The following is a 288,358-nucleotide window of genomic DNA, read 5'->3' on the forward strand; positions in this document are numbered from 1 at the left end:
GATTCAGGCACAACAAGTCCACTGGCTATCTTTTCTGTTTATTTAAATGAGGTCCAAACAACAACTTGTATCTATATAGCATCTTTATTGTAATAAAATGAACCAAAGCATTTCACGGAGGCTTTATAAAACAAACTATGCATCCAATCAGTCTAGCCCTGTTAGAATTTTGTATGTTTCAATCATTGTTCCCCATCCTCAGGCTTGCTGCTTTCTCTGGCAATATATAGGTCTCCTCTTTGGATCTAATACTATCCCTAATTTCTTTTGTAAGCCATGGTTGAGCCACTGTTCCTGTTTTATTTTTGAGCCAGACAGGAATGAATAATGTTGTAATTCATGCATATATTCCTTAAATATTAGCCACTGCCTATCCACCATCAGCCCTTTTAGTAAGGTTCCCCAATCCATCATTGCCAACTCGCGCCTCTTACCCTCGTAGTTCCCTTTGTTTAGATTCAGGACCCTAGTTTCGGATTCTAATTCTTCACTCTCCATCCTAATGAACAACTCTATCATTTTATGGTCGCTCTTCCCTAAGGGACCCACACATCATGATTGTTAATTAATCATTTCTCATTGCACAATACCCAGTCTAGAATAGCCTGCTGTCCAGTTGGTTCCTCAATATATTGGTCTAAAAAACCATCACGTACACACCCCAGGAAATTCTCCTCCAAAGTATTATTGCTACCTTGGTTTGTCCAATCTATATGTTGATTAAAGTCACCCATGATTACAGTTTGTACCCTTATTGCATGTACATCTAATTTCCTGTTTAATGCCTTCCCTTACATATCCATTACTGTTTGGGAGCCTATAGACAACCCCCATCAACATTTTCTGCCTCTTGGTGTTTCTTACCTCCACCCAAACAGATTCCATATCATGATTTTCCGAGCCAATATCCTTCCTCACTATTGCATTGATTTCATCCTTTACTAACAATGCTATACCACCTCCTTTCTCTCTTTGTCTGTCCTTCCTAAATATTGAATACCCCTGGATGTTCAGTTCCCATCCTTGGTCACCCTGCAGCCATGTCTGTGTTATTGCAACTATATCATAACTGGTAATATCTGTTTGTGCTGTTAATTGATCACCTTTATTGCGAATGCTCCATGCATTAAGATGCAATTCCTTTAGACTTGTCTTTTTAACCTTGTTAGTCATCTTAGCTTTATTTTGCACTATGACCCCATTTGTTTTTTGCCCTTGTTTTTTCTGCTTTCCACTTTTTCTTCTAACTTTTTTGTCTTTTGTTTCTACCCTTCTTTCCCCCTCCTCTATCTCCCTGCTCAGGTTCCCATCCCCCTGCCATTCTAGTTCAAACCCTCCCTGGCTGCACTAGCAAACACACCCCAAGGACATTAGTTCCCGTCCTGCCCAGATGCAACCCGTCCCGTTTGTACTGGCCCCACCTTCCCCAGAATCTGTCTGAATGTCCCAAGAATCTGAATCCTCCCCCCTACACCATTTCTTCAGGCATGTATTCATCTGATATACCCTGTTATTTCTACTCTCGCTAGCATGTGGCACTGGTAGTAATCCTGAGATTACTACCTTAGAGGTCCTACTTCTTAATTTATGTTCTAATTTGCTATATTCAACTTGAAGGACCTCATCCATTTTTTTGCCTATGTCGTTGGCACCAATATGGACCATAACCACTGGCTGTTCACCCTCCCCCTTCAGAATGCCCTGCAGCCTCTCTGAGACATCCTTGACCCTGGCATCAGGAAGGCAACATACCACCCTGGAATCACTTTTGTGGCCGCAGAAATGCCTACCTGTTCCCCTTACTGTTGAATCCCCTATCACTATAGCCCTGCCACTCTTCTTCCTCCCCTCTTGTGCAGCAGAGTCACCCATGGTGCCATGGACTTGGTTCCTGCTGCTTTCCACTGAGAAGTCATCTCCCCCAACAGTATCCAAAACGGTATATCTATTAGAGAGGGAGATGGCCACAGGGGACTCCTGCACTACCTGCCTTCCTCTACTCTGCATGGTGGCCACCCATCCCCTTTTTGCCTGTTCCAGTCTTTACCTGCGGTGTGACCACCTCACTGAATGTGCTGTCCACGATAATCTCAGCATCACGGATGCTCCACAGTGAATCCAACTGCAGCTCCAGCTCCAAAGTGTAGTTATCCAGCAGCTGCAGCTGGGCTCATTTCCTGCACACATGGTCACCAGGGACACTGGAAGTGTCCATGACTTCCCACATAGCGCAGGAGGAGGCATATCACGGGAGCGAGGTCTGCTGCCATGACTTCCCTTTAGATGAAGCTCGTTAGTTACTCTCTTTAAAGAATATTAATGATGTTAGGGGCCTTATTCCACTCCAAAACTCCCACTACCATCCAAAGTCCTCGCCTTATTTTGTTTAAGCTAATGGGCTGCAGCAGTTTAATTAGTAAAAAAGCAGAAGTAGAAGCACTCATCTGACTCTCCTTACCAATCAGCTGCCTCCCCTGCATCGCGACACTTTTTGAATCGTGAATTCACTTCGAATTCCACCACCTGAAGGTCCTGAGGGTACCCCTCTCCCCTCTGGTCTTGGCCTCTGTTTTTCGCACCCTTTTATATGCTCTTGCTGGCCTCTCGTCTGTTTTTTGTGCCTTTTTATACTGTTCTCGCTGGCCTCTCCTCTCTGGTCTCCTCCCCGGGAAGCTAGAGATGTACATTACAGTGAAAGGAATAGAGGATATGCTGAAATATCGAGATGAAGTAAGGTGGGAAGAGGCTCATGTGGAGCATAAGCACCAGCATAGACATGTTTGGCTGACTGGCCTGTTTCTGTGCTGTCAAATCCTATGTACTTCTGTGAAGAAACTGGGGCCACATAGAGAAGATGACAGGAATCTGGCAAAGCAATGGTACCTATAGTATCTCGTGGACAACACAAAGGCTGCTTACCATAAAGTGTTTCCTGTTCCACATGTGCTCCCCAGCCATACCAAATCCTCACAAAACCCCACAGCGTGTTCGTTGTATCTCATGCACAGCCACACAGGATGGTAGACCCTCAAATGATAATGTACATTCTGGGCTGAATTTTCACAAAAATTCCTGGCTCCGCAAACCTAACTCGGGAGGAAGTGCCCCGACTGGAAAATCCCCCTGTATTTTTGTTCTAGGGGCAGATGCTAATGGGAGTGGGGTCTGCCCTGAAAACAATGCAGGAGCAGCCACAGGGGCTGCCAGTTGCGTATACAGCTGCCTCTGTGAACCATAGGTGTATAAATTACAACCCACCACCTTTTCCCCGGCCCCAGCTAAAATGGTGGGTGCCAGGTTCAGAGGGGTGGGACTTCCAGAATTGGGGCTCCAGCACTGATTTTGGCTAAGACAAAGAGCCTTTCCAACTCAGTGAAAATTCAGACAAGTAGAACCCGCGCCTGTGCGGGTTCCTCAGTAGTTAGTTTTGGATACTCTTAATCACAGTAATTTGTTTTCCCTCTTGCCAAACACATAGCTGACCAGAAAGATAAAATAACCCACATGTTGGGCTGAATTCTCCTTTTTGGGTCAGGACCCCAATGTCGGGAGCAGTTCCGGAAGCTGCCCCAGTACCTCATCGGCACCTGATGCAATTTTCGAGAAGATGGCCGGATATTGCGTTCACCACCCAATTAAGGATGGCAAATGGAGTCCTGAGTCTGGAGGGAAGGGCCATTAGAAGTCTGCCCATCATCAGAGGTAGGAGTTGCTGAAGTATGTGGGAAGGAGCCTGAGCACCTCCAATCCTGTCGCTGGCCACAACTTAGGTAAGTGAGAGGGCCAGAGAGGCCAAAGCCTTCGGACATCAGTAATGGGTACTGCACGGCCGTGGCTGATATTCAGAGGCCAGGATCTTTAGGTCGGCAAGCGGGGAGGGTGGGGCCCGCTTGCCAACGCGTAAAATAACGCGGGATGGCGTCGGGCAGAACTCCCGACGTCACCCCGCCCTATTTCAATTTTCAGGTCAGCGGGAGCGCAGCCGAATCAGCTGTGCGCCCGCCAACCTGTCAACGGTCTATTGAGGCCATTTAAAAAGTAATTGAGATCATTCATGGATCTTCCCGTCCAACCTTAAGGTTGGTGGGCAGGCCAGGAGCCCTGGCGGGCTTCAGAAAAAGCCTGAAACCTCATCCACGGGCAGAATGAGGTTTCATGAGGGTTTCTAAAATTTTAATAAATGTATGCTTTAAAGTGATGGACATGTCAGGGAAATTTTATTTTTGCACCTTCACCATTTTTAAATTTGGCGCCAATGAGGCAGCACTTAACCTCAGGGAGATGAGTGCACGCTTTCGCATGCATGCACAAAAGAGTGCACACTCGGCTGAGGGAATCCCCCCCACCAGCCTGCACAGGGAGAGCATCACGCTTCCTGGCGGACATCATGCTGGGTGGGCCTTAATTGGCCCGCCCAAGTAAAATGGCGGCATGCCAGCTCATGCACTTCCTCCCCCCGACGGGGGGGGGTGGGGGGGGGGTTGCAGAATTCTTCCCAGAGTGTCGCCTTCCAATTAGATTGGAGACCTTGGATCCGATAGTTACCTGCCCGGCTGTTGGGAGGCCACCATGATTTCAGGAATGTCCTCCTGATGCAACACGTAATCCCTGTGCCGGATTGAAAATTGAACTGGGTTTGGGAGAGTGCCCTTAATTAAGCCTTCAAGGGGCTTGATTGGTTACCTGGCGTGTTCGGTATATAGGACCCTGCTGCCTCTTCCAAAATCACTGGGGGAGAAACAGTGTTGGGAAGGTGACATGCTGTTCAGAACGTGAAGCTGCAGTCTCGCCTGCCGCCAGTCCAGCCTCCTCAGTCAAATGAAAAATTCAGCCTGTTGTGTTGGCAGCTGTCACTTCTATTGCTACGAATTGCAGTTAAACAGATGGTGCTTTGCTGAGGAGCTCCTGCTAGAGCTGTGAAAATTAATATTAAACATCCATGCCTCCAAGAAGACCATTTAACAAACCTTGATTTAGCTGGGGGTAAGTGAAGAGGTGGAAAGCGATGCATCATTGTCCGTTTGCCTTTGTGATGAAAATGATATGTTGATATGAATTATGTAATTGCGCCTTGTGTGTGGCAGCAAATGAAGAAAGGTTAGATAAGCACTCTTTTCATGTGGATGGTGGCCTTTAACAGTGAAAGTGAAGAGCAAGAAAGTCCTGTAATTGAAAATTTATTTTACAATGGACTGAGGGAGATGAAAGGAAAGGAGGGTAGGCAGCTAGGCTGAATTACATGATTGCTGAACTGTAGGTGAATAGATGTGAATAGGGATGAAAGAGTACGAGAACGGACGAAAGAATATTTTAATATCCTCGGCAATTCTCAATACTTTCAATTAGGAAGATGCTTGAAGCAGCCTATAATTACAATGGTGACCAGGTTGAACTGACTGGCTCAAAGCTAAACTGCTTTTAGCACTCCATCAATCTTCAAAGCTTTTCTACAGGTAGCTCTTTTGCATGGAAACATCTTATTGATTTAATTATCCTTTAGGATCTTTTCAATGAAAAGGTGGATGTCAAGTCCCTGATTACTGCTGGCAAGTGAAGTGGATTTTTGTGAACCTCTGCCATTTGGCATTCTCTATCATATTCCTAGAGTTACTTACCCGGTTTCTGGGCAATGATCAGCAGAGAATTCTGTGTCCAGTTAATCATCTCTTCTTATTTTCTTTATATATTCCTTCATCACACCACTTTCCCCTGTGTGTTCATTCTTACTGGGAAAGAGGGATGGTCTGAATTTCAGACTTCTCAACTAATGTCAATAAAGTTATTTGACTGGATGGCAAGCGTTGTAATTCAAGCAATACATGCTGAAAGAGGTGACTATTGAGAGCATTCAGTCATTTTGCTGTTCAGATTGATATGCAAGATTCAAGAAATATATTTTGGGATAAGCATCAGAACAGTCATTCCCACCACAAACCCTCCCCACCCCAGAATTGGAGGTCCCTCCCATGGGATTGTGCATTGGACCCAAAGATGAGGGATTGGACTCCCACTCCCACTCACCCCCACTCTCACCCACCCCCACCCACCACCCACCACCCCCCAGCATGTGGATTCAGAGAATGGACCCTGCTTCTGGGATGAGACCCACCCCAGGGTCAGGGATTAGATCTATCCGGCTCTGCAGCCTCCTCCAGAGTGCTCTCCACTCAGCTGTGGAAGCCAAGCCTGTCAATCAGGTTGACTACCAGGCGAGGAACCTGGCAAGGATGAAAGACACACGCTGTGGAGTTAAATCTCCACAGCAGCATGCAGAGAAATCCTGGACCGGTTCCCCCCACCGTACATCTGCATGCCAGGGCAGAATTTTGCCCTCGGATGGCGTGAGGGCCCCACCGGTTCGGCGGTGGGCAGGCAGCCAACCTCCGCCACCAAAACGGGGCCCACCGCCATTTTGAGTGGGTGGGCCAATTAAAGCTCGCCCAGCAGCCTTCCCAACAGGAAGCGCTATGGAGGGATACCCCATCTATCAAACTGCGCTCTTTCGCGCATGCGCATGATAGAGCGCACTGCTCGTGAGGCAAAGCGCTGCCTCAGGGAGTTTACTGACAGGTAAGAAGAGTCAAAAAATAGAGAAATATTAAAATTATTAACATGTCCCCCTCATGTGACAATGTCACACGAGATGGGACATGTTAATAAGAAACACATAAAGTTTATTAATTTTTTAAAAAAACGGACATGAAACTTCATCCCATCAATGGATGAAGTTTCATGAATAACCTGGAGCGCGCTGGGGCTCCTGGCCTGCCCGCCCGCCTTAAGCTTGGACAGGCAGGTCTTTAATTATTTTAATTATCTTAAACTGGCCATTGTCAGGTCGGCGGGCAGACAGCTGATTTCGTTGTCCGCCCACCTTCCTACAAATTAAAAGAAACTGGGATGATGTCAGGGGTTCCTCCCGACATCATCCCGCGTCATTTTCCCCTTAGTGAGCGGGCCCCGCCCCCAAATCGCTGAGGGGAAAATCCTGGCCCCAAACTGATATCACTTGAAGAGAGAAACATATGTTTCAACAATGAGATAAAAACAAAAAACTGCGGATGCTGGAAATCCAAAACAAAAACAGAATTACCTGGAAAAGCTCAGCAGGTCTGGCAGTATCGGAGGAGAAGAAAAGAGTTGACGTTTCGAGTCCTCATGACCCTTCAACAGAACTGAGTGAATCTAAAGAGAGGGGTGAAATATAAGCTGGTTTAAGGTGGGGGGGGGAGGGGGGGGTTGGGTGGGGGGAAAGAAGTTGGAGGGGGGGTGGTGTGGTTGGACAAGCAAGCAGTGATAGGAGCAGATAATCAAAAGATGTCACAGACAAAAGAACAAAAGAACACAGAGGTGTTGAAGGTGGTGATATTATCTAAACAAATGTGCTAATTAAGAATGGACGGTAGGGCACTCAAGGTACAGCTCTAGTGGGGGTGGGGTGGAAAGGCTAGCAGGGCATAAAAGATTTAAAAATAATGGAAATAGGTGGGAAAAGAAAAATCTATATAAATTATTGGAAAAAACAAAAGGAAGGGAGAAGAAACAGAAAGCGGGTGGGGATGGGGGAGGGAGCTCAAGACCTAAAGTTGTTGAAGTCAATATTCAGTCCGGAAGGCTGTAAAGTGCCTAGTCGGAAGATGAGGTGCTGTTCCTCCAGTTTGCGTTGGGCTTCACTGGAACAATGCAGCAAGCCAAGGACAGACATGTGCGCAAGAGAGCAGGGTGGAGTGTTAAAATGGCAAGCAACAGGGAGGTTTGAGTCATTCTTGCGGCAAACCGCAGGTGTTCTGCTAAGCGGTCGCCCAGTTTACGTTTGGTCTCTCCAATGTAGAGGAGACCACATTGGGAGCAACGAATGCAGTAGACTAAGTTGGGGGAAATGCAAGTGAAATGCTGCTTCACTTGAAAGGAGTGTTTAGGCCCTTGGACGGTGAGGAGAGAGGAAGTGAAGGGGCAGGTGTTACATCTTTTGCGTGGTTATGGGGAGGTGCCATAGGTGGGGGTTGAGGAGTAGGGGGTGATGGAGGAGTGGACCAGGGTGTCCCGGAGGGAACGATCCCTATGGAATGCCACCAGGGGGGGTGAAGGCAAGATGTGTTTGGTGGTGGCATCATGCTGGAGTTGGTGGAAATGGCGAAGGATGATCCTTTGAATGCAGAGGCTGGTGGTGTGATAAGTGAGGACAAGGAGGACCCTATCACATTTCTGGGAGGGAGGAGAAGGCGTGAGGGCGGATGTGCGGGAGATGGGCCGGACACGGTTGAGGGCCCTGTCAACGACTGTGGGTGGAAAACCTCGGTTAAGGAAGAAGGAGGACATGGCAGAGGAACTGTTTTTGAAGGTAGCATCATCAGAACAGATGCAATGGAGGCGAAGGAACTGAGAGAATGGGATGGAGTCCTTACAGGAAGCGGGGTGTGAGGAGCTGTAGTCGAGGTAGCTGTGGGAGTCGGTAGGCTTATAATGGATATTGGTGGACAGTCTATCACCAGAGATTGAGACAGAGAGGTCAAGGAAGGGAAGGGAAGTGTCAGAGATGGACCATGTGAAAATGATGGAGGGGTGGAGATTGGAAGCAAAATTAATAAATTTTTCCAAGTCCCGACAAGAGTATGAAGCAGCACCAAAGTAATCATCAATGTACTGGAGAAAGAGTTGTGGGAGGGGGCCGGAGTAGGACTGGAACAAGGAATGTTCCACATACCCCATAAAGAGACAGGCATAGCTGGGGCCCATGAGGGTACCCATAGCCACACCTTTTATTTGGAGGAAGTGAGAGGAGTTGGAGGAGAAATTATTCAGTGTGAGAACAAGTTCAACCAGACGGAGGAGAGTAGTGGTGGATGGGGATTGTTCGGGCCTCTGTTCGAGGAAGAAGCCTTCAGACCATCCTGGTGGGGAATGGAGGTGTAGAGGGATTGGACGTCCATGGTGAAGAGGAAGCGGTTGGGGCCAGGGAACTGGAAATTGTTGATGTGACGTAAGGTGTCAGAGGAATCACGGATGTAGGTGGGAAGGGTCTGGACAAGGGGAGAGAGAAGGGAGTCAAGATAACGAGAAATGAGTTCCGTGGGGCAGGAGCAAGCTGACACGATCGGTCTACCGGGACAGTTCTGTTTGTGGATTTTGGGTTGGAGGTAGAAGCAGGCCGTCTGAGGTTGGGCGACTATCAGGTTGGAAGCTGTGGAAGGAAGATCTCCAGAGGAGATGAGGTCAGTGACAGTCCTGGAAACAATGGCTTGATGTTCAGTGGTGGGGTCATGGTTCAGGGAGAGATAGGAGGAAGTGTCTGAGAGTTGACGATCAGCCTCTGCGAGGTAGAGATCAGTGCGCCAGAAAACAACAGCACTACCCTTGTCAGCGGGTTTAATGACAATGTTGGGGTTGGACCTGAGAGAACGGAGTGCAGTAAGTTCAGAGGGAGACAGATTAGAATGGGTGAGAGGAGCAGAGAAATTGAGACGACTAATGTCAGTTCTCAATGAAAAGATCAAGAGAAGGTAAGAATCCAGAGGGAGGGGTCCAGGTGGAGGGAGAATATTGGAGGTGAGTAAAAGGACCCATTAAACAGGGAGAGGACTCCTAGCCAAAGAACTGAGCACGGAGACGAAGACTGCGGAAGAAGAGTTCAGCATCATGCCGAGCCCGAAATTCATTGAGATGAGGACGTAAGGGTATGAAACTAAGTCCTTTGTTCAGCACTGAACGTTCAGCGTCGGAGAGGGGAAGGTCAGGGGGTATAGTGAATACACGGTCAGGGCTGGGATTGGAAGATGGGGTGGGGACGGAGGGACAGGCAGGGGTGGAGGGCCCTGGATGGGTGTTGGTGTCGATGAGTTGTTGGAGCTTGCGTTCCTTAGCACTTGAGAAAAAGAGAAAAAGTTTCTTGTTGAGGTGTCGGATGAGACGAAGAATAAAATGAAACTGGGGGCACGCGCTGCTTTGAAAAAGGGTGCGGCGGTGCTGCTGGAGGGAGAGGTCGAGTGTGTTCATATGGCTTTAGTTCAACAACTTTAGATCTTGAACTCCCTCCTCCATCCCCACCCCCTTTCTGTTTCTTCCCCCTTCCTTTTGTTTTTTCCAATAATTTATATAGATTTTTCTTTTCCCACCTATTTCCATTATTTTTAAATCTTTTATGCCCTGCTAGCCTTTCCACCCCACCCCCACTAGAGCTTTACCTTGAGTGCCCTACCATCCATTCTTAATTAGCACATTCGTTTAGATAATATCACCACCTTCAACGCCTCTGTGTTCTTTTGTTTGTGACATGTTTTGATTATCTGCTCCTAACACTGCTTGCTTGTCCCTACAACCACACCACACCCCCCCACTTCTCTCCCCCCACCCAACCCCCCTCCCCCCCACCTTAAACCAGCTTATATTTCACCCCTCTCTTTAGATTCACTCAGTTCTGTTGAAGGGTCATGAGGACACGAAACGTCAACTCTTTTCTTCTCCTCTGATGCTGCCAGACCTGCTGAGTTTTTCCAGGTAATTCTGTTTTTATTATGTTTCAACAATGCCTAATTACCACCCCCACCCCACAATTAAGTTTTCTCGCAAGCACAGATGCCAACTAAAGAGGCCCACCAATTGTAGTTTTTAAAGAAATACCAGTATTAGATATTGTATGGATGCTCCCAAGTTTCCTCACAGACAGTTTTAAGATTGCCCAGTTTCCAGGTACATCTGACTTTGAGCGATAGTGTACAAGTGATATTGAATCAGCTGACTACGTCTCCCCCAAATCAGGCAGAGATACACAAGTGACTGACCCAAGGTCACCTGTTTACACTCTCACCCAAAATCAAAATAACCCCATTTATATCCTCACCCTGCTGATCTCTAAATATTGTCACAGTCACTAACAGGAACCCAAAGGTGAGATGCAGAGATCAAGGGTGTGAGAATTCAAACTTTACGCTCTCTGAAAGTAAAATTGAAATGAAAATGCAAATATCTGATATTGGAAGTAATGGAAACAGTTGTCTCAGCAAATTTTTTTCCACCTTTTTCCTCTTTTCTCTCCCGAAGGCACTATCACCCTTACTGATTTGATGAACACTTGCAGTCCATTAGTACTTCCCCCAAGGAGGCATATTCTTCACATATAAACCTGAACAGTGAGAAATGGCAAGCTATTCAACTGTGGAAAGAATCGTAGCTGAGCCCATTATTTTTCACTTACTTTCTAGCAAGGGGGTTGCTAGGTTTTGTTCAGGAGGAACCCTCCGTAGTTCTTTGCCCCAACATCCTACCCGCCCAATTGCACCTGCCCACCACACCACCAACCTCACCCCCCCCCCCCACCCCACCCCCGCCAACCCCCGGCCAATTCAGAGATGCTGAACTAAATTTTGCCACTTTCCTAATTGAGACCAGTTAACTAGGGCACAGACTGGAGGTGAAATTTTGGAGCTTCTGGAAGAAATTCCTTAGCATTTGGGAGAATTAAGCATTGCAAACTTGAACAATGTGGAAGCAGAGTCACCTCTGGATCACTTTCCATGCCTCTAAGTGGTCAGATGACACTTTCATTGGCAAAAGTCAAGGGGCAAGGGATGGCTACTTGTTCTCACAATTACTATACAGGTAACTTGGAAAGATGAATAAAATTACAGGGCTCTTATTTACATAAAATGATGCAAAGCCTATAAAGTTCTGTACAAAATGGTTCACTGTCTTTGAATTACAGAGAACACTGGATCTATGAGAACAATTTCATGGCACTAATTAATTGAGCAGTTCGGATGATATCCTAAGCCACAGCAGTTCATGACAGATATGATACCTGATATTCAATTCTTGTATTGAAAACACCGCAGGGATGTCTGTCACGTTTTGTAGGTAAATTAAGTAATGTTCCAAACCGAATGGCATATTGGCAAAAACTTATCCGCATTGGAAAAAATGGCTTGGCTCGGTAATTCCTGCCAAATTTTCTGATGCTTCCATGCCATTGAAATTCACCCTCAGAAATTTAAGATAACCAGTCATACAATGGCTCAAATGATCACAGTGGAGGCACCCCAGCAAGCAAAGCAATACATCCTGGATCCCAAGAAGACATGCTCATGAGATACTTCCAACAACAATGATCAGGAAATTTAGCAGAGAATATGAAAATGTACTTACAAAACCAAAGTTCCTCTTGAAAAATAACTCAATTTACCGAGGAAATGTGGCATATATCCTGGAGTGTTTTCAAGACAAGAATAGAATGTCGGTATCACATCTATTATGAACTGGTGTGCCTTATGCTGCCATCTGAATACTTCAATTAATCAATGCCTTGAAATCACTCTCCGATCCATTGTTCACTAGAGTACATAAACTTTAAATTATTTAGTATAAATCTTCATAGGCTTAGCATTATTTTATGTAAAGAAGAAACCTGTAATTTAATTCACCTTCCCGGGTTACTTACAGTGCAGTTGTGAAAACAAGAGCCATCCCATACAGAATTCAGTCAATTAAAATGTCATCTGGCTACTAAGAAGCTGAAGAGGTATTGGCTGGGGTCTTTGGGGTAATTTTCCTTTGGGTGACAGTGTAAAACAGGTAATATTGTTTCAGCTGCTTGTATATATTTCTCCTAGAGACACCAAGTATCTCTAAATACAAGACAAGAAGGGAGGCAAGGGACAGTTAAGTCAGTGACTGCACATAATCCAAAACAAATTTGGTAGATTATTTGAATACATCTCAATTAAAATAAAGAGTTACTTAGCTGTTCCAGTCCAGATACAATACTAGCCTGACAAAGTGCATCCTGTCCATAAAAAGTAAGACAAATCCAATCTGACCAAAAACTCTCCCCATCAGCCAACTCTCAATCATCAGCAAAGTGGTGGAAGGCATCATTGGCAGTGCTATCAAACGGCACTTGCTCACCAATAACCTGCTCACAGATACACAGTTGGGTTCTGCAGGGGTCATTTGGCTCCAGACCTCTTACAGCCTTGGTCCAAGCACTGACAAAAGAACTGAATTCCTGTGGTGAGGCGAGAGTGACTGCCCTTGACATCAAGGCAGCATTTGATAAAGTGTTACACAAAGTGAAAGTGAAGTCAATGGGAATCAGGAAAAAAACTCACCATGGGCTAGAGTTATACCTAACACAAAGGAAGATGGCTGTGATTGGAGGCCAATTGTCAAAGCTCCAGGCCATTGAATTAGGAGTTCCTCAAGATAGTGTCCCAGACACAATCACCTTAAGCTGCTGCAATAATGACTTTCCCTCCATCAGAAGGTCAGAAGTGAGGATGTTTGCTGATGCTCCTACAGTGTTCAGTTCCATTCATAACCAACACCCGGGATAACATCCAGGCTTAGGCTGCTATTTAGCAAGTAACATTCATGCCACACAAGTGCCAGGTAATGCCCTTATCCAAGAAGAGGTCAAACCACCTTCTCTTGGTTGATCAGGGTACTGACGAAAAGATATCGACCTAAAATGTTGGGTGAATTTAATGCCCTCCCCATGGTGAGTTAGGGTGGGGTTGGGCATTTAATCAGGTGAGAGGGAGGGAGGTGGGGGCTGTGATATCTCCCTGCCTCTGCCCTAGTTAACTCCATGGTGAAAACATCCTTGAACCGCCTTCCTGCTTTGCTATCAATTGAGGCCCTTAAGTGGGAAATTAACTTTGTTATGATCCTCAGCTGAGGTTACCACTGGACAAGCCTGATCCCAGGGTGGAACCCAGCTTGAAAGATCCTAACTTTTATTTGTTTGTTTAGATATGTGGAGAGGGGCTACTGAACAGAGTCACCAGAGTCAGCTAATGAACTTCTGGCATAGCATAAAACATTTACTAAACAAGAAAAGATGAACTATATTACAATACTCATTCACCCACAACTATACCTTTATAGCTATGTATAGATTTGTAAGGATAACACAAGTTACAAAAGCTATCTTATTCTCTAATGTCCACAGTAAGTACACAGCCCATGTAAACCTATGGTGACCCTGTGGTCAGACACACCACATTCTCAAAACAAGTGACATATGCCACCTCAACCAGATGCTATGGATCTCTCCTCAACTCCCCCCTGACGCTTGTCACACTATGAGCCAACAGGTCTCACTGAACTCCACCTTTCACACGAGGGTTTCCAATCTTAATTCTCCAAGACCTCACCTTGGAATCTTCTCCCAAACCAATGCTTTCTCTCAGATGCCTTCTGCAAGGGTTCACCTCCAGGGTTTCAAACTCTTCTTCTGATGTTCCTCTTCCCTGGGTCACCACATGCATTCAAACTGTTTTCCACACACTCTCTCTCACTGACTCAGCCATCAACAGTACACCACTGCCTCACATGCCCATAACAAAGAGCTACAGGCCTTCTGTCGTCTCTTTGGATCTTCTTATCTCTTGCAAGCTGTCTTCATTTTAAATATGCTTTCTGCAGCTTTTGTCTCTTTAAATCTAAAACGTGGAGCCTTTCTTTCTGCCCCTCACTCTTAACTACACTTAACAGGACCTTTTCCAGGTTCCTGTCCTGCCCTCTGACTAGAAGGTCTTCTTGGGACTCCTGTTCCACTCACCTGGATTTTCCGATCTTTTCTTTGGCATGGGATTGGCTATCTGTCCCCTTTGCTCCAGTCTCTCCTGGCAGCTGTCTGCAAAACCAACTGAACTCAAACAGCTTCCAAATCAAACTGTTGTTTCTAGTTTCTAGTGTGGGTCTGTGGAATACACCTGCCTCTCTGGACCTCTGTTGCTAAGCAACAGCCCAGTTTCTCGACTCTTGTTTGTTTAGCTTGGTTCAGAGTCGTAAAACTCTCATTAGTAATGCAGGCTTTTAACTTTTAAAGTGAAACTAAAACTCAGTTTGACATTTCTTAACACACAGATACAGAAATACAAATCAAACTTAAACATTAGAGCTAACACCCACAAATACAGAAATAACTTACTTAAACTATCTCTATTTCCTAACAATGTCCATTTAAGTGCCTCATCCCATTGCTACTGGTATTCCCCCAACAGTGGGCAGGGGATTTGCCATGCGGGAAATTTGAAATGTAAACCCTGTCCAAGTTGTTTGTGGGCTTCCATGGGGGCCTCTCATTCAAAGGCAGTCAGTAGCTGATCGAAGGACCTGGCATCAGGAAAGGGTGGTCTGCTGAAAGCCAACACCCTGCCCTTGTTGCTGACCCTGCAATCCCCACTCTGCGAACCCCACTTCTGCCATCAATCACCTCTGCCTGGTCCATTGTAGATCCTGGGCCTCAAGTGGATACAGTACCAGCAGCAGCCACCGCTTCCACTGTGGCACTGCCAAGCAATGAAGAGCTGCTGGCCTCTGGCTGGCAGCCCTTGGTGGGCAAGACTTCCATCCTTGGGGCGCTTGAACCTGGGGAAGGCCTGCCACTGCCCAGTTAAGGGCTTCATTGGCACTTAATTCATTGGAACCCCAAAGGAAGCAACTCACTGGTTTGCCAGCCAGCAAGCAGGACCTCCCCCGCCTCTATTAAATATTGCCCATTGACTCTGTTTCTCACTCCACAGGTACTGCCTGTCCAGTTAAGGAAGTTCTACGATTGATTTCTCCCAAGAACTTGTAGGGTGAGGGAGGTAAGTAGGTTAGAAGTAGCTTACAAACTCTTATACTTTATTTTCTCCCGAAAGACATTGTGGATATCAAAAGCAGCTTCATTTATCATTGAGCATATGAAGATCTGAAAGTTAGAAGGATATTTTTCCAGTTTCATTAGTTTCTTTAAATTGGACTAGACTTTTTGGCTTAGCCATAAAGTAAGTGCGTTATCTTCACCGCAAGTATCAGCTACACCAGAAACACAGGTTCCAAATACCCGCATGGTTTCAACTGAACCAACGACACAGCCAATGGTTTATTTTCCCATATATAAGTATGCAACTGACACAGAGGAAATAGCACTACCAATTTAGGAAGGACTTTCACGAATTATTGGTTGTTCAATCCAAAATTTTAAATTTTAAGCAATTAAATTGCTTGTCTTAGTGGTCAATAATATAATAATAATTCATATAGTCTCTGGCTCCTGCCACTTGGCAAGCATTCCTTTCTGGCCATGAACTGCATTAGGTTTTTTTAAAAACACAGCGACAGTGACAGAGGCACAGACAGTCAATTCCAGCAAAGGCTGCAAGGTCTTTCGCATTTTTTAAAAGGGAAAATTGCAAGGGTTTTTGCCATGGTTAGGAGAATGGGAATGTTGAAGGACAGTTCGAAGTCACCTTACTTAATAAGATGACTCGCAGATGTGGGGAAGCAGAGTTTGTTATTTATTTTCTATTATTACAAGAAGATATGATTGATTGAATTAGGAGAGACCAATCATGACAGTTTTATCAAATTTGTTTTACTATGAAAAGAAGCAAGCAATCAGTTTGTATCAAGCCTCATCTTTCTCACTTTGGGAAAGTGTGCGTCATCAAGGAGCCCTAGTAAAATTGAAGCCAATGGGAATCAGGGGGCAGTCTGGTTGTAGTCTTACCTAGCAAAATGGAAGATGGTTGTGGTTGTTGGAGGTGAATCATCTCAGCCCCAAGACATTGCTGCAGAAGTTATTCAGGGAAGTGTCCTCAGCCCAACCATCTTTTGCTGCTTCATCAATGACCTTATCTCTATCATAAGAACAGAAATAGGGATGTTCGCTAATGATTGTACAGTGTTCAGTATCATTCACAACTCCTTGGATACTGAAGCAATTCATGCCCACAAGCAGCAAGACCTGGAAAACATCCAGGCTTGGGCTGATAAGTGGTAAGTAACATTCACACCACAGAAGTACCAGCAATTACCACCTTCAACAAGAGAAAATCTATACATCTGCCTTCTATCCATCTGCCTTTGACATTCCATGGTATTACCATCACTGCATCCCACACCATCAACATCCTGGGGGTTACCGTTGACTATAGAAATGTGAAGTGATTCATTTTGGTAGGAAGAAAACAGAGAAAGAACATTAAATAAAGGGTACAATTCTAAAAGTGGTGCAGGAGCAGGGATACTTGAGTGTATATGTGCATAAATCATTGAAGATGGCAGGACAGGTCAAAAGAGCAGTTAATAAAGCATATAGCATCCTAGGCTTTATCAATAGGGGCATATAGTACAAAACCAAGAAGTTACATTAAACCTGGTTTGGCCTCAACTGGAATATTGCATCTAATTCTAGACACTTTATGAAGGATGTGAAGGCATTAGAGATGTTTCTTGGAACTTGATTAGCACTGTTGAGCACAGTAATATATCGGATAGTATTTTCAGTAAATGAACAATCATCATGCCTAAATTCTTTTTATCATTGCCAAAGACCACATCAAGCATGTACATTGCATCTTCCTATGTGCACCAACTCATACTTACATCCACATTGAAATTATTCAGCTTTGATAAACCTAACTACTTTAACCCATCTATTTAATTTGACCAGATACTTTGAATACAGTACTATAAATGCTTTATTGTGAGCATCTGGCCACAAAGCTATTGTAATCTGCAGATTTGATGTTATAAAAAGGGGAAACAGGGCATTTAATTTAAATGGTATCTTTAAGATGCCCCAAAGTGCTTCATAGCCAATCAATTACATGTTTTACACTGGGCAGGAAGGGGTCTTGTAGTGCAGTGGTGACTTCCTTATTTCTGGGCTAGAAACTCCAGGTTCAAGTCCCACTTCAGGACTTAATGGGTATGGAAGATGTGTTCATAACATGACCAACTAGGTTGATTATTAGCTTGTAAGTCCTTCCAATATGCCTGATGGTGAGCAGGAGAGTTTCTACATACATTGCCAAGCAAAATCAGGGACCAATCCAATGGAAGTCTATGGTTGCTATTCCCTTTTAGGGAATGGTACCTGAAGGAGATGTCCTGGGCAGGCACAGCTGTCAATTTTTTCTCGTGATGGATGATGGATAAATACTGGAAGGTCATTAGGAGAGCTCCCCTGCTCTTCTTTAAATAGTGGTATCAGGATCTTTTATTTCCAGCTAAAAGGGGAGTCGTTTAACATCTCATCCAAAAGCCAGCATGTCTGACAGTATAGCACCATAGCAGTACTGCACTAAAGTGTCAGTCTGGATTGCATGCTCAAGTCTCTGCTTCATGTCCCATATGCTTAGTACAGTTCAATCACTGCACAGATGGAGATTCCTCTAGCAGTCAATTTGTAATTCAATAATTGCACTGAGAATCATGAAAGTTGTGGTAAAACAAAAATGAGGAGGTTTAATAAATAAACACACAATGGCATAGGTTAGTTCCTAAACTCTGTAAATCCCTCTCTCCTCCTCCTCTAAGACACTTCTTAAAACCTACCTTGTTGACCAAGGTTTTGGTCACCTGTCCTAATATCATCTTTTCTAGTATCATCTTAAGTGCCTGCGTATCAAGTTTTAAAATGATCACTCCTATGAAATGCCTTGGGATGTTTCACTATGTTAAATGCACTATACAAATGCAAGATATTGTCTGTTTAAATATTCACCTTTGAAACCAGGAAAGAATTGATTAGATAATGCAGATCCACCCCAGGCTTCACCTCTGCCTCAGGCCATCTGCCATTGAAACCCTCATTCATACCTCTAGTCTTGTCTATTCCAGCATTTCCCACATTCTAACCTCTGTAAACTTGTGGACATCTAAAACTCTGCTGCTCATATCCTAACTTGAACCAAGTCTCGTTTACTCATCAACCCTGTGCTCTTATTTAAATTCATCCATGGGGTGTGTGCGTTGCTGGCTAGGCCAGTGTTTATTGCCCATCCATAATTACCTTTGAGAAGGTGGTGGTGAGCAGACTTACCTTGGGTCTTGGTTAAGCCATGCCTGGATTTTAAAATTCTAACTGTCGTTTTTCAAAACCCTACCAAGGACTTGACTCTTCCTAACTTTTCAATCTCCTTCAGCCAGCCCCAGAACCTTCTGGGATATCTGCATTCCACCTTTTCTGGCATCTTGCACATCAATTTTAACTGATCTGCCATTGGCCTGAAGTGCCTTCAGCTGCCAAGGCCCTGAGCTCTGGAATTCTGTCCCTAAACCTCTCCGCCGCTCTAACCTCACCCCCTGCCTTTAAGGTGCACCTTAAAACCTATCTCTTTAACCAAGCTTTTGGTCATCTGCCCTAATATCTCCTTTAATGTTGGTGCAGACTCAATGGGCCAAAGGGCCTCTTCTACACTGTGATTCTGTGATGTGGCTTGATGTCAAATTTTGCTGTACAACTCTTCTGCGAAGCTCTTTGGGACATTTTGGGTGCCATAGTGCATGTCACTACTTTTATTTTACACTTGCACACAGTGCGGGTCAGTTGATAGTCTATGTTGAAGTTAAAGTTCCTGAGAAAGGGGCTAATCAAGACAGGGAAGTATCATCACTCAACCAGTAATCCAGAGACCCAGGGGTAATACTCTGGGAACCGGGGTTCAAATCCCACCATGGTAGGTGGTGGAATTTGAACCCAATAAATACAATCTGGAATTAAAAGTCCAATGATGACTGTGAAACCATTGTTTATGTAAAAACCCATCTGGCGCACTCAGGGAAGGAAATCTGCCGTCCTTACCTGGCCTGGCCTCCATGTGACTCCAGAACCTCTACAGCAATGTGGTTAACTCTTAAGATGCCCTCTGAACAAAGGCAGTCAGGGATGGGCAATAAATGCTGACCTAACCAGGGACGCCCACATCCCACGAACGAATAATAAAAAAAGAGGCTCCCCTAAAGTAAAAGCTGCTCTTCCCCCCACCCCCCCATCCTCACCCCCACCTGGTCCCCTAGTTTGATGCAGTCTGGATGCAGCAGGAAAGATGATCCGCTGTCCCTTTAAAGGTGGGATCTCCTGCTGCTTGCCAGACTTGGTGCCGCGGCTGCGTCACCACAGACGAGGCTCGAACATGAAAACATTCTCCAAACTCGATCAATGACTTTACTGCATCCGATGTAGCGCTGCTTGGGGTTGGCTTCTCTTTATTTCCGCCATTTTTCTATCTGAGGAGGGTGGACGTTTTCTCGGAGACGGCAAATCTTTCCCTCGCCTGCCCCCACCCCCTACCCCCCCTCTCCCCCCCTCCCAAAAAAAATACTATTTTTTGATTAAAAAAATATCAGGTAAGCCGGTTCTTTTATTGCAGTTTTATTTCCTCCCCCCCCCCTCTCTCTCTCTCTCTCTCTCCCCCGGTCAGTATAATTCCAGGGGAACAGCAGAGAGTTGGCAAAGCTGCTTCTCGCCAAGCGAACGAGGTGAATCAGCGACCGAGCGTGCTCCCCTGATATTAGGGAACACACACAAAACCTACACCCCCCCCCACCCCCGCCGCTCAAAAAAAAAAGGCATTGTTCCGCGAGGATTTCGGGCTCTTTATTCTGTCCGAAGCCCCCAGCGGTGATTCCACCGTTTCGATTTGGATTTTTTTTGTGTTGCAAACGTTGTTCTTGTTGATTTGAACGATGTTGAATGACGGCGTCAGGCAATTCGTGTGTTTGAAACTGTCACGGGCAAGGTTGTCCAGGTCCTGTTTACCTACCCCCCCCCCCCCCCCCCCCACAGAAAAATAATTTAAATCTACGTGCCTCAGATTTGAACAGTATCTTGTTCGTGCGCAGTTTTACAGTGGGTCAAAATATATATATTTTTCTCTCTCTCTCTCTCTCTCTGTAATGCAGGAATTGCTGGGGGTCTGTGCCGAACAAAGTGCTTGGTTCCCTGGTTACGGGTTTGAAAATAAATAATATGGTTTAATAATATGATCTAACCTCGCCTTTATCACATCTCCTTCGAACGATCCCAGTGGTGCAGCTTAGTGTGTGTGGGTGGGGGGGGGGGGGGTTGAAATCAAAATGAAAGAGGCACAAGAAATATCTATCCGCACATTTCATGAGGATCTCCTGAGTATTGTGACGGTGCTGAATTCTGACAGGAGGTTGCTGATTTCCAGACTCGTTTCTCTAAAGCTCCATCTGCTTCATTGTTTTTGCACTCCTTCCCACCCCCGCCCCCAAGCTTCTGAATAAAGAAAGCCGCTCTGCCTGATCGTCTGTCCTCTGCAGCCATGGTGAAGTTGGGAAACAACCTGACTGACAAGAACACCGGGAAGGCTGCGGCCACCGAAGATGGTTTTGACACCATCCCTCTTATCACGCCACTGGACGTCAACCAGCTCCAGTTCCCGGCTCCAGACAAGGTAAGCATCAAGAAAAACAAAGGCAGGGAACGCTGAAAATACGGTGCTCCTTAGGTTGCCAGTTGCACCTGTGAAATGACTAAAAGACGGCTAAATAATTTGGATGTGCTAGACGCCTTCACCAGAAAGGCAAGGGGTGGGGGTAGGGAAGGGAACCAGGGTTCTGGAAGCAAAAGCATAAGACTGCAGATGTTGGAAATCTGAAATAAAAACAGAAAATGCTGGAAATACTCAGCAGGTCTGGCAGCATCTGTGAGAGACGCAGTTAACCTTTCAGGTTGGTTCTGGGCAGGTCAATGTCCACCTCTAAAGATAGAGGATCACGCTTTATCTTTTACAGAAACCATTGGCCACTAACCTAAAATTTCAGAACATTTTCGTCTTGCAGTAATGTTTGCAAGATGTCAAACAGCACTGAACCATAAAAGGTGAAACAACCTATATGTTATCTCATTAAATTAACATCAATACAATCAAATACATCAGTGCTTATGAATTTTACCTAACAATCTGGCATTACTCTTTTGGGCTGAAAATAGTTGTAGGTGTATGAGATTTCATAAGCTGGGTGGACTGTGTTCTGAGTATAAATGCTGCAAATGTGGGCTAGAGTCTTGAAAGTTATGGCTGGTGGTTGCATGACAGTTTACATTGTAGATCACTATAAGCTTTGAGAAGTTCCTTCACAGTCCATGGTGAATTACAAAAACAACATCAAAACAGAGCTTTATGTTCGTAAAGTGAAAAACAAGCCGACTATCTCTTTCTGGCCTTTCTGACCTTGAGGCACACTGGTCTGTTCCCAAGAAGACAAGCCAAGTGTCTGGCAATTTGCTGAACCTTCAGAAATCAATTAGCTGCTAATTGGCCTAGTTAGACTAATTCATTGCACGGAGTACTTCAGCAGTGGTCTTAAAGAGACAACCAGTTTAGCAGGTGTAATCACAACAACTTCAGACTACTTGTGAACAAAGTTGTGGGAGATTAGCCAGCTGTAATACATTTTCTAACTTGTGCATAGAATCAGTTGAAGTGGTTTACATAGTAAACATATTGCATAAGGATTATCCTGTATAGCTGCAGAGAAAATTGAGAATTCTCACCATATAGGTGAATGTAACAGAGAAGTGTAGCTTTAAGGAAATTGTACAATTGATGGAAAAGATACAAGTACGTGTGTTTTTATTGTTTACCTATTTCACCACTGGTTTTCAAGCTCTTGTGTTGTTCAAATTATGTAATGTTTCGCATTCCCTGCAGCTTCTGTACCGATCTCTGCAGCCGTAGATTAGGGATCCCAGGTTTGAGTTGGTGAGCTCCCAATCTTAACCATGGGCACTTGCTCTCCCCCACAGAGAAGGGGAGGAAAAATATACTGACGAGGCAACTTCAGATTCAAAGGCTATCTTTTTTTTGACTGGTGCAGAGTTGCATTGGCTCTTAGCTTTGGTTGCTATGCTATTAAGGCAGACAAATGGCAGTGCCGAGGGGGAAATAAATCACTTGGATCCTCTTTTAAATCATGCAACAAGTGTATAATATAAAATGGGACAGCGATCACACTTCAAGTGTATCACTGAAGTATTTATATCACACTTCCCAGTCACAGGAACTCTCCAGGAATACAAATTACAGAAGTCTGAATGTCCATAGCCTCAAATTTGATTCTTATATGACTTGTTATATTACTTAACAGCAGTTGGACTTTCTGGCCTTAAAGTAACGCAGATTCACCTTTAGTAACCCCCAAGAATCCTGAAACATGAACATATTACATTCTGCATTATGTTGTATAACATTGCCCTCCTTATAGAAGTTATCATCTGACTAGCCACAAGATATGCCATGGGACACTCAATAATACATATCTTTATTTGTCGCATTTTGTATTCCAGGTGCACCTCAGGCAAAGCTCTCCGGACATTGCATATAAACATTGACAAGTCACAACTAAACAATTTTTAAAAAAAAATACAAAAAGAGGAAGTCATTTTCTGCTGTCTTTTTATCTGACCTTGTGATAACCTGGCCTTTCCTGAAAGAAATGAACTAAGTAACTGCCAATCTAAGACTTTCAACTCTAACTAGCTGCTAAGTAAGCTTAGAATTTACCAGTTTGAGCCACTTACCTAAGGGATGTACCTAAGCAGTGACCTTGAAAGGAACAGGCCAAATTGAACACGCTTCCATCTTGGCAGCTAATAGTTACAACCATGCTCCAGATCCCACAACACCTGTGACCATTAACAAAATCAGCTAGTAAGAAAAGCTAATACCAAAAAAAATGTTAATGTGCTTTTGAGTCAGATTTGAGAAACATCAATTTTAACTCTTTGTGTTCAGTGAGCCATCCGTCCTTGTTGGCATCTTTCCATCGATATAAGATGATGGACGTGCAGAAGATCAAATCCGTTGGGGAGGGGTAGCTTCATATGGTGCACATATGGCCGAAGAGACCAACTCATGAGAGCAAGGTTCTGCCACAAGTGTCGCACATGGAGTGGTTATCAGTTGTCACCGCTTTCAGTGTTGGTGACTGTTGATAAGACACTGTAGCTGCTGTGGCGCAAACCGGCCCACAGGTTATGTCACCATTTTCCTCTGTCATCAGCTAGTGTTTCCCACATGCAAGATACTTGTTTAGTGCCTTCATGTCAAGCTTGCAAGCATCCTTGAAGTGGAGCTTTGGGCATCCTGCTGGTTGTCTGGTTCTGGTTACCTCACCGCACAGAAAGTCCTTAAGTATAGGATTGTCTTCCATCTTGAGAATATGCCTAAGCCAGCAAGGTTAGCTCTGCTTGATGAGTCTGGTGTCTTGAATACACGTGTGACGGTTTTACTGCTGATCCAGCCTTTTTTTTTTCAGGCCACTTCACAACTTGTCCCTGTGACAAATGGGTTAATTAGGCAAATTAAGAAAGTGTAACTACATCGAAACAACTGAAGTCAGTAAGTGGGAATACTAAGGCTGCAATTATCTGGCCCTGTTGGCACTGGGCAACATGACGGATGGGGTGCTTGGCCTAAATAGCCAAGTGGTTATGGTACTGGGTTTGTAACCCCAAGATCAAGAGTTCAAATCTCACAATGGCAAAAACTGTGACGGATGGGGTGGGGGAGGGGATGACAATTTGCGAGAAGGCTAAAAATAGGTTTCGACCCATGGTGAAACCGTTTGCAATCATCCGCTCCACCCTCCAGTGGCTGGCCACGTTTCACACTGCCGCACATCAGGAACCTAACTTTATTTCTTCAGCGTCTTATTATAAGCCGTGCTCGCTGGAATCATCTCCCCACGGTGGATCATCTGGGCATGTTGGCATGTGTTTTACAACTGTAAATCAGCAACATGCACTTCGTTTCGAGTTTTGTTTGCCTACCATGCATCAGGCAGCCCTTGTGGTCATCAGCGCAAGGCTTCACAGGCAGCACCACATCACTTTTAGTGGGGGTTCATGGGCAGGTCTCTACCTACCAGATTAGCTATAAGGTGGGGTGGCTTTTCAATGGCTGAGGTCTTGGGCTTGCTTGGGGAAGGGGGAGAAGTGGCCCCAGGCAAGGGAAGAGGCTGTAGGGTGAGGACTGTATTGGGGATGGGGGGTATCCCAGGGTATGTGTGGGTGTATGTTGACCTGTGCAAGTGGTCTCAAGATGGTGAGGGCTGAGGAGGCAATCTCCAGAGGAGATGAGGCCAGATGGAGATGTAAGGATGTGTGTGTAAGGATATCCCTTGAGCTGGCAGTGAGTGAGATGCCATTGAATGTATGATGGCCTTGAGTGTGCGAGTTTAGATTGGTGAGATGGCTGCCTTACCCTGGTGGCATGGATGAGGTCATTCATCCATTTTTTGCACTGGATGGCTGACCTCTCCTGTGTAGCGTTGGCACAGACCACTTCTGCCACCGCCTCCCAAGCTGGAGTGGTGACACTGATGGGCCTCCTGCGGCCAAGCGGGAGTAGAGGACGTTGCGATGGCCTCCACAGCGTTCAGAAGGCATTGAATTGTGGCGGGCGAAGGGGGTGGGGGCCTGCATTCTTCTTGGTCCTCTTCACCGATGCTGTCCTGGGTTGTAAGCATTGAGAAGTGTCCATGTGGCTGCAGTTTAAATATGGTGCCCTGCGTGAGGAAGTGGTGAGGTAACGGCATGGCGGGCAATTTTGAGCCTGTGTTTCCTGCGGTTATGTAATTAATGAGTTAGGAAGCGGACAATACAGCGCAAAGACCCACCATTGTGGCCGGCAGATAAAATGACATTTTCCCGCCACTACCACACTTTGTGCAAATCTAGGTCGATTCCACCCTCCATGTTTGTAAGTTCCTGGTTCCCGTGCAGAACAGTACTTGATGGAATGAACTCGCCTAATTTTTGTTCTGAGATTGTTTGACACCTTTTTACAATTTGTAGGCCGGGATCTTCTAGCCCCCTTGTGGTGGGATCTTCCACGGGAGATTGGGCGGCCTAGGCAAAAATCCATTGTCTTTTGATGGGGCTGGATGATCCCACCGGTGGGCGGGGCTGGATGATCCCACCGGTGGGCGGGGCTGGATGATCCCACCGGTGGGCGGGGCTGGAAAATCCCACCCATCGTATTCGGAGTATGATGTCTGAAGTTGGATGCTAGAAGCATTGCGGATGAATTAAGTGCAAACCTTTATACGTTTATATAGGTATGTTAACCTTGTTTTCAACCCACTCCAGGGCCCCACCTTTCCCCATCTCTGTAAACTTCTCCAATCCTACAACCCTCAGATTTCTGCGTTCCACCAATTCTGCACAGATCCTATTTCCATTGCTTCACCATTGGTGAATGTGCCTTTAGCTGCCAAGGCCCTAAACTCTGGAATGGCTTTCCTGCCCTTCCTTATAAGATGCTCCATAAAAGCTACTACTTTGATGAAGTTTCCGGTCATCTCTCCGAACATCTCCTAATATGGCTTGGTGCCAAATTTTGTTTGATTATGCTCCAGCAAAGCATCTTACCATGTTAAATGTGCTATATAAATATTGTTGTGATGTTGCATAACTCTGATAACCTGAGAGCCTTGTCCAATATAAAAGCATGCTATGCCCAGCACTGTAGGCTGCTTCATTTGACACAAGCCCAGTTCCCTGAGCTTATCTGAAAGTTCAGTTGGTTAAGACCAAGGATAATTGTCAGCTTTTATTTCAATGAATCATCAATCCCAGGTTGAATGATTGCTTTTACTCTGTATGTTGAGAAGAGTGCGGAAAGCTCACTGATCTGAGAATATTTTTGCCTCCAACTGTAGGATGATGCTTGGCTGGAGTTAGTTGCTACAGCAGTAATTTCCCTTATTGTTCCTGAGTCAGGGAGCGATGAATTGGCAAGAGATCCTAATCCTAGTTGCTGTCCAGTGATCCGATATTGCATCTATTAAAAGTTCGAGGATGATGTCAGGAAGCACTTCATCACATAAAGGATAGTGGAAATCTTGAACTCTGTCCTCCAAGATAATTGTTGAGGCTTGGCCAATTGAAAATTTCAAAACTGATATTTATTTTGTTAGACATGGGTATTAAGGGTGAGGAATGAAGGCAGATAGAGTTACCATACAGATCAGCCAGGATCTAATGGGAGTTGCAGGACAGGCTCGAGGGGGATAACCTACTCCTGCTCTTGAATGAACATGTGGATCAGGCTTGACTATAATGCAGACAGTCAAGCTTAAGCATGAAGAATTGCACTTGGTTGACACTTCATTTGGTGTCAAGTGCTCATGGAACTGAATCCAGCAATGCCTTCGGTGGGTGGTGTTGGTGAGGCAGGGGTTGCAGGGGTGGTGGGCAGAAGAAGAGACCATTAATGAGTAAAGAAGCAGAAGACCTATCCTACTGTACAGATCTATCTTGTTTTCCCTGAAACTAATTTTGCTTTGAGGCAGCAGGAAAAATGACTCTTTTATTTGTGGGCTCAACATGAAGCATAAAGCAACCATTCATCTTGTGATTGGTGCTTTGTTAAAAAATTGACAGCAACTTCCTAACTGCAGTAGTGCCGCTGATCCTAAATGTGTCTCAGTCTAATTGTGACTGCAGCTTAAAAGTGCAATAAAATTAGTACAGCAACTGCTGCAAGCTTTACATTATTGCCTGTTTTTGCTATTCACAACGCAGGTGATGGAGAAGAGTTTTCCAATCCAATTCATTATCTTAATACATCTTGGTCAGATGAAGGATAATCAGTCTTTGACCATTATTTTGACTGGGAGTTTTTATTTTAACCAGACCTTCTCGGGCCAGAGAATAATCCAATTTCTTTAACTGGGAATTACCTAAATCTCATTGAAGAGGAATCAGTTTCTCTAACTTGAATCAGTTATTTGGAAGAGAAATTAGGAATTGTTGTAGGGTGTTGGTTACAGTTCAGTATGTCTGAAGAACCTACATATATGTAGGTTAACTGTAAGTCTTTATTGATTTTTAGAACTGTTTACAAATATAGAGTAAAGGGTACAAGCTAGGGGCTGTAACCATGTTCACTGGTACATATGACTCTGTCCAACACTAGACTAACCCTGGGTGAGGGTCATGTGCTTCTCTTACATCAGTGCATGAGCTGCACTGTACTCAGTTCCACATTAACCCTCAATGTGCCAGACTCTAATACTACACCTCTTCTCCATCCCCTGCCCCCCCCTCAAGTCTTTACCTAAAGGAGCTTTACCTAAAGTGATTACAGTTTACCTTATAACAAACACAGAAAATGCTGGAAAAACTCAGCAGGTCCAACAGGCATCTGTGGAGAGAAAAACAGAGTTAATGTTTCGAGTGCATATGACTCTTCTTCAGTTTACCTTATGTCTTACGTTGTTATTACTATCATATATTTACGTTGTCATTCTCCATTATCACTACCCCATCACCCTACCCTTCAAGTCCTTGAATTCAAAGGTTTAGGCGGTCTGGAGGCCTTACAGCCCTTCTGTATCTCGTTTACATCTACAGTCAGAAGAGTGGCAGTCTCTGTCGCTGCTAGTCCTTCCGGTAGGTTTGGAGGTTGTTCTGGCGTCTGGGTATGTTTTTATCCTTTTCTTCCATTCTTTTGTGTTAAACTGCACTTGGTTGGTTCAGCTGTTGTGCTGCTTAGTGGTTACTACCCTAACTCGTTTCTTTTGGAGTGAACGTTGTGCTCGTCCCCTTGTCACTTTTTTTTTGCTGCTTCCATCGTCAAGTGGTCGTTGTGACATATGTATGTTTACATTTCAAAAATGGAACCCTCAGGCAGAATTTTATATCCTGTGGTTGGGTGCAAGCCGACCTGATTGGGAGTAAAATAGTGCGCAGTGACGTCGGGTGAGCATCCCTACATCATCGCACATTCATAATGTTTTGCTCAGCGGGTGCACGTGAGAGTTGGCAGTGTGCCCACTGACAATTAAGAGGCCCATTAAGGCCCTTAAGCAAGTATTTAATTTGTACTTTTTTGCTGCCCGTTCATCCATTCGGTTGGGGGATGGGCGAATAGTCCAGGCGGCCTTTGCAATTGTTACAAAACCTCATCCATGGTTGGGATGAGGTTTCCAATGGTTTAAAAAAAACTGAAAAAAATGTTCAACTTCATTTCAAACATGTCCCTCCTTCATGTCACTGAGTCACTTGTGGAGACATGCTTATATCATTTCTAAAAGGTTTATTTCCCTTTGTACAATTTTTCAGCTCCCTGAGGTAGCGCTGTGCCCTCAGGGAGCTTTCAGTGCGCAGTCCCCGGCACATGCGCAGAGTTCAGCGCTTGCTCCCCTCCGCCCCCACCACGGCAGCGCTGAGCATTTCAGTGTGTCTTTCACACTGGCTGGCCTTCAATTGGCGAACCAGCGTGAATTCGTGGTCGGGGCCAATCGCGGGTGGTGGATCTTTTCCCTGGCCCGTTCACCCAGCGGGCTTGCCTGATGAACGGAAAATCCCGCCCCTTGTTCCCATTTGTTTCATAATTTTACCCAAGTTTTTTGAGTACTTTCTCCTTTTCCAGTTGTTTTATCAAACTTCTGAATGTTTTCATTCAGCTCAGCAACAACTCTGGTAAGTTGAGTTGTCTTAGTTTCAGAGTTATCTGTGGAACTCATAAGTTTGACAACTTCACCTGGGCATTCAGTTCTGTTCGGAATCTTTCTTCCATGGTCACTGACTGTTCCTTGGGGTCTTTCAATTCACTCATTAGATCGTCATTCTGTTTTGTAAATTTCTCATATCTGCTTTTAAAGTCTGAATTTGTTCTTGCACATTCCGTATCTCAACCTTCACATTCGGATTGGACTGAAGCTCTAGAAGTCCCTCAGTTTTGTGGTTGTTAATTCTGCTTTCAAGCAATTGCTCTGATGCATCAGCAATTCTTTATCCTGTTCCAGGTATTTTACACGTGTTTACTAGAGACTCCTGATGCTTGAAGTTCATCAAGTTTTAATTGAAGTATCTTTGTTGAATTTGCTTCTTCAAGTTCATCATTTAAGTGTTTCAAGTCCTCTTTTCTACTTCCTGTGAATATCATTCCTGTGAATATCAGTGTTCTCATGGTTCTTGTTTTGCTTTTACAAACTCATCGTTCTCACATGAAAGTTGATTCTCTATGCTGATCAGTTTATCTTTAGCAGGACATAATTCCTCTGTGCTATCCTTAAGCTCAGATTCTGTAATTGCACTTCTGCTAATTGTTTCTGAGACTCTTCACACTCTTTCATGAGAAGTTCTACTTGCTCTTGTTATTCTAGGTTCTTAATTTTCAACTTTGGAAATGTAATGTTTTCTTCCAAATGTCGAACCATTTTCTTCAGCTCTGTAATCTCTTTCTTGTACTTCTTAGCTTCCTCCTGGAATATGGAACATTCCTGAATCTTCTCTGCCAGCTAGTTCTTCAGTTCTTTCAAGGTCGCAACTTCTTTGAGTGCATTTGTGCCTGGCTGTGTTTATGGTTGAGATTTTCCAACTTCCGTTTCAATTTGCCAACAATAGAATTCAGAAGTGATATTTCCTCCTGGTACCTTAGTGCCACCTCAGAAATTTGTTCAGATCTTGAGCAGTTTGGTTCATTGAAGACTTTCGTTCATTGTGCATTTTCAAAGGTATATGCTCAGCTTGAATTTTGTGCTTCAAATCCTCCAGTTGAGTTTTGATGCAAACATTTTCCAATTTTATTTCATTTTTCATTTGCAGGGTTTGTGTATTTTGGACTTCTTCAGATAGCTTTCCTTCATTCACAGTCAGTTGCTTGCTCCACACTGCCACCTGCAGCTGCAGTTCAGATATGTTGGGCTTTCCAAAAATATATATTTTTGGCCCTCAAAGTTCTTTGTTTCTCTGGTGCCCTTGTGTGGTTTGCTCAGGTAATATCTTTTGTTCTTTTGTAGTTTTCCCAAGTGTTTCCTATCCCTCTAATTAGGCCGTGTGCACTCCACAACTTGAAGATTAAACTATTCATCAAAGGTTTTTAATATTTCATTGAAGCTGGTTGAGGGCTCATCAGTTGCTTGCATTAGGATTACAGTATCCACAAATTCATCAAATCATTTTAAAAGGTATTAATCTGGATTTTTTTCTGACTTTCTACTTAGACCTAATATACTTCGGTAGTTTAGAAATTCTCTTCTCAATGACGGCAAACTTTACATTAGATTTGGTCCTTGGATAAGTCCAAATTATTGTGGTTGAGTGGAATTCTGATCCATGGTTTTTTAAAAAAGTATAACTTCTGTGTCAAGAACTTTCTGAATTTTAAAATGGCATCACCATTCACTTGGGAATGGAGGGATTTCCTGTGCTTGCAGGTTTTGGTGGGCTCCACTACAATGGCGATCATGCTCAGCTTGAAAAAAAATTCAATAATGGCTGTCTGGATTGACTGCCTGCAGAGTTCACTTGCTCAGCATTTTACTTTAATGTTGGGAATTTTTTGAATTGGGGAAGGGTTTCTAGCGACGGGTTTTTTCAGTCTGCACTTCTGGCTCTGAATTATTTAAAGATTTCTCGGGACTTGCTGTAGCCTGGATTTTTAAAAGATTTAGCTCGCCCCGATAGGACTGCTGATGCTGCACTCTGGGAATAGAAGCTGGACTTCCAAAGGAGATTCAAGGAAGTCTTCTGCTGCAGTAAGGAATTTTAAATTTCCGCCCTCAGCTTCCAAGCCTTTCTTTGGAGCTTTTTTTCAGGTAAGGCTGCTTTGCTGAATTTTTTCTCAGTCTTTCAGCATTTTAGTTTTTCTCTGCATTTTCTGCAGGGTCTTGGGTTTTTCCACAAGCTGCCACCATGTTGTAGGGTATTTGTTATAGTTCAGGAGGTCTGAAGAAGCCTTTGTAGACATGCATAAGTTAACTGCAAGTCTTTCTTGACTCTTAGAACTATTTACAATATACAGTAAAGGGTACAAGCTAGGAGCTGTCTCCACGCTTGCATGGCTTTGTCCAACAATAGACTGACCCTGGGTTTGGGTCATGTGCTACTTTAACATCGCCATGTGGGCGGTACTGTACTCAGTCCCACATTAACCACCCATGTGGCAGACCCTTGAACTACAGAGAGTGTGCTTTAATATCCAAAAGCGCAAAGTCTAGCTGCTTATGAATGATGAAGCTAGCACTATGGCTGAACTTTTCTTCCACTGCTTGTCAATGACCTATTCTAGGTTCATTTCTAGATTGGTGGAGGTTATTTCTTCTATGCAAATTTTAGTGCATCACTTAACACATTTGCCATATTCTTGTTGGGATTTCTTTAGTAGTCACTAACTCATTTTAAATAAATTGTTACCGACTTTTAAATGAACTCAGACTGGAATTTAATGCAAATGCATTAACCAGTGCAGTAAAACAGCACACAGAGGAAATGAAGTGTTTTTGTCTGTCTAGATCTTCTCATTGAAAGTAATACATTGATTTTTTAGATAATAGGCCACCAACTTTCTTAACAATAGTGGGTTTCAGCTCCAGGACATGGTTGCAAGTCAGTCTTGCCATCTCGCAGAGGCCCCTGAGATTATGGAATTGCTCTTGGCTAGATCACCTTGTTCCCCTTAACTAAACAAGACTACTAATGTGAGTGCTTAAAAATGTTTGAGAAATAAATATTTCATTATTTTGTAATTATTTACAGAAGGACAATAACTATATCTGTGTGTGGGTGTATAATTAGTGAAAGTGTCTTTATTGGGTAGAAAATCAGAGCAGGTATCAGCTCTTCTAATGAAGTAGTAGGCACATAACATTTGTTAAATATAGTTCATTTGGAATGTGTTATAATTGTATCCCTGTAGTAATAGGATCATGTGTATGAATTCAGTGTATTTCAGATATGCAACAGATATTTTCCCTATAAAATCTATTAGCTCAGAGCCCAGACAGCTCTTATAATAATAAAATACCTACTCCCCAGAGTAAACATTGTTTGATTGATAGCTCAGACTCTCTAATCTCTGTGGTCAATTTCACAGTGTTTGTTTACACAAGTTAAGTGGTTTCAAGGGTTTGTGATATTTGAGACATGAAAGGGTCTGAATGATTAACACTTTTATTAGCCGGAACTTCAGACTCTTCTTCAAACATGGGAGAAGGTTCTCAATGAGTAACTTTTTTACTTTTTTCAAGTGTTTTCAGTTATACATCCTACTATACTTATATTTAAAGGGGGTGGGTGGATTGTGGCATAGTGGTAATGCCACTGGACTAGTAATCCAGAGGCCTAGGCTATTTATTTGTGGATGTAGGTTCAAATTCCACTATGGGAGCTGGTGGAATTTAGATTCAATTAATTTTTTACAAATCTGGAATTGAAAGCTAGTCTCAGTGATAGTTTCATGGGCACTATCATCAATTGTTGTCAAAATCCATCTGGTTCACTCATACCCTATAGGGGAGGAGATCTGCCACTCTTACCTGGTCTAGCTTACATTTAATTCCAGACCCACAGCAGTGTGGTTGACTCTTAACTGCCCTCTGAAATGGCCTAGCAAGCCACTCAGTTCAAGTCTTAGTAATTAACATTCTTTTAAAAAGAACTGGAAAAGCAGGACTGAATATTCAAAAGATAATTATGTATATGGAAATGATCAAATGCTTCAGGAAATGTTTAGCTTTGTTGAGGAGAACAGGGTGGAACTTTACAGAAACTATTCAGCATGTTAAATAGGTTGGATTGAATGATGCGAGAGAAATGTGCTTGATAGGCCAAATGGCCTTTCTTATTGCATGTTTTCCTTTATTCATATTGATACATGTACAACTTTAAATATAGCTGAAATTTCTTCAGGTCAATGGATTAGTCAGGAGCTACTGAAAATGCAAACAATCAAACTAGATTTTACCCTTTTGCCCTTTTTCTCCCCTGTCACAAATCCCACTTGGAACTGACAGCATGGAACCTGACAATCATACCCGGGAAAGAAACAAAGATCTGCATTTTTTTTACATGTCATTTCAAGGTTGCTTTGATTGCACTATCTGATTGTGTTAAGTTTGAAGTTAACTATGCCACAGCCTGTGTATCATGAAATTTACTTAGTATCAATTTTTGTTTAACCATTAGTTGAAAATATAAACCACTTAAGTGTGATTCTGCAGTTTTTCCATATATATAGTTATTGAACTTATTCAGTGTCATATGCTTTAAGGTATTAGAGGGGATGGATTTTCTGCTGGACTCAAAATCTGCTGCCCAGTGTAGCTCCAGGAGGCAGCGAGGGATGGAAAGGGGCTTGCTACCTTTGGACCGTTCTACCAGAATATAGACTAAAATCAGAGCTAGGCCATCCCAGAGGGAAGTCAGGAGATTCTTCTTCACGCAGAGGGGAGTAGAAGTGTGGATTGCTCTCCCACAAAACCGACGGATGCTAGCTCAATTAATAGATTTAAATCTAAGAGCGATAGATTTTTTTTTTGCCAGCCAAGGTATGAAGAGACATGGAGCCAAGGCAAGTGGATGGAATTGGAATACAGATCAATCACAATCTAATTGAATGGCAGAACAAGCTTGAGGGGGGGTTTGGGGGTGGGGGGTGAATGGACTAGTCCTGTTCTAATGCTCCGAAAACATCTGCCCCAATATGGGTGGAATCATCCCAGATTTGCACGAAGTGCGGTAGCAGGCAGGTAAAGCTACCTTGTACCTGTTGGCCGCGGTGGCGGGTTTTCATGCCATATCATCCCAAACCCGCCGTATTATTTATGCATTCCTGGTAAACAACACCGTCTCCATGGCGAGCTGGCTCTCATTCACCCGCCACGCCATCACCTCGCCGCTCCATCACGCTAGGCACCACATTTAAAGTACAGCCGCGCTCAGTGTTTCCAGCCCAGGACTGCAGCAGAGAAGACTGCAGCCCTCGAGCGCCTTTTGGACGCTGAGAAGGCCCGCTGTGATGTTCTCTACCCCAGCTCTGGTTGCAGGAGGGGCAGCTACATTACCACTTCAGCTTGGTAGGCGATGGTACTGATCACCACTGCCAATGTTGCACAGAAGAGGATGGCCATCCAATGCAGATAGAGAATGAATGATCTCATCTGTGCAGCCAGGGTATGGCAACCATCTCATCACTCTAAACTCACACACTCAAGCCCATCACATGTTCACTGGCACCTTGCTCACTGCCAGCTCAAGGGACATCACCACCCATTCTCTCACACAAACCTTCACATGTCCATTTGGCCTCATCTCCTCTGGAGGCTGCTCCTCAGCCCTCACCATCTTGATGCCACTTGCACAGATCAACATGTGCCCCCACACGCACCTTGGGATACTCTCCTTCCTCAGTACAGCTCTTATCCTGCAGCTTCTTCCCTTGCCTGAGGCCACTTCTCCCCCTTCCCCAAGCAAGAGCTTGCCCCGCAGCCATTGGAAAGCCACCCAGATATGGCTGGCCTGGTAGGTAGAGATCTACCTGTGAGGCCCCTTGAAAAGTGATGTGGTGCTGTCAGTGAAGGTTGACGTTGAAGCAAGTTACGAAAAGAAACCTTAAAGTCCTGAGCGAAGTGCAGCCCGCCAAGTACATACCTTATATATTCTGTTGTGAAACACATCGGCATGTATTCCAGCCAGTGTGGGCGGACGATCCAGCGGGGGCAGGGTGAATCCAGCGGGCTGGCCCTGTAATGATATGCTGATGTATTACAATGAGGTTCCCGATGTCTGAATGAGGCCTGCCATCTTCAGGTCAGAAGGACATTGGGTGATACCACTAAGATACTGATGTGTAACATTGAGCACCACTGTATATTTTGCCATTGGAAATAGATTAAACCATTCAATCCCCATATGCTGGCAGTAATCACACCTGAGCATCTAAAGGAGATGGACAAGAGGCCTATGACTTTTAGAAGCAATCACATGATAATGCTGATGGCAGAGTTCATTGGAAATGGCAACTGGAAGTGTAAATATCAAAAGTCCACCTCGTGGCATTGACAGTGGAAGAATACAAATTGAGTGTTGAGTGGAAAAATATTGTGGTATCAAAGGAAAATTTTCACTAACCAAGTAGAACATGCTAAAATGAAAAATCACAACACTGGGGCAATTGCGTGAACCAAAACAGTTCCTCATTATGTTACAGTAACTAGGGTGACACAGAAGAATTGTTCGTGCTGTGGGCTGACTAATTTGGCTTACTAATTCAAAATGTTATAAACATGAGGAGCTAAGCCAGATGGCAGAAAGTGTCACTAGCTCTTATTCATAAGCAAGTTAAAGATTTGACATAACATGACTCCTGCAGACCCACTTTCATTGAATTGCAGTGTCAGCAGCATCATGGCTGTTACATGTTTAGTGTTTGCTCAGATAGTCCCTTGGGTACGGTGGTGTTGGTCATCCCTGTAAGTGGTCCAAGGGCCTTGTGTGTAAAAATAGAAGCCCCTGATGTTCTCAAATGAATGCCATGTGATTCATCTGGCATATGCACTTCTCCAAACTTTCTGAAGGCAGATGAAACACTAGTGAAGTTAAGCCGAGTGTGATTTGTGACATTGTCTTAAAGAAAAACTTGCATTTATGACTCACTTTTCACAAGTGCCAGCTCTCCAAGTGCTTTACAGCCAATGAAGTGCTTTTGAAGTGTAGCCATTATTGTAATGGAGGAAATATGGAAGCGAATATGCACACAGGAAGTTGAATCTTGAACGAGGGATAAATATTGGTCAGAACACCAACAATTACTCCTATGTCGTCTTTGAAATAGTGCTACATCTGGTTGAGAGGCCCTCAGTTTAACAACTCATTCAAAAGGCATCACCTTTAACAGTGCTGTGCTCCCTCAGTACCGTACTGGATGATCAGATTCAGAGGCAAGAGTGTTGCCACTCAGGCCATGGCTGACACAGAGAGACAAATGAACATAGAGTAACAGTAACAACCAAATCTCACTTTGATTCAGCTAACTACAGAAAACTCAGAAGGAAAAAGCAGTTCAGACCAGTACTCTTATTTCCCAGTTTTACTGGTGTTCCATTTTAAGGTGTACAAGACCAGTTCAGACCTGTATTCTTATTTCCCAGTTTTTACTGTTTTTTTTTTCCTTCAGGGAATTCCTTGAAAACAAAAAAAGAACTAGGCCGCAGTACCCCTATTTGTGGGCTCACTATAATGTTGCATGGTTAACCTTCTGGTTCTGGTCTTGAAATGAGTAAATTTCCCTACCCCAGGCCAGACTTCATCCCCAGCTCTATTCTTTTGCCCTTTCCCCTGTGTTGCCCACAAGTAGGAGGGCTATCCTGTTAACTTCTTCCATGTTCACTGATTGGCCGGTAGACTTGTCAATCACACTCGCTGCTGCTTCTCTCTTGGGACGCGAGTTCAAAATCAGAATATCTTATTCTCAACATATAGGGCCCCTCCTGTCCTAATGGGACAATCGATCCATTGTCAACAGAGACTGGGTGGAATTGTCCCAGATTTGCACTAAGTGCAGTAGTGGGCGGGAAAAGGAATGTTTTATCCACTGGCTGCAATGGGGGCTTTTTACTCTGTATCATCCTCATCCCATCTCATTAATAAGGATTCCCGGGAACATGCTGCTTTGCTGGTTTTCCTGCCATCACCTCGCCACTTCCTCACACTGGGCACCATATGTGAAGTGTAGCCGCATGCACACCTCTCAGTGCTTCCAGTCCAGGACTGCTGCACAGAAGACAGAAGACATGACCCCGAAAGGCAAGAAGGCTGCAGCCTCTTTCCCCCCATCCCCCCCGCCCCCGATTCAGTGACGCATCCCTGAGACGCCTTCAGGACACCATTGGAGCCCGCCACGATGTCCTCTACCCTGGCGCTGGCCACAGGAGGTCTATTAGTGTCACCACTCTGGCTTGGGAGGTGGTGGCACAGGTTGTCAGTGCCAAAGCTGCACAGAGGAGTTGGCTAGCCAGTGCGGAATATGTATGAATGATCTCATCCATGCTGCCAGGTTAAGGCAACCTTCTCATCACTCTAAACTCTCTCACTCGCAAGCCCATCACACATTCACTGGCACCTCACTCAACTGCCAGCTCAAGGAACATCACCACTCAGTCTCTCGCATACACCCTCAAATCTCCACCTGGCCTCAGCTCCTCTGGAGACTGCCTCCTCAGCCCTCACCCTCTGGAGGTCACTTGCACAGATCAACATATGTCCCCACACAGCTCCTAAGATACCGCCCCCCCCTTCCGCAGGAATGCCCCAGCCTCTTCCCTTGCCTCATGCCAATACTCCCCCATTCCCCAAGCAAGCCATAGCCCTGCTGCCATTGAAAAGCCACCCCTGCCTTACGACCGGTCTCACAAGTAGAGACCTGCCCGTGAACCCCCCTAAAAGTGACGTCTTGCTCCCTGCAAGCCTGGCGCTGATGATCGCGAGTGCTGCCCAAAGCAAGATAGGCAAACAGACCTCCAAGTCCTGAGCGAAGTGCAGCTCGCCAAGTGCACATTGCTTATGTTTAGCTGTGAAACACGTGCTCAGATGATCCAGCGTGGGGAGTGATTTTGGCGAGCTGGGCTTATAATGATATGCAGATGTAATACAACGAAGTTCCCAGCCTGCAGCAGCGGGAAATGCGGCCCGCCATTGACGGGCAGAGGAGACGATTGCAAACTGGTTTCAAGGTGGCGTGAAACCGGTTTTTGGCCTTCCTGCCATATTGTCCGCTGACACTCACCATGACGCCCAATGCCAGCGGGCACGGAAAATTCCACCCTGTGAGCCTGCCATTTCACAAACTGGCTCATCTGGCTTTAATATGTATCTTCAATATCTGGCCTAGTACCAGAACAAAGGCCTTTGTCACGGTTCCTTTTTATGGAAAACCATTTTGCTGTGCAAAAACAAAATTAAACATAACTCATTCCCAAAGCTTTTTTGTGAAGCCAAAAAATCTCATAAGTCAAAATGGTGCAAGTTACCTGAAAATTAAAGCAAAATACTGCAGATGCTGGAAATCTGAAACAAAAATAAAAATAGCCAGAAAAACTTAGCGGGTCTGACAGCATCTGCGGAGAGGAACACAGTTAACGTTTCGAGTCCGTATGACTCTTCATCAGTTCCTCTCCACAGATGCTGTCAGACCTGCTGAGTTTTTCCATCTATTTTTATTTTTGTTACCTGAAAATGAGTTGACTAAAGCCAGGCTGGATTCTTCTGTGGGAGCATTTATGTATCTGGTACTACTTGAAACTAGTCCATGTAGCGGGTAAAGATCACAGCCTATTGTTATAGTCCTCTAAATAGGACTTTTAGTCAAGAATATAGGAAGGACAGCTGACATTCTGGAACACTGCTTCCTTCACAGAATCACCTAGGCCTAGAATTCCTTAAATTTATCTCACTTATCTACTTAAGCACCTTGTGCTTGATGCCAATGAGAGTTATCTATAAAGTAAATATCTATAAAGGAAGAGATAGACACTTACCTCAGCAATAATATCCTGACAGACAAAATAAATGAATAATTTCTCTCTTTATTATTGAAATTGCAAATGATATTTCCACATACCACATACATGAAACCAACGGTTGATACAAAAATATAACACCGTTAAAAAGATTATTTGGAAAAAGAAACATTGTCATGAATCACAGCTTGACGCTTTGAATCTTGACAAGGCTCTGAATAACACATCAGTGAAAATTACAACTTTGGATTCTCACTATTTGGGGATCGTGTTTAAGAAAGGCAATGATTTGTGACCCATGAATAAGAACATCAGAAGGATCTTTTAGAAATGACACTCTGCTAACCATGCTGCATCACTCAGAGATCTATTGTTTTTGTGACAGTAGCTGAGCACAAAGAGAAATTTTAACCCCCAAAAACCTTGATGTCACATTTGACTCCAACTGAACGTTCAACAATAAATGCTGGCCCAGCCAGCAAAGCCCACGTCCTGTGACTGAATTAAAAAAAGACACATCCGTGCCATCACTAAGAGCTCCTACTTCCATCTATGTCACACTGCCCATCTCCATCCCTGCATCAGCACATCTGCTGCTGAAACCCTCACCCAGGCCTTTGTTAGCATTTAGACTCGACTGTTCCATTGTACTCCTGGTCGGCCTCTCATCTTCCACCCTGCATAAATTTAAGCTCAACCTAAACTCTGTTGCCTAATATGTTAACTCTTACTAATTCTCATTCACCCATCGCCACTGTGTTTGCTGACCTACTTTGGTTTCTGGATAAGCAACACCTGAGGCTGAATTTTGTGTCCCTGGTGGACATGTTTCCCGTTTAGGGGAGGGGGGGGTGGGGGGGGGGGGTGCGGTGGCGGCGGTGGGGGAAGGGCATGTAAAATAGGAGGGGGTTGAGGAACATGTGAAATAGGGTGGGTGCCCATCCCACCACCTTCCCCCCCACCCCCCCCCCCAACCCACGGCCATAATACAGGGCGGGGGCAGGATGGCGCTGAAATTGGCTGCCCACCTGCCATATTTAAATTAATAATTAAGGGTCAATTAGGCTTGTCATTAAACCCGATTGACCCTGATAATATGCTGCCCATGCCATAAAACATTTGGCGTGGGCAGCTGGGTGGGACCGGGAAGCCCGATTTTGTTTTTTTCACTCAAACGCTGAAGGGTGAGAAGGAGTGGGTGGGTCACTCTTTGGGGGCTGCCCTGTGCCGATCGTGGGGTTTTCCCTCCACCTTAGGTTGAACCCCCTCCTTCCTTTCTACCCACCCCCTCCCCTCCTATCCCTAACCCACCTGAACCCTCTTGGCCCAAGAACCCAGACTTACCTGATCCAGGGATCCACGTGCCTTGGTTGTCGCCTTCTCCTGCAGTCCCAGCAGTGGCCACTGATGCCTTCCTGGTGCTGCAGGGACTGTGGAGGTGCTGGCCAATCCAACTGGCCAGCAGCTCCACAGGGTGGGACCTCTTCCCCAGTGATGGGCGGAAGTCCCACTCGGCCCTTGCTAGTCTGCCTTTTGGCTGCAGAGCAATCGGCTTGGAGCATGTCAACTCGATGTTGATGATGTTTCTGGAGGTGTAGAGGGAGTCTTCTGCCCACATCTACCCCCCCACCCACCATCCCATCTGTATTATTCTTTAATATTATCCTTGTTTTCAAACATGTTCATGGCCTCGCCTCTCCCCAATATCTGCCACCACCTCCAGTCTACGATCCCCTGACCTGTGCTCTTTCAATTCTGGCTTCTTGCGTACATGCTTGCTTTAGATTGCTGCGCAGTTGGAGGCTGTGCTTTCAGCTGCCCATGGGGAAATCCCTAAAACAGGCAAGGATCATTATTACTAGTGTGTGTAGAGGCAAAACATAGGATGACAAAGATTTGGGTAGAAGTTGTGAAAAGTCTGTTTTTGAACAAGATTCCTGTGGAAGAAAGCTTAGTGCTAACGATGTCCTCTAGCATTGATAATGGGCACAGTATGGACACGACGAGTGAATGGCATCCTTCTGTGCAGTAAGATTCTATACATAGCAATATACTAAAACTATTTCACTAATGTACACCCATTAGGGAACTGACAGCAAGAATGATGACATCTGCTACTGTGGGAAAATTAGATTTCAACCAAGGGGGAAGCATTTTAAGGAAACTGCCTTCTAGGAAATTAGAAAGCAGCTTAAGGTTGAGAAGGCTCAAGTGATTCACCATCGTCCTCAGATGCTGTGGATGAGGATTCTCAATCAAACTGTCAGGACATATTCTGAAAAGCTTTATATTTTGATGGTGAATCAGAAGATTGGTAAAATGCAAGTGACAGATTCAATCTCTAATTCAAGAAACCTCCAAACTGTCATTGAATAAAGTGATTGGATGAGAAATGGTGTCTGTTGATTCACTGTCTCCACCTTATCCAGATGGACTGATAAGGTGGATAAACCTCCAACTATGAATGTGAAGTAAGCCTAAAACCGTCTTAATGGCAGCACACACGCAAAAGAATTGTTACTTGATGCTCATTGTTGGTTTTCATTGTTCCATATAAGTGACGTGTCTGAAACCCCATAAAGGATCTATAGGATATATGCTAAAGCCTGAATTTTGTGCCTTACCTTGGAAGTCTTTTTCCACTGGGGTGGAAAATGGGAGGCGACCCTGCTGTGTGGGAGGGTTCATGAGGGGATATGTTTTATAACATTTTTAATTTTTTTTTTAACTCTTCATCTCCCTGAGGCAGCTCTGTGCCTCGGGGAGATTATCAAGCGTGCGCTCATGCACATGCGTGAAGTTTGCGCTCGCCCTCCTCCCCCCAGCCCGCACAGCAGCGTAGAGCTCTGCCGCTCACGTTTCATACTGGGTGGGCCAATTAAGGCCCCTTCCAGCTTGAAATCGCCTTCCAGCCTCGATCACGCTCCACTTCCCGATCGTCCCAGCCGAGCCCAGCCGACAAGGGCAAGATTCTGCCCCATCTGTATGGTCCCAGTTCCAGCACCAAAGTTCTTGCAAGCAGAATTCCAGTCCCTTTCCTTTATACCAAAGAATTAGACGCTGCTGCTTGTGGAGAATCTGTTATCGCCAAGAGTGACTCGGTAGCACCACTATTGACTGAGCTGGTCGAGTCCTAAAAGGACATAGCTACTAGACTGAGTCTGTGGCAGGTGGCGAGGGAACCACCAAGAGGGAAAAACATACATGACCTCGTCCCCGCCAACCTGCCTACTGCAGATGCATCTGTCCATGGCCTTGTGGCAGTGACAACCGCACAGTCCTTGTGGCAGTCCTGCCTTCAGATTGAGGATATCCTCCATCGTGTTGCGTGGCACTACCATTGTGCTGAATGCAATAGATTTTGAACAGATCTAGCAACTCACAACTGGGCAAACTTGAGGTGCTGTGGGCCATTAGCAGCAGCAGAATTGTACTGAACCACAATCTGTAATCTCATGGCCCGGCATATCCCCCACTCTATTGTTACCAACAAACCAGAGGCTCAACCATGGTTCAATGAAAAATGCAGGAGGGCATGTCAGGCATACCTAAAAATGAGGTGTCAACCTGGTGAAGCTACAACACAGGACTACTTGCATGCCAAACAGCATAAGCAGCAATTAATAGAGCTATGCAATTCCACACCCAACAAATCCGATCTAAGCTCTGCAGTCCTACCACGACCAGCGTGAACAGTGATGGTCAATTAAACATCTCACTGGAGGAGGAGGCTCCATAAATACCCCACCCTCAGTGATGTGGGAGACCAGCACATCAGTGCAAAAGATGAGGCTGAAGTATTTGCTACAACCTTCAGCTAGAAATGCCGAGGGATGATCCATCTCGGCCTCCTCCAGAGGTCCCCAGTATCACAGATGTCACTCTTAAGCCAATTCGGTTCATTCCAAGTGATATTGAGAAATGGCTGAAGGCACTGGATACTGAAAAGGCTATGGGCCTTGACAATATTCCAGCAATAGTACTGAAGACTTGTGGTTCAGAACTTGCTATGCCCCTAGCCAAGCTGTTCCAGTACAGCTACAATACTGGCGTCTACCCAGCAATGTGGAAAATTGCTCATTATGTCCTGTACACAAAAAGCAAGCCAAACCCAACCCGGCCAATTACTGCCCCATCAGTCTACTCTCTATCATCAGTAAAATGATGGAAGAGGTAATCAACAGTACTATCAAGCAGCACTTGCTTAGCAATAACCTGCCCACTAACGCCCAGTTTGGGTTCTGCCAGGGCTCTCAGTTCCTGATCTCATTACAGCCTTGATTCAAATAAGGACAAGAGTAGCTGAACTTCCGAGGTGATGTGAGAGTGACTGCTCTTGACATCAAGGCAGCACTTGACCAAATGTGGTATCAAGGAGCCCTTGCAAAACTGTAGTCAATGGAAATAAGGGGGAAAATTCTCCATAGGTTGTAGTCGTACCTAGCACAAGGAAGATGGTTGTGGTTGTTGGAGGTCAGTCATCTCAGCTCCAGGACATCACTGCAGGAGTTCCTCAAGGTAGTGTCCTAGGCCTGACCATCATCAGCTGCTCCATCAATGACCTTACTTCCGTCATAAGGCCAGAAGTGAGGATGTTTGTAGATGATTGCACCAATGTTCAGCACCATTCGCAACTCCTCAGAAACTGAAGCAGCCCATGTCCAAATGAAGCACGACCTGGACAATATCCAGGCTTGGGCTGACAAGTGGCAAGTAACATTCACGCCACACAATTGCCAGACAATGACCATCTCCAACAAGGCAGAATCTAACTATCACCCTTTGACATTCAATGACATTACCATTGCTGAATCCCCCACTATTAACATCCTGGGCATTACCATTGACCAGAAACTGAACTGGACTAGCCATGTAAATACTGTGGCTACAAGAGCAGGTCAGCGGGTAGGAATCAAGTGACAAGCAACCGACCTCCTGACTCCCCAAAGCCTGTCCACCATCTACAAGGCACAAGTCAGGAGTGTGATGGAATACTCTCCACTTGCCTGGATGAATGCATCTCCAAAAACACTCGAGAAGCTTGACACCATCCAGGACAAAGCAGCTGACTTGATTGGCACCCCATTCACAAACATTCACTCCCTCCACCACCAACGCACAGTGGCAGCAGCGTGTATCATCTACAAGATGCACTGCAGAAACACCAAGGCTCCTCAGACAGCAGCTTCCAAATCTGTGGCCACTACCACCTAGAAGGGCAAGGCCAGCACATATATGGGAACACCACCACCTGGAAGTTCTCCAAGCCACTCAGCATCCTGACTTGGAAATATATTGCTGTTCCTTCACTGTTGCTGGGTCAAAATCCTGGAACTCCCTCCCTAACAGCACTGTGGCTGTACGTACATCACATGGACTGCAACGGTTTAAGAAGGCAGCTCACCACCACCTCCTCAAGGGCAACTAGGGATGAGCAATAAATGCTGGCCTAACTAGCGAAGCCTTTGAATGAATTAAAAAAAAACTTCCACACAATAGTGCATTTCTTTCCAGAACCGTCTCAACTCTCAGTTCCTCTCTTCTCTTGGTCTCTGTGTTCTTGAGGCTGCCATGTGGCCTCTGTCTTTTAGCTTCCTGTTGGTACTGCTTCAGGTCAAGGGTCACCACGTCATAAGGATCAGCATTTCTTATCCAAAAATTACAATTGATCACTTTATAGGTGATACAAACACTTAAAAGTCCTTTTAAAGCATTTTCAAAAACAATTACAGATTTCCCAAACATTTTAAAGTCGTTACACATTTCCCTTATTGTTACCACTTCTGGATTAAAGGCTGACACGCTTCTGTGGGTTTCTGTGTGAGTTTTTCTCTCCATAACAACCGGATTACATGGGCATATCTCCGAGCTGAGGTAAAGCAAAACATAAACGTCTTGTAAAGTTCAGCATTCATGACAATATGGAGTCAGTGTCTGCCAATAAGTCAAATTGAGGGCAATTAATCCGTTTACTGATTGCAATCAAATGAGGTCTGATAATGAAACTTGATCAGACCTCATGCTGCCTGCATTGGGTAGCAAGGCTGCCCTGCCCACCTGCCACCCTGATATATGTTAAATACAAAGATTGACCCCAGTGTGTGTGATTTGCACCTACCTAGGTTTTATGATGGGCATATTCAGGGCACTGCTCTGGTGCAAGTCAATACGGCATTCATCTGGAGAGAGTTCCTGTTTCTTTCAGAGTTTAATGAGTTTCACCCTTGGCACTAGGCTAGCACTTTGTCACATTAAACATTGGAGCAAAGCATAATATGCAGGTGCACAGGACCCAGACATAGCTTTTAAAACTGTTCCAGCTGAAGTTTAATGATATTAATCATTTTCTGTTTTTTATATTTGGTTTCTCAGCATTGCACCATTGCTGGTTTTGAGTGATATTTATTTCATTCATTTTGCTTGGTTTCAACTTTACTGCTGGACATCACCATTCAGAACACTTATTCATACAGCCTGATGTAGCTTGCTCCTCCTTATCTCTGGATATTAACAATCTCCTGCCTCATATCAACATGAAACACAGCAGGAAATGTCTAATTTCAAACTTTGTTGCCAACAGGACAGGGCACCTGTCCATTTCAGCTCCTGTACAGAAAATCCTGATCTCTGTGTTCCCACTGCTTGAAAAGAGATCACGCTGGGAGTATGCTAGCTGTCTTAAATGAGGGGATAGTGGAAAACCAATGGAAAGTCCCTCTGTGTGCTGGGCTAAATAGGCTGGCACTGTTGGTTGTGGAATTTCAGCTTCCTAGTATCTTTCCCAACTCCAGCCTATTTCCTGGCAACTGTCTGAAGTTGAACTAGACTATGTGTAACCTTGTTGTTGTAGTTGACCCAGGATGAGCACTGACCACACATCTACACTATCAATAAGACAGTCTATTTCCACCTCCCTAAGACTGTAGTAGGCATGACTTCTGTCTCTCAATTGGGAGGAAGCCCTGCCTTGGAGAGCTGCTGGCCAATCAGATTGGCTGGTTCTCCAGTCCCTCCAGGAACAGCACTGCAGTGGCCGGAAGAGACACTGCAAGAAGATTCCTGAGCCTTTGTCCAAGGGAACCTATGAAAAAGGTAAGTGTCAGGGGTCTGGGCAGCGAGGGTTGGGAAGGCCTGGCGGGTGATGATCAGGGTCTCTGAGGATAGGCTGGAGGGGGAGGGAGGTCTGTAGGTCACTGGGCCTCAAGGGGAGGGTGTCTGCAGTCAGAAGGGGGCTTGCGATGGAGGTACTCCCCCTGCCCCCGCCCAACCCCTTCCCCCCTGACACCCCTTCTCGCCCCAGATGTAATTCCCTTCATTTCTGGCTTCTTCCCAAGCTGTCATCTGCATGCCAGCTTAAGTTGAGGCTGGGCTGGAAATGGCCCTTATATGGTTCAGTTAACGCCCCTGTCAAATGCTTTGGGACGTTTTGCTCAGTTAAAAGTGCTATATTAATGAAAGCTGTTGTTAATCTTTCTCTGTTGGCCATGACAATATGAATATGCATTCTATCCAAGCATGTAATTTTAATGAATGCAATAAATTTCAAAGTGCAAGAATACACAATGTAAATTATAAAATGGTAGCCTGTTCTTTCATTCAAAGATTGTAAACATTTGAACCCTGAAATTGCTGTGGGGTAATTTTTCATGGCAAAAAAAGTGGCAGTTTGGGCCTTGGGTTCACTCAGACCCTGACTGAGAATGGGGGTCATTTGCAAGGATTGGGGTGATACTCGTAAAAGTTTGGGAACCTTTTTGCAAAACCTCAATGGGACTCACACCAGCTTTTAGCTACAGTAGTGGAATCAGTGGAAGGTTCAGCCATCAGCTCCTAGTATCCACTCCATGAAGCAGTATTGTAGCAGAACTAGTTGCGACTTGTGCTGCATTTTCTGGCATTTCTGACAGTTATGGCCCTAATAGAATTTCTGGTTTAATTTTGTTCTACTGTCCAAAAACACAGAAATGTGCTAATTTGACTTCTTTTCTATTATGCTGAAGAAGAGACATTTGGTTCTGAAGAAATGTCCTTGACCTAAAACATTAGCTCTGTTTCTCTCGCCACAGACGCTGCCAGACCTGTTCAGTACTTCAAGTGTTTTCTGCTTTACTAGAAGAGACATTTGGTGTCTGGTTGGAGGTGGGGTTGTGGGGGTGGGGGGTGGGGGGGTGGTGTGTGCGGGGGTGGTGGTGGTGGAGTGTGGGCGCAGGAGGGAAGTGAGGGTGATGGGTGCACCCCTGAAGGTGTAATTTCCTGTGTTTATAAAATGATTTTTAATTAAGCTAATTAACTGAGTGTGAGACTGAGAACACTGCCTGTGTTAATTATTGGGTTAATGCCATGGCACAGCAGACACATGACAAAACAGAATCTGGAGTGAAGATTCGATTCACATGATTTAACACACAAGATGATTTAAGACTGGTGGCAAATTGAGTTTATTTTTGAGCAACACTGGAGATGTCCCTAGGATTTCAATAATTCGCAAATGTGATTGGGTGAAGATTTCTTATTAAGCTCACTTGAGCAGAATACAGGCAACAGAGTGACCAGATTTTGTCCTGTCCTTAGAGAGACCATTCTGAGCTCGATAGGTCTAGTTGGAAGTCTGTTGTTTACAGGTCTATCACTTGTGCTGCTTGCGTGGATCAATTTAAGGTTTTGAAATAAAAGCATTGTACAAGAACCATGTTGTTTTGAGAGTACTTTTTTCTGTAATATATTGGCACTAGTATATCAAATAACCCTTGTGATTACTGGTGATGTGTCTAAGATAAGCACAAACCTTTTGGATTTTTATGAATTCTTGTTCAAAAGTTGCACCTAAAATGGTTTATTTTACAAGTAGGAAGCACAGTATAGTGGAATTGACATTGTATATAATCAGGCTGTTGCTTGAACAGCTTTATCCTGTGGGAGAAGGTAAGTGCATGTGTTATTTTAGCTGATATGTACTTGTTTAGTAGGGCACATAACTGTGCCAAGCTGATTTATTTTCTCTCCCTTATAGGTTATAGTTAAAACACGGGCAGAATACCAGCCAAGTCAAAAGAAAGGCAAGTTTCAAGCACCGAAAATTGCTGAATTTACCATCAGCTTCACTGATGGGGTTTCGGAGCGGTTCAAGGTAATTGCATTTGATTGAAGGAATTGTCCTAGTTTTCACAGCAACCTGATCACTTATTCTACATTACACTTCCTGGGCATTAAAATGAGATGGTCTGTTAAATGTGGGAAAATGAGTGAACTTCAAGGAATAACCCAAAGGCTCAGACACGCTCCAAAAAGGCATGTGGTAAAATGAGGGGATTATTCCTGTTCTCTGATTCCCCCAGATGTTTCCATCATCATCCTAGCTCTTGATTTTATTATGTACATACATGCAATAATTTAATGTGTACTTTAGCTAATCTCTTGGTGGACTGGTTGAAACCTGAGGTTCACAAGTTTTATGCACAAGAGGTAGCGCCCAGAGCTAGAAATTAAATTTGTAAGCATTGTGTGTTCAGGGAGGGGTGGGTTGGGACAGAACTGGCCTAATTTCAGATAGCATGTGACTGGACTGAAATGTTTCCTAATGTCATTCCTGAACTGCCTGGCTCTAATTTTTAGGCTATGTCCCTGGTCCTAGTCCAACCAATGAAAATAGGGTAGAGAGAAAATATCAGTTCCCCTTAACATGTTGAAAACTTTGATCAAATCACCCTTTAACCTTCTAAATTGCAGAGAATACGATGCAAGTTTGTGTAATCTTGGCTCAAAATTTAACCTTTGGAGACCAGTTACCATTCTGGCAAACCTATGCTGCACTCCGTCCATGGCCAATATGTTTTTCCTCAGGTGTAGTGCCCAGAACTGCTCACTCCAGGTGCCTGGATAATAGGGGGGATGAATGGGGGGTGGGGGTTGGATGGCATATCCCCCTGAAAAAAAACACCCGACCCCACCCGCGGCAATAAAGTGCTGAGGGGTGGATAACGAGGGCTGAGTGGGACTTCTGCCCAAGTTCCACACTCTGGGACTGCTGGCCAGTCAGTCCCGGCAGCATCAGAAAGGCGTCAGTCGCCGCTGCTGGGACTGCAGTGGAAGGAGAAGGTGGGTACCCGAAGCAGGTTAAGTCTGGGGTCTTGGGCCAGGAGCGTTTGGGTAGGATAGGGAGACGGGCCGGTGGGGAGAGGAGGGGAGGGTTTTAAGAGTGGGAGCGGTTAGGAGGGAAGTGAAGGTTTGACCTTGGGGGGGTGGGGGGGCCAGGGGTGGGGGGCTGCGTGGTGGGGGGGGGGGGGTGCTCTGTGATCGGCAAAGGGCAGCCCCGAAGTGTGACCCTCCCACCACCACCCCCCCCCCCCCCCCAACCTTCCCTCAGTTTAACCGTGGCAGCGTATTATCGGAATCAACTGGCTTGATAATGAACCTAGTTGGCCCGTAAGTACTTACTTAAACATGGTGGCCGGGCAGCCGATTTTGGCACTTGCCCATCTTTTTGTATACGGGGTGTAGAAAGGTGACTGGGTGGGAGTCTGACCTATTTCACATTCCCCTTCCATGCGGAACATGCCTGCTGGGGCACATAAAATTCAGCCCCAGGTGTGGCCTAACTGGGCTTTGTATAGTTGTGGTATAACTTCAACTTCAATCCCTTTGTATTCTAGTCCTCTAAACATAAAGGCCAGCATTCCGTTTGCCTTTTTCATTATTTTCTGTACTTCGTGACATTTTAACAACCTGTGTACCTGAACCCCTAAGCCTCTTTGGGCCTTCACTGTTTTTCACTTTTCACCATTTAGAAAGTAATCAATTCTATTTTTAGGTCCAAAGTGGGTGGCCTCACATTTGCCTACATTGAAATCCATTTGGTGCAGTTATGCCCATTCACTTAATCTATTGATACCTTGAGTATTGCTGAAAAAGAGACATATTTAAGCTTTTTGCTTTGCAAATATCAGGACACTTCGCGAGAATATAAATCCAAGGGGAAAACAACAATTTACACTGTATGTGAAGAGAGTGCTGATTGGCTGGCAAGTGGTGTTGCCATGGAGAATGCACCAGTGATGGTGAATAACAGTTAACTGCCAAGCACTGTTTTCAAACAATATCTCATTGTGATTTTATGTTTCGTTTTACACTGTTTCTATTGCAACCTATCTTTGTGTCACCGGTAAACTTCTATATGCTGCTTTCTATTCTATCACCTATGTCATTGATACGTACAATGAATGGCTGTGGCCCCAACATAGATTCCCGATGGTCACATCTGCCAATAGAGTAGCTACTTATTATTCCCCCTCGCTGTCTCCTGCCACCAGACCAATTTCTGAACCAAGTCGATAATTTGCCTTCTATTCCATGAGCTTCAACCTTAGCTCACAGTCTCTTATGAGGGACTTTATCGGATGCCTTCTGGAAATCCATATAAATGGTGCCCATAGACATTCCCCTGTCCACTATTTCAAAACAATTTTATCAAGCTCATTAATAACCTACCCTTTACTATTTTAAAAATAAGGGGTCGCCCATTTAAACCGGAGAGGAGGCAAGCCTCTGAGGGCTGCTGAGTCTCTATAACTTTTTTTTTCCTGAAAAGGCGGTGGAAGCAAAGTCTTTGAATATTTTTAAGGCAGAGGTGGATAGATTCTTGGTAAGCAAGGAGATGAAAGCTTATTGGGGTAGGTAAGATGCAGATTTGAGGTTGCTATCAGATTAACCGTGATCTTTTAAATGGCGGAGCAGGCTCAAGGGGCCGAATGGCCTACACCTGCTCCATGTTTGTAAGTTCATATGTACTATTCCTTTCTGGCTCTCTGATCAGCTGAATATGCTGATGGTGTTCACTCACTCTAACCTTACTTATAGATGTTAGCAATTTCCTGACAACAGATATTTGGCTAACTGGTCTCTTTAATTCCCTGGTTTCCTTCTCTCACCTTTCTTAAATAGCAGAGAAATGTGTAATTTTTCAATCTAAAGCAACGATTTCTGCAAAGGGAGAACTTTGGAAGATTATTGTCAGATCATCTGCAATGCTTCCTTTAAAACCCTGGGGTGGAAACCAGAACGGCCTGATAATCTTTATTTAAATCAGTGGACAGTGGACAGTAGAGCAAGCATGTCATTTTCTGACTACAACTTCCTGCAAGGTGGCTCCTCACCTGTGAATCAACCCTTATGTTTACACTTGTAACAATAATGAGTTCTGGGGATAATCAGTGTGGTGCAAGAGGGCATGGTCTGGTCTGATCAGTGTTAGTCATTGTTTGGGCTATACATTGTGCATGAAATGCATTTTTGTGTTCCACATTCTATGCTTCACATTTTTATCAAACGTATCTACTTTTCCCAACTTTGCAAACAACATATGAGAAAACTTGGCAGGAAGATTTTAACCTTACCCACCTTGCAAAACTGGACAGGTGGGCATTTTACTGTCCTGGATTAGTTTACATGGCAGAAAACCGCCCAGATCCTGCTCTTTTGATCTTAACAGAATGTGTCAGGATACATGACTACTCTGTCTGCCCAAAGCTAGCAGGGCCCTAATTTCAACATCGACCCTCTGGCGCACGCACTGCATTCTGGTTGAAAATCTTTATGATGAAGATTCAAAGACTTCATTTTTCCTTCTAATATCAACCTACATATCAGTTGGGCTCTGACAGCCATTTTAAGTCTGTGCTGAGTGAGGAAGCTTTCCTGCCAGGTGTGCGTGAAGAGAATCATGAAGCTAATGTTTTTAACTTTCCCTGAGGAAAGTGTATTCCTTTCATTCACTGGACTCCCGCTTCCCCACACTTAACTGAGTGCTGACTGGTGGCCCCTTTCCTAGGGGTCAGTAGCCACCTATGGCTGGCAACACGTTACTGAATCCCAACAGTTGAAAAATCACCTCAGCCGGAAGCAGTTAAAACCCCTTGGGAAAAGCACTGTCAGATACAATTTCACCCCACCCCCCTTAGTTCCAGATACTGCCTTCTAGGTTGCTGTGAACACACTGGGGAACAAGATTTTTGTTGTCTGAATAGTGAGCCTGCTGTATATCAGAATGACTTAAATACCAAATGGGAATCTCCTGGGCTTCCATATGGATACGAAACTCAATATATCTGTTTGGTTGAAATTTAATTTGTGTGCCTCTTTGAGCTATAATATGAATTGGTATCTGTAGGGAACAGTATATGGCCCTTAAAGTGCTCTGCTGTTGTTACCCTGCAAATGATTCACATTGATGATCTTATTTTAAAGACTTTATTTGGAATGACAATTACTTTCATGAAGAAGCCAATTAAAAACTTCTTGCATCCTGTGTTTGAAAGGCCTGATTTTTAACTACTCCACTTGAGCCAATTTGTTTCCATCTGTTCTCACTTCCATTACAAAATTTATAATGGCGAGAATGTGAAAAATAAAGACTACTGCTGGTATAATCTGTGCCAACATGATACTTGTGTGAACTCAGCATGAGACGCCACCTTTCAGATGCCCAGGCTTTATGCCAATGTCTTACTGGCTCAGATGACACAAAAGTCACATCAGTACTTTCAGTCAGTTTCAGAGAATTCCTGAATGATTGTCATAGTTGAGATTTCTGTTCGATGCCCTTGCTATTTTTTTCAACAGTTCTCTTGTCTTAGTCATGCTTGGATTGAGAGAGGCGCTTCCCAATGGATAGATGATTTATAAGAAATTGTAGGCCAGGCTCAAAGAAACCTTTTGCAGATGAATTTCACCATTTCCAGAGTGTTAGGAGGTGAATTTTCCTGCAGATTCTGTGCTAGCGAGACCCATTTTGCATAAAGTTGACATTCCTAGTAAGTGAAAGCCTTGGTTCAGTGGTAATCTTCTCCCTCGAAGACAAGAATGTTATGAGGATTAAGTCCAATTCCAGAGGTTTGGTCACATAATCTAACTAACACTTCAGTGCAATACCTCAGTAATGAGGGAGTGCTGTCTTTTATTTGCTGTTTTTCAGAAGAGACATTAAAGTGAAATCCCAATCTGATTGTTCAAGTGGGCATAAAATATCCCATGAAGAGGGGGATTGTCTTGGTCAATATTCCTCCCTCAACCAACATCACTAAACTGATCAGCTATCTCCTTGCTATTTATGGGAGCTTGTTGCGCATAAATTGGCTGCTATGTTTGCTTACACGACATTGACTACAATGCGTTGGCTGTGAAGGTCTTTGGGACGCCTGCCCGATTGGAAGTGGAATCTGTTAGTTAGGCTGACTTCTGGATGGGGAAGCTGTCAAAACAAAACTATGAATGTGGAGTCAAAATTCCAAAGCATGCAGGTAAACACAAATTACCTGGTTTTCTGACAGAAACTCCATCCCTCCACCTACATAGCCTCCCTGTCAAAATTCAGCCTATGATGTCAACCTTTGTGGTTTTTGCACTTCTCAATTTGAACCTTATGAGTGTGTTGAAAAATTATTTGAACGTTTTCCAAACTACCAATTTTATGTCTATAACTTAAGCAGGAACCAAAGAAATATTTGACAATCCACAATCTGACTTTCTACTAGTCTCTTGTCTATTTTAATATTCCTTCCATTCCTTGGTTGACATTTTATTTGACTCCCAGCTTTCTGTTGATTGCTTTCCTTTACTTTTAGAAATAAATCTTTCTTGATTTAAGATTAGCCCTGACCTCCCAATCCAAGCCTTACTATTCTTCTCCTTGTTCTCATAGAATTTATTTCATACTCCCGAAGGTAGTCTTCAAATGTTTCATTTTTTGCAGTTTAAATTGCTCAATTGATCCTCTGAAAAGTTCTTTGCATTGTCTACCATTCCAAGGATTTTGTTCCTTGGGTGTATAGTAAATTGTGCATTGAGATACATTTGTTTAATTGGTTAGCATTCATCAGGCCAGGAGATGTATACAGAACCTTTCAGCCAATCTTAGAATACCTATTCATATTCTATAATCCACTCTCTTTTCAGCCCTCTTCTGGGGCTGCTGCTCCCTCACGCTAATTTTCCCTCATGAGGCTGGGATTAGGCATTGACTTCACACCACAAAGTTAATATGCATCGGGGTCTGATTGACAGCACCAGATCCTGATTTTTTCAAGCTAAAGAAGCTCCAGCCTACAGGTAGTGAGGGTGTTGCATGCTCCCAAAGCCCATGAATTAGAATATTATCTGGCATGAGGACAGAATCAAGCCAGAGGTAAGGTGCAGCTATTATATTAAACCCTCTCATGCTCCAGTCTTGTTGGGTGCAGGAGTTTAAAATCAGCTCCATATTCACCCTACTAGAATCAGTCTAGTGAATATTTCAATGACTCCAGCACCGCTCTGTTTTGTTTTATGTGCGTGTACTCTTGTTGTTAAGCCCGTGATTCCTATCCGGTTGCCTGCTGTATAATTGTGCATTGCATCACCAAGATGGGAATGAATGAATCTCTCCAGCTGTACATCCCTTTTTCTAATACCAGATCATGTCACATTCACCCATCTATGCTCGCTGATCTACATTAGCTTCTGATCTAGCAATGCCTCAGTTTAAAAATTCTCTTCCTTATTTTCAAATCCCTCCACGGATTTGAACATCCCCATCAGTAACCTCCTCCAGCTCGATAACTATGTGAGACCTCTGCATTCCTCCAATTCTAGCCTCTAGCACACCACTTCACCATTGGTGGCCTTTCCCTCAACCCCTTAGGCCTAGGCCTAGGCCTAGGCCCTAAGCTTGAAACCCTTCCCTAAATCTCTGCCTTTCTACCCCTCACTCTCCTCTAAGAGAATCCTCATAACCTACTTCTTAGACCAAGTTTGAGTCACTTGTCCTAATATCTTCTTATGTGCCTTAGTATCAATTTTTTGTCTGACTAAAGCTTCTGTGAAGCCCCTTGGAACATATTTTTTTGCATTTAAGATGCTGTATAAATGCAAGTATTTGTTCCTATAATGAATTTCATGCAATAGTCCAATTGTCGTATTAAGAATTCAGCCTCACATTTTGCTCTTAATATTCCTCTCCCTGTTCTTTTTCTGAAAGTGTATTTCATCACATTCCTTTGGGTTTTTAATTGTATCTGCCATTTATTTACTCACTCTGCGAATCTTTATATGTCTTTCTGAAACTTCTGCGTTCTGCCTAACAGTTTACTATAGCACAAATCATCAGCAGATTTTGGTACCATCTGACATGTATTTATATCCAAATAATTTATTTGAAAGGTAATTAAAAATGTTCAGGACAGATTTCTAGGCCTGGATTTTCATCACCAAGGTGGGTAGCGGCAGTTGGGAAAAATCCTGGCTCAATCCGCTTGCATGGGGAAAAAGTGGCCACAAAGTTGGGTCAGTTGACCCGAAAGAAGTTGGGGGCAACCTCAGAGGCTGCTGGATGCAGAGGCAGGCTGTTTAAAAGACCCACCTCGGTGCTATGGGACTTCATCCCAGTTAAAATAAAAACAAAAAGGCCCTCCAGCCCTCACCAACACCCCCACAAACTCCCAATGCCTCATCCATGCCATCTCATATGTCCTGAACAGGCTGTCAACCCCTCCCATTGGCCTTCGTGCTCTGTGCCAAGCGGTGCCCCCCACCGGCCCCCCCCCCCCCCCCCCCCAGGCCCTTCATGCCTTTTACACAATGCTGTAGCACTTCCATGCTCATTGGTTCCGTTGGCCAGAATTTTTCCCTCGTTGGGCATGCTCGGCAGGAGTGGGCGGAGGTGGTCAGGAGGCTGACCGCTGCCCGCGATCGGCTGCACACCGTGATTTCACGCGGGCGGGCCAATTAAGGCCCACTCTGCATGGATCACGAGCAGCAGTGCTCAGCGCTACCTGTGCAGGCAGGGGGAGGAGGGAGAGCGGGCCTAGCACGCAGTTCGTGCATGTGCCTGAAAGAGCACTTCAATCTCCGAGGTGCAAAGCTGCCTCAGGGAGATTGAAGCACTTTTAAAAAAAAATGAATAAAGACAGTAAAAATTTTTATAAACATGAGATGGGACATGTTTTTAATTCCAAAATAAAGTTTTTATTTAATGTTTATTTGCTTTAGTGGATGAGGTTTCCTGAATAATGTAAAGGCCACTTGACCTTTCCGCCTGCCCACCAACCGTAAGGTTGGACGGGCAGCGTAAATTTGAATTTAATTAGCTTGTTAATGGCCTTGGTGGGCCTTTTAATTATTGGCGGGTGCGCAGTCGATTCCAGCACGCGCCTGCTGAATTAAATATTGCGTGAGTGCGCGATGACGTTGGGACACATGCCCAACGTCATCGTGCATCATTTTATGCTCAGGCCTGTTGGATGCGTGCCTGCATGCCAAGTGTAAAATTCTGCCCATAGTGTTTAGTCGGTCAATGAACCCTATAGTGACAATCGGATGTGTTTAAGAAAAAATCTTTTTTAAAAAACTTATTCATTCATTATTTTCAACTATGTTTTAAAAAGGCCTTTCGTTACAGCCCAATAAAAGTTTCAATTATAAAGACCCCTTAAAGTATCAATAACAGAAACTGCAGGTACTTGAAACCTCTTAACCTTTTGTAAAAAAACATCATGAAATTGACAGCAGAGAGCCAGAGCTATTAATCGAGCAATGCCTTCCCTGGGGATCAGTTTTTTCATCAGAGTAATGGATGTCTGGGCTCTCAGCCAAGAGTACACAATGAAACTTTGAATAGGGGGCATGAGAAGGACCTTTTGAACTCGTCTTTTAAAACGTCCCCTCATGCAGACGATGGCACATGACACCTCTGAGGTGCTGTGAACCACAACTCTTAAAAACCCTGGCCCAATTCCATGAAAATTACAGAGGATTAGGACATGCCTATCTACTTAATGGAGCCAGCCAGGCCAGGAGTGCTGAGTGTGGCCTTGTGAACCAGCTGCACCCTTAAAAGGCACTTCTGAAAATCGCACAGACTGGGATCAGGATTCCTGGAATTGGGATCCGCCTGCCATTTTTAAAGGGCCCCTGAGTCATCATGACTTAGCAAAAATCCAGGTACTACTGCCCGCATCCCACCAAGCCAAAACACCCTTTTTATGTCTAACCATTGCTTTCTGTCCTCTAGTGATCCTATTGATGCTCTCCATGGCTACATGCAGAGGAGATTTACTGGAATGGTACCAGAGATGGTGTTGGGTTCAGGCAGGATTCGAGTCTGGTATTTATGTTGGCATGTTGACCCCATGGACTTTCCAGGCTCTGCTTTTATGGTGTTCAGTTAAACGAATGCATTGATAATCATACAAACACATGAGTTTGCACTGGGGTTTTTACTGAAGTTACAGTTGGAGAACTCACTGACAGAGGTAGAAAGGCAGGGATTTCGGGAGGGGAAACAGCAAATAGACATGGTAACCCTGGCTGATAATTTTTTGCCTTTATCTGAAATAACCGAGGCCAATAGTAGTGCTCTCACTATTGCTCCTGCAATATTGAACAACAAGAAAACCCGAGAAGTAATAAGTTGCTGATACTAAGCTGGAGTTTAAAAGCCTTGCGATATAGAAAGCAGGAACAATAGTATTTTCACAGTTTTGCTGTCATTGCAAAAGAGTGAAAAGAAGATTGCATTGTGATTTTCAAACACTGAGGTTATCAGGTGGAGGATGAGCTTGTAGACTGGTGTAGGCTGATGTATTTGGAGCATGGAAGAAACAAAAGGAGAAATTCAGAGTGCGGTTAATCATAATAGTATTTTATCTTTTAGCTTATCTTCACACTTTTTTTCCCCTCTTTGGGGAATAGTGGTTGGAAGGATTCCCAGGCTGATTATCAGCCCGTTGAACCACATCATGAATGCTCCTTCCATGGCCAACAAATCCTGGCATGGGACTTGCACCCGAAGCTTCTGGCCCAGAGGTAGAGATGCTACCTACTTCACGACAAGACCACCTAAAATATGGATAAAATAGAGATGTAAAAAGGTTAGAGGTTAGAGATGCAAGGAATTAACTATTAGCATTATTTTATATTCTTTGCAGTTCGAGAGATATGTTAGCAAAATGGGAGCAATATTTGAACTTCGGATGGACTTGGGCATAGAGAGCAATAAGAGAACAGTTGGCCCAACAATGGGGTCCTATGCAAACATTTTAACTTGAGTGCACGATGTTCAAGTTACAATTGAATAGGGATCAGATTATTATTACTTTCAACACAAAAACAGAATTACCTGGACAAACGCAGCAGGTCTGGCAGCATCGGCGGAGAAGAAAAGAGTTGACATTTCGCGTCATGACAGACCGAGTTCTGTTGAAGGGTCATGAGGACTCGAAACGTCAACTCTTTTCTTCTCCGCCGATGCTGCCAGACCTGCTGAGTTTTTCCAGGTAATTCTGTTTTTGTTTTGGATTTCCAGGATCCGCAGTTTTTTTGTTTTTATCTTATTATTACTTTGACTGGTTTACCATTTCCTCAAGAATTACAACCAGGGACAGTATATTTGGTGTCACTCATAAGCCCCAACACAATAATGACCAAAACATCTGTATGTAAAGCATTCACAGTTAAATTAGTGGGAAAACCCGGAAGATGGCGGGTTGTTTCTGAATAAGAATTTATTAAGATCCTTCCACTGTCTACGTGCAGGTTTTTGCATGTCTTGCTCGCTTTAAATGCCGCAATGTTCTCACTCTGATAAATAAACTCAACGGGCAGATGATTATAAATTTTACGATGAATCTTGGGCAAGTTGATGGAAGTCTGTTGTTTGGTGCCTCACTGTGTGATAGCAGAAATCCAACTGTGCTTTGACAGTTAGCCAAGACAAACAGTAGCAGGCCTTTGTGTACATGGTGCCTCTACCACAGTCTTTACCCCCATATGAAAAGCACCTTCTTGAGAGCTTTTCCTGTTCAACTGTGAAGTAGCAGTCACGTGAATATGGAGACCATGGGGATGAATTCCTGTGTGAATTATTACAACTATGAATAAACCCATTCCTTGAAAGAAATTCACACAAATTTTGGCATGTGCGGATAGACCTCACTTTTTTCCTGAAATTGGGAAATAAAATCCTTAATTCAAAGGTCTCTAGTTTGTATAACCTGATCATTCAAATCTTTTGAACATAGAGGGCTGTATCTTCCGGTTGGTGAGCGGGGTGGGTGGGGCCTGCTCGCCAATGTGGGGTGGGTGGGGCCTGCTCGCCAATGCGGGGTGGGTGGGGCCTGCTCACCAACGCGGGTGACATCGGGTGTGCGTCCCAACATCGCCCCGCGCCATTTAGATTTTCAGTTCGGCGGGCGCGCGGCTGAATCAGCTGAACTGTCAAAGGCCTATTAAGGCCATTAAAAAAATAATTAAAGTGACTAATGGACATGTCCGTCCAACCTTAAGATTGGCGGGCAGGCCGGGAGTCCAGGCGGGCTCCTGAGAAAACATGGGTGGGATGAGGTTTCATGAGGTTATTAAAATTTGTATGAAATCTCTTAATAAAAGAAATTGACATGTCCCACCTCATGCGACAGTGGCACATGAGGGAACATGTCAGTAATTTTTCTTCTCATCTTTATTTAATGTTTCAAATCTGAGCCGATCTCCCTGAAGCAGCACTTTGCCTCAGGGAGATCTGTGCGCTCCTTTGTGCACATGCACTTCCTGACGGACATCACGCTGGGCGGGCCTTATTTAGCCCGCCCACATAAAATGGCTGCACACCCCTGACCGGGGGGGGCCGCCAATCAGGAACCCACCTGCCTGCGCCCGCTCCCGCACGTCCCCCCTGATGGGGGGGAAATGTTGCCCATAATTCCCATTTTGCTGTATTATTTGTCAGATAATACAAATTTTGTTAACACAAAGAAACTTTAAATTATCAGGAGGCAGAAAACATTTTCTCAAACACATTGCTTAACATTCAACATTCAATCTGAGATTTGCCATGGAAACAGGATCCATTCTACCAGAGGATGTAGATTCAAGTCAGATCTCAGCTGATGAGAAAGTACTCTGACGTCATAAAATGATGCTGTTAAATGCACAGAAAAGATGTTGCTGATTACTCAAGCTGGTTTGTGGCAACATAGTAATGTGTCTAATTTTTGCAAGGGGTTATGTTTCCAAAATGAAACTCAAATGTAATTTCTACAGTCAGGGGTTTCATTAATATGTTTTAAGAATTTTCTGTGATTTCGTGAGATGAAGCGTGAATTTATTAAATAAAAGCTGTATCATATGCAATTTAAATACAGCTAAATATGTAATATGATCAATGAACACTGAAGTTGTGGATTTAGTTTTCCTTATTCAATCTGTACCAGATATGGCATTTGGAACAATGTAAGCCAGCAGAACTTAATTTTATGTGTGTCTGCATACTTCTACATGATGACACTTTGTGTAAGATGTTTAGAATGTTCCATAGTTGAAGGTAAGCAAGGTGAACTCAAACAGTCACACATACATTTTTTTTTGTAACTCCATTCTTTATTTGGCATTAAATTGAAGTGCACTTACATTTTACTCTGTAGTAGGAAAGTCATCGTGAGTCCTCATTATGGCACTTTTAGTGATGAGTGTCCTGATCAGCACACAATAATATCCAGGAATGCAGTCAGAAAGAGGAAGATTTAGATGCACAAGGCGTGCTGAAATGCTGTGATAAATCCAACAATAACGGGATCAATGAGCTCACTGGTAGGAAAATATAATTTCCCGTAATGGATTTTCAGTGAGTGACTCTTGCATGTCATCTGGAATATGCTGTAGTCAGGCAGGCTCATGACATTGCTGGATTGATTGGGATGATTTTAACATGGATAGAAATACAGCTGTGGAAGACCCTGTAGCCAAGCATCGGTGCATGCATATGGTATGAATCACATGGCATCAAGCTGGCACTTTTGCTCTATGCCTTACGGTGACTACTTGTTACATCTAGGGTCAGACTATGCACATGTTTTACAACTATCTCTTCGATTGCAGAGGACGATTTTGATGCAATCTGTCAATATTCGTTAGATGATGAGCAGTCCTTGGCATATATCTGCATCGTGCACTAGAGATCCAATAATATAGACTAATAACTAGGCCAGGGCACAATATTTTTTTCTATGCCTGTCGTCCGTCTGTACTGGCAATGTCACACATCATCAAGGTTAACTGGCATTTATATATATGTTTTATTAGGTAAAATAATTTGAGGGCTTCTGACAATTTAAAACTATTTACAGAGAATGTGGTCTGATCAACATGAAGCATCAAATTTACCCACATTCAAACCATATAGCTTCTTTTTAAAGAAGCCTAAGAGAAAGGCTAAGGCTTATACTGCAGGCTATAAGGCTGTAAAATGGGACAAAAAAATGATATGAATCAAAAAAGCAATGATTTTGATTTTAAATGCCATCAGCTTGCAGAAATAAAGGAAGTTTGGGGTAAGTAAAATATTCCTTGTACCATTCAGTTATAAAATTGAACTACAGTTATCGATTTTGTCAGTTTAACATTGTATGTCACATTATGTTAACTACTTGGTTCATCTGTCCATTAAGTAGGATGTGGTTATATTACCACCCTGCCTTCAATCATTAAATTACTATAGCACAAATCACCTGTCCAAAACTCCACCTTATTGGTGATCAACATCTTCTCTGAGGTAACATTTCTGCTGATGACCAATTTTCCTTTTTTTCCTCAAAACTGAGCTCCCTTTCTGTGGAGTCTGATTCGAATAGATGTGAAGCTTGTTAATTAAATGTGCCAGAATTAAGATATCATTCCATAAAACAACAGCTGTACTCAGTGAAAGATTAAATTTGGTGCAATTTGATGCACACCTCCCTCAGGTCTTGGCCATTCTTGCATCTTCATGTGTTTCCTCTCTGTTGAAATTGAGGTTAGCATATGGTCTCTCAGTCTACCTAATTTTTTCAGCAAATTATGCAACTATTTCTGTCTTCTGTCTGTCTGGTTCCATTGCTGTCTATCCAATCGTAACCAGAGAATCTTCTGCAATGGCTTCTGTTCCCATCCCTGTGCTGTCGCCTCTGGAGTGCCCCCAAGGACCTCTGCTTAGTCCCTTGCTATTTCTCACTCACCAACATTTGGTCCAGCAGTGCCCTGATTTTAAAATAGGTTGGCTCATTTTCGCCTGCTTCAGTAATCCCATGGGATTTCACCTAGTCAGACAGCTTGAAGTTTTTTTTAAAAAAGTTGTTTCATGGGATGTGGCATTACTGGTAAAGCCAGCATTTGTTGCCCATCCCTAATTGCCCTTGAACTGATTGGCTTGTTAGGCAGTTAAAAGTCAACCACATTGCTGTGGGTCTGCAGTTGTATGTAGGCCAGATCAAGTGAGGGTGGCAAATTTGCTTCACTAAAGGACATTAGTGTACCTTAGGTGACCAAGTTTGTGGAGACTTGCCTAGCGTCAGTATCTCGCCCCGAGAATATTGATGAGGCTCAAAGAGCAATATCCATTGATCCTTGAGCCTCTTTGATAAGATGCGCGCTGCTCATGTAGTGCTGAGTCTAGGCCCTAAGAGGGGACTAGACTAATTTCTATCCCTGCATATCCAATTTCTAGCTAAAGTCTGAACAGTCACACTGCACAGCTTTGAGCCACTTTGATTGGTTCTGTTTCTAAGTGTGTTACTACTAATTAAGATCACTGGTTAAAAAAAATTGGCATAATCTACAAATTTATAAGATGGAGTGATCATACTTGAATTATGAATTGAAAAGTTATTGCAATCAATTCTTTGTCCAGCTGCAATAGAAAACACTAGACTGATCATTTCATTCTTTTCTAACACTAGAATAGAACCATGTTTGTTTGCATTTTTGGATTGTGCATTTTGGGCCATGCAGTATTCTTTGCCACAGTTTGGTTCATTATTTTGCAGAACCTATTAATACATTTATCTTGTTTATAACAGGTTTTGTTAACCACATGATCCCTCAAGAGTTGGTACACCGATGTTGGAACATTGTTTAGTGTTGTGTGCAGATACAGGTCACACTTTCATAGACTTTCCCCATATAAGGACATTTTACAGTCAGTTACCCTACTTTGAAGCATGGAAAGCTAATGCTTTGCAGTTGCAAAAATTGACCATTTGCATCAATTTGTAGTCACTGGATGTTCTGTACATTGCCTTCTCATTTCAGTTATAATTTATACTGCATGAGCTTCCGTAAGTGAAGGAATTAACTTTTAGTCTGTTAGAGGCTTGATGTTGCTCAAAACACAGTTGTTTTCAAAGCATTGTGTTCTTCAGGTGAAAAAATGTGTGCTGCAGAGTTTAATAGGACTTGGAGCATGCTCAGTCTGCAGATAAATGCTCCATGTACCATATTGGTTAGGTTGACATGTCGTTTTCCAGGGTGCCCGAGTTCCAGGGGGCCAGTTTTACTGATATCGGTTCATGACTCACTTGCAGTGTCTGGATGGGGATGATGTGAAGAGAATGACCAGCTCTAATCTTAATAATTTTAAAAATTTAATATTCCACACTGAACTGACAGGCCAATTATTACAATTTTATCATTTTAATAACAGACCATAAGGAAGGGATAAACAATGCTGCTATGTTGTACATTACAGAAGTATAATTTCCCTGAGGTAAATTTGGGACCACATGTAATTCCCTTAAAAATAATACTCGTACCATTTTTTCTTTTGCAGGTCACAGTTCTCATTCTCTTTGCACTGGCATTTCTTACCTGCATAGTGTTCCTGGTGGTGTACAAAGCTTACAAGTATGAGCACAGCTGCCCAGATGGATTTGTCTTCAAGGTGAGAACGTCCCTTTGACAAATTTAGTAATAAGACAATGTACAAGTATTTTGTAAAAATCCATTGATAGTAGCATGATCAGTATGAATTTGAACATATGCTGCACTTGGCTTGCACCAAGTCCTGTTCGCCCCTGTGGTCACAGACTTACATTGGCGACAAGTTCAGCAATGCCTCAATTTTAAAATTCTTTTGTTATCTTCATATTCCTCTATGGCCTCACCTTATCCTATCTCTGTAACCTCACTCAGCCTTAGTACCCTCTGAGAACTCTGTGCTCCAACAAGTCTGGCCTTTAGTACATCTTCAATTTCCTTTGCTGCACCATTGTCAGCCATGCCTTTGGTTGTTTAGACCCTAAGTTCTGAAATTCCTCTCTAAACCTCTTCACGTCCCACTCCTCCTCCTTTTAGATGCTGCTTAAAGCCTCTTCCACCAAGCCTTTCGTCACCTGTCCTAATATGTGCCTCAGTGTAATGCTAACTCTCCTGTGAAGCACTTTGGGAGGATTTATGTTAAATATGCTAAATAATTGGCAGTTATTGTTAAACATTTATGACAGGTGATAGTAATGTTGGCCATTTCCTCAATAATTCTCCACCCCTCCTCATCCACCACTCATAAAATTATTAACTAATTGATGGAATATGGTTTCAAGGGTGCCAGTGATCTCCCAGTATCTCACTTAAATAGTCATTATTGAAGTGCGATCAGCAGGTTTGCAGTTTGAGAGAGGAAGGGGCAGGTAAACTGATCCTGCTGTTCCCCCAGTATCCACAAATATACAAGTCTATTAGATGATCGTGATCAGGAATGCAAACCTAGGTGACTTTACCCTTCCTTAACCCAGAAATGCCAAGGTATTTTCCACTGAGCTTACTATCATCTTAGCCAAGTTCAGCACAAGCCAGGAATTGAACTGGGGAACATAATCGTTTTGAATTATCTCACTAGATATAAAATTTTGAATTTTGCCCATCTTGCTTGTACTATATTTGTCAGTGTTGAAAGGTTTGTTGCCTTTTTCTAGGTTTGAGTTTGTGATATTGCTTTACAGAGCTCCAATAATTAAATGATTTGTACAGACTGGCTAATTTTCAACGTCACTATATTTAGGGAGAGTTCAGCACATGCTGTATTCCAGAGAAGCCAGGAAAACATTATTGTTTAGCAGCCTTTTGTGCTGATGCTACATTGCCTGTTTTCAAAATGACTGGGAAAGAACATGCATTTATAGAACACATTTCATATCCTTAGGACATCCCAAAATACTTCACGCTTGATTAATTGTATTTGAAGTGGAATCGCTGTTTTGTAGACGAACACAGCAATCAATTTGTGTAAGTCTACATGGTCCTAAAATAGCAGTAGGATAAATGTCTAGTCAATCTATTCTGGTAATGTTGGTTGAGGAAGAAACATTGATCAGGACACCAAGGGTACGCTTCTGCTTCTCTTCAAATAGTAGCATGGGATGTTTTATACTCAGCTGAGCAGACAGGGCCTTAGTTTAACGTTTCATCTGAATGACAGCGCCTCTAGGAAGTGTCTCATTTTATACTTCACTTTCTTTGCTTTGTTGACCTCCACAGGCAACCAAAATATTACTAGAAAGAACTGTGATTATTAGATTTAACATACAGATGTCAGCCCCAGTAATTCTTGCAGTGTGGATTTTTTCCTCAGTTAATTTTAACTAGGCTTTGGATGGAATCAGCATGGAGAAATAACTGAGCCCATGTATTTATCTTTTAAAATCAGCAGCTAAATGGCCATTGTTAGTCTGAGTTGATTTGAATAATATAATTGAATAATATAATAGTATGGACAGAAACCCTGAGCTTATAAAACAAGCCATGGTCACCTCCCTCCAAGGCTATTGTACCTAAGCTAAATTTTTAATGTGTTAGGTGGACCATCTTAATTTTACTGAAATTATTTGCTCAGCTGCTTACTTGCTTGCTGCTGTCAGTTTCAAGTTTAGCTCAGTTCACTGGGTTGGATAATATTGCTGCTGAGAAAGTGTACATGGATGGTCCAGTATTACTGGGCTTAAACTTCCTGGCAAGTGCCAGGTGTCAAATTATGTTTAATGCTTGTCCCGAGTCCGAACCCATCCATCTTATTGCTCTGACTACAAGGCCAACTGGTCTGTATTTGGGAATGGTGGTTTTGTTGGTATGAGCTGCAACTAGATATGTCATAGACCAGATTATCCTATATAACTCGAGACAGAGGAGGAAGCTCGTAAGTAGTATTACAGCATTGGTGTCTCCAATAGACAGACAAACATTTTTACTAATTAATGTAACCAAATGTGCTTAGGAAATGTAAGTGTGCAGGTGTAATCATCTTTTCAGGGTCTAGAGCTACAAAGAGTGAACTCATCGATTTCCAGGGTCGTTAGAAGACCAGGTTCTTACTAAGTATTTGCAGTTAAACAGGTCGACAGGCTCATGCGGTGTTTATACTCCATGTGACCTCACTCCAATCCTCTTCATCTAATTCCATCAACATATCATTCTATTCCTTACTCCCTAATGTGCTTATCTGCCTTTCCCTTAAATGTACCTATCTATGCTACTTATCTCAAATGCTCCATGTGGTGGTGAGTTTCATGTTCTAACCACTCTCTGGATAAATAAGTTTCTTCTGAATTCCTTATTGTATTTATCTTATATTTATGGCCCCTAGTTCTGGTTTTGCCCGTAAGGGGGCCAGATTTTCATTACTGAGGCAGGTAGCTCGAGCTGGGACATTTCCCAACTCTTTAGACCAGGCTAGGTTATAAAGTACCCTGAATTGTGCGTTTCTGCTTGGTGGGATGGAGCTGGGCCTACTGGGCGAGTGCTGAAGTGGGCTGGTTAAAAGGCCTGCCTTAGGTCTTTGGGACTTTGTTCCAGTTGTTTCAAAAGCTGTTAGGCTCTGTAGCCCTCACACCCCCACCCACCCTCCCTGGCCCCTCAGACCCTCCATGCCATTCAGTGTCAACTGATGCCACCCAACACGTATAGTCTCCATGCCAATTCATGCTAAGCTTCAGTAGCTGTTTGGCAATAAAGACAGAGACCAAGACTAACTCCTTCTGATAGAGTTTTATTTCTGGTGCATAAAATTCTGTAGAGAGAACTTGTCTCACTTGTTATCCCCTTTATACAACCAAACGGGTACTTGGGTTGTTAACTAATAATTAGCAATTGAGCTCCTTTGGCTGTTTCCTTCCCCTACAACTCATGCCCCCCCACCTACATCAAATGATCGCTCACACCCTCCATGCTAATTCAATGTCAACTATTGCCCTCTCAACCCATCCCCTATGGCCCATCATAACTTCCATGCCACATTCATAGCCATTCACCCAGTATCCACCATGGGCAGACCTCAGGAGCCATGTGGGGATGGGAAAAAAAACTTCTAACAATTTAATACAGCTCTTACGCATACACACTTGGTTGCAAAAATTCTCAGAATCCATTCAAAGCTTTTAAATCTCAAGTGGTTAATCTCTTATAAAAACAAATAAACTTTTATTCAGAGCCCACATCAAAGACAGCTATTCCTTTAATAGCCTCTTTAAACTGTCAATCGAACTGTGATCTGAGAACTCTGTCAGAAATGCGGGCGGGACTTTTGTACCCGGGTCTTCCTGACTCTGTGAAAATCTGGCTCATCATCTCCTGTGTTTATCCTGTAAAACCATTTCATAATCTTGAACACCTCTATCAAAGTGCCCCAGCCAGTTCAGACTTTACTAATGGTATAACCTTAGACCTTGTAAATCTTTTTTGCACCACCTTCAACCAGAACTTGTCCCAGTACTTCAAGGATGGTCTATCTTGCTATCTTAGAGTGCATCTCTATGGGATTGTTTTCCAACAGATTCATCCATGGCATAATGAGACGTGCAAGACCCCTTGAGTTAAAAAGACATTAAGTTAAGTGTATCTATGTGTGAAAAGACCAAAAGAGATTTCTTGGTATAATTGGCAATTTTGGCTTTTAGAAGGGTTGAATCATCTGGTGTTTGGGACTGTGACATGGAAAGAATAAAACTCTGTGAAAGTTTAGGAGTGTAATCCACTTCAATGCAATCTGGGGAAAGGGAGAATTTCAATACTCAACTGCTCTAATGCCTGGGATGATGTGCAGTATGGTTACACTGTACTTCCAAGAAATTTATAGCAATGAATCTTATTCACAATTATTATTCTTAGTGAAATGCATCTTTTACTGCCTCAGTACGCATAATGAAAAACATTCATATCTTCATTACATTGATGTGTCATTTAAAGTACACTAAGCAATTGAGTTACCATCACAACCCATCTCATTAGGATTGCCACATTCCATGACTCAGCATTTTCGCTTTTGTAGAACGTGTTTCGATTTTCTAAATTCAGCTGGTGCCAGAAAGACGCCTGAAATTGTTGCAGGACTCAGCCGTAATCCACTCAATTTTGTGATCCTGGTCTATGCGTTAGCAAGAGAAGGGAAGAGCAGCCAATCTGAGGGTCAAGCTGACTTTAGATTTTTTGCTGCTAAAGCAGACTCCAGCAGTTCTTCTTTGGAACAGTCCTTTGTCCCATTTAAAAAAAAAAAATAACTCATTAAAACTGTCTTTGCTGTACTACAAATCGTTATCCTTTTTTAAAAAAAAAAATAGGCTGAGACACTAATTCGTAGTTTTGAGTTATTGGGCGTATAATTTGAAAATGGGATTGCAATCCAAGTGTGAGGTATTAACATTCTAGTAAGGAGAATAAGGTGGTCACATCTTAGAAAGTAAGGCTGGGATTTTCTGGCACTGTTGTGGCAGGTCCCACTGCGGCGGGTGTGGGGAGCAGCCAAAAGCCCATTGACTTCGGCGGGGCGGCGGGGGGGGAGGAGGAGGAGACTGGAAGATCCTGCTCAGAATCAAAAAAGGTAGGAGGAGTAAATAGATTTGGAAGCACAAATATACACAAATCGCTATAAGTAATGACGCAGGTGAATAAAGCCATTTAAAAAAAACAAACAAGCCATGCAGTAGCGTTTGTGTCTGGATGGACAGCGTTGGGAGAGTAGAGCAGTGACACTACATTTGCATGGAACCTTAGTTAGACCACATTTGGAGTACTGTGTACAGTTCTGGCAGCCATATTATGAAAACAATATAGAAGTACTAGAGAGGCATGCTAAACAATTTACAAGGATGATTTGAGAACTGAAAGGTTAACCATCAAGAAAAGATGAAAGCAAAATATTGTGGGTGCCGGTGATCTGAAATAACGAAAGCGCTGTAACAACTCAAGCAGCATCCGGGGAGAGAGAAACAGTTAACGTTTTGAGCCCAATATGACCCTTCTTCAGGGAAGAGTCGTTTGGACTTACCTGAAAAATCATCTGTTTTTCTCTTTCCACAGATGCTGCCTCACCTGCTGAGTTTTTCCAGCACTTTTTGTTTTAAATAGAGAAAAGATGGACAGTTTGGGGGTCTCCTCTCTTGCTAAGAGGATCTGAGGGGTAACCTAACACAGGTCTTTAAAATTATAACAAGGCTAGATAAGCATATGAGAGAAAAAAGGGAATTGAGAGTTATGGTGGTAGATTTAGAAGAGGGAGGATGGGAGGAGGCTTGAGTGAACCATAAGAGCGGTTGGGCCAAATGGTCTGTTTCCATGCTGTATGTTTGATGTAATTCTGCAGTTTGAATAAAATCCATGTGTTTGTAACAAAGGCTGGGATCACAAATAACCAGAACTGCAGTGTTAGAAATATTCATGTAGCCACCTAGAATAACTACTAAAAACTGACAAATACCTTCTAAACAGTTCACATGGCCTCAAAAATGAGAACAGCTGTAGGGCTCTTGCCTGAGTTGAAGTTGTTGGTTCCAGTCCCACTTCAAAGACTTAAGCACACAACCTAGGCTGACAATCACTGCAGTGTTGAAGAAGTGTTGCACTGTCAGAAGCGCTGGCTTTCAGATGGGACCTTAAAACCGAGATCCTGCCTGGCTCCTCAGCTAGATGTAAAAGATTTCATGGCATTATTTGAAGAGCAAGGGAGTTCCCAACCAACCTCACTAAAACAGATTATCTGGTCATTATCACATTGCTGTTTGTGGGACTTTACTGAGCGCCAATTGGCTGTTTTCTACGTTACACATTAGTACAGCTTATTTCCATTAATACCAGTCTGTGGATTAAGTATTATGTACTTTTTGTTTGTCACTTTCTTCCCTTCAGCATAACCGCTGCATTCCAGCTGGGTTGGAGACCTACTACTCGGAGCAGGATTCTGTTTCTCGGGGAAGATTTTACACTGTCATCAACCACTACAACTTGGCTAAACAAACCATTTCACGCTCGGTATCACCCTGGTTGGCTGCACTCTCTGAAGAGAAAGTGTTGGAGAAGGAAAGTGAAGGGGCCGGCAAAACAGCCGAGTAAGTTCCCAGGTCCAACCAATGGTTCCTTGCTGAAACCACCACAGGAACCAACATTAGCTGCTTAATGTACAAGGCACTGACATTAGTAAGGTATGGAAGAGAACTTGTTAATTTGGTCCAGCTCAGTTTTTCTTCCACTTCTCTTCATTCTGTTCATGTTATTTGTAAGTGTTAATGAAATGATTTGCAAGATGGCATGCTTGTCTCATTTTATTAGGACATTCAGCTGGGAATGCCGTACTTTTATTAATCTCAGGTTGTGGATGTGAAAGTAAATAAGTAGAAAAGACCTGTTCCACATACCAATTCTCTGGCTAGATCTTCTAAAAAATGCAATTAAACACCCTTAAATTAATTATGCTGTCTTTAAAAGAAAAATGGGACAAAGTCACCTCCAGAAATTCCTGTGTAGTGGGTAATGGATACTTGATCATATGGTATGTTAGATTAGTAAGTTTCTCTTATATTTCAAATTAGCAAATACAACAAAGTATATTACTCTGGTTCTGTGTTAAACTATAATGTGAATTGTTTTTCTTAGAACATGGGAAGCAGTGAGATATTTTATAAAAGAAACTATTTAGAATAAAATACTCCATTCTGTCTGAATCAGCAATGTTGATACAAACTTTGCATTTAGCCAAAACTGAATCCAGGGAACATATAGTTGGGTTCATTTATGGAATAGCAAATTTGGCAGTTGGGTCATAAAGTTATACACTCTGGTCTTCTGTATAGAAAGTCACTTTCACCACCTTTAATTGTAAGTAATGCTGAATTAAATGATGGGGAGGTACCATTGTCACAGCAAAGCAGAGCTCCTAATCGGTGCCCCAGAATTTGTAAAGGCCACATTCTGAAGCTTGAGCCAACAACATTGCTTTGCAAAGGAACAATCATTTTGCCTCATTTCTGATGATATGGTGGGATATTCTATACCAGTCACAAATTTTGAAGAAAATAATCTGTTTTTGTATTAAAAAAAAATGGTTTTAGGTTGGCTCCTGCCATTCTAGATGTCCTAAGCAGCTATTTCTTGATTCGTGCATATGCCTTGACTGCTCAGGGTTTGAATGGCACTTGGAACTCTTTCCCCTTCCCCAGGAAGAGATCCTATCATTAGAACTTAAAACTAAGCATTTCTGCAGTCATTAACAATAATAGGAGCCTGTTCTTCAGAAGCCCAAATGTATAGAAAGATCGAACAAAATGCAGTGTTTTTAATGTATGAGATTTATTTCAAACTACGTCAACTTTTTAAAGTGAAATCTTTTACTGATGTTATTGAAACAGTGTCATCTGAGCATTTAAAAAATGTTTTGCTCAGCAGTATTTGTGCATAATATATTTTGTAATTAATGGTTTAAATGATACACATAAATTTTACTTAAATGCTGGCTATATTTCAGGATTAAGTAATAGTTCCTTGTTTTTACATCTCTCCATCCCCCCTCAAATTCAGGAGGAAATAAACACTCCTCATTTTGTTTCTGCCAATGGTCAATTTCTCTAAGTAATTATGTAAAAGCCAATTGGTCAAATTTGCTCTTAGAATGAAGAGGTGCCAATATCAAGTCAAAAAGCCAGATGTGAACACTTCAGATCGATTTTTACAGAACCACATTGGATGGTGAGGGAAAGACATGAAAGGAAAAGGGAGGGAAAAAAAGATGCAGACACACAACAAATTAAAATGAGTGCCAAAACATCATGCTTTGTAAAACGTGTGCCATACTTGTCATTTAGTGTTTATGGTGTTATTTAAGTCCTGTTTGTACAGAACTCCATGTGTTTTATACATCTGAGCAAAAATGATACTTGTATTGGATGTAAAATGAAGCAATGAGGGTATAACCGATTCACTATTTAAAACAAATAAAGTCAAATAATAATGACATCCTCAGATTGTGTTTTTTTTCTAAAAGAGCAAAATTTTGTCCTAGTGTAAAACATTTCCTCAGTTTACAATCACAGGCAGTAATGCAGTTCTACAGAATAATTGTCAGTGTAATTAAAATAAGTTTAGATCTGAATACGTCATTATGCATAAGGAAAGCCTTTCAGCCCACCTTGTTCACCCATTCTGAGAGATCCAATGTATCCCCATTACAGTACCTAATTGTTTGTGAATCATTTAAATGTAACTCTTTTTTTCTGCCTTATGGCTTGTTTTCACTTTTTCTCTACCACAGCCACTAGGAGTAGTTTTCGCCTTCAGCACCTATACAGTAAATTAGCAAAGTGCATCAATCAACCATTATTGAGCCCACCATTCAAATCAATTGGAATGAAAATAATGTGGGCTCTGTAACAGGTGTGGGCAATCCCTCTGTAGTTTACTGTCCAAGTGATGGTCTTGTTAGGATCCAGTCCAATATTCATTCTTTGTGTGAGTCGGCTAATTGACCATAAAAAATGGTGTTGATGACTCAGATGATCTGCTGCTCACAAAACTCTGACTCATGTGCACTCCCAGCAGGGGACACTGGCTAGCAATCAGGAGCAGGAACCCCAACATACCTATCCTGTCAACCCTCTTCTGCTCGGGATGAAAATATATATTTCCTACTGTTCAAACAAGGTGGTCATGAAGGAATTTTCACAATCTCAGATTAATGCTTTTATTAACAATTTCAAATGATAAATACATTTTGGCTCAATTAATAAGCCAACAGTTTTCATTTATTTCATGCTGACAGCAATGTGCACTGCACTGAAGTCACTGTATTCTTGGAGCTAGAAATAGGTGAAGGTGAAAATTGCAAAGTGAGAGCCTCCTGATGTTATTTCTGTTCACAGGTTCATTTCAAGACTAGAATTATAAATCAACGTTATTGGACATTAAACAAAAATTATATCTGATGTGACTGCCTGTGAGAAAAAAATAAACATTATACACCAGCTTTCTACTGTAAAAGAATTTACAAAAAAAAACCAGATCACTTTAAGGTTGTTACTAAACGGAGCACATACACATGTATGATTAAATAATATTGCAACACATTGTAAGTTCTGATTTTTGGATGTCTTTTTTTGTGCAAGCTAGTTGCCTGTGAACAAGTCGTATATTATTAACATCAATAAAGTCCTGTCAGGTCACATTGAATGCAACACAATGAAGACCCTTGGCTATCTCCATCTGCTAGCTGTCATACCAGTCCAAGAAAAGCAGAGAGAATGAACACATCACCAGGAAGAAGAGGATCCACACACGAAATCCAGCATTATTTTTGATTGCCTGTTGGATGAATAAAACCCACTATTACGTTGCATACAATATTGCTGTTTTTAAATCTTTCATACATGCCAATTCCACTTTCGATAAATAGTTCTAGCAGAAATGTTTGGACGTAGGTATCAACTCTCTCATTTCGTGACAATTCAAATGCCTTTCCACCAAGCATCACGACAACAGAGATGATGGTGGGGTAAGAAGAGAATGGGAGAAACAAATCAGGAAAAGGTGGCTATAATTTCCAACTGAACATGGGAACTGAGGGGAGTCAGCAGCAGATTCTCCATCACTCCGCCTTGGACCTGATTTTATCAGCTCGGGAGGGAATGGGGCGAAGGAGCGTAAAACAGTTTAATTCCTACACAGTGCAGGGAAGGGAGATGGAGAAGCCATGGTGAGGAGGATGGGGTAGATCATGATAAGAGTTGGGGCAGGAGAGCACAGGCAGCCTGGGAGGGAGGGTGGGGGATAGTGAGCTGCTCGTTCCTCCTTCAGCCACAGATTTCTTCCTAGTTTGGGTGCAGGGTAGGCGAGGGAGGAGGGGAGGACAGGTTACGTTACCATTGCTCCCCCATCCCTCTAATTTTTGTCATTGTGGGGACAAGGAAATCAATCATTTAATCTATTCTTCCATCCAGGTCTTAATAATGCTCTCTGTGAGAGAAAAGGAAGAAAAGAACAAGATAGCTGTCCTTCGATTTTCTCTTCCAGGTCCCACTTCTGATTTCAACAAGGGCAGTGTTTCTCTTTTTCTGTCCTAACCACTGAAAGAACGATTTTCCAACCAGTGAAGAAGGTATGTGGGCAGGAGGCTGAGGAGCCCGATGTTAATTCTCAATGTAGTGGGGAGGAGAACAACCTTGTGAAAGGGAAGACTCCATGGCTCCAGACTGAATGCAGACTCAAGGTCGCAAGGTCGATGGTGGTGGTGGTGGTGGTGGTGGGGGTGGGAGAGAAAGGGAAATCCCAGGCAGGAAAGCAACAGCTTGAGCCCTAGGCTTCATTCAATCAACAAGGTGTGGATGATGATCCCATCATAGCATGAAATTATTGATGGCTACAAAAGTTGAGGGGATAGGATTCCAAGAGAATTGTATGAGCCTACTATTTGCTATAGGTTTTTAAATTAATTTTAATATTTAAATTCTTAACTCCTTTACACGTACCAACATGGTTAGTAGATAAGGTTGCGGAGCTTCAATAAGGCTGCTCAATAGTGACACTTAATGGCTACAGCCTGCAACTACACACTGCCTCATCTGGTACATGCTGCTAATCAAATAGCCGTTGCTGCAGTAGCTGAAAGTGATAATTAATACTGAAAAAAAACCTTACCATAGCATTTCCTACAGGTACAACTGATATTGAAAGTTAATGTTGACATTATCATGCATTTTCCCATTGAAATTGCCTTACATTCTAATTTACAATGCATTTTGAAATGGATTGTTACAACTCACTCAGCAATTTCAATATATAACAGATACGTGTAAGCAAAGCAGACAGAGGTCTAAAGCCCAAATACGTTCTTTAGGGTTATCAGGCTGAAATGTTATGAGGGAAATCATGAAGGAAGAATTAGAATCTTGGGCTGGGGCTCCAAGACTCTAATTAGTTATGTTTTTTTAATTATTTCATGAGACATGGGCGTTGCGAGCTGGGCCAGCATTTTTGTTGCCCATTTCTAATTGCCCTTGAGTAGGTGGTGGTGAGCTGTCTTCTTGAACCGTTGCAGTCCATGTGGTGTAGGTGCATCCACAGTGCTGATAGGAAGGGAGTTCCAGGATTTTGACCCAGCGACAGTGAAGGAACAGTGATACGTGAAGAACAGCACCACCAACATTGGCTTTTGAAGACCTGAAGTTCAAGACTTTATATATAAACATACATATTTATATTTATAAAAACCAAAGTCAAGTGCTCATCAGCCACACTCTAATTTCAAAGTGCCACCCATGCAAAACAATGGTTAAATAATAAATTAATTTGGACAGTGATTGAGAATTGGAAATTTACAATTACTAGTGCCTTGTGAATGATGTCAGCTATTTCCAATCTGCTTACTTGAATTTGCCAATTTAAAGCCACGGCCTTAAAAAGCTAAAACATGTCAAACATTAACATCAAAACCATGGTCCAGAACCAATACTTGGAGTACCACTACCGGGGATTTGCTGGTAGACACTCTAACCCTTCAAAGCATATGAGAATTTAAAGTAATAAACCAAGATACTGAATATAATCATGTGCCTCTGCCATCTCTTTGAAAGAGCTACCCACTCAGTGCCTCTCCCCTGCAATTTTCCTATAGCCCTGAAAATATTTCCCTTTCAAATACTTATCCATTTCCTTTTGAAGTTTTTACAGAATCTACTTCCACTACCCTTTCAGTCAGTGCCTCCCAGATCATGACAACTTCCTGCATAAAAAGGTGTCCTTCTGTTATCTTTTTCTTTGCCAATCTTCTTAAAATTTGTGTCCTCTGGTTACTGGCCCTTCTGTCAATGGAAACTGTTTCTCCTTATTTACTCTATCAAAACTTTTCATGATTTTGAACACTTCTTTTAAAATCACCCTTAAACTTTCTCTGCTCAAAGGAGAACAACCCTAGCTTCTCTAGCTTTTTTTCCCTGTTCTGATCAAAGGTCATCAACCTGGAATATTGACTTTGCTCTCTCTCTCTCCAAAGATGATGCCTGACCTGCTGAGTATTTCCAGCATTTTCTGTTATTATTTCAAGTTTCCAGCATCCGTTGTATTCTGCTTTATGATTAGCGTATAATTTACTGCCATTTCTCTTCCAGGAATGTCTGCCTTGAAGTAGTTCTGCTTTTCTCTCCGATGGGTTTCAGCTTGTCTCTTTTACCTTGTTCACTTTCATTGCTTTCTATTCTCCTTGTGTTTGATCAGGTGTTCACCAAAACGCACTTTCACAGCCACATCTCCTTTCTCAGGAACTGGCTCTGGCTCCAGCTTATTCCAAAACAAAAACAAAAATAAAAATACCTGGAAAAACTCAGCAGGTCTGACAGCATCTGCGGAGAGGAACACAGTTAACGTTTCGAGTCCGTATGACTCTTCAACAGAACTAAGGAAAAATAGAAGAGCGGTGAAATATAAGCTGGTTTAAGGGGGGGTGGGACAGGTAGAGCTGGATAGAGGGCTAGTGATAGGTGGAGATAGCCAAAAGATGTCACCTATCACTGGCCCTCTTTCCAGCTCTACCTGTCCCACCCCCCCTTAAATCAGCTTATATTTCACCTCTTTTCTATTTTTCCTTAGTTCTGTTGAAGAGTCATACAGACTCGAAACATTGACTGTGTTCTTCTCCGCAGATGCTGTCAGACCTGCTGAGTTTTTCCAGGTATTTTTATTTTTGTTTTGGATTTCCAGCATCCGCAGTTATTTGCTTTTATCCAGCTTATTCCATGTGGATTCCAACTGAAATTCCACCCTTCATGTTTTGGATCCACCCATGACTATAGATATCTCCTAGACATTCAACGTTCCTCAGACTGCTGTTCTCACCACATCCTGAGATCCACACTCAGTGCCCATGCGCCACCATATGAACAATCTCAACCTCCCTCTCTTCAGCAGCATTGATGCACTCTATCTCAAAGCTGTCCTGCTCCACTGTTTAATTTCATCCTTCTCCTCATGAAACACATGAACAAAAATCTTTTTTTTCTTTCAGTTGTTAAGGAATACAAGCTCCAGAAACTCATGGGTGCTAATACCTCTCCAAATCTCTCTTCTCTTTTACTTTGCTGACTCCATGCCTTATTCTAATCTCACCTCTTGCTGTGTGTTCACAATAGCCTCCGACCATCCCCTCTCTGACACTGACTAAGCTGTCCTTAGCAAACGACTCAGCTTTAATGTTTACATCTCCACCTTAATGAATTTTGAACTCTTCTTGAGTTGCAATCGCCTCCATGCCCACTTCTTTAGCCAGGAATCCTCCCCCTACAAAGCAAAGCCTTTCACCCGTTTTCATCTGTGTTCTCGCTCCACCTAGAGCCCTCCCTCTGGCCTCCTACCCTCTCTTGATCTTTTCATTGAGAACTGTCAGCACGCCATCAGTTGTCTCAATTTCTCTGCTCCCTTCAATCACTCTAATCTTTCTCCCTCTGATCTTGCTGCACTCTGTTTTCTCAGGTTTAATCCTGACATGCAAAGGCTGAACGTCAATTCTCGGATATTTCGTCCTACCTCCCGCTGGACCATGACCCCACCACCAAACATCAAGGCATTGTTTCCAGAGGTCACTGCCCTCATCTCCTCCAATGATCTCTCCAGACATTTCCACCTCGTAGTTCCCCAACACCATGCCACTCACTTCTACCTCCTTCCCAAGAACCCTAAACAGGACTTCCCTGGCAGACCTATCATTTTAGCCTGTTCCTGCCCTACTGAGCTGATTTATTCCTACCTTGACTGTACTTTTTCTCCCCCTGCTCAGTCTCTCCACACTTACATCTGTGACTCTTCTGATGCCCTCCATCACTTTAAACGTTTCTAATTTCATGGCCCTAGCCATCTCCTTTTCACCATGGACATCCAATCTCTCTACACCTCCGCCCGCCACTAGGCTTTTTCCTAGAATGGAGACCCAACCAGTTTCTCTCATCAGGGTCAAGCTGCCTGGTTTAAAGTTCAAACCATGCTTGGCAGTTAACTGTCAATCACCATCAATGGTGCATTCTCCATGGTAATGCCATTTGCCAACCAATCAGTACTCTCACCGCATACAGCATAAATTGTTGTTTTCCTCTTATACTGGTATTCTTGTGTGTCCTGATGAGTGCAAGACATAAAGCTTTGACATGTCTTTTCTCCGCAATACTCAAGATTTACTGGTTATAATTGTTGAAACAAATGCTCTAGTTCCGCTTCTTAAATCAGACAGAGCACATACACAACTGCAGCAGGGCTGAAAGCAAAGCTCTGTGCTGGATACCTGTTACACTGAGGTTGATCAGGGAGAGTTAAACTAAGGAAAGTTGGAAGTCAGTACTTCTGGTCAAAAATACATTTTTGGAAAAAAATGGAATTTAATGGTCAGATAAAACCTCAAGAGCTCCTTCCAGATAATTTCAGCCCTAATTAATAACATTCATTTGTATGGGTGACTCTCTCCTTTATCATTGTGAATCTTTGGAAATCTCTACCCGAGACCAGAGGGTTGTGGATGCTCCATTGTTAAGTACATTTAAGGCTGGGATAGACAGATCTCAGGGAGGTAAGGGATATGGGGAGCAGGCGAGAAAAGGGTGTTGAAGCCCAAGATCAGCCATGATCATATTGAATGACGGAGCAGGCTCGATGGGCGGAATGGTCTACTCCTGTTCCTATTTCTTGCGTTCTTATTTTCAGAAAATAAGTCATTCATCTTGCAGGGAAAGCTGTGAAAATAACATTTGCTAAAAAGCAATGCCCCTTACTTCTCTAATGTCTTCATTCCCTTCCTTAACATTCTCAGTTGTGCCCACAACAAGTTCATGAATACTGTCAATCTCTTTTTCCTGTCAAGGAAGAAGACAGAAATCACCATTTGTGGTTATTGAATGACAAATATCATAAGATGGCTATAATTTCTATTTCTTTAACTCAGTAACAAAATGATGTATAAGAACGTGACAAACTTAACGTTAATGACGACGCATTTGGTATTCAATTTACTGTGATGTGGAAATATCTTCTGTTTTCAAAGGTGTAAATCACCCTATTATCATTAAATATTGACCATATAATCATTGTGAATACTGTACAATTCTTAAGATGTGCTTCTATACATAAAAATGCAACTTTGAAGAAGCATTCAAGAGCCAGCTGCTTTTATTCATTTGGCAAAACTTGAAACTGAGTGAAACTATTGTAAAACAAAATCCATTACACGGATTCCTAAAAATGCTTAAGGCATTTTATACTAAAGTTTGTTGAAGTAGCATTTTAAATCGATGAGAAGTATCGGAAAGTGAATTTTATCATTGTTAGCTTGATAAAGCTATAAATATGGCATGGATATTAGGATAAAATATACCCATGACAAAAGTAGAAATTTGTTCCTGACATCAGGTCTCCATCACTCATAAGCCTGACTTAGTAAGCATTGTTCCATGGCTCATTGTTCGGTAGATTGTCGGTTGTCAGTTTTTTTTATTCCTGATAACATGTCCTACTGTACTTAAGTTTTGGAATGATTGGAACAACCATCATTTCCAAGTTGAGTGAGAAAGTTAATACGAAGACCTTCCAAGTTCAGTATGTTACACTAAGTGCCTGGAAAATGAACACACCTAATATAAAAAAAGAGTTGTACAAACAAAATTTGGAAGTGTTATTTGGTTCTGAGCACATTTAAATCAGTTCTGATAGGCTTTAGTTAATGCAATGGAATGAAAAAGTATGGATTAATTTGATTAGCATATTCAAACTTAGCAAATTCAACTGTGTTGTGCAGAATAAATTAGTTGGTTGTTATATTACAAAAAACATGAAATTCAACTCACCTGTTGCAGCACTTTATCAGTAAAAATTTCTTGAAGTCTGGAGATTTCAACCACCTTTCCTTCAATTTGCCTGTTTATATAAAAAAAACCTTTCATTTATTTTCTGGATAAAAGACAGCAATGGGAAACTCATTTTTCTTTTGTCTGATATAGGTTAAGGAGTTTGGTTTATTAATCATCACAAATGAAAGCAAATGTAACAAACAGATAATGACAATTTGATGTCTTAAAAAAAAGACATAATTCCTCATCACCAAGACTGCCGATCATATTTCACCAAGTCTCTTTTTTGTTCTTGGTGCTCATCAAGGTAAAGGATGCTAATAGATTCTGATGGAGTCTCACAACTGAAACTTTAACTTATCTTCATCTTTTGAACTGTGGTCAGCCTGTTTTTATTTCAGATTTCCAGAATTTGTTGGTTTCCTTTTAAATCTTTGAACAAAGGAGGTCAGAGATTGAGCATTTTTTTTTTCATTCATGTTACTTTACATTTACTGGTATAGCATGGATATTACATGCAGAATAAATCCTCTAAAACTATACTATGACAACGTGTCACTTAGTCCCAAACTCAGGAGACTGTAGCAGTTTTTCAATTTCTTTTCCCATTAAGGGAGGTTTTGAGGCCATATATACAGTACTAGGATTTCCTTTCAATTATTTGCTTCTGGGCAGGGTGATGTTGGTAAAGCCACATGTGTTCCCCAATGTCTAGTTGCCCTCAGTTAGTGGTGGTGACTGTTCTTGACTCCTGCAGTCCTATTACAACACCTGTTGCTCCAGAAGTACTTCATTAGCTTCCTGAGGTCCAGGAAGGTACTTTTCCTTTAGATAGGAATTCCAGAACAGATTGAGATTGCTTAAACTCATTTCATCATGGCTAGAATCAAACTCATGTACCTCAGGTACTTTCCTGGTGTACCAAGGTGTACCCTGCTAATGATGCTACAAGTCTCTCCTATCACATTCCCAGAACGTTCTAGTTGCCATTTTGCATCTTTGTAAGGTCTGTTTTATGGATGTTAATAGTTTTAATTTTTACTCAGCTATTTTTTTAAAATTCATTCATGGGATGTGGGTGTCGCTAGCCAAGCCAGCATTTACTGCCCATCCCTAATTGTCCTTATTCAGAGGGCATTTAAGAGTCAACCACATAATTGTAAATCTGGAGTTACATTAGGCCAAACCAGGTAAGGGCAGCAGATTTCCTCCTCTAAAGAACATTAGTGAACCAGATCGACAATGGACATTAGACTTAATTCCAGATTTTTACTGAAATCAAATTCCACCATTCACCATAGTGGAATTCGAAGCTCGAACCCCAGAATATTACCAGTCCAGTGACAATACCACTATGCCACCGCCTCCCCATTGATCCTGCATGGACTATTCAGAGTCAGCACAGCAACATGTAGCCTGAACAAATATCTTTTAAATTCTGCAGCTCACATTTAACATACTGGCAGCAATACTGTAGAACTGAGAAAACAAACATCGCAAACAAAGCTTCAGGTCAGATTTAAAGGCACGGTCTCAAAAATAATCACTTGCATGCTTTACAAAAATGCTGCCAGTGCATTCACACTGAGACTTCCAGCTCAACACACGGCACAAAGCCTTTTATCCTAGATTATATTATTCCACCTCTGACCCCTAAAACAGTGCCTAAATTTAAAACAGCTGTTTTTCTTTTTAGGTAGAGAGAAGAATATAAAGTAAATAACTAAAATAGTTCTCTGAAAGAAGGCACAAGAGACAAAGAAAATTGGAAATGGTTTAATGCAATACTGGCTACCTTGAACACACAAAAATATGGAATGGAAAAGGTCAAAGGGCTGCAAACTGCACAAATTTTGCCTCATCTACGATATCAAGAATTCCATACCACTTATTTATTCTCCTGAGGGAGGTAACTGAGAATATGCATGAGCTGTTGGAACTTCTGTGAAATTTCTGCTGGACCCCAAGGTAATGTTGTAAAACTCTTAAGTTATTACACCAATATTAAAATAGACGATATTTGACCCTGGCCTGTTTTATCCTGCAGGCACATCTATAGATTTTGCAGTGAAGGATTCATTTTCTATAGAGCTGCATTTGATCCTCTAATTCTATACACGTCTTTCTGACTGTTAACCTTAATCTTCAGCAGATACTGATATAGGTGCTTGTTAAAAGAACTGCTTTTACTAGGAGTGTTATTCAAAGACCCACAACTTAGTGAAAAGATTCATCTAACCTCTGGTCTCACTTAAAACTTATTCATTTGTCCAATTATGTTCCCTAGTTCTTCAGTAGGGCTTAAATTCACAATTCATGGAAAACTGGGCAAAATAGTTAGTGTGGTCTGATGCGGGCCCATGCACATGGACTCAGAAACCATGCTCAAGTGGTCCCCGTGCTTACATAACCTGAAATAAGTGAGTAGGCAGCACCACTCATGGCTCTTCATTGCAGCTTATCTAACAGGATGGGGGGGATTTGGGTCATCATTTAAAATAAATCAGCACTTGCTAATTGGGGGTGGGGCAGGGTGATGCACTGTGACTGCCATCAATTTTATTTTAAACATCACTGAAATGACAGGTAGAAGGAATACAGGAAGGGCTCCCTGCTTGTCAGATGCCACTTTGCAGGCGCTGATAGAGGAGTGGTAGGTGGGAGCAGAAACCTCATCTTTTGCCTATCAGCATGAAGATATCCCAGCTAGCTGCCTGGCAAGAGTGGGCTGAAGTTGCAAAGCAGAACATCACCAGAAGCACTGGTCCAAGGACCTGGACGCAATGCAGGAAAAAGTTCAATGATCTGAAAGAGCTAGTTAAGGTGTGATTACTAATTCCTTTCTCTCACTACACTGGGCGCCAGCCTGCAACCTCAGTACTCATAATTCGTCCCTCCCTGCTTCTCACTCCTCTCCTTCCGATTACTGAAACACACCACTCTACCTCATTCTGCAGCTATTACATCACTCTGCACCTGCTACTTCCCTCATCTTCTCACACCAGTATCACCTTTCCACATACCAGTGACACTAATCTACCCTGACATGCACATCCCCATAACAGCTCAGCAGACAAATACTAACTCACTCCCTTCTTTCCTGCAGCACAAGTTGGCACAGAATGACAGGGAGCAGACAGCCACAGCAGGAGGCCAAGCATCCATATATGTCCTGTATGCACATTACAGCTGGTGGGTGCACCAGGTGCTCCGCTTCTTCCTGCAGGGATCTTAGCTATCTCACCCTCTTTTACTTCTCACTGAAATCTCATCCTTACACAGTGCGCACGACAAAGACTGCAGCTTACAGCAGTCACTTACTTCTTTCTGCTCCCTTGCCTCAATGCTACAACTTGTTCCTCCCTTCCCTTTCAGATTTTGAAATTCTAGAGGGCAGGGCAAAACTGCAACCAAAACTTGTACTTGTATAACATCGAAAAATGTCCCAAGGTGCCTCACAGAAGCATTATAAAGGAAAGTTGAACACCAAGTCACATAAGGCAATATGGAAGACGGTCAAACGCTTTGTCAAAGAAGTTTTAAGGAGCATCTTAAAAGAGAGGGGGCGATTTGGAGCAGTTAAGGGAGAGAATTCTAGAACTTAGGGCTAAGCAGCTGGAAGCACAACCATCAATGCATGAAGCAATTAAAATCGGGGATGTGAGAGGCCTGAATTTGATGGGTGCAGATCTGAAAAAAAATAAAACAGATAGGGAGGGGTGAAGCCATAAAAGGACTTGAAAACATGGATGAGAATTTTAAAATCAAGGCATTGCTTGACTGGATGCCTGTTTAGATCACAAAGGACATGCGTGATAGGAAAATGGGAATTGGTGCAAGTAAAGACATAGGCGGCAGAGTTTTGGATGACCTCAAGTTTGTGGAGAGTAGAATGTGGGATTCAGCAGATGAGCTGAGGCTGGGGCAAAGTCAGGTGATGTATGGAGTTAGAAACAGGTGGTCCTAATAATGACATGGGTATGTGGTCGAAAGCTCATCTTGAGGTCAAATATGACACCAAGATTCTGAACCGAGTAGTTTAGTCTCAAACAGTAGTCAGAAATAGGGAGCAGGAAGAGGAAGACATCTCTTCAGAAGATCCAGCATCACTATTCATCCAAGTTCAGAGAATGACAACTGCATTAGAGTCCAGGGTAGAGATGTCTGCACTGGGAAATTCAACGAGTACAAGTGAGGTGGATAGCATTATTTAGTGTGGGAAGACAGTCCATATTACCTGAAAACCTCAATGCTCTAGGCAATTTGTGGGACAAGCCCACAATGAATTAAAACAGCTTTCTGCAAGAATGAGATATAGTGCAAGGAAGCCTGAGGCAATAATATCTCCACAGACAAGGAGAGTGATAGAAAGTGTGAGCATCACTCAGCCCTGTCTGTAATGGTCTGGTGTTAACTTGGTCACTTGTGTTTACAGGGAATGGGAAGAGTTTGTGAGGGCAATATAACCATGGTAATAGGATGATTGGAAGAGATTGAGGAAGGTTATGTGCATTTTGCTGGGGCTATGTTATTCTGTTGTCACTTGTTGGTATCTTTTTTGCTGATTTATTGGTGGTATTCATGGAGTGTAGAGATCAAAGGTAAAAATGGTATCAAAATGTTAATGAATCATTTTATAGAAGTTGGAATTGTGAAGTCTGGTGTCTCCATTAAGACCTGACTCTGCATTGTTCCACCTGTGCGTGTGCATGCGCGTGTATATATTCTGCTGTTTAAAGTAACAAGACAAATTTAAACAAGAAAACAGTCCAACACCCAGTAAGTATATCACTAGAGGGGGTAACCTTGGATCCTACCCTTGATGCAGAGGGAGGAGATGAAGACTTCTAGGACCTAGCCTACGGAAGAGAACTGTTGGCTATAAACCACAAATTTACAAATACATTGGACAGCCTGCCAGTAATCTGCACAATGCCAGACAGCATCGAGGAGTCCACCTCCAATTTATGTGGGGTCTTTATGCACGTAATCCAGATTATGCAGTAACCATGTTGCGACTGGTCAGCACCATAAACACCGCATGTTCCAAAGAGTCACACTGAACTTGAAATATTTACTCTGTTTCTCTATCCACAGATGCCACCAGATGAGCTGAGTTTTTCCTACACTTTGTTTTTATGATAGCTGAGATATTCTATTCTGAGCCTTGTGCAGCCAAAAGTCCAAGATCACTCAGAATAGCCATCTCAGGAGTCCTCAGTGAAGGGTCAGCTGCCTTCCAGTGCCTTTGCCATAGACACTGGGGTGCATCTCATAGTGAGAACACAGCAAGGGCACTAGGACTTTGCACAAAGGTGATTTTTGTTACCGATGTTCAGAAGAAGCAACTGTCAAATGAAGAGTGATGAATCATCTTAGTATAGTGAGCATTATTTTCTTGAATAAAAGCAAAATACTGTGGGCGCTGGAAATCTGAAATAAAAACAAAAATTGCAGGAAAAACTCAGGTCTGGCAGCATCTGTGGAGAGAGAAACAGAGTTAACGTTTCAAGTCCGAATAAAACCCTAACTCTGTTTCTCTCTCCACGGATGCTACCAGATCTGCTGAGTTTTTCCAGTATTTTCTGCAATTATTTTTTTCTTGAGTTTCTTTTGCCATAGATATTCTTAGTTACATAAGAACAATCATATCAAATTGTATTAGGGCATTCAGTTAGCAATTGTGAAGGCTGGGTTAAGTGGATTGTGGGGCCATTGATGCATTTGTGAGGGGAAGGGACATTCATACGAATCTCTCATCAATGGTTTGCTGCCAGAGAGCTCTAACAGTCCCGCTCGCTCTACCTCTGCAGTCTCAGCTTCCTGTCCCCTTTCTTTCTGCTCCTCCTTAACTTCCTTCTGTAGATTCAACCCTTGGTCCCTTTCGAGGGCAAAGTTGTGTAGCTCATACTTCATGGTATTAATTTTCTTGAGTCATTGCTTTTAGGAAAGGAATGAAAATAATAGGGGAAGGGATGTAAATGTGGGTATGCCAACTGGATGTCCACCTGTAAAGTTACTGAATTAGTATAGATGGTGACATTACTATAGGTCGAGAAATGTAGCAAATATATTCCTGACGAAATTTTAAATATGTAAAAAACTAAGACAGGGAAGAGTGTATGTTTACCTCTGCAATTATTTAATTTGAGGGAATTGATTCATAAATCTACAAAAACATTTGTCTCTGTAGATATCAGAGGACTTAACATTTTCCTCCACTTGCACTGATTTTTATAAACATTTTCATAGACAGAAGCATTAGTTCTATTAAAGTCTGCATTAGATTTGAATTGTTTGCTTTTCACGCTTTTCTGTCAAGAGAGCCACATTATAATAAAATTACCTCACTTCATCCACCAGGCTATTCATCTCACTGACAAGGCGCTGGTTTTCTTGTTCAAACTGCCAGGAATAAAGTACAATATTAATTATCATGCAAAATATAAAACACATGAATATTCTTAATAGCAACCATTTCAGGGTAATTTATAATCCCTTTCAAATTCAAATAAAAATGAAAACAAACAAATCAATTTGTGAGCAAAGAGAGCTTTCACAGACAAAAAGATTTTGTTTTTGTGTTGCCATCGCTCATTAAGGAATGATGTTTGGGTCTACCAGCCCCTTTCCTTCACGGTAACAAGCTCTCAGCATATACAGCAAATCAGGAATCTGAGATTGGAGATGCTCAAACACTTGAAGGGCAGAATTTTCCTGTTGGCCTGCGGGGGTGGGCCCCACACGCTGACGCATAAAATGACGAGCGGTGATGTCGGGCGAGCATCCCGACGTCACCGCGTGCTATTGCGATATTCCGTTGGGCGCGTGCACGATGATATCCGACACGCGCCTGCCATTAATTAACAGGCCACTTAAGGCCCTTGAGGTGCCAATTGACGGTGATTTTTTGACACCCGTGCAATCTTCGGGTCGGCGCACGGGCTGCAACGGGCAGGCAGGTAGGAGACACTTGTATAAGCCTCAACCACGGGCGGGATAAGAAGGCTCAGTGGGGTTGTGAGTGCGCTCTGTCAAATATTTAATTTTCAAAGTAACTGATACTTGCTTGTGTGAGCTGCAATACTTCAAAACGCACACCAGCTGCATGGACTGGACATACAACCTTCAGGTCAGCACTCTGCAGTGAGGAATCTTCTTTGGGCCTGCAGGTTTCAGGAAGCCTTCCCTTAGCCTGGGAATGGGAGTTGAACTCTCCACTGGAGGCACCTCCTCTGAGGAGGAAGGGAGGGCTGGAAGGGGGAGGAGGCCAGGAGTGCACATTCAGCCTCCAGGGGAGCCACCTTTGGGAGGAGAGGCGTAGCCAAAAGAATTGCAAGACCAAGAGATAGTCCAAGGCAGAAGGGGCTGCAGAAGATGCCACTATCCTGCTGCCAGGGTTTACAGGTGGTGAAGCAGCTACCTCAATATGTCTAAGATGCAGTGTCGAAGAAGGCTCCGTCTCTCAAGGGAGACAGTCAACTATACCTGTCAGATGATTGGGCCTGAGATCTGCACGAACTGTGTGGGTGGATACCCCATGCCAGTGGCTCCAAAGGTCCCAGCTGTCCTCAACGTCTATGCCTCTGGCTCCTTCCAGGGCTCGGTGGGTGATCTTTGCGTGTCTCCCAATCAGCTGCCCACACTTGTGTCAAACAGGTTACAGACACTCATTGACGTGCATACAGGCGTGCATTGACTGTCATCTACTACTGTTGAGACCAGGCAAGCCAGACTAAATAAGCCAGAGGTTTCGCGGCAATTGCTGGCTTCCCCCGCGTCCAGGGTGCAATAAACTGTACACGTGACCATCAAGGTGCCAGAAGGTGAGCCCAGTGCCTTCATCAACAGGAAGGGATTCTACTCCATGAACGTGCAGATAGTGTGTGAACACAGGATGCTGATTCTACAAGTCTGTGCAAGGTACCCATGCAGCTCCCATGACACCTATATCCTCAGACACTCCCAGGTGCCGAGGCTCTTCAGTGCTCCAGCCTGGCTTGATGGATGGCTGCTGGGTGACAAGGACTATCTCTTCAGAAGGTGGCTCATGACCACTTCTCCGCTATCCAAGAGCAGAAGCTGATCAGTGGTACAATAGGAGCCATGCCTCCACAAGGGCTGTCGTGGAACGGTCCATCGGTCTTCTCAAAACGCGCTTCTGATGCCTGAACCATTCAGGGGGCGCACTCCAGAACCCCCCCAGATTGTGTATCACTGATAGTGGTTGCATCCTGCACTCTGCACAATTTTGCGCTGGAAAGGGGGGACACTGTGGATGAAGAAGATGTAGACACAGTGGCTGCAGCTGCACACGATGAGTCCAGCAGTGAGTCCGAGGATGAGCACGCATAGGGGGTAGACACTAACCCGGGCATACTCCAGGGAGGCAAGGACACCCGGGAGGCTATAATCCAATGAACCTTCAGTTAGTACACCACATATGGACCTCCAGGACAAGCCTGGGTTGCAGGCTCCATACTCGATACCTGAGTACAAAATCTGCCTGGATAGAAACATTAACTAAGGGCCTTGATAATAAAGCTGAATGTCCCACAAAGCACTCATAACATTATTGGTAACCGTTTACCTGCAGAAGAAAAGAGGCACCCACAGCCATGGTGACATCTGAATTTAATAGTATAACAAAAGGAACTTAAGAGAACAAAATGATAAAGATGTTAAATGGCACACCAACTCATAAAGACCTCATTGCGGGCCAACACAAAAGCACCAGTGATAAACCTGTGGTGTGTCTAAGGTGCCTTATGTTTACGTTTTCGGGTGCTACGTCTTGGTGCTGCCCCCTCACTGGGAGTGACATCTGGGACAGCCTGTTCACTCTGCTGTCCTGTTGGCCTCGATGACCTTGGCGGTCGTCCTCTGGCCTGTGGAGGCTGCGCTGGCCCCGCCTGGGAGGGAGCTGCCAGTTCCACAGCTGGCATCTCCCCAGTCATCACAGCCTCACCGGATGCAATGGTCACTGGGAGAGGGGCGGAGGAACTGCTGCCCTCATCCGGAGCGCCCTGAGAGAAGCCTGTAGAGACGACAGGCAGCTGCTGCGCCAACGTGAGGTCGCTTCGGACCTCCCTGCTCACCGTGGATGAATGTGCACCGAGCTGGGACACTTGGTGCCCAGACCATCTCCCACGTTGGCACTGACCAGCGTAGACGCCTCCACCACAGACACCAAGCCAAGTCTCTCCACCAGGTGCTCCCACACACCCTGCCGCATTTCCTGCGTTTGCTGCATTGTGGATGACTGCAGCCACCGACTTAGCATGTGGCTGGTCCCCTGCAGTCCTCTGACTGCTGGCGCCATGGCCACTCTCTGTCCCCGCCAGCTCCTCCAGTGACTGTGAAGTGCCTTCACCGCTGTGCCCCGGGACACTAGCCGATGAACTAATTCCCACCGAGGTGCCAGTATCTGCGCTGGTGCCTGCCTGGCAGAGATGGTGTGACGCTGGTGCCTCCGAGACTTCAGGGCCTTCAGTTGTGAGAGGGGGCCCATGCTGCTCCTCCTCCTCCTGGCCCTGCTCTGCTGATGCTGAAAGGAAGAACAAGGACATTGGATCAGTTAACGTGGAGACAATGTCAATGTGCATCCCTGTCCCCTGGATAATTATACGCTCATCCTTCCACAAGCAATGGTCAAGCCATGTTGCAAACTTCAATCACTGAGCATTGCCACGGCTGCTGGGAGAACAATGGTGACCCTACTGCTGGGTAAACATACCTGCCCATGGCACCCCAGTCTCACCGACACTGGTGGACCTGGGCGCATGGCGCTTCTCCAAATCTAGTGCCTCCTGCTCCAACTGACTAAGCATCGCCACCTGGGCTGGCCCTCCGCCAGTCCTCACCCGCTCAGCAGCATTATGTGCATTCTTCTCCTGAAAAGGGGAGAAGAGCATCGATTAGTGCTACTTGTACCTGGACTCTCTTTGCAGACAACCCACCCCAACCAGAGTGGGACATTGCAGGGCTCCAGTGCCTCCTCACCCCGCTGCTGCCGAACACACACAGAAAGATGCCAGGCCTGTCCCCATCCCCCTTGGCCAAATGCTGCCTACATCACATTGGCACCACAGGGTCTAACCTTCCATAACAAGGCAGTGCAAGCATGTGGAATGCAGAGGGCAGCAAGTCGATTGGTGCCTTGCCACCTTGAAGCTCCCCTCCCAGCATGTCATCACTCTGACTTGGACATGTCCTGGAGTTCCAGCACTGCACCCAGGTGCAGCTCCTCCAGGTTGCCCCCAAAACAGTCATGTTGAACTCAGTGTACCACATGCTGTGGGTGCAGAACCCATCTCTTCACCAACCCCTCAGGGGGACCTAGGCATGGGCAATATCTGCTGGCCCACCCAGCGAAGGACACATGCTGTCAATGATTCAATGCAGTCATTACAGGCAGACCTTGGGGAGGGAGAGGAGGGGGGAGGGGCAGGTGCCGGGCGGGGAAAGCCTACCTGCTGGGTTAAATGACCAATGCCAACATGGTACTCACCCTTTCCAAGCGCAACTGGTCACTGAAGCGCTTGTGGCACTGGATCCAGGTGTATTGCACCACATTGTGGGAGCTCGCGGCCTCTGCAAACTCCTCCCAGGCACGTTTGGTCATGTGGGGGGGAACTCCTCCTCCCATCCTGGGGTACCAGGACAGCAAGGCAATCGTCTGAAAAACGAGGGGCACAGTGCCCCCCTGCCCGCCCTCCTGCCTGGCCTGCTCACCAGCAGCGCTCTGGGGAGCCCTTCCAGTAGCCATGTTTGTCAGCCTTTGAAAGGCTGCAGCAGCTTTTTAATACAGGCCACCGGGTCGCCACCGGACCTGGTGGTCATTGCAGTCCCGCTTCTGCCCGCCCGCCCACCCCTGCTGTCCTCAGGAGCTGCGATTCACGCTGGCCTGGCCGGGCGTTAATTGGCTCGCCAGTGTAAAATGGCGGCACGGACCCAACCGCGGGCGGCGATCGGGTCCACACCCACCCGCCAGCCAGCCAGAAAATTCTGCCCGAAGAGTTGGTCTAAATTCAAACATCCTCACAATGACTGATCTCCCACCCCTTGCAAAAAATTCATTCATTAATATTTATCTATGAATAAAGTTGTGCATGCTTAGAGAAAAATAAATGTGGTCAAACTTGGGGCACATTCAGAATGCACAAATCACAAAGTTCAGGTGGATATATAGCTAAATGTTATTCAGCGTGAAGGAAAATGAATGGAATACTTTACTGGCACGTTTGAGCACTCTCAAACAATGAATGTGCTCTCCATATTTCAGAAGCTTACCACGTCTTCTACTAGTGTAACCAGTTCAATTCATAACTTTAATCCCATTTTTCTTATTATTGGTGGGAATAAAATCTTGCTAAAGCACCGTACATTACATAAATAATATAAACAAAAATAAGATATACAATACTGCCTGCATAACTGACACAGAGCAGGATATATTCTGTGTTTGGAGGTACAAAAATGCACTTGGTAGGGTAGCTACACTTTGCATAAGAAACCAATACATTTAATTCAATGATATTTAATGCTCACAGCTGCAGTAGAATGGAACTAAGTCTTGCTCCCTTTTAATACCTAAAGGCTCACACAGCGAATTCCCTAGGTGTTGTTGCAACAAAAAGGGCTCCAGAACTGAAATTGGAAATGTATGCAGCATTTTCTCAAAGGCCAAATGCTCAGAAGATTGCAAAATCGAGCACTGATTAATAAAACTCAATTATAATCCTGGGATGAGAGAGAAAAACAAACAAATTAACTAAATCAAATTCAAGGGTATTATTCCATCATTAAAAATCATTCCAGCTTAATTCCATGGAATACTTTGGCCTCATCCTTCTAGATACAGCACAGAATACTTGGAATAGTTTCAAAATTATATATGTGGTTTTGAAAAAGATTTGCTTGTTTCTAAACTAAGTCATACCCACAGTTGCATTTATAGTTGCCAACAATGTTTGACACATGCCCGAAGGTATCAACATGTGACCGCTCACCACCGACAACTCCACTCCCTTGCTCCTGGCATTGTTGCTACACAGGGTGATCCTCGTGTGTATGGTTTTTCCACACCAATTCCAAAATGAACAGACTCTTGGGGGAGAATTTTCTCCCCATTGGGCAGGCTGGGCAGGAGTGAGCGCAGGTGGGTGCGCAGCCGATTGCCGCCTGCGATCGACTGCGCGCCTCCATTTTGCGTGGGCAGGCCAATTAAAGCCTGCATAACTGACACAGAGCAGGATATATTCTGTGTTTGGAGGTACAAAAATGCACTTGGTAGGGTAGCTACACTTTGCATAAGAAACCAATACATTTAATTCAATGATATTTAATGCTCACAGCTGCAGTAGAATGGGACTAAGTCTTGCTCCCTTTTAATACCTAAAGACTCACACAGCTAATTCCCTAGGTGTTGTTGCAACAAAAAGGGCTCCAGAACTGAAATTGGAAATGTATGCAGCATTTTCTCAAAGGCCAAATGCTCAGAAGATTGCAAAATTGAGCACTGATTAAAATGACGCGCACCCTCAAGGGCTCGGTGCTACCTGGGCAGGCAGGGGGAGGAGGGAGAGTCAGGTTCTGCGCTCGCAGAAATCTCCCTGAGGCACGGAGCTGCCTCAGGGAGATTAAGTCATAAAAATGTGAAAAATAAAAAAAATAAGATTATTCAGACGTGTCCCCTCATGTGACATTGTCACATGAGCTGGGACATGTTTATGAATTTACGGGAAACATTTTATTAAATTAATAAACTCTTCATAAAACCTCATCCCGCCCGTGGATGAGGTTGCATGAAAAATGCGAAGGCCGCCTGGGCTCTTCGCCTGCCTGCCAACCTTAAGATTGGATGGGCAGCCCTGACAAGTACCTCAATTAGTTGATTAATGGCCTTAACAAGCCTTTGATAGTTCGGCGGGTGCGCAGCCGGCTCTGGTGCGCACCTGCTGAAATGAAGATCGGAATGACCAGCAGTGGCGTTGGGACGCACGCCCGACATCACCGTGCGTCATTTTACGCGTTGACGTGCGGGACCCATCCCCGCATGCCAAACGGAAGATTCAGGCCTTGGTTATTCGACTGGATGATTCATGACTATGAATCAAACAGCCCTTTTCTCTAACCACCTATATATATATACATTATAACTAATAAATGGAATTATTTAAAGAAAACGAATGTAACAAATGCTTTTTTTAATGCCCCTCTTTTTACTCCCCAGGTTGCTTGCACCAGTCTCCAGAAGAGTAGCCTTTAACTCCTGGAGACTTCAGGGCAATCCTGGAGGGTTGGCAACCCTGTTGCTCAGTGCAGCTAGGAAGCTGTCTGAACATCTTATATCAACCAAATAAAATTGGCGTGAAATTTCTTAACTTTGAAATAAGTGCACAAATCAGATTTCTGGCTACATAACAACTGCTACCTAAACACAGTAAAGACAAAATTGATAGCGATTATTTTAGATCATTTAAATAAAGCTACATTCCTTTGCAACTGTCATGTTTTCTCCAATATTTTATTTATTTTTATATTGTATTTTTAATTGTTTCACAGAATTTATAGAATCAAAATAGGCCATATGTTTTATGCTGCTGCTTATGCTCCGCACAAGCTTCCTTGATTCCACTCTACTTCATGGCCTGAATTTTATCTTTGGCCTGAATTTTACCTTTGGTGGGCGTGCCCGGTCCGCAGGTCCGGGAGCAGTCGGGAAACGGACCCCCAACCGTGATCGGCCCCCTGCTGCGATTTCACGCTGGCTGGCTAATTAGCGGCCAGCCAGTGTGAAACATGCGCTGAAATGTTCAGCGCTGCCGGGGGGAGGGGGCGGGGGGGGTGGTGGTGGGGGTGACGAAAGAGGGAGGGCGATGACGTTTCCATGGGTGAGCGCTGCGAGAAATCTCCCTGAAGACAGGCAGGTGCCTCAGGGAGCTGGAGGCCTGAAAAAGCTGAAATAACGGTTTTAAAAGCCGAAAAAAAAGTATCCATGCAATCATAATCAATCGCCTGAAAATATAGCTGATAAAAATGCTGTCCACAGAAATTTATTTTTATTTTATTTTGTCACGGAAACTTCATCCCACCCTTGGGTGAGGTTTGATGAAAAATGTAAAGGCCGCTCGGCCGATTTGCCTGTCCACCAGCCGTAAGGTTGGACGGGCAACGAGAAATCGGGGTCAATTGCACCGTTAGTGGGCTTAATTGCCCTCTTAATTGTTGGCGGGTGCGCTTCCAACTTTTGTATGAGCCCACCGAGCGAAGTATCGCACGAGTGCGCAATGACGTCGGGAAGCTCGCCCGATGTCTTCTCACGCGATTTTACACCTGGTCAGGTCAGGCGTGCACCGCCCGCGGGAAGTAAAATTCTGCCTCATCTCTTCCCTATCAGCATACCCTTCTATTCTTATCTCCCTCATGTGTTCACCTTGTTGCCCCTTAGATATATCTCTGCTCTCCGCCTCAACTATTCCATGTGGTAGCAAGTTTCACATTCTAATCACTCCCTGGGTAAAGAAGTTTCTTCTGAATTCCTTATTGGATTTATTAGTGACCATCTTAAATTTATGATTCTTAGTTTTGGACTCCTCCACTAGTGGAAATGTTCTCTCTATGTCTAACCTATCAAACCTCTTTGTACACACCTCGAAAAGGTCACCGCTCAAGCCTTCTCTTCTCTAGAGAAAAGAGCCCCAGCTCTTTTGGTTTGGTAATAGTCTGCACAACAATTATAGCTGCACAGGCTATTAACAAATATACTGTGTCCATGCAATCTGAACCTGCGCCGCCCCACACCCAATCCAATCGACTAAACAACCAAAATGTGTTACCCTCATGCAAGGAGGTCAACATCACAAAAGTATTATCCATCAAAATACTCTGCATGCTCACTGGAATTCACACCTATGTTATTTTCTTCTTTCTCATTACAGTTTTCAATATGCTCTTCCACTATTACAACACTTAAATATCAACTATGCCTGTTGCTTTCAATCCCGGCTCTCAATGCCGAATTTAACATTCCTTATCCTGTATCTAACCCTCAAAACAGTCTTCAGATTTTAGATCAATAGTAGGAGCCTAAACTAAAGTAAGGAGATGAGAGAAGGTTGCCATTTTAAATATCTCAGTACAGATTGAAGCAACAGCTGATAAGGAATCCAAGGGTATTGGAAATATCATTCACTAGACAGGAAGCTAGCCAAGTGAGGCCTTGACCAGCATATAAAATTGTTCCCATAGTTTGGCCCTAATTAGTGACATAAGCTTCCAGTTTTATATATGAGCATTTTGAGTCAGTGCAAATATTAGTGTCAGCTTTGGCTTGGTAGTGGCATCTTTGTCTGTGAGTCTAGATGGTGGATTTAAGTCCCACTCTAGAGACTTGAGTACATATTGCACATAGTTGAGCCAATACTTTGGGCAGCATTACTGAGGGTTGCAGTGCCAAAGGTGCAGTTCACCAGATGAGACACTAAATTGAGGTATCATTTTCCCCTCAGATAAAAGATCGCATGGCACTATTTGAAAAAGAGCAGGGGAGTTCTCCTGGCATTCTTGTGAATACTTATACCCCAATTAACACCATGAAGCACATAGTTTGATCATTTATCTCACCTTTTTTTTGGACCTTATGTTATGTTTCCCTACACAGTAAAAATCACTGCACTTCAAAAGTATTTTGGCTGAGGAATGCTTTTCAATGTCGGGAGGTTTGAAAGATGATATATAAATGCATGTTCTTTCTTTTATTATTTCATTGTTACGGCTTCCAAAGTGTACTTTGGTTCATTTTATTTCACTATTTGAAGTCCTACCCAGAAGATTTATTTCTGAAACCAACTAACCCATTCTGACCACCTGGAAAAGGAATCTTCATTATGACTTGTGCCCTTCACTGTACCTCACCTTACACAAATTCATTCTTCACTTTTGTCTCATTTGTGACATAAATTACCATGATACAAGTCTATCCTTCAGTGGTCAATAGAACTTATTATCGTTGCTTACAATCTAAGCATAACAAAAAAAAAACATACGTATCTGTAAGATGCATATCCTATTGATACATATAATGTAGATAAATGATGAATCTGAACTTTATTGTTTTCTATTGCCTAATATTGGATTCCACATTGTAGCTACAACATTCCTTGAAAGACACTGAACTTCAAAGGTTAATGTTATCATTCGATCCTAGCCTTCAGCTGTGTGTGCTTTAAGAAGACAGCAAAAGAAACGGCAACCAACAGCGACCACACTAACATAACACACAGTAAAAATAAAACAGGCTATTACAAAATCAAAATACTGTGGATGCTGGAAAGCAGAAATGTAAACAGAAAGTGCTGGATATACTCAGCAGCTCTGACAGCATCTGTGGAGAGAGAAACAGAGTGAATGTTCCAGGACTGACGAAAGGTCTTGAGCTGAATCATTTCTCTCTCCTCAGATACTGCCTGACCTGCTGAGTAAGTAGATCCAGCATTTTCTGTTTTTGCAATAATGAAGTATGATGGCTCAGAAAGCAACAAAAGAGTAGGCTGAAAGGATATGTGAAGGTTAAATTTCTTTGGAAGAATCAGGACCATAAATCAATATTAAAGCTCCTCATTACCTGAGTCATTGAAATACAGAAAAGTTACCATTATACAGTTTACTATTTGCTGCCTAAAAGGGAACAATCTGGCATATTCCTGGGATCAGAGATTGCAGCCGAAATAATTCTAAAACAAATATCTAGTGAACAAGTTAAGGACTTAGTTCTGGTATATTAGTCCTAATTACGGTTAAGAACAGAATTTACCATTTGAATTTCTTCCGGTGAAAGTTCATCTTCTTTTGGATCCTCCCAAAGATCCAAATTATCCTGTACCTCTGGAAAAGTTTTATCTGTGAAAAATAATTTTAACATTGGTATGATGCAATCTTATCACAGATGCACTTAAATGAACCATAAAGGAATTGAAGTGGAACTTGGGTGAGTACATGAGGTGAAAACAAACAGAAGGATATAGTGTTAGGGTGAGATAAAGTGAGCTGGGAGGAAGCTTATATAGACCATAAACATCATTGGCATGTTTCTGTGCTATAAATTCAATGTAATTCCATATAATCTATGTAACAGGCATTCTACTTAATAAGTATTTCTAATGGGTATTTCCTGAATATTCAAGTTCAAAGTTCACTTTAGCAAACGTTTTCTACACTTCAATTGTTCACAATTAACAAAATCAAAAATGTCAGCAACTGACAACATTACAACACCATGGACTGGATTCTATGGGCTAGCCACAGACAGGAAAGCAGGCAGATGGATCCATAAAATAAGTTGCCTTGTCATTGGCAGTGTGCCTGCTGCCTGCCTGCCCACCCCCCACTGCGATTTTATGAGTGGCAGGGGCGAATCAGGGGGACCATCTGTCCAAGATCCAACTGAAGCTTTTAAGTGGACAACTGATACTCACCTAAGGGCCTTATCCTGCTACCACTCCAAATTAATGGGCAGCAGGAAAGGCCTGCGCCCAAACATGTAACCCGGCAAGTTTGACCCCGCAGGTTGGTGGCTAGTCAAAGTAGGGGGTGAGTGGGCAGGTCACGGGGGAGGGGGGGGATTCCTCCTTTTCAGGCCCCTTGTGCCAATGGGAAGTGCCCCGCCCATTGTTTTACCTCCTCGCATCTGCCCTCTCCCCTGACCTGTCCAATGTGTCCCCTCAGCCCAGGGCCCAAGGTCTGCCAGCCTGGCCTCGGGTGGATCCTCGAATTACCTGCAGGTCTGGGTCCATCGCAGAACACCTCTTTGATGTCCTCAGTGCAGTACTGGCAGTGGCCACTGCTCCTTGTGGTGCTGCCAGTACTGTAGAACTGCTGGCCTCTGACTGGGCGACAGTTCTGTGAGGCGGTGCTTTCTCCTGGAGAAGGGTGGGAGTCTCGCCTCATAACAATTAAAGCCCTGTTGGCCGAAAAATGGAAGCAGGGTGAACTGGCCAAGCGAAGGTAGGCTCATCCCTGACATTTATGCTGGGGTGCCCCATGGCTTTAATTTACTTACACCCATGCTGGGTGAGCATCAGTACAATTCCTACAAACAAAACTTTCAAAGAACTGAAGTAAAGTCAAATCCAGAAATATTTGATTGTAAAATACAACCATAACTGGCCTCATGATCAAAGCCACCAGCTGCTCAGCATTTCCTAACTGTGGGAACAAAAGCAGCACCTTTGTCAGCATTGATTCCTAGTTGCTCATTAGAATATAAAGCAAGGAATGAAAATTGGTCACTCAGCATATAAAATCTTCCCAGGCAAATAGGCCCCGGTGTTGACAGTGGCGGGCTGAATAAGCAAGTGGGAGTGTAAGTGGTGGGGTGGAAGAGTAGGCACAAAGGTATCTCTGTTCATGTACACTTTTCAAAATTATGCCATTTATAATATACAATCTTGCAATATTGATCCACTTCACAATTTGGCGCATTGAACTCCATCTGCCATGCTCCGGTCCATTTCACCTTGTGTCATTCGAAAGCCTATAACTATCCTCATTACTATCTATTACATTGCCAATTTTGTAGCACTTGCAAATTTTATAATGCTACTCCCCAAAGTAGAATGTTGGCCATTTTGCAAAACCGAAAAGAGTAATGGACCTAATACCAACCCTTGGGGAATGCCACTGCAAACCACCTACCTCCCAGTCTGAAAAGGCCCATCAACTATAGAAAAATGGGGGTATCTGATTAAGAAACTGATAAGCAACATTGAAGTAAATGCAATTCAGACATGCTTGGAGTTAATTAGAGTGAAACGCTAACCTATGTTTCCCTTACAAGGTTGTACCACCACTTAATTTGATCTTCTCAATAAGGGTTCTGTGTGGTACCTTGTGAAATTCCATCTGAAAGTCCATATTTACATTTATTGCACTATCTTGGTCAACCTTCTCTGCTACCTCACCAAAGAATTCAATTAAGTTAGTCAGACAAGATCTGCCTTTAACAAATCCATGCTGCTCTTCTTGATTAACCACATGACATTCCAAATGAAAGTTCTTTCCATTAATTCACAGGATGTGGGCGTTGCCAGCAATGCCAGCATTTACTAAATACATTTCTCCTTGTAATGCAAAAATACTGAAGTTCCTCAGACAGCTACCACATTTCAGGCATTTATCCCTTTAAAAGTCAGTCCAGTAAAGCAGGATTGTAAAACGCATCTGTCTGGTAAATTCCCTTATCTGAGAGGTTTGCTGGACCATTTTAGAAGGCAGCTAAGAGTCAGCTTATGCTGGCCAGGCCAGGTAAGGACAGCAGATTTCCTTCCATAAAGGACATTAGTGAACCAGACAGTTTTTTTTACAACAATCTGTAGTTACATGGTCACTATCACTGATACTAGTTTTTTATTTATTAATTGAACTTAAATTCCCGGCTGCTGTGGTGGGATTTGAACTCATGTTTCCAGATCATTAGTCCAGGCCCCGAGATTACTAGTCCAGTAAGGAAGCCACAATGCTACCTTAAGTAAAATGTAGCTCATACAGTACAGGATGTCAGGCAAGCAGGCAATGGAAATATCAAGGCAAGTGATATTAAAAGGGAAACCGTGTTTAAAATCCAAACTGCAATATTCATAATTCCATTTAATGGAAAGTAAGAAACCTGTGAAATTTTGAGCATCTTTGCAAACAAAGATTGATCTATTCATTGCTCTAATTATTTTATCATTATAACCAATAATCCTTTTATCTCCATTAAAATGGTCACTAAACCGGAGGTCAGTCTCAGTGTTCTTCTAATCACTCAGGACTACATGTTTCTAAGCATGTGCTATGCTGTTTCTTCAAGCTGTCTTACTCCATCTTTAATTACTGACATTTTGGGTCTAATTATCTCCTCTGACCTCAAAAGGACCTCCAAGTCTCCTTCGTTAATGTTACCTTCAAGAAGTTCAGATTCTTTTTAGATGGTAAACATTTCTATTCATTCAACAGCTCCCCAATTTCTACAAAACTCAGGACATAATTATTGTTCCCTATCTTGGGAGACTCTTCCAACATCTTGTACTTTTGGATAGCTCTTCAATTGTTAGGTGAATCCTTCCTTACTTCCAGCTTCCAAACTCTCAATTTTATCAGGACCACTACAGCCCAGGCTCCCTAACATTTCCTTTTATGCATCAAATGCACCATCCCAAAAGCCATTCCTACTTCATATACCATCCCTGTACAAAAATAAAATTTCATTAATTGGCCACTTTGATTCCTTCAAATCTGTGAAATGTCTCATCTTCCTTTCTTCTATTAGCTTTAGCTATTCAAAATCAAAGTTTAGCATTATCTAATTGCACCTTCCCGTTTTACCTTGTTTCCTCTTTTGCTCTTCAAACGATTTAGTGGTTGGTCTTTACTTTTTAAAAAATGGATACCTCCTGATCATCTTGGCCTACTGACTAGCTATGTTTTGCTTTCTCACCTGAAGTCCTGAACTAGCCCACCCTAGGACTTGTTTAGTTGACTTAAATAGGGTTGTGATTAAGTACTACTTTAACAGAAGACAAGATACTGAGATTGAATATTGTTTTCTGATCTAATTAGGATTAGCAACTGCTGTCGCCAATGGTTATGAGACTAGTATATAACATTGATCTGTAAACTCTGTACCACTGCTTTAAACAGCAAACACACCTGAAATTAGTTTTTTCTGATGCTATTTTAAGATTGATATTAAGTCAAATAGCTTTAGATTCCAGAATGCTACATCAATTTAGTTGGATAAACGGTTGTGAATTGTTTAATTTTTCTCTGGTATGAATTATCAGTCCACTAGAAATGAAATTCCATGAAGGTGACAAAAATTTGCTTATCAGGCAACTGAACTGTAAGAGGAAAGTTATTTTGCCAGCCTTATCTATACTAGCTAACATAAACTTATGTACTTCAACATTACTTTGCCAGCTTCAAAGAGATTAAAGACACGCAAGGAAAATATGCCTCTTTCAAAAAGACTAATCAGTTCAATTCACCCACTTGGTCTCTTTTTCAGTTTTAAGTACCCCTGCCCAAAATATCTCAGACCTGAATTAAAATGATTAAGATTCTCAAATTAATTGTGCAAATGAGAGCTAAGTAGTAAATGGATGTTACCTGTACAAGTGTAAAACTAAACTACATTTTGGAAAGGTGGTGACCATCTTTCACTAATTCATGAAAAAGGGGACAGGTGGTAATTATAGCACCTCTTTTCTCTAATTAGTACTGCATAGTATGTCACAAATCTTTAAATGCCGTACACCATGCAAATAATTAAGATAAAAGTTTTATGATTCTACTAGCTTTAGCTACATTCTATTTGGTAAATTCAGTTCTCTGGTACTTCAAATTTCTATGCTTGTGTCCATTTTCTACCAGTAACTATTAATACACTTTCATTGCATGGGAAGATAACATGGCCTCTGCCTTCCTATCATCACAAACCATCGCATGCAATTCACTACATTTCTGTTACAAACCATTGCTTTCATCTTTTAAGGCTAGCTCCTCTGAATTTTCAGGCTTGATGGAAGGAATACTCTCTGAGGATGATACTAACATCTTGTTGCTATGCTGTTCAGGTTCAAGTCTTGACCTATGAAAAATAAATCTATCAGAACAGTGTACAACAACAGATTAGGTTACCCAACCCTATATTTCCTTATTCACAAGTTAAAATGGCTTCTAAGGGTCAAAGGTAAAATAATATTAATATTTCCATAAATATACACAAATTATCTAATTTAATCACGCCATCTTTAATATTCCTGTATCTCAGAGGCTATCTTCACTTCTAATGTTATAAAATAAATGATACCTGAAAAGCAATTATTAATGATCTGTATGGCTCTGCTACAAACTACTGTAGCAAGTGAGCCATCTGTGCTGTTGTGCACATTTTAATTTGATTTATTATTTCATTTAATTTGTTTCTTCTGTTCAAATTCCATTTCTGTATTACATTTCTTAGCCACTTACAAATCCATTCCTTGCTTTAATAGGTTTCTTGACTTATTTTTCAGCTGTCACTTTCATTTGTTCCCTTGGTTACACATAAAATACTCATTCCTTATAACCACACAAGCCCCTTGCTTGTCTGAATATCCTGGTTCAGTTTGCTATATCAAAGTTGCCATGTGGAACTAAATATTTAGCTAAAACTAGATCTTAACCATAGTAACCGCTTCAAAACTGAATAAACACACTGTGGAAATCATGGGAATACTTCAGAAACACTGGCCATGGCCTCAAATGAACCATTTCATATGATAACCAAATCCAGGCAAAGCAAAAATATACAACTATCTGGAACAATTAGCATGTCTTCTGTTTTTTTTAAAAACACGTGTAAAAAGAAAAAAGACACAGAAGAAAAGCAGACAATGACTTTACAAAAAAACTCAGAGCAGCAAACCACTATTAATTATTCACCCAAAAGGCATTAACATGACCAGAGAGAGGTATTTCATATTCATTTTCAATGTGGACCAATGTGAACTGAACACTCATGGGCGCAAATACAAAGTTCTATCTGCGCTGAAATTGGCCCAATCGAACTGCTATAACTCCAAGTGCAGCAACATTTCTAATGAAAACACGACAACAAATTGATCTCAGTGGTGAACTTGCAATGGCGGTATCATAAACGAATTAGTCTTGAATTTTCAGACATCTTGATTCTTCTTCTTGAGTTCTCTGCCTGAAGGCAAGTCCTTGGTGATCATTCACTGAACTACAGCAAAGTGCTGTGGTTTTTTCTTACTATGGGTAGGGTAAGGGAGAAGGCCTCGAATCTATCTCAGCCGGAATGAGGATCGAATGCCATGCTGTTGCCATTAATCTGATCCACATGCTAATCATCTAACCAACTGAAATAACCAGCCTGGGAATGGGTTGGTGGCCCATTACTGTTAAAGCTGGGCGTGGGCTGGTTTGGATGTGTGTTGGTGTTGAGTTTATGATTTTTAAAATGTTCACATCTCACCCAACACAAACTCATCCATGATTTCTGGGGGTTTTAAAATTCCTATTATCACTATGAGAAACTACGCACAACCTCAGCATGACGTTTCAGTGCTAAGTGGAAGCCCTCTACAGATGATGTCTTACTGGTCAAGAATGCAAGGAATAGTCCAGTGGTGACATGGTCTCCGAATTTTCCCTCCCTCACTCCATGTGGAGTAACATTTTGTTTGGTCTCTGTTCAATGTTCGGGCAATAAATTGATAGAAAGAACTCGTCAAATATGAATACCCTGCCAGAAGCTACTTTTTATTAAATTGAAAGTTTAGCTCAAATACTGAGCTATTGCCCAACGTTACCTTCATGGCATTACAACTGATGATAACAACATCTTTAACAGTGAATAATTAAATGAAAACCAACATAATGATAGAACAGAGACAATATGACATTACAGTATTCTCAGGAGGGTCAATTTCAGTTAATTTATAGTTTCCCAAATTGCAGGTTGTCCTTTAAGAATAAAACTGAGCATTATTATTTTACTATACTCACAATCTTTTCTTATCCACTACTCGTTTGACTCGAATTGCCCTTTGTTCAGAGTACACTTTACATACATCTGCCAAATTACAAAGATAAGATACATTAAATCTGAACAAAAAGGCAATTATTTTAAATGACAAGTTTTGGGGGTAAATCTGCAATATTCAGCAACACAAGCATTTTATTGTTAAGGAAGGATTCAAATTGTACTGCTTTACCAAGTACACAAAAGCTTAAAGAATGGACATTAAAAATGGGGAATGAGATTTCATTTTTTCTGGATTTAAAAATTGTTTCCCAATCCTATGCAAATTAGTTTTGTCAGACTGAGAGGATGGGCATGACAAACAGTCAGATCGCCACCAACATTCCTCCGCAGTCAACCACCAGGAGGTATTGTATGTGGCAGTGGCCCTGGGGGACTGCCAGAGTCCCAACTTTTACTCCTCTTGGGAGGTGCCGGTCTCCCTCTATAATTCCAACAATCAAAAACAAGATTGGCCATTTGCGAAATAAAACAATATTTTGTCAAAATTTTGTTCATTTATTCTTAAATCAAACTATCAAAATGAAAAATTCAATGTTGTAAAATGTTTACACTGCTGGACAAATGTAAAGTGACAGGGTTTAATTAAGTAAAGAAAATGAGGGCTTGTATTCATCATGAAGAGTTTGATCTTTTCCAACCAAGTATTGGTTCATTCTTCTGTCTAATCAGTTCAGCATTTAGCTGTGTGAGGGGAGAGGAAAATGTTGTGTAATCATATGGGTTTCAAGTTTGGGAAGTATTATGTCTCCATTCAAACAGAGAAGCATTCTGCTTCTCCAATCTGGGGTCACTGATATCTAAACTTAATTTCTAATCATTGGTTAGGGCTCAATGGTTATGTCAATTTCTGGTGAAAAGAAATTTAAAGTTACCACTGTACATTGAAGATTGTTGATGGGGATGTTGAACAGGAGTTTATTCTCAAAAACTATTCTCATGATTCAGGGGGTCTGAAGTCCCCATTTCATCTGGGCAAATTGCTTCTTTTTACATCAAGGGAAGGGAGTAAGTTCCATTACACTACTGAAGCATGTTCAATACGTCACTCCGAATCTGGCATTATCCTCTACATGACATATATGGCGGCCATCAGTGTCAACTCATTTAAGGGGATAAGGATTTTGGTTAATATTTTATAATAACTACTGAGGAGGGATATGGGTGTTACTACAATCTAATCTGGTTGATGAAGCCAAAAACAAGACACAAATTTTCTTCATTGAGAGTTTATTGACTTGTTCAGTCTTGTGAGGTGATGCATTTCGGGAGGACATGGCAAGGGAATACACAACGAATAGTAGGACCTTAGGAAGTACAGAGGGTCAGAGGGACTATGCTGTACATGTCCATAGATCCCTGAAGGCAGCAGAACAGGTAGATAAGGTGGTTAAGAAGGCATATGGGATACTTGCCTTTATTAGCCAAAACATAGAATATAAGAGCAGGGAGGTTATGTTGAAGCTGTATAAAATGCTAGTTAGGCCACAGCTGGAGTACTGTGTACAGTTCTGGTCATCACACTACAGGAAGGATGTGATTGCACTAGAGAGGGTGCAGAGGAGATTCACCAGGATGTTGCCTGGGTTGCAGCATTTCGGCTATGAAGAGACACTGGATAGGCTAGGATTATTTTCCTTAGAGCAGAGAAGGCTGAGGGGGCACCTGATAGATGTGTACAAAATTATGAAGGGCATAGATTGGGTAGATAGGAAGAAACTTTTCCATTTGGGGGATGTGTCAATAACAAGGGGGCATCGGTTTAAGGTAAGGGGCAGGAGGATTAGAGGGGATTTGAGGAAAAATTTTTTCACCCAGAGGGCACTTGGAATCTGGAACACACTGCCTGATGGAGTGGTAGAGGCAGGAACCCTCACAACATTTAAGGAGTATTTAGATGAGCAACTGAAATGCCACAGCATACAGGGCTATGGGCTAAGTGCTGGAAAATGGGATTAGAATAGATAGGTGCTTGATGGCCGGCATGGACATGATGGTCCGAAGGGCCTGTTTCTGTGCTGTAAAACTCTATGGGCTGAATTCTCCGGTCAGCGAGTGGGGGCGTGGCCCGCTCAGCGACACGTAAAATGACATGCAGTGACGTCAGGCAGGCATCCCGACATCACTGCACGTCATTTAGATTTTCATCCGCCGAACTGTCAAAAGCCTATTAAGACCTGTTAAAACCTAATTAACTCAATTAAATGAACTGCCTGTCCAACCTTAAGGTGGCCTTCTCATTTTTCATGAAACCTCATGAAGTACTAAAAGCTAATAAAAAATTTTACATTAATTCTTTGACATATCCCAGCTCATTTGACATTGTCACATGAGGGAACATGTTCTAAAAGTTTTTTTTCTCCTTTATTTAAATTTACACATGTCAAACTAATCTCCCTGAGGCACGGAGGTGCCTCAGGGAGGTTTTTGTGCTCTTTCGCGTTGATGTGCGAAAGAGCACAGGAAACGGCTCAGGGAATCCCCTCCCGCCGTCCGCACAGAGAGCACACAGCACTTCGGGATGTGTGTCACACTGAGCAGGCCTTAATTGGCCCAGAGATAAAAACAAAAAAACTGCAGATGCTGGAAATCCAAAACAAAAACAGAATTACCTGGAAAAACTCAGCAGGTCCGGCAGCATCGGCGGAGAAGAAAAGAGTTGACGTTTCGAGTCCTCATGACCCTTCGACAGAACTTGCGTTCGAGTCCAAGAAAGAGTTGAAATATAAGCTGGTTTAAGGTGTGTGTGTGGGGGGCGGAGAGATAGAGAGACAAAGAGGTGGAGGGGGGGGGGGGTGTGGTTGTAGGGACAAACAAGCAGTGATAGAAGCAGATCATCAAAAGATGTCAACAACAATAGTACAATAGAACACATAAGTGTTAAAATTAAAGTTGGTGATATTATCTAAACGAATGTGCTAATTAAGAATGGATGGTAGGGCACTCAAGGTGTAGCTCTAGTGGGGTTTTTTTTTATATAATGGAAATAGGTGGGAAAAGGAAAATCTTTATAATTTATTGGAAAAAAAAGGGAAGGGGGAAACAGAAAGGGGGTGGGGATGGGGGAGGGAGCTTACGACCTAAAGTTGTTGAATTCAATATTTAGTCCGGAAGGCTGTAAAGTCCCTAGTCGGAAGATGAGGTGTTGTTCCTCCAGTTTGCATTGGGCTTCACTGGAACAATGCAGCAAGCCAAGGACAGACATGTGGGCAAGAGAGCAGGGTGGAGTGTTGAAATGGCAAGCGACAGGGAGGTTTGGGTCATTCTTGCGGACAGACCGCAGGTGTTCTGCAAAGCGGTCGCCCAGTTTACGTTTGGTCTCTCCAATGTAGAGGAGACCACATTGGGAGCAACGAATGCAGTAGACTAAGTTGGGGGAAATGCAAGTGAAATGCTGCCTCACTTGAAAGGAGTGTTTGGGTCCTTGGACGGTGAGGAGAGAGGAAGTGAAGGGGCAGGTGTTGCATCTTTTGCGTGGGCATGGGGTGGTGCCATAGGAGGGGGTTGAGGAGGAGGGGGTGATGGAGGAGTGGACCAGGGTGTCCCGGAGGGAGCGATCCCTACGGAATGCCGATAAGGGGGGTGAAGGGAAGATGTGTTTGGTGGTGGCATCATGCTGGAGTTGGCGGAAATGGCGGAGGATGATCCTTTGAATGCGGAGGCTGGTGGGGTGATAAGTGAGGACAAGGGGGACCCTATCATGTTTCTGGGAGGGAGGAGAAGGCGTGAGGGCGGATGCGCGGGAGATGGGCCGGACACGGTTGAGGGCCCTGTCAACGACCGTGGGTGGAAAACCTCGGTTAAGGAAGAAGGAGGACATGTCAGAGGAACTGTTTTTGAATGTAGCATCATCGGAACAGATGCGACGGAGGCGAAGGAACTGAGAGAATGGGATGGAGTCCTTACAGGAAGCGGGGTGTGAGGAGCTGTAGTCGAGATAGCTGTGGGAGTCGGTGGGTTTGTAATGGATATTGGTGGACAGTCTATCACCAGAGATTGAGACAGAGAGGTCAAGGAAGGGAAGGGAAGTGTCAGAGATGGACCACGTGAAAATGATGGAGGGGTGGAGATTGGAAGCAAAATTAATAAATTTTTCCAAGTCCTGACGAGAGCATGAAGCGGCACCTAAGTAATCATCGATGTACCGGAGAAAGAGTTGAGGAAGGGGGCTGGAGTAGGACTGCAACATGGAATGTTCCACATACCCCATAAAGACAGAGGCCCGAACAATCCCCATCCACCACTACTCTCCTCCGTCTGGCTGAACTTGTTCTCACACTGAACAATCTCTCCTTCAACTCCTCTCACTTCCTCCAAATAAAAGGTGTGGCTATGGGTACCCGCATGGGCCCCAGCTATGCCTGTCTCTTTATGGGGTATGTGGAACATTCCTTGTTCCAGTCCTACTCCGGCCCCCTTCCACAACTCTTTCTCCGGTACATCGATGATTACTTCGGTGCCGCTTCATGCTCTCGTCAGGACTTGGAAAAATTTATTAATTTTGCTTCCAATCTCCACCCCTCCATCATTTTCACGTGGTCCATCTCTGACACTTCCCTTCCCTTCCTTGACCTCTCTGTCTCAATCTCTGGTGATAGACTGTCCACCAATATCCATTACAAACCCGACTCCCACAGCTATCTCGACTACAGCTCCTCACACCCCGCTTCCTGTAAGGACTCCATCCCATTCTCTCAGTTCCTTCGCCTCCGTCGCATCTGTTCCGATGATGCTACATTCAAAAACAGTTCCTCTGACATGTCCTCCTTCTTCCTTAACCGAGGTTTTCCACCCACGGTTGTTGACAGGGCCCTCAACCGTGTCCGGCCCATCTCCCGCGCATCCGCCCTCACGCCTTCTCCTCCCTCCCAGAAACATGATAGGGTCCCCCTTGTCCTCACTTATCACACCACCAGCCTCCGCATTCAAAGGATCATCCTCCGCCATTTCCGCCAACTCCAGCATGATGCCACCACCAAACACATCTTCCCTTCACCCCCCTTAGCGGCATTCCGTAGGGATCGCTCCCTCCGGGACACCCTGGTCCACTCCTCCATCACCCCCTACTCCTCAACCCCCTCCTATGGCACCACCCCATGCCCACGCAAAAGATGCAACACCTGCCCCTTCACTTCCTCTCTCCTCACCGTCCAAGGACCCAAACACTCCTTTCAAGTGAGGCAGCATTTCACTTGCATTTCCCCCAACTTAGTCTACTGCATTCGTTGCTCCCAATGTGGTCTCCTCTACATTGGAGAGACCAAACGTAAACTGGGCGACCGCTTTGCAGAACACCTGCGGTCTGTCCGCAAGAATGACCCAAACCTCCCTGTCGCTTGCCATTTCAACACTCCACCCTGCTCTCTTGCCCACATGTCTGTCCTTGGCTTGCTGCATTGTTCCAGTGAAGCCCAACGCAAACTGGAGGAACAACACCTCATCTTCCGACTAGGGACTTTACAGCCTTCCGGACTGAATATTGAATTCAACAACTTTAGGTCGTAAGCTCCCTCCCCCATCCCCACCCCCTTTCTGTTTCCCCCTTCCCTTTTTTTCCAATAAATTATAAAGATTTTCCTTTTCCCACCTATTTCCATTATATAAAAAAAAACCCCACTAGAGCTATACCTTGAGTGCCCTACCATCCATTCTTAATTAGCACATTCGTTTAGATAATATCACCAACTTTAATTTTAACACCTATGTGTTCTATTGTACTATTGTCGTTGACATCTTTTGATGATCTGCTTCTATCACTGCTTGTTTGTCCCTACAACCACACCACCCCCCCACCTCTTTGTCTCTCTATCTCTCCGCCCCCCACACACACACCTTAAACCAGCTTATATTTCAACTCTTTCTTGGACTCGAACGCAAGTTCTGTCGAAGGGTCATGAGGACTCGAAACGTCAACTCTTCTTCTCCGCCGATGCTGCCAGACCTGCTGAGTTTTTCCAGGTAATTCTGTTTTTGTTTTGTCCTTAATTGGCCCGCCCACGTAAAATGGTGACGCGGCCCCAATAGGGGGCACTGATAAGATTCATGTCCGCCCCAGCACAACTCCCACCCCCTGCACCCCGACAGGGGGAAACTTTTCCCCTCTGACTCTACAGCTCTCCACCCATTCAGCCCAGTTTCCCAGCTATCCCCTACTTATATGTGCGCAAAGCCAATTAATAGCCATCACCTGTTTCTCTTAACCATAACAATGTCATTGACAGGAAATTAACAATGAGCTTACAGTGCATACATGAGCAGATGCCTTTGTATACTGATTTGATTACAACTATTTTTATAAAGTGTTTGGGAGAGTGCTTGCCTCCAATAAACAATGGTGCAGTTTCAGCATCAATTTATGGATCCTGGGGCATTCCTAGACTGCAGAGCATTTACTGGGAGACAGGGTTGGTGGCAGAGTTGGGGGGGTGGGGAGGTGGAGTAGGGGGTGATGCAGCTAATGTTGGCATTCTACAGCTTTTGGGAAAGGTAGTGAATGGTTCACTGAAAAGTGCTTAATCTCCTGTTGAGTGCCTAGAAATTCTGTGGGCGTACTGCATGACATAGGAGTTTGCCAATTTTCTATGGATTTCAGTAGAGCTAAAAGTAAGTTTGCAACAGTTCTGCTCTGATCTTTCATTTTAGGATGTGCAAGAGGAGCTTTCATGCCTTGTTGTTTAATAAGAAGATTTATATTCAAAGCGAAGCATTTCAGTCCTTCCCAACAGCTAGAAACAGGCAATTTCCTCCTAGGAAATCAAAGATGATGCAATTACTAGGGTTATGTATATTGAAATCCTTTGTTCTGAGTCAACTTCAAAGGGGACCTGGGTTAGATCTAAGGGAATGTATTTCTAAGATAACAGGACTGAGGCACATCTGGAAGAACCATGCAACTAAGAATCCAAACCCCATATAAAAGTTTTTGCCAAAAGACTATCTCAGGTTCAGTTTTATTTCTGATTGTTAATTATTTTCTTTTTAGCATGTTCTGCATATAATGGTAAATTAATTATTTGTCTTTGCTCATCTATTTATTATTAATATATTTGTTTTGTAGCTCATAAACTAAGCAGTAGCTGATAATTGTCTATTCTGACATTTTTGAAAGTCAAAGAAATTACAAGAGGGCTCCTGACATATCCAGTAACCGAAAGACAATGATGTGGATTTTAGCTTGGCCTCTGGGTTCACTACATTGTTAGATATTGCATGCATAAAGTTAAACTCCCGCTAGTAAGAAGAAAGAGCTCACTTCATAGGATTGGTCTTTGATGTTAAGTCAAAAAATGAAAAATGTAACACCCTTTTAGTAATTTAACCTATTATGACTATCCTTTCTATATATTTTGACCGCAATTTTGCAATTACTTTGGCTTGCATTAGTGTGTTCAGAACTCTCCTGTGTTGGTTTCTAGCCACACTCTATTACTGATTATTTTGGGATCATGCACTCTAGGTTTCATTGTAAAAATGCAGTTAAGTAAAATATACCATTATTATCCTTTATAAGCAATTTAATGTGGTAATATTTCAGATAATCATTTTTGTAGTGTTTCTTAAAGTCATGAAGCATTTCCCACATTTCTGATCAAAATATAAATAAAAATTACTTTTCAGGTAAACTTCAAGCAAATCCAATACATGTTCTCTGTGTTCCTTCACTTGGGGAGAAATCACATTCTTGGATGCTGTAACAGAAATAACAAGTCTTTAATGCAAATATTATCCACAATTTTCTGTGATATTAAATAAACAATAACCACATGGCCTAACTATCTTCTTGAAAAATCCGGCATATAGTTTAAGCATCAGTTAACCAGAACATTCATTAGGAACTCCCGAATCCTTCATTTTGTGCAAAGAGGTTCTGACAGAAATTCGACACAACGTCACTTGATAAATTATTTTAACTATTCAGCTTTTTCCATGGATCAGGTATATATGATCAGCTAGAAAGACACAATCAGTTCAAATTACAGATGAGTGAGTGAAAACCAACATTTGTAAATGGCTGGGTGAGGTGATGAGGAGGAGTAAGAGAGTTTAAGTTGCTACAATTGCGGTCAGAAAGAACAGTGAGTTTGACCAGGACGATCTCAGTACTGATGAAGTGACAACTATTAATGTGGAGTTTCTTTTTTCATGAATATAAGATTTGGTTCAGTCAACCTCAATGAGACACACCTGACTCCAGACCGAATTCATAATAGTTGTCCTCCAAATTGAGAATGGGTCCTGACCCTCAAAAAACCCCACCGCAGCATGATGGCTAATTAGATTCAAAGAGAGCTAGTGTGACAAAAAGGAAAGGGGCACAATGATACTTTCCTGATGCTGGGAAAAAGCACAATGCTGGGCAGTGTGGTGGGTTTTACTCTGCATCTAACCATACGGCAATGATATACATATGTGGAGAGCAAAGACAAGGGACGGAATTTTTGGATTGTTGGGCGGGTGCGGTGGATGGAGCTGGGAACGGCCTGCCACCCGTGATCGGCTCCCAACTGCAATTTCACGCTGGCCGGCCAATTAATGGCCAGCCAGCGTGAAAGGCGCGCTGAAAAGGGGTGGGGGTGGGAGGAGGGTGAGCGCTGAAGTCAGTGCAGGCACGGGGGAGTATGCAATGAAAGCTCCCTGAAGGCAGAGAGCTGCTTCAAGGAGCTGAATAATTTAAAACCATCAAATGAAGATTTTAAAATGCAGAAAAAAACGTTCGCACATTGGGCTCACTCACCTAGACAAAGAGGTTATAAAAATTCTGTCCAAACATTTTTAATCTTTTAAAAATTAATATTGAAAACCTGCCCTTCGATGAGGTTTCCTCAAAAATGCAAAGGCCGCCTGGCTGATTCGCCCCTCCGCCAACCCTAAGATTGGACGGGCAGTGAAAAGTCACCGTCAATTGCTATTTTGATGGCCTTAACAAGCCTCTTAATTATCAGCAGGCACGCTGCCAACTCTCACCCGCGTCCACCGACTGAAATATCGTGCACTGACGTCGGGACGTTGCCTGATGTCATCGCGCACTATTTTATGCCTGAGAGGTCAGGCATGCTCCCGCGGGCCGTAAAATTCTGCCCCAGGAAATTCTTACAGGAAATTTATATTTATTATAGGAAATTTGAATTTATTAACGCAATTTGGGGCTTTTCTCATATTTTTGCTCTTCTTACTTTTAATTTTATTTTCCCTGAACCCCTTCTCAACTCCTTCCATACCAAACTGTCAATTAAATAGCAATGGGAATTGTCCTTACACTTCTGTTCCTGTAACTCCAGAAGCAGCAGCGAATGGAGACTTCAGAAAATAAGTCTGATGTGGAAAAAAGAGACTGCTTGCCTTTCAAGATGCTTCTTTCACAAACCACTGACACTCTGCTCTGCCGTGCATTCTTCCTCATATACTTAGCCATCTGTTGAAAAGTCCTGCAAAATTTCCGCACCTCTTCCCGCACCACTCTAAAAATATTTTAGGCCATTCAATAAAACTAATAGCCTGTAAATAGCTAACCATCGGTGCTTGTTTTAATGTCTCTGAAAAAACCCACCCCACTGCCCAGCATTGTTCTTTTTATCCAGCATCAGGAAAGTATCACTGTGCCCCTTCTCTTTATGACACACTAGCCTTCGTTGAATCTAATTAGCCATCATGCTTTTGTGGGGTTTTTTTGGGGGTCAGGACCCATTCTCAACTTGGAGGGCATGTATTATGGATTCTGTCTGGAGTCTCGAATAGGAAAGACCCAGAACTCGCTTCCCATGAGGGTGGTGGAAGCGAAAACCATCAATGATTTCAAAAGGGGATTGGATGGGCACTTGAAGGAAATTAATCTGCAGGGCACTGGGGTTTGAGCATGGGTATGGGACTGATTGGATTGCTCTGTGGGGAGCCGACATGGACTTAATGGGCTGAATGGCATCCTTCAGTGCTGTTAATGACTCTCTGATTCTAAGAAGGTAATCCGAGCTGCGCATTTACATGAGTTGAGCTACTTGGCCAATTTTTCAAAAGGCTTTGTAAAATTTCAGATTCACACTGTTTTTATCTTTACCTTCTGCTCTCAGCTGATGGATGGCATCAGAGCATGTTCGCATAAAAATCTGGGCATCTTGATCGATCTGATCTCGTTCCATATCTGTCATACTAGAATATTCTGACATTACAAAGCTGGGAAAAGGAGAAAGCAAATAATGTTAAAAGACTGATTTAAAAAGTGGAAGTGAAAATACTGGAAACACCTCAGCAAGTCAGGCAGTATCCAAGGAGAGAGGAAGGTAAGGTTAACATCCCCCTCCCCATGGACATTGTCTGCCTTGTTGACTGTATCCAGCATTTGTTATGTTTTTATTCAAATTTCCAGAATCTGTAGTGGCAGTTTTTTTGTATGTGTTAAACAGTGATAAATGTTCTGATACTGAAAAATAAGAGAAAATAAAACTGGAGAAAGGTTCCATCTGGAACATTATTTTGTGTCTCAGCTGTAGCTTAGTTGGTAACACTCTTGCCTTTGAGTCAGAGGTTGGGGTTTCAAGTCCCACTCCAAGACTTGAGCACAAAATCTAAGCTCACACAACAGTGCAGTACTGGAGGTGCTGTTTTTCAGAGGAGACATTAAATGTCTGCCCTCCCATGGCATTATTTCAAAGAAAAGCAGATGAGTTATCATTGGTGTCCTGGCCAATCAATATCACAAAAACAGATTATTTGATCATTAACACATTGTAGTTTGGGAGCTTGCTGTGCGTTAACTAAGAACACTTCAAAAAATGCTTTATCGACTGTAAAATGTTTTGGCACATCCTGTCATCATGAAAGGTGCTATATAAATGCAAATTTTGTTTTACACTCTCCTCAGGTAATGAATGATGAAACCATGTATTCCCAGCTATGTCCTTTCTGTTTCTGCCCCGAAAGTGAAACAGGACTAATGGAACAAAGCAACCCAGTGACTTAATTTACAACATCAATATCATGTTTAACTTCTCAATGATATATATATAACTAAACAAACCCTTTGCACAAGCTAATTGTTCTAAATAAAAACAGAAAATACTGGAAAAACTCTGCAGATCCAGCAGGATCTGTGGAGCTAGAAATAGAACTAATGTTTCAAGTCCGTCTGACTCTTCTTCAGAGTAATTGTTCAAACGATGGCTAGTTATAATCAATACCGACATTTAGTCATCAATCCTAGCCTTTAGTTACCCAATGAAAATTATAAACAACCAACAAGAGGCATTGCTCACTTTTTGTGTCCAGCAATAAAAATAATTTGATTTTGCCTGTGGGAAGTTGTCCCACATTTGCAACCTCATGCTGAATACGCCATTTTGCAACTTCTGATCGATTCTATATAAAATTCTAGCAAGATTGAACAAACTGGCATCCAAATCAGGTACTCTAAACACAAGATTTAATTACTTCAAATTTATTGTATGTAATCTCCAGTTTTGAAAAAGTTAAAAACGAAATGTCTTTCCAAAACAACATTACATATAATAATTCAGTGATTCCAGTTATTTCTATTCTTCACAGATGCATTTTCTTCAATTTTCTGGTCATCATCGTCTCCTCCGTGAAAGCCCTTTATTCCTCTCAACCAGCTTCCCTCCATACAACTACCTCTACTTGATGTGTGCTGACATCCTTAATGGTTCCCTTCCTCAGAATCCATCCCTACACCTTACTTCTTCAAAAATAACTCCTTCACCTCATTTGTTTCTTAAACTACCAGCCTACAATCTCCTTTTCCTCTTTAAGGCCCTTTAACACCAATGTCAAGTTCATAGCTCCTAGTTTGAGTATCTTGGCCAGTTCCTATCCTATTTACAACATATAAGACTGTCTTAGTTATCAATAATATCCATTGTGATTTCAACCTTGGTGTGCTCTCTCTTTGTATCCTCCTCCTACTACCCCAATTTGTCTGTCCTTTTGTACTTCCCACAAACCATCTCAAAATATACATAAGATCATTCCTCCTCATCTCTGCAAATCTCACCAGCTCTATGCACCAATGTTTGCCCTCCACTCTACCACTACTTGTGACCCTTCCATGCCCCTTTTGTCTGCAGAGCCATCAGCCAATTTAGGAATTTCAGAGGAGTTTTACTTGTATCGCCCAAAACCAATTGGAGGCACTTTGTGGCATTTCAAATGAGTATTTAAATGCTAAAAAAGTAGATCTATAATATGTAATACTGGAAAAATGATACAGCAGATCAAGTAGGAAATGACAGTGAAGTGTTGAGTTATCTAAAGACCCATTATTGTAGTAGTCATTGTGATTGCACACAATACTTATTAGATTATAGTTTGAATAGCCAATGTACGTTTTGCAGTTTAAATACTATTTTAAGAACATAGACTTCACAGAGATTTATCAGTTAGATTGCCAGATTTGTGATAACCATTTAGAAGTACTTAGTTGTATAACATGGCTGAGTGAGCAAGCTATTGTAGCACAATAATCATTTGGAAATGTAAAAAATGTCTGATTAGTATGTAATGATTTTAGCACAAACTTGCAGTAAAGTCACTGAAGCAATTTCAAGGTCACAATGCATTAATTACACTTTTTGAGTACGTCACAACAATTAACAATGCTCCACAGAAAGTGGAACTCGGAGCCAACGGAGTAATGCTGTTACGTAGCTACATTTTAACCTTCTGCCCAAGGGGAAGTAGAGTGTTGAAACTAATGTTTGATTTTCATTGTAAATATTTTGAGCTCTCGTTTTGTCTAAAAAACCCAGCACAATAGGAGAAGATTTCCTCTGGGAGGATCTTGATGTGTTTACCAACACAAACAAGGTGCATCCACAAAAACATTTGAAGAACACTGCTACAACCAGGGCTGTCCCTAGGGGGTTGCGGGGCCCGGGGCAAATCAAAGTGCGTGGGCCCACTGTAACATCTTTATACAGGTGAAATCTGGTTACAATGAACGGCAAGGGCAGCTGCAGCCGGCAGGTTAAATATTGATAGTGCCCAGCTGTATAATTACAATGTAGTTGTACTATATTGTACTTCTTATGTATTATAATAATGAACCCCACCGTCAGGATCAGTGTCGTGCAGCCTACACTCTGAAGTCCACCTTCCTAGACCTCCTTGCAGCAAACTCAGCTATCAGATTGTGGTAATCCAGATTAGGCGCTATTTCCTTCTCGATGGACAGAATCGCTCGTTCACCCAGCCTATCTTGAGACACAGTTTTCCTCAGGTTTATCATTTTTAATCTGGAAAAACTTCACTGCCTTAAAGCCACTGTGACTGGGATTGTCAGCAACATCCTACATGCTATTGCTGTCTTTGGGAAGGAACTTCAAGGGTTTTAAAAAACTGAAGGGTTTGAACTGCAATACTTGTTCCTTCAGGGATGAATTCTTGTAGCACCTGAAGCTCTGAGAAAAGGTCCGCACTGTCGATATCGTTAACATTTTTTGTCAGACAATGCAATGCTCAAATACATGCACCGCTTTCTCATGTAATCTCGTGTCTTTTCTCTGAGTTTCTTCACATCATACAGAAAACTGAATCTGTCGGCGTATACTTGCATTGTTTGAATCATGTGGTCAGTGACACGAGAGCCTGATCCACAATGACCAGAAAGTAATTGGTTTCAAATACTTTCTCGGGCGAATTCTCCAGCTCCTCCTCACCTCTCTTTTATTTCACATGTTCTCTGAATTTAGGTTCAACGCCCATTTCAGCTGCTGTTTCTGTTGCTGTGTTCTTGTTGAGGTAAATCCAGTGTTCCTGTATTCTCTCAGAAAGTTATTGAGTCCTTTGATGTTTGCGATAGCCACATCAAGCTGCATTTCCCTGGATTGAAGCGTCTTGCTCATAGTCTTTACGGCAAACATGATGTCATGTCTCACAACCATTGCAAACAGAAATTCAAAATTTTCAAGTTTGTGGTTGACCAAGGACTCAACCTCACTTTTAACTTTTGGAACATCGCATTCTTCAGCAACTTTAAACAAGGCCTTCCTAACATCACTTGTCTGGTAACGGATTGCTTTTACACTCTATTGGACAATCCCACCAAGTGTCTGACAACGGCTTTGGAGTTGGAGAGGGAGCATTTGTTCTCAATATTTGCCCGCTATTAGTTGAAACTGCAAATATATTGTAAACTCACTGTACAACTATACTTTGCCATATCACCATATTATCAGATTTAAGTTGTGGCAGTCACATGGAGTAAAAGAGGCTTAGCAGTTGAGTTGATGGATGCGCATCTGTACTGTGTCTGGCCCTCCATATTTGCCCCATTGTTGTATATACCTACTCTCTACAATCAGTAATATGGAAGCTAAGACCATCCAGCGCAGCTATGAGAGAACCTTGTCTCCTTGTGTCTTGTATAGGAAGAAAGTCAATAAAATTCTCCTTTACCTTCACTTCTTTAGAAGTCATTTCAACATAATGAAGCACAAGGGACATCTACTCTTGGTACTTTGTAGTCTTCACCTTTTCAATAACGTTTCCCTTCACCTGCAACGCCATCATCAAGATCAGCACATTTTGAATACGAGGTCCAAGATGATGATAATGGATTTCTTTGTTTTTGATGTGTCGGACATATTCTTGCATCGTTGGATCGAATTTAGGTATCATCTCAATTAATCCTAGAAAGTTGCCATTGTTATGTTCATAAAGCCTTGCATTTGTTCCACGAAATGCTGAGTTGTGCTCAGCTAGGTACTGTGCAACTGCTATAATACTGATTGCCAATGTTTCTTCTTCTTGTTTATTTCTCTCTGTTCATTCTCATTTTATTGTCTTCATTGCAGAGAATCTTCGCTTTATTTCAATCCATTTTGTTGCGTTTGGAATGTGCTCATTAGATAATTGGTGAGATTGCAATGTGCCATTGACTTTCCAGTCATGGCAGCCTTCTGTTACTAATTTATGTGCTGTTTTTTGAGCTGTACAATTTGCAGCAGAAGGAAAAAAGCTGCATCAGCTTTCTTTGAGTACACCAGCCAATTTCTGTCAACCCCATCTCCATTTGGCATTCTCCATGCATATATGTATTCTCAAAACTTTCGATTCTCATTATTCTTTGGAAAGACATAGTATAGTCACTACCGGTTATTTTTGCAGGCCCTTTCTCCACTAAAATCTCTATCGTCTTGTTGTCAAATCTGGCCAATTTGCTGCATCAAGCATTTCTTCTTCAGTGGAAACAGCATCAGAAGTATTGGTTGTTTCATCAACCTTTGGACATTTTGCACTAATGCCCTCTTCCTCAGCTGTGATACATTCGCTGGAGTCCGTTAATTCAGCATTTTCCTCACTAGCCAAAATACTTTTAAAAACTATGAACTTTTCTGGTGAACCTTTCAGGGTTTATCCATTTCTTCTCTCAACTTTATTTTCTTTTTTTCCACACCTACGCTATATTTTCTCCATTTGTCTCTGTCTCTGCTAGTGCCAGCCATTGTGTTCTAAATAACAAAAGGACTGCTCTTTTGCATTAATTAAACCGACACCTTCAAACTAAACTGGAAACCAAAGGTTGCACCCAGTCAAAGGTAACTCCCATGGCGTCTTCCGGTTCCATCCCAAGTTGAGTGAGATTCTGTGAGAAGCTAAAGGCATCACTTCCAAGGTGCCCATGGTTTCACTACTCTTAGTGGATTTTTTTAAAGTACACATTCGCAACAAACACGCACATTCCAATGGGTGCGTGCAAAGTATTACATCTGACACCCGTGATGTCGAAGTGTGGGGTCCCCCAAAGTGCAGGGCCCGGGGTGGTTGCCCCAATTCGCTGTTCCCTAAGGATCGGCTCTGGCTACAATTGAAAAACATTTAATAGTTTCTAAGAGGATATACCTAATGAATTACTGTCATTTTTTTCCTTCTTTATAAATTTACATGCAACAAGCACCCCTACGTAACATATCAAATTTTGGAGCATAAAACACAATAAACATGTGCAAATAAAATTTTTTACAGTACAGTCAAGGGCTGTATGGTTTTAGACATGATATACTGACTGGGAAGTCAGGAACACCCTGTAAAATCTATCAATAATATTTTACCGTTTTACACTGTCATTTATCAATTTCGAATGTCCTCTGTCTTTACAGAACTTTGCAGCATATGTGCAGATGTGGAAAACATTGCTTCAAGCATCAGCTGCAAGTTTTAAAAATTTTGTCATGGGATGTAACCAATACAGGCATGGTTGCATTTATTGTCCATCCCTAGTTGTTCTGTGGTGGTGATGAGTCTTTGCTTTCTGCTAGTACTTGTGGCAATGGTGTTCTAGATAGGAATTTCCTCCATTGATGATGAGGGAGTGGCAGTAAATGACTAAATAAGGAGGACGTGTAACTTGGAAGGGAACTTACAGGTGATAGCGTTCCCATGATATTGCCGCTCGTCCTTCTCAGTGTCAGGGGTTACAACGTATCACATCGTTAAAATGTAATGTATTATGGCCGAGAGAATCATCCACAGAGTAGGATGCAGGTAACATGTGGTGTCTCTCTGTGATCAGAGATTTCAAAAATCCTTTGTTACTAGCTAGAGGTTAAGAATCTCTATTCTAATCAGCCGCTGTTTCACACAATTCAGTTAAGCTAGTTTTCTTCATTTGCTGCTTCTGGTAAAGGTTCATATCCCACGAGACACCTAGGTTTCTTACAACATCCTACTAATAGCTTTACAGCCTAATAACTGTGACAGCTAACAGCTACTGAAGGCTGCTTGGCACTTTAGCATACTGTTGTTTACTGCAATACACTTTTAGAACTGTTCAGCATGTAAAGTGTAGAACTGAGACTCAACAAAGCTCTGAAATTAGACGTGCCTCCTTTGTGCTGCACCAAATCATCATGATCTATATTATACCACCATTTTTGTTGTACTTATTAGCATTCTTTGGTTAATTTTTCATGTATTGTAGGTTTTCCATTCAATTCAATGCAGTTCCATTATCTTTTCAAACCAGCTTCACACTGGGAGTTGAGTCCTCACACTCGGCTTCCTGTAAGGACTCCATCAAATTCTCTCAGTTCCTTCGCCTCCGTCGCATCTGTTCCGATAATACCACTTGCCAAAATGGTGCTTCTGACATGTCTTCCTTCTTCCTAAACCGAGGTTTCCCACCCACTTGACAAGGCCCTTAACCATGTCCGGCTTATCACACACGCCTCTGCCCTCACACCTTCCCCTCCCTCCCAGAACCATGATAGGGTCCCCCTTGTCCTCACTTTTCACCAGCCTCCACATTTAACGGGTCATCCTCCATCATTTCCGCCAACTCCAGTATGATGTCACCACCAAACACATCCCCTCCCGGCTCCCGTCAGCATTCCATAGGGTCCGGGACACCCTGGTCCACTGCTCCATCACCCCCAACACCTCATCCCCTTCCCATGGCACCTTCCCATGCAATCGCAGAAGGCACAACACCTGCCCCTTTACTTCATCCCTCCTCAAAGTCCAACTGCCCAAATACTCCTTTCAGGTGAAGCAGCGCTTCACTTGCACCTCCTTCAATTTGGCCTACTGCATTCACTGCTCCCAATGCAGTCTCCTCTACACTGGGGAGACCAAAGGCAGACTGGGTGACTGCTTTGCGGAACACCTTTGGTCTGTCTGCAAGCATGACCCAGACCTTCCTGTTGACTGCCATTTCAACATGCCATCCTGCTCTCATGCCCACTTGTCCATCCTTGGCCTGCTGCAATGTTCCAGTGAAGCCCAGCACAAACTCATCTTCCAATTAGGCACTTTACAACCTTCCAGACTTAACATTGGTTTCAGCAACTTCAGACCATAAACTCTCTCCTCTATCTACACCCCTTTTTTAATCCCTTTTTTCAATATTCATTTTTATTTTTTATCCACTTATTTTTATTCACTTTTATTTTCATTCATTCATTGTTTTATCCCATGTCTTTTCATCCCCCCCTTTTTATCCTATTTCTGATCTCTTCCCCCCCCACCCCACCTCACAAAGGCCGTCTCTTACTTGTTATATAGAAACATACATAGAAAACAGAAGCAGGCCCTTTGAGCCTGCTCTGCCATTCATTATGATCATGGCTGATCATCCAACTCAACAGCCTGCTCCCGCTTTCCCCCCATATCCTTTGATCCCTTTCGCCCCAAGAGCTATCTAACTCCTTCTTGAAAACATACAATGTTTTGGCCCCAACTACTTTCTGTGGTAGCAAATTACACAGGCTCACCACTCTCTGGGTGAAGAAATTTCTCCTCATTTCAATCCTAAATGGTCTACCCTGTATCCTCAGACTGTGACCCCTGGTTCTGGACTCCCCCACCATCGGGAACATCCTTCCTGCATCTACCCTGTCTAGCCCTGTTAGAATTTTATAGGTTTCTATGAGATCCCCCCTCATTCTTCTGAACTCCAGCAAATATACTCCTAACTGACTCAATCTCTCCTCTTGCCATTCCAGGAATCAGTCTGGTAAACCTTCACTGCACTCCCTCTATAGCAAGAACATCCTTCCTCAGATAAGGAGACCAAAACTGCACACAATATTCCAGGTGTGGTCTCACCAAGGCCCTTCATGTTGTTCTTTTCAGAGTACTTACCCTTGTCCTGCTATTATCACATTCTGCTTTCTCACCTTAATGCCACCATCAGCATCTTTTTTAGCCCATACCACTACCATTAACACTCCCTTTGGCCTTTTGTTCATGACATCTTTGACAATCCCTCCTTTGCCCCCACCTATCACTGGCCTTCTACCCAGCTTCACCTGCTCCGTCCCCCCTAAACAGTGTAAACTTAATCTCATTTCTACTTCTATGTAGCTCTAAAGAAGAGTCATATGGATTCGAAATGTCAACTCTGTTTCTCTCTCCACAGATGCTGTCAGGCCTGCTGAGATTTTCCAGCATTTTCTGTTTTTGTTTCAGCTTCACACTGGTCTGTTCATGATCACTGATGCCACCAATATAGACTATTTTCCTTCATCATTTTGGGGTCCTGATTTTTCTTTCCAATGTGTATTGTAACTTCATTGGTATATGTTTTGGAGACCGGCATCATTCTGGTAGTTTTGAAAGCTTTCCTAGGTGTTCTTGTGGCAATGCTGGTGTATAGGTAATTCAACTCATTTCTCTTCATAAATGTGAACCTATATGCTCGACACATATATATATATATATATATTGAACAAGGTATAATTGATAGATTTTTGTTGGCAGTAATATAATCATTTATTTAAATAAATAAAATATACTGCACAAAAAATAGTTTCACTATGTCCGTATCTTACCAACTAATACCCACAGACATCGTAAGCTATCAACATCTCAGAAGTCAATCCATATATAAAGTAAAATTCTCCAACATATGCAGAGATGGAATTACAAACCAGCAAACACCCCTTGTTTATGCATATCATTTCTCCCCTTCTTGAGCTATTATTTCCCATTACATTTGTTAATATTTGAGCAGTCTAATGGCAGTACTCTATTTAGAGCAAGCACTTCACTGTATGAAATCTCTATCTTTCATTCTCTGCTGGACTCAGCACAGACCAGGTTTATGAATTGCCCTTTTTAACTGTAATTATGCACATTGGAATTTATGTCGAATTTTCAATGCGTACCCTCTAAATCCAGAAGATGGAAGATTTCACAGAGGAAAATATTTCTGATGAAATTTGTTTAAAATTGGGTGATGGATGCAGGAAAATCTCAGATAGTAGTTATTATGTTGTATATTTTCCATACAACTAGGGTAATTCATGTTTGGAAGGGTCAATTGTCTTTTGTCAAGCTCTTAATTGGACAGTCCCCATCATTTCAAGACATTGGCAGAAGGCACTGGGAGAGTACAACAAGGCAACAAAGACAGTATCACTTTGGACTAAAGGACTTTTGTGTTTTACATGTTTCATTTTATTTATATACAGGCAATATCTTTGATAATTGCAAAACAAACATAATTTTGGATGTAATAAAAACAGAAAATGCTGGAAAAACTCAGCAGGTCTGGCAGCATCTGTGGAGAGAGAAACAGAGTTAACATTTCACGTCCATATGACTCTTCTTCGGAGCTGAAGAGAAGTAGAAATCTGATGGATTTTATACTGTTGAAGAGGGGAGGAGATGGTGGAGCAAAATAGAAGTGGTAGTGTTAAAAGCTAAAGAAGGTGCTAATAGTGGCATAAAGGTAAGATAGCAGGATGTGTTACTAGTAGAACAAGGGTTGGCGCTCAGCAAAAACAAATCATAAGAACAAGTTACAGATAAGTGACAGGTGGCGGGGGGTGGGAGAGGGGTTTGGGGAAAATAATTTTAAAAAGATCAAAACAGAGGAAAGAGTTTGTGGTCTAAAGTTGTTGAATTCAATGTTAAGTCCAGAAGGCTGTAAAATGCCTAAATCGGAAGATAAGGTGCTGTTCCTCCAGTTTGCATTGGGCTTAACTGGAACACTGCAGTAGGCCAAGGACAGAAGTGTGGGCATGAGGGCAAGATGATGAATTGAAATGGCAAGTGACAAGGTGTCTTAGTTCACAATAGGAAAATGGCTTATGATAATCATATCATATCACAGGCCATATAACATCACACAGCTAATCGTACAAACCCTATGTTCCATCGACTTTAAAATATAATATAATATTACAGAGATTAAACTGGAGACAGCTGAAAACTCATTTTTCAGTACAATGCTGCAACTCATTGTAGAGCTATCAAAGTGTTGACAGGCTGTTGACACCTTTGAGATTCTCATCAGCATTTCAGCCACACTGTGTTCTTCAGAGGTTCTTTATATTCACTTAACTTCAAAAAGCATTCACAAAGCAGCCATTTACATTGTGCAATGGAGTTTAGGGGATCTTTTGAGGGGGTTAACAAACTTTTAAAGGATTTATATTAATTCCAACAGATCAAAACTTTTCTTTGTTGCATTATATTCTCAGTCTGTCATCAGACACCATTCTCCAAGAGGTTGGACTGGGAAGCCTGTATGCTTTGCCATTAGGACCACTTTTTCTGTACCCTTTTATACCCTTGTAAAGTATTTCATACTATTTCCGCACCTAACGCATCCTATATGAATTATATTTTTGATATTACATAATTCATTACTATACATTACGGAAGGTTTGATTATAACAACAGATATTTATATACTGCCTTTAACAGAGCAAAGTTTCCCAGGGCACTCACAGGATTTGACACTGAGTGGGAGAAGGACATATGAGGGCAGATTGCCAATATAACTTGGTTGAGGTAGCATATTAAAAGGAGGAAAGGGAGCAATCAAAAATCAGGTTAGCTTAAAAGGCCAGAACTGGAGAGCTCAGATATCTCGGAGAATTGCAGGCCTGGAGAAGATTAGAAATAGTGAGGGGAGAGGCCATAGATGCATTTGAAAATAAGGGTGAGAATTCTAAAATTGAGGCATTGTTTAATCAGGAGCCAATATCAATGGGCACAGGGATGGTGGGTGAATGAGACTAAAGTGTGAGTTAGGTCATGGGCAGCAGAGTTTTAGACAACCTCAAGTTTATAGGCGGTAGATCATGGGAGACTGACCGGGATGGTGATAGAATAGTCAAGACTAGAGGTAACAAAGGCGTGAAAATGTTTCAGCAGCAGAAGAGCTGAGGCAAGGGCAGAGTCAGGGGGTGTTGCAGAAGTCGAAATGAGCAGTCTCAGTGATGGCACAAATATGGGGTTGGAAACTCATCTTGGTGTCAAATAGGACATCAAGATTGTAAACAGTCTGGTTCTGCCTCAGACAGTTGCCAGAGAGAGGGATGGAGTCGGTGGCAAGAGAACAGTGTTGGTGGCAGGGACTTAAGATAATGGCTTTAGCCTTCCCAATATTTAACTGAAGAAAATTTCTGTTTATTCAGAACCGTATGTCAGACAAGCAGTGTGACAATTTAGAGACATGGAGGGATCGAGGGAGGTAGTGGTGAGGTAGATCTAGTGTAGTACATGTTGAACTTGAGATGTGTTTTCTGATGATGTCACTGAGGGTAGCATGTGAATGAGAAATAGGAGGGGGCCAAGGGTTAATTCTTGGGGGACACCAGAGGCGACGGTATAGGAGCAGGAAGAGATTACAGGTAATTCTCTGGCTATGACTGGATGGTTATGAGAGGAACCAGATGAGAACAGTCCCGCCTGTTAGAGGAGGATGGTGTGGTTAACTGTGTCAAAGGCTCCAGACAGATTAAGAAGGATGAGGAGGGATAGTTTATCTTTGTCACAGTCAGGTAGGATGCCATTTGTGGCTTCAATAAGAGCCAATTCAGTACTCTGGGAGGGTTGGAAAAATAATTGAAGGGATTCACATCTGGAGTTCCAGGAAAGATGGAGTAGGATTTGGGAGGCGACAACACATTTAATAATTTTGGAGAGGAAAGGAAAGTTGGTGATGGGGCAGTAGTTTGCAAGGAGAGAGCGAGTCAAGGGGTTTTTTTTTGATGATGGGTGTGATGACAGCAGATTTGCAGGAGAGGGGCAGTACCTGAGGAGAGCTGTTAACAATATCAGTTAACATGAGGAATAATAGTTAATATGACTGCTATCAGGCATTGTAGCCTGCATTGTCACACTAGAAATATGATTATTTTCCTTATGTTGTAATAAAATAAATCTTCTTACTTTGAAAACAGTAGAAGGAAGTTAAGATATTTGAATGGCACTAAAGAATAAAAAAACTAATGAGAGAGAGAAAGAGTGGAAGCATGCATGAGAAAGAATGTGAACTTTCAATCATGTCTGCTGATTATTCCATCGGATTTCACTCTCTGACAAATAGATACTTTTGTTAATACCACTACTAATTATCATTCTGCAAACTGATAGCATCAGGCTTAAAACCATCAATCTAGTATGTCATCATACATCATCTCTTTTCTATGTGGTACTATATGGTTCTGATTTATGGCCTTGGGTGCTGCGAATAGCAACATATGCTTCGGTGTCAATAAATATTAAGCAGTAACTCTGTCTCTAAAACAATTTTTAAAAACACAGCAGAGCTACTGCACTTAGCATATTATGTTGACAGCACTTTCATGAAGTAAACCCCAGCCTGGATTAGTGGGTGAGGTATATTAAAGCAACAGAATGGAATTAAACAAAAATAATGTATCTTTGTGAGTTTACAGTTAACTAGGTTTCCGTAACCTGAAGCCAAAGTTGTACCATTCTCTTCTATGGTTACAGTGATCCAAAAAAACTCCTTTACAGCAAACCTGACTGACTGATTCTTTATCCTTGTTAAAAAGGAACTACTGTACTGGAAAGGTTTTCTTACAGTTATACCAAAGTAATCATTAGAAATACTCTGTATAGCCAGCTGGACAGGGAATGGGTTATTAGGGATTTTTAGCATGACTGTTGAAAAAGGTCATATGTCCCAACCTGTTATTCTTTTGAGAAAGTTACTATGTTGATGGATGAAGGTAGCCCAGTCAACAATGTATGCATGGCCACTCAAAAAGTTTTTGACAAGGCGCCAAACATTTTATATGATAGGATCTATTGGGACTGGAGTGCAGATTATAGGTTGAATAGAGATTTGATTGCATTCTTCTAGGAAGACCATTGTTATTAATGGTAATGGCTCTGCTTGTAGAGTCGCTCCTAGTGTAGTTCTGCAGGGAACAGTTGGGGACGGTCCTTCTTCACTATCTATATTAGAGTCATAGTAATAGAGGTCTACAGCTCAAAAAAAGGCCTTTCGGCCCATCGAGTCTGCACTGGTCAAACAAGTACCTAACTATTCTAATCACATTTTCCAGCACTAGGCCCATAGCCTTGTATGCCATAGCACCACAAGTGCACATCCAAATACTTCTTAAATATTATGAGGGTTTCTGCCTCTACTATCCTTTCAGGCAGTGAGTTCCAGGTTCCCACCACCCTCTGAGTGAAAAAATTCCTCCTCACATCCCCTCCAAACCTCCTGCCCCTTACCTTAAATCTATGCCCCCCGGTAACTGATCTCTCCATCAAGGGGGAATGTTCCTTCCTGTCCACCCTATCTATGGCCTTCATAATTTTATACACCTCAATCATGTCCCCCCTCAATCTCCTCCACTCCAGGGAAAACAACCCCATTCTATCCAATCTCTCCTCACAACTAGAACTTTCCAGCCCGGGCAACATTCCGATAAATCTCCTCTGCCGTCCCCAATGCAATCACATCCCTCCCTCAATGCAGATTCCAGAACTGCACGCAGCACTCCAGCTGTGGCCCAACCAGCATTCCATACAGTTCCAGCACAACCTCCCTGCTCTTAAAATTCCATGCCTCGGCTAATAAAGGCAAGTTTCCCATATGCCTTCTTAACTACCTTGTCCACCTGTCCCACTACCTTAAGGGACCGGTGGACATGCATACCAAGGTCCCTCTGATCCTCAGTGCTTCCCAGGTTTAGGAAAAGGAATTCTAGAGCTTAGGGCCTAGGCAACTGAAGGCACAATCCCCAACTGTGGAGTGATTAAAATCAGAGATGTGAAAGATGTCAGATTTGGAGGATGGGAGAGATCTCGGAGATTGTAACACCGGAGAGAGATAGAGAAGGTGAGGCAATGGAGGGAGCTGAAAAGAAGGTGCTGATGGACTGGGAGCCAACATGGGTCAGCGAGCCCAGGATGCTGGGCTTGCTGATGGGACTTAGGGCAGGATTTTTAGGCTCCATTGGCAGTGGGCGAGGAGGTTAAAATTAGTACTATTGGCCAGCATGCTGGTTCATTGGCTCCATCCCATCCCCAGGTCCAGAGGTAGGATGGAGGGGTGACAGGGTTACCCATTTGCAAGCGATGTGTAACTAATTGAACTAATTAAAGGCCTATTGGGCAAATTGTTGGCGCACCCTGGAGGTAGCGTGGAGCAGTGCAGCCTGGAGGCAGCCTCCCGGTGGTAGACCTAGTGGCCAGCACTCCAGGCAGACTTGAGGCCCTTTCTGCCTGTGTGGGATCAGCAGCAACTGCAGGCTATTAATAGAAAAAAAAAGCTTACATTTACATAGTGCCTTTCACAGCCTCACAACCAATTAAGTACTTTGTCTGTGTAGTCACTGTAATAGTATAGGGAAATCCAGTAACAAGGTCCCATAAGCTGCAGTGAGATAGGCAACCAGTCAATCATCTTTAGTGATGTTAGTTGAGAGATAAATTTTGGGTGTCCATCCAAAGGGGCAGTTTAAGTTCTCATCTGTAAGAAAGCGCTACGACTGAGCCAGGCTCATCTGGATGAGGGCATTGGGGAAACTATCTGAAAGCTTGCGGATGTTAGGAAAAAAATACTCCAATCCAATTTGCAATGTGGGGAAATGGGCCCATGCCTGACAGGTGACCTTAATTGTAGTGTTATGTTGCGTGAGAATTGAGGATCATGATGCATGGTTGAAACCTGACTGTATGGGACAGACAATGGAATGACTGGTCTTTATCTGTCCAGCAGTGTTATGAATTTTGTGTAATCGCTGTTGAGAAATTGAGAGGTTTCAAGCAGAGCAACAATGAAAAAAAGAAAATGAATTCTGGTGAATCTCCACATGTAAAAATAAGCCTTTGTTCCCTGCACCGCTTTTTAAAAAAAAACTGCTACTCTGGTAACAATTTCATATACTTTTGATTAATGCTGTTGAATTTTTATTTTGGTTTAATTTATTTTTAATTTTTTTTTTAAATAACTGTATGTTAACTCAACTTTTATAGCTTTTGGATTCCAATTTGCTCCTTTTCTTTTCTCAAAGACCTACCAGCTTGAATTCAACAAATTCTCAGAACAGGAGGGTGCAGATAGTGCATGTTTGATGTAGAACAATGGATAAAAAATGTTTAATCGAGTCTTGAAAATGGAACTGGGTGAGCCAAATTGCCTTTTTACTTTAATGCTATCATGCAGCTGTACGCTAACCTGCAGTGTCCTTAAAACTGGAACATCTCAATAGTTCAAATGTAATTTCAGTGAATTAGTTCATATGTTGTAGATCTAGAAATCACAAATGATGCCTGTTTAGGGTTCTTGTCTACATTTCTACTTAACATATTTTAGTCACATTCTTATAAATAACAGTGCCAATTTCCAATGATGATTCCTAATTAGACATTAGACACTGGTAATTTGATAAAAGCAAAATATTTCTGAAAAAAGACACACATTGTTAATGCTTTTTGTCTTGCACTGATCAGGTCAATTCGCAAGAATACCAAATGTAAAAGGAACAACAATCTATACTTCATGAGAAGAAAGTACTGATTGGTTAGCAAGTGGGCTCTGATTGGTAGAGGCACTGCCATGGAGAATGCACCAGTTAACTGATGACTGACAGTTAGCTGCAAAGCTTTGTTTAAATTCAAACCAGGCAGGTTGACAAAGGGAATGGCAATGATAGTATTAAAGACTAAAGATTTGGTCCAGAGTAGGTGTTAATGGCAGAATAAAGTTCAGCATTGTCTGAAAGTAAAATAGCAGAACGTGTTAATAGCAGAAAGCACTGTCTGAAAGCAAAAACATGAGATCAAGATACAGATTGGCACTTTGGGGAAAAAAATTCAAAACAGAGGACAGAGTCCATGGTATAAGTTGTTGAACTCAATGTTGAGCTCAAAAGGCTGCAAAGTGCCTAATCGGAAGATGAGGTGCTGTTCCTCCAGCTTGCGTTGGACTTCATTGGAACATTGTAGCAGGCCGATGAAGTGAACTCAAGATGGTGAATTGAAATGGCAAGCAACAGCAAATTCGGAGTCATGTGTGTGCACTGAATGAAGGTGTTCCGCAAAGTGGTCACCCAGTCTCCATTTGATCTCCCCAATGTAGAGAAGACTGTATTGTGAGCCGTGAATACAGTAGACTAAATTTTTAAAAAGTGTGTTTAGGGCCTTTTTTTTATTTATGGGATGTAGGCATCGCTGGCTAGACCAACATTTATTGCCTATCCCTAATTGCCCTCGTTCAGAGGGCATTTTTAAGAGTCAACCACATTGCTATGCATCTGGAGTCACATGTAAGCCAGACCTTGTAAGGACAGCAGATTTCCTTCCCTAAAGGACATCAGTGAACTAGATGGGTTTTTACAACAATCAACAATGGTTTCATGGTCATCATTAAACTTATAATTCCAGATTTTTATTGAATTCAAATTTCACCATCTGCCATGGTGGGATTCGAACCCAGGTCCCCAGAGCATTACCCTGGGTCTCTGGAATACTAATCCAGTGACAATACCACCAAGCCAATGCCTCCCCTTGGGCGATGAAAATAGAGGAGGTAGAGGGGCAGGTGGTGGGGGTGATAGAGGAGTGGACTAAGATTTCACGGAATGAATGGTCCCTTCGGAATGTTGAAAGGGGAGGTGAGGGGAAGATGCGTTTGGTGATCCTAATTGTTCAAAAGATCACCAGATTGGCATTACCCTGGGTCTCCGGAATACTAATCCAGTGACAATACCACTATGCCACTGCCTCCCCTTGGACGATGAAAATGGAGGAGGTAGAGGGGCAGGTGGTGGGGGTGATAGAGGAGTGGACCAAGGTTTCACAGAGCGAATGGTCCCTTCAGACTGCTGAAAGGGGAGGTGAGGGGAAGAATCGTTTGATGATCCTAATTGTTCAAAAGATCACCAGATAGTTATGGAAGAAGATTACCATTGCTGTACCTAATTGTTCCTTAAATTCTTCCAGGATTTTTGTGTTCACTATTCTATTTGGAAGTCTGTGCCATACATTGATCACTCTTCAAAAAATTTAGCTGTTACTAATTTGAACCTCTATTCCTTGTCTCACATTCACAATTTAATTTAAAGGTATATTCCAGAAATAACTTCACCATTAACTAACCATCTTAACAGATACTTCAGGATACATTCAAAACTATAATTTCAGTGCTACTATGAAGTGGTGCCCAATCTCTAAGTGTTTGAATTTGAATTGCTAGGAGAGGTAATTTAACCACGGATGTAATCATATACATGTAGAACAAGAGAATTGGAAAGCAAGACAGGAAGTGTGTCAGATTTCAGAATCTTTTGACTATTTTTGCAGAGAAAGGATTTGGGATAAAAAAAAGTCACTATTAATTTTAAGTTTTTAAAAAAATTTATTCTTTCACAGGGTGTGGGTGTCGCTGGCTGGATCAGCATTTATTGCCATCCCCTTGAGAAGGTGGTGGTGAGCCATCATTGTGAACCGCTGCAGTCCATCTGGCGTAGGTACACCCACAGTGCTGTTAGGGAGTTCCAGGATTTTGACCCAGCAACAGTGAAGGAACTATGGATTATGAACACATGGACTACAGTGCTTCAAGAAGGCAGCTCATCAACAACTTCTCAAGGAAAACTAGGATGGGTAATAAATGCTGGCCTGGCCAGCGATGCCCACATCTTGTGAATGAATAAAAAATAAACGTTACTTGCCACTTATCAGTCTAAATGTTGTTAAGGTCTTGCTGCATATGGGCACAGATGGCCTCAGGATCTGAGGTGTTGCAAATAGTGCTGAATATTGTGCAATCATCAGTGAACATCGCCTTCTAACCTTATAATGGGGTTCATATAATGGAGAATTCAATACCATTGCCGGAATGTTTTCAGGGCTCATAACTTTAGTATTTCAGTTACTCTCATTTGTTTTTTTTTTTAGAAAGGATCTGGAGGAAAGACAGTTAATATGCTAAAAGGCAGTTAATATGCAAAATGGAAATTGATCTCCCCAGAGCCTGCCACAGTTCAGACCTCCAAGCTGCTGCATTAGAGCATCGGAACTATCAGACAGAGATGCTTAGGGCCTTGGAGGCAGTGAGGAGAACTGGAAGTGGGAGTGATAGAGAGAGACTGACTGTAAGAATGCTTGGTGGGGCCTGAAAACACTTTGTAGGTGGGTAATAAAGCCTGGGAAGACTTAGAAGGTTGGGATTTCAGGGCAGTTGGAAGCAGTCGGGGAGATTATTCAATTATTGGGGCTTGGGTGTGGAAGATGGGTGGGGTTAGTCCAATTGAGGAAGATTGGGTTATCGATGCACTGAAGAAGCAGAGAACACCGGGACGGGAGATACAGAATGGTGTTGATGGTGACCAAGACCACTGATGGGTGGTAAAGGGAGCTAAAAGCACAGAGGGGACTCTTTCCAGGACAAATGACCATGCCCTGAGTATAAGAGCACCCAGAAGCAATTGGGCTGGGCAGCAGGGCTAGGAAATCAAGGCAAGAAGTAGCGCACTCAGCCACTAGGCTGGGCAACACTCAAGTTGTTTCATTTTCTGGTGCTGTTACTTGTTTTCCTTCAGCTGTATCACAGCTATGAAGGCAGATAACTTTGTAAATGGCATAGGAAACAAGCAAAGTGTCAATGTGTTCAATTGCTATTTAAATTCAAAAAGAGCACAAGTAAGCTTGAATATTGGAAAATATGAAAAAAAGCCAAAGCAGTTTTTCTGAGAAGAGTATGGTAAGTGACTGGGAAAAAGAGAGCATTTGGTTTCCAGAATAGTGATAAACACACATTGCTTTAATATATATACATCAGTGATTAACCATAGCTTGGTTAGGGAACTTCACAGACTGCAAAGTGCTTGTCAGTTTCAGATTGCAACATAGGGCACCTAACATATTTAGATTGATTTTCATCAGTAATGAAGTGTGACATCTGCACAAGTTGAGGTATTCCTTTTAATGCATTACTATGAAAAAAAGACTTGTATTTATATCAGACTTCATGACCTTAGGTCATCTCAAAGTACTTTATAACCAATGAAGTACTTTTGAAGTACTGTCATTAGCTGTCATGTAGGAAACGTGGCAGCCAATTTACCCATGCTCCCACAAACAGCAATATGTAAAATGATCAGATAATTTGTTATTGTCGTATGCACTGAGTCACAAATATTGGGGAAACTTCCATATTCTTCTTTGAAATAGAGCCCTAGGATCTTTTGCATCCATCTTAGATAGCAGACAGGGCCTCAGTTTAACGTCTCATCTAAAAGATGATACCTCTGACAGTGCAGCACTCTCTCAGCACTAGACTGAAGTGTAACCTAGATTTTTGAGCTCAAATCTCTGGAGTCGGCGTTGAACCCACAACTTTGTGACACAGAAGTGAGAGTGTTACCAGGGCAGCCATGGCTGACACATTTCCTGTTGCACTACGCACAGCAGGTCAGCTGACATGCTATTTTATCTAATGTAGAAGGTACTATTTTACAGCTGAGGTGGAGCCATGTCCTTTCAAGGCCACAGAGGCTAACTGCCATTATGTAAACACTGGTGAGATCGGAGTTTAATTGCTTTTCTAGCTGTAGGTCATAAACTTGGTTTGTTTCTCCCTTTTTTAAAGTATGATTGGCAAGATCACTCAGAGGTTGTAGTTTGTAGCTGCTGGGTTGAATGGCTGTCTTTGTTTTGAATTGTGACTGGTAAGACCACTTAGAGGTTACAAAACCTTGTGACTCCAATATATGTCTTTGTTTTTATAATCAAAATTAAAAGTGTGACACAGGAATGTGAGCACGTCATTTGAAGCCTGACAGAAAAGATATACATACCAGATGAACCATTTTATCACAATACATATTATGGCCACGTACAAACAGATAGATGAGGAAGAGAGATATTCAAAGAGAAAGGGGGAGGCAGATAAAGATAGATTAAATATGACAAAATGTTAGAATATATAGACATTTGGGATGGATCTCAAGACATAGACATACGTCAAGGGCAATCAGGGATCAGCAATAAATGCTCGCCTTACCAGCAAAGCCCACATCCCAAGAATAATAAAAGAAAATATTAGATTAAATAGATAATACAACAGTCAGAATTTTTTGGCCCCATTGGCTAAGGGCGTCATGGTGGGCATGGGGTGACAGCATGGTGTGAAGGCAAAATATCAGTTTCATGCCGTTGTGAAACCAGTTTGCAATCATCCGTTCCACCTGTCAATGGCAGGCTGCATTTCCCACTGCTGCACGTTGGGAACCTAATTTCAATACTTTAGCATCTCATTATAAGCCCTGCTCGGAATCACACCCCCCCACCCCCCCCACCCCCCGCTGGATCATCTGGGCACGTTGGCATGATTGTACGATGATGTGTACAACTGTGCATAAGCGACATGCACCTGGTGAACTGCATTTCACTCAGGACTTCAAGGTTTGTTTGCCTACCTTGCTTCAGGCAGCCCTCATGGTCATCAGCACCAGAGTTCACAGCCAGCATCACATCACTTTTAGTGGCGGTCATGGACAGATCTCTACCTACCAGACCAGCCGTAAGGCAGGGTGGCTTTTCAACGGCTGCAGGGAGACGGCTATACTGGGGAAGGTGGGTATCCCAGGGGGTGTGTGGGGGCACATGGTGAACTGTGCAAGTGGCCTCAAGATGGTGAGGGCTGAGAAGGCAGTCTCCAAAGGAGACAAGGCCAGATGGAGATGTGAGGGTGTGTGAATGAGGAGTGACATCCCCTGAGCTGGCAGTGAGCGAGATGCCAGTGAATGTGTTATGGCCTCGTGAGTTTAGAGTGATAAGATGATTGACTTACCCTGGTGGCACAGTTGAGATCATTCATCCATTTTCTGCATTGGATGGCTGACCTCTCATGTGCAGCAATGGCACTGACCACCTCTGCCACTGCCTCCCAAGCCAGAGTGGTGAAGACTGATGAGCCCACTGTGGCAAAAGCAGAGGTAGAGGACATTGCAACGGGCCTCCATAGCATCCAGAAGGCATCCCAGGGGTGCGTCACTGAATTGGTGGGCGGGGGGTGCAGTGCTGCACTCTTCTTGGCTTTTGGGATTATGTCTTCACTGGAGCATCTTGGGCATTAAGAAGTGTTCGCGTGGCTGCAATTTAGGAAGTGGCAAGGTAATGGGCTAATTGGAGGCTGCCCGCCAGTGAGATGGCGTGTTTCCTGTGGCTGCATAATTAATGAGGTGCCAATGGGACAAAACGGCTCGAAAACCCAACACTGATGGGTAAAATGACATTTTTCCCATCCACTAGCACACTTTGTGCACATTTGGGATGATTCCGCCCAAGGTTTAGTGAAATTCTAGAATCTTTTGCTGCCTATAATGTTGTACTCCCATTAAGTAACTTCTACCGTTGGCATTTAAACTTAACTGTGCATGTTAACTATAGATTCAGATAGCTCTAACTGCTACATGTACAAAGGACGGGGTTTACTTTTCTAAACTTGATCGTTAACCCTGAAATAAAAACAGAAAATGCTGAAATGACTCAGCAGGTCAGGCAGCTTCTGCTTCATCGACTTGTCATCAGCACTTTTATTTCAGAATTCCACCATCCGCAGTGTTTTGATTTTGTCTTGTTAGTAACCCTTTTCCACTCGTTTGAAAGCAGAAAACTCGAGTTAACCAGTGAGCTTGTTAGTTGGTTATTCTGGAGCTTCAATTCTGAGCCCTACAGCAACAAGTCTAGCAATAAAAAGGTTTTTGATGAACAACTTATTCACTTCCACTGCTGAAAATAGTCTAGTTTCTCTGAAAGAAATGGTTCAGAATGTACAGTACACATTATTTTCATTCACTTCCTTTATTAAATTTTCCTTTCCTCCCTTCCTTTGCCTACATACTTTTTATGTCACCACTGAGGCTACTTTTCCTTGTTTGAGTGGGGCTTCCACATGATCCTGGTTATAAACATCTCAGTAACATTAAGCAGTGTCATCTGTTCAATAGGAAAACACATTATGCATTACTGGCTTAGTCCTACTTCATACAAGTCAATCTAGAAAACTCGCATAAACTGAATGATTGCTTCAAAAATGCAAACAATTATAAGCCCACGACAAATAATTACTCTGAAAGTGCTATGGCTTACAGGCTGTTAACTTAAGCCATAGGTATAACTAACAATCCTTCACTGGAAGCAAAAAAAGTGATATGTCTCTTCTGAATTTAAAGTAGCTGAATTTCAATTTCATGTTGATACCAATTGAGAGTTTTTGACATTCAATAGCATTGCCATCATTGAATCCCCCACTATCAACATCCTAGACTAGCCATATAAATACAGTGGCTACAAGAGCAGGTCAGAGGCCAGGAATCCTGAGGCGAGTAACTCACCTCCTGACTACCCAAAGTCTGTCCACAATCTACAAGGCAAAAGTCAGGAGTGTGATAGAATACTCTCCACTTGCCTGGATGAATGCAGCTCCAAAAGCACTTAAGAAGCTGGACACCATCCAGGACAAAGCAGCTTGCTTGACTACCACCCCATCCATAAACATTCACTCCCTCCACCACCGACACACAGTAGCAGCTGTGTGTACCATCTACAAAATGCAGTGCAGCAACTCATCAAGCCTCCTTAAACAGTGCCTTCCAAACCTATGACCATTACCATTTAGAAGGACAAGGGCAGCAGGCACATGGGAACTCCACCTCCTTCAAGTTCCCCTCCAAGCCACTCATCATCCTGACTTGGAGATATATTGCCGTTCCTTCATTGTCACTGGGTCAAAATCCTGGAACTCCCTCCCTAACAGCACTGTGGGTATACCTACTGCAGATGGACTACTGCGGTTCAAGAAGGCAGCTCAGCATCACCCTCTCAAGGGCAAATAGTGATGGGCAATAAATGCTGGCCCAGCAAGCGATGCCCACATCCCATGAGTAATTTAAAAAAAGAATCTAGACACAAACTCTCTGCGAACCATGTAGGCGTAACTGCACTGGTGAAGGATGTGGAAGGTGGTGGTGTGTCCTCTGGGTCAGCGTATCATTGTCCCCGGAGGTGGAATCTTCAGGCTGCTGCTGCGGTCTAGGCTTGGGATTGTGTGGGCTTGTAGCGGACAGCAAAAAGAACCACATTAAAGATCAGCAGAGTCCATGAGTGCTTCACTTATCCTCGCGTGCCTCCAGTGTGCCCAAAGCCTGCATCAGGTTGGATGCATTCTCAATCTTACGCCAGACCAATCCAGCCTACCCATCTGCGATGGCTTGGCCATCCTCCTCTCCTGCGTTCAGCAGTGCCTCTTTGAAGGGGTGAGTAGCTTCAGGTCAGGCACTCCGCTCCACTTCACTCCTTGCCCTCTCCCCCGCGTTGTGAGTCTGCTTCTCCTGCAGGATCAGGTGCAGATTTAATGACATATCAAGTGATACCTAATCCCCCTGTCTGTATGTATTCCCATCTCATTCTGGCCCGTCAGTGGTACGCTGGACTCAAGCACTCACAAAAGCTAAACTGTCACATGCTTTGGCCTCAATTGTCATGTGGTGTTGAGGCTGATCAGATATTCACCTGCTTGGCCTAGCTGTCCACAAGCAAAGATACATTACTTGACAGCCGCACAAGACATGCTTTGGTAACATGTGACTGTGCCACTTACCCTGGTGGGTCGGAGCAGGTTGTTGACCCTTCTCTTGTGCGAGACCCAGGGTCTTTGGAGTACCCCACAGTTGCTCTTCCCCTCTGCGATCTCTGTCTTGACTGTCTTGGTCAGACAGGAGGGTCCTTTGTTACCTCCTGTGAGGAAGAATACCTCCTGCCAATCTCTGACGGCTTGGAGGAGAATCTGTAGGGAGGTATTGCTAAACTATCCAGACTCAGATATATGTGCAGTTGAAGGGGCTTGGATGTGATGTGGGAGCAGGTAGTCACAGGAGACGAATGAATAATAAATGGGGGAGGGGGCGTAGAAAGAGTGATGGGGGAAGTAGTTTGAAGGGGAGGGGACACAATTTGAGGGTGATAAAAGGTTGCAATAATAGAACAAAGTACTGGCAGAGTGAAATAAGAAAGTTGGGCCGTGATGCAGAGGCTCCCTATACGTTCATCTGCTACATCATAGCCTGATAGTAGGATCCACCAATGAATATCCAACCCTGCTGCGCAATTTGAATATGTCTCCCGTGTTGCCACTGGCCCTTTAAATTTTAATTGTAATTGTGTGCATGCCAGCTCCTGACACTCAAGTGGAAGTTCCCCTTATAAAATTCCACTCACTGAATCTGAGAAAAATATCTAGAGCAAAAACCCGGTGGGAGAACACCTATTTCCAATTCAGATGCTGCAAATCTATCTCTCAATGAACCAGTAATCACACCCACAGGCTAGAGTTCACAGGTCCTCACTCCATAATATCTGATACCGTAACATTTTTTCAGAACATATTACTTCTAACTTTACATATAATGGTTGGGTTCCTCTTCCTAAATTGTCCTTTCTTTGTTCTTATTTCCACTTTGCACTTTGCTTGCACTTCAATGCCCTAATTTTCCCACACTAATGGAACACTCACTCAAAGCTCTATGAAGTACTGTAAAGTCATTCTTATGCTTCTTCAACAACACACTTCTACTTTTTCCCCCAGGTTATTAAAAATACAGTGTGAACTCCCCATTTTTCATACGTAAGAAGGTACTTGAGGTTTGACTTGGTCCTTGAATGATTTCATATTGTTGCAAGCTTCAGTCATTGCAACTATTCTGTCACCAACAATTACCACCAAATGAATGATTACAACAGATTTTGAACTCAACAAGACAGAAAATTTGGAATAAAATTAATGGGTTATGCTATTGTCACAACAGTTTTAGTTCAGGGCTAGAACACTGCAGATGCTAAAATGTAAAATTTAAAAAGCGATTTGATTCGTAAATAAGTTAGTAAGTTCCCTTTAAAATAATTGTCCCAATCTTGTCAAATCTTCCCAATATTATAACAGTTTTACCATTTACTACTGTTTATGGAAATTAAGTTAAATTATGAAACCTACAAACCCCGTTTAGAGGTTATATTGATTTTACTTAAATAACCTATTGGTGCATAAGACTTTAAGTGTCATTTTTGAAACTTCATGTGCTGCTTAAGGGTTTAGATAAATGGTACAACTAATGAGCTGCAGCAATAAAAAAGCAAACCACTGCTATACTGATAAACTTACAAATCCAGTAAGTAATTAATTGCAGAAGGTTCTCCTTCAAAAGAAGTTTCCTAGTGGGACAATTTATTAATATAACAACACTGACTCAGAGTGACCTCAGATGGATAGGACCTCTGAATTTTTCTTCCATTTTTTCCTACTCTCAAAAAAACAAACATGGACGCGTTTATTTCATTTAGTATAATCAAATTGGGGAAGATGCACTTCCTGAAAATGAAGTGAAAATTAAAGCTACCACTAACCAACAGAGTTATTGCAATTCTTGCTGGGCACTCGAGTGGCACTGGCAAACACTTTGAAACAGATTTGCCATTTCAACAGTGCATGGCACGCTGCAGAGATTTTTTTGTTTAAATTATAATAAATGAAAACTTCTCTCTTTAGACATCAGCATATAATTCAAACCATTCTCCCAGCAGATTGTGTGGCTGTAGATAGAAGAGGCCTCCTCATCTGGTTAGTCTTTTTCTACCCTTTATGCACATCCTACTTTATGGTGCCTGCTTTGCAAGTTGGGAGACTCTTTTTGCAAGAACCAAAATGTTGTGCCTCCAAACCTCATCCTGCATCTTGAGCATACTCCTGTACTTACAAAAGTATCAGGTTAGAGAAAAGGTTTTAACTCCTACCTAGGACAGTAGTGGAGTTAAAATCGAGACGGTGGACCTACTGCCCCCCTATTACTGCTCCACTGCCATTTTTCCTGGGATCTTCCACTGTGAAGCCTAGGTACTTTGCCTAAAATAGGCGTGCATCTATGCAAATCAGGGTCCTATGACTTACACAGGATCACAATGCAATTTTAATAGATGCAGGCTGGGGACACTCACTCAGTAAAACCTGGTGTTGAGGATGAAGAGGTCCTTGTCCCCAAAAAAGTCTATGATTAAATCTGTAGGGTCAGGAAAGCAGTAGTGCTCTTTTGGGCTCCACAATGATAATGTGGGCAACAGTCAAGATGGGCTCACTCTCTTTCTCTCTTGCCTGTTCTTTTTGATTATATGTTTACAGCAGCTTTTGCTGATAATTAGCAGCAATGTACTGCCCACTGTTTGCAGGCCACATTTGCAATTCATTACTAAAAGATGAAGCATTTCTTGGCCTAATTTCAAAAAGTCACCTAACATTGGATTTGTTTTACATTAATTAGAGAACAGTGCATCCGTAGTACATTACTGAATTTCAATTAGATTTTACATGCAACATAAGCAGTGGGAATTAAGAGACCTTCCTCAGGAGCACAATCAACCTGACATTACAGCACCCTCCAGCACAGCACTGTAGTAATTATATACACACTGCAGTGACTTTGCAGGAGGGTATAAAAAGAACTTTTAAATTTTAAAAGTGTGCTGGACGATACAGCAAAGTGATCTGATGAGTAACTGAGTGGAAAAGTGAAAGTTGAGGGGCAACAACCGGAAATGTAATTGTGGCCATGACACCCAGACCATGAAACACATCACATCAACCTGATCACTAAGATCTGCTTCAGAAGGCACCTCATTTCTCCACTTGACAACGCTGGAGGCCATCGAATGGATAGTCAAACCAACCATCATATTATAAGCTATCCCATCATTTGAAGGTAATATTACAGGGTCACACATGAAGAATCTATGTTCAGTCACTTATTTGTGTTGTGTTAGCTAGTTTAAATTAGGGAATAACAGATTAAAATTTATTGATCAGAGTTTCTGCTACTGATTATTACCCTGTGGGAAGTGTACAATGCCAGAGGACAGCTGACAACCAGACTGGGCTCAGCTGTGAAGTCCCCAAAAGTCAAGAAGGCTGCCAACTCACATGTGGGAAAATAGCCATTCGGGCAAGTACAGGAGAACAACCAGCAACCAAGGAAGCACACCACAGCCAGAAACCAATGCTTTCAGAAGAAAAGGGGAGGGGGTTAAATTGGAAAAAGGCTGATTCCCATGCTGAGGCAACTTCAGAATCTGTTCTGTGAAGGAAGTGCCTTCAAGACCAAGATAGTGAAGTGTATGATTAGTTGATTTATACCATACACGGTTCAACGTTTTATGTCAATAAAATATCTAGTTCAGAATCCTAATCATTGAGTCCGACAGTGTTTATCTTTGAAGAGAGGACAATCATGCAGCTGCACAATACATTCCAGTAACTGGTGAATCAAGAAAGAGTTTTCTGTTGCAATCCCTGGGTCTCCCTATAATTCACCTAGATAACAGCAAGTGGTGCAGTAAATGGGAGTGGTGTCAGGGGACTGAAGGGTTGCAAATATTATATGCTGCTATTTAAAAATAATAGCAAAGATAAACCCAGTAACTACAGGCCAATCGGCCTATCATTGGTAGTAGGGAAATGCTACTTGGGACAAAATTAATTGCCAGTTGGAAAAACAATAAATAATAGCCAACAAATATTTGTTGAAGGCAAATCGTGACTGGTATGTTTGATTTAATCCTTTGATTAAATAACCGAAGGTTGATGTGTACATAGATTTTAAAAGGTGTTTGATAAAGTGCCATGTAATAGACTTGTTAGCAAAATTGAAGCCCATAGGATTAAAAAGGTCAGTGGCAATGTGGATATGAGAGAGATTAGTGATGAACTGCTCTTTTTCAGACTGAGGGAAAAAATATGGTGGTTTTCCTCAGGGGCAGAGAGATATCAAGACAATACATCAATAACCTGCACTTGGATATGGGAGGCATAAATTTAAAGTGCAGCTGACACAAAACTTGGAAATGTAGTGTAAAGTACGGAGGATAATAACAGACTTCTGAAATTTAATGCAGAAGTGTGAAGTAATGCATTTTGGAAGGAAGAATGAGGGGAAGCAATATGAACTAACAGTACAATTTTAAAGTTGATAGAGGAACAGGGAGGTCTGGGGATTCATATTCACAAATCTTTGAAGGTGATGGAAAAAGTTGATCGGCTGCTTAAAAAAATACATATGGGATCCTTGACTTTATAAATAGAGACATAGGGCTGAACTTCATCTGCTGAGTGGCAACCCTAATGTTGGGGTAAAAAGCAGGTCAGGAGCCGCACTTGCTGGCAGTGGGATCTGCTTGGCAATTTTGTCTGTCGTCCAGTTAAGGCTCCAGATGCTACGAGCCCAATCATAGCGCCAGCAGCTCTGGAGCCTCAGCACTGCCACCAGGACAGGTGGTTGCTGCTGAAGTATGCGAGAGACCTTGGGAACATGGACAGGTAAGTTAAATTTCTTTTTAAAAATTCACGGGACCAAGGGTTAGAGGGGAAACCCCTCTAAGGAGGTTGTTGGGACTGCGGGTGCTGCCCTCACTGCCTCTTGTCTCTTCTTTGGCCGGTGAAGACTTCCTCCACAGGCTGCCACAGGGAGGCCATCTGCATTTAGTTGGCTGCTTCCCCACTTTGCAGGAAGTGACCCCGCCATCGTCAAAATGCCAAAGGCACGTAAAATGTCTGTTAATAAGCCTTTGATTATGGAAGTTGGCTGCTTGCCTCTTTGGGGCAGGCAGCCAGTCTGCTTCTGATCCCGCCATCTACAAAATGCCCAGGTAACAGGATAGCGTCAGGGACCCAGCTCCCTGCAATGTTACCGCGCCTACCCCCTCCACCCCCGTCTCAGTTCCCACCTCCTGGGAGCCAGCATCTATGCAGAATGGTTTATTTTTATGTAATAAACATTTGCAACCAACTTCAGCCAGAAGTTCTGAGTGGATGGTCAATCTCAGCCTCCTCCTGAGATCCCCAGCATCACAGATGCTAGTCTTCAGCCAATTTAATTTACTCCGCCTGATATCAAGAAGCAGCCAAAGGCACTGGATACTGCAAAGGCTATGGGCCCTAACAATATCCCGGCAATAGTACTGAAGACTTGTGCTCCAGAACTAGCCATGCCCTTAGCAAAGCTGTTTCAGTACAACTACAACACTGGCACCCACCCTGCAATGTGGAAAATTACCCAGGTAGGTCCTGTCCACAAAAAGGATAAATCCAACCTGGCCAATTACTACCACATCTTGATTATTAGCAAGTACTATCAATTAGCACTTACACGCCAAGAACCTGCTCAGTTTGGGTTCTGCCAAGGCCACTCAGCTCCTGACCTCAGTACAGCAATGGTCCAAACATGGACAAAAGAGCTGAACACAAGAGGTGAGGTGAGGGTGACTGTCCTCAACATCACGGCAGCTTTTGACCAAGTGTGGCATCAAGAAGCCCTAGCCAAACTGGAGTCAATGGGAATCAGGAGGAATAAACTCTCCACTAGTTGGAGTCATACCTTGCACAAACAAAGATGGTTGTGGTTGCTGGAGGTCAATCAACACAGTCTGGTGCCATCACTTCAGGAGTTCCTCAGGGTGGTGTCCGAGGCCTAACCACCTTCAGCTGCTTCATCAATGGAAGGGCCTTCCCTTCATCCTAAAGTCAGAAGTGGGAATGTTTGCTAATGATTGCACAATGTTCAGCACCATTTGTAACTCATCAGATACAAAGCAGTCCATGTCCATATGCAGCAAGAGCTGGACAACATTAGACTTGGGCTGATGTGTGGTGCAAGTGTTACTTGCCGCATAAGTGCCAAGCAATGATCATCTCCAACAACAGAGAATCCAGCCATCTCCCCTTGACATTCAATGGAATTATTATCGCTGAATCCCCCACAATCAACATCCTGGGGTTTACCATTGACCAGAAATTTAACAGGACCAGCCAAATAAATACAATGGCTACAAGAACAGGTCAGAGGCTGGGAATTCTGCAACAAATAACTCACCTCCTGACTCCCCAGAAGCTGTCCATCATCGACAAGGTACAAAGTCAGGAGTGTGATGGGATATTCTCTACTTGCCTGGATGAGTGCTGTTCCAACAACACTCAAGAAACTTAACACCATCCAGGACAAAGCAGCCTGCTTGATTGGCAACCTATCCACTACCTTAAACATTCACTTCCTCCATCACTGATGCACAATGGCAGCAGAGTGTACCATCTACATGATGCAATGCAGCAAACCACCAAAGCTTCTTTGACAGCACCTCCCAAACCCACAACCTCTAGCACCTAGAAGGACAAGGGCAGCAGGTGCATGGGAACACCACACTTGGAAGTTCCCCTCCAAGTCACTCACCATCCTGACTTGGAAAGATATCCCTGTTCCTTCACTGTTGCTGGGTCAAAATCCCGGAGCTCCCTTCCTAACAGCGCTGTGGGTGGGCCTACAGCACATGGACTGCAGCAGTTCAATGCGGCAGCTTACCACCACCTTCTCAAGGGGACTTAGGGATGGGCAATAATGCTGCTCTAGCCTGTGACACCCACATCCCGTGAAAGGCTAAATTTTTTAAAAACTAAATTAATAAGTAATAGGACATAGCTGCATTACACTAGCTGACTATAAACAGTTTACTCATTTTTGATGAAAATAAACCAGTTTGTTAGTTTACTTTTAGTTTTGTCTCACTGAGTGCTTTTCCATCCACATTCTGAAAAGACAGTCGAATAAATTATGGCACCTCCAAGATCATGGTATAATATTGGGCAATAAAGGAAGGGAGTATGTTGTAAGCAATCCTCTGGATACAACTGTATAACTGAGAGCAGAATCAGGCAATGGTTCTCTGCTCAGATGGATAGAGGAAAGGCTTTGGAGGAGGATGGTGTGGTTAACCATATCAAAGGCTACAGACAGGTTGAGAGGACGACGAGGGATAGTGCAATGCAGTCAATCACAGAGGATGCCATTTGTGACTGAATGAATGCACTCTGTTACATCTAGTAAGTGCTAAGAAAGTTAAGACCAGCAAGTTATGAACTGTACAATACTAACAAGCAGTGAAACAAATTTGTACTTGTGCTATATGTATTTCTATAATTACCTACACCTGAAAAAATAACTGAAATTTATTGTTTTAAATAATAGTGAGCAGATTTCCTTATTCGTGACGAATAAGCGCTGATTCAGTTTTTGTTGAATTGGATTTGAGTATTTTTAATCAGTGCTGTGGGAATCAAAATGTGATTCTGTCCACCTCCAATTACTCCAATGGTTTTATGGTGACTGTTTTCATTACATGGGATTAAGGCATTTTCCATGATTTTTACTGGCGTTTTTAGGATCACGTTCCACCATACAGTCCAACTTTCCGTGAAAATTTCAAAGTAGCCTTGATCATGAGCAGACGGAGAAAGGATATTTTGCTGTTGCCACACATTAGATACTGTAGGCAAAAGGCAACGGGCATTGTAATAGCTGCATGTTAGCGACTCATCTCTCAGTAATTGATCCCAAGACTAATGAAATTAAAATAATATCAAGCTCAGAAGTGCAAAAATTGTCAATTGTGATGTAGGGTCCCATTTAAAATGTCACCCATCTTCCTCATTAAGATGCTAATTGGCCTGCTATGAATTCCAGCATTTTCTAGTGCAAAAACAGTCCTATATTTTTATTGTAACACAGAATATCAAGTTAGTAATCAAACTCCAAGAGATAGGCAACATTTTTTCTTTACTAAGTTTCCAACTGAAGTCAGTTAAACCAACAGTGTAAAGCTTTTTTCAACATTTGTCACTTAATGGTGCAGAGATATTGCATAAAAACAGCCACCAGTTATTGTCTAATACATCTTCCTAATGGTCTTGCCTAAACTGCAAATATGGCTTCATAAGAAATGCTGTATTATAACTGCCAGCTGTGAAACAATATTTATAATCTTACCCATACTAGATCCAACTAGGTTTACAATTATTTTCTAGTTCTTGAATAATGGAGCTTGAACATGCCAACAACTGGTTTTAATGTAGCTGATGTATAAATGAGAAAATTGCTGAAAACAAAAAACATTATATTCAATTCATATTCCCATACTAGAACAGACTAAACATTCAACTGTCTGCTGCAAGTATATGATGAGCAAAAGGTTACTTATTAAATAAACTAGTACCAGCTCTAGTTTCTTCACCCACTAATCAGCACCATCTGGTAACTGTACAGTCGATGCCCTTGAGATTGAATCAGTCCATGCTGTCTATGTGGGTCAGTGTATATAATTCTAGCTACCTCCTACTGTGTGGTCCAATTTACAGAGGCCCACAATCTCTCAGTTCTTTTCTGCTAAAGCTAACCTATTAACGTGACCTTGACATTAAGTCTTGCTTATCAGGTACTGCTGAACTACATCTTATAACTGGACAGCTGAGAAGCAGGCAGGCTTTTCAGCAGCTTTCTTTGTTTTCTCTTGAAAATTAGATAGGATTGCCAAAAATGATAGGCTATTATCTCAGCCCTAATTTGATTTGCTGATAAATATCAACTGTTAAAGGGAATGAATAACTTTCAGTATGGGCGCACTACTTCTGCATTCTTGACTTCTAATGCACAGCGACATTCATGCCTCCAAAGTATGTTCTGAAACCATATTGGATTACTAGGAAATGGTCTCAAATTAGGTACTGCAAGGTCATGTGAAAAATCAGTTCCCAGGTTTATAGTGACACCCTTGAAATGTTACTTGTTAAAAGTTTGCAGCGTAGCAGAAAATGGAATGAAACATTGCAATCGAAACCTGCTGACAAAAGAGTTGCCTTTTTCTTTTAAATTTTGAATTTTTACATTTCATTTACAACTCAGCATGTGAAAAACTTTGGACTGGAATAGAATTTCATGTAGAATGAAAGAATCAGTTAGCGCACAAATTCATTAAAAAGTCGTAACAAGACATTAATGTGTGCCCTCACTCTTCCACAGGTTACATATGCTTTGTAAAAGAGTCCAGCCCACCACTAATGCTGTGTTGCTGCCAAACTAGCTGTAACGATAGCAAACCCATTAAGCCTGTCAATGAAGTATGTACTTCGTGGGAAATGGGGATGAGGTTTAAAACGTGAGCAGGCATTCACCTCCAGTGTGAACAGCTCACATATTTCAAAAGTTGACAAGGTTGCAGTGGGACTGCTCTACTCAACATTTGGCTTTAAAAAGAACATACGCTATTGTTTGTGCTAAAATATATCACCAATAATACCAATTAAGATATATCCTCCATTTTAAAATTCTCATCCTTGTTTTCAAATCACTCCATGGTCTCTCCCCAGCCTACTTCTGTAACTTCTTCCAAAGCTACAATTCTATGATATCTCTGCTGTACTCCAATCCTGGCCTCTTTTAATTGGTCCATCGCAGACAGTCGTGACTTCAGCCGCCAAAGGCCTAAGCTCTAAATCCCCTCTCTAAACCTCTCATGCCTCTCTACCCCTCTTTCCACCTTTACGATGTTTCTTAAAACCTACATCTTTGGCCAGGCTTTAGGTCATCCGCCCTTATATCTCATGTAGCTCAGTGCAACATTTTGCTTGATAACACTCCTCTCTAGAGCCTTGGGACATTTTATTACATTAAGGGCACTATATAAATGTAAGTTGGTGTCGCTGTTGATCTTCAATAATCTTCAGTGCCCATTCAAATTAAACAAACTTAGAACCACTTCAACATCGTGAATTCCCCGCCCCTCCCAGGGTTAGATGAGCTTCTACGGCTGATACTCTTAAGTGTTATGATCATGTTAGAGGCCAGTTATTTACTGAAAAAATGAAGCTACAAGATTCCATAGTTTAAACAAAATAACTTTAACTATACAAGAGTCAAACAAAGCAAATACTAAATACTGTCTTAGTTAATCACTTATACACTAAAACTCAATGGCAACATTAGCTACCATGAATCAACTGGCAAATTGCAGTTGATTATAAACTATAAATTACACATTAAATGACAAATACAACTAAGACCAATCTTACGATATGGCTCGGCAGTCTACTCAGCATGTAGGTCATCAAGCTCAGTCGCAAAGCCCTTCAAAACTCTGTCTTCCTTATGAAGAATTTCAGCTCCTCTTCTCTGGGAGCTAGCCTGATCCCTAGCGGACAGTAGCACACAACCAACCTGATTTCCATGGGCAAGGTCTTCACCAAAAATGGCACAGGTCTGCAGAACCTCCTCGATTTGGTCTGGATAACGTAAATCCACTAAAGGTGTGAAGGCACTGGAGAGAGTGCAAAAAAGATTCACAAGAATGATTCCAGGGATGAGGAACTTCAGTTGTGTAGATAGATTGGTGAAGTTGGAGGTGTTTTCCTTGGAGAAGGCTGAGAGGAGATTTGATAGAAGTATTCAAAATCATGAGGGGTCTAGGCAGAGTAGATAGAGAGAAACTGTTCCTACTCATGAAAGGATTGAGAACGAGAGGGCACAGATTTAAAGTAATTGGCAAAGGAAGCAAAAGCAGCATGAGGAAAAGCTTTTTCACACAGCGGATGATTAAGTCTTGGATTGCACTACCTATGTGCAAGGTTACAGGGAGGAGGTGGGGAATGGTACTAGGTGAATTGCTTGTTTGGAGAGCTGGTGCAGGCATGATGGGCCAAATGGCCTCCTTAGCACTGTATCAATTCTATGATTCAATGTTATCTTGAAGTAACCGAAGTAGCTGTAGCAACTGTGTATTTGCTCCTTCTCAGCTTTTGGATCTACCCTCTGTCTTCTGCTTATGCTGGACTCATCGATAACAACTGAGCTCTGATTGTTCTGTCTCCTTTTATATAGATTCAACCGGAAGTTTTGGTTTTCAATCTCACTGTCAGTCTCAGTTTCCTTAGCAACTGGGAGGGTCAGTTCCCTCTCAGTTTCTCTCTTCAATTAGGGTATGTCTCAAAAAACAAACTTTGATCACAGATTCCATCACATAAGGAAACAAATGTCATAAAAGGTGGTAATTTCAAAAACACCTACACAACACTGTACACATTTTCTCTACCTGCATACATTTCCCCAATCCTAAAGCTTCTCAAGTATTTTTTCTGATGCTAGGATGCCACACTTCTAATTCAAAAGGAACAAAGCAAGATAAGAAGTCCAGTAACGTTTTAACTCACTTATTTTTTTTTTAAAAGGCAAAGATAACCATACTCCCATTTTATTGCCTTGGATCCCTGTCACAAAATCCATTACCTAGCCAACCTCTTCATCCCTCCCCCTGGTCATTATCCAAGATTGGTTCAGACTGTTTGCATCTCGGGCATCCTATATGACCCTGAGACCACATATCTGCTACTTAATCAAGGACACCTATTTCCACCTCTGTAACATCGCTCATCTCTGCCCTTGCCTCCACTGATCTGTTGCTGAAACCCTCATCCCTGCCTTTCTAACCTCTAGATTCGACTATTCTAATGTTTTCCTGGCCAGTCTCCCATCTTCGACTCTGTATAAACTTATCATCCAAAACACAGTTGCCTGTATCCCAACCTGCACCAGGTCCCACTCATCCAACACCCTTAAAGTGGTTCCCAATCTGACAATGCTTTGACTATAAAATTCTCATCCCTGTTTTCGAATCCATCCATGGTCTCACTGCTCCCCATCTCTGTATCCTCCTCCAGATCTACAACCCTATCTGATCTCTGTGCTCCTCCAATTCTAGCCTCTTGCGCATTCCCAATTTTAATCATTCTACCAGTAGCAACCGTGTCTCCAGCTGACTGGGCTCTGGAATTCCCTTCCTTAGCCTCGCAGCCACTATATCTCATTCTCCTCCTTTAAGATGCTCCTTAAAACCTAGCTGTTTGACAAAGCTTTTGGTAACCTCATCTAAAATCTCTTATGTGGCTCATTGTTAAATTTTGTCTGATAATGTTCCTGAGAAGTTAAAGGCACAATATAAATGCAAGTTGTTGGTGTTTAACTTGATAATTTGTGAAACAATTGGCTATGTCACTATCATCCACCTGCGAAAACAAACTGCAAGTGTTATTTTTCCCATATTGCATATATTGATGTCAAATTTCCATCTGATTTGGCATTGCTATACTGTACATCGAATAATGACAAACACAGCATTTTATTCATTTTATTAACCAATTTTCTACAAAATGGAAAATACCTCATAGAATAATACTAATTCTAAATATGGTAAGATAAAATATGAAATGGATCAAAAGTTTCTATATTTGATTAAAATTATTTTTCTTCTAATTCTAGTTGAGTGCTTATGTATCTTATCTACTGGTACTGATGATTCTGTTTAGAAACAAGATCATTATTCTTGACAAGAGGCAAAGGAAGCAGTAATTCAATCACTCCAGAAGAACCAACTATTGCATCCCTTTATTGGCCATGGTTTCAGTCCAGCGTCCAGCTGGAGGTTCCTCTGTTTCATTTCAATCCAGTGATTCCGTTGACAAAAATCAAAAGACTGCATTATCAACTTTTTACTGTTAGTGTTGGTGTTAGAGCCCTTGCTCTGCCTGATATATATTAATGACCTAGGCCTTGGTGTACAGGGCACAATTTCAAAATTTGCAGACGATACAAAATTAGGAAGCATTGGGAACTGTGAAGAAGATAGTGTAGAGCTTCACAAGGATATAGGCAGGTTGGTGGAATGGGCGGAGAAGTAGCAGATGAAATTTAATGCAGAGAAGCATGAAATGACTCGTTTTGGTTGGAAGAATGCGGAGAGATAATATAAAATAAAGGGTATAATTCTAAAGAGGATGCAGGAGCAAAGGGACCTGCAGGTGTTTATGTGCATAAATCATTGAAGGTGGCAGGACAGGTTGAGAGCGTGGTTAATAAAGCATACAGTATCCTAGGCTTTATTAATTGGGGCATACAGTATGAATGCAAAGAAATGATAGTAAACCTGTATAAAACACTGATTTCATGTCCGGGCCTGGGCACTACACTTTAGGCAGAATGTGAAGGCATTACAAAGAGCACAGAAAAGATTCATGAGAATAGTTCCAGGGATGAGGAATTTCAGTTAGGTTCTACTTGAAGAAGAGAAGGTTGAGAGGAGATTTATTAGAGATGTTCAAAATCATGAGGGGTCTGGGCTGAGTAGATATGGAGAAACCATTCCCATTGGTGGAAGGATTCAGAGCCAAAGGGCACAGATTTGAGTACAGTAATTGACAAAAGTAGTAATGGCAAAATAAGGAAAAATCTTTTCAAGCCACAAATGGTTAGGATCTGGAATGTATTTTCTCAGACTGTGGTAGAGGCAGGTTCAATCAAGACATTCAAGAGAGAATTGGATCTAAAAGGCAGAACGTGCAGGGCTACAGGGAGGAGGCAAGAGATTTGACCTTCAGAGAGCCACTCAGCACAGCCACGGTGAGCTGAATGGCCTTCTTCTGTGCCATAAATATTCTCTGATTCTACATAAGAAGAGCCACACAATCAATCAATCAACCTTATCCTGTTCTGGTCAATGGACATGACCTGCTGAGACCATTCCTACCATCCTCCTACCTGTCAGAAGAACCTCAAGATTCAATTGCTGAGAAGTTGCTATAATTGGGTGGAATCTTGTGGCAGAGATGGGGGTCTCGGCTGCCAGTTGGAGAGCTGACAACAGCCTCCCTGTTGCCTCTTTTTGGGAAGGCCCACCACATCTTGTTCCACCCAGGCAGGCCAGCGGCCGCTCTTCCTCTGGGATCACTGATCCCGGGGGTGGGAGTCCTGCCAGTCGAGAGCTGCCGACCAATTAAGAGGCCAGTAGCTCTATTGAACGGTGGTGGCGCCACCAGAGGTGGTGGCTACTGCCTGCATGACACTAGAGGCCTAAGATTGTCGTTGGATCCCAGACAAGAGGAAAGTGATGACAGAAGGGGTGTCACAAGATGAGGTTTAGGAGAGAGGGGGATGGCTCTCAGCGGGCCCCCCTCTTCCTGATGGGTTTGCTTGTCATGCTCCCAGCAAAGCCCCCAGCCGCTGCTGGGTTATAGCAGCATTAATTGCCCACTTAAGAGCCTCAATTTGCTGTGTGGCAGGAAGGCCACCACAGGTCTCCCTGCCATGGACTTAGTTAGGGTTGAGGCAGGTAGGGTGTGAGAAGGTGGTGAGGGCTCTATCCATTACCCCCCCACCCTCCCCCCGACCCCTCCAACCCCACCACCAAACTTGTCATGGGGGAGAGCACAAGATTACACTTATTGTTTATTATATTTCGATAAAGACAGAACTTACATTTCTACATTACCGACTTGTGTCTTCAGGATTTCGCTAAGTGCTTTACAACCAGTCAATTATTTTTGAAATGCAGTCACTTGCTATATAGACAAACACAGCTGTCAATTTGCACAAAATAATTTCTCATAAACAATAAGTGAGTGAACAATTAATCAGCTTATGGCATTACTTACTAAGGAACTTTTGACAACACTCCCTCAGTATTGTACTGAAAGTCAGCCTTGATGTGCTGGAACGAGAGGAGGGCTTGCCAAAACTTCGACTCAGAGCCTGGAATGCTACCAACCGAGCCAAGTTGACACGAAGGATTGAGTTATGTTTATCTTGGTTATTCTAATCAATGACAACACAATGATGGGTATTGTATAACACAAAACTATACGCATCTTTGGCAGGATCTGGAATAATACTTTTTTTAAAAAAATGATGAGGAGCAAAAACAACTCAATTTCTCATAAAGTGAAACAATCTAAATTGAATTCTGGTTGTGCTACATATTCCATGGAAGAAAAATAATGATATTAAATAAGCAAAATATTTTGAAAACATAACTGACAAACAGAAGAATAATGCAACATGAATTCCAGTCATATTTTTAGTGGCTGACTATTAAAAAAACACCCATAAATATAAAAACTGCAACCTCAATGCAATATTAAAAATAGGCTAACTTTAAAAAGTAATTTATCTCTGTACTTATAATGCACAACAAACAGCTTCAGTTATGCTAGTAAGTAGCAATTTCCGAATGTTTTAAAATTTACATTTCATATTTGTTAGGTAATATGAGATTGCAGCAGTGTGCAATTGGGAAACCTGGTATTGTAACATTTCAGTGGTAATAAGCCAAGTTGATCCACAGTCTAAATGATTGAGAGGAATAAAGCTGGAGGATCAGAAAGCAAAACAGATGCCAGAAAACAAAATAAAATAAAAAATCTGAGGAAGAAATACAACGTTATTGCATTACAGAGAGAGATTATATATAGGAACTGATTACTGTGCTCACGTTGGCCAGAGGTTTCTCTACTTAAAAAATGCTCACTCGTCAGGGCCATTTCTAGGTCCTAACTTCACTCATGTCAACGGTATGCTCTCCATTGCGTTCTTATAGGAGGCAATCAATTCATGGGATGACAGGCAGGCCCCAGATGTGGGAGAGCCAATTAGAGCGCCCAAAGGGAAGGGTGGCCGACTGCCCCATTGAGAATGGTGTGTACTGCTCAGTTTTACGGAAAGGGTGGCGTAAGATGGAGGGGAGAAACCGATGCAGGAACTGGCAAGCAACTCTTGATTTGATCTGTCTGCAGGGGAAACGCTTCAAATTGAAAGCATTTCCCAGCAGCTGTACCGCAAAGTAAAGTTTTAAAGTAAACTCAGCATATGCCTATCATGGTACCCCCCGCCTCCCGTGCTGCTCTTACCTCCTGTGAAAAGGCGCAGACACAGTGGGGATCCCACGTGACATTCGGAAAATATCACTTAAGTGTCAAAACAGGTGCTAAATTGAGCTTTAAAAATATTAATTGGCTCCTGCCACTGCTGGGTGGGTAGCTGGGAGCTCTCTTCCAGGGAAAGTGTAAGGAGGTGGGAACATGCTGGACAGCTGGTCCAATGCCTTTTTTTCAGAATTTTCCTTGCACCACCATCCCACACACTGCACCAACCTCCGCCAAAGCCCCACCCTCCCAACCACAATGATCTCAATGGGGCTGGAAAAGTTCTAGCCATTATCTGCAAGGATTTTCAGGAACCAAAGTGTGAAAGCAGTGCACTTTTCAGCTGCAATGGGAAGCGCAAGAGCCGCTTGTATCTGGCTTTAAAGTACTGCTCCTTGTCAACTCTCTTTTTAGAGTTACTCTGAAGCAAATTAAGAATATGAAAAGTAAAACAAAACAATGTGAAAAAGGGAATGGATATATCAGCAACAGAGGCACCTCAGCCAGCAAATGAAATAAGACTAATCAACTATTTGGGGAGGGGTGGATAAATCATAGCTTCATTTACATTCTGTTTCTTTGAACTATTTTCAATAATGAAGAAATAACTCCATATGAAGTTTTTGTGCTTCCCTGACCAGCTGAACATTGTGCTCCTTGTTCCATTAGGCTTCTCATTATGATAGATAATCCGAAGTTTAAATCTTATTGAGCTCTACAGTAAAGGCTCCACTGTTATCGATTCCAGCTAATGTCAAACCTTATAGCAAAAACTATGTTAAGCCAGTATTGCTCCTAAGGTTAGCTGCAGAGGAGTTTATTCCAAAAAAACAATTATTTATCTGCAAGATACAACATGGTTAAGTCCTGAGAGCCAGAGAAGCCTCATTGTTCTAACTTCACTTACAACATTTCAGCCATTATCTTACTATCAGAAATTGTACTATAGGACTAACTTTGAAGAATGACTAAGAAAAACAAAGTTAAATGAAAAGTGGCTAAATACTTCTTGACTTTGTTCAAAGGATCTGGGCCAAACAATTAACCACAGGGGTCTCTCTACAGTCTCGGCATATACTTTGATCTCAGGTTGGATGCCATCCACTGTATTGCCTGCCTGAGGGTGACCAAGATCAGATGGCAATATAATATGATTCCCAGGCCCTAATTTTAAGGGAATTTAACCTTGGCTTTAAACAAATGATTGGACACATTAGCTAGGACATGGCTAAAGTGATGCACATTTCAACTGCCACAAATCATCTAACTGATTTTCTTACTTCTTATTCCATCAGAAAAGTAGCCTTGGACCATCTGAATGGCACCCATCAAACACACAAATACTTTTGCAGTACTTCATGTCAAACAAGACATGCAGCAGGAGACTGTTGAGCATCAAAACTATTTAACCGATCACCTGGTTGTACTATGAAGAGTCTCAGTGAATACTAGTATAGTATCTGTCATGTCCTTTACATAGTGTTCTTTTGAAGAACTGGTTCTAATTATTTTCCATTACTTTACAGGAATCAAAGCACAACGTACCAAAAAGCGTGTGAACAATTAAACGAAATTTGGCAGCATGTAATAATTTACTAAAATGTTCTTAGGACATCTGTTAAAAACTCTAAAGTCAGCAAGTCAAAATATAATGCTAATAAAGGTAGGTAATATTAAAGGGGTGATTTCTGGTTAAAAAAAATGAAATTCACTGTAATTCTTAACTGATTATTGTAGCCTTCCAACAAGACACTGTAAAATGGTCCATCTAGGCCCTCTAGTGTAGATTTTTTTTTCTCTAATGGCCTCTGTCCCTTTAGTACCCAAATGTTCATTAGGTCATTTAAAAAGTGGCAGAATTAACAGGAACCTCAAAGACAACAGTACTGTAATTTGAAAATGATTTTCCTCATCACACTCAATATCCCGGCCTTCATCTAGAGCTTTAAATATCAATTGCATTGAGTTTCTCCACTAATGCTTAAATGCCTTAAATGGTATCACACTATTAGAAAGGTCCCTAATTTATTAACTTGTCTATGCTGAGTTGGTCAACCTCTGCCAGTGTGCAGTACATGACATGTTTGGTCTTGGGGTGGGGAAGGGGACTATCAGGTTTAGTGGCTTACCACGGGATTACTATGATTAAAATGCACTCAGTAACTGATCAATGGAAACAGCATCGGGAAGGTTGGTGGTGGTGGTGGTGGTGGGGGGGAGGGGGGGTGCGTTGGGGTAGGTGGAGGACCCACTGAGAGCCACTTACTGCCCTTGCTGCCAAACCCCCTACAACCCCTGTGACCCCCCTACAACCCTGCGAAACTCCTCCCGCCATTAATTACTTCCTGCCTGGGTCACTCTGCGATCCTCCATTGATTGTCGTTGCGCAGCAACAACTCCCTCCCTGGTGACGCTGCTGAGCAAAAGAGCTGCCAGCTTCTGATTGGCTGGCAACTCTCAGTAGGTTTGACCTCTGCCCCTGGGGTCCTGATCCCGGGGTAAGGCCTACCAGTGGCTTCTTAACTGTCTGATTGGGTCACAGTTTGGCGGGCCTTCACCCAAAGTGGACTCTTTGTAGGTCTTTTTCCAGCTCTCCAGCCGGCAGGGAATCTTGCCTCCACAAGATTCCGGCCATGGTAACAGGGTATTTCTAAAACCATATTATGATTAAGCAGAGCCAACATGAATTTGTGAAAAGGAAATCTTTTGGCAAATCTGTCAGGAGTTCTTTTTTGAGGATGTAACTAAATAAAAAAAAGGAAAGTGCAACAGTGGGAAAGTTAGTCACTGCAGGTGATTCTGTGGCTATGATTAAATCAATAAGGAACAGTTCCACTGGCTGGAGTTGGAGAAAAATGATGTAGGCGTCACTGGCTAGGCATGTATTGTTCAGAGGGAATTTAAAAGTCAACCGCATTGCTGTGGGTCTGGAGTCACATGTAGGCCAGAAAACAGCAGATTTCCTTCCCTTAAGGACATTAATGAACCAGATGGGGTTTTACAACAATCAGCAATGGTTTCATAGTCATTATTAGACTTTTAATTCCAGGTTCTTAGTGGATTCAAATTCCACCATCTGCCATGGTGGGATTCAAACCTGGATCCCCAGAGAATTATCCTGGGTGTCTGTAACACTAGTCCAGTGACAACACCACTATGCTACCATCTCCCCTAAAATTGAATTCACATCGAATTGACATTGAATTCACGATTCTAACCCCTTGATTCAGTCTCTTTATTAACAATACTTCAATCTGACTGGTTAAGGAGATACAGTTTGCTGTTCACACAGGTCCCCGATGTCCTGTAGAGGCTGCAGTGCCTTATGGATCTCTAACTTATAGCATGACTAATGCAAAAGGTCATAGAAATTAAATGGGCAAGATACAGTCGAACGACTGGCACCGCTGTTTGTTCGCCAGCTATAGTGAATTGTGGCTCTATGTTTATGGTCACAGTTATAAATTTGCCTTTGGCCAGCAGAAAAATACTGTGAAACAGCAGTCAGAAGGAGCCATTAAACAGAAACCTTGGTTCTATAATATTGTTTTACTAGCTTATATGCTGTAGAAATTGAATTTTGAAACAAAGTGGCATCTTACTGTACTAAACAGGCAAATTAACAACTGAATAATAAAAAAATTGTGACTTACAGAAACAAAGTTGAAGTTTGTGAGAATTAAAGGAAAGGCTGAAAAATTCATATCCAGAGGCAGGCACTGCGAGGAAAAGAACTAATCTCACGATTGCAACAGCTAAATTTAGAATTTGATTCCACAAATAAATTTCCATTAATAAAATGAAATTCCTATGACATCAATATTTTCATTTGACAGATCGGAGAAAAGCAAGTTTAATAATGCCACACGTGCATAGTCTAGTTATTCAGGGACAAATCAACAGAGATTTTGGGTGAGCACAGAGCAAAAGGGTATAAATTTTATCTTCAGAATCTCTGGTGCAATGAAGAAAATGGGCAGAGGACCAAAAAAGTTAATTTAGAAAGAAAACACAGGAAAGGTAGTTGAAAGCATACAAATTCAAATGGGAAGCATGTCCTGTGGGGCATAATTTTATAACCAATAAAATTTTACTGTGCTGGTGTTGTTGCTAACCACAATTCATTGCTGCCGCACAAAAAAAGAACACATGGTGCATTGTTAGAGTCTATGGTGTCTTCAAAACTGAATCTCAAAGTACTGCTCCCAGTATTAGGTACAAACTCTGTTCACTGCAATATATTAGGCAGTCAATATGGAGTGCATTTAGGGGTAAATATACAAATTAACACAAATGTATTTACACTTACATTAATTTTCATTTTATAAGGTTTCATGAATAATAATGGATAATTAGTAGTATTTAACAATAACAGTGTTTGTTTTTTTTTTAAAAAGTGATAACCCAAGTGTTCTTTGAATAGCCCACTAGAGATCACCAAGCACCAGGGTCATCACCCTGAATTATTTTCTTCAGTTGAATATGTTGATGGCCTGATTCCCAGACAAAACCCTTGGTGGAAACAAGGCATGAGAATTAGGAATCAGAAAAATTTGGAACTATCCCATGGTGTAACGTGTAATCTCAGGTTTGTCGGGCTAATTGGACCAAGATGCAAATGTAATTCAATTTCAATTTTAAACTCTTATGGTCCGATTTTAACTCGCCCAAAATCCATTCACTTAGACACAGATAAAATTGGACCCAAACATTTTGTCCTTACTTTTATATTTCCATTATAAACTACAATATTTCCATTTATGATGAAAATTAACAGAATAAACACATCACACTGTGATTACCATCAAATGCCAAAGCTGGTGCTACTGCCAAAATATTTATGAATACAGAGCGTTCTGACTAACATGATGTGCAATGGCATTCCAGCACAGACTGAGCGCGAGCATGCCACAAGCCTGGTTGCCCTTCTCAGCGCCCATCTTTTGCCTGTATGCTCAGCACCAACTTTGTACAGGTGATGTTGCAGTTGCAAGAACCAATGCAGCCTCTGGAACTGAGACACAAAACAAGTCTTGTAGGGGACTGAGAGAGAGGAGCCAAATGTTTTATGCTGATGAAAACTAAGACTTCTGCTCTTGAGATTTTGAGTGGGGGACTGGAAGACGAATAAGAAGCTTACAATCTCTCACTGAGGCCTTCAGGGCTTGATGGTTGCCATTGTGCAAACCATCAGGATGATGAACAGGGCTGCAGATCAAGGCCACAGTGGAGGAGCACCCAATGTGGTACAACTACCTAGTGTTGGTATCTTTCCAGGTGGAAGCACCATTCTGGCACTGGCTACAAAGGTCTAAAATCTGGAAAGTTGTGTCAATAGCTCAGAGACACTAACGAACTGGAAGCCGCGGATTGGGGTGTTATTGGTTGGTTGAAAATGAATTCTGGAAAGCTGCATCAACAGGACTGTTGTGACCCGAGGGAGAGAGGGTTCATAGAAGTGTACCTTGCTAATAATAATCATACCCATGAAACTTGGAGGTGAAAGCTGCTGTTGGATAGGACTCCTGACCTACCCTGTGTGAATAAAGAACAGCATATTGTAGAACTGTGCAGCTATGTAATACCATGCACGCTGAAGGGGAATACTTGTGGTTGTATAGGACATCTTTGTTGTATCGGCTATCTAAAGTGAAATTTACCTTTTTAATTGAAATGCCATTTGCCTGTTAATTCATGATTAATTTGCATTGGTTCTGATTCATGTTAGAGTAAAAGTTACAAAAAGTGAAATCTTGTTGGTACTTTCTTCATTTGGGGATCGCTTGGTAAATTTGGTTATTTTGGTTTACAGTTCCCCCACAGGGATCATAACATATTTCAACTGTGACTTTCCATGAGTTTTGCCATACTTTACTTCATATCTTCAATGTGCTGTATCTGCTTAAAGGGCACGCCACCAATTGAAATACTAAGTGGTTTGCTTGGACAAAAATCCTTGAACAAATGGACCAACCTGCCTATTTTGATGCTGTAAACACATGACGATTCGGTGTTTTTTTTTAAATGGGCTTCTCCCAAATAACTAACATTTCTAAGAATATTGTCTTTTATGAAAGATAGAACAAAGCATGGAAAGAATTTGATGAACTCACAGTTGAGAAGTCTTAGGGGTGGTTCCAGTATCAACACAAGTGCAGTGAACTAGTACTGCACTGGGTAGATTGTTTACATGGACTACACACCAGAAAAAGAGATTCACTCATATGAATGGTAATCACTCAGCTGAGAAATTTCTTTCTATCAATGAATGTGTGTGCATTTGTATCAAATAAAATGGCATTTACTGAATTACTTGTGTAAAGTGTCTGCAGGCCGGTTCATGCTATAAACATAATAGCATAGTATAAAGACATATAGAGTTCACAAAGATAAATGCAGATGGGGAGTCCATTCAAACAATCAAAGTTGGCCCTCCACAGAAAGCTATGATTCCCCTTCTCAGCATTGAACTGCTTGTTCAATGACTCCAGAGTTTTTACCTTTACTACCCTACCTGATAGAGTGATTAGTATCTAGGAAGTTCTATGTAAAGTGCTTCCTGACATCAGACCTGGAGATGCTCTTTGCCAGTTTGTTTCTACATCACCTTATGTTGCAGTCAAGATCTAATTTAAAATATTGACAACTAATCTTGTGTGTTCCACTTAGTATCTTGCAACATCTCTGGAAAGGTTCCCTCTCATACTTTTTATTTCACGACTAACATGTCTGGGCGCTCCTAAGTGGTCAAGAATGGAAACATCAATTAGACCAGTAGAAGCAATGAAATTGTTTTGTCAAATATTCCAGTCATTTTTTTAAAAAGTGAGGTGCCCCAAGGACACAGTTTAGAAAGGCAGCATGTGACTGAGCCAGGCAGATAAGGTCCCACCTTTAATTCTTGCTCTCTGCTGGCTGCAGCTGAGGTAACAGTCAGGTGCTACAATTGGGCTCAGTGTGCCTGAACGAGGGAGAGGAAAATTAGCCCGGAAGAGGGAAAGGAAAATTAGCTTAAGCTCCCAATCTCTTTTTACGACCTGTGCTGTGTATGTGAGAGCAATGGGTGAAAACAGAATCAGGCTTGGCAGTGATACCCTCTACGTTGGAATAGTCTGACATTACTCAATGTGTTGGCTTATGCATGCTTTGCCTTTTGGTCTTTGCAGTATACTTTAGGTAATGAGAAACTATATTTTTTAAAGAAATCAGAAAGACTCAGCGATATTTAGTGCACATAAAGGTCTAGATTTAAGCATTTTATGCCTCTGGCTCTAGACAATATTTTGGCACTGCTGACCCATAACAGCTGTTGTAGATTATGTGTACCACAACATTTCCTTTCTTTAAAAAATATGTTTACAGAGTTACCCTAATGTACAGCACACAATTTCACAGTTTTCTCTCTTAAGCCAAAGCTGAAACTACAGACTACTGCTTAAATACTGGGTGAAATTCCTTTCAAAATAGAGTATAGATGCACTCACTTTCACTGTTATCAAAAATGGGGAAGTGTGTTGATTTGCTCTCTCCCCAGAAAAAGGTCCGGTAGAAACTGAATGAGTGGGTTGGCTCATTATATTTCAGTTTACTTCCTTTTTTCTCTGTTAGTTCATGTTTTGCACCGCAGTGCTCCATTAACCATTCGTTTAAGCCTCCTGTGGGTGGTCATTTTTTTTTTATTCATTCACGGGACGTGGTCTTTGCTGGTAGGCTAGTATTTATTGCCCATACCTAGTTGCCCTTGAGAAGGTGGTGGTGAGCTACGTTCTTTAACAGCTGCAGTACATAAGGTGTAGGTACACCCACAGTGCAGTCAGGAAGGGAGTTCCAGGATTTTGACCCAGCGACGGTGAAGGAACGGCGATATATTTCTAAGTCCAAGGGTGGTGAGTGACTTGGAGGGGAACTTCCAGGTGGTGGTGTTCCCATGTACTTGTTGCCCTTGTCCTTCTAGATGGTAGTGGTTGTGGGTTTGGAAGGTGCTGTTGAAGGAGCCTTGGTGAATTCCTGCAGTACATCTTGTAGATGGTACACACTGCTGTTACTGGGCATCAGTGGTGAAGGGAGTGAATATTTGTGGACGTGGTGCCAAACAGGCTGCTTTGTCCTGGACCGTATCAAGCTTCTTGAGTGTTGTTGGAGCTGCACTCATCCAGGCAAGTGGGGAGTATTTCATCACACTCCTGACTTGTGCCTTGTGGACACAGGCTATGGAGAGTCAGGAGGTGAGTTACTCATCGCAAAATTCCTAGCCTCTGACCAGCTCTTGTAGCCACAGTATTTATATGGATGTTGATAGAGGAGGATTCAGTGATGGTAATGCCATTGAACATCAAGGGGCGATGGTTGTATTCTCTCTTGCTAGAGATGTTCATTGCCTGGTACTTGTGTGGCACAAATGTTACTTGCCACTTGTCATCCCAAACCTGGATATTGTCCAAGTCTTGCTTCATTTGGACATGGACTGCTTCAGTATCTGAGGAGTTGGAAATGGTGCTGAACATTATGCAATCATCAGCAAACATCCCCACTTCTGGCCTTATGATGGAAGGAAAGTCATTGATGAAGCAGCTGAAGATGGTTGGGCCAAGGACACTATCCTGAGGAACTCTTGCAGTGATGTCCTGGAGCTGAGGTGACTGACCTCCAACAACCACAACCATCTTCCTTCGTGCTGGGTATGACTCCAACCAGCGGACAGTTTTCCCTGATTCCTTTTCCCAGTTTTGCTAGGGCTCCTTGATGCCACACTCGGTCAAATGCGGCCTTAATGTCAAGGGCAGTCACTCTCACCTCACCTCAGGAGCTCAGCTCTTTTGTCCACGTTTGAACCACAGCTGTAATGAAGTCAGGAGCTGAATGGCCCTGGCGGAATTCAAACTGGGGGTCAGTGAGTAGGTAATTGCTAAGCAAGTGCTGCTTAGTAGTACTGTTGATGACCCCTTCCATTACTTTACTGATGATCAAGAGTAGACTGATGGGGCTGTAATTGACCGGATTAGATTTGTCCTGCTTTTTGTGTGCAGTGGGCAATTTTCCACATAGCCAGGTAAATGCCAGTGCTGTAGCTGTACTGGAACAACTTGGTTAGTGGCGCAGCAAGTTCTGGAGCACAAGTCTTCAGTTGCTTTACTTGCTAACGGCTACTGGTAAAGTAATACAACTAGTGCTTTAGGCGCACCAAAATGGCAAACATTTCATTAATGGCTGTGTTTTCTTCCAATTTTCTCTAACTTCTCCATGATAAAATGACTTCTCTAGGTTATTGTTTTGGCAGCTTTCAGCCAAGTATCCAGAGCAGGGAGGGTAATTGCTACTGTTTCTAAGTTAGCAAAACAACGATATGCTGGTCTCGGAGGGTCAGTTCACATCATGGGAAGAATTTAATGCCCTTCCCTGAGGCGAGTTTGGAGGCAGGAGAATTTAATTGAGCGGGGGTGCAGGTTGGGGACCTCGCCACCTTACAGTCTCCGCCCGATTAATGCCCACTATGAGAGCCTTCTCCTGTTGCCTTTGGCTGAATACCAGCAGCAAGTGGACTCATAATGTGAGGAGCCTGAAAGCAAAACTTTGTTGGGCTTACTTACAGGCTCCCGGGTTGGTGGGGGGGTTCCTCATTCAAAGACACTCAGGGCCTGATCAAGGGACCCGGCATTGAGAAGTGGAGGGACTGCTGAGAGCCATCCACCACCTTGCTGCTGATGCCCTTACCCACCCCCACTCCTGCGACCTTCACCCCATTGCCCCCATACCACCTTCACTCACCTGTGGCCTAGGTCCCTTGCTGATCCTGGGCGTCTGGTGGGTGCATTGCTGGCAACAGCCACTGCTCCCACTGGCGCTGCCTGCAATGGACAGCTGCTGGCCTCTATTTGGCTGGCAGCTCTTAGCTGCAGGGTGGGGGATGGTTTGTGTGGTTGGGGCAGGGGGGGAAAAGAGTTCTTAGCCTTGGGGAAGGCCTGCAAATGGCCTGATTGGCACTTAACATAGCGGCCATTCTCCAAAGGTGGTGATGCGGGGTTCTCACCGGCTATCCAACCGGTGGCCAAAGCCCCCATTGCCCGGTTGCCCCATGTGATGCATTTGAGCACTAACCATTAGTGAGATCACCCATAAGGTGTTACTATGCTAATGCAATGCGATACCACCCATTTTTCAAATTGACGCCTGTATGTATACAAATATTCATCTTGTGTCAGTCTATCCAAAACATGTTCACAAGGGTTAACAAGTTGGTAACCATAACAATACTTCCATCATGCTGATTAGCGAACTGGATACAAATCCGCAATTGCACAGGCAATCTAGATGTCAATCACTGACTGGTAGACGACATGAAGAGTTACAGAGCTGAATCACAGCAATAAAATGTTTGATGAAACATATTGTATAACCATTTGAGAAGCAGAGTTGAATAGTAGCTGACTGCAATACCTGCTGGCATTGATGTAATCTTTTCTGTGCTCCAGAAGAAAATCTTTCAACTTGCTGATGTTGGTGAGCTGAAAAATAAAAACATACAATAAAAACACTGATGGGTTGAAAACTGAAGAGCTTTCTCTTCTAATCATGAAATTACGGACAAGCTTCAATTGGTAACATCATATCGTACTCTTCACGGTTACACGTCCCAATTGTCCAATTTACATTTAAAAAAGTCAAGCTTCACTTTCAGAGCAGCAGAAATCTTTGGTACTTACTATACAGTGCCAGACTAAGGGTATCATCTGTGTAATACAGTAACAGCTTTAATCTGGCAGTTAGAGCAGAAGACAATAAACTGACACAAATCGCACATGGTGGAATTCAGGCAGTGTGTGTTGGTGGCAGATGAAGCAGATTATTAGCAATAGAATCATAAAGGGATGCAGCACAGGAGGTGGCCATTTGGCCCATTGTGTCTGTGCTGGGAATTTGAAAGAGCTATCTAATTAGTCCTACTCCCCTGTTCTTCTCCTTTAGCCCTGAAAACATCTTGCCTTCAAGTAATCATCCAATTTTCTTCAAAAAGTTTGTGCGGGATCTGCTCCCACCACTTCTTCAGGCAGTGCATTCCAGGTCACCAGTCCTAAGTAGAGAAAAAAAAATTCATGGTGCCTCTGGTTCTTTTGCAAGGTACCTTAATTCTGTGTTCTCTGGCTACCAAACCTACTGTCACTGTAAACAGTGCCTCCTTGTTTCTGTATCAAGACCCTTCATGATTTTGAGCAGCTCTATCAAATCTCTTAAACTTCTCTGTTCCCTTGTTCCTCCCCAGGATAAGTATTACTTGTAGCCATGTGCTTAATTAATAAAATACAACTGAGCCTCCCAATGCACATCTTGTGGAGAAGCACATTTATTATTATCAATAGTGTCTCAATCCACAAATGATATCCCACATCAAGGAAACAAATTTGGGGGTCATTTTAACTATTGGCAATACAAGAACGCAACAAATAGGAGCAGGAGCAGATCACGTGGCCCATCAAACCTGCTCTGTAATTCAATACGATTATGCTGATCTTGGGGCTTCAACTCCACTTTCCCGCCCACTCTCCATATCCCTTAATTTCCTGAGAAACCAAAAATCTGTCTATCCCAGCCTCAACAATGGAGCATCCCCAACCCTCTGGGGTAGAGGATTCCAAAGTTTCCCAACCCTTTGAGTGAAGTAATTTCTCCTCATCTCAATCCTCGGCCCCTTATCCCAAGACTGCACCCCTGTGTTTTAGGCTCCCCAACCGGCAGAAACAATCTCTCAGCATTTACCCTATCAAGCCCCTTCAGAATGTTGTAGATTTCAATGAAATCACCTCTCATATTCTCTGGAGTTTAGAAGAATAAAACCAATTTACTCAGCTTCTCATCATAAGTCAACCCCCTCAACCGTGGACCAATTTAGTGAGCCTACTGCCTCCAATGCAAGTGTATCCTTTCTTAAAAGTGGAGACCAAAACTGCACACAGTGATTCTAATGTGGTCTCACCAAAATCATGTATAATTGCAGCAAAACTTCTTTAATCTTGTGATAAAAGCAAAAAACTGCGGATGCTGGAAATCCAAAACAAAAATAAAAATACCTGGAAAAACTCAGCAGGTCTGGCAGCATCTTGAAGAGTCAGACGGACTTGAGACGTTAAGTGCGTTCCTCTCTGCAGATGCTGCTAGACTTGCTGAGTTTTTCCAGGTATTTTTATTTTCGTTTCTTTAATCTTGTATTCTAGTCTCCTTGCAATAAAGGCCAACATGCCATTTGTTTTCCTAATTGCTTGCTGCACCTGCATGCTAATTTTCTGCATTCCTTGTTTGAGCATATCCAAGTCTCTTTGAGCATCAAAATTTACAAGTTCCACCCCTTTTAAAAAAAAAAATTCTGCTTCTCTATTCTTACCATGAAAGTGAATGGCCCAGATCTTCTGTTCCTTAAAGGGTCATACCTTGGACATACCCTGGGGGGACTCCCCAGAGATCCCCAGGTGAGGGCTGCACTAGAATTGCCTGGGAAATTTCAACTTCCTTTGGGTAATTACCATAAATGGAATCCTCTGAAATTCCAATTTAAAGTTGGAGACTTTGGATAGTTCAGACTCTCTTAGCAGCGTAGTTACCCAGGAAAAGTTAAATGATTAAAACCAGTTCTACCTCCTTAGTAACCATACTACTGACATCCCTGATCCCCCCATTGGACCCACTGACTACAACCCCCCATCACCCCTCACCTATACCCCCACCTCCCTGACCACCCCATGACTGAACCACCTGCTCCCCAAGACCACCCTGACTACCCCTCCACCATCAACAACTGCGACCATCCAACTAACCCCTCCAACCCCAACTACTCCCAACCACCCGAGTAATAGCCCCCCACCCATGACTATCCCCAGGCTACCCAACTAGTCCCCCTCTCTCCTAACCTCCTGTCTACCTGACTCGTACCCCCACCACCTGACTAATCCCAACCACATGACTACGCCCCCTGCAACCACCCGAACACCCCTATTACTCAACACTACTCCTCATCCCCCCCACTGACCCATCCTACCCATTTACCTTCTCTCTTAGCTTTTCAATATGGCTGGGGCATTTAAAAATACAGGTAATAAAAAGGGGTGTGGCTTCACTTCCCCCAATGACCCTGCACTGTACTGAAGGCTTCCAGGAAGCTGCATTGCACATTTCTCAGCAGACCCAGGTTGGAAGTTCAGGCGAGATATGTGTAGCTCCAGGCTAAGGTAGGTGAAAAGGAATGGCGTGGCAATCCGACAGTAATTGCCACTCCATGGAAGATTCGGCCCAATAGCTTCTGACTTCCTTACATTATACTCTATCCACCATCTTGTTGCACACTCATTGCAGCCTCTTTGTCATCCCCACAGCTTCAATCCAACTACCTATGTTAATATATTACCCCCAACTCCATGACCGTTTATCTTGCCTACTAAAATTTTCTGAGGCATCTTATCAAATGCCTTCTGGGAACCCAAGTACACTACATCCACTGATCACCCTTTACCTACCCTACTAGTTACATCCTCAAAAACTCCTAATAAATTTGTCAAACAGGGTTTCCCATTAATAAAACCATGCTGACTTGTTCTAATCAGAGTATGCTTTTTCAAGTGCATTGTTAAGCCTTCCTTATAATACATTCCAGCATTTTCCCAAAAACTGATGTTAGGCTAACTGGCCTGTAGTTTACTGTTTTCTCTCTCCCTCCCTTCTTGAAAAGCAGTGTAACATTTGCCAATTTCCAATCTGATGGGACCATTCCTGAATCTGAAGAGCTTTGGAAAATCATAGTAAGTGCATCCACCATCTCTGCAGCTATCTCTTTTAGAACCCTGGGGTTTAGGTCATCAGGTCCCGGGGAACTGTCAGATTATAGTTTCTTAAGTTTCTCCAATATTTTATCTCAGCTGATATTAATTTCCTTAATTTCTTCACTCTTTTTAGCATCTAGGTTACTGTCCCTTTCTGGTATGAAACTTGTGTCTTCTACTGTAAAGATAGACAAAGTATTTGTTCAATGCCTCTGCCATTTCCTCAATCCCCATGATAATTTCTCCTGTCTCTGCTTCTAAGGGACCAACTGTTACTTCAGCTACTCTCTTCCTTTTTATATACTTATAAAAGCTTTTACAATGTTTTTATATTTCTGGCTAGTTTACTCTCATATTCTATTTTTTCCCTTTTCATCAACTTTTTGGTGGCCCTCTGCTGATTTTTAACACACTCCCAATCCTCAGACATGCTACTGTGTTTTACAACATTGTAAGCTTCTTCTTTTAATCTAATACTATCCTTAACTTCCTGAGTGAGCCACGGATGGATCTTGCTTGCTGAGTTTTTGTTTTTCAATGGAATGTATTTTTGATGTACATTTTTAATTGTTTTAAATGTTTCCCACTGCACATTTACCACCATACCTATTAGTCTATTTACCTAATGTTAGCCAGTTCTCCTGTCATACCTACATCATTGGCTTTTTTGAAGTTTAAGGTTCTTGTTTGTGTTTGGAGTATGTCACTTTCAAACTTAATGTGGAATTCAATGGTATTATGATCACTATTTCCTAGTAGATCTTTTACTGTGACATTGCTAATTAACCCTGCTTCATTATAGTGCCCTACATCTAAGATAGCTTTATCCCTAGTTGGTTCCACATCGTATTGCTCCAAGAAACTGTCACAAAAATATTGTAAACCGGCTCACTAAATACCTCTCAGTATTTTCCAAACAATAATTGAGAAAGGTACATAATGGGTGGCTGATCTGACATTAGTCTTTTTACATTGGGACCAGATTTTGTGGGGGGGATGGGGGCAGGGACAATGGCAGGGAGGGGGCTAATTGATAATGAATTATTCGCATTCACTGTCATTACCCTTCTGAAACTGACTGCAATTTCAGAATGTTGAAAATGTGCAGATTAGTTTGAAATCCCTTAAACTGCAGCCTGTCACTCAGGGTTTCAACATGCTGAGCTTTGGGCCCTCCCCTTCCCCTCCACTGGGCCTCCAACCCAAAAAAACCGACCAACCTGAAATCTGCAAGAATTCTAACTTTTCCACTCCCGATCACTGTTAGAACCCCATAAAATGTTGCACCTTTTTCAATCAGGTGTAATTGAGGTTATACAGTGATGTGATGAATAAAATTTGATGATCAACATAGCTTGCCCTCAACGAATAATAATCCTGGAGCACTGTTAAATGATTAATTAGAAGATTTTAAAATTATTTTCAGAATATTTTACTTTCTTGCCTTCACCCCATCCATGTGTCTCAATCCTTAATTTGCTCAATGTAAATTTTTTTTAAAGAATGATTTTATTTTACTGCTTTTTGTTTCCTGTTTGTGTGTCAGTCAAAATCCTTTAGTATAATTGGCTGCTTGTACAGCCTGATGACATCACTCCAACTCCACAATGTGAATTCCCAGAACATTATAATCAGCTACAATACAACAGCATGGTGACAGTTGTGGAATTCTCACTGGCGAGATAGATTTCTCAACGAGACTCACTTTGTGGGCAGTGGCGAGTGCACTTGCTTTCGCAAACTCTATCTCTAAAAGTTAAATCACTAAAAGTTAAAATAATACCAAATGAAGGAGAAAATGTGCCTAGTTTATTCTACTGTTCCCCATAGTCACATTTTATCTTGATTACATTTAGTACTACAGTTGTAGTGTGACTACACTAAGCATAAGTCCATTAGGACAAGCTTTGTGTAATGTTCACTTTCAGAACCTATTGGTATGAGTCTGCACTTCAATAGTGCCCAAATGATCCAGCCATTTAAGAATTGTTGCCCTGGTGTGGATCAGTCTCAAACATGACACTTAATTGTCACAGTTAGGCATCAGCCTTGGCTTAGTGGAGGTACTGTTGCCTTTGATCAGATGGTCGCGAGTTCGAGAACCAACTCCAGAAACATGAGCATATAATCTAGGCTGGCACTTCAATACAGTAATGAAGGGGTGTTGCATTGGCTGAGGTACCATCTTTCAGATGATACATTAAAGGCCAAAGTGCAAGTAAGTAATATGCTATTCGGGTTCTGAACTTAATGACTTGGTTGAATATACAGCACAAGAATCCTTTCATTGCAGTGTTTTGATGACTGGAATCATTTTCCAGTCATTTAATTACTGTAGCATCAGATGGTCTGAGAGAGACATTTTCAGGTACTGATAGGTCATAGGCCCTAAGTGAAACAATGCAGATAACTCCCAACATGAGTTTCATTAGGAAATATTTTCATTACAGTGGAAGCATTGGTGAAGTGCTTTTGCTTTACAACGATGCTAAAGTTGTAGTGTAAACTCAGGAACATGGCTCGATTTGACTGTGGAGTAAAGTAGAACCCTAATGCCAGAACTCACTATAGAGCAAGGGTGGCCAATCTGCGGCTTGCGAACCACATGTGGCCCATTTAAGCACAGAGTGCAGCTCCCACCCGATTTACAGCCCTGCTATTACAGCTGTTAAACAGCAGCCTGCTGTTTTTGTAAGTCCTGCCAGGGGTGTTTTTTTTGAGGGTACAAAGCTGCTCAAAAATGGCCAGAGGAAATAGCCAGCTTCATGGAACAGAATGGGGGAGCAGGCAGCAGCACTGAGGCGTTTCCCACTGCTTTGTGGTAGGACCATGTCACCCATGTGATCAGCATCGTTTTGGAGTGGTCCCTCTGGCCTCCTAACCCACCCTTGCTGCATGTCATGCGATATGACTGGAACGAGAAAAATTTGAGACTGGGGAGAACAGTTGCTGGAAGACCTCAGTTGAAAGCAGGAGAACACATATATCCATGGGGTCTTACTTGGTGGGTTGCAGAGAGGCAAAACCTCCTCCGACCCTCCGACCTGTGGCCTCTATCTAGCAAAGTGGGGAAACAGTTTAATACAGAACGCAAGAAGAGAGAAATGTGAATTTGCTGTATTAAGACACAGGCACTCTGATTGAAACTTGTTACTTAGTAGGTGGTTACCACTTTTCTTTTAAATTCTGGACTTATTTTCCACATTGGAAGAGCAAGACTGCCAAAGTCAGTTAAGTAATGAGCTCTGATTTGTCTCAATGAAGCAGATTTGTTTTTGCCACTATCTGGATTGTGTGTGAAGGAAGCCTAGAAGACAAGAGAGGAAAAAGATTGAAGGTTGTGGAGAGAACGATGCACCTATGCACAGCTGAAAATCTGTCACAGGCCTGCCTACTTGATGACTTTTGGTCCAGGTTTGATGACTTCAGAAGCTGAGATCCTGCTTAGCTTTTCTTGTAAACCTATTCATGGTTGATGTGATCAATGATGGTTGTTCAGTTCTCAAACCATTTGTTATGATCCCTGACTAGGCCCTTGTTTTTGGTACAATCTGGTTAGGGACCAATAACGTTTTGTTTAAAGTAGGCAAAGTTTGAGATTCAAGACACTTGCCAAGAGAATAAAGCTACAAAATTCCACATGTTTTGAACAAACAAAAATAAACTTTGCTATAGAAGATCAAAAAGATAATACAATTCACAATATCTATCTCAGATCCAAAAATTCAGGGTTAATACAAGGTACATGTGAATTAACAGGCAAGCTGCGGCTGAACACACTACGCTGCACAATAAATAGCAAACACGACCAAGACAGATCCCACGGATTTCTCAGCAACCCACCCAGACATCAATAAACACAGTGAGTTAACCATTCTCATTGAAACTCTCGTCTCCCTCATGAGGGACTCCAAACTTTTCACTTTCAGAGATCAAGCCTCTGAATTCCCTCAAAGCCACTCCAACTCAGGCTGCCTCAGCAACTGCACACCTCCCAGGATTTCAGTCTCGTCTCTCAAAACTCCGTTCCCCTGGATTTCCAAGTCTGCGCTCCAGCCTCTACTGAGTGGCACAATTTCATCTCTTTACTAGCTTGCTAGCTTCACTGGGCTGGCATGTCCCCTGATTTCAGCTAGCTCCAATCTCCCCAGCTGCACCAAGCTATGAATGGCCCCCAGGTCTTCTCCTGAGCCCTAATGCTTCCTAGCATGGAGCCAGTGGCCTTCTGTCACCTTCTCAGATTCTCAGGACTTCTCCAGAGCCCCAACTACACTGCGCCAGCTAACTGCAACACTTTTGCTGCCTGAAGCCTGCAACAGCAGAACCATTTCCCTTGCTGCAGAACACGTACTCCTCCAGCAAACACACAGATAAATTGAAACCCTAGAACTTTCTTAAGCTCCACCGATCTTCACGATAATGTACTGTTGTAAATCGCTGTACTCTACGGTGAAGTAATATTGAAACAGCAAGGAGGCCTTATAAATCAACACCTGATGGAGCTCCTTCCTACCCCCTTGACAACATATCAGTCAAGTTTTCAAAGACTTGTATCCAGGATGGAGACTCACAAGGCCTCTACCTCTAGCACTGATTAGCCCTGATTTCTGTATCGTCTTACTTAAGGCAATAGCCATAAAAATGTCTGTAAAGGGTGTCCTTGTCCTGTGTCTCTCGAATGTCTGAAGGTTATCATATGTGGCTCTAAGGTTCAGAAAGTTTTGCCATCCCTGCTATAAACCTTTGGTTTTTGTACTGTACTACCATTGCCATGTAAATGTACACTTAATAGTCCATCTCCCTGCCAAGAAATCACACAGGATCATTACTTAATTCATCAATTATTCCTCTCATGGCCAAATTCTTGCTTGGAAGTGAAAATATTATTGACCACCAATTTTGCAGTCAGCATGAACAAATGGCACTTGTTCTTCACTGCATTAACACTTGCCCACAGACATTCTGTGGGCTTTTGCACTGTGATGAAGTAATTAGAGAATTGAAACAACACAACACCCTCGACTAAAGACCTGGGACCAGTGTGATCAAGGAAAGCAATGGTGTGTCTCCTCAACCAATCAGATTGAAGAATCCAGAGTCACGCAGAATTTAAACCAGGAAGTGGAAGTTAGAATAATTAAATCAATGTAAAATCATGTGCAGAAAGAGAAATGATGAAAGTGAAAGAGAGAGAGTGAGAGATGCAAGGGAAAGAAAAAGTAAAAAAAAATGAGCTTAATAAAATATGGAGGAATACAATTTCACACTTGAGAAAGTTAATTTTCAATGCCAAAGAGGTTGTTCATCAGCAATTAAGACTTACTACTCTACTGAAAATTCACACATTTGAATGGACAAACCCCATTTTTTTTCTGGCATATTCAATGGATCACTATTGGTAAGTGCTGCAACATCACACCATTCATGTGTTTGAATGATGAATGCCTCAGCAAGAAATAGGTAAAGCGAAGCTTTTGGAAGAGCTCTAACTCAGAGACCAAATTCCCAATTTCTGGCACTGAATGAGAACAAAAGAACATCAGAACTAGGAGCAGGAGTTGGCAATTCAGCCCCTCAAGCCTGCCCCACCATTCATTACGATCATGGCTGATTTCATTTTGGCCTCAACTCCAATTTCCCGCCCTCTCCCCATAACCTTTCAACCCATTACTAATTAAAAATCTGTCTATCTCCTCCATAAATTTATTCAGTGTCCCGGCATCCACTGCACTCTGAGGTAGTGAATTCCACAGATTCACAACCCTTTGAGAAAAGTAATTCCTCCTCCTCTCTGATTTAAATCTATCATCCCTTAGCCTAAAACTATTGCCTCTCGTTCTAGAATGCCCCACAAGGGGAAACATCTGCTCCACGTCTACTTTGTCTATTCCCTTTAGCATCTTATATACCTCAATTAGATCTCCTCTCATCCTTTTAAACTCTAGCGAGTATAGGCCTAAATTGCTCAATCTATCCTCATAAGACAAGCCCCGCATCTCTGGAATCAATCCAGTGAACCTCCTCTAAACCGCCTCCAGTGCAACTACATCCTTCCTCAAGCAAGGAGGCCAAAACTGTGCAAGGTACTCCAGGTGCGGTCTCACCAATGCCTTATACAGTTGCAACAACACATCCCCATTTTTATACTCTATTCTTTTAGCAATAAATGCCAAAATTCCATGTGCCTTCCTTATTACCTACTGTACCTGCACACTAGCTTTCAGCGATTCATGCACAAGGACACCCAGATCCCTCTACACTGAAGCATTCTGAAGTTTCTCTCCATTTAAATAATAAGTCACCTTTTTATTCTTCTAACCAAAATGGATAACCTCACACTTATCCATGTTAAACTCCATCTGCCAAATTTTGGCCCATTCACCTAAGCTGTCTATATCCATTTGTAAATTTCTTATTTCTTCATTGAACTTACTTTCCCACCTATTTTGGTGTCATCTGCAAAGTTAGCTATAGTATCTTCTATCCTTGAATCCAAGTCATTAATATAGATTGTAAATAGTTGAGGCCCAAGGACTGAACCCTGTAGCACCCCACTAGTTACAGCTTGCCATCCAGAAAAAAGACCTATTTATCCCGACTCTCTGCTTTCTGTTGGTTAGCCAATCCTCTATCCAAGCTAATATATTAGCCCTAACTCCATGTAATATTATCTTGTGTATTAATCTTTTGTGCGGCACCTTATTAAAGGGCTTCTGGAAGTCCAGATATACTACATCTACAGGATCCCCATTATCCATTTTGCTTGCCACATCTTCAAAGAACTCTAACAAATTAGTCAAACACGATTTACTCTTCATAAAACTAGGTTGATAGCATTTTGACTTTCCAAATGCCCCATTACCACTTCCTTAATAATGGATTCCAACAATTTCCCAACGACAGATGTTAAACTAACTGGTCTATAGTTTCCTACTTTCTGCCTCCCCCCCTTTTTGAATAAGGGCGTTATATTAGCATTTTCCCAAGCCACTGGAACCTTTCCAGAATCCAGGGAATTTTGGAATATTATAGCCAATGCATCCACTATCTCTGCTATCACTTCCTTTAAGACCCTGGGATGTAGGCCATCAGGTCCTGGGGACTTGTCACCCTTTAATCCCAAAAGTTTTCTCAGTACTTTTTCTCTCGTGATGGTGATTGTTTTGAGTTCCTCCTTCTCTATATCCTCTACCCTACCTGTTACTATTGGGGTGGCACTAGTGTCCTCCACTGTGAAAACTGAGGCAAAATATTGATTGACTGTCTTTGCCATTTCTGCGTTCCCCACTATTAACTCTCCAGTCTCGTCTTCCAAGGGACCAACTTCACTTTAGCTACTCTCTTTCCTTTTATATACTTGTAGAAGCTTTTGCTATCAGTTTTTACATTTTGCACTAGTTTTCTTTCATAATTTACCTCTGCTCCTTTTATTATTTTTTTAGTAACCCTTTGTTGATCTTTAAAAGTTTCCCAATCTTCCAGCCTGCCACTGACCTTTGCAATTTGGTATGCGTTAGTTTTTGCCTTTAAGTTATCTTTAACTTCCTTGCTTAGCCATGGATGCTTTTTCCCCCTCTTACCATATTTCTTTTTATTTGCGAAGAATTGAATATTTCCTTAAAAATCTGCCATTGTTCATCAACTGTCCTACCTTGTAGTCTTCCTGCCCAATCCACTAGGGCCAAATCTGCCCTCATACATATGTAGTTACCTTTGTTTAACTCCAGAACACTAGTATGGGACTCAAGTTTCTCACTCTCAAACTGAACTTGAATTCTATCATGCTATGATCACTCTTCCCTAGAGGATCCTTTACCATGAGATCATTAATTAATCCTATCTCATTACACAAAACCAAATCCAGAATAACCTGCTCCCTGGTTGGTTCCACAACATATTGCTCCGAGAAACAATCTTTAATTCACTCTATGAACTCTCCCTCAAGGCTACCCTTGCCAATTTGATTAGTCCAGTCCATATGCATATTGAAATCATCCATGATTATTGCCATGCCTTTCTTATATGCTCCCAGTATTTCCTGGTTTATACTGTGCCCTACTGCTAAACTACTGTTTGGGGACCTATAGATTACTCCCACTTGGGACTTCTTTCCCTTGTTATTTCTTATTTCTACCCAGATTGACTCTGCATCTTGCTCTCCAGTGCCTATATCATTCCTCACTATAGCACTGATCTCTTCCTTTACTAACAAAGCTACCCCATCTCCTTTTCTTTCCTGCCTATCCTTCCGAAACACTGAGTACCCTTGGATATTCAACTCCCAGACCTGTTCTCCCTGTAACCACCACCAAATCATACATATTTATCTCTATTTGTGCTGTTAACTCATTAGTTTTATTCCGAATGCTACGTGCATTCAGATACAAAGCCTTTAAGTTTGCCCTATTGTCAATTTTCCCTACTCTTATATGATTCTTTGGTGCAATATGGCGCTCACATGCTCTGTCCCTTCCTTTCAATTTTTGATAGCAATCAGCCTCGTCACTAAACTGCACTTTTACCCTCTCCTTAAACTTTGATTTTTTTATATTTTGATGCAACTGAACCCTCCCCCCTATTATTTCGTTTAAAGCCCCAGTCACGACCCTAGTTATGTGATTTGCCAGGACACTGGTCCCAGCATGATTCAAGTGGAGCCTGGCTGAATGGAATAGCTCCCTTTTTCCCCAGTACTGGTGCCAATATCCCATAAATTCAAACCTGCTTCTCCCACACCAATCTTTGAGCCATGCATTTACCTCTTTAATCTTATTGACCCTGTGACAATTAGCTCATGGCTCAGGGAGTAATCCGGAGATTATTACCTTTTTGGCTCTGCTTTTTAATTTAGCCTCTAGCTGCTCGTAATCCCTCAGCAGAACGTCTTTCCTTCTTCTACTTATGTTGTTGGTACCTATGTGGACCACGACAACTGGATCTTTCCCCTCCAACTCCAAGTTCCTCTGCAGCCCAGATGAGGTATCCTTAACCCTGGCACCAGGTAGGCAACACAGCCTTTGGGACTCGCGAGACTGGCTACAGAGAACAGTATCTATTCCCCTAACTATACCACCCCTGATTACAACTACATTTCTCTTTTCTCCTTCCATTTGAATGGCTCCCTGTACCACAGTGCAATGGTCAGTTTGCTCATCCTCCCTACAGTCCCCGCTCTCGTCCACACAGGGAGCAAAAATCTCGAACCAGTTGGATAAGGGCAAAGGCTGAGGCTCCTGCAGTGCTATTTCCTGGATCCCTCTACCTGCCTCACTCATAGTCATACCCTTCTGTCCCTGACCACTGGCTGAATTTAAGGTAGTTAATCTAAGGGGTGTGACTGTCTCCTGAAACACAGTGTCCAGGTAACTCTCCCCCTCCCTGATTTGTCACAGTGTCCAAAACTCAGACTCCATCTAATCAACTCTGAGCCGGAGTTCCTCGAGCAACCAACATTTGCTACAGATGTGGCCACTAGGAACCACAATGGGGTCCAGCAGCTCCCACATCATGCAGATACAACACATTGCCTGGCCCTGCATCTCTATTTTATTTCATTAGTTTTTAAATTAGTTTTTAAATTTCCTACTGGTCTTTAGTTTATCAATCTGTAAGATATTTATCCTATTTACCTTTAATCTGAAAGCAAGTTAGAATAGAGATTCAAAATACACTTTTTAAAATCAATTGGAACCCGCTCTCTCTGCTGAGTTGAAGCTGAAGTGTTAGGCCTCTGATCCTGGGCCCCAGTAGTCACCCTTAATCTGAAATCAATTTAGAATAGGTAGTTCAAACTAGCAGTTACTTACCAACCAATGAACTTATGGTTTTCCTGTGATGTTACTTCTTTTTTCACTCGGCGACAGTGACTGCAGAGGACACTCCTCTCGCTCTCTCCTCTAGCTACTGCTGACTGCCTGTCCCAGGGTCCTCCTCTTGCACTCTCTTCACATGCTAAAATGCTGGAAGTTGCTGTCAGCTTTACTTCTTAATAATAGTGAGCACTGACAGTTACCCCTTTATTCTTATAAAAACAAAAAATTGCGGATGCTGGAAATCCAAAACAAAAACAGAATTACCTGGAAAAACTCAGCAGGTCTGGCAGCATCGGCGGAGAAGAAAAGAGTTGACGTTTCGAGTCCTCATGACCCTTCCACAGAACTGAGTGAATATAAGGAGAGGGGTGAAATATAAGCTGGTTTAAGGTGGGGGGAGAAATGGGGGTGGGGGCGGGAGGGGGGTGGTTGTAGGGACAAGCAAGCAGTGATAGGAGCAGATAATCAAAGACAAAAGAACAAAAGAGCACAGAGGTGTTGAAGGTGGTGATATTATCTAAACGAATGGGCTAAATAAAAATGTATGGTAGGGCACTCAAGGTACAGCTCTAGTGGGGGTGGGGTGGAAAGACTAGCAGGGCATAAAAGATGTAAAAATAATGGAAATAGTTGGGAAAAGAAAAATCTATATAAATTATTGGAAAAAACAAAAGGAAGGGGGAAGAAACAGAAAGGGGTGGGGATGGAGGAGGGAGTTCAAGATCTAAAGTTGTTGAATTCAACATTACCCCTTTATTTTTACTGCAAAGTCCAGGCCACTGCTCCCGCACCAAGTCATGAAGCTTGTTATAATAAAAAATTGTTAGCATGAAAATAAAGTAAAATTTTTCAAAAATAATAGAAAAGAATAAACTCCCCAGCAAGGAGAGGCAGAAAGCGAGAGGCATCGATAAAGAGCGATAATTAAATCCACACACTGATATAGGAAACTTAATGTACTTTGAGATCCAGCCTTCCTGCATGCTCCCATTTACAAACACCTGGTGGTGCTGTGGGGTTGCCAATGTCAAGAACTTATGAAAAGAGATGACTGAAACACAACTGGTTAAGAATTGTTCAAACTTGCAAGTCTGTATACATAATCCCTCAGGTTTCTTACTCGATATTAAGATTGGAACAATCATACTTAACCACATTGTAATAATTAGCATTTCAAAAAGGGTTAGAACTGAAAATATGAAAGCATACTTCAATTCTATGGTTTAAAAAAAATCTAGATACTGAATTAATCACTTGGTGCCTCATTTAATAAAATCAGTTAATTTCTCCTGTGCTGCACTGAAAGTATCTTAAAGTTGATTCACTTTAACTCCTATAATGACCAGATACAATGGTAATAACTTAATGCCCTACTCCAAGGAAAATTCTGGGGCGGGAGAGGGCATTTGATTGGCAGGAATGTGCTAGGTGAGGACCCCACCACTTCCCCCCCCACCATTAAGTCCAGGGCAGGAAGGCTTGTGGGCAGCCTTCCCACCAATTACTACCACTTAATCCCACTTTAACCTGCTGCCACTGATATTCAACCAGCGGCAGGCGAGGGACTTGGGTTTGCTTTTGGCTACTGTGGCGGGGGAGGGAAGTCCCTTGTTCCAAAAGCACTTAGGTGGTGGAGGGACCTGGCATTGGGAAGGTGAGGTGCACTGAGAGCCCCTTTCCTCTGAACAGTCGTACCGCCACCAGTAATCCCTGCCCACCCCCACCCCCGCCCCCCCCCAACTCGCCAACTCCCCATGACCCACATCCTGCCCTTAATTACCTTTCTCCAAGGACCTAATGATGGTACCTGTGAAGGTCCACGTGTATTGCTGGGAGCTGCCACCACTTCTGGGAGTGCTGACAATGTCGTCCTCTGTTTAGCCGGCTGCTCTCAGGGGCAGGATTTCTGCTCTATTTCCTGCAATTAAGTGTTCCCATGGAGCCAGGAGTGAATTTTTAAACTTTTTTTTGTCTTATAATATTGTGTCTACAAGTTCACACTGCTTCCAATAAAGTCCAGGGGAACCTCTCTCCTGCCCCCCCACCCCCCCGCCCCCACCCCTGCCCATCCCCTTAAAATACACACATCTTTAACCAAAGTAACAATGTTAGCCATCAGCCAACCTCAAGCACTCCTAGCCCAACTTTCTGCTCCAGCACTATTCAAAATGTTAATACTTACCTCTGGAACTCTGTACACAATGCTTCACAATACAATGTTAAAACAAAAGTAACAATATGGTTATTCCACTGTTGTTATTACAGCCGCACATACACTCCGCTTCTCCTGCCTTGCATACATTCCCCCTGCTCCACCCTCCCCACCCTCACCCCCATCATCAATAATTGGAATTGGGTACCACTCATCATAGATGCACATTACATTAAGCCCTCACCTTTAACTGTTGAGCTTAAAACAGTCCTATCACAATGAGTGTCATATTTGTGATCTTCCTATATTAATTTATTGCTAAGATCACAAATCAAACCTCTGTAAACATTACACAAGATTGCATTAGGTGTCTGCATTGGTCCCCATTGGATGAGGACTCAAAAATTAGGGGTTTACAATTACCACAACATTAATTAAAGAGATAATAAATGAGAAACATTTAACAGGAGATAGCTTGTTCCAGCCATTTTTACTCCAGATACATATTTTGAAGTTCTGTACACATAATAGACCTGAATGTACTGAAACTCTCTCATACAAATGCTTGAATATAGAATTAACATGAAACTTAGTGCTCCAAATGGTCAAAGCACATATCCACGAAGTATACTGTCCAAGCAAAAGAATGTGGAGCAATAAAAGGTTCTGAAGAAGGGTCATATGGACTCAAAACGTTAACTCTATTTCTCTCTCCACAGATGCTGCTAGACCTGCTGAGTTTTTCCAGCATTTTCTGTTTTTGTTTCAGTAAAAAGTTGCTTTGGAGGATTCAAAGTGAGTACTCAAATGATTTGCACAGCACAGACAATATTGTCTGCAGTCCTGCCACATCCAGTCATGAACGGTGGTGGACAATTATGCAACTCACTGTAGGAGAAGGCTGCTCAAATATCCCCATCCTCAATGATGGGGGAGTCCAGCACAACAGTGCAAAAGATAAGGTTTAAGCATTTGCTACAATCTTCAGCCAGAAGTACCAAGTGGATGATCCATCTCAGACTCCTCCAGAGGTCCCCAGCAACACAGATCCAGTCTTCAGCCAAATCAATTCACTCCACATGATATCAAGAAACTGCTGAAGGTAGTGGATACTGCAAAGACTATGGGCTCTGACAATATTCCAGCAATAGTGCTGAAGGTTTGTGCTCCAGAACTTGCCGCACCCTTAGCTAAGCTGTTCCAGTACGGCTACAACACTGGCATCTACCCAGCAATGTGGAATGTTACCCAGGTATGTCCTGTACACAAAATGCCAGACAAATCCAACCCAGCAAATTACCGTCCCATCAGTCTACTCTCGATCATTGTTAAAGTGACAGAAGGGGTCATCAACAATGCTATCAAGTGGCACTTGCTTAGCAATAGCCTGCTCACTGATACTCTGGGCCACTCAGGTCCTGACCTCACTACAGCCTTGGTTCAAACATGAACAAAAAGAAACTGAACTCCAGAGGTGAAGTGGGAGTGACTGCCCTTGACATCAAGGCAGCATTTGACCGAGTGTGGCATCAAGGAGCCCTAGCAAAACTGAAGTCAATGGGAATTAGGTGGAAAACTCTCCACTGGTTGGAGTCGTACCTAGCACAAAGGAAGACAGTTGTGCTTGTTGGAGGTCAATCATCTCAGTTCCAGGACATCACTGCAGGAGTTCCTCAGAGTAGTGTCCTAGGCCCAATGATCTTCTTTCCATCACAAGGTCAGAAATGGGGATGTTTGCTGATGATTGCACAATTTTCAGCATCATTCGCAGCTCCTCAGAAACTGAAGCAGTCCATGTCCAAATGCAACAAGACCTGGACAATATCCAGGCTTGGGCTGACAAGTGGCAAGCAACATTCACGCCACAGTGCCAGGCAACGACCACCTCCAAAAAGAGTTCCATGGCTTTATCATTGCTGAATCCCCCACCATCAACATCCTGAGTGCTACAGTTGACCAGAAACTGAACTGGACTAGCCATATAAAATACTGTGGCTACAAAAGCAGGTCAGAGGCTAGGAATCGTGTGCCGAGTAACTCACCTCCTGATTCCCCAAAGCCTGTCCACCATCTACAAGGCATAAGTCAGGAGAGTGATGGAATATTCTCAACTTGCCTAGACAAGTGCAGCTTCAACAACACTCAAGCAGGTTGACACTATCCAGGACAAAGTAGCTCGCTTGATTGGCACCCCAACCACAAACATTCACTCCATCCACAGCCGTGTGTTCCATCTAAAGGTGCACTGCAGGAATTCACCAAGCGCCCTTGGATAGCACCTTCCCAAGCCACAACCACTACCATCTAGAAGGACAAGGGTAGCAGACACATAGGAACGCCACCACCTAGACGTTCCCCTCCAAGTCACTCACAATCCCGACTTGGAAATATATCACCAATCCTTCACTGTTGCTGGGTCAAAATCCTGGAACACCTTCCCTAACAGCACTGTGGGTGTATCTACACAGCACTCTTACATTAGCAGTCAGATTGAATGTCTTAAATAGTTATGTGGTAGTGAAGATGGGCTTTTGTAAATCATTCCCCATAAATGATTAAATCTGAATTCCCTACAGACAGACAGACAGCAGGGCCCCAATCACTGAACTAAGAGGTTTCATTTAACAAAATTAAATTTAATTACAATAACATTCAGATACAAAATCAGTCATTTCAGATTATCCTAATGAACTTGATAAGATTAACATCTCCATTTCAAGCAAATTCTACTATTTCTGTCTGTGGGCTCCATATTTCAAACTAGTGAAAAGTTAAACATGACTGGAAATTCTTTGACCAGTCACGGGTTATAAGCAAGATTTGAAGCTGAGAATCACTGAGTTTACTGTAGATTTAATGTTATTGCACAGTAGCAACCTGAGATTTCTGAGAAAGACTGTTCAGCTGAGAGGACATGAAAGAGAAAATTTGTAATTCCCATTTGATTAAAATGGACATTTTACATCCTGGACAGAAATTAAAGGGAACACTTTGGTTAAAACATTGATGCATTTCAATATCATCGTTTGACTACAGACATTATCCATCTAATCCACGTGCCGAAATCTACTGGATTGAATGGATGGGAGGTTGCTGAGGAAGAAGGAGTTAACCATCATTTCTTAAACTTGCAGAGTGCAAAAAAATGAAAGCCTAGAAAAGCGGGTTTGGAAAAAAACAAAGATGTTGCTCAACTGGTGGGGACATAAACTGGAGCTCTAAAATGACTTAGTTACATAACTGAGTTTCCTATGGAAGCAGTAATCAGACTATCTGGAACCATTGTTACTGCACCCAAATAACACATTACACTAGTTGAAACAGAAACAGTGAGTCTTCCAGGAAGAATGTGTACAAGAGGACTTGTTCTACAACATATTAGCACAGACTACAGAACACAAAGTAAAACTGTTTCAAGGTAGGTCACAGGCTAAATCCTGTTAAATAATGCATACATTTTCAATAAATCCCCTACAGCTATCATTTAGCATAGTTCCAATGTCTGCTTGAAGAGAGTGCACTTCCTTTGAAGCAACACTGATTGTACATTAGTGCAAATGTTGGTGTTTTAAGGGTAGAGTACTTTAATTTTGAGTCTGTTCTTAAAAATAATTTAAATATTTTTTTGCAATAGAAAATCTTTAAAAAATTTTCTCATACGTGCTTTCAAATTTGTTAAAAAGGCAGCAGCAATATTGCATCAGGAGGCATCCAAAAAGTATACTGTTAGTAAAGGCTTTGCAATTATTGCTGCAATTATTTGTAATTTTTGTCTGCATTCTCTGAAGTTGATCTGTTAAGTATTGCTGATATAAAAATCATGGGCGAATATATTAAATCTGAAATTTATCCATGTCCTGCAATGTTTGTGAATTTTAAACAACCAATTTCAAAGCATGTAGGACATGCCATGTGTTACTTTTCAGCTGGATTTGATCTTCAACAGAGCTTTAAAACAAGAATATACTGTTTTCCTGCACCCCACCCAAACCTAAATGAAGTATTATAAATAATATTAAGTGACTTATTTCTGACTTATGTTTTCTCTTTCAAGTGTCCATTCTGCACACGTGAACCTAAACAGTGACTGTCACATTGTTGACGGTGCAGTGTATCCCTGCCCCAGCCGGTGATGTTCATACAAGGTTTTTTTTCAAAAATATACTTTATTCATAGAATTTATAAAAATACATTGCAAAACATTTTGACTTCAAAATTTCAGGAAGTGCTGTCTCCATACAGCATGTTCCACTCTTAGGTGTCTCAATAACTCTTGATATTTACAATGTACATTCACTACCAGGCATACAGACCAAGGGCAAAACATTTCAAATTGAAAATTACAGAAAATACAATAGAATTCAACTTTCCTCTAAACAGTATGTTGCACTCTAAAGTGCCTCAATACAATTTCAATACTCTTGATATTTAGAATGTACTTCAACGTCAGACGCACAGCCCAAGGGGTTTTACACAGTTTCCAGCCCCTGGGTGTACGATGGCTGAAAGGTCTTAGTGGCCTTTCCACATTGCACCTCTGCGGCAGCTTCCCCAAGCTTTAGTATGTCCCTTATCATGTAGTTCTGGACCTTGGAATGTGTCAGTCTAGGACAACTCTTTGCACCAGAAGACCAGGAAGTTTTGGGCAGACCAAAGAGTATCTTTCACTGAGTTGATGGTTCTCCAGCTGCAGCTGATGTTTATCTGAGTGTGTATCCCTGGCAACAGCCTGTAGAGCAGAGTCCTACGTCATGGAGCTGCTCAGGATGAACCTCAACAAAAACCAGATCTTTTTTGCAAAGGCACATTCCACAAGGAGCTGGGCAAATGTCACTTTTCAATAAAGGTCACTTAGATAGCAATCAGGTGCCTGAACCATGACTCATGCGAGAAGCTAAATGTGCCCCACTGCTCCTAGCTAACTGTAGCTAACTCAGCACAGACTGAATCAAGCCTGGTGCATTCCTGGTCCAGTAATTCAGTGCCAGTGTGAATTGGGTGGCAGTATTCACTCCGAGGAGTCAGAAGGTTGTGGGTTCAAGCTCTTTCTCTGAAGAAGAGTCATACTGACTCGAAACGTTAACTCTGTTCCTCTCTCCACAGATGCTGCCAGACCTGCTGTGTTTTTCCAGCATTTTCTGCTTTTATTTCAGATTTCCAGCATTTGCAGTATTTTGCTTTTATTTTAGTAAGATAGCTGGCTTTTTTGGCATGACTCAAGACAGAGTTTGTAACACAAATCACAACCCTGCAGGAGGTTTGCATTTCATCAAATACTCCCATTCTATTTCTTGTTCAGATCGTTCTACTGTGTAATATACCCATTTGGTTAATTAAATTAATGTAATCATTAACCAAATGGCTATATTACACAGTAGAGTGATCTTAGAAAGAACAAAAACACTTAAATCATTTGACATCTACATTAACTTACCAACAAGTAGCTCTTTCACCATAAGTGCACTCCTGTATCCAAATGAAGTCTGGGTTAAAGAAAGTCTCCCTCAATTCCATACAGTGCATACATATTTACAATGCTGCAAACTGAAGGTGGGGGGGGTCTTTAACAGGTAAAGTTAGCAATGCAAATAAAAATTACTTTAAAAACATTAATTTTAGATGCAAAACATAACCAATTAAACAGAAGTTACTCAGGACACAATAGCTCAAAATTATACACAACAAGGCTGTGACAATTGATTTAAGTCACTAAACATTCTTAAACTACTGGATTACATTAGAACTATGTGTTTAGAAGCACTCAGCAACTATTTGCTCATTTAGAGGACATCTTTCATCCATGTACAAAATACTTAGATTCCTGCTATTGACCTTTGTTCAAAAATACTTACACCCAGAAAGCTTTAACAGAACAATGAACTTTGAGAATGAACAGTTTCCCAAGAATAAGAAATAAGCAAAGAATCAAAAAACACATACGCATAATATATTCTAACCACAAGGTCAGGAGTGCTTTCACAGGTACAGTTTGCTTAAATTGAGGTTCCTCTTGATTCACTGAAAATCAAATACTGATTTTCTACAGTTATGATATCTATTTTTTAAATAGATGGTTAAAGTGAGGTTGTAATTGCTACAGAACTTGCAGCATTATCAATTTATAATTTCAGTTAGGCATCTTCTGTGATTTCCTTTCAGTTCAAATAAGAAACTGTGCTGCACTACTTAAGTAACCTGCTAGATGGCATTAAGTCTTACATTCCACGACAAATCTCTTACAGGACAACTGCTGTGTTTGTGGTTGATTGGTCTTCTACATGTATACGTTTAAGCTCAGATTCCCACTACCATGATGAAGGCTTTACACTAGGTCATAGGGATCAATTGCTCTTGTAATTCAAGACCCTAAAGAGCAACTAATACCCAAACAATGAAATAGGGGTGGCCCAAGATTTAGGGAAATGGAGACCCAGGAGACAGTCAGCCTGGCTGCATCTAATCTCATCACTGAAACTATACTCTGTTTCTGTTTTACATCAGTACAGGCGGGAATCATAGCTTACATTTAAATAGATCATTAAAAAAAAGTGAGAAGTGAGTATTTGACCTATATTTTTAAACCCATTCTAAATCCTGTCACTACTGCTGCATTCTCTTCTGTTAGCATAAACAGCAGCTCCAGGAACCATACTATCCTGGCCATCCTACTCATACAACTTCTTCCAAGTATTTTGATGCTTAAACCAGTCTCTCAGAAACTGCATGGAAGCTGGCTCTAATTTAGAAAATACACACTGAAATAATATCCATGGATTTAGGGAAAGATCTATTCCACTCCAGTTTGATGTGCAGTCGCCTAGTCATCAAGAACACAAGACCTCACTGTTCTGATACTGCCAGGTCATCAATATTTGATGATGTGGGACTCTTTCATGGGTTACATGACAGGCCCTTATTATTGTAGATCTACTTTAGCATTATCATGAGTGTGCTGACATAAGAGCTCATGATATTAATGAAGCAATACTGTTGTGATGTGAAGCTTAAATTTTGTTTTTCTATACAGTACTACTTTACTTTTCTGATCCCAGAAACTCAAATTTCCCATTTTAGTCTCAGAAACATTGAAGAGATATAAAATGAAAATTAAATTAGTTTAAATTGCTTTAATGCACAAAAGTTCATGTGGATATATGTTACATAATTCCATTAATCACAAAGTAATACAAACCAAGCAAGAATGTACTTGTTTATAACGTGTACAGGAACTTAGGAGCAAGGGTAGGCCATTGGGGCCTTCAAGCCTGCTCCACCATTTGATAAGATCATGATTGAACTCCACTTTCCTGTCTGCCCCATAACCATGGACTCCATTGTCTATCAAAAATTTATCTAACTCAGCCTTGAATAAATTCAATAACCCAGCCTCCACTGCTGTCTGGGGAAGAGAGTTCCACAGACTGACAACCCTCTGAGAGAAAAAAACAATGCTCATCTCTGTCTTCAATGGGAAGCCTCTTAATTTTAAACTGTGTCCCGATTCTAGTATTCCCAACAAGAGAAAAAACCCTCCCGATATCCACCTTATCAAGTCCCAACAGGACCTTATATGTGTCAATAAGGTTATCTCTCATTCTTCTAAACTTTAATGGGTATAGACCCAACCTGTTCAACCTGTCTTTGTAAGATAAGCCCTTCATCCCAGGAATGAGTCAAGTGAACCTTCTCCGAACTGCTTTAAATGCAAGCATATCCTTTTTCAAATAAGGAGACCAAAACTGTACACATTATTCCAGATATGGCCTCACCAAGGCCCTGTATGGCCACAATAAAATTTTTCTACTTTTCTATTCCAATCCCCTTTCAATAAAGGCCAACATTCCACTTGTCTTCATAATCACTTGCTGCATCTGCATACTAACTTTTTGTGATTCATGTACCAGGGCACCCAGATCCCTCTGTACCACAGAGTTCTGCAATCTCTCTCCATTTAAATAGCATACTCTTACCTACTCCTCCTGCTGAACTGGACAAGTTCACACTTTCCCACATTATACACCAACTTCCAAATTTTTGCCTATTCACTTAACCTATCTATATCCCTTTGTAGACTCTTTATCTTTTCTTCACAACTTACTTTCCTACCTAACTTGGAGCCATTGGCAAATCTAGCTACCATACATTCGGTCTCCCCATCCAAGTCATTGATGAAGATTGCAAATAGCTGAAGGCCCAGAAATGGCATCTGTGGCACTCTGCTAGTTATAGCTTGCCAACCCGAAAATGACCCATTTACCCCTACTTTCTGTTTGCTGTTAGCTAACCAATAGTCTATCCATGCTAAGATGTTATCCTCTACACCATGAGGTCTTATTTTGTTGCTTGTACTTTCTCAAAGAACTCCAATAAATTAGTGGGGGATTGTGGTGTTGGGGAGAGGCTTGGGGTGGTGGGCAGTCCAGCAGCCACTGGACCTTAAAAGGGGCTGGAGGGGGTGGCCGAAGATGGAAGGGGGTTTCCCCCACCACTCTTTCCCGCCCGAGGTCTGCCTGATCATTTTTGGGCTACCCTTATACCCTGGAACTCCTACCACCAGCCTAATAATTGAGGCTGGGTAGGAAGTGGCCCTTGAGTGGCCATTAATAGGCCACTTAAAGGCCTCAATTGTGTCAAGGGCAGGTGGCCCGTCCAAGGCCTCATCCGCCCCAACATAAAACCGTTGAGAGGTTGGGGCGGGTGGCAGCCCAACGGGAAGCCCATTCGTCATATTTCATACTCCCCGCTCCCCTACCGCCTAAACACCCACCAGCGGGGGAGTATGAAGTCAGGCCATGATTTTCTAAGTATCCTGATATAACCTCCTTAATAATGGATTCTGGCAATGCCCCTATGACAGATGCTAGGCTAACTGGCCTCTAGTTTCCTGTTTTCTGCCACCCTCCTTTTTTGAATAAAGGTACTCCATTTGCTATTTTCCAACATGCTACAATCTTTCCAGAATCTAAGGAATTTTGAATGATTATAACCACTGCGTCCACCATCTCTGCAGCCACTTCTTTGAAGACCATAGGATGCAGGCCATCAGGTCCTGAGGACTGATCAGCTATTCTTCCCTGGTGATGGTGATTGTTTCAAGTTCCTCCCTTCTTTTTACCTCTTGATTTTCCCCTTCTTGGGACGTTTTAGAAGTCTTCTACAGTGAAGATAGACACAATATACTTGTCCAACGCCTCTGCCGTTTCCTTGTTTTCCATTATTAATTCCCCAGATTCTCTCTCTAGAAGACCAACACCATCTTTAGTTATTCTTTCTTTTTTAAATACTTATTCACGTGTAGATGCTGTAACAGGACAAGCTGACAGTTATATTTTGCTACATAATGCCAACTATTTGATCAGGAAGGGCTGGCGAATACAAGTGAAAATACTGAATTACTTTAACATCAAGTATCTCCTCTACATAAAAATAGCTCCAACAAAAAGGCATTTTATATTTTGTTACTTTAAAGAATTTCTCTACACATTCACCAACTCTCCTTCAGAGCTAAAAAAAAATCTTACAAATGTAAAACCATATTTAGTGTGTGCTGATTACCCAATTGTTTTGGAAGTCAATATAAGACAGCAGGTCCAGGAATGTAATTTTCGCAATGTTTAGAGTGGAGTCAACAGTACATCTGATAAACTTTATAAGATTACATTGTAGAGCCCATAAAGCACAATTCTTGTGGAAACTGGGCACATAATCACTGGAGACAAGTAGCTACAAATCCTGCTGGGCTCAAAGCAGAGCACCCTATTTATCATCTTTTCACCACCCCTCCTCACTTCGCTTTGTGGAAGCACAGATGAGTTCATCAAATGTTCTCTTGTAAATTTTTCAATTCTAGTAATCAAAAATAAACCTTTTGCAGATTGTAGGATATAATGAAGACACTAATCGGATACAATTGCAGGGTCTCAAGACTCATTTTGAGGTTTGTATTCTTTTTCTAGGATCTATGCTTCCCATATCAGCACCAATGCCTTACTCCTCCAATAGCCAGCCCTTGCTCCCCAATAGCTACAATTGAAAATTAAGGAAAATAAATAATAAGTAAGTTCAAGTCCATCTGCAGCCTTATTTAAATGAGCTAACCACAAGTATTTTTTTTTAGAGGTGGTGAGTTCCTGCACAGTATTATATACACAGCTATCAAAGTGGTTTAAAGCCATCCTAGATTAAATACATGTACACTTACTCTGATTTTCACTAATTAGAACCACATGTGTTTACAGTAGATTATTCAGGTGATTGACCTAAAAATTCAAATGATGCAAAACTAGAATTGCAAGCAATCTAACTAGAAAGATGTTGTCAAAACAGGTTTTGGAAAGAGCTGCAAACTGACATGAAAATAGTACGGTGGAACAGAAGGACCTCTACTTTTCAAAGTTATTCTATTAATAATTGAGGGACCTGTATGTTTATAAAATTAATGATTTTGTAATATTACAGTTCAATATAAAAACAAAAAGAACAACTGCATGCTTGAGTATTTCAGTCATAATGCTGGTTTTATAAATTGTTGGATTTTAATGTTCATCTGTACAAATTTTAACATTTAGTAATGAAATTCACCTGACCAATGGGCTTGTGTGGGTTCAAATATTAACCAATCAGTATTTGATAGTCAATTATTATCATACTTAAGCAGCCTTCATAACAATAAGTGCTAGCATAATAAGGTCCTGAAGATGGAGTACTGAGATCTTCTGAAAGCTTGGTCAATGTGCCAGTATACCACAGTAAGAAAAAAACCTCCTGCCTCATCATCAATCATATTTGTGTAAATCAACAATTACCAAGATAGTATCCTGTTGAATTTAAAACACTGTTTAAGAGATAAAATATCTACGCAAGACTTGGGAGAGGCAGGGGGAGGGTGAAAGAGAAATAAATCATAGCTTAGTCTGATCACTTTCTTGCCAGATTCTCTCACATGGATACTGCTATTGCCACCACAGTGGTCACTTGATAACCTCAGATGAAGGAACCAAAGCAAATTTTCTCTCTCTAGCGTTGGGCCAATGGGGCCAATTATAATATTTTGCCATCACGCTGGCTGAAATCCATTAGGTAATCACAAACCAGAGACCTTCCAGGAACTGCAGCAAGGGAGCAAATAAAGAGATTTTCATTCCGTTCAGTCTGAGCTGAATTGAAACACATACCTCAAGAGTTAAAATAGCAGTGTACCAACCTACTCCATGATCTAGTCTTCCACAGCCAAATGCTTAGGAAAATGTTTTTTCAAGTGCAGTGCTTAGGAGGTGCACTTTGTGGGGGCGACTTCCCTTCGGGGGCTGAAATCAATGAACAGTGAAGCTTGTGGCAATCAGAGTAATCAACTAATGTGCCCCACAGAGTAAATTTTGTTTTACCATCAAAGGGTGGTAGAAAGTGGAAGGCAAGTGGTCTCCTAAAAGGAAGGAAGGAAATATCTGTACTCTGGGGTTCTCTCCCTTACAAGCAGAATATATACAGGAGCCTGCATGCCTTTTTTACAACAGTAGAATATAAGCATATGCCTCAAGATGAGCAGAAATACAGCTTCCTTCATTTGTAACCGGTGTTCATTGCGAACAAATTGATTTTGGGCCACATCCACAATTTCTAAATCATTATAGTGCATTCTAATCAATTATTTAGAGAGAATCCAATATTACATTAAAATCAAATAATTTTGATTATGGGAAATTGCCAGGGAGTGGGATTAATTGGATAGTTTTACCACAGATCCAGCACAGGCACAGTGAGCTAAACGGCCCCTTTCTGTGCTGCATCATTCTATGATTTTAAGTAACATCGACAAATGACATCTTTAAGTCATGCTCATGGTTATTTTTTTCTAAAAAGGTTTACCTTCATGAGCACTGTAGATTTCAAAGAGGAAAAACAAAGGGAAATTTTATATAGCAATTAATAACAATGAGTTCATAGCATTAATTCACTTGCATAACCAAAAAACTACATTTTGATATTGTGAATTTGTTAACACTATCAAACTGTACCACAAAAATAAATAGCTTTTTTGGCTACACAACATGAAATAAGGTATATGATGCCATATTGTAGCAATGTTTTGGGTAATCACGAGACAGAAGGAGGGTAATTTACAAATGTGTATTAACTGCTGGTTGTGTAGGGTCAGGAGAACATTAATTGCCATCTACCAATTGGCATGAGCATTCCTATACCTGACCCTGGTGTATATCTGTAATTCAGCTCACGGTAATGTTATTGTAGTACAACAAAGGGGATAATCAAGACTACTGATACAGAGGCAGCCTTAGCTGGGACTTTGGAAAGCAACAATACAGCTGGTTGTCTAAGCAATGGCATCAGGTACAGGCAAAACAATTGCCTTTTGAGCCCTTGTCTCAAGTTCCAAATATATCTAAATTTCTCAACTACCATCATGCCAGCTAGTTACTGAACTGTAATGTTAAGTAGCACAAAACCAGGATAAATTAACACAAAAATTCAAGGTGTTTTAAAAATTGGAAAAGACGGAGAAATTTTTTTTCACCCAGGAGGTTGGTGGAGTCTGGAACAAACTTCCTGAAAGGGTGGTGGAGGCAGGTTCGATTGAGGTATTCAAAAGGGAATTGGATTGCTACCTGAGAAGCGAGAATGTGCAAGGTTACGGGGACAAGGCAGGGGAGTGGTTTCAGGTGGAATGCTCTTTCAGAGAACCAGTGCAGACTCAATGGGCGGAATGGCCTCCTTCTGCACTGTACAGATACTGTGATACTGTGACAAAACTAAAGGTTCTGCATCTGAATGCACATGGCATTTGAAACAAACCGATGAAATGATAGCGCAAATAAAAATAAATAAGTACAATCTGATAGCCATTACGGAAATATGGTTGCAGGATGACATTGACTTGAATATTGAATATTGAAGGTACATGACATTTAGGAAGGACAGGAAGCTATGAAAAGGTGGAGGGGTGGTTCTATTAATTAATGATGGTATTAGCACAATAGAGAGGGATGACCTAAGTTCAGGAAACCAGGAAGTAGATGTGGTTTAGGTGAAGATGAGATAAAGGCAAGAAGTCACTTCTGGGAGCAGTGTACAGGCCCCGTAACAGTAATGACATGATAGGATGGGGTATAAGGGAGAAATAATGGGACTTTGTCAGAAAGGTATGGTGATAATCATGGAAGATTTTAATCTAGATATAGACTGGAAAAATAGACGGGCAAAAGTAGCCTAGGTGAAGAATTCATGGAGTTTTTTGGGATACTTTCTTAAAACAGCACACTCTGACACCAACCAGAGAGCAGGCTTTACTAGGCCTGGTGTTGTGATTAATTAATGGCATCGTGGTGAAGGCGCCCCTACGTAGCAGCAATCATAATATGATTGAATTTTACATTCAGTTTGAGGGAAAGAAGAGTGGGTCTAAGACTAGCATTTAAACTTAAATAAGGGCAATGACAAAGGCATGAAAGTAGAGCTAGTTAAAGTGAACTGGCAAGCTAGGTTAAGGGAAAGGTCAACAGAGATGCAGTGGCAGATATTTAAGGGGATATTTCACAATGCAGAGAATAGATACATTCTAACAAGAAAGAAAAATTCCAAGGGGAGGACCTGCTATCCGTGGTTAGCTTAAAAAGTTAAAGATAGTACCAAAGTTAAAGAAAAAGCATAAAATTGCACAAAGATGGGTGGCAGGTCAGAAGGTGGGGCAGAATATAAAAAACAGCAAAGAATGACTAAAATATTAATAAGGAGGGGAAAATTAGAGTATATGAGAAAGTGAGCTAGAAATATAAAGATGGATAGATAGTAAGTTTCTATAGCTATTTTAAAAACGAAAAAAGTTAACAAAGTGAGCATTGGACATTTGGAAAATTAGTCTGGGGAATTAATAATGGAAAATAAGGAGATGACAGATGAATCAAACATATATTTTGCATCGGTCTTCACTATAGAAGATACAAGCAACATCCCAGAAATAGCTGTAAATCAGGAAATAGAAGGGAGGGAGGAACTCAAGAAAATTGGAATCACCAGGGAATTGGTACTGAGCAAACAGTTGGAGCTGTGGGCTGATAAGTCCCCAGGTCCTGATGAACTTCATCCTAGGGTCTTTAAAGAAGTGGCTGGCGAGGTAGTTGACGCGTTGGTTTTAATTTGCAAAAATTCCCTAGATTTGGGGAAGGTTCCATTAGATTGGAAAATAGCAAATGTAACTCCTTTATTCAAATGGGGAGGGAGACAGCAGGAAACTACAGGCCAGTTAGCTTAACATCTGTCATATGGAAAATGTTAGAAACTATTATAAAAGACATTAGGGCAGGACACTTAGAAAAATTCAAATTAATCAGCCAGAGTCAACATGGTTTTGTGAAAAGTAAGTCATGTTTAACCAACTTATTGGAGTTCTTTGGGGAAGCAACATGTGCTGTGGATAAAGGGGAACAGGTGGATGTACTGTATGTAGATTTCCAGAAGGCATTTGATAAGGTGCCACAGCAAAGGTTATTGGGAAAAATAAAAGCTCATGGTGTAGGGGATAACATGTTGGCAAGGATAGAAGGTTGGCTAGCTAACAGGAAACAGAGAGTAGGCATATATGAGTAATTTTCTGATTGGAAAGATGTAACAAATGGCGTGCCACAGGGATCAGTGCTGGGGCCTCAACTTTTGACAATTTATATAAATGACTTGGATGAAGGGACCAAAGGTATGGTTGCTAAATTTGCTGATGACACAAAGGTAAGTAGAAAAGTAAATTGTGAAGAAGGCATAAGGAGGCAACAAAGGGATATGGATAGGTTAAATGAGTAGGCAAAAAGATGGCAAATAGGGTATATGTGGGCAAATGTGAAATTGTCCTTGGTGGGACAAATAAGAAAGAAGCATATTATCTAAATGGTGAGAGATTGCAGAGCTCTGAGATGCAGAAGGATCTGAGTGTCCTAGTGCATGAATCAGAAAAGGTTAGTATGTAGGTACAGCAAGTATTTAGGAAAGCTAACAGAATATTATCATTTATTGCAAGGGGAATTGAATACAAAAGTAGGGAGGTTATGCTTCAGTTATACAGGGCATTGGTGAGACCACGTCTGGAGTACTCTACGGAATTGACCTCATTATTTAAGGAATAATGTAAATACATTGGAAGCAGCTCAGAGAATGTTTACTGAACTAATACCTGGAATGGGCAGGTTGCCTTAAGAGGAAAATTTGGACAGGGTAGGCTTGTATGGAGTTCAGAAGAATAAGAGGCAACCCGATTGAAACATATAAGATCCTGAGGGGTATTGACAGGATGGATATGGAGAGGATGTTTCCCCTTGTGGGGGAATCTAGAACTAGGGGGTCACTGTTTAAAAATAAGGGGTTGCTCATTTAAGACAGATGATGAGAATGTATTTTCTCGGAAAGTTGTGAATCTTTGGAACTCTCTTCCTCAGAGTCTTTGAATATTTTTAAGGCAGAGGTAGATAGATTATTGTTTAGCAAGAGGGTGAAAGATTAGCAGGGGTAGGCATAAATGTGGAGTTGAGATTACAATCAGGTCAGCCATGATCTTATTGAATAGCAGAGCAGGCTCGATAGGCTGAGTGGCCTACTCCTGCCCCTAATTCCGAATGTACAACATCTACCTGTCAAACATGATTTCCCTTACATAAATCTGTGTTTACTCTGTTCAATTATGCTATGATTTTCTAAGTGCCCCATTACCATGTCCCTAATAATAGCATTTTCCCTATTACTGATATCAGGATAACTAGCCTATACTTCTAAAATGCATTGGGATATTCTGAAGAGCAGCTAAAATGCTATAAAAACAAATTCTTACTTATTTCTGAAAAATTGCAGTCAGGGAAATATAACTTTTGAAAAGCAAAGATATATATTTGTTTGAATACATAATTTTCTGAATCTGTCCTGCACAATGAACAAGGTAGGTGGGGAAACAAATGCACAGGTGAACACAAATAGTTAACCATCTCTTTTAAAAGTTTGGTATTTGGGAGCAGAGTCTACCCATTCTTCTACTAATTAATATTTTGGACTTCTCCAACCTAGACCACAGTTTAAGGTAGCTTCAAGTAATTCATCGCCCTACGGAAATTTGAATTGTTTAGCATTCCACGTAGTTTTTGCACTTGGGGGATTTAGCAGGCAAATCAGACATTCCTTTTTGAGTACTAAATGGTATCAAATTTAGCAGAACAGCAGTGATCCTCTCACATCTATATAGCATAAGGGAATAAACTCTTTTGAAAAAATGCTCTCTCCTGCACTAGTTAAGAAGCTTATAAAAATTAGCTCCCTCCCCACCACCATCCTTTTCCCAACTGCATTCACTTCACTTTGCTTCAAATGCAATGCCATCTGTTGTCATATTAAATGAACCTATGGAGTAAAGATTACTAAGGCAAGTGAGGATTATAAAAGTAAGGACATTCTACAATAACAACTTAGTTCATATAGCGTAGTGGAAATGGCCCTGTTCTGCTCTCATTAAAGATTCTGCCTGAGATCCCTTTAGTTTCCAAACAAAGCATCAACACTTCAACCTCTGAACACCACAGGCTGAATTTTGTGGCCCTCGATGGTGGGTGGGCAGGTGGGGAGGGGGTCGTAAATTGCCATGGGTACCATGCCCACTACCTCCGAATAAATTTTCTACTCTCAAAAAGAATTGGTCAAGTGTAGTCAAAATGTATAGATTTATGAAGAGAACAAGCAAGTCAGTAGTACTATCATCCATGTTTTTTTGAATGCTGTTTAACTTTCATTTCCTTTTGAGGATTACAGTTGCAAGCAGCAAGCACATTGTTCAAGAATACTCCAGCATAGTCCACCATGGAGTCGTGGAACATAAGCTTGTGCTCAAGATCCTAAGACAATGTACTGCTTGTTTCTAAAATGCCACATTTTGCAGCTAAGTGGTACTAAGTACTTCCTACATAAGTATGCACTACAACTGTTGGAATAGCTCTACCACTTCATAATATTCCCTTGTTTTCACTCACTGGAAGGAGGAGGAGAATAGAATAACACAAAATCCATCACCTATTAATATCCTTTTCAGCTGACCAGGAGGCAAATGAAGGGCTGACACACAAGGAGCAACAAGCTTTCCTGAGAATCTCCGATCAAGGGGAGGTGGGCCAGATGTTGCAACCCGGCCTATATATTATAAATAAATCTACTCTGATTTATGCTGCAATTGTTGTAAATTTATCCGTCAGTGATTTATAAATGAGCAACACTGAGTTGGATCCAGATTAAAGCATACCTTATTTAGTTACAAATTTCCAACATAAGCAATTTCCCATTAATTTCCAAAGTATAGAATTCCTTAATTTAGAGTAATATATTTTCTATTTATCCCTTTTCTCCTCCAAAATTTCTTCTGCACAAGATCACAGCAGCAGCAGTGTGTACCATCTACAAGATGCACTGCAGGAACGCACCAAAGTTCCTTAGACAGCACCTTCCAAACCCACAACCACTACCATCTAGAAGGACAAGGGCAGCAGGTACATGGGAACAACACCACCTGCAATTTCCCCTCCAAGCCACTCAACATCCTGACTTGGAACTATATTGCCGTTCCTTCATTGTCACTGGGTCAAAATCCTGGAACTCCCTCTGTAACAGCTCTGTGGGTGCACTTACAGCTCATGGACTGCAGCAGTTCAAGAAGGCAGCTCACCACCATTTTCTCAATGATGGATGGGCAATAAATGCTGGCCGAGCCAGCAATACCCACATTCCATGAATGAATAAAAAATAAGACCACAAGGACCTTATGGGTGAAGGTGGCTATTTATCTCACTGTAATTCACCTAACTCCACATTTTCTTCCTCACCTACTCCCCAACTCTCACTCTACTGCATCCAATGGTTTCTCAAATGATACCATGAATTTTCTTCAACCATTCTGCTTAGAAGTCCATCCCACGCGTCAATCACTGCAAGAAGAACTATCGCCTGCTATCTGTCCTAATGTTAGTATTGTCAGTTTCAAACCTGTGTCACCTTATTCCAGTCCCACTGTTACCTTTACATAGTAATCCAGATTAACCATATCCATACCACTTGCTATTTACATCCATTAGGTCAGCTCTCAGAGATATCCTATCCAAGCTGAAAAGTACAAGTCTCTCCAATCTGTTCTTGTAATTCAGACCTCTGATTCTGAAGATCAGCCTCGTGGCTCTTTTCTGCATTGCTTCCAATGTTTAGACGTCTCTGTTGTTTCTTGGTTGTTTCTTGGCAACTCAGATTGGACACAATATTCAAGGTGTAGTGAGACCAGATCACTGTACAACTGGACCACAAAGTCCTGACATATTTTATTGCTTTGGCTGTTGCATTTCAACATTCATTTGGCTTTGTTGATTGCTGCTCTGCATTGGTTGGACATGTTGAGTGCTAAGTTTATTGGGACTCTATCAGCCTCACCTTTTTGTGCCATTGTTTGGTCCAGTCACACATTTTGTTTTGCTCACTTATGGGTTGCCTCGCTTCATTTTCATCGTCTCTCTGAGTTTGTTATCATCTGCAAGCCTGACCACATTGCAATGACTTTCTGAATCCAAATCATTGATATAAATTAGAAACAGCAGGAGTCCCAATGGTTAGCCCTGGGGCGCCCCACTCAGTACTTCCCCTCCCAACCTTTAACCAGTACTTGTTGTTTTCTATGCTCTTATCAATGTTTTATCCATACTCAAGTTTTTCCTCGAATCCCCGTGGTATTAGACGCTGACTTGTGGTCGACTACTTTTCCCCATAGGTACTTGCTCTCTATTACTTGAAACAAATGGTTACTCTTTATCTGCGATTCTAGATATTGGTAGAATAATTGAAAATAGGTGGCTTTCACAGCCAATCCTGATCGGATCCGATAACTGCACATAGGCTATGTCCAGTGGCAATCACTCAATAGCAATCAGGAGCATGGACCTAGGCTTAAGTTTTCTCTCTCCATTGCCCAGGGATATTGAAGCCAATTAGGGTGCCCCACACAATTGCCCAAGCTGGGATCTACTAACTCAGCACAGACCAGGAAGCCTTTTCTAAAATGGACTGCACAATGAGCAATCAGTTTTTACTAGACTTTACATTAGAGCATCAGCAGGTAATATGTTTTAAAAGTGTAAGCACTTGTGTCTAAAATGTGTTTCTGTTGCACATTTATGTTTATCTGTAGATTGAATGGTTCAATGAATAAATTTATGGGCTGTGGCATTAAAATTTGTAAACTGCCAATTGTTTTATCTAAATTCCGATCCAAGTAATAAAAAAGTTGGCAAACCATGTGTGCGTTTATCAGAATTCAACTCTACTATAAATTGTTTCCAACAAAGCAAAATTGTATACTTTGAAAAACTAACAAACCAAGAACTAGCTACAAAAACAGAATTAGAAATAAATTAAAACTTTAGACTGTGGTCTATTTGCGGTCTAGACAAAACCTTAACTCCATGCACTGCCCAGTCTCCAGTCTACTCCAATGCTGAAAAGGTAATTGAACTTGGTCTATAATTACTGGATTAGACACAGATGGGCTGTGTGCATTTCACAAAAAGAGCTGGTTTGATTCATTTTGGTGATTGCCCGGAAGGTCAGACTTTTTCAAAATTTACTTTCATCTGCTAAATAAGTTTGCAGCTCCTAGGGGTACATCTTTAATGATGATTTTGAACCATTTTGGTTTGCATCATATCATGCATCCAATTATTAAACCAGCTATTTACGCAGAGTTGTCATGCTGGAAATATAGTCCAGCAGGTTAAGTGCCACATCTTTCAGAATACAAAGACAGGTAATGAGATAGCACAATAGTCAAACTTAGCAAGTGACCTGCATCCCTCAAACCAAGAATCCTTTCAACACACTACTTTAAGTATTTTCCCTAGGGTTGCCACCCTGTATTGGCAGGCAGGATGCCATGTGCAGGCACATATGAAACAAGTGACTGAAACAAAGAAATACATACCATAGATCACAGCTTATAAGTTGACCTCTGAAATCTCAAAACATTCTTTCAAAAACAGGGATTGACTTATACACAGGATATAAAATGGCGTTGGTGCAGGTGGTCACCATTTTGAAATGTGAAAAGAAACAACACTGGAAATTCAAATTAAATCAATGTGACACGTTTTATTGAATGAACTAATAATACAAAGATACCTTTAATCACAAAAACCTTCATTGTCTTTGGCATCTAACGCAAAGAGATCATTGAATTCGAGTCACTTTGGCTATGGCATCATCTTATGGATCCCTCTGGATCAGATTTGGTACTTTCAGTTTTAGGATATTCCATCCACAACAAATCATCTTCCTCTCCATCCACTGAATTGGCTATTCTGCATGTTTTGAATGATTTGATGACAGTTTGTGCATTAATAACATCCCACGATTTGATGATGAAACCACACAAAACATCAGCAGGGGCAGCACACATATTTCCACTCTTTATGAAGGTGTTTTTCTCCATCAACCACTCACGTATTCCATTTAACGTGAACATGATCCTTGAATGGCTTGTTGAAGTACGCATCCAAAAGTTGAACTATGGACACTAGAGACCCTGGTATAACTGCAGGTACCTCTTGGTCTGATTGGTTATATGGGATCTGAATATGTCCCACCGAATAAACTGCATTCTTTACGTAGGTCACCGGGGCACTTATTCCACAACTTCATTCCATTCTCATTCATCCAATTGATATCATGGACATGCACAAAATCTCCTGCCGGGAATTTGATTTTTGGCATGGTTTTACATTTGAAAATTAATATAGGCTTTAACTTTGTTCCGATGGTCACGCAGGCTAGTACCACCATGAATTTGGTCTTCTCATATCCTGTAATTTTAATTAGAACTGTTCTCAAATCTTTCCATTCCACAGTTCAGGCTCCTGGGCATATCAAAACTTATGGGCATTTCATTTATGTTGCCGATGTGACATAATGGTTACTCATGTTTTTTGCTGCTGTCTGATAATGAATCATTGGAAACTGATCATTTTGGCATTGAGGTCTTTTAGCAGTCTCTGAACGATCTTGATCCTCTATTGCAACACTAGACGTTTTCATTGCATTAAATGGCTACACCAACTAACTATTGGTCTGAAATCTTTGCTAGACTCAGGGTTTGACTTGGTTGACTTAAGTGCATTTATATGTATTGCATTTCTGGTGACGACATAACCATTCTGTAGATTTTTGAGGAGCCATTCTGACACATGCATCTCAAGATCAGGCCAGTAACTGACCTCTGTTTTCATTTGGCACATTTGATCTTGGACATCTTCTTCAGGGTGGATTCCTTCTTCCTCCACTCTCACACCAGATTTTTACAAACACAGAATTCCTTTGCTGTAGCAAAGTTATTTGATGAGTTAGCAAACGTTCAACTTTTAGTTTGAAAGCAGCTTCGTATTTTATTCTTTTTGCCAGGAGACTCATTTCTGTTTGTCATTTGCTATGTGCAGTCTGTTCTGTGTGGGCATGTCTTAAACTCCTGCACATCTTCTTGGCAACATGGTCTATATCAACTGTTTGATTCCAGGAGCCAACTTATAAAAGGTGAGGAAAATATGCATTTTGGAGGTGAAAACTTGAGATTGACTCCTAATGTGGGACTAGCATTTCTTAGCAGGAAAATGGAGGAGGGGTCAATTTATATACCAAGAATAGGCCTAATATGACTTTTGGCACTGAAAAAGTGGAGTTGTCTTGTCCGCTGGGTCGACTTATACGATCTACGGTACTGAAAGTTCCTCTCCAAGTTGCCTTCACTGAAAACAGAAAAATAAAACTAAAAACAGCACACTGATGTCAATTTTTGTGGGGAAACAATTCATAAGGAAACACCATTGTATTTAAAAAAGGCCAAATTCAAAAGTGTTCCAAGACCAAAGTAAGAAGTGCTGTTCATCTAACCAGTAGCACTGATATTATATGCGAAATTAGTAGCTCTGACGCCTCATTCATTTATTATTTTTATCTGCTATATAAATTACATCAGGAAATGTGGCCCTTCAACTCTCTTTTCTTTTGCCATTGGCTCATATTTAATGCATTTTTATTACAATAATTGGAGGCTAAAGGGTCTACTGGCTATAGCAACAGTTTTTCCATCGACATTTACTTTATACTTCTTCGAAAATAACTCTTGACACAGGATCCTTTAAAGGAAATAAAAGTCATTAAAAATTTTAATCCTGCCCTTGAATCTAGTGCTATCAGATTTCTGCTACAGCAAATTTAGAGAAATTTAGATTGTAATTGGAACAATAAGTTATTTCAAATTGAATAAAGTTAGCAGTTCACAACACTACAAACTATGTGCATGAGACCTTTTCTCTTTTGATCAGTTAGCTGTTAAACACACATTAAAACCATGCTGAAGAGTTTCTAATCCAAGCTACTGAGAAAACACAGTGTGCCATTTCTCCTTGCCTGATATGGGATGCACAGTCTCTGTGAATAAAGGGCACACCTTGTTTATCTAAATTCAGAAGGCTTAGATAAGCAAGAACCAATGGTTTATAAATCCCTTAGTGAGCGCACGGGCACAGTTAGAAGTTAGCTGGGTAAAATTGTTCAGTTGATCCAGGGAGAACTGGTAAGTTTCCACTGCTTGCCCTGATCGGATCAGCCTACCTCTTAGGGCACTGGCTTGCAGGATTATTTAGGGAAGAGTGGAAAATATCCTAGATCCCAATAACAGACCTACCCGTACAAGTCCCATTGAAGGTCAGAGCTACAGCTGATTATTTAATAGTTACTAAAATCTAAGTCACCAGCACAGGATTAAGTGCAAATGACATCGTACTTGAATATCAAAAGGTGAAAATAACCTTGGCTATGCCACGCAGTATCAAGAATCAACATTCCTTTCCCCATCACCCCGATTTCCTCTTGAAAGCACTGGCTTATGTTAGGGTACAGTACCATTGGGGCTGGCAACCAGTGGAGAGAAGTTGTGGGTGTAGAGAATCACTGAAAGTTGCTAATATTCCAATCATAAACCAAGATGAATGGCAGTAACTCATTGCATTACAGGAAAACCATACGTAAGAGCATCCAATCTAAATTGCTGAGAAATCCAGACATTGATGTTCCTGCTTGCCTGATATGGATGGCACAAGTCTCTCACTCTAAAGAGCACACCCTACTTGCCCAAATCCAGATACCATAGACAGATGAGAACTGTCTATGCATTCTATTTTGTAGTATTTACACAATGGTTTATTACTGTTACTGAAATATTGTGATGGCTTTTCCTTCTCCTCAGTTTTGTCACCTTGCTCTCCTGAAAATAATGACTCTCTCAATGCCACAGAAGTCAGGTGGTCTCCCAGTTCCTTATGGATGTGATAGTGATTACTGACAGGCTTGGCATTTATTTCAAAGGGAATGGGGTATAAAAATAGGGAACTCTCACTAAAACTATACAAGTCACTAGTCAGACCACACCTAGAATACTGTGAACAGTTTTGGTCCCCTTATCTAAGGAAAGATATACTGGCATTGGAGGTAGCCCAGAGAAGTTTCACAAGGTTAATTCCAGGTATGGAGGGATTTCTTTATGAGGGGAGGTTGAGTAGGTTGACCTGTACTCATTGGAATTTAGAAGAATGAGAGGCGACTTTCTTGAAACATAAAAGATTCTTAGGGGGCTTGACAGAGTAGATGCCAAGAGGTTGTTTCCCCTTGTGGGAGAGTCACAGACCAGAGGGCATAAGGGGTCACCCATTTAAAACAGAGATAAGGAGGAATTTCTTCTCTCAGAGGGTAGTTATCTGTGGAATTCTTTACTGCAGAGGGCTGTAGAAGCTGGGTCATTAAGTATATTCAAGGCGGAGATAGACAGATTTTTAATCAGTAAGGGAATCAAGGGTTATGGGGAAAAGGCAGGAAAGTAAAGTTGAGGATTATCAGATCAACCATGGTCTCACTGAATGGCAGAACAGACTCAATGGACTGAATGGCCTACTTCTGTTCTTACGTCTTACGGCTATTTGAACGCATAGGGCATTATAGCCAAGATCAATCTTGTCCTCATCCAACATCAATACACATATATTTCTCAACAAAGGCCAACAAGTGGTAATCCCATGAGGTGAACTAACTCAAAACAGACCAGGGAATCTGGGATATTTCTGATCTGTATGTGTTATTATGTACCGGGCAATGTATTAAAAGACGTGCACCCATATAGCACTTCTTGCAGTCTCAGGACATTCCAAAGCACTTTATAGCCAATAGTTTTTTTTTTAATATAGTCACTGTTGTGAGGGGGCTTTGAGATCCCAACTATTTATCATATACATGCCTTAAAGCTCAAAATTCTACTTGCCCTTTTAATAGGCTTTGTATATTCTATGCACTACATTGCATGCAAAGCACCAGAAGCTGCATTCCAACAGAAACCAAATACTGTGCAATGCAGTAAAGTTTGTTCCAAAAGCAGAGCCAACTCAGACCATTTGTATGCTCTCCAGTCAGGTATTCCTGTGGAAATACATCGTCTGTACCCTGCGGGACAGCTTATATGCACAAGGAAATTATTGAAAACTCTATGCATACAGTTTTGTTTCTTCCATTAGTTTAAATATGCACGTGAATAGTGTAGATATAACCTAGAATTTTTTTGGAGAAAAAATAGAATGCTAAAATAAAATTTGTGGGCATTGGTTATAAAATATACCTAGCATACTTCATCTTCTTGTCTTCCAATCATCTGTATGGACGTTTTCATTTTGTAAACCTAAAGTTTCACATCCCATTCAATCTAAGTCATAAATTGATGTTTTGCTTCATGTACCCTATCCTTCCAGCCACAACACAAGGGCCAATGGACAGTTTGGGTGGCACCTGCTACATCCTACCTCATTATGAACCAGGAGCTCTGCTAAATTAAGACAGTTCTTCCCATCAAAACCATGAAATCGTCTGTTGTAACTTTTCTGCATAACTTAGTCATTCAACTCAAAAAAAGGTACGGATTTAATTCTACTGTTAAACACTGTAATTAGAGGTTTTGTCACATATACAGCATTAAACAATTTGCAACCCCCTCCTCCCATTTTTCCTTTTGTTGGTGTCTTCAAGTTTGCCATCAAATGAATGATCCGTCGGAGCTCTGCTGTAAACATTGTACTTACACTTACTGAAAGAGGTATAATTACAGCATACTTAATAAAAGAAAGCAAACAAACTGAGAAATGAAGATTTCAAATGTCTGAACAAAAGAATTTTGAAATAAAAATGGTACTTAAAATTGTGCTTGAAGTGCATTTGGTGTGTTCCCAGTAACTTGAGATGATAGACGATACTGAAGTGATCAGGAAGGTGTTATACCTCTGTGTCTACGTAGAGATTTTCCCATTGAATTTATTCTGCTGCTAAAATTTTAACTTTCAGTTTGCTGCACTCATACGCTGAAATATATAGCAAAATGTTCAGTAGGGTGTGAGCAGACTAACTGAGAAACACATAGTCATGGCATCAGAATGAGATACACAATACAGCAATCCCTGCAAGGCAAACAATTTCATCCACGTCTCAACTGTGATACAACAGCCCTCAATTTTCTCTTTTTCCTGTGGTCTCTCAGGGCTACGTATCAACTAAAGCCAATCCATTCCCATACCAGCCTGCACCAATCCCACCCTAAGCTGGCTATTAGCTGCAGAAGAGTAGTCTAAGCTAAACTCTGCCTCCAATTTCTCTTCCTCCCTTTCGAGCCCTTTGCAGCAGTGCAATCAAAGCGAGTACACGGCAGACCAGAGGACAAGTCAATATACGCCATTTTCACTGTTTTCCCAATCCAACCAGCAGCGAAATAGTCTGAAAGAAAAAGGTACCTGCCCCTTGCCCATTCTGCTTGTCCTGAATGGTACAGTGGGAAGGTGGGGGCCAAGGAATAGGAAAAAATTAGGAAAACAGAGAACAGTTGTCTTAAAGAAACACACAGTGACTTTTCTTCAAAGGAATACTGGGGTAGATATTGGTTTAAGCACCGTGTTCCAGGCATTATAAGGAAGCAACTAAGGGTTCAAAGCAGTCCCCCAATTAATTAAAATAGGTGGGTTTCCAGCATTATTCATTGGCAGCTTGTCCAAAGGAGAGCATCAGTATTGTACACTGCTGACAGCTTCCCCTCTTAAAGGGGAAGCACACTTTGGTTGCGGGCAACTATAACCAAATATTTTGCACAATAGCGGGTGCAGGTGAAGCTGCAAGGTAATCCCTCTCCCCCCACTCCACAGGTAGTGCAGTGCTTGTCCCAGTGTTGAGCTCCAAATCTCGGGTCTACGGGCGGCACAGGCAGTTGCATGACAGACTGATCCACTGAGAGGTTCAGGTATGATGTTCTGCTTCTGAATATCTGCATACTGTAATCTCTTTTCCTTCTTCTTGCACCCTATGCAGGCCTTTGCTGTCTTTCTTGATGCTGCTCCTCCTCCTCCTGATTTGGGAGCCTCAATCGGCAAGCCAATCAGCATGGCCTTGCTCAGCAATTGAGAACAAGCAAATTCTGTGAAACTCTAGCTCTCCACAAACTTGCTCTGCAGAAGTATCTCATGAACAAAAACTTACCACAGAGCCAAAAATGTTGTCCATAAAAGAACCCTAGATGTATAATACAACTAAAAAGCAATTCATTCTTATGAAAGCAAAGAATTCTTTAAATACGCTTTTAAAAGCTGCTGGCTGAATATTCCCTTTGCGATTTGCTGGACGGATTAAGGAAGTGTTGTTTCAGGCATGCAAGGACAGAGATTTCACAAAAGGGTTCTGGTTCAGATGCAGGACACTTTTTAACGTAGTTAAATGATGCCAGCACTTGCTGCAGCTAAACCAATATGATGTTGGGTGCACTTCCACCACTATCTGGCACAGAATGCTGCACTGCAGAATTCAACTTTCCAGCGACCTGGAAAACATGCAAAACGAAGACAATTTCTACCCCATTTGTCAATGATTGACAATCTATGCTGGATTTAAAGCCATCATTGTTTTCAATCTTCTTGTTAAATCACCTGCTCCAGCTCTCATTATATATTGCCAACTGTATGCCATGTAGATGTGCTTATGTCAAATAATGATTTTGAATCCCCTGGCTGGAAAGCTGAACTTTTAAAAAAGTCTTTTAAAACACAAGACCAAAGGTGACATGAGATTACAGCCCAAGATGGCTATCCCAATTTGCAATCTTCTGTCCCATTATCAAGGCATTAAGGCAATCACCTGAGGTATTCAACTGATGGAGATGGACCATTAAGATGAATCACTTGGACAACGGAATGCTGACTATTAAAGCTTTCCAGCCATGAGTTAATCAAGTTACCTTTGGAATACATGGACAATAACCTTATTTTGCTCCTCCTTCAATTGTGGAAGGAAGGTCACATGACAAGTCAGCCCTTTGTTTTAAGCACGTTTTCTTAGCAGAACTGGGGACAAGCAGCTAAGACACAGAGAGAAAACCCAAGTGGGGTCCCCCGTGCCTCCCTCTCATTCCCACCCACCTAGCAAGCTTTGAGCGTATGCTGACTGTGACTATCCAAGGCACCCCTGTTACTGACAGAGACTTCTTTAAAAAGAATTCAGCCTAGTACCACCACCTTCAGAAGAACAATCAAATCAGACACCCACATCTTTAAATTGGAAGCACGAGATCACTGAATTCAGCCTGAAGCCAACCAAGTCAACAAACTACAGACTACATTCTTTTTACTTTTTAATGGACTTATGAATTTGGCCAACCTATCTTTCCTCATTCTATAATCTGTATTTTTGTGTGCGTGAACTTCAAGTGTGTATGTATGTGAATTTACTTTTACTTAGATCAGTTTAAGTATAATAAAGCTAACCTCCTTTGTTAAACTCAAGAAAACCTGTCCGATTGGTTCTTCTATTATCACAGTGCATAACCAGTTAAGTATTCACTAAATCAGCAAGTAATCATTTTCAAACAAAAATAGCTGTTGCGGTCAAACAAAAAGGGAAAAGAAGGGAGCAATTCAACCCCTCCTCACCTGGTAGATGACAAACACAGCACACTACACTCTGTTTTATTACATTTCATGTATCTTACAGCTATCAATGTGTGAACGCTTGGGTGTATACCTACGCATTTCTAGCTTGTACTTATCTTTAGTTGTGAAATATTCCAGGTCATCACACAAGGGCTATTGTTCTTTAAAAAATCTAAAACAGAACCATTTATTAATTCCTTAAGTTGAGTTTTTCTGCTAATCTTTGGCTTAAATTCCTAGCTCAGGAAAACAACTAATAATGGTCTCATGGGATAAGAGTTCTCCTCATGGACAAAAAACACACTCTCAACAGGAGAAATCCACTAAGAATCAGGAGTATCTGAGTCAGGAGTTTCAGCTTCTGAACATTGCTGGCTGAGACAACAGATATACAGTCCAAAGTGGCGCATTCAATTTCCCAAAAGCAATGATGGTAATTTTTTTAAAAACAATGCACGTTTATCATGTTGTCGCAAAATACATTAAGTATACAATGTCAGTCACTGCATAAATGTGATTGTAAGTTCAACGTATACGTCACCCTGCACCCAAATGGTAAATACATATAGAAACAGCAATAAACGCCAATATAATTTTAACATCTATATATAGACAGTATACTTTTCCATTCTGAGATCTGGGAAATCCAGCCCTTGTCCATTGGTTAAAATGCTTTTTAGTCTGCTGGATTCAAGGATATTGTGTGAAAAAGTTTAAACATTTCATTTAGAGTCTGCTGGTTAAGAAACATAAATATTTCTCATTGATACAATAAAGGGTGCATCTCTGAGGATGCTGCAGATGGAAACCATTTTATCACCCAGCATAAGTATTTGAGCGCGAATTTCATATTGAGAAAATCTAGATTCTTAATCATGTACATCTATTATATCAGGGATTAGTGAATGGTATAACAGTGGTACTCAAGTTATACTGCTGGTTCGCTTGATGGTTCATTTTCAATTGATTTTCAAATACTTCTATCTGATATGTGCAATCTAATAAACTACACCACTCTAGTATCTACAATATCTAGTCATGCCTATTTTAAATTAATTAGACTGTTCAATAGATCTTATAGCGCTGCACAGCATCACATCATTGGTTTTTAGTATAGCATGTTGCACCTGAGCATTGTCATGAAAGAAAAACAAAGGACTTTGTTTCATAAATAGCCCAATCTTGTAACTATTAACTTTCCTCAAAAATGAATAACCAAACCTCTCAGTGACATTAATTACTTACAGTGGATCTGTAATGGCTCAACAAGTTTATTCAGTGAGCAGCTAAACAGCACAGGCCAAGAAAGTCCCAAGTCTAACTCTCTATCTGTACTGATTTAGCTGATCTGATTCAAGGGGGGTTTTTAATGCAGGTGACAGGGGTCACTTCCTTTGGGGAAGTGCCTCTCAGGCACTTAATCAAAGGTAGCTAATTCTTTAATAGCCTCTTTAAACTATCAATCAAACTGTGAACTCAGAACCCCTTGCAGAGATAAATGTAGCTTCTGAAATGCAGCCAAGCATTCATAATGACATAATAATAGCCCTTGAAAAATGTCAAAGGTCCTTATAAAAACAGATTGTAATTTATTTTCTAACATTCACCAGATGGCTTATCAAAACAGTCCAGCAGATGTTTTTCTTGACTCTCACTGAAACTGCATCTTGTTTTTTTCAATTCCTCGTCCCCCTGCTGGTAAAAGTGGAATCTATCAGAAATAGGGGCGAGACTTCCACATCTGGGTCCTGTCCTCCATTTTTAAAGATCCACAGAGTCTTCCTGACTGGGTGAAAATACGGCCCTAAGGTTGCAAACAGTCTGGTTCAGTCTAAGACTTTTGATAGGGAGAGGGAAGGAGTCACAGGCTAGCAAACTGAATTTGTTACAGGGACCGAAGTAATGAGCCAAAGACAAAGGCTTTGGTCTACCCAATAATTAAAAACAAGCTTTATATTTAGGAAATCCCAAAGCTAATTAAATCTATTTTTTGAAGTGTAGGCACTGTTGTTTTGTAGAAAATTGCACACGGCAAACTCCCACAAACAGCAATGAGATGAATGAGGCATTGATCTGTTTTTGTAAGTTTTGATTGAGGGATAAATGTTGGTCAGGACACTGGGTGAATTCTGTTGCCCTTCTTAAAATAATGCCATGGAAATTCTTTTACACCCGCACAAATAGTACCTCGTTTTAAAGTTAATCTGAAAGGCGACAATGCTGCACTCCCTCAGTACCACACTAATGTTAGCCCAGATTATGTTTGAACCTATGTGGCTCTGCCTCAAAGAGAGTGCCATCACCAGGCCAAGTAAGTGCAAAATAAAATCAATTCCATTGGGCATCTGAGTACAATTGACAGTGACAGCAGTTAAACTCAAATGAAACTATGAAAACCGTGGTGTCACAGTTAAAAAACTAGGGGACTAGAAGATCTTAAAAGGTTTAGTAAAGTTAAGGAGACAATATTTTCTGTTGATATACTCCTCCATGCTGCCCTATGTGCAAGTGGTTAAGGGCACCACAGTGTAGCACAAAGCTTTACAGACTAGGTTTTGTTTCCAGTCTGCGTAAAGTTAGCCAGTCACACAGAGTCAGCAGTGTAAGTGCTACAATTAGCCTCATTCATTCACTAATGAGGTGTCACTTGTAGAGAGGAGGTCTACAGCACCCTCCACCTTCTCTAAAATAAGAAAGGGCATCACAAATTTTGGTAAGAACAGGAGAGTCAATATAAACTGAAGGGTACAATTCTAAAGAGAGTGCAGGAACAGTGACCTGGCCAAAAATGTGCACAAATTACTGAAAGTGGCAGAGCAGGTTGAGAAAGCAATTTTAAAAAGCATACAGATTCTTGGCTTTATAAATAGAGCATAGAGCACAAAGGCCAGGAAGTTATGATGAACCTTTATAAAACACTCATTTGGACAGAACTGGAGTACTGCATCCAATTCTGGGCATCGCAGTTTAGGAAGGATCTGAAGGCATCAGTGAAGGTACAGAAGAGATTCAACAGAGTGGTTCCTGGGATGTGGGACTTTACTTACAGGGTTCAGTTTGGTAGCACCCTCACCTCTGAGTCACAAGGTTCTGAGTCCTACTCTCAATCCAGGGCTCAAGTACTGAAATCTATGCTGACATTCCACTTGAGGTTGAGGGAACGCTGTACTATCAGAGATGCCCTCAATCAACATTATAAAAAAAGATTAACTGGTCTTCATTATATTACTCTTTGCGGGAGTTTGCTGAGTGCATATTGGTTGCCATGTTTCCTACACTACAACAGTGAATGCACTTCAAAAAGTACCACATTGGCTGTAAAGTGCTTTGAGATGGTGGTCAGAGACACTGGGGTTGTTCAATAGAGAGAAGGCGGAGACAAGATTAGATAGAAGTGTTCAAAATCATGAGAGATCGGGACAGGGTAGATAGATAATTGGAAAAGAACAAAGATGACATGTGGAGAAACATTTTTGATGTAGTGATTGATTAGGATCTGCAGTGCACTGCTTGAAAGAGTGTGGAGATAGATTCAATGCAGGATTTCAAAAAGAAATTAGATAAGTTCATGAAGGGAAAAAAATTGCAGGGGTATAGGGAAAGGGCAGGGAAGTGGGACGAGCTGAATTGTTCTTGCAAAGAGCTGGCACAGGCTGAAAGGTTGTTTTCTGCACTGTAACCATTCTATGATTCTATAATCTATACACAGCAACTTCCACTCTATTCTAATGGTTCAGCTTTGGTGCACTGGGTCAAACAGATTTTACAGGTCAGACATTTAGGTCATGTATCTGTCTTCAGCCCTTTTGGCTCAGGTTGTTATCATGAAAAATGCATGTGTGTGGACGTTGGGTAGCTCAGGTTTAGATATGATACTCTCCACAGTTGAACATCCTGCTGATATTCACCAGCTGGGCTCACACATGTTTAATAGCCACCTGGTGACATGACCCATTTGCTGGGAAAAGCCTGTAGTATTTTCTTTTGTGCAAGGACCCTTCAAGAACAAAATTTGCTTGGGAGTATTCTAAAAGAAGGTTATTTGGTTTCCTAATTATGACATCATTAGGTTCTAAGAAATGCCCATGTGATCAGGGGCTGCCATGGTGTTGAACAGCTCAAGGGTAAATAGAAAGCTAATTACAATGGGGTGGAGGTCAGCTTGTTTTTCCATTTGGCAGTTCAGAACTTTGAGAATTTGTGCAAAGAGCAAACAAGCAAGGATCTCTCTGAATTGTCACGATCCGATTAGGGACCAGTCATTTATTTTGTTTAAAGCAGACAAAGTTTGAAAGCCGAGTTACCCACTAAGAGAATAAAGCCACAAGATTCCATGGTTTTAAACAAACAAAATAAACTTTACTATTAAAAGACAGCAGAGTAAAACAATCTACAATATCTATCTTATACTCTAACATTCAGGATGAACATGAGGTAAATATGAATTAACAGGCAAACTGTGGTTGAACATACCACATTGCACATTAAATGGCAGATGCGACCAAGACAGATCCCACAGATTTCTCAGCAGCCTACCCAGATGCCATTGATCACTAAGAGTCACAAAATCTCGGTAAAACTCTGTCTCTAAGAAGGAATTTCAGCTCTTCATCTTTGAAGATCTAACCTCTGAATTCCCTCAAGAACCGCTTTGACTCGAACTGCCTCAATGACTGTTCACCTCCCAATGGTTCAATCTCTTCTCCTGAGACTGCATTCCACAGGATTCATAAAGCTACATTCCCGTCTCTAATTACCGGCACACTTCCAACTCTTCCACAGATTGCTTGCTTGACTAAGCTGGAACTGTCCCAGGGATTCTCCAAATTCCAGTTGCCCAGCTGTACCGAGCTAAAATGGCTCACAGGGCTTCTCTGGCCCCTAACTGCCTGAGGACTTCTAATGACAGCACCTTTTTGGTATCCTCTTCCCCTGCTGTAGAACACTCAGACAAATTGAAACCAGAGAACCTTCTTATGCTCCACCCATCTCCATGACGATGTAGCCTTTCAGGTTCAATGAATGCTTTTAAATTACTTTAGCTCTGGACTGCAGTTATTTGCAAACAGTGTAGACATCACATCTCCAGCTTCTCCAGCTAAATAAGCCCACCTGCTGTTATAGGGTATTAATTTTCTAGCTACTAATCCTTTAAGTCAACATGCCCCAGCCTTCTAAGTGTAATAGACTACAAGCTGCTTTAGTTGCATTTATCCTATTTTCTATAGTTAAACTTTAATCTTCCCAGAACTAAAGGTTACCTCTAAAATATTAACATGAACAATGCACTAGATATTCATCACAGAATTGAACAGTTTTCTGTTTGGCAATCTTCAAGCAGATCTTGCTGTTGAAGCAGGTTTCTGAGAATACAGCAGAGACTGTTTTACTGTGGGTTATATGGCTTGAAAGGACAGAACACGGAATAGATGAAGAGCAAGGGATTGTGGATTGGACAATACCCATCGCCACTACTGAAGTGGTGCCAGTGTTTACCAGACCGTTGAAAGGCATCAGAGAAGGGAGTCGCTGATGATTCTGTGCCATCAGGGCTGTTGTGGCCCAAGTGTGGGGGGTTCATAGACATGCATCTTTTTGATGGTAACCATGTCCGGGGACTTCAGATGAAATAAGGCTGCTAATGAACGTGACTCAAGAGCTGAAATAATCAGCTGAGAAGTGAGAAATCCTACAAAATGGAGGCTGAGTTGGAAAGACTGTGATATTGCATGTGGTCCCACATTTGTGCAGCGAGTAATATGAGTGCTTGTAACCACAAGGCGTATCTTTGCAGTATTGACTACTGAAAGCAAAATTTTATTTGAGATATCCTTCACCTGTAAAGTTAATGTTCGAGTTATTTTGATTTTAGTTGGTTAGTTAAAGTAAAAGTTTTAAAAAGTAAAATCTTATCCAGCAGTTTTCTTTCCATTGGCATCATAGGGATTCCTTTCTTTTTGTAAAGTTATCGGCCTCTAGGGGGACTGCAACACTGGACATGATGGGCTTCGGGTGCCCACTGAATTGCATCCCAGCATGAAACAAGGCTTTGAAATGAAAAAGGGAGAATATTGGTGAGGAAGGGGGTTGCATAATTCTTTTTTCACACTGGCAAAAGATACACTTTCTAAAATAAAATATAATCCAAATATGTCACCATCACTTTGGCATTTCTCATTGGTATGGTAACCCCATGGAAGCACAAACTGGATGTTGTTTGGGTGCAGCTATACTGAAAGCAAGGGAACACAAATTTGGAATGGATATGGTCTTGTTTCAGATTTTAATAGAACTGATGGTTTATATATTTTTTAAAAAGTTCACCCCTTAGATTTTTCTTCCTGTCTTAAGTGTCAAACAGAACAGGACTCAAGATAACTGGAAAAAATGAGCAGCCTGCAAATCACAGGTACATTATAATGCCATAGTGTCAGTGTAACATATACAAAGTAGTTAAGTGTTGAGTTGAGCTTGACCCTGATGCTATTAGTTCCAAACTTCAGTGTTTTTCCATTTTCCGGACAGTTGTTTAAAATGTTTTTGACAGAGTAACTTCAGAATCAAGGAAATTGTGAATAGAGGCTTTTAAGTCTTTCTAATTGTCAAAAAATTTGTAGCTGTCCCTGAAATAGTGCACAGCAGAGCATGGAATAAGAAATACGATCTCAAAAAAGGGCACATCTGTTTAATATTATAAGCAAACTATTATAACTTCACTTTTAATTTAATGTTTACTTCATCTGGGGCGGTTTCTTTAATCACACTCTCATGAGAGTATCAGTTTTCTAACAGAAACTGTTAAATATTAAGAAAATGTTATTGCTGAGTGTGTCTAAAATCATAGCTAGGGAGCTTTTACTTGAGTAAAAATCGGACCACATTTTAATTGCTTGCAGGCCATTCCTTGTCAATTTTACACCATGCTACAGTATGAGTCGTCTTTCAAACATACAGAATCGCAAGCTGCAGTCACTATTTCAAAAACATGGGATCAGGTTTAAAAATAAGGGAAAGGAGAAGGGGAGGGTGGAGAAACTAACTGTTGATCTTGTTAATTAAAAGTATTACATAATCATTCAAATATTTACAAAAGCATCACAAGTTTAAAGGAAATATCATTTTAATTGGAACAGCGGATAAGGTGAAGACTGCATTGTATAAGGATGGTGTTCAGCAAATGCAATAAGAACAAACATTAATTGATTAGAGTGATGGTACCAGAAGCAAGGAATATAGGGATGAAAAAAAGCCGCAGGAAAACTGCCTACATGTTACTGAAGACAAAGTATAAAGTAAGCTTTCTATATATAATCTACATGTGTGCCTCAATTGTTAACTTAGAAATGCAAGAAACCAGTCATAAAACTCTCATTGTAATTTAGGTGCTTAACATATTACTGGTTTAGAACTGATTTAATCAGAAAGAAAAGTCCTGGATTTTGATCCATCCCCACTCCCCTCCACCACCACTGCTTATCTCTGCAGAACTACACAGTTGGACTCAGTAAACTAATCTAAAGTTGTGGGTAGTTTATAATTGAACAAGCAAATTTGGCACGTTTAAAGTTTTATCATTAAACCATACAAAAGTCATTAAAAAACCCATTCATTTTCAGGTCTTACAAGACATTGCAAGACCTACTGCTGCTGGCCCAGTGCCGAGTGCCTGTGCAACGTCAACATGCGGACAAAGTTGGTAAAATTACAAAAGGGCAAATCCTACTGAAACCATGCAGTTTCACTGCAAAAAAGAAAGAGCCAAGATCATAATTGTTTTTTGCAGACACAACTCATCTATTATTTATTCAAGTTTTAGACATTAGTGGGAAGAAATATTTAAGACTGCACGTCATTATAGCACACTGTATGTCAGAGTGGAAAGTTACCTAAAGACTTAAAGGGTGCAGCAACATTTCCAAGATGCTCTTAATATTTCTAAACTAAGTCAACCCTCAGTATTACTGTGAAACCAGTTGTACCAGCCAACAGTTGTTCATTTTCATAAACAGAGCTTCTAATAAACATGCAGAAAACATGTGACCATACTGCATAGTTAATATTCCTTTCAGTCATGTTTTTGAAGGATTATAGTACAATTCTATACACATTATCCTTTTGAAGTGTCAATTTGGGAAAAAAATTCCCAAAAATAAATTCAAGAAAAAGTTTACTAAATGCACAAATTTAAATTCAAAATTCATGAATGGAGTTCAAAGAATGATTGTGATTTTCAAACTCCATTATTGCTTTATATTATGTGCTAATTCACACCATTAAGCCTATGCAAAAGCTTGGTAGGTAAATACAGTTACTAAGACATACTAGAGCCCCAGTTTAATAAGATCACCCCTCATTCTTCTAAACTCTAATGAGTAAAGGCCTAACCTGTTTAGCCGTTCTTGATAAGTCAACCCCTTCATCCCAGGGATCAACCTGTTGAATCTTTTGAACTGCCTCTAATGCCAGTATATCCTTTCTTAAATATGGGGACCAAAACTGTACATAGTACTCCAGGTGCGGCCTCACGCACATCCTATAAAGTTATAACAAGGCTTCCGCATTTTTAAACTCCAACCCTCTAGTAATACCGGCCAAAATTCCATTTGCCTTCTTAATTATTCGCTGCACAAACTTTCTGTGTTTCATGCACAAGAACACCCAGATCCCTCTGTGCTGCACTTTTTTGGAGTCTCTCTCCATTTAAATAATAGTCTGGCTTTTGATTTTCCCTACCATAGTGCATGACCAATCATAAGATACAATAGCACTTTTGCCTCAGGCACATGATAAATAGAACTAGCCAAATATTACCATGACACTATAAAAGTGGAATTATTTACTAGATTTTTGTATTATCACTGTGAATCACAGGCTGAGGTGTAATTTTCCTGGCATCTTCAGGCTGAAACAAATTTTACTTTTGCAGTTTATAACGTTCTTTCAACTTAATGGGCTGAATCTTCCGTGGAGTAGCAATCACCGTCTGATTGCCACACTGCTTCTATTTTCTTACCTTAGACTGGAGCTCCAGGGGAGGGTAGTTGGGTAGTCAGGGCTGTTCGGGGTGGGGTGATGGAAAGGGTAGTTGGGTGGTTAGTCGGGTGGGGTAGTCAGGGGAAGTATTCGGGGCGGTAGAGAGGGTAGTTAGGTGAGAGGGGGTAGTCAGAGGGTGGAGAGGGTAGTTGGGTAGTCAAGGGAAGTAGTTGGGGGGGGGGGGTGTTGGAGAGTGTAGTTGGGGGCTCCAGTGGGGGATGGGGATGGGGATGGCGGGGGGGGGGGGTGTTGTCAGTGATATAGTTACCCAGGAATTAGAACTGGTTTTAAATCCTTCTAACTTTTCTTGGGTACCTATTCTGCTAAGTAATTAAATCAGAGTTTCGGAGAAATCCAGGCTCAGGGTAATTGCCCAAGGGAAGTTAAAACTTCCCAGGCAACTCCTATGTAATCAGTGATTGGGAGCTTCCAAGGGGTCCCCCAGCGCATCTTCCATGTACGACTATTCAGAAAACAGAAGATCTGGACTAAGAGCTTGCCGTTCTGGAGCACGCTGCACGCTGTACATTTTCCTGTTCATACACAACAGCCTACACTAACAATGAAATACAGATTTCTTCTGTGATTACAATACAGAACAAAGAAGTTTACATTTAAATGACGTTCAAGTGCAGTAATTTTTTGGCAAGTTGAATGACTGAAACAAAGACTTCTTACAGTAAACTGTCCTTTCTGTGTTAACACTTTTTACAACATTAGAGGAAAAATAACCTGTCAAATAGTGAAAAGCCTTTCATTGTTTTTTATCCTACCGTCTTTAATTACAGTTTGAATGCACACCTGGGGACACGTTCAGAAAGCTAATCACACAGTACAGCAGAATAACAATCAATGAGTTTTTTTGTAACTGTGATAATTTAAAATTTACCAATTGCATCATTTCAACCAGCATTTACAGCCATTACTGGTACTGAGGTGCTCTTTAATGGCAATAAACGTGTGAGCAAAATGACACAGGCACTACTATTACCAATGTACTGCAATGTGCAGGCACCACGGAATCATGCTTATTTTGTTTGTCGCATTACAATAGTACTTCTGGGATGTTGTCAGCACTCCTTAAACTCTTCAGAGGTCTGTGGCAGTGCTGAGTTTCTGGGTATATGTCAGAGTTGTTTAACTTGGTGATCGGCCACTGTGAGAGAAAATTAGCTATTGACTTTGGAACAGTTCCATCATTTCCAAATCATTTGGCCATATAGCTGGAGAATATCTTTTCTTTAAAAACTTAATATGATGTTATTTTTCAAATGAATTAAATCAAGCAAAAACTGTGAGAAAAGTTTAACATGAACCTAGAATAACATTGCAAATATCCTACAGGAGCATTAACAAAAAAAGAGATGTGGACATTATTCTGATACTCAAGTGTATCAGATGCACATACAAATAACTGAGAATGTGTCAATGCAAAATTTCTGTTTTTAGATTGCAATCCACCTTCAACTTATTTAATCAGTAATTCAGAATCATGGTGCTGGGATAAAGCAATGTGCAACATATGCTCATGCTTTGTTTCTGTAACAGCAGGGGAGTGTAACCAATTGGACTGCTCTTTCAAAGAGCCAGCAGAGTCAAGCTGGGCCGAATGGCTTCCATCTGGAGGATTGCATGATTCCATGCCCAAAATATGCCCAATTGAATTATTAATTTCCCTTGTGTTACTTGGGGCAAGCAGCATGTGGAAACCAGGAGCTTACTCAGATGGAGTGAAAGGCAGAATAACTCAAAAACTTCATCAAACACATTATGCTAGGCTCAAGAGCAGCGTGAGTACTTCTTCAAGGTGAATACAAGTTTACTCAGACAGGGAAAATGGAAGGAAAGAGTTTAATGTTTTGTGAGCATGCCAACGATTTGACTCTCCTGACCAAAAATGTGTCACAATTAACATTCACTCATAATACATTGTTACACATGTATATTTACATTATAGAAAGGTACTGATGGTCAAAAACAAAAACTCTTTGAGGCAAGCTGAGAACCCAAATTGTTGTATGAAATACCTAGAATTCATAAGTGCACGATCAAATAGACTATACCAAATCCAAATTTATTTACGGACGTTTTCAATCAATATCAATGAAGTAAGGAGCTCTACTTTTAGTGACAATTTGCTTTTAGATCCACTTGTCGAATTTACACTCACTGCTCTCTGTCTCAAGATCAAAAATGGCCCCAGCCTGTCTACTTTAAAGGGACAGGGAGGCCAAGCAAAGATAACAAGTCAGGCTCACAGAAGAAAACTCACCCTGCACCACAAAACAAGACTGTGTTTAAAAGGAATACAACAACTTTTTGTTTATGAAGTTAACATTTCAATTTTCAACCTAGGTTGGGAACTAGAAATAGGAGCTAGTTCAGGCTCCCAGCTCTGAAAGGCTTGCCTTAGGCATGCCCACCACAATCTTCAATGCTCCAGCCAATTCAAGTCCAAGGACCGGGCTCATCGTCCAAACAGGGACGTCAGGCAGGCTCCTAATGCTAGAAGGTGAATGAGAAGCTCCCCAGCCCACAGAGATTTGGCAGCCCTGCTGGTTGAGGTGTGGCCCAGCAACCATAATGGAGCAGTGGGGTGGGTGGGAGGGAGGGAAAGAGTCCCTCATGTGATCCATCAGTCCCCATTCTCCCCATCCCACCCTGAACCCACTCGCATCGTTGGCTAGGAATTTCAGTCAGCAGGGGCAACAGGGCTTTAACAGGCTTCTTAATTAACAATAATTTGCCTCATAATCCTTCACTGAGACATCCTCATTCAAAATGTCTAAGGAGCATTGCGTTGCACTCGTATGGAGGCTGACGGTGTCAAATTGTGCACCCCATCTACCTCCTTGGGGAAGGTGGGAATCCCAACCCTTTTTTAAAAATCCAGCTGTAGCTTTTGTTTTATGTAGGAACATAGGACTTAGGAGAAGGCCCCACTTGGCCCTTCAAGCCTGTTCCATCATTTGGTAAGACCATGGCTGAACTGGTTGTGGTCTCAGCTTCACTTTTCAGTCTGCCCCCCAATAACCCTTGACTCCCTTGTCTATCTTATGAAAGAACCTTCTTATGCCAGAATTCACTAGAATATTTTGTTTTTTTTCCAATCTCTGGTTTCTGTAGCTTTCTGAAATTCTATTTCCTAATCAGCTTTCATCTCATCATAATCAAATTGCACAACTGTAGGTGGACTTTTTTTTAATAGCCTGGAAAATAAACTGATTCAATTTCATATGGCCATTCCACATCTTCATAAAAAGGCTAAAGTTTCTTTAGATTGGTAATGAGCCTTTCATAAGAAAGATGGGTTTATTTTTCTGATTCTATTCTTGGAGGATCTTTTACTGAGGAAAGGTAAGGGGCCAAAATCTAGTGCAGCCTAAGGGAGGTAAGGAATTCCACAGTTGTGAGATGAGTGATGGGTTCAACACCTCAGCAGAAGTAATGAGTGACTCAAATACAGCTTAGCTGTTAAATCTTCAATCTTAACCATGAATTAATCAAAAGCAGCAAAAAGTGCCAATGCAAAACAAGTAACCAGCAAAATTTTTCTTAAAAAGGCACCATTCACAAACAAAAATGTCACAATACCAACTAAACCCCTTAATTATTTCCAAACTCTTTCAGCAACATGTTGTTTCTTAGGCCCACTGTAGTAATAAATCTAAGAGCCAAAATTTACACATACAGTAAAGTTGGAAAGAATGCATAAAAGTAATCTTCCAACTTACCCACAAAACTGTCATCTGTTTGAAATCTGGACAATAATTTTTTTCCCCAGGGGCCTATTTGTTGTCAAGTGCCTAGGATTTCACTTCTGCCCTCCTCCTGCAGCTACCACGCTTACCTCAGTAAGCCATTCTGACATTTCGTAGGTTATGCATGCAAGATCTAAGCGCAGCAATGCCTTTCTATGTCTCTGTTCCTGTCTGACCCCAGTGTTATTCCATACATTGTCTCTCCATAAGCAACAACACAGGACATCCATCCATTTCTGCAGAAGGATAATCTACTTTCACTAATAGGACAGAAGTTTAGTGGAGAGTTAAGTTTGCTGTTAATTTAAACCAAAGACATACTGGCACCTTTTTGAGGCACTGAACTTCTCAATGTTTAAACTAAGACAATTCGAGCAGAAAAGTCATGTTGGGGTGAGGGTTGCGTCCTGTGAAGCACTTTGGGACATTTTTTGCCACACTAAAAGCACTATATAAATGCAAGTTGTTATTGTATGAATAGGGTCAGCCTTCATGGCAAAGCTTTTTGGTTACGACTTTCTTCCTTTCATTGCAGGAATTGTCACATGTTACCCAAAGGGCAGTCTTACCAGCAGCAGGGCAAAAAAACTGAACATAGAGAAATAAGTAGAGAAAATGCTAGATATGCACAACATCTGAAAGAGACTGAGTGGTTAGTTAAAATTTCAGGAGTAACTTTCCATCTTGTGAAAATGTAGAGCTGATTAAATTACAGGCGAGATAAGACTTATTTACTGCTGGTGTACACAGTATATGACTGTTGTTGAGCAAATCCAATTACTTCCCACAACCAAAAAACAAACAAGTTTAAAGAAAACAAGCTATAGAATGTAGCCACATTAGGTTATAAACACTTCTGAAATTCTTTCACCATTATCAAAGCAATTAGTGGCATAATGAATAAACTGCAGCTAAACAGGCATCTTTTTATTCATTACTGAATAAATACAAAGAAGGAAATACTATATAAAAGATGAAAACCTGATGTGCAGTTCTGAAAACACACTGCTCAGTTTTGTACAGCAAATGGATACTAGAGATGGAGAGGCATGGAAATTAATTGGATTGCTATTCCTCCAGCTATCCTAATACCCCATTGCCACCACAAATTGGTAGGCAGTATCCAGGGATCACAGTGGGAATTTTTGAACGGTATATGTTGCACACCTTGGGAAAATATCTTGGGTTGTTCCCAGAAAACATAGCATACTACAACAAGTGTATGTGGATTGTATGCGGTGAAGTGGCATCTGTTTTGGCAGTGAAACAGTAATCCTTACATTAATTATGGTGAACCTCACACAATCATGAATAGCTGATTCTGAAGAAACCAGGTCAGAAAACAAACTTCCTAAAGTCATTTCAGATATGACGAAGCACTCTTTAAAGTTTAAACACTCCATAGGCAAAATTTAAGGTGAAATATTAGACCATGAGCATAGGCTGGGAAAATTACAAGCCCATGCTAATGTAGCTCATCTCAGCTTGGGCTCTTAGAAGCAGCACAATAGTGGCCAGATTAGTGTCGGGTAGATTGAGTCAGGAAATTTCACAAATCACTGGACCCACCTCAAAAACGGTAAAGTAAAAAGTGCCCAGCTCTGTGTGATTTTTGCTCTGGGAGGGCGAGGGTGAGATCGAGTCAGGCCTGCTGACTGCAGAAGCAAAGCATAGGCAGACAGGGGTGGGGTGCGGGCGAGTGCCAAGGCAGGCTGGTTAGAGGGCCCATCTCGTTTCTCTGGGACCCATCTGTTTCAGAGGGTGTTTGGCCCTCTAGCCCTCATCCCCCTTCACCACCCCACCCACTTCCCCATGGCCCTTCATAATACCCATGCCATCTCCATGCTAATTAATGTTCCCCCACCCACCCCACATGGTCCCTCATACTCCCCATGCCAACCCAGTATCCATCATGGACAGACCTCAGGAGCAAAGTGATGGCGAAATAAAATAAACTTCTAACAATTTAACATAGCTCTCACTTTGCATATTCGTAAAAGCCAAAGCTTTTAATACTCAAGTGGTTAATCTCTTATAAAAACAAACAAACTATTATTTAGACCCCACAGACAGCTCATCTTTTAGTAAGCTCTTTAAGCAGTCAATCAAACTGCAATCTCAGAAGCCCCTGCTGAGAGAATTGTAGTTTTTGAAACTAAGCCAAACATTCATAATGACATAGTTAAAGCTCTTGGGGAAATGTCAACAAAAAACTCTCTTGAAACTGCATAATCAGGCGCTACTTTTTCTAACCTGCACCAGATAGCCTGTTAATCAAACAGGTCCAGCAGAGGTTTTAATTTTACTCCCGAGGACAGCCAAAGCCTGTTTTTTTTTTAAGTTTAAACAGCAGGGGATTTGAAACAACCTTCAGATCATGACAGTTATACAGACCTTATTCACCATTCAGGAGCGTTTACGGCTATTTCATCAATCTGTGACTCACACACTGCAGGTTAAGGCCCTTTCAACAGCCAAATGGGGTGCGTCTGAGTTCAAATGGACCTCCTGAGTTCAAGTTTCCCACTTGTGTTATTCATGTCCAGCCCCCTTTCTTCTGCTGGCAAAAATTGGACCTGTCAAAAATGGGGGTGGGACGTCTGCATCTTGGTCCCACACACCATCTTTAAAGGTCCCAACTCCACAAGCATCTGGCCCTAGGTCTCAGTACCTCTAAACCCAAGGAAAGGGGAGGAACAAACAGAAGGACACAAAGAAAACTTCTAAATAGAAGCTAGTGCTCCTGTTGCTGATCCCTGCAAGATGCCTGGAAAGGGTAGGTTGTGATGGTTCCACAGAGTGCACATAAATAATGGCAACGCAAAAAGTCCTGCACCATGAAACTATACTACCATAAGAGTCTGCTTTCTGGAGCTGGAGAAAAAGAAAGTTAATAAGAAAATGGCAAGTAATTTACTCAAATCGCAACTAAAATAAAAAGAAAATCCATCTGCAGGGCTGCAATGGTAATCTTTTCTTCTTCCCCAAATCTTCTCTTTCTCCCCCTCTCCTGATGACAAGTGATTCACACTGACATGTAGTCCATAAGGTTGGTGGCCCTCTAGGGCCTCAAACAAGTGACATCATTTCATGCCTGATCCAAAGTGCACGTTAGCAGGCTATTTATCTCTGGACAGCATCATTGCCATTCTCAATCCTGCCAAACCCCATGACCCAGGAATACAGACACAAATATTTCCAGCAAGGAAAATGGACAACTCCATGAGAAGGCATCTCGAGCACTTTATGTACCCTCTCCATAGTCTGGGATGATGAATCCAATGGTGGTTTCACTCACTTTTGCTCTGGTTGAGATTACCTAACTGCACAACTATCAACACGAATGGTATTAGAGAAAGATTGTGATCTTTTTCCTTTTGAAAGTAAAACTACATTGAAGGGAAGAGCCTAACTGAATACATGTCTCATTTATTGCAGAAGGCTTAGGAGCAAAGCTGTGGTCACTGTAAATCCTCTTTTATCCCCATGGATTCCACACAAGAGGCAGCTCAGCTTCTAGACCATGCAAACTAAAGGTACTTTCCTTTCTTAGAAACTACCAAATTTACAATGCTTATGAGCAGCAAGCAGGGAAAAAAGTACTCTTCCACTAAAAACACATTTGATAAAAGTAGGGCTATAAGAAGCAAGGCAAAACTAATTTAGCCAATTACTGACCTATTAACCTACTCAATCATCAGCAACAAAGTGATGGAAGGAATTGTCAACAGTGCAATCAGGTGGCACTTACTCACCAATAACCTGCTCACCAATGCTCAGTTTGGTTTCTGCCAGGACCACCTTGGTCTAATGTGGACAAAAGAGCCAAATTCCAGAGTGGAGTTGATTGACTGGGCTTTTAGGGATGGACACTAACTGCTGGCCTGCCAACAACGTTTAAATCCTGCAAAATAATTTTATCTGGGAAACTAAGGGATGCACTATATAGGCAGCTGGCTCAGGACATGTAAAGTTCACACAGCCAATTTGAAATTCAAAGACAAATGTCATATTCACCATGGGTTGCAAAGATCCTTTTTTAAACCAAGTCTTTTGATGACCACAAAAGCATTATAGCAAAAGCAGTAAATAGTAAATAGTTAGTGTACAGAAGCTCTCTGTCAGAGATCCTAGCTAATCCAAGAAATAACCCTAAAAGGTAGTTTAGTGTTTTGCCATAGGAAACAAAAGGCAAAACAATATTTAACACGTCCCAAGGAGTCAATAATAAGGAAACTAAAATGCCTTCTATTATTTAGTAGGAGCAAGCAGCGATTTGATTGAAATAAACTGAAATTTGTTTCAATTTAATACTATTTGCAGTAATAGCAGCAGCATCTGTTCACTGTGATAAATTGTACAATCAGTTCAACTTAGTTTCCCAATCTAAAAACACACAACATAACTCACCAAAATCACTTTCCTACCACTGTACAAAGCCACAGGACTCCTGATAACTCAACCAGCCAAATACTGCCAATTTCAACCATACCCACTGGTTTGCTCACAGTTACCAGTACAATGCTTCTCCAGCAAAGTGAAAAGTTTGGAGTAAAGAGTGCATCCATTTACAAAAATGCATTGGCGTCACATGATGCTGATACTGTAACAGTTCCCTCTCCATAGGTACTGTTCCTCTTCCTTACAAATCTGCTATCATCATCCTCCCCTCCTAAAAAAGTACCTTCAAATTGTTTATCATGGCTACTGGTCTATCTCCAACCTCCATTTCCTCTCCAAAGTCTTTGAAAATTTTGTTACCTCCACAATCTGTGCTCATGTTTCCTGCAACTCCATGTTTGAACCTCTGCAATTTGGTTTCTACTCCTGCCACAGCACTAAAATGGCCCTAATCAAAGTAACAAACTAAATTCTCTGTGACAATGACCATTGCATATTATCCTTCCTCATTCCATCTTGACTTCTCTGTAGCCAAAGCTGACCAATGCCATCATCCTCCAATGCCATTTCTCCTTTGTCTAGTTGAGTGGAATTGCCCTTTCCTGGTTCCACCCTCACCTGTCCAGTTGTAACTAGAGAATCTTCTGCAAATATTTCTCTATTTGCCCCACCCATTAGTTCTGAAGGCTTCCAACGATCTATTCTTGGCTTCCTCCTATTTCTCATCTACATGCTGTCCTTTGGCAACATCATCAGATTTCACATGTACGCTCTCAACTCTACTTCATCAGCACCGCTCTCAACTCCTCCACAGCCTCTATGTTATCAGTCTGCTTGTCAGATATCCAGTCCTGGATGAGTCACAATTTGCTCCATTTAAACTTGTGGAGAACCACTAGGATGAATTTTAACCCACAAAAGCAAGTGAATGGGGGGTCAGATCAGATTTAAAATTTTTTAAATCTCGAAGCCGACCCCAATTTGCCAGTTTCCTGGCTTAACAGAGGTGGCATAAGGGGCAAGCAGTCAAGTAGCTCCCAGGACGGTGATTGACAATTTAAAGATTTTAAAATGAGGCTGGCAGCCTCTGATCTAACCTACTTTTCAAGTTTAACAGTGGCCTCCTGGTCTCCCAGCTCTTGGGAAACCCAGCAGTGAAAAGCAGCAGTGCTTGTGGGTCAGGAGGAGCAGGAGTACTTTCTCCAGGTCTCCCCCAAGCACTCCTCCATACAAAACCCCCAAAGTTAGGAATCAGACCTACCTGCTTCTACTGCCTGCTCCTGACTGGCAGCTAAGCCTGTCAGTTCCAACTTCCTAATCTCCCTCTAACTCCTTGCCCTCTTCGCTTCCTTCAACTTCACCCTCCACACCAACTCAACCCCACATGGCCAACCCTCCAATCTTGTCATTATGTTTTCAGAACACACAAAGCCTCATTGCTGACGGGTTCTCTTGATCTCTTCTCTTCCATGTTATTCAGCCAGACTTAAAGGTCTCCATTCTCATCATCAGCTCCTGAAAAAAAGTGCTCCCTCACAAACTTATCCCCTTCAGGTACCGTGCCCTAAGAGGCTGTTAGCAACCATGGACTTCCAATGGATCGGTCTATGATTATGTTTGGCAAATGCTGCAGTGGTTTGCCATTGCATTCTGCAGTATAGCTGACCAGGAAACTCTCCTCCTCTTACCGTCTGCCATCAGGGGGTATCAGAAGAATTTACAGGCAACTGCTTGCTCGTCAGGCCTGCCACCTATGATAACATCAACATCTCCATTGATTGGCTCATGACTGCTTCTTCTCTTCTACAATATTTGTACTATTATTTCCAGATGCTTTCCCACTCCCACCACATCAAGCCTGTTGACCTAAGTCTCTGATATCAGGGCTTGCTCTGAAGCTGCGAGATCAAACAATGGCAAACGATAAAAGAATGTTAGACACTCCATCACAATGTCACTGCTAAAGATTAGCAGATGCAACACAAATATAAGCTGCTTGCCTGCAAAATAAAGTCCATTGCGGGGTTAGGAAAAACTGCACTCTGCTTTTAATTTTTTTTTTGTTTCACCAGTCTTGTTCAGCTTCAACAGTATCATCTGTCAACTAATCACTAATTCTTCATCGACCCAAACATCAGCATGGTTTTGGTTTGCAGAGGAGATGGAAGAAGCTGAAGTTGACCTTGTGGGGTGAAATAAGCAGCATTGTACCTATGTACTGTGGAGTAAAATATTCTAATATTGTGAGATAATGTTACTATGGTATAATTAAGTGATCTCAAATAGGTCAAAGATTCCATCATGCAATGATTTACTCAATAACTTTTAGAGAACAGATTCTGCGCTTCAGTTACATTAGCCCCTAACTTCAGTAAAATCTGCAGTATGTCACCAGGAACACCAAGAAATCTACAACTTCAGACTTAAGGCCATATCAAAGCTCTAAAAGCAATGATCTTGGAATTGTATAGAGTCTGGTACTTCAGTCAAGTATGAGGTAGGCACAGTCAAGCACATAGGTTTTGATAAGACTTTTGAAAAAAAGGAGTGAGGTCATAATTACATCGCTATTTGCGGGAGCTGGTCATGTGGAAATCAGCTGCTGCATCTCCTATGTTACAACTGTGACTATATTTTGAACTTACTTCATTGGATGTAAAGTATTTTGGGACATTCTGAGGTTGTGAGAGGCACATAATAAATGCAATTCTTTCTTTTTTACGCTCCTTTGTTGCATCTGTAAAACCAGCCAAGGTATTACAAAATGAGGTAAAAAGAACTTATTAATGGCTAAAACCAGAAGCAAATGAAATTTACATGAACAAGTAGGCCATTCAGCCCATCTAGCCTGCTCTGCCATTTAATAAGATCATGGCAGATCTGATAGTAACATGAAATCTGGATCCCACTTACCCCCGATAACCCATCAGCCCCTTCTTACCAAGAATCTATCCACATCTATCTTAAAAATTTCAAAGACTTTGCTTCCACCACCTTTTGAGGAAGAGAGTTCCAAAGACCCACGACCCTCTGAGTGACAAAGTTTTGCCTCATCTCTGTTTTAAATGGGCGACCCCTCAATTTTAAACAGTGACCCCTATCTCTAGAAAGTTCCAAAAAGTATAAGTGTTTGACAATGAAAGAAAAATAGTCACGTCATAATGATCATGATGCAATGTATGGCTGAAGCTGAAAGAGAAATAGGGCTATTTGTACTCGTGAAATTCAACTTGCCCAATCATTTTGGGACAGCAATCAACAAAGCTTAACTATTTAGCTAAAACAACAGAATACAAGACAGAGAAAGTCATGGTGAAACAGTATTGTCCTTTGCCTTGACTGCACCTTAACTACTGTATCCAGTTCTGATCAAGGCCTGATAAGAAAACTAAATGCCTGGTGCAGTGCAGAGAAGAGAATGTGACTGATGCCTCCTGTAGAGGAATTAATTGGAAGGAAAAAGGGATAAACGTGTCTCTTCAGAGTTGTAATAAAATAATTCAGAGGCAATCCTACAGAAATATACAAGGTACTAAACTGTAGGTATAAGGTAAACCTGAAAGACTACTTTAAAGGTGAATTGTGCTGTCGATCCAAACAGTTTACAAAAATCACTGTTATGCCTCCACAAAGTTAAGTTCTGTGAATCAATTACTTATGTCTTACTGTACTGATTGAAATCAAAGTCCTGTTCCCACTCAGTTATTCATCCAGCAATTGTTTGAGAATATTCAAATTTTAACAGAATATGAAGAAACAGATCTCTTTCTCTAGCGAGAAAAAATTAACAGGCAAAGAGAGGAAGAGGGGAACTATTTACAATTCAGACTCTCTCATTTTTATTGCACCCTCTCCCACCCACCAAAATGTACAACTCTTGTTAACTTAGCTCAGTTAGTAGCACGCTTACCTGAATCAGAATGCTATCAGTTTAAGTCATACTCAACTTGAACACTTAAATTAGTCTGACACTTAAGTGAGGTGCTGAGTGTGTGTTTTGCACTTCTCAACTGACTTTTGGATGAGGCATTGCATTCAGCCCCCATCTGCCAACTCATGTCAACACAAATAATTCCATGGTATGATTGGAACAACAGTGGTGCTCTCAGTATCCTGTTGAACATTCCTTCCCCAACCCAGTACCACCCAAAATAAATTGTCTGGTTATTTAGTCATTTGCACTTGGTGGACCTTGCTGTGCACACAATGGCTGGCATGTTTGTCAACACGACTGACTGCACTTTAAAGATAAATCAACAACAGCAACCGCTGGTTGCGAAGTGATGTCAGGCATGATAAGGTGCTATATAAATGCAAGGTTTTCTTTCTTACTACTGTGTCTTTATCACAGCTACCAGTATGGTATATAGTGCCTTAACTCGTCATTTCTCTCAGTACTGTTTGTGGAGCCTTGCTTTGTGCAAGATGGCTGCCACTGCAACAGTGATTGCAGCTCAACACCATGCATTGGTTGTGAAGGACTTTTGGATTTTGTGATAGCATGTAACTGCAAACTCCTGTGTCAGTTGTGGACCAGCTATGGTATCACCCTTGCTTTGAGTCTTGGGGGCTCCAGGACTTCAGCCTAAAAATCGAGGCTGACATTTCAGTTCAGTACAGACATTAAACTGAGGCTTTGTATGCCCTCTCAGACAGACATATATGGCTCTTTTTCGAAGAACAGGAGAGTTATCCTGGCATCCCAGCTGATATTTATCCCTCAACTAACAACACAGGAAAAAGGAGATCATGTGGGTTCTTGTCTCTCATTACTTACAAGAGAGATCCAAACAAGAAAACTCTGAGTGAGCTAAAGAGCTGCATGATGTAAAGTCCAAAAGATTGCTAGGCGTGTGCCAATGACTACTGGTTACAACTCTGCCAGAATATCCAGGTGCCCATCAACGCGGGAATGTCAGGGGTATGAATGAAGGGATAAAAAAGACAACAGTTCCATCAGTGAAGAAAACAGCTCCTATGAAAGCAAAGGCAAGGGAGGTCATCACCGACTGCAATAAACAGTTAGAGAGATGGGTAGAACACTAGCTTGAGTTCTACTCTCGGGAGAACACTGTCACTAGGGAAGCTCAAGACACCATAGTCACTGCAGAGCTGGATATCAAACCCACAGTGGAGGAACTTAGCAGAACTATTGACTCACTTGCCATGGGCAAAACTCCACGTACTGATGCCATACAGCCTGAACTCATCAAGCACGGGAAACTGGCACTGCTCCAGCATCTACACCAACTACTCTGTCTCTGCTGCAGGGAAGGGGCAGTGTCCCAGGATATAAGAACATAAGAACTAGGAGCAGGAGTAGGCAATTCAGCCCCTTGAGCCTGCCCCACCATTCAATACGATCATGGCTGATCTCATTTCGGCCTCAACTCCAATTTCCCGCCCTCTCCCCATAACCTTTCAATCCGTTACTAATTAAAAATCCTTCTATGTCCTCCTTAAATTTACTCAGCGTCCCGGCATCCACTGTACTCTGAGATAGTGAATTCCCACAGATTCACGACCCTTTGAGAAAAGTAATTCCTCCTCATCTCTGATTTAAATCTACCACCCCTTAGCCTAAAATTATGGCCTCTCATTCTAGAATTCCCCACAAGGGGAAACATTCACTCCACATCTACTTTGTCTATCCCCTTTAGCATCTTATATACCTCAATTAGATCTCCTCTCATCCTTCTAAACTCTAGTGAGCATAGGCCTAAACTGCTCAATCTCTCCTCCTAAGACAAGCCCCACATCTCTGGAATCAATCTAGTGATCCTCCTCTGAGCCACCCTACATCCTTCCTCAAGTAATGGGACCAAAACTGTACTCCAGGTGCGGTCTCACCAATGCCTTGCACAGTTGCAACAACACTTCCCTATTTTTATACTCTATTCATTTAGCAATAAATGCCAAAATTCCATTTGCTTTCCTTATTACCTGCTGTACCTGCATACTAGCTTTCAGTGATTCATGCATGAGGACACCCAGATCCCTCTGCACTAAGCATTCTGAAGTTTCTCTCCATTTAAATAATAAGCCACCTCTTTATTCTTCCGATCAAAATGGATAACCTCTCACTTATCCACATTAAACTCCCTTCTGCCAAATTTTGGCCCATTCACCTAACTTATCCATATCCATTTGTAAATTTCTTATATATGTGATGCAAATATTATGACCCTGTACAAAAACAAGGGTGATTATAGCAATTGCAACAACTATCGAGGCATCTCCCTGCTGAGTATCATGGGAAAAGCATTTTGCTGTGTTGCCCTTGTCAGATTACAGGTCCTGGCATCTACCCCAAATTCTAGTGTGCTTTCAGGACAGGAAGATCTATAATTGACATGATCTTCTCAGTCCAGCGGCTGCAAGAGAAATCCAGTGAACAAAGAAGACCACTATATATTGTCTTCATCAACCTCATCAAGCCATTTGACTTTATGAGCAGAGGCAGTCTGTTAAAGCTGCTGGAGAAAATTGGCTGCCTGCCGAAGCTACTCAATGTGATCTCCTCTTTCCATAACAACACGATGGGTACGGTCAGCTATCATGGGCAACTTTGGAGCCCTTTGCAATCTGCAGTGGAGTCAAACAGGATTATGTTCTGGCACTGACCCTCTTTGGCATATTGTTCTCTTTGCTGCTGTCATATACCGTCAGGTCAACCACAGAGAGCACCTGCTTACATACCAGAACTAATGGAAAGCCTTGCTCGCCTAAGATCCAAGATGATGGTGCACCAAGACCTCATGAGAGAATTGATGTAGCTTGGTTTGACCATCAGCATCAGGATCATGGTCCAGGATGCTGCTATACTGCTATCTAACAGCATTAACAATGTGACGCCAGAGCCACAGTAGGTGATGCTTAACACAAAGTTGACCACCGTGGCACAAACTATCATTGACCAGATGGAAGGCTGCCACGTTATCACGTTGTTGTTTATGGGAGCTTGCTGTGCACAAATTGGGTGCTGTTTTTCCTACATTACAATGGTGGCTACACTTCAAACGTGATTCATTGGCTGTAGAACATTTGGGGCATCCAGTAGTCGCGGAGGGTGCTGCAGAAATGCAAGTTTTTTCTGCTTTCTGTAGAATTCTTTCATATCCTCCTCCACTGTTTACATTTCTCTCTCGCTCTAGCACTCACCACTTCTCTAGCCCGGGCTGTGAATTCAGCCCGGGTCCTCCCCTTCCTCAGGATCTCCTCTTTGACCGGTTCGCCATTGACCCCGATCGCCTTGTTCCGAGTTTTGACGGTTTTCACACTCGCTCTGAACAGCAGCGTGATGTCCACCGCCATCTTGCCGTGCGACACGTCACCAGTCTTGGGTCATCACAGCGCGACCCTGCCTCAGCTCGCGTGCGCCGAGAACGGCATGGACGTCATCATTCAGGGACCCAATTAGGCTGGACACGGTTGGGCAGTGACGCTCTCATTGTGCGCCGGCGGAGCTGACTTGGGAACGAAATTGGGGTGAAACTGGAGGCGAGACACCGACGGACAGTCGGGCCTGTCAGGAATTATGTGTGTGATCAGGTGGAAAAGAATAAGTCTGATGATGGCCTTTACTGTTTCTGAGGAAACTTTATTCACAGGATGAGCCTGGGGTCATCCATAGAGACCAGAACACACGGGATCTTCCTTCCCCCCCACATTGAATTGGATTTCATTGTAGAAACCACAGCACAGGAGGAGGCCATTCAGAGCATCGAAACCGGACCAGGACTAGTTCCTCACCCATAATCTATTATACCTATATGGCATTCTACCTCTAACGTAATTTATTGTGTATGCAGTACTTAACTGTATTTGTGGATCGCCCACCATGTTATTCACAGGACATGGAATACTGTTGTGAAGTTTAGCTTCTTTAGTCCTGTCTTTTGAAATTGGGGCAATTGTAATTGCTTGTAAATTCGTCAGGTGAATTGTATGTTTCTCTCAAATGCCAGACCGAATGGATCTAGGTCATCTGCTTCTGCTTTGTTTTGACCAAACAAAGGGTGCTGTTTCTGAATCATCCAATGAAAGCTGTGAACATTCCTGCATTCGCAGGATGGAATTTAATTGGTGGTGTGCCGTTCCTGGTGGCAGAACCAGAAATGCTTCCACTTTTGTGTCGGAGGGTGGCACACACAAGATTCATGTGAATGGGCTAACAGCAGGTACGTGAAACACCTCCAATTGCATGGCCGGGGCAGTTTTCCATTGGAAGATCCCGCCATCAAGTGACAATTCAACAGGATCAGGCAGTCTTTAAAATAACCACCTGGACAAGCATGGAGGCTCTGCATCAAGGCCACAACTTTCTTGACCACCTCTTTTTGTTAAAAGCAAAAGCCATTTTTTTCTGAACTCTTTCATCCCTCTGCTACCCATTAAACTTCTCCCCTGCCCTCCACCCTGATAATCTTTATTGATGCCCTGGGGTGCCCCCTCCCTCCCCAACCAACCCCATCACATCCAAGCCTCTCACATCACTTTTGAGATATCATAGCAAAGTCATTAGTGCCTCCCTGCAGGTTATCCTCCAGGCCATCTGGGGACAGTGGGAGGTGCTCTCCCTGAGCAATGGCAACAGGAGACACCCCTGCCTAAGTAAGGTGTCTGGATGGAGATCACAGAGAAGTTTTGGTGGAGACACTGAAGATCATGGGTGGAGTGCCAGAAAAGGCTCAATGGCCTCCTTCGATTCGCCTGGGTAAGTGTCACATTAGCATGCGACTGTCTCTAATGGGCATCAGGCTATGTATTTGTGTGAGTGCACAGTTAAGCTGGGCGGGTGAATGCATGATCAACTTCAGGATTGTATGGTACTTGAGGCCACAGCGTATGGCAGTTTGACTTGAGTGAGCAATGGGATACAACCTAACACATTGGGCCATTAGGTGTGATGGAAGATGGATGCAGACAAGGGACAAGGAGGTCAGTTAGCATTTGTCAAATCACTAAATCTTCACTTTCTCCTGCAGGGCAGGCAGACCCATAATCAGAAATAAAGGGTGAAGATGGGTAGAAGTGTGCTCGATCCCAAGATCCTCTCCCCTGCTGAGGAAGAAGCCCTCCAGATTGCAAGAGAACAGGGTGGCTGGAGTGGCAAGGCAGCAGAGTGAGAATGGATCCAACCTGGTGCTGCCATAATGGGTGCTTAGGACGAGGTGAGAAATTGTGCAGACTCTGTAGACGATCTTAATGTGTTTCTTTTTGTTCTCCTTTACAGGTGCCCACAATCCAGACCCTAGACGTCAGCCACTCCAGGAGACCGAAGAATCCACCCCTGAGGACGATGACACTGGTGACCCAGAGGATGCACTGTCACCTGCCTCTCCTGCACTCTCCGTCAGCGTAGGTACACCCACCTGGGTCACAGAAGGATCACAGTTCAATTTGGGGCCATATTCTGATGAGCACAGCACACTCAAGTCCCAGCAGTTGAGGGTGGCAGTGACAGCTGAGGTCCCAGACACTCCAAGGACCATTGGGGTACAAGCCTCCACTGATGATTGGCCTTTGGTTGCGACCACAAGAAGCCTGCTGGAAATGCAGTTGATGTTAGGGGAACATAAGGTGAAGCGCAGATTTGCGCAGTGTATGGAGGAGTCCATGCACGCCACGAGTTCTGTCATGTCTCGGCCATATGAGCGCGTGGATTCCTCCATGGAAAGGTTGGTAACTGCCATGGAGAGCCAAGTTGAGCATTGACCAGCATGCGGCTCTGACCTGCTCTCAGTCACTCTAGCCGTTGGGTCCATATCGCAGAGAAGGGGTTGAGGCACCTGGCCCTCCCTCCAGGTGCCCCTTTCCAGGGAGACAGCAAGGTGCATTCAGGGTGACAGTTCTCTTCTCAGCCCCTCTGCCATTGACCCCATTGCCCCCAATAGGCATGGCCGAGGAAGTTGCCCCTTCATTCATACAGGACACCCCTAGTAGGACAGATGTCCAGAGGACTCACTCCAGTCATTGCAGGCAATGGAGCATCACACTAAGCAGCCTGTTTCCACCTCAGCTGCGGATGTGGCGTTCAAACCAAGACATAGTGGTAGGGAAAGAATTTATGGGAGCACAAAGATGTTTCCAGAGTTCACTTTGTCACATGTAAGTATTGCACAATATATATTTGCTTTACTCATGTGTGATCATTATCCTTCTTTGGGACTTGACTCATCAGAGACCTAACTATACTGGCATGCCTCAAGGTTTGCACTCATTGATGATTGCAGGGGAATGTTAGATATCTCCTTTATTGTATTGGAGATTATGGTGTGTTTTTGCGTTCAGTCTTTATTTAATGTTCCTGTGTGCCCATTTTGATGTTTGCCAGTTTGTGGGACATAAAGGAACCTGCAGGCTTTGTAGATACTCCATTATATGTAGTGTCAAGGAGATTGTCTGAGAATATGTTCCACAGGAATAATTGAACTGGCTTAGGTGAAGTCAAGGACCTGTGACAATGGAGCGGTTCTGAGATCTCAGCCACGATGGGCTACTTGAAGTATGCCCACTGGCGTATCAGTCGTCCTGGGTAATAGTGTCCTGTAGTGAGTGTGAATTACAGAGGTCCACTCTGTTTGCTATTCTAGGTGGTAGAGGACACAGGTTCACGGGTAGTTCCTGGGGGAGAGGCTTGCACAGGTGGAAGATATCCTGTGCAGGCAAACCTGTACTAGCGATGGGACAATAATCACGTAGGTCCCTCAATCTTGGGCGAATCTTGTGTTTATGAGGTTATCCCTGGCATGTCCCACCATGGTCCTGACTTCCACTAAAGACTTATTCTTGTCTGCAAGCTCATCCCGTTCATTCTCACCTGTGGGGAAGTGTTGCTCCTCCTAATTGTCCTGATGCAAGGGTTCACTACAATGCATGGCCACATTGTGCAGTGCATAACATACCACGATTATCCATGAAATCCTGGTGCGTACTGCAGAGCTCCTCTGGCCCTATCAAGGCAGTGGAAGTCCATTTTCAACATGATAGTGGTCTGTTTTATGATGGCTTTGGTGGAGCTGTGGCTGCTTTGTAGTGCTCTTCCTCTGCACAGTGGGGATGCCTCACTTGTGTCATCAAACAGGCCTGGAGGGGATAGCCCTTGTCACCCAGGAGTCAGCTGTCAATCTGGACAGGAGCCTCAGAAAGCTCAGGAAGCTGTGAGTTATGTAAGATATCTGAGTCAAGAGGGCTCCCTAGGAAATGACGACAGACCTGCATGATTCTCTGGTCGCAAACCAGTTGGACGTTAATAGAGTGGAGTCCCTTGCGGTTCACATATGCAGCTGGCTATTCTGAGGGACCTCTAATGGCAACATGTGTGCAGTCAATTACCCACTTGCACTTTAGGAAAACAAGCAATGGCCACGAAGCCCACCGCCCTGGCTGTCATCTGTGGTGAACCTGAGAAACTCATTGTCACAACGGAAGAGGGCATTGGCCATCTCTTGGCACCTGTGTGTGGCAGCCTGCTAAATGCCACACATGTCACCCATGGAGCCCTTGAATCGGCCGGTGGTGAAGATGCAGTCATTTTGAGGGCCACATGCATGGGGTTGCCGCCAAATCCTGTGGCTACAGGTCTTGCTGCAGGATGTGGCAAATTTCGGCAATCGCTTACTGGGGACATCCTCAGTTGTCTCTGGCATTACCCAGCAGACATCTGGAAGGTAGTTTATCCACATCCTGAAGATGTGCTTACGCACCAGTGACTATGCCTTCTCTGGACAGCTGCCTCCTGACCACCCTTCCACTCTGGTGCTGCCTGCTGATGGCCTTACGACCTCAGTTGTTGACTGGTGAGAGCCCTCCTTTGCCAGATCCTCTCCACCTGCTCCCGAGGTTGTAGGAATATTGAGTGTATGAGACCCATAAGTATTTCACCAAGTGAACTGTGTGATAAAGGCATTCATTCATACATGAATGTTCTGTTCATACAGCTGCTGAGCAGTGAGATTTTCCACTCTTCCCACTGTCCACACCCAAAACTCCACCCTTCTCACACTTGGAACATGCCTTCTGGCAGCTACAAGTAGGTTTTTGGTCATGGCCAGTTACACTGTACAAGTGACCCCCACTTTGAAACCCATGACCCTTGTGGAAATTTTCTTTTTTTCTAGTTATTTGATCATCTGTGATTTTTTGTTTTTGAATATATTTCAATTCTTTTCATTCTTCTATTCTATAATTGATTTTCTTAGTTTCCCAAATCTGTTCCCAGTTTTAACATAAATAGATTGGGATTAAAATTCCTTGTTTATGAAAAGGTTAATATTGTCACTTTAGGGTGTTTCTTTGTATTTTACTCTTTGTTTTGAGCTTCTGTGTTTCCAAGTACATACGATAATAAGAAATAGGAGCAGGAGGAGGCCGTTCAGCCCCTTTAGCCTGCTCCACCATTCAATAAGATCATGGCTGACCTGATTGTGGCCTTAACTCCACTTTCTTTCCTGCCCTCGATACCCCTTGACTCCCTTGTAGATCAAAAATCTGTCTATAATTCAGTTTTGAATATATTCAATGACCCAGCTTTCACTGCTTTCTGTGGAAGAGAATTGCAAAGATGAACAACCCACCGAGGGAATAAATTCTTCCTCATCTCTATCTTAAATGAGAAACACCTTATTTTTAAACTATCACCCTAGTTCCAGATTTCCCCCATGAGAGGAAACATCCTCTCAGTATCCCCTAAAATACCTTACAATCACCTCTCATTCTTCTAAAATCCAATAAATGTAGGCACAGAGAGCAGTGGAGGCTGGGCCATTGAATATATTCAAGCTAATTTCGACAGATTTTTTTATCTACGAGGAAGCCAAGGGCAGGCAGGCAAATGGATAAGGCTACAATCAGATCAACCAGATCTTACTAAATAAGCAGGCTAGGAGGGCTGAATGGCCTACTTCTGCCCCTGTTTTTCATGATCTTAAAACACAATATCACCAAGCTATCTGCCCTAACCAACCTTTTGCCACGCAGACTCCACGCAGAGACTGAATTGATTTGTAATAAGGAAAGCTGATGGATTCCTTTGTGACAGTGGCTGGACCTAGTGAATTTCAGTAACTGTCTGTGCAATTCAAAAGGAGCTTCTAATCAAAATACATTTGAACAAAGGCATTTGTTATTGACTGGCACAGCTTCTCTTTCAGAGCACAACAACAACTTACTGATTATTGCGACAAATGTATGAAGATAAACTGGCACATGGTTTCTGTAAGTTTTTAAGCATGTACAGAGGCAGGGAAAGGTGGGTGGGGTTGGGGGTGGGAGGTGGCAAAAGGGAAGGTCTCTGATATGTAGAGAATAGAGAGAGATTAAATGACAAAAGGAATGATGGTGTAAGGCAGAAGGAGATGGCAATGGAACAAGTAAATAAACAAAACATAGGTCCAGATGACGTGTAAATGTAAAAAATGGAATAATCGCCAACACCAACAGCTACTGTCCAAAAAACGGCTACTATGGTTATGATCTGAAACAGCTGAACTCAGTTCTGTTGAAGGGTCATAAGGACTCGAAACGTCAACTGTCTTCTCCGCCGATGCTGCCAGGCCTGCTGAGTTTTTCCAGGTATTTCTGTTTCTGTTTTTGTTTTGGATTTCAAGCATCCACAGTTTTTTGCTTTGACCTCAATGTTGAGTTGGCTGTAAAGGGCCCAATCAAAAGATAAATTGCTGTTCCTTGAGCTTGTGTTGCGTTTTATTGGAATGGTGTAGGAGATTGAGGACAGAGAAGTCAGAGTAGAAGTGGTGCATAGAATTGAAATGACAGATGATCGGAAGCATAGGGTCATGCTTGCAGACTGAATGGTAGTTTCTACAAATGGGGTCATCCATCTGTGTTTGATCTTCCCAATGTATCATGAGCAGCAAATACAGTATATTAAATAGAAAGAAATATGAGTAAATTGCTTTCATCTGGAAGAAGTGTTGGGGCCTTGGAGGGTGAGAAGGTAAAATGGTATGTGTTACACCTTTGCGCCTGTTTGGGAAACTGATGTGGGAAGGGGAGGGGATGTTGGGGGTGATTGAGAAGTGGACCATGGTGTTGTGGAGGCAACAGTCCCTTCAGGATGCTGGGAGGGGTGGAGTAGATGTGTTTGGTGGTGGCATCATGCTGGAAGTGGTGGAAATGGTGGAGGACGATCTCTTGAATATAGACCCTGGTGGCGTGGAAGCAAGGACAAGGGAAACTCTACCAGATAATGGAATGGGCACAGGAAGGCCCTGTCAATCTTGTGTAGGGGGAGAAATCCTCGGCTGAGGGAAAAGAAAGACATATCAGAAGCACTGGTAGAAAAGATGGCATCATCAGAACCAGATACAACTGGGAGAATGGAGTCTTTACAGGAAGTGGGGTTTGAGGAAATGTAGCCAAGATAGCTGTGCGAGTCAATGGGTTTATATTGGATATTGGTCAATAACCTATCTCCAAAAATGGCGACAAAGAAGGTGAGGAAAAGAAGGAAATATTTGTAAATGGACCATGTGAAGGTGAGGAAAGGATGACATTGGAAGCAAAGCTGACAAAGTTTGCTGATTAGAGGTGAGAGCAGGAAACAGCACAATACAGTCATTAATGTACTGGAAAAAAAAGTGAGGTAAGGGACCTTTGTAAGAATAGAACAAAGAGTGTTCCACAGATTTCACAAAAAGGCAGGCAGAGCCAGGACCCATACAGGTTCCTAAAGCAACACTATTTATTTGGAGTTGAAGGAAACGTTGTTCAATGTAAGCACAGGTTCAACCAACCAGTTGGAAGTGGGTGGTGGTGCATGCAAACTGGTTGGGCCTCCATTAAAGGAAGAAAAGGAGAGCCCTCAGACTGTTATAGTAGTGAATTTATGTGTAGAGAGATTGGATATCCATTGTGAACAGGAGGAGGTTAGGCTGGGAAACTGTTAAAATGCCGGAGGTTGCTGGAAGAGTCACAGATGTAGGTGGGAAGAAACTGGATAAGGGAAGAGTCGAGATGAGAAGAAATCAGTTCAATGGGGCAAGAATGGGCTGGAACGATGGGTCTACCAGGGCAGTCCCATTTGTGGATCTTGGGAAGGAGGGAGAAGCGGGCTGTGTGGGTTTGAAGGTTTATGAGGTTGGAGACTGGAGAAAAGACATCCAAAAGGGATTACCTCATTGACAGCCTTGAAAATCATGGTTTGATCAGCAGTGGGATCATGGTCCAGTGGGAGGTAGGAGGAAGTTTCAGAGAGTTTCAGGTAGAAGTCAGTTCACCAAGTAGCAACTGCACCACCCTTTTCATCAGATTTGCTGACAATTTTAGGGTTGGATCTGAGAGAACGAGAGTGCTGCAAATTAAGTGGGAGATAAGTTAGAGTGAGGGAGGCAGAAATTGAAGTGGCAGATGTCAAGCTGGCAGTTCTTAATGAAAAGACCGAGAGAGAATTAGAACCAAGAGGGAGGGGTCCAGCTGCAATGAGAATTCTAAAGATGGGAGAGAAAGTCCACCATGCGATCGTGAGACCAAAGAATTGGTTGCATTTGTGATGGGGACAGAAGAAAAGTTCAGCAGCATGCCAAGTTCAAAATTCATTGAGGCGGGTGGGGGGGGTGTAAAGAGATGAATCTGTGTCCTTTGCTGAAGACTGATCATTGGGGGTCAGAGGGGATGGTGGAAATAAGGTAAGGGTCGAAATTACAAGATGGAATAGGGTCAGATGAAAGTGAAGAAGCAGAAAGTTCCAGAGGGGCATTGACATTCAAGAGTTGTTGAAGCTTGTGGTCCTTGACACCTGAAAAGAAGAAAGTGTTTTGTTAAAGTGCCAGATGAGGTGAAGAATGAAACAACAGCGGATCAGAGCAGCTTTAAGATAAAGTGAGTTAGCGCTGCTGAAGAGAGAGGCCAAGTGATTATGTGTGACAGTGCATGGATCTCAGGATGCGGTGAGAGCAGTGGAGATATCTATGATTGTCGGTGGATCCAAGAGATGAAGGGTGAAATTTCAGTTGGAATTCAGGTGTCATTTTTATTCGTTCATGGGTTGTGGACGTTACTGACGAGGCCAACATTTATTGCTCATCCCTAATTGCCCTTGTTCAGATGACATTTAAGAGTCCACCACTTGCTGTGGGTCTGGAGTCACATGTAGGCCATACCAGGTAAAGATAGCAGATTTCCTTCTTTAAAGGATGTTAGTGAACCAGATGTGTTTTTACAACAATTGGCATAGTCATCGTCAGACTTCTTAATTCCAGATTTTTATTCAATTCAAATTCCACTATCTGCCATGGTGGGATTCGAACCCGGGTCCCCAGAGCTTTACCTTGGGTCTCTGGAATACTAGTCCAGTGACGATACCACTATGGTACTGCCTCCCCCTAATTCTCTACTCCACTCCCACTCTATCCTTGGCCGCTGTTCCAATGAAGCTCAACTTCAGCATGAGGAACAGCACCTTATCTTTTGATTTGGCATTTTACAGCTTCTGGACACAACGTTTGAGTTCAACAATTTCAGGGCATAATAGTTGCCCCCATTATTCTGGATTGCAGTAATGATAATGGTAATGATTCTACTTGTTCTACTTACACCTCTTCTAGACCTATTTGTTTTGTACTTGTCCCGCTATCTTGCACCATCATCCATTTGTCATTTAATTTCTCTTGCTCTCCACGTTGTTACAGACCTACCCTTTGTTTTTCCCTTCCCTCCACTTACCGTGCCTCTGTACTTGTTTTATACCTGATACCTTTCTAACTTTTTTCCAGTTCTGATAGAAGGTCATCAGACTTATAAAATTACTGAGTATTTCCAGTTTGGGAATTTCAATCTGGGAATTTCATCTGACTTCATTGTATTTGAGTCAAAAGTCAAAGTTTTTTAAAATTGTTCTAAACATAAATTTTTTGAACGTTTCATAGCAAAATTTAAAAGGGAGCTAAAAGCAGAATAAGATGAAACACTCAGCAGGTCAACATCTGTGGAGAGAGTGTTAATCTTAATCTTTCAGGTCAATGACCTTATATCAGAAGTGGAAGGAGTTGAAACAGTTTTTAATCAAATACAGAACTATCATCCACAGCATTTGCTCTTTGTTCAAAGGATCTGTTCAATGAAAGTAATTTACAGTCAGAGAAATGCATTTGCAAGTATTGTTACTGTTAGCACATAGATGAAATGTGGCACCCATTTTGCACATAGGTGTTGGTTGTATGAGCATAACAGTGCATAAGAAATAGGAGCAAGATTTGGCTGTATGGCCTGTTGAACCTACTCTGGCATTTAATATGAGCATGGCTGATTTTTGACTTCAACATTTTCCTACACAATCCCCATTTCCCTTTATTCCCTTTCAGTCCAAAAAGCTAACAATCTCAGCCTTGAATATACTGAATGACTAAGCATCCACAGTTCTCTGGGGTAGACAATTTCCAGATTCAGAACTACCTCACCTCAGTCCAAAATGGCTATATCCTTATTCTAATGAGCATTCTCTGGGACATTGGGAATGATTCCTGCTCTTATTGAATATTGCTATGCAGTCTTCAACACACATTGGCTAAAAGGATTTCAAGTTAACATTTTATCTGAAAGAATGCAACACGTTCTCATAATCTGACATTTCAGTGCGGCATTATGAGCTCACAGTCCTCTAACTCAGGTGACAGTACTACCATCTGAGCCAATCTGGTAGCTGCCTCAAAAGCCCATTCTCAAACCTATTGGGGTGTATTTTACAGCCCCCCTCCCCACACTGACATTTTTAAAAGCAGGGGTCGGTGGGCATGTAAAATAAATTGGGTGGCCAACCCGCTGTCTTTCCATCCATCCCCAACCCATATTGCGGGGATGGCGGGAGGGGGGGCGGGGGGTGGTCACTTAGGCGTCAGGCTGTCCTTAGGCCTATTGAGGCCCTTTAATGGACAGTTAACTGCCAACTAGGGGCTTCATTTTGTCTTTGCTGCAATTTTTTGGTCTGTGGAGTGGGCGGAAGAAAGGCAGGCTGCCTGACTGCTTTGACAGTGCGGGCTGCTGTCAGATAGGAAGAAGGAATACCTCCTTTAGGGAGTCCCCTCTGTTCATAGCAGCTACACATATTTATCCCTTCTTCTGGCCTCTCTAACCCTACCCCCACCCCTCTGCCTCCCCACTGGTCTCCCAGCCCTGCCCACCCAAAATCTGCAGACTTATCTGAAGTCCAGGAGACTTCTTCATGGGGACCAGTTGTCATCCCAGCAGTGGCCACTCCTCTCTTCTGGCTCTGATCTGATCAGATTGGTCAGCAGCTCCCTACAGCAGAACATCCTATTTCTTAGGGCCAGAGTTCCCAATCCATACTAATTAAGGCTGCCCCCAGTATAATATCGCTGCAGAGCAGCCAGCTTTCACATCGGCAAGGTGCCAACTGACTTTTAGGTCCATAAAGTCCACACCATTATATATACTGCAGCCAGTATGAAGTTAAGGCTTGTGAAACTATATCCTCCAGGTGATTGACTTTATTTTGCAGAATTTGATGTGGACATTTTTTTAAATATAATGCTTTGTCAGTAACAACTTAGTTTATATTTTTAATTTAGTGCAATTTTTTAGTTTTAGCATTAGTCTTTTGATTTAATCTTTTTTTCATAATTTCTTTTTATGTATTTCTGCAACTATATGATTTTTATTAATTTGGAACTGCCATATAATGATTCCTGCCAACAGCTGCCACATCAATCCAATGCTTTATTCTTCTTTCATCAAGAACTGTAGTTTCCAGTGGATTCATTTCATTATAGGAGGCACATGAGAGTAAATACTTTCCATTGCAGACAGCCTCAATAGTATAGCTTCCTGTAACTGGATTATATAGAAACAAATACCACAATGCACAAATATATCATCATTTAGCTGTTCTGCAGAAACTGGGTACAGTCATTATTTTGAATACCTTTAGTTGAATATGAGGGCAGATTCTTGGCCATTTCTTTTCCCATTATTTGAAGTAAAAAAAAAGGATATTTTGGCCAGTTAAGTTTTTATTTATTTAAATTTTCTCTCCTACAATGAAGGAACCAACCCTGTAGGAGCACGGTTCTGTAGGCACTGCAAGCTCTCTGATAACTTAACCAAGTGACCATTTTTCTTGTCTGAGCTAAGTTCTTCAACTGTACTGGGAATCCTGCATATGCACTTCATAGCAGGAGCGACATGATAGAATTAGGCTGATCAGAAGAACAATGATCAGCTTTTTGTAAAAACCCAGCTGGTACAAGGAAGGGATAGTCACGCACGGGATGGGATCAGCGTAATCATTCTGACTTACTCCCGATTCAACCCCACACATATGGTTCACTCTTTATGTCCCATAAAGTGGATTAAGCCATTAAACCTTTTGGGATAAATGCAGTCTTGCCAGCATTGCTTGCATCCTGAGAATTCTTTTAAAATCCTAGCTGCTTTTGTGCCTCTCTTTAGCTCAGAGGTGCCGAGGCGCAAATATAACACATGCTTTTGACTGTGATCACCTAATTCAGCACAGTCCAAAAAATAATCTGAGTACCTTCTGGTCTGTATCAGTGTGCAGTGCATATTATCCACTCTACACTCTATTTTATTAACAAATATAATAAATCTAGTTATGCCAATGGCAACAGTAGAAAGATCTGTTGGCCTCCAAAAGCAACACAGTCACTGCATTGCGCAGTTCAATGCCTTTCATATGTAGGAAACAATTTTGATGATGTAGCGTTTTCAAACTAACACATTAAATTTGCAAAATTAGTCTAATGCTGGAATGACCATCATTACCTTGAAACAGTTGTGTTTGAGCTAGAGCCAAAGTTTGAGCATGCCAAGAAGCTGTTAAAGTATAAAGGCCAATTGTTCTTAACTTAATCTTTCATCTTACTCCCCTGAAAGATGTAATTGAGACAAGACAGCTTGCCATTGTCTGCTACCCATTTTAACATGTAAAGTGAATATTAAGTATTTGAAAAATCATGAAAAATGATGTACTTACTAACTGTTGTGGAAAATAAGCATTAGGACTCAATGACCTAGTTGGTTAAGACAGAATAGTTGAGTCACACAGTCTAAGAAAAGGTCCCTTTGTCAATCCCTATTTTGTGCTCAGTCGACTGATCTCAGCTGGGGCGGCATTCAATTGGCATCAATGCACCTGGGGTAGTGAAAGGAAAGCTAGCAATCTTCTCACTGCTGATTACGAGACAGTAACCTGTCTGGCTAAAATGGTGCATGTGTGGTCATCGGATAAGGGTAGAATCTGGTTTGCATATGCTGTCTCCTCATGGTTAAATAGTTTTTTTTGACACTTTGACTAAGCTCATCCTTGAATGGCTACTTGGGCAGTTGTGGCTTCTAATCCCAACAAGGACTCAATATATTGAGGAACGAGGGAAGGACAAAAAGATGACAGAATAAGATGGAGAAGGGAATACATAATTTAAAACAGAATAGAAAAAGTGTTAGCTCTTCAGTTGGCAAAGACAATGTGAAGCTACAGGGATCAGAAAGTCCCATGTTTGATTCCTGGTGTGTTCTAAAAGGTGTTATAATTGATCTCATTGCCCTCTGTGCACTTTCCCATGAGAGAGAAAGAGACACTTAGGGTGGAATTGTCCCAGGTTCGCACTAAGTGCGGTAGCAGGTATGGAAAAAGCCATTTTACCTGCTGGCCACAATGGCAGGCTTTCGCGCCTCCATTCCGGCGCATCCTGCCTCATTAATAATGCATTCCCGGGAAACATGCCAGATTAATGGCGGGCAGTCTCTGATTCGCCTGCCCCATCGTCACCTCAGGCCTTCAGTAATCTGGACGCCATATTTAAAGAGCACCCCTGCACAGAGCTGGCACTCACTAAGGGATCGGAAGCTGTTGCAAAGTCATGGCTGCCAAAGTAAGGAAATATGCTGCCCCCAAATTTAGGAACACCTCCATGCGCCACTGGACACAGTGGAGGCCCGCCGTGAAGTCCTCTACCTCCACTCTGGGCGAAGACCAACAAGCAAGGTCACCAATCTAGCATGAGAGGTGGCGGTTACCGCCAACACCCTGCAAAAGAGGACAGCCACCCAGTGCCATTAGAGGATGAATGATAATTTCCATTCCGCCTGGGTAAGTCACTCTTCTCATCACTCTCAGCTCACACACTCACAAACCCATCACACATCCACAGGGATCTCACTCTCTGTCAGTTCAAGGGACATCATTCACACATTCACACACACCTTACTCTGCCTTGCGCATTGTGTCTTCATCCCTTCCATGGCACCACCCACACATACCAGGTATCCTTCTCATCTAGCCTGGCAGCCAACCTGCTTGCACTCTCTCCATCTGTATTCATGCAGGACAACTGGCACACATGAGAGAGGTCGCACACTGGTGGAGGAATGCCCGATGTCAAGGTCCTCATAGACTTTGAAAATACAGTCATCCAGCTGGCCCACAGTGATCTGGACCATTCCTGTGCTGACGGTTCAGTGGTGCTGAACCAAGTGAGGACCCAGCAGTGCAACATCCATCAGACAACCATGCTGTACGTGAGTTCCCCTGTTCTGCAACCCCCAGCCATGCACTAATTATCTCTCCTTGCTCTCACAGGCACATCTGGGAAGGAGCCGAGGGGGTCTACGACCCAGGCCCTCAACCCAAGCCCTGAATGCACCTCAGAAGAAGAATCTGATGACATTAATTGAAGACCCGTCAAAATGCTCACCCACACTCTCCACCAGTGAGGAGACAGACACCTTGGTGGGACCTAGCTCTAGAATAGCCTCAGAGTCACATCCTGGTGAACATTGCACTGTCTTGAGCCACAGCAGGTGAGGCAGGGACATCCCAGGTTTCCAGCACTCAGAGGACTGCTGGAGGCCAGAAATCTGCTGGGAGTCAGATGAGGAGCCTCTGAACTCGGTCATACCTCAGTTGCTGGAGCTACAAAGGCAAGCTTGGGTACATCAGGAATGGATGTCCGCTGCACTCCTCAGATTGCAAGGCACAATGGAAGAGTCTGTCCACCTTCAGTCTGAGATGATAGCGCCGGCATGCCAATGCACCATCATGGAGACTTTGGTCCAGGACGTTGGTCTTGAACTGCTGCATGGGCTGAACTCCATCACTGATGTCTTGGTTGGCCTCCAGCAGTGTCAACACGAGAGGGGCGCGGGCCAGCATGATCTCACGCCAGCTTCCCCTTCTCCTTAAGGAGTCAGCCAAGAGACCTCGGGCACCCATAGGGAGGAGGATCAGTAGGAGCACACCCTGAGACCATCCACCCAGGTGACTCCCTGGATGTCTGGCCCATCTGAATCCCCTCTTCCAGTGACCCCTGGAGCTCCACCTCCACAGGCCGAGGAAGGTGCCGCTGCCACATAGGAGAATCCCGAAAGCCAGGCCGGGGCCCTCCAGGCTTCAGTCACCAGAGGACGCCTTCCAAGGTCACCACACAGCGTAGCAGTCAGCAGGCTGCCTCCACTCCGCTGTGGAAGGTGGGGGAGCACCAAGAGGTAGTGGCAGGGTTAAGAAGATGTAACTGTTTTGAGCCAGTAATTCTTTTGAGGTTAAGAAGATGTATTTGCACAGCCTGGCCACGGGTGTGAATCACTTATACATAATGTTCACTATTGTAAATAAACTCCCAAGAATGTTTCCTTGCCTATGGCTCCTTGTTATGATTAGGGCCTCTGCTGCATCTCAGTGACATGACCCTCAGTACTGACAGTATGTGTGCTGGCATCAGCCACTTAGGAGTAAAATGTTCACAGAAGCAAAGTGAGGATATCAGGACTGTACTCACTGCATCTCGTCATCATCCTTCATGAATCTTGCAGCTAAGAGGGCTTCCTGACCGCGCCCGCCTCGTCTGGCCAGTGTGATGGCCTCATTGCCGACATCCTCGCCCTCGAGGACCTCATTATCATCATCCCCTTCGACGTTCTCCTCATTGGAGGAGATGTGCACCTCCTCCCATCCCCTCCTCAGCTAGGTCCTCCCCTGTTGCGCCAGGTTGTGGTGTGTGCAGCAAGCGACAATGATGTGTGACACTCTCAGGGGAATGTATTGCAGTGCTCCATAAGACCTGTTGAGGCACCAGAACCTCATTTTCAGAATGTCCATCATTTGCTCCAACAAAGTCTGGGTCACGGCTTGAGCCTCGTTATACCGTCGTTCTGAAGCCGCCGCACACACCTCATGAGCCACATCCTCTGTGAATAGCCCTTGTCCCCAAGGAGCAAATCTGGCAACTTCTATGGACCCTAGAAGATGTCAGGGATCTGAGGCTTGCTAAAGATGTAGGAGTCATGGACGCTCCCTGAGAATTGTGCGCAGACTTGTACAATGCATTTGTGATTGTTGTACACCACATGAACATTCATGAGTGGAAGTATTTGTGATTGATGTAGTTGACTGCTTGTTGGAGTCTAAATGCTACGAGTGCATTTGAAGGCACCCTGCTCGTGGAAAAGCAGAGATCTACACAAATCCCAGTGCACTTCGTTCTTGGCTTTTCTGATGCTGTGAGAAATGCAAGTTTTGTGCCTTCACAAAGGTAACATTCATGACTTCTTGGATGCACTTGTGCATGGAGGCTTGCGAGATCCCATAAAGGTCAGCTGTGGAGCCCTGGAAGGAGCCACTGGCGAATAATTGAGTGCCGCGATCACTTTCACAGCCACTGACAGTGGATACCCTCCATGCCCTGGTGCCAAATCCTGCAGCAGGTGGCATATGTGACTGGCCAGTTCCCCAGACATGCACAGTCTTCAGCGACACTGGTTCTCAGTCAGCTGCATGAATAACAAGTGCTGTCTATAGACCCTGGGTCTAGCGAGGTGCCTACGAGCAACAACTCGTTGTGGGTCTTCAGCTGCGTGTGCAGCAGGCCCTGTGGCCCCTTCATCTTTAGGGAGGTGCTCCTCCCTTTGCCAAGCTGGGCGCCTCCGCTGCTCTCTTCTCTGGTCTCTGTAAGCCATGAGGCATACCGCGAAATCACCAGGCTTCATGATCCTAATGTTTTCCTGCAGGATCAGAGAGAGAGATGTGTGGGTTAGCATAGGCGTCCTAAGAACCTCCCTTAGTTAATTCTGAAGGCCCCTTCACGCATGCAAGAGAGTGCCAACCACCACATGGGTGGCCAGTGTGTTGTGGCGCTCATTGGCTGTCCGAAACCCCACCTACCTCCGCCTCACTCCACTTGACCGAGTGACGACAGCTTCAGCCACTTGGCTGCATGCTGTACTGTCAGCTCAGACGCAGGCTTTCTCCTAACCCGCACTGCAAGGCTGCGCTGTTAGCTTCAACCATGATGAATACTGGTGCAAGGGGCTGTGTGCGCCTCTGCCAGTGACTGCGCCATAGCCACCTTTCACAAGGGGATTGTACTACTTGCCCAGTCAGCCAATTGCTCTGTTGCTCCCTAAAATGCACATTAATTTGCAGTCTGCACCTAAGGGCAGGAAAGTACTGGAGCATTTGGTGACACCTTCGGTCTTTAGCATTGCTTGAGTGGGCAGAAATGCTTCAGAGGCCCGACTTCAAGTATGTCAATGGAGCTGCAGCTGAACAGGTTCAGCTGTGGAAGAATCCTCATTTTTGACAAGCTTTTCCAAGTGCTGCTTCTCTCACACCCCCCTCCCCCTGCCCCCCAACATGTGCGTAAGTACTTCCTTCAGTCTGTGCTGCCAGCACCCCCCCACCGGGTCTGACCCACGCTGGAGCCCTTGACTGGCACAGCACTGAAAACCAGCCAGGAAAAAGCCTGTGTGCCCCCGCGAATGCATGACTCTTCTTTGATGCCCTATGGATGATGCAGGTGCTGTGCACTCACCTCCAAATTTCCCTCGAAATTCAGGTCGCCAGGTGCACACCTTTTAAAGGCAGTCGTGAAGCATGTCGTTCTGAAGTCACGCTGACATGGGCAGTAAATTTGACATGGGGGTCTGATACTGGTGGGCAGGGCTGATAGAGATGCTCAAGTATTGGAATTAGGTTCCCAACATGCGGTGATGGGAAACGTGGCCCACCATTGATGGGTCGAGTGGACAATTACGTATGGTTTCACAACCGCCGTGAAACTGTTTTTTGGCCTTCTTGCCATATTGTGCCCCCGCTTCCACCTTGCCACCTGACGCCAAAGGGGCCTGAAAATTCTGACCTCAGACTTAAATCAAAACCCAGTCTTTCAAATATGATTATTAAATAAATAAAAGCAAATTGCTGCGAATGCTGGAAATCTGAAACAAAAACAAAAGTTGCTGGAAAAACTCAGTAGGTCTGACAGCATCTGTGGAGAGAAAGACAGAGTTAACGTTTCGAGTCTGTATGACTTCTATTGAATACATTGATTCATTAATTATAACTCAATCATTACTTTTACAATCATCTGTTTCATGACTGGCCAACCACTTGATGTAGTAAAAGCAAAAAACTGCGGATGCTGGAAATCCAAAACAAAAACAAAAATACCTGGTTGAAGGGTCATTCGGACTGGAAACATTAACTGTGCTCCTATCCGCAGATGCTGCCAGACCTGCTAAATTTTTCCAGGTATTTTTGTTTTTGTTTTGTACTTAATGCTGTACTTTAATACATGTAGTTAATACAGGAGACAAAGTAGCTTCATTAGGCACATATTAGTGTTAAAATGGTTCCTTGACCTTGCTAGTTGTTAAAGTAAATATAACATAAAAATGGTGAAGTTGAACTACAGTAAAATTACTCCAAATCTACTTACATGAGCTCCATCAAAACTAATATGGACAACCCATTCTCACTACCCAAATTCACCCCACCCCCCACCCAAGACTTTCATTGCACTCACTTAATACTTGCAATAGGACTGTGGCAGAAGGTCTGGAAATTAGAAAGGCATCTGACAACCTGTAGTGCTGTATTTGGTGTGGAGCCTCCATCCTGTCTCAAACAAGGTGATTACAAGTGTAGCCTATCTGGAGGTCCAAGCCTGGGTTTTGGCCTGTACACCCATTGTATAACCCAAAATCCACATGGAGCCCAAAAGTTCTGTCTGAGAAAATGAAAAATTGAAAGAAGAAATAGGAACAGAACTTAGCCATTCAGCCCCTCAAGCCTACTCCACTATTCAATAAGATCATGGCTGCTTATGGCCTTAACTCCAGTTCCCTGCTTGACACCACCCCCATAACCCTTTACTCCCTTGTCAATGAAAAATCTTTCTAACTCAGCCTTGAATATATTCAATAATCCAGGCTCCACTGCTCTCTGTAGTAGAGAATTCCACACACTAATGACCGTCTGAAAGTAAAATGTCATCCTCATCTCCTTAAATTGGAGACCCCTTATTTTAAAACTGTGCCCTGAGTTCTGGATTGCTCCATCAGAAGAAACATCCTCTCATCACCTACCCTGTCAAAGCCCCTCAGAATCTTGTATGTTTCAATAAGGTAAACTCTGATTCTTCTAAACTCCAATGAGTATGGGTCCTGCCTGCTAAACCATTCCTCATAGCACAAACCCCTCAACCCCTTAAGCCTAGTGAAGTTTCTCTGAACTGCTTCCAATGCAACTATATCCCTCCTCAAGTAAGGTGACCAAAACGGTACACAGTACTTTAGGGGTGGTCTCGCCTATCTCCTGCACAGTTGTAGCAAGACTTCCCTATTCTCGTACACCATGCCCCTCACAATAAAGGCCAACATTGCCTTCCTAATTACTTCTTGTAAATGCAAGCTGACTTTTTCATGTACAAGGGCATCCAAATCCCTCTGTATTGCAGCATTCGGCAGTCTCTCTCCATTTAAATAATGTTCTGCTTTTCTATCCTTCCTGCCAAAGTGAACATCCTTGTGTCTTCCCACATTCTATTCCATCTTTCAAATTTTTCCCACTCACTAAACCAATCTGTATCCCTTTGCAGACTCTTTGTATCCTCTCAACTTGCTTTCCTCTCTTTGTATCATCAGCAAATCTGGCTACAATACACTCAGTCCCCTCATCCATTCGTTAATATAGATTGTATTTAGTTGAGGCCCCAGCACTGACCCCTGTGACACTCCTGAAAATGACCCGTTTATCTGGACTCGCCGTTTCCTATTAGTTAGCCAGTCCTCTATCAATACTAATGTATTACCTCAAACTCCATGTGCTCTTATATTGCCTATTAATCTTTTCTGTGGAACGTTACTGAATGCCTTTTGGAAAACCAAATATGCTACATCTAGTGGTTCCCCTTTATCCACCTTACTTGTTACATCCTCAGAGAACTCTAATAAATTTGTCAAACATGATTTCTCTTTCACAAAGCCATGTTGACTCTGATGGTATGATTTTTTCAATGCCCTGCAACTACCTGCTTAATAATGGATTTTAGCATTTCCCCAATGACAGACATTAAGCTAATTAACCTATCGTTTCCTGTTTTCTGTCTCCTCCCTTTCTTGAACAGCTGTATTACATTTGCTGTTTTCTAATCTGCTGGGACTCTTCCAGAATCTAGGGAATTTTGCAGATTACAACCAATGCATCCACGATCTCTGCAGCCACTTCTTTTAAGACCTTACGATGCAGGCCATCAGGTTTAGGGCACTTGCCAGCCTTAAGGTCCATTACTTTTCTCATTATTTTTCTTTAGTGATGGTACCTCTCTTTCGCTTGTTGATTTTTTACTATTCTTGGGATGGTCTATGTGTTTTCTACTGTGACGATGGATACAAAATATTTACCCAACACCTCTGCCATTTCCTCATTTCCCATTATTAATTCCTGTCTCATCCTCTAAGGGCTCAGTGTTTGCTTTAGCTACTCTTTTCCTCTTAAACCGTGTGCTGTCTGTTTTTATATGTCTTGCTAGTTTTCTCTCATACTCCAATTTTTTCCTTTTCATTTTTAAAAATCATCTTATGCTGGTTTCTAAAACTTTGCCAATCTTCCAGTCTACCATTAACCTTTGTAGCATTGTGTGCCTTTTCTTTCAATTTAGTGTAGAAAGAGGCCATTCAGCCCATCATGTCTGCACTGACCAAAAAAGAGGAAAAAGAAACTAGCCATTCATTTTAATTCCACTTTCCAGCACCTAATTCATAGCCTTACAGGTTACAGCATTTCAGATGCAGATCCAGGTACCTTTTAAATGAATTGAGCATTTCAGCCTCAACCACCAACCTAGACAGTGAATCCCAGATGCCCACCGCCCTCTGGGTGAAAAAGTTTTTCCTCATGTCCCCTCTAATCCTTCTACCAATCACCTTAATTCTATGCCCCCTGGTAATAGACCCCTCAGGGGAAACAAGCCTTTCCTGTCTGCCCTATTTGCCCCCTCATAATTTTGTACACCTCAATTAGGTCACCCCTTAGCCTCCTTTGTTCAAAGGAAAACAACCATAACCTATCCAATCTCTCCTCATAGCTGCAATTTTCAAGCCCTGGCAACATTCTTGTAAATCTCCTCTGCACTCTTTCCAGAGCACTTATTTCCTTCCTGTACACAAAATTCCAGCTGTGGCCTAACCAGTGTTTAATATAGTTCCATTATTACATACCTGCTTTTGTTATGATCACTTTTGCCTAGATTTACTATGAGGTCTTTAGTCCTGCCCCATTACACATTACCAGGTCCAGAGTAGCCTCATGTCTGGTAGGTTCCAGAACATAAAGTTCCATCATTACAATCCTACTTTTGTATTCAGTACCTCGCCCCATAAAGGAAAGCATTCCATATGCTTTCTTGACCACCTTGTCCACCTGTCCTGCCACCTTCAAGGACCTGTGGACATGCACTCCAAGGTGTCTCATTTCCTCAACCCCTCTCAATTACTTCCCGTTTATTAAATATTCCCTTGATTTGTTTGCCCTCCATAAATGCACTACCTCACACTTTTCCAGATTGAATTCCTTTTGCCACTTCTCCACCCACCCAAACCATTGATATCATTCTGGAGTCGACAGCTATCTTCTTCACTATCAACTACATGGCCAATTTTTGTGTCATCTGCAAATTTCCCAATCATGCCTTCCACATTTAAGTGTAAATCATTAATACATACAACAAACAGCAAGGGCCCCAACACAGCCTTGTGGATCACCACTGGAAACCATTTTCCATTCGCAAAAACATCCATCAATCATTACCTTTTGTTTCCTGTCACAGCCAATTTTGGATTCAACTTTCCACCTTCCTCTGTATCCCATGAGATCTCACTTTCCTGACCAGTCTACCATGTGGGATCTTGTGAAATGCCTTACTGGGCATTTGATACCATCCTTCATTTCGTTAGTCAAGGATGGTGCATCCTTCCGGTAGAATCTTCCTCAATGGAATATATCTTTGTTGAGAGTTATGAAATATCTCCTTAACTGCCTGCCACTGCTTCTCTAATATCTGACTTTAACCTGTTGACCCAGTCCACTTTAACCAATTCAGTCTTCATATCCTTGTAATTTCCTTTATTTAATTTTGAGACTAGGCATTTCTAATTCTCAAATTGAATGTGAAATTCTATCATGTTATGATCACTCTTGCCTAGAGGATTCTTTACTATGAGATCTTTAATCCTGTCATATTACAAGGTCCAAAACAGACTCTTGCCTAGTAGGTTCCAGAAAATACTGTTCTAAGAAACTGCCCTGAATACAGTATGAATTCACCCTCCAGGTTGCCTTTGCCAATTTGTCCAGTTAAATTAAGCTTAAATCACCCATGATTTTTGCCGTACCTTTCTTGCAAGCCCCCATTATTTATTGATGTATACTCTATCTACTGTGTTGTTACTATTAGAGAGTCTATTAAGCTACTCCTGCCAGTGACTTATTTCATTTACTATTTATTATCTCCACTGAAACTGATTCTACATCTTCATCTCCTGAATCAAGATCATTTCTCACTATTATACTGATCTCCCCCTTTATTAACAGAGCTACCCCACTTCCTTTTCCTTTCCTCCTGTCCTTCCAAAATGTCAAATACTCTTGAATATTCAGGTCCAAGCCTTGGTCATCTTGCGATCATGTCTCTCTAATGGCTATCATATCTTACTAATTTGTTTCAATTTGTGCTACCAATTCATCCGTCTTGTTACAAATGCTGCAAGCATTCAGATAAAGAGCCATTAATTCTGTCTTTTTATTGCTTTTGCCTACTCTGTATGTTCTGTCCCTTTCTGTCACACTCTGGTTATCATTACATGTATCATTACCCTGCATTATGGCCTTGCCCTTTCCCTTTACTTTGCCTATTCTCCCCTCATATGAACCCTCCCTCCCCACCCCCCAACCTTCCAGAAATTGTTCTGATCTAATTTTATAATATAAGAATCAATGTGGTACTATAAATGTGGTGGAGACAGGGAAGAAGCATTGTATTAAGTTGCTGTCAGGCTTCAGCAGCGAGAACCTGTTGGAGAGTGTAGTAGGCTGCCTGTTGCTACTTTGATGTCCTGTTGTCTCCCATTTAATGAAGCTCAGATACTAACACACTGTAGCTATTTTTTTTACCTAATCCCCCAGTCAGGAAATCCACAAGATTGGGTGAAATGATGGTTTGGGGAAAGTAAAACCTGACAAGGCGTAAAGCCAAGCTTACATGTGATCCTGTCAGTTTCCCAAACAGTGAGTTAGACTAATATTGCCCTCTCTGGAAGTTGCTTTTTGGATAGATCAGGTTTGTGATTATGGTTGCTGCTTCCACTATTTGGAGCTGATTCATTTTTTATGTTATGTGCTGTTATTTCTCAGGGTATTTGCTCAGTGCTCATGAATATCAATCACTAGTCCTAAACTCCTGAGAAACATATATGATGTTTTATATGTTGTACTGAAGCATTTACTTGTACCATATACAAAGGCACTTCCTACAACTCCTGATGCCTGAAGACAAGGTTTCCAGGTGTAAAAAAAATTAACTGCCCAAATGACATATCAAAAAACTGGTCTCTAGCTGGCTACACAGTGGATCTTGGTGAGTCGTCAAGCACATTCAAGTCAGTCAAATCCATTGTCTCCACAGATCATGAACGATCTACCTAAACAAAAACAGAATTACCTGGAAAAACTCAGCAGGTCTGGAAGCATCGGCGGAGAAGAAAAGAGTTGACGTTTCGAGTCCTCATGACCCTTCGACAGAACTTGAGATCGAGTCCAAGAAAGAGTTGAAATATAAGCTGGTTTAAGGTGTGTGTGTGTGTGTGTGTGTGTGTGGGGTTGTGGGGGGGGGGGTGGGGGGGGGGGTGTTGGTGGGGGTGGTGGAGAGAGAGAGAGAGAGAGAAGTGGAGGGGGTTGGTGTGGTTGTAGGGACAAACAAGCAGTGATAGAAGCAGATCATCAAAAGATGTCACAAACAACAGAACAAAAGAACACATAGGTGTTAAAGTTGGTGATATTATCTAAACGAATGTGCTAATTAAGAATGGATGGTAGGGCACTCAAGGTATAGCTCTAGTGGGGGTGGGGAGAGCATAAAAGATTTTAAAATATTTAAAAATAGTGGGAAAAGAAAAATCTATATAATTTATTGGAAAAAAACAAAAGGAAGGGGGAAACAGAAAGGGGGTGGGGATGGAGGAGGGAGCTCAAGACCTAAAGTTGTTGAATTCAATATTCAGTCTGGAAGGCTGTAAAGCGCTTAGTCGGAAGATGAGGTGTTGTTCCTCCACCTCCTACACCTCATCTTCTGACTAGGCACTTTACAGCCTTCTGGACTGAATATTGAATTCAACAACTTTAGGTCTTGAGCTCCCTCCTCCATCCCCACCCCCTTTCTGTTTCCCCCTTCCTTTTGTTTTTTTCCAATAAATTTTATAGATTTTTCTTTTCCCACCTATTTCCATTATTTTTAAATATTTTAAAATCTTTTATGCTCTCCCCACCCCCACTAGGGCTATACCTTGAGTGCCCTACCATCCATTCTTAATTAGCACATTCGTTTAGATAATATCACCAACTTTAACACCTATGTGTTCTTTTGTTCTGTTGTTTGTGACATCTTTTGATGATCTGCTTCTATCACTGCTTGTTTGTCCCTACAACCACACCAACCCCCTCCACTTCTCTCTCTCTCTCTCCCTCTCCCCCCCCCCACCCCCCACACACACACACACCTTAAACCAGCTTATATTTCAACTCTTTCTTGGACTCGATCTCAAGTTCTGTCGAAGGGTCATGAGGACTCGGAACGTCAACTCTTTTCTCCGCCGATGCTGCCAGACCTGCTGAGTTTTTCCAGGTAATTCTGTTTTTGTTTTGGATTTCCAGCATCCGCAGTTTTTTTGTTTTTATGAACGATCTACCTTATTGTGGACTCTAACCTACTCAATGAAGTGAGAGGCAAACAAACAGTAAGAAGATAAACACTGTGACATCTATCTGCTGGACAATGGCCTAAATAGCCTTTAATTCCAGGGGGACCAATCTATCCTATTTCTTTATTTTCCTTCTGGTCCGCTTGGTCTCCTGGCTGCATCATTCATATTCTGGAACTGACTGAATGGGCAGCTGATCTAAGAAGAAAGGGAGAAAAGAATTTGTCCCAAGCACTGAGTAATGCTGTTGCATAGCATCCATATGAATGTGGCTGGGTATGATTTGCCCTCTAATTTTTCTTCACGTAACAAAGAGCCCTGTTAGTTCTGCTTGGTGCCACCCTCCAGTGATATGGTTGACTGGCAACTCAGTGTCATAGTCTCCCTAACTTCTCTGCACCATATGCTGATGTTTCAATGGTATTGCATGGGCACTCTCCTTTTTTTAATCAAAGAATCAAGTTTCAAGCAATTAGCCAGACCGAGCAATAACTTTTACACAAAAATAGTATTTTCTACTTGCCTAATCCTTGATACCTATTATCCCTTATTAATCTTTTGTTCAATATGTCATTGATTGCCTTTGGTCTAAACTAAACTTTGGAGCCCAGTGTCAGAAGCAGTTTCTTCCCAGCCAGTGTGGTACTACGACATAATGACAAGAAGGCTGGGTTCTATTTCTGATCCGTACTGTGTTAACTGATCTTAGCTGTGCCGCTGTAATTGATTGGTAGGTATCTTGTAGGTAGGTATCTTGTCCTACCTACATGAGTCTGTGCTATGGACACAGTTTTGACTGCAGCTCCCACATTGGTTTCTTGGTGAACCAATAATTATCTTTTTCTGCCCAGGCTTGCTGCACTGGAATCAAACAGGGCACGGTCCTGTTGATATGCTTTCCAGCTTCTTTCTTTTTAAAGTTGGAGATTGATCTGTTCTGTCTTCTCTAGACTCCAGAGAAAAGGAGAGTATTTCTGTTCTATCCTTCTTCATATCGCTCCCTTGCTGGTAAGAATTACTGGATCCAGATTTGCTTTGATTTAGAGCTTAATGGGTTAAATCATAGTCATCAGCCATGATAGCTGCATCTCTGTCTTTGGAAACCCTTGTTCCTCTGTGAGTTTTGAGGCCACATGGGAGACAGTTTTTGAACTCCTCTAGCAGTGCTATTTCTCTTAACCCTTCATAGGTGCTGGCAATATATCGGGCTCAAACCTACTGGTCAAATGCTAGTTGTTTAATTGTCTCGAATTCCAGGAAGGTCTGTGTAGGCTTTTTACGGGAGTTCCGGTATTGTTGGGGAAATGCCTCCGGTATGAGTTTATAAACACAGAATAGCAGCCTTTGTCTGATCATAACTGGCACAGCTGTCAGCAGGCTAAAACAGCAGGAAGCTAATCTTGTATCAGGAATGTCCAAAATTCTGGCCATTGTAATTGGGCTGCTGGTTTTTCAGAAGCTGTGAAGCAAGTTTCCACAACCTCTTCTTCGAACTTCGGGGCAAATCGGGAATAATTTAGGGAATCAAAATTTGTCTCTGGGCCGAGGGCATTTAAATTACTATTAGGCAAAGTCAGGTTCTCCCTAGCTGCCTGTCTCAGCTCCCAATCTTTCTGTGTCTGTAGCTCTTTCTCGAGCTTTTTGAGCTGGAAAGCATGCTGCTCCTGTCTCTCTTGGATTCCCCTTATCTTTCTTTTGGGCGTCTCTCTCTTTTTCTTTTGCCTGAGTCTCCAACTCTAGCCTCTGCCCTTCTAGGTGAATTTTGGCTAAGATAACCTGGACAGTTTCTAGTTCTGCATCTTCTGCCTGTTCTGAAGCTGGAGTGAGGCCGAGATGCTCGGACAGCATCTTTAGTACCTCCATTCTCCATGATTTATTACATATATTAAGTTCTAATTGCTTAGCCATGGATTTTAGCTGTTCCATGTTTAGGAAGGTTAATTCTTCCCCAGTTAAATCCTCCTGTTGCTGAAATACTTTCACATCAAAAGTAGCGATCTTAGTTTCTGTTGATAGTATTCACAAAGCTTACGGCTGTGATCCCTTTTCTTTCTTGTTTCACCAATTTTGGCTTTATATTGCTTTTCCTTTTCACTTCCAATTCCTTTAAAGTCAGATTTGGCTGGTTTGCAATGGATTTGATCCCAGGCAGCTGCACTCAATCTGTCACAGACAATAATTATGTGTTCCTCATTGCTGGTGATCAGTGTGTGTACGTGAGGGGTGTGGTTTCTTACCCCCAGTATGATTGTCCCAATTTAAGTAATTCCAACAGCAAGCAATTTTGTGAATTTAAAAATAAAGAAGGTTATTCATTATCACACTGTTGCCCTGGAGGTTTAAAACACAACATCTCACTCACTTGACTCATCCAGGCTATCATTCTTGCAAAGATTAGATACAGATGAGGGGAGAGAAAAAAACAATACATTACATTGTATGATTGTCTCAGTCTCTTTTTTGTGCCAGGCCTGTAGTTTCTTAGATGTGTTGATGCTTTGTTGAAGTGACGATATTGTAAAGCAGAGTATTTTCAGTAATCTGTGAGATTGTTTGTGGTTTAGTTTCCAGGAGGCCAGTTCTCATGTGTGCTCGAAGTTGGAACAGGTTAGGAAAGTCATTCTCTTGGTTAGGAATCTCCCATCTTCAAGATATTTCTGTTTATTACCTTGGCTACTTGGATGTCTGGAAGCTGGTTGATGGTTTTCGGTGGAATCTGTCTGCAGAACAGCTTCCTGCTGTTTTAAAAGCATGCAACAAAACTTGGGTGTTCACTATGTGACCTATTATAAGTCTAAAGTCTTTTTCCATATAAGGTGAGTGGCCAAGCTGATTATATAAACTGTGTGATGATTTTCACACCTTGAGAGTTTGAGACATCTTGTGTCCTTGTATCTGAATGACCCATTCAATTTGAAATTACCCTTTTGAATTTGTTTCAGGAAAAGGTATTAGTCTGGAAAGTTCTTTTTGTTCTCTCTTGGCACGAATGTTTTAATCCACAAGAGAAGTCAACTAATCCTCGGGCAGCCATATTTTTTGTAGCCTTTTGTGGTTTTTAAAAATATAAACTATTGACTGAAAGTCCATAATGAACTCCCAGTATTGTGACAATATTTTACAACGATTTATATACTTTTGAACTCTAATCACAGTTGTAATGTGGGAAACATAGAAGCTACTATGCACACAGCATCATTCTAGAAATAGCTAGGACATAATGATCAGAGTCTTTGTTAGTGATGTTGGTTGAGGGGTAAATATTGGCCAGAAAACCAGGGAGCATGTCCCTGCTTTTCTTCAAATAGTGCCATAACCTTTTGACTCCTAAGCCAAGGTTGAAACTTTGAGATGATAGGTGAGAAGGGAATCAGGTTAGGATCCAATGCTTTTTATGGTTGAATAGGCTGGCAGCATTAACTGTGCAGAACCATGCATAACTTATAGCCATTTGAGCAAAATGCTACGGGCTGCTGATGTGCAGTATTGTTACCTCATTAAGTCTTACTGCCATCAGAAGAGGAAGGGAAAGTTTTGAAGGAAAAATGCAACTTATTTTTCTATTGTCTCAGCAGTTTCAGTTTGAATTGGTTGTTGTCCAATTTAAAAAAAACTAGTCCCTTTTTGTTGAAGTACAGAAAGTATTCTCATATTTGTGTGATGTATGACTTGTATCCTTTTCATTATAACGAGTAGCCAAAAAATGGATTATCATGTGCTTTCAATTCTTTGACTTTTGGTACTGAATTTTGGTACAGCAATAGTTGCTGCAACCTTCGTATCAAATTATTTCTACCATAGAAAAGCTTTTGACTTTTGACATTGTCTAGTGGGCTGGAAATTAATTTATGTCTTTCAGTGAAATATCAATGTTTAAAGATGTGAAAGTTTGAAACAATTGGTACAATATTCTATACAAGAAGAAGAATTGGTATTGATTCTTTCACTCTCTAGTTATTTCAATTATTCAGTGGAGAAATTGAGCTTTATTCCATATGGGCACTTTAATTCCAAGAGCTATTTCTGATTTAATGGCCAATTGCTTTTTTATTTAATGCTCTTCATCTGTCCCATGGTGGTGCAGCATATATATTATGAATATGCACAAGCAATTGCTCTGGCTGTACACTAGATGACACTATAATTGGAGTCAATAACCCAGAAATTGCTGGAGTGGGACATCTCACAGTAAGCGTCATGAACAGACCATATTATTTTTGTGTTGTCAATGGCCAAATAATCTCATGAACGTCAGGTCCAATGGTCTTATCTCCTTAACCAATGGAATTTAAGGACAAAGAAAGAAACAGAGCATAGACAGAGAAGAAAATAGGGTGAATTAGAGCCTGATTAGATTTAGGAAGAGAAATAAGGAAGGAACAATAGAGAGTGAATGAAGAGAGAGAGAAGAGAAAGACAGAGGAAAAGTTAAAAAAAAACTAAAACATTTGAAATTTAAATATTCATTTGAAACAAGTTACTATTTTAAGAGTGAGACTCCACAGTTTCATTGTTCCCTTTCTGGGCTGCCAAGATCGATTGGACCGTAAATCAGTTCGTTAACGGGGCTCATGCAACATGAATTACCAGACTTAAATAGCTGCTGCAAGATTAATTTGTATTAACAGCATAAACCCAGTGATTTCATGACACAATGGGGAGACTTGCGGTGAGGTGGTAATCTTTTCGGTTTTGGCAAGGCTAATGGCAGAGTGGCACAAATCGAATAGCAATTTATAACAAATTGAAATTAATGGTATATCCCTTTGCAAATTTCAAGGTGGGAGGTGGGGAGAGGTTATGCACTAATAATGATGGCCACCATGAACTCACCATTAGTCTGTCAGTAATTTCTGGGCAATTTAGCCACTAGCTAAGACTTACAGTTCAACTGCTTATATTAGTGCCAGCAGTCTATGGTTATCTTATACAAAGAATATTTTACACAGATGCACTTGTACATCTATATAGGTCCATAATTTGCTGTATCGGGGCATCTAATGGTGTCTGCTGTTAGTTACACTCGCTTTTGCACATTTGGGTTTGTATGCTTCTGTGAGGCAAGTTGCTGAAAGTGTAAGCTGATCATATCTCAGCAATGGATCTGACTGAACAGGTAAGCAAATGTGTGCTCCTTTACCGCAATCATATTGTAAAACTGAAATGGACAAGACAACTTCCTGTGCTGAACTTAGTTCATATCTATAACACAACTACAGTTATTTCACATTGTTCAATGCATTTCAACGGTGAGCCAGACAGTGAGATATTGTTTTTGCAAAGTTACTGGCAGGGCAGCATATCTCAGATAGCAACTTTTGGATATCCACATTTAACCCCATCTCTGCCTCTCACCTGAAGTTGCGGTACCATTCACACATAATGGCAACACATTAGCCTCACTGTTATTTTGATAGCAAACACTGGCCCACTATTGCTTGAATTGGACATATTAATGAGACTGGCAAAAGCTGGCAGACCCTAAACTAGATCGTTACAACTCAGTGTTGGACATCGTTTGTACACAACACGTTACAAGAACATTGATGAGTAAAATTTCAGTTATGCTTGCATTCTAGATGCAGAATGTTCTCAAAATGCCATTCTTTATGCCACTTCTGACCAGTGGAAAAAAAGTTTTTGTTCATTTAACTTACAAAAGACTTATGCTACATAAATAACCAGTTTCTTAAGGTCAATAAGAATATGGAATTTTTGTGATATGACAAGAAAGGACTAATGAGATGTAGAAAATAATCTCATGATTTCAGATTTTTTTATGGGTGTGATGACATCTGGTCTTATTGGAAACTGCTGTAATTACACATGATTACATGCATTCAGCTTTTTGATGCTTAAATTATTCAGTTTATTTCCTTTTCATTTTATCTTTCCTTTTAAGCATGTTACTATTCTCATCTTGTTCAAAAACTCTTCAATGAGACCTTGTGGAATAGATCCATAATGTGCTTGTTTCCTCTAAATTAAATTTCTTTTATTGCCTGTCTTATTTCCAGTTTGCTGTTCTTTGTTGTGCAGCTTCATGTTTTGTTCAAGGTTCAAAGAAATGAAACCCTATGAAGCTGTCAAGCTGCTTCTTATACCCTGAGGGAAGATTCCATGACTCTTGACCATTAATAGACAAAGAACAGATATTTAGTTACACAATTTGAAGAGTCAACAACGTTTGACATTCATTTGGTCCATTTTTCACACTAAATTAATCTCTGGCAAAGCTTAAAGATCTGTTTGTTCTACAACACATTAGGTTTGCTTTGTGCTGTATGCTCCTTCATTGTATGCTGAAATAGTTTAACATATTTTCTTTCCCCATCTCAAATTTTCTCCTCTCCACCCCTGAAGATACTGATTCATACAGTCAGTCCCACAGCTAGTCACTACCCTCTGGTATATGCAAATGTACCCTTTCTTAATATGTAAGTCCAGACAGTGAATGTCGGTAGCTATTCTACTGTGGAAGCAAAGAGAGGATGACAGTCGACCCTGATTCTGCCCTCATTCAGTGACCACACATGTGAATTTTCCAGCAGAAGTTAAGCAATCTTCACTGATTTTCCACTTTCCTAGTCCAAAGATGCTGGGCCCAAACATAGAATATAGACCCTCTGCATAAAATATAGATTTTCCCCAAAAGCACATGTGCCATCAAAATATACAGACTCAATGGCCAGCTGCTGAATATGGTAATTCACTCTTAAGTGAATGGGGGATAAAACATGTTGCTTTGCCTTTGGACCATTGAATGAAACAGCTCTGGAGAAGCAGTCCTAGTCCCATAGCCAAATTGCTATGAAAATGAGACACCTTTGAATGTTCATGCCTTGCTCCACCATGAGCACTAGATAGCCTTTTTTGTGGTATAGCCAACTTCTTCTTTATTCAAAATTAAATAGCAATACAATTATTTTTTAATTATGATATACATTTCTTTATGTATTTTTCCTCATCAATATTTTCATGCTTGTTTGAGGATGCTAATACCTTCAACGATTTCCCATATATTTGTATTTTTTGCTAACTACCTTTGATCTGGATGGGATTTCTTGGATGGTTATACTTGACTGAATGGGATTTCTTTTCCCAACTCAGCCTTTTTGCTTATCGTCGAAAACTGCTGGTTTTCTACTCCATTCTTTTATTGGGGCCTTTCATATCTCAATATCATCCTTCTTTAGTGAAACAGGCACATTTTCCTTCTGGATGCCCTTTGCAAACGCATTAACCACAGAGGATGCATTTTGATTAAACATTAAAAAAAGGGCCCACTTCACCTTTTGACAGAAAGCTGGTATCACCATTGTAAGTGCCCTGGTACACACCTCAAGCGAATGTTAACCTGCAGACTGCATTCAGTTTGAGTCAAAAGGACACAAACCTGATCCCCTTGAGTTTGTCAGGAGAGCTCATCCCAGTTTGCACAGTAAAAGGAATTAAATTACCAACCTGATGTATGCCCAAATTTTTGATTTACAGCAGAAATCCACAGGAGATCCAAATAGTTTATACAATAGCCTGATGCAGATCTATCACTTTACAGCAAGGGTAAAAGATTTTGCTGCTTGAAAGTCTGTTACTTGATTTTTTTTGCAAGTGTTATGCTCATTTATTCTGAACCATAGGGTCTGAAAATTTGCTTTTGGTGGGAATTTTCAATTATAAACTGAGCTTTTATTTATTCTGACACTTAAGCCTGTTTAACCAAATTCTCATACACTATGCTTCTGTCTGGACATTTCTCAGCTCTACCCCAGATTTGATTTGTTAATAATATACAAGCACAACAAAACACTATTGTTTTAAAATCAGGAGGGACCCATCTATCTTGGATTAACTCCTGGGCCAAACCATAACACTGATTAGAATGATTCTTTCTCAGAAATGCATCCTATCTGCATGAAAAGACACATGTTGCATTGGTGCAGGCAAATGCTGACTGGCTGGCTGTAGTTTTTTTAACTAACGTGAGAAAGAATAAGAATCATCAGAGGATGGAAATGAATCCTGCAAGTTATTGCAAGAAGATTGCAGGCTCGACCACTGACAGGAAGGGTTGAAGGAGTGGTCTATTCAGAGCCTGAAGATGGCACTGACTGATATTACAGAGTCCCCACCCTCAGATTTTAATTTGCCTCCTCGCAGGGCTCTGGGGAGGTGGCAGGAAACTTTCCTCATGAGAATTAAATAGGAGACAATGAGGCGCTCAGTAACAGTAAGACAATATCAGGAAGGAATTTGTTGGAAATATATCAATGGCCATTTGCCACTTTATAAACAAAATTACTCACCCTGATCTGTATGCATATTTGTATTCTAATCTGAAAAGTTTGATAAGAAATTTACTTAAACCATTTTAAGAAATTTCGCATAAAATGACAAGTTGCCGACATCCTTTTGGCATTTTTATACAAAGCTGGAACTTTGCACTTTTCAGCCGCTTTGTTTAATTCATTGAATTTAGTAAAGTGCATCATGCAAATGGCAATGTATCAAATTTCTGTCCATCCACTTACCACCAAATCTCTCTTTTCTTTTTGGTAATTTTCCACATTTTCACTTCTCTGGGTCTTCTTATGGTATGTCTTTGTAATGTGTGGCTATTCTGTGATGGGCCCCTTATAGCCAATCTGATCTTGTTATACAAGACAACAATCTGATGAAGTGAGTTGCTACTTTACAAGCTTAGTAAACAAATAAATATGATCAGTGCCATGACAATGGTTGTGCCTGCTTCTAAAATCTTCCCAAGTCAAAGGTTTATTCTAAAACCCAACCACAAAAGCTACAATACATAGCACAAGCATTCCCAGATGGGTAACATGTTCATGTTTATGTAAAGTAACCTGGCTGTCATCTATCTCCTCAGTACTACAGCACTCCTTCTTCAAATGAAAAGGAAGATTTTTGGAAATGTAAATTGTTGCACATAATTTCTTTTAGCTTGCTATAATTTGGCAAATTGTTGAAATAACAAAAGTTGTGCAGTACGTTTTACAGAAGGTAACCCTGGAGGTCAGAGCATGGAGGTGCTGAAATATTTTCTCCTTACAAAGATGACATGATTGTCTGGCCTATGACTGTGCATTGCCTAACTTTGCGCCTCAGCTATGTCATTAAGTTACTGCCACTAAAAGTTAAACTTGGATCAGTACCTAGAGCTGAAATCTTTTCACGTGCCTGGAACTATCAGCATTTATTTCAGTACCAAACAAGGTAGAATGCAGGCACCACCATTTTGATGCCCATTATAGTTTTATGGATACTAGTAACATTAAACCAAAATTTTCTAAAGTGCCTAAGTCAACTGTCACCTTTGAAAAGTTTTCTCTTTAATTCATTCTGTGGATAAAGGTATCAGGCAAAAGGCCAGTATTTATTGACCATCCATAGTTGCCCTTAAGAAGGAGGTGGTGAGCCACCTTCTTGAACCACTGTCGCCACAAGGTGAAAGTACACCCATTGTGCTGTTAGGTTTGAAGGTCTGGGATTTTGACAGAGTGACAATGAACGAGTGGCAATATATGTCCAAGTTTGGATGGTGTGTGACTTGAAAGGAAACATGGAGGTGATGGTGTATCCATGTACTTACTGCCATTGTCCTTGTGTTTGGGAGGTGCTGTTGAAGAAACCTTGGCAAGTTTCTCAAGTACATCCTGTGGGTAAAGTGAGACAACATAGCAGTCACAGTGCGTTGGCTGTAGAGGGAGTGAATTTTTAAGGTGGTGGATGGGCTACTGTTCAAGCAGACTGCTTTTTCTGGATGGCTTCAAACTTCTTGGCCCAATTGATAGCATACTCACTTCTTATTCACTGTCTAGTTCAAGTCTAAGCTTGAGCACAAAATTCAAGGTTGACACTCCAGTGCAGTACTGAGGGAGCATTACACTGCCAGAGGTGCTGTTAAACCGAAAGCCCATCTGGCTGCTCGGGTGGACGTAAAAGCCCCCATGATGCTATTTTGACAAAGGGCACAGTATCCTGTCCAATATTTGTCATGCAATCAACATCACACCAAAAAAATGATCTAGTCATTGCAGTTTGTGAGAGAGAGAGTATATGTGTGTGTGTGTATGAGAGAGAGAGAGTGTATGTGTGTGTGTGTGTGTGAGAGAGAGAATGTGCGTGCATGTGGGAGAGTGTGAGTGTGTTTGTGTGTGAGGGAGAGTGAGCTTGCATGCGAGAGAGAGTGTGCTTGTGTGCGAGGGAGAGTGTGCTTGCGTGTGAGGGAGTGTGTGCTTGCGTGCGAGGGAGAGTGCATGCGAGAGAGTGTGTGCATGCATATAAGGGAGAGTGTGCTTGCATGTGAGGGAGGGTGTGCGTGCGTGTGAGGGAGGGTGTGCTTGCGTGTGAGGGAGGGTGTGCTTGCGTGTGAGGGAGGGTGTGCTTGCGTGTGAGGGAGGGTGTGCGTGCATGTGAGGGAGGGTGTGCATGCATGTGAGGGAGGGTGTGTGTGCGCAAGAGTGTGCGTGCGTGTGTGAGAGATACTTTGCCTGTGCTGAAGCCTTCTGCACTCTTTCTCCATTTAAATAATATTCAGCTCCTCTATTCTTCCTGCCAAAGTGCATAGCCTCAAATTTTCCCACATTATATTCACCTGCCAAGTTTTTGCCCATTCACTTGACCTGTTTATATTCCTTTGTAGACTCCTTGTGTCATCCTCACCACTTGCCTTCCCACCCACTTTTGTGTCATCCACAAAATTGGTGATCGTGCATTCACTTCCCTCATCTAAGGCATTAATATATATTGTGAATAACTGAGGTCCCAGCACTGATCCCTGTGGCACTGCACTAATTACAAGTTGCCATCTCAAAAATGCCACCCTTTTCCCCAACTCTCTGTCTTTTATTAATTATCCAATCCTCTACCCATGCAAATATACTACCCCCAATACCACGGGCTCTTATTAAGTAGCCTTATGTGTGGTATCTTATCGAATGCCTTTTGGAAATCCAAATATATTACATTTACTAGTTCCCCTTTATCTATACTGCTTGTTACCTCATCAAAGAATTCTAATAAATTTGTTAGGCACGATTTCCCAATTCATGAAGCCGTGCTGACTCTGCTTGAATAGATTATGTATTTCTAAATGCTCTGCTATTACATCCTTTATAATAGACTCCAACATTTTCCCAATGACAGATGTTAAGCTAACTGGCCTGCAGTTACCTGCTTTTTGTCTCCCTCCCTTTTTGATTGTTACATTGGCCGTTCTCCAATCCTCTGGGACTTTTCCAGAATCTAAGGATTCTTGGAAGATTACTATCAGTGCATCCACCATCTCTGCAGCTATTTCCTTTAATATCCTAAGGTTGTAACCCATCAGGCCCAGGGGACTTATTGGCCTTTAGCCCATTAGTTTCCCTAGTACTTTTTCTCTAGTGAGAGTTATTGTATTTATTTCCTCGCCCTCCCAACCCCCTCCCCTGCTTTTGCCCCATGATTATTTAGTATTTTTGGAATGCATTTAGTATCTTCTACCCTGAAGACTGAAGCAAAGTATTTATTCAACTCCTCTGCCATTTCCTAGTTCCCCATTATTATTTTCCCACCATCATTCTCTAAGGATCCTATGTTCACTTTGGCCTCTCTCTCTTCCTTTTTATATATTTAAAGAAGCTCTTATTGTCCGTTTTTATTATTACTTGCTAGTTTGCCCTCAAAGTTTATTTTCTCTCTCTTTACTATTTTTTGTTCATTTTTCTGTTCATTTTTAAAACTTGACCAATCCTCTGGCTTACTACTAATCTTTGCCACATTTTATGTGTTTTCATTCAATTTGATACTGTCCTTAATTTCCTTGGTTAACCATGGTTGGTTTATTCCCTTCCTTGAATCCTTCTTCCACACTGGGATATATCTTTGTTGAGAGTCATGAACAATTTTTATTAAATGTCTGCCATTGTTCATCAACCATCTTTTCTGCTAAACTCCTTTCCCAGTCCACTCCAGCCAACCCTGCCCTTATTCCATTGTAATTAACCTTGGTTAAGGTTAGCACAGTTGTTTCCGAAGTTTCTCACTTTCAAACTGAATGGTAAATTCTACCATATTATGGTCACTGTTTCTTAGGGGATCCTTTACTCTGAGATCATTTATTAAACCTGCCACATTACACATTACCAGATCCAAAAAAGCCTGATCATTGGATTCACAGCATATTGATCTAAGAAACACTCTATGAATTCTTGCTCATGTCTACCTCTGCCAATTTGATTTTCCCAATCTGCATGAAGATTGAAGTCACACATGATTAAAGTACTGCCATTTTCACGTGCCCTCATTATTGCCTGATTTATTCTCTATCCTACAGTAAAGCTAGTGTCGGGGGCCTATAGACTACTCCCACCAGTGTCTTCTTCCCCTTGTTATTTCTTACCTCCACCCATATGGATTCTACATCTTCCGATCGAAGATCCTTTCTTGCTATCGTACTTATTCCATCTCATGCACGCAAGCGAGAGGCAGAGGGAGCAAGCAAGAGGGAGAGGGAGAGGGAGTGCACGTGCATGAGAGGGAGAGAGGGAGAGTGGGCATGCGCGCGAGAGGGAGGGAGGGCACGTGCACATGCACACATGCACATGTGAGGGAAGGAGGGAGGGCATGTGCGCACGTGAGGGAAGGAGGGAGTGACAGCGCATGAGAGGGAGGGCGTGAGAGGGAAGGAGTGAGTGCTGGCGCACGTGAGAGAGGGAGGGAGGGCGCGCACGTGAGGGCGAGGGAAGGAGGGCGTGAGAGAGAGGGATGGAATGTGCACGAGTGAGACGGAGGGAAGCGCAAGCGTGTGTGGGAGGGAGAGGAAGCATCTGCGTGAGAGATGGGGTGAGTGCGTGAGAGAGAGAGAGTGGGAGTGCATGCCTGAGAGAGTGGGAGTGCGTGCGTGAGAGGGAGAGCGTGCATGAGAGAGGGAGAGCATGCATGAGAGAGTGGGAGGGAACTTGCGTGTGAGAGGAAAGGAGTAAGGGAGTGCGCGAGAGGAAGGGAGTAAGGGAGTGCGCGAGAGGAAGGGAGTAAGGGAGTGCGCGAGAGGGAGGGAGTAAGGGAGTGCGCGAGAGGGAGGGAGTAAGGGAGTGCGCGAGAGGGAGGGAGTAAGGGAGTGCGCGAGAGGGAGGGAGTAAGGGAGTGCGCGAGAGGGAGGGAGTAAGGGAGTGCGCGAGAGGGAGGGAGTAAGGGAGTGCGCGAGAGGGAGGGAGTAAGGGAGTGCGCGAGAGGGAGGGAGTAAGGGAGTGCACGAGAGGGAGGGAGGAAGAGGGAGTGCACATGTGTGAGAAAGTGGGAGCAGCTGCGTGGGAGACGGGGTGTGTGTGAGAGAGAGGAGTGCGTGTGTGAGAGAGGGAGAGCGGCTGTGAAAAGAGGGAGGGAGCGTACGCGTGAGATGGAAGGGGCGTGTGCGTGAGAAGGAGGGTGCTTGCGTGTGGAGGGAGGGTGTGTGCATGCTCATGAGTGGGAGGGAGTGTGTGTGAGACAGAGAGGAAGCATGCACGAGAGAGAGAGAATGTATGTGTGAGTGAGCGAGAGGGAGTGCATGCATGAGAGAGGGAGTGCGTGCGTGTGAGAGAGAGAGAGGGAGTGCGTGAGGGAGTGTGTGAGAGAGAGGGAGAGCATGGTTGAGAGAATGAGAGCCTGCATATATGTGTGTGTGTGTGTGTGTGTGTGTGTGTGTGTGTGTGTGTGTGTGTGTGTGTGCGTATATATGTGAGTGAGTGCCTGGCTCACACCCAGTCTCGGGGTGCTCACTCACCTTCACCCCTACAAACACATGCCCACTTACACAGTGGGTGAGGGTGAGTGAGTGAGCACCCTGAGACTGGTTGTGAGCCAGACATACACACACACTCATCCTCTAATGGCCATCTTAATTTTTTAAAACGAGTCAATTAATAATCAATTGACATGTTTTGTTTTGATTAGCAAGTTGTTTCTTTTCTTCATACCTCAACTTTTTCTGTGAAATTCAGGTCTAATGTTGTGCCAAACCTTATCCTTCCAAAATTTGCACATCGGCCCCTTGAGTGGGAAAAAAATTTGAAATCTGGCCCCTCATGCAAAAAGGTTGGACAAGCTTGTTCTGGGTGGTAGAGCTCATGAGTTTGGAAGGTGCTATCAAAGCAGTCTTGGCAAGCTGCTGCTGTGCAACTTATTGTTATGAGACAGCCTTTTGGTAAAGCTGAGTTATTTAAAAATCCTAGAGGGAAACTTTAAACAACTGTCATAACCTATATTTTTAAGTGGTATGTTTGAGGTGCAACTCTAAATTCAGGAATCAGACCACCAGTTCTGGAGTGGTTTTATATATTTTTTTTCCATCTTTAATTTTAAAACTTCTTTACTGAATTAAATGAAACATTTTATTGACTTACACAAGTTAAATACACATAGATGGCTACAAATTACTGCTATCATAACTTTTAACAAATTCCTAAACTAATCTCCATTAAAGCAACAGCAACCCATAGATTTTTAAGCAGACACCTGGCGAAGCATTTTACCTCATGACTTCAAAATGAGGGTCTTTTCATTTTGGTTCCTGTGGAGTCAGTTGGAGGCTTACAGCTGCTTTGATCTTACATTGCCTCTGCCCTGCACACACACAACTGCTGAAGTTATACCTAGCACATCTCATTGAATGTAAATTCTCATTGTATCACCAGCCTCTTTGAACTCACCTCTTCTAACAATAAAACCCCTTTCGTAGTACCAATTTTGTTAATAATATAAACATATTGCTTGGTCTCTGCTCACTAGATGCCAGATTGCACCCCACTTCTTGAATGCTCTATTCAAAAAATGCAAATGCACTCTACCTTCCTTACATCTCAAAACTAGTGCACATCAAACACCCAGACTAGCTGGCTTTAATCCAATTAAGACACACCCACAGGCTATTTTAAAAGAAAAATATCTTCCAATAATATATGCATTAATAGCTTCATGACATGTGTAGATTGTACACAGTGCAGTCAATCACATAGTGCCACTAGTGGAGTGTGTAAATGTTTGAGGTGGTGGGTGGAGTGCCAATCAAGTGGGCTAATTTTTCCTGGATGGTGTTGAACTTCTTGAGTGTGTTGGAGCTGCACTCATCCAGGCAAGTGGAGAGTATTCAATCACACTCATGACTTGTGCATGGTAGATGGTGGACAGGTTTGGGGAGTCAAGAGGTGAGTTATCCTCGCAGAATGCCCAGCCTCTGCAATCCTCATGTAGCCACAACATTTATGTGACTGGTCCAGGTAAGTTTCTGGTCCAGTTAAGTTTCTGGTCAATGTTGACACCCCAGCATGCTGATGGTGGGGGATTCACCTATGGTAGTGTGGTTAGATTCTCTCTTGTTGGAGTTCTTCTTTGCCTGCCATTTGTATGGCGTAAATATTCATTGCTACTATTCAGCCCAAGCCTGGATGTTGTCTGGGCCTTGTTGCGTACTCTCATAGACTGCTTCACTACCTGAGGAATTGTGAATTAAGTAGAAAGTTGTGTACCCATCAGTGAACAGTCTCATTTCTGACCTTATGATGGACGTAAGCTTGTTGATGAAGCAGTTGAAGATGGTTAGATCTAGGCTGCCCTGAGGAACTCCTGCAGTGAGGCCCTGGGCTAGAGATGATTGTCATCTAACAAGCACAGCCATCTTCCTTTATGCTGCATATCTATCCAGCCTAATGAGGGTTCTCCTCCTGAACTCCATTGATTTCAGTTTTCTTAGGGCTCCTTGATACCATATTCAGTTGCATGTTGCCTTGATGTCAAGAGCTTTCACTGCTGTCTCATCTCTGGAATGCAGCATTTTTGGCCATATTTGGACCATGACTGTCATGATGTCTGGAGCCAAACGGTCATGGCAGAATCCAAACTGAGCAGTGGCGAGCAAATTATTAGTAGGTGTCACTTTATCAGATTGTTGACATAGAATTGCATAGAATATACAGCAACGAAACAGGCAATTCGCCCAAACCAGTCCATTTTGGCATTTATGCTTGACTTAAACCTTTCCCCATGCTTCCATATCCAACTCTATCAGCAAGACCTTCCATTCCCTTCTCCCTCACATGATTGCCCGGCCTCCCCTTAAATGCATCTATTTACCTTAACCACTGCCTGTAGTTGTGAGTTTCACACACTCACCACTCTCTTGATAAAGAAGTTTCTCTTGAATTATCAATTTAATTTCTCTTACCGATGGCATCTAGTTTTGCTGTTCCACAGAAGTAGAAACAGTCTGTCGGTGTCTTGATCAAAAAATTCCATAATTTTAAAAACCTCCATTAGGTCACCCTTAAATTTTCAAGAGAAAAGAAACTCTGCCTGATAGGTTTAACCTTGCATTTAAACAACTCCTTCCATGACTTTCCCGGTGATTGAGAGTACGCAATAATAGAATAATAATTGGCGGGGTTGAATTTCTGCAGCTTTTCATGGACAGGATCTATCTGGGCAATTTGCCATATTGTTGGATGGATGCCAGTGTTGTAGCTGTGCTGGAACAGCAGCTTGGCCAGAGGCGCGCATGTTCTGGAGCGCACACCTTCAGTACCACAGGTGGCGTGTTGTCAGAACTTGTAGCCTTTACTGTGCCCATCCATTACTTCATATCACATAGAGTGTATCGAATTGACTGAAGAAGTTACTATCTTAAACCTGTGTTGTTGCCTGCATGCTTGCAATGCAAGGGTATTAGGCATCAAACTCTGAACGCCAATTGTTAAAACCTGGCCGGCACGTCAAGTAATGTAATAGCAAGATAAGAACTGCTTCCAGATGCAGGCTTTGTACAATATGAGCTCTAAACTAGTTAGGCTGTAATGATCATGGCTGAAAAGAAGTGTGAACGAAAACAAATAAATTATTTCCCTGGCACCCGCAAATGTAATGGTCATGGATATAAAATGTGAAGTGATTTGGATTTTTTTTTGTTTATGTTCATTTAATAGAAATGCCTGACTTCAGTTAATTGAAATCAACTGCACTGCCCAGTTTGCAATTGCATACCCCACATTGTTTTCTCAGTTTGAGAAGTATTTTTGAACCTCTCTCCCCTCCCCGACTGAAATTTGTTTTCCTCTTAAGTTGTTCCAAACTGGTACTAATTGTTTTTGTGACCCTTGTGCTAAAGAACAGCTTCAAAATACTGTTCAACTTTTCACTGATCCACAGAATTGCTTGGGTGAGGGCTGGAGTCTTGAAAATAAAGCCCACATGTTACGACTTTAAATGTTTTGCGTCTATGAGGTATTGAAAAGGTTGGTGACAGTTTACTACTAAATTGGCCACATAATACACTCCCCATCTCTCTCGCTCTCATATTATATATCTATTTCTCATTTTCTTTTTTAAATTCTATTTTGAATGGTGGGTCATTTTGAAAGTGAACTCAAATCATTTCTAAATTGGACCAAAATACTAATGGGGGAAGAAAAAGCTGTGAAGTCTTATCAGATGTCTGATGCTTTCTGTCCAGCAGTGCTGAAAGTCTCTCAATGTTACTGATTAAAGTTCAGTCACCGCTTTGTCTAGGAAGTATCTGCTGTTCCAGGACCATCATATTAACCTGTACTAGTGGAAATGATTAAAGTGCTTTGTACTGATGTCTTATTCAAACTGCAGTGGAGCATAGCTGGTGCCAGCTGTAAGGCTTCACCTAATTCAGACCAAATGTCTGTCCACACAAAGAGCATTGCAAGTCTGGAAACTTGATAACAGCTGATTTGAAAACATTAGCATCAAACTTTCCAGACCAGAAGATGTTACAGTAAATCCATTTAAATTACTTATACAACCATGTTACCGATTACGTTTGATATCCTTTACCACAAAAGTCTGGTGTTCTTCACAGTACTAAAAGCTATAGGAAAAGTGGAGCATTGACTCAACCTTTTAAACTGAAGCGTGCATAATGGATGGTATTAAAGGTTACAGTAAGAAATTTAAGTCTTCAAAGCTGACTTATGTTAAGATTCCATATGATTACGATTTGAATTCTTTCCACAATTAAATGCTGTATGAAGTGCAGTTGTTTCTTTCAGTACTTAGTGATTTATCTGATCCAAATTGACAAATAAAGTGTAATAAAGTAGACACTATTGGCTCAAACTAATGCTGCCACTGCTTTTAGAATTAGACCTAAAACATATTGGACTTTGACTCATGTTGCACTGCTCTCTGGTCTTAATTTTTTAAAGTATTGGTTTTAGCCAGTTACAGCCTGCAGCATTCTTTTAAGATAATTACAATTTTAATCTCCTGTCTTTTCAAGAATAGACAGAAAAGTCATTCCTATGAATTTAATGTTAACAAGAAGAAGTCCAGAGGGCTCCAGCTAGGCTGATTAAAGGCAGAGGAAGATGGATGGAGTCTCTCCTGATCAGCAGGCCACTGTCTCCTGCTGGGTGTCAGTCTGTGTCTTTGTATTGGTTGGTGGGTATGAGACTCTTGACAGTTGGCTGCTTTGTGTGTGAGTATTTGCAAACTGGTGTGACACATGATCTCCCCTCCCAGCAAGGCCACTCATTAGGCTGATTTTCACTTCAAAGTTTGTATTATCAGCTATCTCTAAAGGCAATTAGGAATGGGCGGCTTTCAGTATCAGACACTTTGTGATACTATAGTGACTCATCTTTATTGATTCTCTTGTTAGCTTAGACAGTGATTGAGATGATATGACTGTTGCCTACCAACCCCTTTGACTGGTAAACACTAGAGCAAAACTGTGTAATTAACTTAAGAGTCAGTATAGGCTTTGTTAAATTCCAGAGTTTTATTCCCTTACTGAGCAAATTCACCAAGTCGCAATTCAATGGAAATTGTACATATTATGGAAGTTCAAATGTTCAAGAAGAAATCCAGCACTACATTTCCACATGTCTTTCCCCTCAGATTGCACAAGTTGTTCTACATTGTAATAAAGACCTATTTTCCTATGGAACTTTAGCCATAATTTGACAATCTGTTGCCACCTGTTGGTGAATTTTAATGACTTTTTACAGTTTGGCATAGTTCTCTGCTATGAACAGTCTAAAAGTCCAATAAGCAATTCCTAATATATATTTAATATTAAGTATGAGGAAACTCCCAATCCCTGTCCACCAAGACTCCTGTACTACTTCATCAACGTTTAGTACCGTATTAACAGTTTCATCCTGGGTATTCACGGTGCCTTTATACTACATAATGTGAGTACAGTATCTGAGGGAAGTTTAATTGTTAATTCCATTGCCATCAACAAAGAAAAAACTCCAGAAAACATGTTATTTAGTGCCACATCTAATGACAGCGGAAGCCTAGTGTTCCATTCTTCGTTTCACTTCACAAAACCCTTTTTTCATCCATCTCTCAATTTAAAAATGCATTTTTTTCCCTATCCCTTTATTCAGGTCCTCCATGCACCATTCACCGGTAAAGAAGGTGGAAGGTGACCCTCTCCTGTGACCCTTCATAATGCTCTGGCCACCAGGAGGGGTATGCGAGTGTTGTGGTTGATGACATTTGAATTTTCTCTTTTTTGTTGCCTTTTCATGGCAAAATGGCTGAGATTGGGAATTTAGCACAACATGGGGAAATCAGGAGTGTGCACCCCTATCGCTTTTGACACAGCACATTGTAGCAGCAAGACACTGTCACTGCATTATTGTGTATCTGGACACATTCTGTTCCGCGAAATCTTCAGGTAATCTAAGTGCTTACGTCTCACTCTTAGGTGTATAACAAAAGTTGTTTAACCTCTTATCTGCACTGTATATCTTTAGTAATTGCTATAATTTTGTTCCTCTTTGGATACCAATTTTGTCTATTTTCTTACCTACCCTCCATTTCTAATGTTTTTATGCTATGGGGCTGTGGTTGCACAGAAAGCAGCTTTCCTATGTACCTCACTAAAGTGATTAGGTGGAAAGCCATTTGACTGCATATGGCATCGCAGTTAAGCCCAAACCTGTTTCCACCCAATGTCCCTTGATGTTTCCCACGAGGCATTACTGCACTGCAGTGATACCAATTAACTAGATAATTTGTCCCTTCCAATTCCAGGACAACTAATAACAATCATTGCACCCTTCCACCACTTCAAAGGGTCAAACCAGTGAGTTTATGATCTATATTGCTCAGTTATTTGTTAGCATTACCAACTGAACCATCAGAAGCCCTTATCTTGTTACAAATCTGATGAGGCCATGCAGTCCTACTGTTACTATGGATTACCATTACCATCTGCCTCTTGTTCTTTAGCCTAATTACTAATCTACATCAATTCCTTACCCTCATAATCACTAGTCTTAGTTTTGAAAGATGTTTCTCAAGCTTTTTTTCAACTCTAAATACAATGGCCTGAATTTTCATCACCGAGACACTGACAGTCAATGACATCTTGGGGGAGGTGTTGTCACTGGACTAGTAATCTGGAGACCCAGGGTAATGCTCTGGGGACCTAGGTTCGAATCCCGCCATGGCAGATAGTGGAATTTGAATTCAATAAAAATCTAGAATTAAAAGTCTAATGATGACCATGAAACCATTGTCAATTGTTGTAAAAACCCATCTGGTTCACTAATGTCCTTTAGGGAAGGAAATTTGCTGTCCTTACCTGGTCTGGCCTACATGTGACTCCAGACTTACAACAATGTGGTTGACTCTTAAATGCCCTCTGAAAAAGGGCAGTTAGGGATAGGCAATAAATGCTGGCCTGGCCAGCGATACCCACATTCCATGAATGAATAAAAAAACCATAAGTATTTGAAATCTAGGATTGTTTACAGTACACAGTGCATCCACACACAAACCCTTGTATTTGCAGTGGTCCACATTCCTATAATTTAGAAATGCTTAGAAAAGGCATTTCTTATTCTTATTTCTTACAAAACTAGTGAATCAAATAAACATTTAATTACAATATAGTTTTCAGGCCAACCTTGGTACAAGTGTGCCATCTAGATTTAAACCAGCTACACTTTATCTTAATAAATGTTTGCATTATCTTGTCAATATGATGGTTAAATGCCTCAACAATATATTAATCCACTACAAGTTACCGCAACTTCCACAACAGATGGATTGATTTTATCTTCTTTCATGTAAAATTGCACAAAGACTTTCTGATCCCAAGAGTGTAACAGCATCTCTAATTTATCTGATGCATATTTGTTAGGTAACCATACTCTTATTACTTTCTGCCTATTGGGAAACAATAGATAAATGTGTTGGGTCAGCTCTAATTCCCTTGTGTTTCCAACCCTGGCTGTTTCAGATTAAGGGCATGCTTATACTGAAGGCCACTTCCATTGGACACAGTTCCATATTGTTTTCAGGCTGCTGATGATTTTAATCCACCCCTCCCCCTTCCCAAATTTATATTTTGAGGCAGATTCACAGTCCCAGCAGCCTCACTGACTGAACTAACAATAATTGTGCAAAATGACACGTCAGCAAAAGTCAAGCATGTGCTAATATAAAATGATGGTCTGAATGGGTAAATTAATCCTTCTTTTGTCAGAAAACAGGGCGGCCAATGGTATCCAGTGCTCTCGCAGGAGGCCTCTTGGAAACACAATGGGCCTTGGTTCTTCTGGACCAGCTCTGTGAAATAAATATATATATATAAAAACAAAATAATTCTGTTTTTGTTGTGAAATAAATAGGCTGAAACACTTCCTAATCTACTTTTAAGGCATTGCACTGATCAGGGATTTCATTATTGATCATGATGGACAATTAAATTTTCATGGATCGGCCACATAGTTGTCTGGACTGAAGGACAACCAGAATTAGATAAGCATGCACCACGCTATCACTCAGTGGCCAAAGAACCTGTGTGTGCAAAGTTCAAAAGTCGCAATCTTAGCTTTAGTTTTCAGGCCGTGAACCTTTTCTGATATCAGGATAGGTCTCAGCAGGCGAGCAATCTAAAAGTTACATTGTTGTCCTATAGGGATGGATTGAGAGCCTAGCCCTAATAAAAAGCAGTCAACAGCATCCTTCCTTCCACAAGACCACCAAGGATCAAACTCATATCTACCCCACCCAATAGATTTCAGGATCTGATGCATATCAATCCCTAGATCACCAGGAATTAGAGAAATACTCCCTTCACACTTCATTGCCAGGGTTCAGACACATATCTACTGAGCTCAAGAGACAGCCAGTCATTGGAAACACACCCACCACTAATCGCTCATAGAGAGGGGATGCAAAACAACCACAGATATGACTGTAAACTTAATGCCTCTGAACCAGCATTGTTTGTGGTTTAGGGTGAAGCAGGGATTGAAGAGAAATGGGAAGAAATATAAATAACAAAAAAACTTAGATTCAGTGGCTTTAACTAATCTCTGGCATCCCATTTTCCTGCAACAGAACCTGAAAAATCCCAATGCACACTTTATTGCTACGCGCTTGCACACATTGAGAATTGGGAAGAGGATTAAGATCAGAAGGATGATATACAATACTGTTTAGCTGATATCCAGTAGTTATTTTCAGGCTAGCTGATAAAAGTATATACATGAGCTACTGGGTCAACAACATAGATTTTATTCCATTGATTTCTTGTGCATGAATTCACAATCTTGTTTGCATCTGACTGCAGTCATTCAAACCTCTGACCAGAAAAGGACATAGCTGAAGCGATTTTCATGTTTTACTTTGATTTTTAGAACTCCACAGCCGACTTGCAAATTGTTGAAATAGGAGCACAACCCAGTATCTGTTCCGTGAAGTGATTTTGTTTCACTTTTGGGAAAGACTGTCTTTTTACCTATCTCAAATACCCATATGTGCGTGTCTGGACTTTTCTGACTCTTAAGTATCCTAATTTCACTACAGCTGTAACTCAAAGTATCACAGAGTCTCAACATACTATGAGTTTACAAGATTATACCTGTATTTCATTAATTATCCAGCATCCTGGAACAGTCCAATTTTACCTCTGATTGAACTGAACATAATGGTGTTGCTCTAACTTAATGAAGTTCTGATGCAGGGTCCCACCCAAAATGTTAATCCATGACAAGCAACAATTTCTATTCACATGGTAGAAAATATCCCAAAACACTTCATGTGGGTGGGGCAGAGGGAAGGAAAGAAAGTGAGGAAGGAAGATAGATATATTGATAGATGAAATTGCATTGATATAGTGCCTTTCACTACCTCAGGACATGCCAAAGCATTTTGCAGCCAATTAACTACTTGTGAGGTGTACTTACTGTTGTAATGAAGGATAGATAACACCAAGGCAACTGAAAACTCTACCGCTGATGATGGCAGTAGGATACATGAAAAGTCAGAGAACTGAAAAGGATGGAAGGGGAAATAAGGTGGGAAGACCCTGCAGTGATAGACAAGATTTGAAGTTTGATGCATTGGGAGACAGAAGCCAATATCGATCGGCAAGGATGGAGGTTATGAGTGAGAGGGACTTGGTGTAGGCGGTATATTGAGCTTTGGACAAGTTGAAGTTTATGGAAGGTGAAAGGTGGGAGGCCAACAAGAAAGGCATTGGGGAAATGGAGTTTGCAGGTGGATAAAGGTTTCAGCAGTTGTAGAGTTGAGGCAGAGGTGAAGATAGACAACGCTGCAGGGGGACAAAAGAACTTTCATGTACATAGTTGTGTCCTCAGAACATCCCAAAGTACCTCATAGCCAATTAATTACTTTTGAAGTATAATTAACTGTCACAAACATCACAGCTAATATGTGCACAGCAAGGTCCTACAAACAGCTATGAGATTAATGAGTATCTTTTTGATGATATTGCTTCAAGGATAAAAGTGTTGGCCAGGGCACCTGAAGAACTCCTTTGCTCTTCTTCAAATGGTGGCTTGGAATCTTTTAATTCCAGCAGAACAGGGAGATGGGGTGTGTGGGGGTGTTTAATTTAGTGTCTTGGAGAGACCACAATGTGGTCCTCCCTCATTACTTCACTGAAGTGTCATTTTGGATTACATTATCAAATCCTTTAATGGGGCTAGAAATGCCAAAGAAATGAACAACACTATCACTGAGCCAAACTTGGAAATCAGAAGCATGTAGGCGAGGTGGTGGAGATCCCAGTGGTAGATCTATGGGGGAGGAGGGGGAAAGGGGACAGGGAGGGAAGCCAGATGATGGCAGGTTGTTGGTTGGGAGGAAGGTGAACACCAGACCTGACTCTTTGGGGCGTAAAGTGAGGCAATTATAGAATCATAGGATGGTTACAACACAAAGGGAAACCATTCAGCCCATTGTGCTCATGCTGGCTTTCTTCAAGAATATCCAACTAGTTCCCTTCCCCCACTCTTTCCCAGTAGCCCTGCATTTTTTTTTTCATTTTCATGTAATTGTCTAATTTCCTTATGAAAGCTTTGCTTTAACCTGCCAATAACATTGTCACCAAACATAGGAGCCATGATGGGTAGTTGAGTGGCCAGGAATGGAGGGTGCAACAGGTAAGACAAATTGAAGAGATCATTTGGAAAGTTTGTTTGTAGTGGATAGTGAAGGCAGGGAGATTGCAGAAGATAGAGGGATATCACAATGAGGACGATGGGACAGTGGTGAGAGACCTTTCCATTTCAGATGCTTGATTGATCTGCTGTGTGTTTACAGCATTTTCTCCTCTCTTTTTCACATCAATGATTGAAACTAACAAGTATTAAAACCACTGCTCATGTGTGACATGTTTTCAAGTGGACTCTGACGGAAAATAGTCCACTCTTGTGCAAATAATTGAAGGAATTTTCTCTCTTTAGCATTTTGCACAACAGCAATGGGAGAGAAGACAATTCCAGCAGAGTGGGTGAAAGGCAGGGATTTGAAAACTGGGATGACTGCCACTCCTATTAATGGGGAAATGTATCTGGCTATTTTTTTCCTCACTGTTGCTACCGAAAATTATGAGAGTGGCTGGATAGTCTCATAGCACTTGTATAAAGTCAATGCAGTTTCCAATAACAAGAATGTAGTTAAGGCCAGCAACTAATTGGTGAATTTTTTCACATAAATGATGTACATTAATGGCAAACCACATTCATAAATCTGTTCTTTTTCTAATCGTTAAAACTGTGCTCACTTCAGTCTTTACTACTGCTGTAAATGTTTACGCTTAAATAAATTAAGACAATAATGGATTAATGGAATATTTTAATCAAAACTTATTGCAAGCTTATTTGTCTGAAATTCACTGAAATTCAGTGACAAACAGTTGATTATGGGTTTAGTATTTTGTTTGTTAATCACTATTTATGTATTATCCCAGAAATTATCAGACAAAGCTCTCCTTCAGTGGCTTATAGTAGCATATTAATTGTATTCCACTCAAGGCAATAATTTAATATCATCAATATTGTGTCAAAAAAACTGAGGTGGCTCTAATGCCTCTGAGGATCATGTGTGCTACTAAACACAGTGCAAACCAAGGATATTCGTGACTTATATAGCTCGATATATCAGCATATTTACCCACTGAGTCACTGGGACAACACAGAACTGAGGCAAATTTCCAGGATGTTCTCTCACTTGTACACCATACCTTTCTCAGAAGAGCCGCAGAAACTCTGGGTGACGTAAAACTACGTAAATTACGGATGAATGAGAGGACGCTCCCAGGAAAATTCACCCCCTTGGTTTCTTACCAGCATCAATGTAACACCAAGCCACTAGTGATCATTATCCTTGGATGGAAAGAAGCAGGGTCATGGTGGTTCCAAGGTGACCCACCCTAACGATGCAAGATAGGAATTAAGTCAGCTTTCTCTGATATACTTGATAATCCAATAAACTGAGCCAGATCTATAGTATTTTACAACTCTGTTATTTGAACAGCCATTCTGGCTCTTGGGATGCTGAAGTATAAACCTGTCACTGAAGTCGGTGATCCTTAGCTCCAGATAACCTCGCAAAACAATGTTCTAACAGGTAAGGTGTTCCTAGCTGGACAAACAATGGAAAAGTTACTGACATCAGGTAAGCTGCACTATTTTAGTTGATAAAATTCCAGCTGCATTCCTGGGGAATATAAGGGTTGTCTAAAATTGTTCTGTTGAAGGGTCATGAGGACTCGAAACGTCAACTCTTTTCTTCTCAGCCGATACTGCCAGACCTGCTGAGTTTGTCCAGGTAATTCTGTTTTTGTTTTGTCTAAAATTTTGTTGTTTGCCAAACTGCAAAAACTCTTTCTATATGTATTTCTCAATAACTGGAGATTCTTAAACATGGTGATGGGTTTTGTGTACATCAGAAACCAAGCTGACTTAAAAAAATACTTACTGCAAAGATCAAAACTGAAAAATACTGAAAATAAAATTCACACTTTTTTTACCTTTGCCAAATTTTCTTGTCAATATTTGTCCCTTGGCCAATGTTATTAAAATTATTTGTTCATTATCACACTGCTGATTCTGGGAATTTGCTGTGCACAAACTGGCTCCCACTTTTCCAAATTACAACAAGTGACCACACTTCAAAAGTACTTGATTGGTTTATCAAAGTGTTTTGGGACATCCTGAAGTTGTGAAAGATGCTGTACAAAGTCTCTCTTTTCTTTCATATTCTCCTTGCTGCACATGCTCCCTTGCCTCCAACCATCTGCTGGTTTCTTGTCCAAATGGCTATTCTTTATGTGTGAACCTGAGCAGAACTGGAACAGACTATTTGGCTGTGGAAGCATCACAACCCAGCCTGATCCCTGGGGCAGGATTTTCCCGCAGGCTTCTGAACACTGCCATCAAGCTGTAATGTGGGTCAGAAGCCCACACTGTGGGTGGAATCCTGTCACCTCCTCATGGCGAGTTTGGTGGTAGAGGGGCATTTAATCAGGTGGGAGGGTGGCGGGTGGGGAACCTGCCACTGCCCCGATTAAGTCCGAGGTCTTCCTGCCCCAGCAACAATTGAAGCCCTTAAGTGGCAATTAATGCCCACTTTAGGATCTCATCCTGCCACCATTGGTATTAACCCAGCAGTGGTGGGGGGCTCAATATTCAGGGAGCAAACATGTGTAGGGTTGCTTGTGGAATCCCTTGTCAAAGCCACTCTGTGCCTAATCAAGGGATCCGGCATGGTAAAGGAGCAGGTTGGCAGGTGGGCTGCTGAGAGCCACCCACTGCCCTTGCTGCCAATCTACCCCACTTCCCCTCATCCTTGACCCCACTCCCTCCTGCCATCACTCACCTTTGGCCTGGAATCCCGCAACAATCCAGGCCCTGGCACAACACATTGACCAGCAGCTCTTGGCAGGTGGGAATTCCACTCTGGGTTCTTGATCCCCCGGAAAGGACTGCTGCTGGCCTGTCAAGTGCTTGAGTGGAACAAAATGCATCGGGCCTTCCCGAAAAGAGATGATGTGAAGCTCTCACCAGCTTTTCAGCTGGTGGCTGAGACCCCGGTGCCTTCACAGGATTCTGCCCTGTGTGGGAACTTTGTGGTCAATTAATAGCCAGACAATGGGTTCACTGTCCAATTAGGGACAATGGACGAGCTTTTGAAGCTGGAGGATCAGCCAGAGGCTTTCCAGCTTGAAAGGAACAACAAGCTACAATTTGGAAGGTAAGTGAGCGAGAGGGTGTTTCAAAATGGAAGAACCCTCTCTCCAACTTTTCCACTTTTAAAATTATAAAAAAAATGGCTTTTACAGCCTGGTCACCACTGTGGACTGTGACTACTCCTGGACCAGGTTGGCGTGAAAGACTTCTAGTTTTGTCTCATGAGCTGGGTCCCCAGTTTGCCTACAGGAAGCTGTCTCCAGGTAGATCAACTGTCCCCTGTGGTCTTGTGGGTACCTGGAGGCAACTAGAAAATCCCAGCTGGCCTCCTTCAATTAGCGTTATAAGTGGCCTTTAACAATATTAATCAGCTACTTGTTTCATCCCAGTCCTTGCAAAAATGGCCCAGGGTCGAGTTGAAGCTGGGGAACTAGCATGCTAGCCAAGTGTCAATATTTGTTGTCTCCGATCCTGGATATTGGCGGAGCCTAAAAGTAATTCTAACAGGAGCGCTGGATAAAGATCAAGAGTGCAATTTCTGGCTGGTTTCCATCTCCTTAACCTGGAGGTACGAAAGCCAATTGTACTTGCATGCTTTGACTATAATTGCCTAATTCAGTCTAGGCAAATGAAAGCTGTGCATGGCTTAGTTATCAGCAGTCTTAACCTGCTGTTGCCATCAGGGAACTGCACATGCACCTTTTCTATGTGGAGACCTGGAGACAAGAAGATGGAATACATGAGGTTGTGCATGACAATAAACTTAAAAAATGACAGGTCAACAGCTTCTCTGATAACAGCAGATGCGGTTACTAGGACTGAAAGACCTGCAGGGCTTTTCACAGAAGCTGAATACGTACTTGTCCTAAGTGATCATTCAGTGTGTTACATTGTGTAAACTACCCTTCAACTTTAGCTTAAATGTGGGCAAAGATGTTAAACAGTAACTGAAACAGAAAGGGAAAACATTTCAAATTAAGTGAGCCATTTCACCAGTCCGGAACTTTCTAAACAAAGCAAGTTTCCACTTTCTTCTTGATTACAGCCTGACAGCATTTATTTCAAATGAACTTTCCTAATACAAATTGGCAATTTTTTACTTTGTTTATTTTTTTAAACTGGGGTTTGCCCTATTACAAGCCACCACATAAGCAAGATTTAGGTACAATAATACTTCAACTAATGCAACAACTTGCATTTATGTAGCACCTTTAATATAGTAAACATCCCAAGGCACTTTGCTGGAGTGTAATCAGCCAAAACTGGACACCAAGTCATGTACAGCGAAGTCAAGACAGATGACCAAAAACCTTCGGTCAAGGTTTCAAGGAGCTTTTTAAAAGAGGACGGAGAGGCAGAGGGTGTTTATGGAGGGAATTTCAGAGCTTTGGGCCTAGACAGCAGATGCAGCTAATGCCACTGGTAGGACAATTACTTATTTTGAATCACAATACATAGGGAAGTCATTTTAAAAATGAAATACACTGGAACAGGAGTAGGCCATTTCACCCCCTCAGCCTGTTCTGCTATTAGATTAGATCGTGGCTGATCTGCGACTGAACACCAAATGTTACCGAATACGTTAAATTCAATTGCATTGCCACATGAAAATACATAATTCTGAAGAAAAGTCATATTGGACTCGAGACGTTAACCCTGTTTCTCTCTGTCCACAGATGCTGCTAGGCCTGCTGAGTTTTTCCAGGGATTTCCGTTTTTATTTCAGATTTCTGGCATCCACGGCATTTTGCTTTTATTTTATGTCTATTTTGACGCCTATCCGGATTTGTAAGGAGAGAAAGAGAAATGTTCAGATGTATTCCCAATGCTATTGTGGTGAAGTGGCTCTACACCAGCTGTGTGAAACAGGCTCTTAGTGAATCGGCAGCCTATTTTACATTGTGCTGATCTGAAGTTCAGAGAGCAATGGCACAAGCTCTTTTTGGAAACTCGTCTCTTAGTCAATTAGTTGGTTTGAAATTAAAAAACCTTGGCAAAATTTTCCATGTCAATGGAAAATAAAAATGGGTACACTGTGCAACAGGTTGCCAGTTCTCTGTCAGCTTGGCTCCATGAGCTAATTTTGTGCTGCTGTCATAGACCAGTTTCACCTCCCTTCAGTTGTAACTGACTGTGGGCTGGTTAGAGATAAAGGAAAATGAGAAAAAACAAACTACAGAAGTGTTGGTTTAAACTGTGTATGAATGGAATGCAAACTCTTCCTAAACTCAATAAACATTTCATGAAAGCAATCAGCTTTTTTTAAAAAAAATATAAATGACGTAAAAAGGGGACAATTAAACAAAATTGCCACAGTTCCTGTCTTCTCATTTTGGTGGATTTTTGTTGAGGTTAAGCTGAGGAGTGCCAGTCTTAAGACACAAAACATCTTTCATCTTTGGGAAGCCATTGTGTGCATTCACAGAGCAGCCATCCTGTGAGAACGATAACCCTAAACTCAACAGCAACCTCAGAAGGTCACTCCATACTGATTCAGTGTGATTTGTTTTCCATCTTCCCTGCCCGAAACCCTCACTGAGTGAGACTGATGATTTACTGCCCATTTTAGTGGGTTACAGGTGGCTTTCAAGAAGGGGTCTAAATTCACAACAGAAAAGATCAAGGTTACCTAAGTCAAAATTACCCCCAAAGGCTTTTAATCCATTAACTGGTTCAAATCCAAGCACGAAACTGAAAGGACAACATGTTAACCAACTGTACCATCCTCTTATAGTATCCCATTTTCTATGTGGGCTGATGACATCTAGTGGCATGATTTCAAATCTATTGTCTTTACTTTTATTATTAAAAAGTTTCAATCTAGTTAAAGGAAAAAGCTTTGCATTTACGTGGTGTCATGTTATCCCATCTCTCAGAAACAGCTCAAAGCACACATGATATATTACAGCGACTATGTAGGCAAATTCAGCAGCCATTCAGATCCATCCCAAGTGTTGCAACGTTGTGGATCGTTAGTTAATTTGGCTCGGGTGGTGTTTCTTTGGGGAGGAATATCAGCCAGGATTCTGGGAGAATTCCCTGCTCTTCTTCGAAAAATGAGGGATCGGACAGATAGCTACAGTATAACATTTCACCCAAAGGGTTGGGATCTTTGACAAAGAAAAGGAAGAAGAATTTAAGATATTCCAAAGAATTTCATGACCACTGACTTACTTTGAAGTCTAGTCATTGTTGCTAGGTAAGCAAAGTTGGAAACACATTTTTGCATAGCAAGGGCCAACATGAGCAAAAATAGATGAATGACAAGTTTATCCCAGGACAGATCTTGGTCTTCAGATTGTACTGTAAGACGTGTTATGTAAGCAGGTCCATGTACACAGGATGTTAGTTTGTCTAACAATGGCACCTTTAGTGCATCCTCAGAACTGTACTGGAGTGCCAGTTGCCCTTTGTGTTAAAGTCCTGAATTAAGGTTTGAATTTATAACCTTCTGACTTCAAAGGTTATCGGGGGTAGGTGGAATGTGGAATTGAGGCCATAATCAGATCAGCCATGATCTTATTGAATGGTGGAGCAGGTTCGAGCAGCCGATTGGTCTACTTTTGCTCCTGATTCGTATGTTCGTATGACTCAGAGGTAAGAATGGTAAGTCTTCGGCCCAAATATTCACTTGATGAGGAGGGGTTTTGTTGTTTTGGGATAGGGAAATCGAAAGAACGGGTATCCCTCAGGACTTGCTAAATTTCAACAGCAGATCCTGGTTAACATTTCTCATCTCCGTTTCCCGGTAACAGCTAGCCAGATTGTGAGG

General features: G+C 42.2%; 2 protein-coding genes across 4 annotated transcripts; one reads left to right on the forward strand and one right to left on the reverse strand.

Annotated features, from left to right (window-relative positions):
* Positions 1–3,667: 3,667 nt before the first annotated feature.
* On the forward strand, positions 3,668–72,087 carry LOC121277999 (neuronal vesicle trafficking-associated protein 1-like). 3 transcript variants are annotated; one of them, XM_041187989.1, is made up of 5 exons: positions 3,668–3,770; positions 21,011–21,191; positions 48,059–48,175; positions 63,650–63,760; positions 69,988–72,087. In XM_041187989.1, the coding sequence occupies exons 2-5, from the start codon at positions 21,060–21,062 to the stop codon at positions 70,189–70,191; spliced, it is 564 nt and encodes a 187-aa protein (XP_041043923.1). In that variant the 5' UTR covers positions 3,668–3,770; positions 21,011–21,059; the 3' UTR covers positions 70,192–72,087. The 3 variants fall into 3 exon arrangements, with proteins under 3 accessions (XP_041043923.1, XP_041043933.1, XP_041043940.1); XM_041187999.1 differs by lacking the exon at positions 3,668–3,770 and adding an exon at positions 20,083–20,118; XM_041188006.1 differs by lacking the exon at positions 3,668–3,770 and adding an exon at positions 20,231–20,250.
* Positions 72,088–72,797: 710 nt separating this feature from the next.
* Positions 72,798–232,251, reverse strand: stx18 (syntaxin 18). Its single transcript, XM_041187975.1, has 11 exons — positions 232,046–232,251; positions 164,303–164,370; positions 113,585–113,700; positions 111,144–111,221; positions 103,497–103,563; positions 101,459–101,574; positions 96,760–96,845; positions 86,290–86,348; positions 79,941–80,010; positions 78,873–78,953; positions 72,798–73,428 (listed from the first exon to the last, which is right to left on the reverse strand). The coding sequence occupies exons 1-11, from the start codon at positions 232,196–232,198 to the stop codon at positions 73,333–73,335; spliced, it is 990 nt and encodes a 329-aa protein (XP_041043909.1). The 5' UTR covers positions 232,199–232,251; the 3' UTR covers positions 72,798–73,332.
* Between the last annotated feature and the right edge of the window lie 56,107 nt (positions 232,252–288,358).

This window comes from Carcharodon carcharias, chromosome 1 (genome assembly GCF_017639515.1).
Source record: "Carcharodon carcharias isolate sCarCar2 chromosome 1, sCarCar2.pri, whole genome shotgun sequence".
Lineage (NCBI taxonomy): Eukaryota > Metazoa > Chordata > Chondrichthyes > Lamniformes > Lamnidae > Carcharodon > Carcharodon carcharias.

Excerpts from the sequence above, each read along its gene's own strand:
- LOC121277999 (XM_041187989.1), top strand. The coding sequence starts at position 21,060 with ATGGTGAAGTTGGGAAACAACCTGACTGACAAGAACACCGGGAAGGCT. Across the intron at positions 21,192-48,058 it reads AGTTCCCGGCTCCAGACAAG|GTTATAGTTAAAACACGGGC; the intron begins GTAAGCATCAAG and ends TCTCCCTTATAG. Across the intron at positions 48,176-63,649 it reads GGGTTTCGGAGCGGTTCAAG|GTCACAGTTCTCATTCTCTT; the intron begins GTAATTGCATTT and ends TTTCTTTTGCAG.
- stx18 (XM_041187975.1), bottom strand. The coding sequence starts at position 232,198 with ATGGCGGTGGACATCACGCTGCTGTTCAGAGCGAGTGTGAAAACCGTC. Across the intron at positions 164,371-232,045 it reads CAGCCCGGGCTAGAGAAGTG|CTCACCAACATCAGCAAGTT; the intron begins GTGAGTGCTAGA and ends TTTATTTTTCAG. Across the intron at positions 101,575-103,496 it reads GTAGTGGATAAGAAAAGATT|GTCAAGACTTGAACCTGAAC; the intron begins GTGAGTATAGTA and ends TATTTTTCATAG.